Source organism: Telopea speciosissima, chromosome 7 (assembly GCF_018873765.1).
Source record: "Telopea speciosissima isolate NSW1024214 ecotype Mountain lineage chromosome 7, Tspe_v1, whole genome shotgun sequence".
Classification (NCBI taxonomy): domain Eukaryota; kingdom Viridiplantae; phylum Streptophyta; class Magnoliopsida; order Proteales; family Proteaceae; genus Telopea; species Telopea speciosissima.
This window is the reverse complement of record NC_057922.1, coordinates 51,926,499-52,214,856: the sequence shown is the minus strand read 5'-3', so window position 1 is coordinate 52,214,856 and position 288,358 is coordinate 51,926,499. Positions and strand designations below refer to the sequence as shown.

General features: G+C 40.7%; 5 protein-coding genes, 2 long non-coding RNA genes and 2 other non-coding genes across 15 annotated transcripts; 4 read left to right on the top strand and 5 right to left on the bottom strand.

Annotated features, from left to right (window-relative positions):
• Positions 1-42,620: 42,620 nt before the first annotated feature.
• On the top strand, positions 42,621-51,660 carry LOC122669789. 2 transcript variants are annotated; one of them, XM_043866640.1, is made up of 2 exons: positions 42,621-43,462; positions 51,605-51,660. In XM_043866640.1, exon 1 carries the CDS (start codon positions 42,649-42,651, stop codon positions 43,438-43,440), a length of 792 nt encoding a protein of 263 aa, XP_043722575.1. In that variant the 5' UTR covers positions 42,621-42,648; the 3' UTR covers positions 43,441-43,462; positions 51,605-51,660. The 2 variants fall into 2 exon arrangements, with proteins under 2 accessions (XP_043722575.1, XP_043722574.1); XM_043866639.1 differs by having other exon boundaries at positions 51,308-51,660.
• Positions 51,661-72,565: 20,905 nt separating this feature from the next.
• Positions 72,566-75,479, top strand: LOC122669654 (polygalacturonase-like). Its single transcript, XM_043866471.1, has 4 exons — positions 72,566-73,009; positions 73,924-74,213; positions 74,336-74,564; positions 75,251-75,479. Exons 1-4 carry the CDS (start codon positions 72,566-72,568, stop codon positions 75,467-75,469), a joined length of 1,182 nt encoding a protein of 393 aa, XP_043722406.1. The 3' UTR covers positions 75,470-75,479.
• A 5,303-nt stretch (positions 75,480-80,782) lies between these two features.
• LOC122669326 (probable sugar phosphate/phosphate translocator At3g17430) lies at positions 80,783-125,981 on the bottom strand. Of its 2 annotated transcripts, XM_043866075.1 has the most exons (9): positions 125,726-125,981; positions 118,531-118,638; positions 106,754-106,785; positions 106,622-106,672; positions 105,564-105,625; positions 105,208-105,469; positions 93,129-93,394; positions 92,892-92,986; positions 80,783-81,151 (listed from the first exon to the last, which is right to left on the bottom strand). In XM_043866075.1, the coding sequence occupies exons 1-9, from the start codon at positions 125,807-125,809 to the stop codon at positions 80,963-80,965; spliced, it is 1,149 nt and encodes a 382-aa protein (XP_043722010.1). In that variant the 5' UTR covers positions 125,810-125,981; the 3' UTR covers positions 80,783-80,962. The 2 variants fall into 2 exon arrangements, with proteins under 2 accessions (XP_043722010.1, XP_043722011.1); XM_043866076.1 differs by lacking the exon at positions 118,531-118,638.
• LOC122669328 lies at positions 101,096-107,993 on the top strand. Its single transcript, XR_006333993.1, has 3 exons — positions 101,096-101,222; positions 101,989-101,996; positions 107,981-107,993. It is a non-coding gene; the product is annotated as an uncharacterized LOC122669328 (long non-coding RNA).
• Positions 108,860-123,810, top strand: LOC122669327. Its single transcript, XR_006333992.1, has 3 exons — positions 108,860-108,970; positions 114,853-114,854; positions 123,794-123,810. It is a non-coding gene; the product is annotated as an uncharacterized LOC122669327 (long non-coding RNA).
• Positions 125,982-134,871: 8,890 nt separating the features above from the next.
• Positions 134,872-148,462, bottom strand: LOC122666830 (la-related protein 6B-like). Its single transcript, XM_043862910.1, has 10 exons — positions 148,015-148,462; positions 145,269-145,350; positions 139,411-139,505; positions 139,196-139,267; positions 136,798-136,877; positions 136,610-136,709; positions 135,760-135,807; positions 135,606-135,674; positions 135,258-135,407; positions 134,872-135,175 (listed from the first exon to the last, which is right to left on the bottom strand). The coding sequence occupies exons 1-10, from the start codon at positions 148,435-148,437 to the stop codon at positions 134,927-134,929; spliced, it is 1,368 nt and encodes a 455-aa protein (XP_043718845.1). The 5' UTR covers positions 148,438-148,462; the 3' UTR covers positions 134,872-134,926.
• Positions 148,463-161,173: 12,711 nt separating this feature from the next.
• TRNAN-GUU lies at positions 161,174-161,247 on the bottom strand. The gene has a single exon. It is a non-coding gene; the product is annotated as a tRNA-Asn (tRNA).
• An 8,039-nt stretch (positions 161,248-169,286) lies between these two features.
• TRNAN-GUU lies at positions 169,287-169,360 on the bottom strand. Its single transcript has one exon. It is a non-coding gene; the product is annotated as a tRNA-Asn (tRNA).
• A 3,831-nt stretch (positions 169,361-173,191) lies between these two features.
• LOC122669561 (mitochondrial proton/calcium exchanger protein-like) lies at positions 173,192-250,470 on the bottom strand. 5 transcript variants are annotated; one of them, XM_043866346.1, is made up of 16 exons: positions 250,400-250,469; positions 249,337-250,027; positions 248,931-249,243; positions 247,337-247,483; positions 247,140-247,228; positions 246,745-246,837; positions 207,811-207,937; positions 204,176-204,240; positions 203,917-204,088; positions 199,976-200,167; positions 199,818-199,865; positions 186,209-186,355; positions 186,002-186,084; positions 174,425-174,540; positions 173,725-173,810; positions 173,192-173,238 (listed from the first exon to the last, which is right to left on the bottom strand). In XM_043866346.1, exons 2-15 carry the CDS (start codon positions 249,942-249,944, stop codon positions 173,728-173,730), a joined length of 2,283 nt encoding a protein of 760 aa, XP_043722281.1. In that variant the 5' UTR covers positions 249,945-250,027; positions 250,400-250,469; the 3' UTR covers positions 173,192-173,238; positions 173,725-173,727. The 5 variants fall into 5 exon arrangements, with proteins under 5 accessions (XP_043722281.1, XP_043722285.1, XP_043722282.1 ...); XM_043866347.1 differs by lacking the exon at positions 173,192-173,238 and adding an exon at positions 173,248-173,292; XM_043866349.1 differs by lacking the exon at positions 173,192-173,238 and adding an exon at positions 173,269-173,287.
• Between the last annotated feature and the right edge of the window lie 37,888 nt (positions 250,471-288,358).

Here is a 288,358-nt window from a genome sequence, read left to right as displayed (position 1 = left end):
CTTAGGATTTAAAATAATACCTAAGGGTATATGTGCATAATTTTAATAAGAACGAATAATTTACAAATTCAAACAATTATATAATTACATAAGAAGGACTTTGGACCTATAGAACTTCATAGAAGGATCATGAAAAATTAAAAGATTTAAAAGCTGGAATGGAATCCCAAACTAACAGGATATGCCTATGTAGGTGATGTGATTGGAAATTCAAGGACACAAGCAGGAGGGAGTTCTTCCAGTTTCTTTCAAGCACAAATTGTATTGTGAGTATAAATATTATTTACTTTATGAAAAGCCTGCGTTGAATGTGTGTACTAGACATGAAGATGATTTTAAATTATGCTCATTATGGAATGTAAATGCATGTGTTGATGATGAGATTATATAATGATTTTGTTATTATGGATATTGTCATATTCATGGTTTTGAGATGAATGACATGATGGAAACAAAAAAACTATTATTGTGTTACTTATAGTAATGAGATGAATGGAATGATGGAAACAAAAGAAACGGTTATTGTGTTACGTACTCATGGTATAATGGAAATAAGCAAGGGAGATGTCTTTTTTATTTATTTCCTCGCTTGCCAGCGAGATGCCTAGTGGATGCTAGCTGGAGGGCACAGTGCTACTATAGGCCATGACGGATCGGGAGTGTGGCTTCAGTGGATTCCGCACTAGTCATGCGATGAGGCATGTGGTTGGCAGCATTTGATCAAGGTGTACCTCACTCACCTTATTTGCGCATTTGACGATCACTTAAAAATTTGACCATAAGAGTTAAACTTCTTTAAATTGGAATTTACATGTCATGTTATATTTGTATTGTCTATTTCATCATGTGGTATTTTAGTTGTGAATTTCATGAGGTAATTGTATTTACATCCATTGATCTAGTGAGCTCATCCCATTATTTACAATTTTATAACATTTTTCCAGAGCCAACACAGACATTGGATCGTAATATATCAGGAGCACCCCAATCTTTAGGAGTTGAAACACTTTACTTCTTTTGAGGACGTGCATGTATTTTATTTTGAAAATATTATGGGTTATGCTTTTGTGGAGGGATTGATGTGTTTGGAAACTCATGGACATTTGTTTTGTAATGTTGCAATCTCTCATAAACTTTAATCACTAATTTACCTAGATGCCACCATTGTACTTAGTTTTTTTTTTTTTATCTTGTATTTATTCCTTGGAGGGTGTCTCCATAGCATTGAGAATTTGTTGCCTTAATATGAGATAGCTATGCCACTATTTGTGGTAGATGGATGGCCGAGATCCTACTTTCAACACCTAGGTTTCCGTCGCATCTAAAAAAAATTCCGCTGCTATTTGTTAACTTTTCCTGATCTTTTGATCGTCACCCGCAAGGGTGAGACCTATTATCTTTACCCGGATTTGGATCATTACAAAGTGGCATCTCACAAGTCACAACAGGGCAATAGTGCCCTAAAATCTCATTAGGATCTGATGGTCAGATCCAAGTTAATTTCAAGTATCGATGTAAGAAATAAATACCAAAAAATATAGTACTATTGGCTTGGAGAGAAGTCTAAATTAGATGATTCTTGGATGAACTGATGAACCCCAAATAAAGATCGAGTGTAGTATCCATGAGGGTTAACAAAAACCCTAAAGATTATGTGGATCTAATGGATTTATGTATAATAAAATCAGGTCTTAACTTTGTCCATCATAAAAGGTAGAAGCAGGGTGTCGCCAACCCTTGTATTGTTGCCAATCAATTTATGTAGACGATCAACTCCTTGGAAATCCAAAGCAAGTATTGTTCTTCAGGTATGTTTAGTCTTTCATTATTGGCAAATCAGGGTTTTTATTTGTTAGGGTTTAGATTGGACATTGCAATCGCTGCTGAGGAGGCATATGGGGTGCTTGATTCCTCTTACCACAAGCTCAGCCTCATCTAAATGTCAGAGCTTCACCGTCTGAGCCCTGAACATCATCCCTTACCCCCAATTGTAGTTGGGTAGTGTTGCGTGTGGAAATCTCCGATGCTTGGTTCACCCACGGATGAGCCTGCAAAGACCAAGTGATGAGCACAAGAGAGCCGGTGTGGCTCCGGCCTAGGACTCTTCGATGCTCAAGTTAGATCACCAGTGCAACAACGTAACAGCTAGTAAAGAGCGAGGTGAGCAATAGAGCTCCATACCTTAGTATTTATAGAGGGAGGTGAGGCGGTTGGAGGAGTCCTAGTATGGTAAGAGTCCTTGTTTGGTAAGGCTCTTCCCCGTGAAGCGGAGTGGAGTGGAGAGTTTCCTTCGGGGTCGGACTATTGTTAAGGTAAGAGTCCTAATGGGAGTGTGACTCGGTATCGTGATGAGATCATGACTCGATTCTTATCCCGTGATTCTCGGGTGGTGCTTACGTGGCACCGTGATCTCCGATGGGGCGCTATGGTGCTCCAATCGAGGCCGACTGCAGGCCCTGACCATGGGGCTCAGGCGGGCGTGCAGGCAGCCACCGTGATGGGGATCTTTGGGTGAGTACTAATCTGCCGTGCTGTGCGGCCAGAGATCGGTAGAAGAGCTCGGCCTACTAGGTCGGCCTCGTCGGACCTGTACAAGTTCGGCTCAGCGTCTGGTTGACTTGGATGTGTCTGACGAGCTCGGCCAAGTAGTCGGGTTTACCCAGATCGGGTCAGCCTGGTCTTCCGCTTAGCTCGGTTCGGTTCTTGGTATGACCTCGGCTCAGCCATGTGGCCGCTTCTGATGGGTAGGGTGTTTTATGCCTCATCAGGTAGATCTTTAGGTTATAAGACACGGATTGGAGAGATTAGTGCATTTGCAGAGTCGTCGAAGTTGATCGTCGGTTTCGCAGCTTGAAGATCGCCGGATTGGAGAGATTAATCTTTGCAGATCGTCAGAGATGACAAGTTGATATATGCAAGCCGCCGAAGAAGAAAGATGTGAGATGGAAAATGAGTTTGGAACGATGGAAGGTTGAGGAGATAAGTTTGAGTTATGTAATGTAAGGTTAAAAGGGTAAAACTATACGAATGAAGGGTAATATAGCCATTTATAAATTTTTTGCTTCAACTAACTATTTCAACTTAATAGATTGGGTTTATTTGTAAGCCGCACCTAGTCCAGGGGAGATACATGTAATTGTTCAAACAATGGAAGGTTACTTGTAATTGGACCAAACTACAAGGATGATACATGTAATTTGCTCTTAGTAATCTTATAATAAGACATTAATTTTTTTATTTTTTTTTGGTATACATAAGACATTAATTTTAATCACATGAGATATGTTTCATTTTTTTGGGGTTTAGCCAAATGCCTCTCTCAAAATACCCATTTGTACAATTGCACCCTTACAACTTTATAATTTTCAAGTGCCCCTTACTTTTAAAACATTGTAACACTTTAATCTGAGTCGTTAGAGGTTAGTGTCTGAGATAATATTAAATCGGTTCTAATTTTTGTCTTGTATATCAAACTGAAATCATCGATACGTTACCGAGTGACACCCTTAAATGAGAGCGACAGAGGTCGTAGATACTCGTCATTTTCCATATTTTTAGTCAATTACGTAGGCAGACCGGTCAGCACTGGTTGAAACTTCGAAATAAATGGCCAGATGCCTAACTGGTGACCAGGGTGTATCAATAGACGTCACTCTCTCCTCCCTCTTGCCTTTTTTTCACGTAATGATTTGTCATGGAAAATATAAAATGTGAAAGTCGAGTTACAAACCACAAATCCTACTCGTTGAATCAATGGCCAAAACCCTTTGTGGACCCATTGACTCTCTAGAGCACGATGGGGTCAACTCTTGTACATCAACACACCTGCCACCAGGAAAGTCTTTAGCTTCTCCAAAGGATCTTCAAATTTCAAAGTGATTCATAGGTTGCAATACGGTCAGGTTGGGCCAGGCCTTTTAAAACTTCAATTCAATCTTTAAAATCCTTAGCTGGGCTCAGGCCCGGCCCGACTTTGACTTAGGGTCAAAAAAATCTAACCCTGACCCACCCTCAAGGTTGGGCTGGGCTGACCCTGATTGGCCCTGACCATGGGGTAAGGGAAGGAAAATGCATGGGCTGGCCAAGTTGGAAAGAAATAGAAAAGAAAAAGAAAGATGACTAAGAATAGAAAGAAATAACATGAAGAAAAAGACATGGTCGGGTTGGGTTGGATTGGGCTTAACTCAAAGAAGAAGAAGAAAGAAAGATGACTAAGAATAGGAAGAAGAAGAAGAAGAAGAAAAAAGAAAGATAACTAAGAATAGGAAGAAATAACATGAAGAAGAAGACAGGGTCGAGTTGGGCCAGGCTTACCTCGAGGCCTCAACCCTAACTCGGCCCGACCCTGACTCAAGGCTGGATATTCCCAACCCTAACCTGGCCTCAAGGCCAGAGTATCTCAACCCAGGCACAAGGCGGGCTCAGGCCATCAGGACCAAACTTGCACCCCTAGTAGTAAATGGTTTTAGATTTGGGTAAATGACATTTAGGGTACCTAACGTTTTGTGAAATTGCAGCTAAGTTATCCAATGTTCCATACATTGTGTTTAGGATACCTAAACCAAGATAACTTTAACCAGATTAATAATTTTTTTAATTTCCAATTTTACCCTTTTATACCAGTAACCTCGAATGCAAAAAACCCCCAATCCAAATAAAAAAACCCCATCTCCTAGCTCCCACTGCTCATCTTCCCCACTCCTGCAACTCCCTCATCCTTCACCCTTGTCCCGCCCCCACCACCACCACCACCATCTCCCACTTTTCCCCAATCATTTCTAAATCCCTGTTGTTGGGTGAAATTTACCCATCACAAAGAGATCCTTTCTTCTCTAGAAGAAAGAGACTTCACTGTTGCGTCAAGAAATCGTCGAGCGGTCTCGCGAGTGCCGTCACTGTAAGTGGACCAAAGGGTCAAAGAGAGAACCGGTGTGGTCCCGGCCTAGGGCTCCGATGCCAAAGTTAGATCTCCTGGCGCAAAAGATGAATAGTGATTATTCAAGATGAGTTTAGATGTCCCTTGATGGGGTTGTGTACCTTACCTTCTATAGTAATGTATGGCGGTGTGGAGAGTCCCGCTTGATGGTGATTGTGCCGTTAAGTGGATAGAGGCCCTCGTGAAGCGGGCTCTATCCTCGATTGACCATCTCCCGCGGGAGGGAGTGTCCTAGTGGTATCAAGATCCTTGGTGGATAGATACCCGCGTGTGGTGAGCCATAGGTGAGTAGCCTCACGTCTGTGCCCATGATGCTGTAGGGCGGCGCCTAGGTGAGGCGGCTCCTGCGGGTGTGGCCGCGCCTAGGTGAGGCTGTGCTTGGGTGCTGGCCGCGCCCGGGTGCTAGGACCCCGGTTCGTTCCCCTTGGTTCTGGAGCGGGTCACCCTGTGACACGTGGAGGCCGCTGATTGGCCTGGTGAATATTAGATGTATCACTGCCCAACTTTTGTATTTTCACCGCTCCATTTCGTTTCAAGAGACTTCCATCTAAAATTAAGTGGACGCTAAGTTCATGAACATTATTGGAAAACGAATTATAAAACATTGCATTAGAAAATGTTAGCCTCACATCACCTGCAAATTCTTGAGTCTTCAAGTACAACCTCATCGTTTGGATTTTATTGTATAAGATTTCCATAAGGTGAGTTAATATAATCTCAATTTTGTTTTAATAAAACCGACTTAGTAGTTTTGATGAGAGCTACCTTAATGGTATGAGTCCAGTATTTATGTGTGAACCTAAAGTATTGTTTTCTTAATGGGAAGGAAACCCTAATTCTTTGCAGAGTTGATCCCTACCCTCACCACTATAAATAGCTGTCACTGGCCCATTAAGTGAACAACCTGAGAAAATCCTAAAGTATTTGTGACAGAGGGTAGACCAGACCAACGCAGTTCGTGTGCAACGAAGATCGTCAAGAAAGGATTCGACTTCCACAACCATGGATCCAGGTACGCCGATCACACCTCTATAATTATGTTTGTACGCTCATTGATCTCCATGAATGTTTCCATATCAGTTATTTTATCAATGGTATCATAGCCTTTTCTTGGAGATTAATGAGCTGCAATTTTTTGATATTATTGTTGCTTCTACCACGGATTTAGCCATGGTTGCAGCCATGACTGCGGCTGTTGGTAAGCTCACTTGAATCGCAGACCTACCCTATGGTTGCGTTTGCACACGCAGGTGCGTGCAAGTTGAAACCCCAGCCCCTGTAAATGTAACCGTGAAGAATAATATACAATAAAAAAAAGGTTGCAGACCATGGTCGAAACCATGGCTGCAAAGGTCTTCGTAGAGATGATCCCTTGGCGTTTCAGGGATCTGAAACACTGTCGGATGGGATGGCAGTGGTCTGTGTTGGTAGTAGCCAATGGTTCTGTGACCCTTGACCATTCCTGTTTTGCATCTTTTGGGGATTTTAAACTTTTCCGACCGTTGTGATATCGGGATTGTCATAACTAGACCCAGTCGGATGTTCGTCGGTTATTACAAGACCTCTGGCCACAGGATTCAAGTAAACAGAAAAAAAGAGTTTTTGAAGGTGGGTCGCGGCCATGGTTAAAACCATTATTGCAATGCCCACCTAAAGCAAATCGATCGCCGCACGGAGGTTGGTCCACTGTTGGAGCTTCATCGGAGCTCCGTGACGGTTTGCCTTTTATTTCCCTAACCATCGACCCCTATTTCGGTCACCGCAATTAGCGGCGGTGGTATTTTGAAACCCTAAATGGGTTTTCAGTTGATTCTTGGTCGCTATCGAGTTTCACCAGCATCTGAGGCCGGAGTTGTGATAGTCGATGTCAGGTGGTCGTTCGCCCACATTTATAGATGTCATCGGTGAAGGCAGCAGTGAATTTTTAAGGGTTACCTGAATCTCCGTCGGTGTTGGGTTTTCTAGGCGGCCACTGAGGTTGGGGTTTTGGTCACTGGAAGGAGGCGATCCTTCGCCGAGTGTTTCAAGGGCCTCCGGTGGCCTGTTTTAGCCGAATTGATTGGCAGCAGTTTGGTAGTTGCAGCGGCTTTCCCTGGTTTCAGGGGCCTTTCTGGTCATATGGACCCCATGGTTGTGATCGCCGGATGATGGCGATAGTTCGCTGATATCTCTTGAGGCCGCTGGCACCCTCGTTTGGCCGCTGCCAGAGGCGGCAATGAACCTTGAAACCCCAAAATGAGGTCTTTTGTTTGCGCAATTTGAGGAAGAAGGAATCCTTATTTCGTTGCTAAATAAATAATAAAAGTCTTTGATATGATATGTGGTTTTGTTTTTGTTTTGTTACACTGATAATGGATGAGTTTATTTTTTTTATTTTATAATGATAATTGAGAGGTTTTGTCTCATAGTAATGATGATGGTTATGCTAACATGTATCAGTCCATGGTGCTAAAAGGCACCGTGGTTCGGCTCAACCCGCCAGCCCGATCCAAAGACCCAATCTAGCGACCCGTATTTTGACCCATGACTCGATCTGATTGGCCCGTTGACCAGTCAACCAGTGACTTTGACTGGTCTGGTTTTGTTATGGTTCTGGAGTGGTTCATCTCCTTTGTTCAAAATTGGTTTAGTTCAGATTTGGTTCAATCCTATTTTGGGTTCTTCTAGTGGGTGCAATTATGAACCAGTTTCATTAGGATTTAAAATTGTTACATCTAGTAGTGTCACGAGATATTTGTATTATTTTTTTTTTATTTATATTTATCTTGTGATGGTACACATTGTAGTACAGAACAGTTGTTTTCGAAGGAGAGTACAAAAAGCTAAATGCTGCATTATTAGGACCAATAGGTCATCCGGACAAGTCTTCATGTTTAACACAAAAAAAATTGGTAAGAAATTAAGCATTACAGGAATGAAATGTGATGGCCAGGATTCTGCAGAAGGAGTCAGCAACATTGTGGGAATCTCTTTGTAGTGGCACCATAGTTTAATTATCAAGTAGTGATCCTTTTGTGGTTGGCTGATTCTTGCTAGAATAGCAGCTATCTCTGCTTCTGCTTTGCTCTTCAAATTTTCAAAACCTGCAGCTATCAACACAATATGTCCTTGAAATAAAATGCAATAAGCCCAGACAGGTGATACTAATGTTGGTTTAGCAACTCCTGCGCAGATCAATATGTAGTAGTCATAACAGGGAATAAAGAGATTAGCTAGACAGTTATCAGTAGATAAACACAAACCAGTAAGAGTAAAATCCATAGAGTTTTGATGAGGGGGGGATGTTAAGATTACATAACCAACGATTCACCTGCATAAGAACTGACATAGGATCAGGTTTAATTGATCCTTGAATAACTTTGTTCCGGGTATCCCAAATAAAATAACCAGTTAAAACTAGCACCGAGAAGAACCAAATAGACATAAGTTTGTCAAAAGAGCAAGATAAGAAGAAAGAGACACATAAGTTGATTATAGAGGATTGAGAGATGCATGCCACTCGCAGCCTTAGAGGACCAATAGCCCAATTTCGTTTAGACCATTCATAGGAGAAGAAGATATGCCAAATCGACTCTGTATGAGTACCACAAAGAGTAAAGTGTGGCTCAACCGAAATCCACTTGGATAGGTTTGCTTTGACTTGGATTCCTGAATGTAAGACACACCAAACAAATAATTTAAATTTTGGATGTAAATTCAATTTCCAACAGAATCTCCACCATCTAGAGAGATTATAATCATTTGGAGAAGAAACATTCTAGCAAAGAAATTTAGCAGCTAATTTGGTGGAGAAATGACCATTATGTGACAGACCACAGGTCCTTATTGCCAGTTAATTGAATTGAAAAGATAACATCAACTAAATTATTAGGGAGGACAAAGTGCATCTCTCTAATCGGTTAACTCATGGGCTTTTTGCGTTTTTAGTTAGCCCACGACTATGTTTTCATCATATATATTTTTTAGTTAGCCCACCATTATATTTTTTTGGTAAAATGAAAATGAAAAGGGCAAAAAGAACAGAAAAGGAACTGAACCCCAAATTCCACTCTTCCCCCACTTTTCAGGTAGGGCCGTTCATATCCAAATTCCATAAAATAGATTTTGGAAAAGAACCTTAGCATCTTAATCTCTCTGATTACAATAACATTTTAAACACATTGAGCTTGACCAGTGAATCAATACGTATCGATATTAATATGCCAATCACTACAACCAATACGATACCGATACGTAGAATCCTGGTCCCACCTTAAGATATCATCAGACTCGGGCATCATCTCAACCTGATGATGGAGACTTAGTTGGTTTTACAAATGATAAAATAAAAGTAAAATGCTGCAACTTTTTTAGTTCCAATCCAGTTTCAAAAGGGTCCAAAAAATGCTTTTAGTAATCTCAGTTTTTTTTTAAATAAACAATACTCCTATAAACATTCAAAGTGTTAAAAAAACACTATACCTCTGATATGTCTCTTGATATCTTTTTATTTGATTGCATTCTCGAGCCAGTAGATCTATCTAGTATGTAAAAAACTCGGCCCTGTTAGTTGACAACCTCAAACGGTCGAACAGAGGGGTGTTCAGTTCTAGGCCCGCACAGGCAGGCTTGCCTGAACCTGACCAAACTTGAAACCAGCCTGGCCTGTTTGTTAAATGTGTCGGGCTTAAACCCGGATCAAATATTATTCAATCATTCATATTGCAAAGTCTAGACTGACGGTCGCTGACTGGGATTGACCGATTAAGAGCCCAACTTAGCCTAACATGTTTAAAGCCCCTTTACTCAGTTAGCTTGACACGTTTAAAGCCCATTTAGAGATAAATAACTCAATAGTCTAAATAAAAGATTTTTGGTAGCTTGATTAAAGATCGGTACTCCATTTATAAATAGGAGTTCCTGACTACCTATTCAGGCGATCACGAATTCATGATGTAAGGGGAAAAATTAGGGGTGATAATTACAGGCCCGACTGAACCTGCCCGGTTAATGCTCGAACCGGCCTAGAGCAATTATTAAGCCCAACATTTTTAATAATCCCGTAGTCCCGGTGTGGGGTCCTAGCCCATTGGGCGCCCGACTGGACTGACCAATTCCAGGCCTAACCTAGCCCGCCCAATTATAGCCTAACCCTTTAAACATCTGGTTCTAAATTTGCACTTTATAATCGATAATTATCATTTAATTTATGCCTTGACAGATTCAAATTGGAATCAAGGGAGATTAATTCTATACCGATTCCGAGTTAATTAATCCTTGCTTATGAGGTACACACATCACCAACAGTTGCTTAGTGCAGTTGGTGAGCCGTGGTGCGCTTCATGCCCATGCTCACTAGGAGGTCTCGAGTTTGAGTCTCCTAGCTAGTACCTCCCCCCCCCTCTAAAAAAAAGGGTACACACATCATTATATATTGAACCCATTTTGCAAATTGAGATGTGAAAACCGATCGAATATCAACAGTAATGCAATCTTCAAGTCAAAACAGAGAGGGTTGGGCCTTCAACTGCAATTGGATGCCATGAGATAATGAGATGCTTTGGGAGTACTTCTAAGCAGCTTTTTGTGGACTCATTTTGCCTGTATTTCTCCTGATGTGAAAGGCGGAAGAACACTCCCTAGAGATTAGATAGAAATAATGGCCTGAGGAAACCTAGTTGCTTACTTCATCAAGGGATGACAACATATTGTTTATACCCTATTTTCGGTCTATTTCTATCAATAGAGAAATAAACTGAAATCTATTTCAGCCAAGACTGACCTGTTAGTTGATGATCGGTAAACGATCAGTGACTGAAAACGATAAAAAAATGGTCATAACAAAAAATGGTCAAAAAACAGTAAGTGACCAACGAAAGGTCAATGATTGAAAACGGTCCACGACCGACAAATGGTCAAAGATTGACGGATTGGCAGTGACCGATTAACGATCAGTGACCAATAAACGATCACCAGAGTGGTTGTAGTCAATTTCAAATAAGTGGGAGTTGTGAAACTACTAGATAACTACAAAAACCACCAAAACTGCCAAGGATGCCTATAAATAGATAAATTCAAAACAAAGGAAGAGATCCACAAATCAATCAAACAAGTATTTATCTTTTATCTGTTATTTTCTATTTTTAGGAGTAGTGTAATGTAGATTTTTATCCTGCAACATATCGTTTCGCTTATTATAAAAGACATCCATTATCATCAAGTTGCAAGCTTCAACAGTTTGTAGCTGGGAGATTTGTGGAGACTTCAACAAATTCGTTTCTATTTTGTTAGCAATTTGGTCGTAGAATAGTGATAATGTAAATACCAAGTTGTAAGCCTCATCAATTTTGAATTTGACGAAGTTGTAATGACTTCAACAAATACGTTCTGTAAAGTAAATAATTTGATTTCTTTTTCTTCTTTTTGGCATTGCAATCTTTAATTTTTAAGAGTCATTGGATTACCAAGGCACTGGTAGAATCCATGCCACCTGGGACATGATCTTTATTAGTTTCCTCAGTTTGTAACGATCTCCAGATCGGAAGGAATTTGGAGGAAACACGTATGTGGTTTGCTTAACGATGAGTGTCTTAGTTAATTTTGGGATGAAAAGAATGAACTTTAGAAGAAAAGAAGAAAAAAAGAAAAGAAGGGTTAATTACATATGAGCTGCCCTATGTTTGAAGAAATGATGTTTTGGGCGCCTCCAGTTTAAAAAGGCACGTTCGGGGTTCCAAAACTAGTTTAAAACTAGCCTGATTAGGTAATTAATTGTAAATTTACAAAAATATCCTTCAATGTTCTTTCACTTTCTAATTTTTTTTCCTGACTCTAACCCATTGTCCAACCTCACAAATACTATTTTATGTGCATTCGCCGGAGTATAAGAAGGAAAGGCGCTGGAAGGTGGATTTCTCGGGCATTACCTTACATAAGTTCAACCAATCCAAGAACCTCAGAAGAAAATGAAGGATGTGCTTTACCTTGATCATGGAGGTCTTCTAACCACTTTTGTCTTGTCCCTTGATCTCTGAAAATGGTGGGACAGTAGAGAGATACCAGAAATTAGGGCATCGTGTGAATTGCTATCGCGAATGTACTCAACTTCATCTTGAAAGGAGCTTACCATATGGTCCCCAAAAATCTATAAGTTCTTACCTTTTAGGACGCCCTTGTTGCTCACTTTCTTCCTCTATGATTTCTTTCTCCCTATTTCCTTCTTTTTTTTCTCCTTCTTGTTTTTCCCATCAACGGATGAAATTTATAGAGTGGGTTGATCAACTCGTTTAGGGTTTGTTGAGTAGTCGCCTTGCTAATGGACATCAAAGCTTGAGTCTAGATCTCTTCTTCGTATCATCATGTGACAGTTGCAGCGGCGAGGGACTGATTCAACCCCTTTTTCATCTCTGTTCTACATTACCTTGGATCTTTGTGAGGTTGTATACTAAAATAGAAGCTCAAATTCAGATTTCTTCTTCGTATCATTTGGCAATAGTTGCAACGGCAAGGCTTGTTAAACCCCTTCTTTTTCTCTATCCGACAACACATTGGAGTCTTTGTTCTTTGTAAGCCTCTCTCTCTCCCTCTCCAACAGTACCTTGAAGTTTATCGTGCATATTTGATTATAAAAGTGAGGCTATATATATTGAAAGTAGTGTTTGTCAGGTTGTTGCTATATGAATTTTTCCTTTTGCTTTGTATTGGGAAGTTCTGTCTCTTAGTTCTTCTCTTATTAGGAAGTTTTGACTCTTAATTACCCTCTTACTCTCCCATAAAAAAAATTGGAGAAAGGGTCAAATTTCTTAAGCCGAGAAGGAACCAACCTTTATCTTTTAGTCTCTTAGTTTCTTTGTATCTGTTAGTTACTTTCTATTTCTCTAGAGTAGATTACTAATGGATGAATGAGATTTTGATGAAAAAATAAAGATTATTTAAATTCACGACTTAAATTCTAAATTCTAATGGCGCGCAAAAAAAGGGTTAATGTTGTTTACTCACATCATGCATTTGAGGGATTTTTTGGTGAGATGTATGAAATTGGTGGCATGCATCAGTGAGAATTAATTAAAATTCCTTCTAAATTTGTATGCTCTTATCCATTGGTACTTCACATCTAGATGCTCAATTATTTATTAGGTAGGTTGTAAAGTGAATTCTTATTCCATTAGAATGAGTTCTAAAAGTCTTTAAGGACAGACAAAAAAAAAATGAATATTTAACTTAAGGGAAAAAAAACTCTATCCAAGAGTGTGGCCTATGCCAGCACTCCCATGAGTCTATCTCTCTCCTCCATATGTAAAAAGACATCTCTGCCCCCTTGTTTTGAGGAGAGAGATAGACACATGGGAGTGCTGGTGGAGGCCACACTCCCGGACAGAAAACTACTTCCCTTAACTTAATATTTCTCAACAAAATGATTGGTTGGCCTTCTATGTGGTGGATGATGGAGAAAAACAAAGAAAAGGTTTTGTGTTTGTTTAGTCAGAATTTTGTGAGTTTTCTAATGGAGAAAAGTAAGTAGAAATTGGCCCACTTTATTTATATTTTGAAATCAATTTTCTTGTGCATCACTTTTTTACTTAAATCTTGTTACTTCTTTTTTGTGTATTCTACTTTACAATACACAGATTTTCGATTTCTTCACTAATTATTGTTGTTGATCGTAGACTTGCTTATGCTGTGGAAATGGGTGGTGAAGTCTTAGTGAAACTGGTACTACATTATGAGGGTTCATTGAAAATCATCTTTGATGTGGATCCTCATTTGTCAAATTTCATGGACATACTTGAAATCACCACAACACATTTCAAGGTCCCACCTCACAACAATGTTACATTTCAATACATGACACCGTTTAATAATTGAAAATTGTTGCAAATGCCAATGATCTAATGGATATGTTCAAGGACCATGTGCAAGTAGGTAGCAAAGTAATTCATATTTATTCACGTCAAATGCCCATTGATGTTGTAGAATCTTTGAATTGTCAGTTGGTATGGCCTAATATTCCTACACAACATGACATCCATGATGTGCTTTCAGATGAAGACGAAAGCGATAAAGATTATCATGAGGATAAAGAAGACCAAGATGATGACTTGATGGTTGATGAGGACATACATATTGTTAGTGAGGAAGAAGATATAGAGGATGATTATATCTACATGGCTAATGTTGACTCAATGTAGAGGATGATGGAGTAGAAGAGTCAACTGATGAAGACGGACATGAAGAAGCTTAATTCATTGTTAACAGAAAAACTTCTCAGAATTGAGCTAAAGCCTCTCGAATCCGAACTTCCGCTTTACTTTGTCCCCGGTTGACTGTCAATAATTACAAATAAACCCCTACAGACCATTTTCGCGCGTCATTACGGAAACGACCGTAACTTCTTCGTTTCAACTCGGAATCAAGTGCCGTTTGAACCGTTACGAAGCTGACTCGATGGGCTACGCATCCATACTATTAACATCACTAAAGAACTTAAAAACATTTCTTTAGCATCATCTCCTCCATTTTCACAAGAATTCACCTAAAACCTGAAAAGTACAAGAGAGCACCGAGTAACTCTGTCCAATGTGGTAAAATGTATGCTTTATGCCCTAAAATTTCACACATAAATGTGCTCATCATTGTGCCATAGCATGCATATCATACTTCATGTGCTTATACCGACCAATTGTGAGAGTGACTAAATGGATCCATGCTTTGTCACTGTGTGAGCCACGTGGATTATATTAATCCCACAGTACCTTTATTACCTAAGACAATGTCATGAAGAGGACATCCAATGACGCTACTTTGGCATTCTCCTTAGGATCATTGATGATGCGGTCTAGCGGGAAACGATTGGAAAAGCTGTTGGAAATAATCGGATTAACATGAGGGGCTCGGGGAAAACCATCTGACATTACACCTTTGTTTTGTGCGACTCATTGCTCGGGCGACTTCTCTTTCTTGTGATCAACGTAGTCATGGGTACATTGCATATAAAGGGTTAGCACTGCTCATCATGAGGGATCGAGAGTGCTAGATCTGGTGTAATTAGATCGTTTGGGGTATTTCGAGATTGTTTGTGAGTGATGTACTATGCTGGTTAGATGAAAGCTTGATATAGTACTCCTACCCTATATTATCTCGATAGGTCGCACGCCCCATTTCTTGTATGAAGAGTTACACAATTGAGAGAGACTTGGATGCATAGTTAAACTCATGCGCCCCATGTGGGAAAGTAGGAGATGTAAATCGAACACAGGCCAGGCTCGGTCCAAGCCGCCCACAAGGGGCAGGTCGGACCCAACCCGACCCGCTTCGCGTGGAGAGAACCAACCACTTAAGTGGTTGGGTCTCTTCCCCCCTCTTTGATCGATTTTCAGTGGGAGTCTAAATAGGGGCAGGGGTCTTAGGGTTTTGGCTTTAAATAGAAAGCCTGTAACCCTAAGACCATATCATCTGAGAAACCAAATTCTCCCTCTCTCCAGTGTTTTGCGTTCTCTTTGGGATTCCATCTCTTCCCAGGGATTTGTGGTGAGGAGTTCTCTGTGGAAAAGTCTATCGTGATTGTGAAGATTTGTTCGTGTGCCCATAACCATAAGCTTGGCTTTTGATCCTTCTTCCGCTGCGTTTCCGTACATATTCAGGTATGATCCAAACCCGAGCTTATTTGGATCTGGTTTATGTGATCTGACACAACCATTACTAAATCATCAGCACCACTTTCTATATTTTTGGATAGTTTATCCCTCTCCAATTTTCTCTTTTGTTTACTAGAAGCAATCTAATTGCTTTCACCCAGTAATGACAACTATTGGGCAGATTCAAGTAATCTTCTCCCATGATCTCCTTCAATTCTTTCCAGTTGTAAATCTAACATGGGCAAGTTCATTGTCAAGGTTGTCTCTCTGATGATGCTGGCGGGGGGGGGGGGGAGAAATGGCAAGGAAGATGAGAGGTGGGACTTGGGAGATGATGGTGGTGGGGGTGGGATAGGGTAAGTGATGAGGATGATGGAGTTGCGGGAATGGGGGCTTGGGACAGAGTTGTACCTAGGAGTGTGGGGAAGACGAGAGGTGGGAGTTGGGAGATGGTGGTGGGGTCGGGACAAGGTAACTGATGAGGGTGCGAAGTTACCGATATGAAAGGATAAAATTGGAAATAAAAAAAAATTTTAATCTGGTTAATGTTATCTTGGTTTAGGTATCCCAAATACAATAGGTAAAACATTGTATACCTTAATTGCAATTTCATAAAACATTAGGTACCCTGGGTGCCATTTACCCTTTTAGGTTTTAACACCTCTATTTGATATGGGTGGTGACTAACGTAAAAGAAGTTTTGGTTGATGCATATGGTTCATTTTGTCAAACTGGTCGGAAGCACGTATGAAGATGATAGGTGGTAGGGATAAGCCGCTCCGGGCAAGGTAGGTGTGTCAATGAGCTGGGCATGTTAAAAAATCAGCCCAACCCTAGAGGTCTTAATTAAAGTTTTCCAAGTCCAACTTGGGCCTTTCAGGGCCTAAGAAACACTCGACCAAAGCTTGGCAGGGTCAGGCCCCGGTTGATCCTGAATTGTAATTATAATATATTAACTGAGGAACCATTCTCTACATGGGAGTGCAGGGGCCACGCGCATGTGACAGCCAATGAGAGTGCATGTTGGCACATTGGGAGCAGAAATTCCACCATTCATGGGGGCGGGACGATCATTTTCCACCCCCAATGTGTCTGGGTGTGGCCCCTGCATCCCATGCAGGGAAGTTTTCTCCATATTAATATTTGAACATTATATTATTTTTTATAATATACTAAAGTTTGTCCAAGCCTAGTTGAGTTTGTTCTAGCCCCAATTAATATCTTATAATATATCAATATACTATAATTATATGCATAATGCATTGTAGGGCTGGGCTCAACTTGAGGCCTCAACCTAAGCCCGACCCAGCCCTACCAGGGCCAAGAAAGGATTAAACCCAAGCCCGCCCTATAGGCTGAAAACCGGGCTGAGGCCCTGTCTGGGCTCAGGGTGGGTTAGGGCAGGCTCAAGTTCGCCAGGCCAAATTGACACCCCCTAACTTTCAGGACCAGTTGTAAGGTACAACAATAACAATCATAAAACCTTATCCCAACTAAATGGGGTCGGCGACATGGATCCAAGGGGCTAATAAAGTAAGAGAAATGAGATAAGTAGAGAGAAGTAAAAAAGTAAAAGGGGTAGTAAAATAACAATGATAATAAAATAAAATTAATAGAGGAAAAAGTCTAAGCAGTAGTCAAAGCAGCATCTCAGGAACATCTCCCTACGAGGGGTCGGCTATACGGGTTCTTGTCCTCCAAACAACTCTATCCACGGTCATACTAGGATCAAGCCCTACCATATGCATATCCTTTCTTACCACTTCTCCAATAATCATTTTAGGCCTACCCCTACCTCTTTTAGCTCCTTCCAACTGAATCTGGTCACTCTTCCTTACTGGTGCATCCATGGGTCTTCGTTGAACATGACCAAACCACCTCAAGCAACTCCAGTTGTAAGGTAATGCTTAAAAAAAATTGTTGTTTTTATATTTTTTTAAATAGATTTGGAATAGAATTTGTATTTGTATTTTGATAGGTTTTTATGCTTTTTTAGTTTTTAAACAAACTGGGTGAAAAAAACATTTATTATGGTCATTTTTTAATGCATATTTATTATGGTTATTTGAAAAGCAATTTGAGAAGATATGAATCTATAATCTAGAATATAATATTCCTTTACAACGAAAAAGGTTAAGAAAAAGTTATCAATAATAGATTACCTAGAAGAGGTAAAAGAAATTTTCTTCAAAAAAAACAAAAGCAAAAACTTAAAACAAAAAGGTCAAATATTACAAAGTCTCGACTCTCAACCCTTCACCTCCACCTCCATTGTTGTCGCCACCACCACCACCGTTGCCATCGCCACCACCACACCGCAAGTGTCTTATTGATACATTTGACGATCTTGTTTATGTGGCTAAAACAATGTTTTCAAATATATGAGTAATGAAATATGTGTACGATGGCATTTTATGTAATTTAATATAAATTGAAGAAATTCTTCTATTAATATGCATTTCATACATGTTTCAATTCTTTTTCAATAGCATAATTTTTCCAGTTTTACTATACAACATTTTTTTGTGTAGAAGTATTCCAAATTAATGGAAACACAAAAAAAAAGTACTTTGGACTAAAAAATGCCAATTTGGAATAGAAACATTGCCCTCTATGATTTTAAGAAGGTTCCGAACAACCTCGACTACGTTTAGAATCATTTAATAAAATGACCAAAATACCCTTCATAGGTTATTTTGGTCATTATGTGTTGAAATTTTTATTTGTCTTTAAAATTAAAGATTCAAAATGTTAGAGGATTATGTCGTTTCCTAATAGGCACCATTAGACACCTAAATGACCAATAGGTGTGACTATTGGACGACTTATTTGAATGATCAACAAAGAAGTATTTCGGGAAAAAGCATGATGTTTGGGCATGTTTCTTGGAGATACCCCTTAGTGGTGTCTCTTCCTCTCCTATATATAGAGAGAGGGTGTTGCCTATTTCTTTAAAGTTTTGTGTGTGGAGACAATGGTTTTTTCGGTTGCATTAAAATCATTTTTCAAATCATCTATTGAGCCTAGTCTTGGTCTCCCTTATAACCGAAGTCTTTGTGCATAAGATCAAGGTTCGGTGGTTGATTTATCTTAGAGGTAAAATGCAAGGAACCCCGCTTGTACTAGTACAAGGGGCGTTTCAGACCTTAAGGAAAGTGTCTTCATTGATGCGACTCAACCACAATTACTAGTTCATGATTGGTTCGTGGCTATCAACAACAACGAGTTCGTGGCTGTCAACATCGTCTCAATCTTAATTTCTCGAACTGTGTACTTGTTTACTACATTATGTAATCAATTACTCTTTTATTTTTCTAAATAAGGTTAGTCTTATCATTTAAAGGCTATTGCCATAACATGCTTTAAAAATGGTTTAATTTTCCTTACCAAAAAAAAAAAGTTTAATTTTAATATTATTTTGGAAAAGAATTTGTTTTAGTTTAGTGGGAGTGTGTTGAAAAATGCATTTCTTTAACAAAAATAGGTTTTGAATTTTATTCCATGTCAAAAATTTTGGAAAATATTTTCAAATGACTATTGAATCGCTTGATTCCCAGTTATAATTGAAAAGTTACGATTTAAAAAAAATTAAAAATATTCCGAATAGTTAAATTTAAAAGGATAAATCCGCTCTTAGGAATCATTAAATCCCATAAATAATTGTTCTAATATATCATGGAAATTGTTTGGGCTACAAAAATAAAATAATTCTCAATAAGGGTTTAAACCAAGTAGGACCAAATTGTTTCAAGTTCGAACAGTATCAGACACAAGTGCGGCACATTGGCTTGCATCGCCGCCCAAAAGGGGTGCGTCGACATGCAAATGGCCTTCGTCAACTTGCCATTGAAGCAGCCATGACATTGACAAATCCATTTGCTTGTCGACAAACACCATTTCAGTGTTGATTTTTTGGGTTTCTTGCAACTATTAGGATTCTGTATTTTCTACCTCTACCATCTATGGAAGTCTTAGATTGCATCCAAATCTTTCATGGGTTATTAGAACAGCCTTATATGAGTCTTATTCATTATTTGAAAATTCCAATTTGTGGTTCAACACGAATTTAACTTACTTTTAAATGTTCAAATATTTTTACCCTAAATCTGACCATTGGTCACAATCTACCTAATTCTCACTCAAAGTCGAATGGTTTTGAGCTAGATAAGGTTTCTTTCATAGCCAAGGCGGCAAAGAAGCCTTCCTAAAGCTATAAAGACCTCAACCCACGCCCAAAGACAATCTTTTCAGTTCTTAGTGACCCTTGAGACAAAGACAGTTCTGCAACTTCAATTCGAGTTTTACAACAATATTTTGTGCTCCAGACCTTAGTTGTGTGTGCTCTCCATCCCCTATTCTTGTTTGATCTTCAACCTAGGTAAGTCTATTAGGTTTTTCCTTTGGTTTGGTTCAATTTTATCTAGTATATTTGCAGTTATACCTCCTCAATTGAAGGTATATATATCGTTGTTGCATCAAAACTGCGCAGCCATGTACCGTAAATTCAATCTCTCTAATCTTTTTTTTTTTTTTTTTTTTTTGAGAAAAACAAACTTAAATTAATTAGAAAAATATACATCAGGGTTCTTAGTACAAAACAGTTGTTTTCCAAGGAGAGTACAAAAAGCTAAATGTTGCATTAATAGGACCAACAGGTCATCCGGACGAGTCTTCATGTTTAACACAAAAAAATCTGGTAAGAAATTAAGCATTGCAGGAAGGAAATGTGATGGCCAAGATTCTGTAGAAGGAGTCAACAACATTGTGGGTATCTCTTTGTGGTGGCACCATAGTTCAATTATCAAGTAGTGATTCTTTTGTGCTTGACTGATTCTTGCTAGAATAGCAGTTATCTCTGCTTCTGCTTTGCTCTTCAAATTTTCAAAACTTGCAGCTATCAGCACAATATGTCCTTGAAATAAAATGCAATAAGCCCAGACAGGTGATACTAATGTTGGTTTAGCAACTCCTGCACAGATCAATATGTAGTAGTCATAACAGGGAATAAAGAGATTAGCTAGACAATTATCAGCAAATAAACACAAACCAATAGGAGTAAAATCCATAGAGTTTTGATGGGGGGGGGGGGAAGTTAAGATTACACAACCAATGATTCACCTGCGTAAGAACTGACATAGGATCAGGTTTAATTGATCCTTGAATAACTTTGTTCCGGGTATCCCAAATAAAATAACAAGTTAAAACTAGCACCAAGAAGAATCAAATAGACATAAGTTTGTCCAAAGACCAAGATAAGAAGAAAGAGACACATAAGTTGATTATACAGGATTGAGAGATGCATGCCACTCCCAGCCCTAGAGGACCAGTAGCCCAAATCCATTTAGACCATTCATAGGAGAAGAAGATATGCCAAATTGACTATGTATGAGTCCCGCAAAAAGAATAGTGTGGCTCAACCGAAAGCCACTTGGATAGGTTTGCTTTTGACTTGGATTCCTGCATGTAAGACACACCAAAAAAATAATTTAAATTTTGGATGTAAGTTCAATTTCCAAAAGAATCTCCACCACTAGAGAGATTAGAATCATTTGGAGAAGAAGCATTCTGGCAAAGAAATTTAGCAGCTAATTTGGTGGAGAAATGACCATTGTGTGACATAGTACATCTCCACGGGTCCTGATTCCCAGTTAATTGAATTGAAAAGATAACATCAACTAAATTATTAGGGAGGCCAAAGTGCATCTCTCTAATCGGTTAACTCATGGGCTTTTTGTGTTTTTAGTTAGCCCACGACTATGTTTTCATCATATATATTTTTAGATTGGTATAACCCTTCTACATATTTATTTCAGATTTATTTGGTTAGTAATCTCAGTTTTTTTTTCAAATAAACAATACTCCTATAAACAATGAAAGTGTTAAAAAAACTATACCTATAATATGTCTCTTGATGCCTTTTTATTTGATAGCATCTCGAGCCAGTAGATCTATCTAGTATGTAAAAACTCGGCCCCGTTCGTTGACAACCTCAAACTGTCGAACATAAGGGTGTTTAGTTCTAGGCCCGCACAGGCAGGCTTAACTGAGCCCGACCAAACTTGAAACCGGCCTGGCCTATTTGTTAAATATGTCGGGCTCAAGCCCAAATCAAATATTATTCAATCATTCATATTGCAAAGTCTAGCCCGACGGTCGCTGATTGGGATTGACCGATTAAGAGCCCAACTCAGCCTAACATGTTTAAAGCCCCTTTACTCAGTCAGCTTGACACGTTTGAAGCCCATTTAGAGATAAATGATTCAATAGCCTGTTTAAACGATTTTTGGCACCTTGATTAAAGATCGGTACTCCATTTATACATAGGAGTTCCTGACTACCTATTTGGGCAGTCACGAATTCACGATGTAAGGAGAAAAATTAGGGGTGTTAATTCCAGGCCCAACTGAACTTGCCCGGTTAATGCCCGAACCAGTCTAGACCAATTATTAAGCCCAACATGTTTAATAATCCTGCCGTCCCGGTGTGGGGTCCTAGCCCGTTGGGCGCCCGACTGGACTGACCAATTCCAGGCCTAACCTAGCCCGCCCGATTATAGCCCAACCCTTTAAACGTGTGGTTCTGAATTTGCACTCTATAATCGGTAATTGTCATTTAATTTATGCCCTGACAGATCCAAATTGGAATCAAGGGAGATTAATTCTATACCAATTCTGAGTTTAATAATCCTTGCTTGTGAGGTACACACATCACCAACAATTGCCTAGTGCAGTTGGTGAGCCATGGTGCGCTTCATGCCCATGCTCACCAAGAGACTCGAACTGAGGTACCTTCCCACCCCCCCCCCCCCCCAAAAAAAAAGGTACACACATCATTATATATTGAACCCATTTTGATTTTGCAAATTGAGATTTGAAAACCGAATATCAACAGTAATGCAATCTTCAAGTCAAAACAGGGAGGGTTGAGTGTTCAACTGCAATTGGATCCCATGAGATAATGAGATGCTTTGGGAGCACTTCTAAGCAGCTTTTTGTGGACTCATTTTGCCTGGATTTCTCTTGATATGAAAGGCAGAAGAACATTCCCTAGAGATCATATAAAAATAATGGCCTGAGGAAACCTAGTTGCTTACTTCATCAAGGGATGACAACATATTATTTATACCCTATTTTTGGTCTATTTCTATCAATAGAGAAATAAACCAAAATCTTTTTCAGTCAAGACTGACCTGTTAGTCAATGATCAGTAAAAGGTCACTGACTAAAAACGGTCAGAAAATGGTCATGACCGAAAAAAGTCAAAAAACAGTCATTGACCAACGAACGGTCAATGATCGATGAATGGTCAATGATAAAAAAAAATGGTTAGTGACTGACAAACGGTCAAAGATTGACGAATTGACAGTGACCGATTAACGGTCAGTGACAGATATACAGTCACCAGAGTGGTTATAGTCAATTTCAAATAAGTGGGAATTGTGAAACTACCTGATAACTATAAAAACCACCAAAACTGCCAAGGATGCCTATAAATAGAGAAATTCAAAACAAAGGAAAGGATCCACAAATCAATCAAACAAGTCTTTATCTTTTATCTATTGTTTTCTTTTTTTTAGGAGTAGTGTAATGTAGATTTTTATCCTGCAACATGTCTTTTCGCTTATTGCAAAAGACATCCATTATCATTAAGTTGCAAGCTTCAACAGTTCGTAGTTGGGAGATTTGTGAAGACTTCAACAAATTTGTTTCTATATTGTTAGCAATTTGGTAGTAGAATAGTGGTAATGTAAATACCAAGTTGTAAGCGTCATCACTTTCGGATTTGGCGAAGTTGTAATGACTTCAACAAATACGTTTTGTACAGTAAGTAATTTGGTTTCTTCTTCTTCTTCTTGGCATTGCAATCTTTGCATTTTTAAAAGTCCTTGGATTACTAAGGCACTGGTAGAATCCATGTCATCTGGGACATGATCTTTATTAGTTTCCTTAGTCTGTAACGGTCTCCAGACCGGAAGGAATTTGGAGGAAACACATATGTGGTTTGCTCAACGATGAGTGTCTTAGTTAATTTTGGGATGAAAAGAATGAACTTTAAAAGAAGAAAAAAAAGAAGGGTTAGTTACATATGAGGTGCCCTATGTTTGAAGAAAGGATGTTTTGGGTGCCACTAGTTTAAAAAGGGCCGTTCGGGGTTCCAAAACTAGTTTAAAACTAGTCTGATTAGGTAATTAATTGTAAATTTACAAAAATATCCTTCAATGCTCTTCTACTTTCTAATTTTTTTTTCTTGACTCTAACCCATTGTCCAACCTCACAAATACTATTTTATGTGCATTTGCTGGAGCGTAAGAAGGCAAGGCGGTGGAAGGTAAATTTCTAAGGCATTAACTTACATAAGTTCAACCAATCCAAGAACTTCAGAAGAAAATGAAGGATTCGCTTTACCTTGATCATGGAGGTCTTCTAACCACTTTTGGCTTGTCCCTTGATCTCTGAAAATGGTGGGACAGTAGAGAGACACCAGAAATCGGGGCATCGCATGAATTGCTATGGCGAATGTACTCAACTTCATCTTGAAAGGAGCTTACCATATGGTCCCCAAAAATCTATAGGTTCTTACCTTTTAGGACACCCTTGTTGCTCACTTTCTTCCTCATTTCTTTCTCCCTATTTCCTTCTTTTTTTTTCTCCTTCTTGTTTTTTCCATCAACAGATGAAATTTAAAGAGTGGGTTGATCAACCCATTTAGGGTTTGTTGAGTAGTCGCCTTGCTAATGGAGATCAAAGCTTGAATCTAGATTTCTTCTTCGTATCATCAGGCGACAGTTGTAGCGGTGAGGGACTGATTCAACCCCTTTTTCTTCTCTGTTCAACATTACCTTGGATCTTTGTGAGGTTGTATACTAAAAATAGAAGCTCAAATCCAGATTTCTTCTTCATATCATTTGGTAATAGTTGCAGCGGCAAGGCTTGTTAAACCCCTTCTTTTTCTCTATCTAACAACACATTGGAGTCTTCGATTCTCTGTAAGCCTCTCTCTCCCCCCTCAACTGTACCTTGAAGTTTATTGTGCATATTTGATTATAAAAGTGAGGCTATATTTACTGAAAGTAGTGTTTGTTAGGTTTGTTGCGTCAAGAAATCGCTCAGCGGTCCTTCGAGTGTCGTAACCTGCAAAAGACCCTGGGTGACAAGGAGAACCGATGTGGTTCCGGCCTAGGACTCTCTGATGCCTAAGTTAGATCTCTCTGAGCAAACAGATCAATAGTAGTATTCAAGATAAGTTAAGATGTCCTTTGATGGGGCTGTGTACCTTGCCTTTTATAGTAGAGCATGGCGGTGTGGAGAGTCCCAGTTGATGTAGAGTGTTTGCCATAGGTGATAGAGTCCCTGAGTAGCAGGGCTTATCTTTGATAGGTTGTCTTCCCGTGAGACGTAGTGTCATGATTGACTTAGCATCCTTGGTGGATAGACCTCATCTACGTGGTAGATGAGGTTCCTAGTATATGAGTCCGTTCATACTACGTGACTCAATAGGCGGTGGCCTAGAGTCCTTGGCGATGCGATCTGTGTCTTATTGATGGCGGTGGCGACTGCCGTGTTCGAGGGAGACTGTGCCCGAGGATGACGTGTTCGGGGAATCCATGTCCCGGGGTCTTCGCCCCAAGGAGGTTGGTTCCCCTAAAGGGGGTTAGCGCCCAAGGGTGGCCACGCCCGATGGGGTTCGCGCCCGTGGGTGTTGGTGGTCGATGCCTGCAGTTGGTCCTTTACGGGCCCTATTTTGGCTCCCTTCCTTGGACTGGGACATGTGGCAACCTCTGATTGGTTAGAGTGAATTTGGGTTCATCATTTGCCCCCCACTCTCTTGGAACGGAGTGCTCAAGAGAGTATCTTTTGCATACTTGTACCAATTAGGGGGGTTCCCTGTAAATAATCTCTTCTCTGAGGATGTGCCTATGAATTACTTGGTAAGGGAGAGGTTGTGGGTTCAAACCTCTCCTCTCCCATTTTATTTTTTTTTCTTTTTGTAGATATATGCTCTTGTCTCATTCTCCCTTTTCACTTCTTCCATTTCTCTTCCTCTCTCTCTTATTTTTGCTCTCTTTGCTTTTTACATCTTTCACTTTTGCTTGGGCTTTGAGTTTGGTTACTATTCATTGTGCCCCCCATGTGTTTGTTCTTGGGTCACAATGAGAAGTAGTGTTCTCCCTTTGCTTGCTTGATGCCTCTTGGATATTAGCTTTGACTTGGCTTCCTTCGATGTGCATGGCTTAGTACTTGGCCTTGGCTTTGTGCTTATACTCTCTTGCTTGTTGATCTGTGTTTAGCTTGCCTTGGTTGATGCTCGTCCATTGTTCGCCATCCACGATCTACGCCTGCTGGTCAACGCTCATTTCGATCTGCGCCGGGCTCTGATCAGCGCTCGTCACGGTTGGCGCCTAGCTTGGTCCATGCCTGACTCGATCGGTACCCTTCTGGTTCACGCAGTTTGGTCCGCGCCCTTCTTAATCCGCGCCCTTCTGATTCATGCCCAAGAATCCACTCCCGATGATATGCGCCCAAGCGATCTGTGCCGAGGGGGGATCTGCTCCCAGGTGTCCATGCCCGACGATCTACGCCTAAGTGATTTGCGCCTGAGCCTGTTCGACGTCCGTGCTTTGGTCGATGCCAACTCAATCGTGCCTGGTATGTTCTTTTCTTTCTCTTCTTCTCTTTTCTTCTCTATTTTTTTCTTCTTTTTTTTTTGATTGGCTCTGCATTGGTGGTTGCAGGTTGTCATCCCTCTCTTCTCCTCGGTTGCTTGGTCCTGGGAGGTCGTCGTTCTGAGTAAGTAGTTAGTCTGCTTCATTATTTTTCTATGTCATCATTGGACGACTATGATCCGACCACGGTCGTTGTTGGATCTGCTGAGGAGTCCTCTTTGGGGTCATCATCTCCCGCGGATACTTCTTCTTCTCTGCCTTCCCCTGCTGCCAGTGATGGGGAGGAGGAGGTTTCTAGAGGTTCCGCCCCTAGTAGGGGTCGTAAGGCTTCTAGAGCCTCTACTTCAGTCGGTGACCCTAGGAGCAAGTTGGCTCACATTCTGAGCATCTTGACTTCTTCAAACTTGGCATCACTTCGCCGAGAGTACCATATACCCTCCGAGGTCGTGCATCCCTGGTCCTGATGACCGCGCTTACTCCCATCAAGCGGATGAGGTTTGCCTTTACCGTATCTTCTTCGCCCATGGTCTTTGTTTCCCTGTCTCCCGTTTTGTGGAGTTGGTGTTGGAGCACTAGGGTCTTACTCCTGGGTAGGTGTTGCCCAACTCTTGGCGTGTCATTCTGGGTTTTTATGTGTTCTTCGCCCGGATGGGACGTGCCACCACCGTTCCCCTGTTCTCTTACTTCTATATGTTGAAGAAGGGGGAAGGGGGTGTTACCACGTCGCCCGTCGTCTCCCCAGGGGGTTGCTCGCCCCGCTTGATCCTCTGGTGGGGATCACCAGCTCAGTGAAGTATTGGAGAGACCGCTTCTTTTTTGTCGTGGTCCCCCAATGTGCCTTGCGATCTACCTGGGGGGTTATTGATGTCAAGGGAGAGAATCACCCTCTTGAGTTGAGCGACTTTGATCGCGACTCCCTCCAGCGATGTCAGGGATGCGACCCGTTCGACGTCCATCAGCTGGATTCTGAGGCCTTCTTATGCCTTTGGAAGTTGAGTCTTGGTAAGAGATTTGGCTTCTTTGGTATTTGCTTATGTACTTTTCTTCTGTGTACCTGTTGGCTGACTTGTTTTATGTTTCTTAATTTTAAGTTGGTGTGTAGTGGATATTCGACCTGATCTTAGTGTCTTCCGCTCGGATCTACAGAAGAGGAGTACTCATACTACTCCACCTAGGGTTGGTTCTTCTGCTGTTGATCCTCCAGGTCCTACTTCTTCTCCTTCTGGAGTCGCTGGGACCAAGTAGAAGGGAGGCCCTGACCCCCCTGATTCAGTGAGGACTGGACCGCGGGTTATCCTTTCGCGGTCTTCTCATACTGTCGCTGCTCTTGGATCCTCTATTCCACCCCCTTCTAGAGGCAAGCGGTCGTCTCATACTATCGCTGCTCTTGGATCCTCTGTTCCACCCCCTTCTAGAGGCAAAGGGGTGGTCTCCTCTTCTTCTGACACTATTGCTGATCCACCCACCTCCTCTTCTTTGGTGCTACCTTGGGATCTTCAAGAGGGAGCGACGTTGACCAGTCGCGGTGTATGCTAAGAGTGGCTGGATATGGGGAGGCTTCCCGGTGAGCGTTCGGTCCTACAGGGGTTTAGCGATGCCTTCCTGACATTGTCCCTCTACCAGGACATGGCTTCTGTGAGTTGTGCTTCTCACTCTTTTGCTTTTGGTGTTGTTATTATTCTTATGCTTGAGATGATTCTTTGTGGCTATGTTGCTTGCAGGTCCAACATCGTGTCATGGAGACGGTGCTTCGCCTGGAGAGTCATCCCTTCTGAGAGATCCAACTGAACCGCAAGTTCCAGGGCTTAGAGAAGGAGCTTCAGGGGCATAAGGTCACCCGGGAGGAGGCCGTGGCACGGGAGAGGAGTGTGGCCGAGGAGCTCAGGGTGGCGTCTGCTGCAGTGGCCGAGAGCTCCTCTAGAGCTCGTGCCTTAGAGGAGGAGCTTCGCGCCTTAAGGCGGAGTCATGAGGTTGAGGTGTCCGAGGCCGGGGAGCTAGCAGTGACAGCTTATCAGAAGTCTCCTGAGATCACTGCGTACTTTTATAAGTATAACCAGAAGATATATGACGCAGGCATCCGAGACTTGGCGATCCGCATTCTGGAGACAACCCCCGACTACGATTTCTCTGGGTTCCCGGAGGTCACCACGTTGTTGCCTGTGACTGTGGCTGTGGCTTGTGCTTCTCCGGAGGGTGACATTGTGGCGATGGAGGAGGGGGTGGTCTTGCCAGAGGAGAGTGTTGCTCGCCTTACTAAGGCTGATATGATGTCCCCCGTTGGGTCGGATGCCGCCCCTCCGTCTAATGCACCCTGAGTTGATAGGTATTTTTTTATTTTTGGATGTTGAACTTTGGATTGTGATCTCTTTTGGATTGTATGCACTTAAATTTTTATCTTCTTCGATGTGGATGTTACATGTACGTAATCCTTGTTGCTTTGATGGTTCTGTTACCTTTGTAACCCCCAGCGGTCTGTAGTTCTTAGTGATGTTTATGCCTTGGAGGTCTACGGACCTTAGTAGCCAACGGGCCTTAGCGGCGTAACGCCTTGGTGGTCATCGGACCTTGGTAGCCAACAGGCTTTGGTGGCATAACGCCTTAGTGGCATAACGCCTTGGTGGTCAACGGACCTTGGTGGCCAACGGGCCTTGGTGGCATAACGCCTTGGTGGTCAACAGACCTTAGTTGCCAACAAGCCTTGGTAGCATAACGTCTTGGTGGTCAACAGACCTTGGTGGCCAACGGTCCTTAGTGGCATAACGCCTTGGTGGTCAACGGACCTTGAAGCGATGGCAGTGATCCGGTTGAGTAGTAGAAGATGAGTATTTTTGAAACCAACTCTTTACTTCAATAAAAAATTTCAAATTATTCTTGAAACAGTGATGCCATCTACTACTACTGCTACTACTACTGTTAGCACTACCGCTACTATTTTACTGCTACTATTGGTGGTGGTGTTGCTCTGCTGCTATTACTTCTACGGATAGTACTTTTTCAGGTGTTCTGAGTTCTAGGTGCGGTCTACCTTCTTGCCCCCCGGAGTTTTCAAGTGGTATGTCCCTGGATGTATCTGTTTGGAAACTATGTATGGCCCTTCCCAGTTTGCTAATAGCTTCCCTTCTTTCCGCGGCTGCGATGCACTTGCCCTCCTTAGGACTAGGTCCCCCTGGTGAAATAACCTCTCTCGCACCCTGGCATTGTAGTATTTGACTGTGCGCTGCTGGTATGCCACGTTTCTCAATAGTGCCTTCTCTCGCATCTCATCCAAGAAGTCTAGATTTGCTTGCAGTCCATCTGTGTAGGTCCTTTCGTTGAAGTGCAGTACTCTGTGGGACATGGCAAGGACATATACCGGTGCTAGTGCCTCTGTGCCATATGCTAGGCGGAATGGGCTTTCCCCTGTGGGTGTTCTTACTGTGGTGCGGTATGCCCACAGGACACTCAGTAGTTCTTCAACCCATTTCCCTTTGGCTCCTTCCAGTCTTTTCTTTATGCCATCCTGTAGGGTTCGGTTTGTTACCTCCACCTGACCATTGGCCTGTGGTATGCAACCGAAACAAGCCGATAATCAATGGTGTAGCTTTACCAGAAGGCTTTGAACTTGGGGTTTTTGAATTGCTTCCCATTGTCGGAGACTATGATTTTTGGCACACCGAACCTATAGATGATGTCGTCACGAACGAACTTCTCCATTTCATTCTCTGTGATCTTGGCCAATGGTTTGGCCTCTACCCACTTGGTAAAGTAGTTGATGGCAACCACCAAGTACTTGCAGTTGCTTGATGCTGCTGTGAAGTCTCCCAAGATGTCTACCCCCCACATGGCAAAGGGAATAGGGTTGAGGATCGATGTCAATTTGGTGGCGGGTAGATGGGGTACTGGGGCACACAATTGACATTGCTCGTAAGCCTTGACGTATTGCACCGCTTCCTCTTGCATTCTCGGCCAGTAGAGTCCTTGTTGAAGGACTTTGTAGGCTAGATGTCGTCCTCCCATGTGGCTTCCACAAATCCCCTCATGTACTTCTGCCAGGGCATATTGGGCTCCCTTGGGTCCTAGGCACCGAAGCAGTGGTGTTGTGGCCCCGCTCTTATACAGTACTCCGTCCAGGACGATGTACTTTATAGCTCTCATCCTTATTTTCCTTGCTTCGACCTTATCTTCTGGCAAGACGTCGTTCTGTAGGTAGTTGAGTATAGGGTTCATCCAGCTAGGACCTTCCCAATTTTGTTGACTTGCTTCTCCTGGTATGTTGGTTCATGCAATATTTCCACGTACACTGCACTGGCCAGGTTTCGAAGTTCATCATTGGCTAGCTTGGACAGTGCATCAGCGGTGGCGTTTTCTATTCTTGGAACTCGAACCATCTCGAACTTCACGAACCCCTCGATCAATTCCTAAGCACGTGTTAGATATGACGCCATTCGCTCGACCTTCGCCTCATACTCTCCAATCACCTGATTTACCACTAGCTGGGAGTCACTTCGGATGGATAGGTGTGTGACTTGAATGGCTTTGGCCACCCGGAGTCCAGCTAAAAGTGTTTCGTACTTAGCTTCATTGTTGGATGCTGGGAAGGCGAACTGGAGAGCATACTGGATTCGAAATCCTTAGGGGCTGGTGAGTATGAAACCAGCTCTGCTTCTTGTGGCATTACTCGAACCATCCACGGACATCTCCCATGATCCTTGGTCTTGGTCCTCCAGTTCCTCTGCTTCTACCTCAGTCTCAGGTAGGGTGCATTCGGCGACGAAGTTTGCTAGAGCTTGGCCTTTAATGGCCGTCCTGGGTTGGTACCTGATGTCGTGTTCGCTCAGTTCAACAGCCCAGGCGATCATCCGTCCGGAGATGTCTAGCTTGTGCAGTATCTTCTTCAATGGTAAGTTGGTGAGGACTGTGATGGTATGGGCTTGGAAGTAAGGTCTGAGCTTCCTAGCCGCGATCACTAGTGCATATGCTACCTTCTCAATCCTTGTGTACCTGGTCTCTGCATCAATCAAGACACAACTAACATAATAGATGGGTCTCTGTATCTTACCCTCTTCTTTTAGCAGCACTGCGCTTACTGCGACGGGTGTCGCCGCCAAGTAGATCTGCAACTCTTCATTGGGTTCTGGGCACCTAAGCAATGGTGGATTCTCGAGGTACACCTTCAGCTCTTCAAATGCTTTTTTGCATTCCTCCGTCCATGTAAAGTCTTTAGGACTTTAGAGGTTCTTCAACGTCTTAAAGAATGGCAGGCACTTGTCTCTCGACTGTGACACAAACATTGAAAGGGCAGCGATCCTTCCATTCAATCTCTGTATTTCTCTGACTGTCTAGGGTGGTGGCATCTCTTGGATGGCCTTGATCTTAGATGGGTTGGCTTCTATTCCTCGTACTGAGACCATGAACCCCAAGAATTTTCCTGATGTCACCCTGAAGGCGCACTTCGCAAGGTTTAGCTTCATCTGGTTCCTTCTCAACACGGTGAACACTTCTTCCAAGTCGGTCAGGTGTTGGTGGGCTTGGACGCTTTTCACAAACATGTCATCTACGTACGCCTCCATATTATGCCCAATCTATTCTTCGAACATCTTGTTGACCATCCTCTGGTAAGTGGCCCCTGCACTCTTCAATCCGAACGGCATAACATGATAGCAACAGTTCTCCTTGTCCATTCGGAAGGCGATGTAAGACTCGTCATCCTCGTGCATGAGGATCTGATTGTAGCCAGAATAGGCATCCATGAAACTCAGCATCTCATGTCCGGCGGTGGCGTCGATTAACAGATCGATCTTGGGTAGTGCTCGTCTTTTGGGTATGCCTTGTTCAAGTCAGTGTAGTCGACACATATTCTCCACTTCCCATTAGGCTTGGGTACCATGACCACGTTCGCGAGCCAGGTAGGGAACTTTTCTTCCCTGATGAACCCTACTCGACTTAACTTCTCGACCTCTTCTTTGATGGTTGCCTATCTATCGAGGGTAAAATTTCTTCTCTTCTGCCGGACGGGCTTCCTGGTTGGATCTACATGCAATCTGTGCTCTGCTATGGATCTGGGTATGCCTGGCATGTCTGCAGTTGACCATGCGAAGACATCCATGTTAGACTGGAGGAGGTGCCCCAATTCTTCTTTCTGTTCATCGCTCAATAATGAGCCAACCTGTACGACCTTGGAAGGGTCGTCTTTACTGAGTGGCCAGGGGATGAGGTCCTCCACCGGTCTTCCTCTTTTTTCTGTCATATTATCTCTCTGGTCACTGACTAGGTTCTCTACGCATAGTTCCATCCCTCGTGTGTTGCCATTGTTTTTCTTCACGAAGGTGGCATAGCAGTCTCTGGCCTTCTTCTGATCACCTCGAACTTCCCCTACTCCATTGCCAGTGGGGAACTTCATCTTCAGGTGGAGTAGAGACACCATACCTCTAAGGGCTATCAGGGACGGTCGTTCTAGGAGGCCATTGAATGACACCACGGACCTGACGACCATGAAGTTTACCATGATGGTCACCTGTCGAGGGTGCTCTCCAAAGGTGACGGGCAGCTCTATGGTGCGTCTGATGGAGGCTGTGGCGCCCGAGAATCCATGGAGGTAGGTGGGCTCTGGCTTGAGTTAATCGTCTCCGAATCTGAACTTGCAGTAGGCTTCTAGTGAGAGTACATCCACGGACGCCCCTGTGTCTATCAGCACCCTGTGCACGGGTCGGTTGGCTATCTCCACCTGTACTACCAGGGCGTCCTCATGTGGAAAGCTCACACATTCCAAGTCATCATCCGAGAAGCAGATCATCGTCTCGGTCTTGGCCATCTTGCTTGGCTTCTCTGCTACTCCCACGAACCTGGCATGGGCTTTGGCCTTCCTGGTTGATTCTTGCCCTGGTCCTCCAAGTATGGTGAGGATGGGGGGGCTTCCTTGGTGCCGCTGGGCTCTACTACATCTCTTATTTCATCAGTGCGGTCTCTCTCCCTATCTTGGTCCGCTCTTCTTTCTTCCCTCCTTGGTTCTATTTGTTAGTCACGTCCTCGATCTCCTTGGCCCGAATGGCCATCACGTCTCCCCTTCACGTACTTGTTCAAGCTACCTGCTTTCACAAGGCCTTCTATCTCCCTCTTCAATTGGTAGCAGTCTTCCGTGTCATGCCCATAGTCCTTATAGAAGAGACAGTACTTGTTGGGATTGCGCTTCTTAGGTCCTGCTAGCATGGGTCGTGGCCATCGAATTAGGTCACGGTCCTGAATCTGCATAAGGATTTGGGACCTGGTGGTGTTTAGCGGTGTGAACTCTGGACTGCCTGCTCTCTCACTCCTCTCTGGGCGACGATCACTTCTTCCTGTTGGGCGATCGCCCTTCTCTTGTCAACATTCAGTCCTTGACCTCCTACTCTCTTTATGGTCATCTGGTGCTGACCTCTTGCTGTCCTGTGGCTTGGCTTCAATTGCCTTCTTCCAAGCTTGTACTATCTCAGCCATGTTGGCAAACTCGTTGCATCGCTCCAGGAGCTCCTTCACAGTCCTGGTCTCATGACGCGCCAGGTCCTTGATCAACTCCATATCTCGAATGCCCCTTGCTAAGGCGGCATGCTGGGTCTAATCGTCTAGGTCTCTGACTAAGGACTCCTTGGTGAACCTGCTGACATACTCCCTAAGGGACTCCCCAGGATTTTGTATCACGTTCAGTAGATTGATCGTGGTCTTCTTTTGCTTGACGTTGCTCTGGAAGCGGGTCACAAACTGTTCACATAGTTCTATAAATGATCCAATCGACTGTGGTCGCAATCTGGAGAACCATGAGGTCACCGCACCCTTGAGGGATGCAGGGAATGCTCGACAGGATACCACGTCTAATCCACCATATAGCATCATCATGCCATTGAAATAGTTGATGTGGTCATTAGGGTCAGTGGTATCACTGTAGAGTTCAAAGGTGGGTAGCCTAAACCTGGATGGGAGTGAGGCTAACATGATCTCTTCTGAGAAGGGGTGTTGTCCAGGGATTGAGTGTGTCTCACCCTTGGTCTGCTTCTTCAACCCTTCCAGCTTCTCGTCCAACTCTCGGAGTCTCTTATCTAGCTCTTTATCCCGCGTTTGTCCTTCACATCTGACTGGTAGTTTGCTGCGAGCTCGTTCGCGTCCTCTCCTGGAAGTCCCCTCCCATCTCGACTGTTGGCGAGATGGTGAAGGGTCACATCGTGATGAATCTTGTCTTGACCGTGAGGGGCTTGCTTCACGGTAAGTCAGGCTTTGCTCTGGTGCATAGCTTCCTCCTAGTCGACCATCAAAAACGCCGACTTCCGGATGGACCCTTCAGGATTAGATACCACAGATCAGTGCGATGGTGTTCTCCCCTGATTCGACTGTGTTTGAGGATCCGCCGATCTCCCCCTAGGTTGGGAAGGCTCTCCCCGCTGCCTGGTGTGCCTCTCTTATCTGTCACCCCTGGGAGGGGTCCTCCTGGGGCTTTGTTCACGTCGAGGGTCTGTCCTGCGACGGTGTGATGTCTCAAGCTACCTCAGGTAGTCACAGAAGAGTCATTGATCCTCGAGGATCTATCGCTGTAGGTCATTGATCTGACTCATAGTTATTGGGGCATTGGGGTCAGGTACCACCTCCACCACCACTTCGTTGTTGGGTTCGACCACCGCAACTTGATCATCGTCTGGGATCTCCCTCTCTAGAGAGACATGGTCCTGGTTATTGACTCTGCGATGTGAGCTCTCTGGAGGAGGTGATCCATTCCCCTCCCTCGGGGCATTATTGGTGGAGGGAGCGATCTTCTTGCCTCGTGGTGTCATGGTATGAACAGTTATGGAAATAAGCTAGTGAAGGTAATGGCTAGCGTCATTCCCACAAACAGCGCCAGTCTGTTGTGTCAAGAAATCGCTCAGCGGTCCTTCGAGTGTCGTAACCTGCAAAAGACCCTGGGTGACAAAGGAGAACTGGTGTGGTTCCAGCCTAAGACTCTCCGATGCCTAAGTTAGATCTCTCTGAGCAAACAGATGAATAGTAGTATTCAAGATGAGTTAAGATGTCCCTTGATGGGGGTGTGTACCTTGCCTTTTATAGTAGAGCATGGCGGTGTGGAGAGTCCCAGTTAATGTAGAGTATTTGCCGTAGGTGATAGAGTCCCTGAATAGCAGGGCTTATCCTTGATATGTTGTCTTCCCGTGAGACGTAGTGTCATGATTGACTTAGCATCCTTGGTGGATAGACCTCATCTACGTGGTAGATGAGGTTCCTAGTATATGGGTCCGTTCATACTACGTGACTTAATAGGCGGTGGCCAAGAGTCCTTGGCGATGCGATCTGTGTCTTGTTGATGGCGGTGGCGACTGCCGTGTTCGAGGGAGATTGTGCCCGGGGATGACGTGTTCGGGGAATCCATGTCCCGGGGTCTTCGCCCCAAGGGGTTTGGCACCCCCAAAGGGGGTTAGCGCCCAAGGGTGGCCGCGCCCTATGGGGTTCGCGCTCGTGGGTGTTGGTGGTCGATGCCTGCGGTTGGTCCTTTACAGGCCCTGTTTTGGCTCCCTTCCTTGGACCGGGACACTTGGCGACCTCTGATTGGTTAGAGTGAATTTGGGTTCATCAAGGTTATTGATATATGAATTTTTCCTTTCGCTTTGTATTGGGAAGTTTTGTCTCTTAGTTCCTCTCTTATTGGGAAATTTTGACTCTTAATTCCCCTTACTCTCCCATCAAAAATTTGGAGAAAGGGTCAAATTTCTTAAGCTGAGAAGGAACCAACCTTTATCTCTTAGTCTCTTAGTGTCTTTATATGTGTTAGTTACTTTCTGTTTCTCTAGAGTAGATTACTAATGGATGAATGGGATTTTGATGCAAAATAAAGATTATTTAGATTCATGACTTAAATTCTAAATCTAATGGCATGCAAAAAAAGGGTTAATGTTGTGCTAGTGGAGGCCACACTCCCGGACAGAAAACTACTTCCCTTAACTTAATATTTTTCAACAAAAATGATTGGTTGGCCTTCTATGTAGTGGATGATGGAGAAAAGCAAAGAGAAGGTTTTGTGTTTGTTTAGTCAAAATTTTGAGAGTTTTCTAATGGAGAAAAGCAAGGAGAAATTGACCCACTTTTTTTGCTTATGGTGTGGAAATGGGTGGTGAAGCCTTAGTGAAATTGGTACTACATTATGAGGGTTCATTGAAAATCATCTTTGATGTGGATCCTCATTTGTCAAATTTCATGGACATACTTGAAATCACCACAACACATTTCAAGGTCCCACCTCACAACAATGTTACATTACAGTATATGACACCGTTTAATAATATGAAAATTGTTACAAATGACAATGATCTAATGGATATGTTTAAGGACCATGTGCAAGTAGGTAACTGAGTGATTCATATTTATTCACGTCAAATGCCTATTGATGTTGTAGAATCTTCGAATTCTCAGTTGGTATGGCCTAATATTCCTACACAACATGACATCCATGATGTGCTTTCAGATGAAGATGAAAGCAATAAAGATTATCATGAAGATAAAAAGGACCAAGACGATGACTTGATGGTTGATGAGAACATACATGTTGTTAGTGAGGAAGAAGATATGGAGGATGATTATATCTACATGGCTAATGTTGACTTAATGTAGAGGATGGTGGAGTAGAAGAGTTAACTAATGAAGACGAACATGAAGACAATGATTAAGCACTTTGTGTAGGCAAAAAATTCGCATATAAGAAGGATTATGGTAGGGCTTTGCATGATTATTCCATCAAGAGGGGTGTAGCATTGAAGAAGCTTTGGAATGACAACAGGAGGATTGTACATAGGTGTGCATTTGATGATTTTAAGTAGAGGATAAATGCTATGGTCCAACGTGTAGATGATACAACAATTGAGATTCGAAAAATACAAGTAAGGCATAGTTGTCCTAGGACAAGCAATAACCCATTTGCTTCATCAGTTTGGTTAGCAGAGAAGCTAGGGGTCAAGCTGAGAGATGATAGGGAAAAAAGTGTCAAGGCAATTATGAGAGCAGTTCAGCGAGAATACAGTGTGACAATGTCTCATTCACAAGGAGAGCTAAGAAGAAAGCAATGGTTTTGATTGAAGGCAATCAAGATGATCAATACAAGTTGCTACCTAGGTATCTAGAGACCATTACGAAGTGGAATCCAGGTAGTGTATTGAGTTTAAAAACTCAATCGATCCAAATTATACCTCCTATTTTTGAAAGGTTATTTATAAGTTTTGATGCCATGAGGAAGGGATTCATGGAGGGATATCGACCTTTCATTGGCCATGATGGTACTCATCTTAAAACAATTCATGGTGGGGTTTTATTTAGTGTCATCTCTTTGGATGCAAATCAGAATATATTTCTTGTCGCTATGAAAATGTAGAAATTGAGGATCAACATTCACGGGGCTGATTTTACAGTATTTTGAAGATGGCAAAACCAAGCACTGAACTTCATTTCACATCGACAAAAAGGTATGTTTGCTGATTTTTTATCTAACTAACATATGAATATTATTTTATATTATGATTAAATTGTCTTCTAATGAATTTGAGTGTCAATAATAAGAGCTACTAAATGCATTTGATCGGGTGATGCTTGGAGCTAGGCACGGATTTTGTGTGCGACACCTATATATACAAAAGCTTCAAGGTGAAGTATCCTGGCCCTTTATTGAAGAATGCACTTTGGAGTGCATCAAATGCATTTAACGAAGTTGAGTTTAAGAAGCATATGGAGGAATTAAAGCAATTAAATATCGAAGCATTCAATTGGATTTCATCCTTTCTAGATTGGGCTTGGAGTTGATATGCCTTTGAGAGGCATACAAATTATGTGAATCATTCAACAATTGCATTAGAGTAGAAAGAGATACATTAATTATCACTTTGATGGAATCTATAAGGAGCAAATGGATGAAGAAAATAAATATTAGGTATGGTAGAATGAGTGCACATAATGGAAAGATTTGTCCCAAGATCCAAAAAAGCTAAAGAATACCAAGCTTGCTGCCAGACTTGGGGACTTGATAGTTGTAGGAAATGATGAGTTTGAGGTGACATATTATAGCCGCAAATATGTTGTAACCTCATACGAAGAACATGTACTTGTGGTAAATGAGATTTAACTAGTTTGCCGTGTAAGCATGCCATGAAAGCTATTATCCACCAGCAGGTCCATCCAGAAGATTATTGTGATGAATTTTATACCAAAGAAGCATTTTTGAGATCATATGGACACATGATTCATCCCATGCCTGATGAGCAATATTGGCCACCATCTAATAGGTAGGTTGAGCCCGCTCCAAAGTCCAAAAGATTGGTAGACCTAAAACGATATGTAAGAAGGACATGGATGAGCAAGCTACAAAGAAGAAGACACATGGAAAGAAATCAGTAATGAGGATTCAATTTTGCAAGATCTATCATCAATCTAATCACAATAGAAGGAGATGTCCATTGAGGTCACTAAATGAAGATGGTCAATCAAGTCAGCAACCTACTCAACCAAGGCAACAATCTACTTAGTTACGATCTCAACAAACTTGGACAATTTTTTGGAATGTTTTCTTTTTTGGTTGGACGTGATGTAAATGATGGTTATAGTAATAGTAATTGTAATGGTATTTTGTCTATGTAATGGATGATGTGATAGATGGACACATTATCAAGTTTGATAATTTTACGGTTTTGGATGTGAAATGTTATTATATTTCATACTATTTTATATAGAAGAAAACTAATATAATCATACATCTACTATTGTAGTTGTCAAAGTGAAAGTGACTGCATTTTTGTGATGACTAAGTATTTTAACAGGATGTCAAGTTGAACAAGAAAATTTTATATTAATGACTGGGTATATTTATATTTTCCTATCTAATTCAAAGCAACTCTTTGATCAACTATTCTTATAATCCAAACTGAGCATAAATTAATACAAGGGAGAGGGTTGGGCACGCCATTGGATTTTCTAAAGCTAGTAGATGTGCCCAATGGAGAGGGTGGATGGGGAGGACAGGGGTTCATTTTCATAGGGAGTGGGAAAGAGACAGACTTAGGCTGGGCACATCACTGGTGTGCCCAACCTTTACCCTAATACAATTGGATGGTGTCCAAAAGGTTTTGTCAGCTCCATTTTCAGCTGCTAAAAGCTGAATGAATTGAAGAAGTTTGATCTTCCATGCAATTCCAAAGTTTCAGGCAATGAATAACTATGAAAATCTGATTCATGAGCATTAGTGTGAGAAGAGTGATCAATAAAATTGAAACTATTTGTGTGCACCAGTGTGACTGCATTTAGTTGATATTCTCGTAGTTGATTCTCTAAGCTTAGGAGTGGTTGCACTAGCAAGATGGTCCACATGATGGTCATGGAAGTCATGCTTGTAAGCATGTCATGGCAATTATGTTGATGATTGTGGTGTTGTTAACCATGCATGGCCACCTTCCCTACACATATTATTGTCCCCACTTGATCTTTCAATATGGCAATGGCATTCGTGGAGGTTAGCCAATGCACATGATTTTTCATGCGACTCATGGGAGGCCGATATACAATTCTGATGCTCACGATGGAGTTTAAGATCATCCTCATAATGTGGTCATGTGAATGATGCCCCATCATCCAACATAGACTAGTGCACCATACTCATGAACTAGATGCACATGAGGCTGAGGTATTCGTCAAGCATCAAAGACAAATGTCACGGTGGGCACACCAGAATGTCATAGAGAGATGCACCAATTTTGTCTTTATCATTGAAAATAAGAGAAAGTATAGTATTCCATCGGGCTCCATTAAGTTCACTGGTTTCTAGTAGGTTTGATCAATCAGACATTTGCTCATGTCCAATGATCAGGCCAGGTGTTGGGGAGGGTGGGTGCTTGAGGATGGTAAAAGGACGAAAGATATTGTAATTCAAATGAGAGTTGATTTCTAACAATGGGCAAAATTGAAAATTACAAATATTTTAAACTCATTAGTTAAAAGTTAGAGTAGTTTTAAACTTGTTTTGGAACCCCAAACATTTCTTTTCAAACTTAGGACACCTCATATGTTCTTTCTTAAAAAATAGAGCACCTTAGATATAATTTACCCAAAAAAGAATATTTTCTAAAAGCCTTGTCAATAAGATCAGATCCTTGCTATTTTCAATTTAGATGAAAATTATTCATAATAGGAGGTAGAAAACCCAAGAAGCTTTCGAGGTTCCATTGTTGTCTTGAGGATTGTTGCATCAAGAAATCTCCACAAGCTATCTCCCTATTTAATCTTTTTTTTTGGTAAGACTATCTCCCTATTTAATCACCTGCACAAAGGAGTAGAGAGGACACTAGAGAGCCGGTTTGTACCAGCAGGGGATTCTCAAATGCCTAAGCCAGAGCTCTCTGAGCAACAATTGAGAATAATTCAGATGGTTTTTATACGGTCATACCTGAGTTTATATAGGGTTCACGACCCCAAGAGGCGGTGGGGAGTGAGTCCCAATGTCGTAAGTTTCATCTTTGGTAAGAGAATCGCTGTTAGAGACCTTTTAGGATTGTGATTCCTGATTTGTTGGGATCATAGGGCACTTTTTGATAGTTTCCTTAAAAGACTAGATTAGCATGTGATGCCGTTTTTAGTAGTTTCCATATGGGATTAAGTAACGGGAGTGATCCGATGTCCTCTATTTATTATAAAACGATGATCTCTTGATTACGTGGCATAACCTTATTGGGTGGCCCATATTTGGGTATAACAAGGATCAATTTGAAAGAACTGTGACAATAAACCTCAAGTGGATTGGTTACATACTGCTCTACGAGTTGGTGATCTCCTTACAGGACAAGCTGAGTTTTTCAATGTAGCACCAAAATCTGATGAAGGAATTGTGACTACGGATGGAGAATAAGGTTTCAATCGAGCCGGTTTCGATGTGGGAATGGTGAAACCGAAACCAAGCCAATAAGGAAAGTTTAGTTTTAGGTCCGTTTGGTTTTGGGTTTACATTGGTTTATTGTATCGGTTTGTTATTGGGTCGATTTTGACCCGATTTGGGTTTGATTTACCGTACGCATTTATATAAACTATAGAAAAAATATAATTTTTAATGGGTTCCAGGTTGTTATTGGTTTTTTTATCGGTTTGCTTTCGGTTTCGGTTTGGTTTTAGGTTCTTTCGGTTTTTGGTTTGGTTTGGTTTGGTTCGCTTTTGGTGTCATAATCCCCAAACCGAAACCAGCCCAATAAGACTTCGGCTCGGTTCAGGCTGGACTATTTCAGTTTACCCAGTTCGGTCCCAACTTTGACACCCCGTTGTTTAACTTGAAGAAACAAAATAACAAAGATCCAGTAAATCTAGAGTTTATGTATATGCCAAAATGGATTAGATAACCCTTAATTGTGAAGCATATAAAATTGTAAATCCTAGTTTCAAATACATGTAAATCTCCAAGTGCATTGAAGACATTGTTGTGGAATCCGACTGCCTTTCTATCGTTTCTTCTCTTAACGATAGGAAGTCCCTCCCCCTATTGAAGTTATCAGTTTAGCCCAAGACAGCCAGGCTCTTGTCGGCTTCTTCAACTCTTGCTCATTTCAGCATATCCCAAGAGAGATTAACAATGTGGCTGACTCTCCTGCTGGAAGGCCTTATCTTTAACATGTGAGACATGGTGGCCTGTTTCCACTCCTTGGATTTTGGATTTATGTAAATCGGATTTCTTGCGCTGGACACACATAAATAAATAAGTCCGTCTCTTACCAAAAAATAAAAAGTTTTAGGGTTGTACCATAGTTTTAGATACATGTAAATCTTAGTTTTAGGGTTGTACTGTTTAGAGGCCGGTTAAGGCTAGGTTAAAGGCCGATTAAAGTACTCGATTATAACCCAAGACCGATTGAGCCCGTTCAGGCCCGACACGATTAGTTAAACGTGTGGTCATAGTGAAGGGGCTTGAACTTGGTTAAGCCCGATTAGGCCCAACCAAGACCGAATGATCGAGCCAAATCGATTATGGGAACAATGGTGAGGCTTGACCGGTTGAAACCCTTTAGAGCCTGGTTAAGGCCAGGTTAAAGCTTGATTAAAGTACCCGATTATAACCCGAGACCGATTGAGCCTGTTCAGGCCCGGCCCCGATTAGTTAAGTGGGCGGTCACAGCCCAGGGCTTGAACTTGGTTAAGCCCGATTAGGCCTGACCGAGACCGGCTGAGCCAAACCGAGCCAAACCGGTTGACACCCTTAGGAAAAATGGTGAGGCCCGACCGGTTGAAACCCTTCCTCGACTCTGAAGTCCGAACTGTGAATTCTGAAACTGAGCCCCCCTACTCCGTCGACATTTCTACGGAACTCTTTCTCTTTCTTTCCCCCTAGTATCTCTTTTCCTCCTCTGCAACTCAATCATATAACCAACAACTTATCTTGGTGATCCACTCGGATTGTACGCCCGTCGAGTTGAAAGAAGAAGAAGAAAGCAGTGATGGAAGATGTGATAACAGAAATTCCCCCACCATCAAGGTTCTTCGAAGAAGACCTAAACAATTTCACTGCTCCATCACCCACTCTTCCAACTCCTTTCATCGTCTTCTCCAACCCAAAACCCAATCTTAACAGTCCCCTTCGTCCTTCCCTCCTTATCATCGCCATCTCGACTCCATCTATCAATCTCCTCCACCACTGTCTCTCTTCCAAACCCCCAATCGGGACTCTGATGCTTCCAGAAATCTCATTATCTGGCAACTCCATCGAACCCTCACTAAAGGATAAATCTTGCCACATTTATGCCCTCGATGATCAGAACTCAATTATTGTGGTCATCGTACAGTTCCGCGTTGTCGCAGAGAGGTCCCATGCGGTGGCGAAGTTGCTGATCGATGGAGAAGCGCAAATTTGTCCCGAGAGGGTTCTGATATTGGATTCCGTGCAGAGTCGGAACTTCCGCAGTAATCTCCCTCCGGATGAGGAACTTGCTTTTAAGCTCGAGACAACAGCGGCATTGATGGAAGAACAGGAAGGCCTGGGTGCGCAAATTAGAAGTTTAGGGTTTTTCCTGTCGGGGAGTGTGATGGATGGCTTGGGTGCAGCTCTTTTGGGTCGATGCCAGATGAGGAGGATCAAAGGGACCCTGTGTGTTACATGGCCGGAATCCGGTGCTCTGGCGTTGTCTCTGGTGAAGTCACTGCTCAAGGATGTACTGCCAAGCTTAGAACATCTTAGGGTCAGCGATGTTGATGATGATGGTAGTCGTCTTGATTCTGAGTTGTATACTTGATCCTGCTTAATTGCAGAACGAGGTACAAGCCAATGTTTTGCTTTTTATTCAAAACTAAGTATATTTAGTAGTGTATGTTTTATATCAGAATGTGGATGTGTAGGTTCAATTTCTTTATTTCCTTAACAATTTGATACCTAGAAATGATATCACGGGATGAGCAACTGTTGTTTGATGGTAACTTGTGCTAGCTTCGTTTGTTTTGTTTTGTTCAAGTGGTGGGGTTCACTCCACCGAACTCTTTCTTTGGTTTTTGATCACCTTCCCATCAGAATGTGATATAGTGGCAATTTCTATTATACAGGTCCTCCAATCCTAGTCCAGTTATGTGTACCATCTATCATTACATGTGCCATTTTTATGAGATTAATCATAAAACCTTGAGCTCGGTACCTCAATGTCCAGTTCAACCTGGATAAAGACTTTCCTCGTTCCCCCTAGATCTTCTTATTTTTTGTTTCTTATAAGTGTCAGTGAGTTTAATGATGATAGTAGTCGTCTTGATTCTGAGTTGTATATTTGAGCCTGATTATTGCTGAATGAGGTACATCCAGTGTTTTTCTTTTATTCAAAAGCAAGTTTTGGTAATTGTTCATGTTTTATGATAATGTGTAGTGTATGTGTAGATTCAGATTATTTCTTTTTTCAACAATTTAATACTTAAAATGATATCAAAGGATGAGCAACTATGCTTGATAGTGGTTTGTCTTAGTTTTGTTTTAGTTTGTTCAACTGGTAGTTCATCCATCATACTCTGTCTTATTTATGATCACAATCCATCGGAATATGATATGGAACACCGATGGCAATTTCTCTTATATGGGTTGCTGAATTCTAGTTCGGTAATGTATACCATCAGTCATTACATGTGCCATTTTCTGAACATGGTATCTCTGTTCCGATTCAACCTGGATTAAAAACTTTCCTCTTTCCCCCTTGATCTCCTCCCTAATTTGTCGTCGTCTTCTTTGATCTCCTTTAGTTTTCTTATTTTTTTTTGGGTGAATTGATAAATAGCTCAACATAAAGTCAAATTATTGTCACACGTCCATCAAAGCTGTTGTGGTGTCACTCTCCATACCCCGATGGATACTCATGCAGAACAGAAGGCAATTTGCTTTTGGGGAAGAGGACTTTTCAGACTATATGCTATTAGCAAATTAGAAGCTCCTTTTCTGATTTAGCAGATACCTCTGTGACTGCAAAACAGAGAACACAAGGGCATGGTCGAGGTCCAATTTCAAAAGGGGCATTAGTTATAAATGACAAATAGACCTGGCTTAATGGTTAGATGCCCTTCTATATTTTCTGGGTTCTGGTTAAGCTTCATATTTGATCTGATAAACATATTTTTGATTTGGATGTGGCTCTTGTTGTTCAAGGTCCTCTGCATTTGTAACTTGTATAACTATTATTGTGTTTTGTTATTTTTCTGCTTGAATTTCTCCTTGTTATGCCTAATCTATAGACAATCTTTTCTCGTTCTTTGTAAAATGTGTAAAGGAAGAAGGATTCTGGGGTATGGTCTGACATGAGCTTGTGCTTGGATTGCAAGGTTGTAAGCCAGTCATAAAGGTTTTCTGACATATTAAGAGTCTCGATTCAAGGGCTCTTTTCTCATCAGTTAATTTTGTTTTTCTTACCTGGTAGCAAAATGGAGCAATATTATGATGGAAGCATTGTCATAATGGAGTCACTGGATCTCTTAGTCTTCTTGAGTCTGCTGTATAAAGCATTATGGCAATAGAAACCATTGGATTGATAGCAGCTGGTACCAAGTGGAGTTCCTATATCACTTTGCAGCATAAGACTCACACTTTGGTTTGTATTTTACCAAACTGCAAACTGGTACATGATTATCCAATGAAGACACTGATAGCAATAAAGATGATGCACGGGCATCCTCCTTGTGTACCTCACATAAGCAGGACAGTGGCCAGCTTCTTGGAGAGATTTGTACTAGCTTTGTTCTGTTTGTTCGGTGGATCATCCATCAAACTCTTTGTTTCCTTTATGGTCACCTTCCATCGGATTATGTTATGGAACCCTGATGGAAATTTCTATCATATGGATTGCTGAATCCTAGTCCAGTAATCGTGGCTTGCTAATCACCCAAAGGCTGGGGTTTGGCAACCAATACATTATCTGGAACCTCAGTTCAAATATAATTCTAAGTGAAGTTTCTGCAACCTGGTCAAGGAGGTCCCAATGGGGTCCAAGATCTAGTTGAATGACCTAGATGATGAGATGAATAGTCCAGCAAAGTTGGATGTTAATCCAATGGTCAGATTTGGATATATCAAGTTGTTACCAAATCAGTAAGTTACTGAAACAAGATTTCAGAATTAGTAACCATAGGAAAACATCAACTAAATCATAGAGAGCAAGTGAAATCAGAAGTTCAGAACAGAAACTTAGGAAAGTTTTAGTAGCTAACCAGGTCATGAAATAGCAAGTGAACAGAATTTGTAACTTGCATCAAAATAGAAAGTAGAGAAAAGAACGAGTCTGCAACAACAGTCAAACTAGGCAGTTAACTGCCTACAACACAAGGAATCAATGGTTGGATTGAAGGTAGTGGGGCTTCTGGCGGTGTCAGACTGCATTATTCAATGGGTTGCCTTTGTTGGCAACCTCATAGCCGAGCTGAGGATTATATTCTGGCAATCTCTAGCTCTAGCTTGAAGTGGCTGAGCTCTGTTAGCACACATCTTGGCAATGTAAGTTGAAGTGACCGAGGTGAGCAAGCTCTAGCATATGATGAAGTGGGCGATCTAGGCAGCTGAGCTCCAAAGTGAAAGCAAGCTCCAGAGCGACATATGTCTGAGGTCGTGTAGTAGTGTCTCATAGTGACTCGTCAACATGAAGGTTTCTTGTTACTAAAGGTGCTCAAAGCCGAGCTGAGTTGACGAGACATTTGAATTGACAAGCGAGCTGACAAGGTAGCTGAGGTGGCAAGTGGTGATAGTGATAGCCGAGCTGAGCATAAGAGGCCGAGCTGACGAGGCATCCAAAGTGATGGCCGAAATGCCGAAGTGAAAAAGCACCTGAGGTGACAGGGCATCCGAGGTGGTGGCCGAGGTGACCAAGCAACCGAGCCAGCTGAAAGGCCGAAGTCAAAAAGCAACCGAGGTGTATGGTCATCCGAGGTCTGATTAGGCCATAATTTAGCTCGGACAGATGAGCTGATATATATGCTTGATCAATCGATATTTGTGCTCGGCCAGACAAGTCAATGATTGTGTTCAATCAAATTCGATCTGCGAGCTGACGATTGAGCTCAGCCAGATGAGACTCAAAGGTTAATCTGGGTCGGTAACCCTGCTCGACTAGAAGATATTCTGATCCGAAGGTCAAATCTCTTTCCCGCTCAAATCTGTCACGTTCAATGGGTCAACTCAAAAGGCGTCAGACAAGCCAATAGAAGTTGAAACGTCACCTGACATTTTGGCACATGACAAGGTGCAACTCACGTGAAACCAATCTTGTGCTGCAAGTCATCTGAACTTGGAGAGAGACTATAAAAGCTGCAATCTCTCACTTTTGAAGTGTGTTCAGCAAAACTTCATCAAGTGTTAAGCAAAAAGAGTTAGAGCTGACCCAATAGTGCTCTCTGTTTGAGTGTGAAGAAAATCTACTGCGGCTGCACGTTTGAAGAGTGATCAATGGCATTCAAGTTCTGTAACCTTTTCTAAAGTGCTCATTGAAGACTTCAAAGAGTTGGTATTGGCCGTTAATGGTGGTGAAAAAGCTTGTGGGGCCCAAGTGAAGAAGTAGAAGATTCAAGTCTCCACTTTGAGGAGTCCGTTGAAGATTCCAGTGTACGATTGGGGACCACAATCAAGCCATTTGTGGGTGTGATTACTTTGGAGAGGTCACATCTTTGCAAGTCCTTTGTATTGGTGACCAAGGTTGTTTATTGTTAAAATACCTAAGGCTGTATAGGGGAGTTGTATTTATTCTGATTATATTCATTGTAACCTATCAAGTGGGGTGCTTGATAGGAACTCAGGGAAGTTTGCCCTTGCCTGTATGGATATTACAGGTTGAAATAGGTGTGGGTGCACCTGAACTGTAACAAGTAGTTAAAGTTGAGTCGTGTATCAGGAAATATATGAAACCCTGGTTAGGGATTGCTCAGTAGACGTAGGCACTCGCTGAACCACGTATATCTGGTGTTGTGTGATTGTTCAGGTGGATATAGAAGTGTGTGAAATGTGTATGTGTTCTGAGTGGGTGTGCTTTGTCTGGTAGTCATGGAACTAAATCTCGGTCGAAGCTTGCAGTTTGACTGAGCTATCTCGATTTCGCAAGAAACTGAGACGAGATGTCATGTGACTTTAAAAATCCCATGTTTCGACCCAACTCGACTAGTTTCGACCAAATTTCGCAAGTTTCGACCTGAACACCTATATAAGTGTCACTTATCCCCATCAAAACTTGAGGAAACCTGGTTGGAAACCAGGACATACACTTATTTATGCCAAATATCATTTAAGTAAGTTTTTATATTACTTAAGATATTCTTCATAAATAAGCAATAAAAACAAAAAATGCGGTAAAATATTCATTTGTTTTGATGTCTAAATATATATATATATATTTCATTCAGAATGATTTTAAACAGCATTCGTGCACACCAAATTAAGTTTGACAGGAACATTACTCCTTCAATATAAATCAGATTAAAAAAAATAAAATAAAATTTACCGCACTTTTGGTTTTTAGCAATGTTTTACCATATTAAGATTTATGAACTTTTAGATTTTAGAAAAACCCAAGCATTTTTTTTTTTGGTTGAAAAAACCCAAGCATTAGAAAGTTGAAAATTGCACCTACTGCTGAAAATCCAATTTTTGTTCTTAAAATGGGGGTTGACTTTTTATCCTTTTAGAATTTGATTTTTTAACTATTTTTATTGGATTCAAATAGGGGGTATTTGCTTATCTATGAATAATATCTTAAGTAAATGAAATAACAAATATAAAACATTTACTTAAATGATATTTTTTGCACAAAAAAAAAAAGAGATATTTGGCATAAATAAGTGCTTGTCCTGGTTTCCAGCCATTGTCCAAGAACAATATACGCTATCAAACTTGAGTCAAAACCAGAAGTACCATTTTTGAGTGTTTTTTTTTTTTGGTGGAAGTAGTTCATGCACTGTGTTTAAAATGTAAAAAATAGGCTGTATAGCAAAAATCAGATAAAAAAAACCATTTCTGGATCTCGAAACCACTTCATCTAGTTGGCTGGGAAAAAATCCCTAGTTTCGACCAGTTTCGACCATTTCTCGGTTTCTGGCTGATTGAAACCAGGGTCGAAACCAAGTTCTTGAACCTTGGTCCTGACCACTAATTGGTTAAAGGTAGACAAGCACACGGCTGTGTGATGGTTTCACCGTAATAGTGAAACAGCCTCAGCTCATCAAATTGATTGGCAAGTAGCTTGATATCCGAGGTGCAGATTAAGGTCGCCTTTTTGGGGAGAAAAATTTGGTGGCTACTGATTCACCCCCCCCCTCTTAGTGTTTGCCTGGGAACTTCAAAGGTTGTTTTGACTATAAAAACCAAGTCTGAAACTAAGAAAAGCAATGTCAATGGTTAGAAATTAGAATGATAGTTCAGTAGATAACCATAAAAGTAAGTTGAATGCGCAAGAGTGAAATAGAATCTCACCTTAGGAGGAATTAGAAGAAGACAATTTAGAAAGGAAGATTGATATGGACAAGGCCTCCCATGTAGAGCTTGATCAGCATTTCACTAGTCCTCTTGGCCATAGTTGTCAAGGTGTCGCCTAGGCGTCCAGGCACCTTGGTCGACTTGGGCTCCTTGTTGGTGTCGCCTTGATTTGGACTCTCTAACGCCTTGGGTCGCCTAGACGCTGTGACAACTATGCTCTTGGAATCCCACCAAGGTTGCTAATGCTTCTTGCAAGAGCATTCTGCATCACACAGAGAAATGACAAGTATAGAAGTATAGTTTTTCAAAATCGTGGGGGTAGTATGATCTCCTACTCCTTTATTTATAACCTTGCAACAAAACAAGAAAATAGTAGCTCTTCATGCACAAACAAGAGAGTTTTAGAGAAACCAATATAGAAGGCTTCTAGACTTCTACAAAATAGAAACTAACTACCTATTTCTGTATAGGCCTTGGCTACTACAAAATAGAAATTAACTACTTGATCCTGTGTGATGTAGATCCAAGCCTCCTCGAATTGAGGAAGCCACCCTAAACCTAGGGTTTTAGTAGGAGCCTTAGGATAGTTTATTTCAGTTCTATACTTAGTTTTTTTAGCAGCCTTAAGGACTTAATCCTATTGGCTGAGATTGTTTTATTCTTATTGGTTCCTAGGGTATCTTTTATTTAAGTTGTTTTAAGTTGTCTTAAGTTATTAGGGGTAGATGAGTCTTTTCCTTTTAAGTTATTTTAATCTAGCTACTCCCATCCACGATTGATGAAGGAGAGTTTGAATTGTAATCTGTTTTAGCCCGTAGGCCCTCATTAATAAGAGAATCGTGGGAGAGGCTCCCCCACAGTTTATTTTGAAAAAAATATTTCGTTGCTTTGCTGCCTTTGCTGCTGCTGCCATTGCTCCCTTTGTGTGAGTGTTGCCTTGTGGATCTCAAGGTGCTAGGGTGAGTGGACTCTCACGACTCCTTGCGTCTGTCCAGTACCGGGAGGTTCTTCTTCTTCTTCATTCAAGCTTCTTCAAGCTATTGTTGCTGCAGATCTACAAAACCCAGTGAGTATTTTATAGTTCTGCTATTTAACAATCTTCTTCTTCTTCCTCCAGCTTACCCTAATTGACCCCCATAACCCTAACTCCATGTAGAGTCTGTCAAGCCCTTTAAAACTTTAAACACAACCCCCGCACAGCAGACCCTCCACTCGACTGCCATCTCAGCCCCAACTTACAACTCTAAACCCTAATCCCCTCATCCCTCTAAAACCCCAAAACCCTAGGATTCCCAGATCAGTCACTTCTTCCCATCAATTCCCCTCCATATTCTGATTGAGTGTTCTTTCCCCTCATTGGAAAACTCGACCAGAAACCTGAGTCCAAACTCCCATCTTAAAACCCTAGTTTCAGCCTAGAATCTAAAACCTAAAACCCGAAACCCTAACCCTAACCCTAATTTTGCAGATTTTTCAAACTTAACCAAATCCTATTATTTATATCCCATAATAACCCCCTAGACCTGCATATTAAAACTATATAAGACCCATTCCCAAATTCCCCTCCTAAACCCTAGAATTAATCTAAATCCTAGTGCTGTCCATTCGAACCAGTCCTAGTAGGCCTCCTACCTACATAGGACTACATTACTGTGTAGGCCACAAATCCCTCATACTTGGGCTTATAGAATTTGCCCATTACAATAGAAAGCCCAAAAATACTAAGCTCGTGACCCATATAACCCATAGGAGCCTTATAATTAAGTTTGATTTGAACCAATATCGGACCTAAGGTTCAGATTGACCCAGAAAACTAAACCAAACCCAACCCAAAATAATAGGTTTTTCGTCTTCTCTTCTTGTTGAAAGTCAGCATCAAGTTATATATATATATATATATCTATACAACAACAACAACAGCAACAACAACAACAACAACAACAACATCATAACCTTATCCCAGCGTAATGGGGTTGGCTACATGGATCCTAGAAGGGTCAGCAAAAAAAAACATCATCCATTTTATTGAGATTGATCATAAACCCTGGACAAGGTACCTCAATGAGTAGATCAACCTGGATTGAAACCTCTCCTCTGTTCCCTCTTGCTATCCTCAATTTTCTTCTCCACCCCCCCTTTGGGTAATTTGGTAAATAGCTTAACATGATGCCAAATTATTGTCTCAGGTCCATAAAAACTGTTGTGGTCTCGCTCCCTAGTCCCTACACCCTGATAGTTTTCCACAAGGAACGAAAGGAAAATTGCTTTTGAGGAAGAGGACTTTTCGAACCATATACTATTGGAAAACTAAAAGACCTATGGGGCTACCAAAGAGAGGATGCAAGGGCAAGGTCAATGTCTTGTGTCAGAGACCATTAGACGAAGACAAATAGACCCAGTATATGGGTAGTTACACTATATATTTTGGGTTTTGGTTGAGCTTCAAATTTCATTTTTAAACCTATTTTTGAGTTTTGACATGGCTCATGTTATTACAGAAACATCACTTTAATCAAGGTCTTTTGTAATTGTTAAAGCTACCAATTTATGGTTGTAAGGTGTAAGGGGTACATGACCCATATGTGCCATGGGGGTACATATGTGTCATGTATAGGCAGTAGCTTGTTGATCTCTTCTAGTTATTAGTTATTAGTTAGATTGTGTTTCTTCTTTTATGTCTAAGTTAGTTTCCTATTGTATCTAGAATAGGAAGTTTATAGCATTGTAATCTTCTATTATATATTGACAAGAAGTGGGATCTATAGACCACCTATTCTGCTCCTTCTTAGCAGCAGAATTCCTCGTCTTCCTCTATCGTCGTCTTCTTCTCTTCTTCTTCTTGTTTTGTAGTTCTGCTGGTTTATTATATTTGATGTTTTTACAGTATTTTTAGTTTATATTTCTATTCTTCTGTTTCATCATTTATCTGATTAAAGTTCTCCATGTTATCTCTAATCTATAACCAACCTATTCTCACTCTTTGTAAAATCTATAAAGAATGGATTTTGGGGTCCAGTGAGATGATGTGCTTAGAGTGCTGGGTGCATAGTTGTATGCAGTCAGTGGTGTTCCGATATATTATGATCTCAATTCAACGGTATTTTTCTCAATAGCTAATTAATGGGGGACCGGAAAGGAGAAGAGAGAAGCTTGGAAGAAATCAGAGTTGCGGGGGGGTGGGGAGAAGAAACCGTAGAGAAGAAGAAGCAGTAGAAGAAAAGAAGGGGTGGGGGAAAGAGTGCATACACACACAGCCTTAGGCTTCAATTCATTCTTCATTATCTAATGGTGGGGAATTACATCATATATAAAGAGAAATAAAGACTCCTAAAAAATAAGACTCTCTCTAACTAGGAAACTTATTCAAATAAGGAAGCTAAAACAATTGGAAATTAAATATCCTAGTAGCTAACTTCTAAAATAAAGAGAATAAAATAAACTAAACATTATTTCCCCAAATAACATAAATTCCTAAAATCCTACTAGATCCAAACACTCAAACTGGACCCGGTTTATCTCCGTCTGGATACGGGGTTTGGGTCGGTCCAGTCCAAGATTCTCCTGCATCACTAATTGTCTTTCTTTTAGGTAGTAATAAGATAGAGTTACATTATGATAAAAGTAATGTTGTTATGGGACCTACCGGTTTTCTTAGCTGTGCGTAGACCCATCTATTAAGCGTTAGGACTCACCATTGGATTGGTACAGCTTTAGTTTCCTCTACTACCTTGCAACACTAAAGCCTCACATTGGTTTGATTTATGCCAAATGGCACAAGAAAGGACAGATAGCAATAAAAATAATGCAGAAATACGTCTATGGAGCTGCGCTTGTTCTCTTCTTCCTTCTTTGCAAATCTGAGTGTCTTTCTCAGGTATTCCTCTATTTCTCCCTTTTTTTTTATTCTTTTCCCTATTCCTTGTTGCTATTCTGGATTGTATTCTCCCTTGTTCTGCCTTTGGCTGTAGTTGCAGTCCTACTGTATTGAAAAGCCTGCTCTGAAGAATTCATGGGCCAGCAGGCCAGGCGGACTGAGAGCGTTGAAGAAGTGCCTCGGCCTGCTGCAGCCATTACTTTGACTCCTTTTCTTGAGTTGATCTCTCTTGTCCCTAGTCCTTTCTCTTTGAGATTTTGATTGAAGGTAGGGCTTCCATATGCAAACTAAATCCTAGAATTTCAGTCCTGAAGGCTCACTTTGCCTTGAGTTGCAAACCAGTAACTTTTTCTGTTTGCGACTTAACCGCGAGGTTTTCAAGAGGGTAATGAATTGCTATTCTCCACCTGAATTTTAAGTTGATTAGTGGTCAATCGAAGGATTTTTTCTGGTATGCGTGTTCTGTTCTTCCACTGGTTTCAGTTCCATTGAGAAGAAGAAAGAACTTCTTATTTGCAAGTAAAACCAGGTTTGTGTTCCCAAAAGGCCCTAAATTCTTAAAGCATTGTTTTGGTCTTTCCCCCTTTTATCTTACATTCCAGTAAATTCTTTCAAACTTTATTTTCAAAATTGTCCTTGATTCTATTACCTTGTACAAAATGGGTCCTGAACCTCCTTTTATTTACAAAACTGTCGCTAAACCTTTAAATTGAATTATTTACTGCTCTTGTGGGCCTATAGCGACCCCAAATTAAGGTTTTCGAACCCCGAGTTGCATCAATTAGTATCAGAGCTGAAATTCTTGTAGTTTCTAACCATGATTGGACCCTCTCACATTACAAACCTTGAGATGCACAAATTATATAAATAGCTCGTTGAGAGTCAATAGCAGACTGAAGCAAAGTTGAGTCCAGATTCCATGAGCATTCAACAACTATAACAACTCTTGCAAGAGACACCAATCAAGACCATCCATAGTTCAAGATTTTGGTCGAGCCTGCAAGTTTTAGTGGAGGGTCTCAAGGCCCAAGTGGCCAAATTAGGTCCCGAAACTTCTAGGAAACCCTATTTTAGGTCCTGTAAACATAGTGGTCCATTTGATTTAAAAAAAAAAACACACCCAAATTGTTAAGTTGACTTTGGACCCTAGTTTGGTAGTATACATTGTATGTTGTATACATTATCTAATATGGCCTATTCCACGCAAAGTTTAGTACTGGAACACATGTTATTCAATTAAAGCAACTTAAATATGCATTAGGAATGAATAGACATAATAAACCATTCCACGCATAGTTGTCACGGCGACTAGGCGATCCAAGGCGTTGGAGAGGAGCCTGGCAACAAGGTGCCCTAAGCGTGCAATATATGACTGTATGTAAAATAACAATGATAATTTTATATAATTATGCTTATATGCAACATAGAAGCCATATCAATGCAATATGGTATAATTAATTATACTAGTAATGACTAATACGAGAAAACCAACATGTAATAAACAAAACATGGGATATAAATTATAATATAAGAATATTCATAAAAAAAAAAAACATTAAACATATATCAACGTAAATTCGTGAAGTGTCAACAAGGCGTGCTATCGCCTTGGACCCAAAAAGAGCTTGGACGCGCCTAGGCAACACCTTGACTACTATGGTTCCATGCTTTTAGCAAAAAATTATAAAAGCATGAGTTTTTCTAGGGTTTATTGGCAAAAACCTCTGAAACTTGTGAAATGGACCCATTTCGTTCGAAATAGATGTTTTAAAACATAAGGATAGTAGCACTTTGGTTGAAAAAATGTCTTCGAAATTTCGCTAAAACACCAAAAGTTCGATTGAAATCTGGTATTACTTATGTCGATACCAAAATATTTCGCAAAAATTTCACGAAATCTTGAACCATGAGACCGTCTACACTAGTTCCTCATTGGTACTTTACGGATTACAGATGCATCTCTGAGACAACAATTTGTACCATTTATTCCCCCACACGATAGTTATTAGACAAGGATTGTGGCATCAAGGTCGAGGTCTCAGAGTTCGACAGCGGAAGGGACTTGAGGATTTTCGGGATTGGTTAACTAAAGTCAGGAGGATTTTCTCTTACAAGCAAGATTTTAAGTATCTTAATGTATTCGCCGATACTAACTGATACATATCTTATTTTTAGGGTACCGATATAATACCTATACGATACTTAAAAGTATCAATCGTATAGGGTCGATACGTGACCCGATATGGTTAATACTCTACGATACGATACAATACTTCTCTTAAAATCACCTTTTCGATACGATACCCGATACCGATACTTTAAACCTTGCTTACAAGACCTTTCCGAATGACAAGAACTGTAAGCTTAACCTCGCCAAATTCATGGGGTATGCATGTCCGTGGTTGGATGGCGTGCTACAGTCAAGGCTTACAAGTGACTTGGGCCCATTACAAACTACGTGGCTATTAAGCACTAGTGAACGAAAACTTTATTCTTCCTAATTTTGAGAAGATGCTCTGATGTAGGACAAAATATGAAGAAAAAGAGGCCAAAACACTGTTCACGTGAACAGTGTCACAACCCCTTATTTTGCCTTGTGAGAATATTATTAAGAGATTCTGTGGGGCCCAAGATCATATTGCATGGTGCTTTATGGGTGGGGATTTATGAGTAGTTTAGTTTCTATTTTAGCATAGATCTGGTTTCTATTTTGTTAGTTATTTGTTTCTAAATTAAAGTTTCTATTTTAGTTGCTTAGCTGAGTTAGAGTTTCTATTCTAGTTACTTTCTATTACTTATAAAGCAAGTCTCAGTCATATAAGAGACTGCTATTTTATTTCTTTCTATTTTTGACTCATCCCCTTGAGTCTATTTGTATATTGAACCTGCCCATAGAGGCTCCCCACGATTTAATGAAGTTGATTATTATTGTTTGAGCAAAGTTTTCTCTTGTCCATGTGTATGATATGAAGGCCTGGGAGGCCTCGTTGAGAGTGCCAAAACCCTAGGGCTGAGAGAGCCGAATCTCCTTATCCCCCAACACCTTCTATTTTCTTACTTTCTATCTTCTTCTCCTATCTCCAATCGATCCCCTGCTACTGTTATTGTTGTGAGATTGCAAACTATTGCTGCAGCTATTTCTGTGAGACTCAGAAATCATCCTGAACATCTACGAGTTCTACTGTTGCTGCTCGAAGACAAGGAAGATCACTTTCCACACCTGCTGGCTGCAACTTTTTAAGTTCTCTGCTGCTGCAATCGAAGGACCTGAACCCAGCAGCTTTTACTCCATCAAGGGTGATCCTTGGAGGACTATTTCAGACCTACAGGAGGCCCACTCGGTCCCTGGTTTGGAGTCTAACAAGCAAAGGTCCAATAGGGGTGATGAAGCCCTAGAAATCTCAGCTTCGATTGATGGCTGAAGAGGGAGATACCAGCAGGTCACTAAAATAGAAGGTAAACTCAGATTTAGTAACTTAGTGAGTAGAGACCAAACTAGCCGGCAGAATATAATCAAACTTGGATCAGTTGGTGCTTGTATGGAGGAGAAGCACTGCTGAAAGTTTCACTCAATTCTGATGGGGGAGTTGGGAGATATGGGGTAGCATCAACATAGAAGGTTAGGCTCTGCAGGCCAAACCAGCGAGCAGACTGGGCTGGAATTGGGATCGAGTGGAGGCCCTGTTGCATGTGCTTTGTGCTCCAAAAATCAGCCTATTCTGATGGCTGAGTGCTGAGATATGAAGCGGACCAGAAAATAGAAACTAGCCTTCATAATAGAAGGTTAATGTAGAGATCAATCTGGGCAGCAGTTGGGGAAGCCAAGCACAATCGAGTGGAGGGCAGGAGTTGTCCCTGATATGCTTTGAATATGATCTCAGAAGGGTCACAGGTTGCTGAGTTCTGGAACTTTGAGATTGCAGCAGGTTCTAATGGAGAAAACAGAGCCGCAGGAGTGCTTCAGCTTTCTGTTGGTTGTGTGCAGCAGCAACAGTACTTGAAGGGATTGAGGATTGGATCTGGTCTTCAAAGAATTCTCCAGCAGCTAATTATTAGTCACAAGGCAGCAGATCGAGTAGGATGGGAGAAGAAAGGTAGAAGAAATAGAAAAGGGGGATAAGGAGATTCGGTTCTTACCAGCCAGGCTCTCTAAGCCAGGCCTCCCAGCCCTTCATGTCACATTCATGGACAAGAGAAAACTTTGCTCAAGCAATAATAATCAACTTTATTACAATATATAAATAGACTCAAGGGGATGAGTAAAAAATAGAAAGAAATAAAATAGCAGTCTCTTATATGGCTGAGACTTACTTTACAAGTAATAGAAAGTAACTAGAATAGAAACTCTAACTCAGCTAAGCAACTAAAATAGAAACTCTAATTTAGAAGCAAAGAATCTTCTAATAATATTATCACCAAGGCAAATATGGGGCTATGACACTGTTCACGTGAACAGTGTTGTGGCTTTTTTTTCTTCATATTTTGTCCTACATCAGAGCATCCACAAGATGGTCAATTTCCACCTAGGCAGTAAAAGTGTGGATACATACAACATGGAGTTCCGCAAATTCTCTTTCAGGTGTAAACTCCTCGAGATGGATCAACTAGTATTGAGGTATATCAGTGGGCTGAACAAAGAGGTTTGGTTAGAGCTTGCCAATAGAGACTTCAGATCAGTCGATGTGGTAGCTGCATATGCCAAGACCGCTGAAGAGAAGTACAGTCATTTGAAGGAAATGGTCGAGACTTCTACAACCTATAGGTCTACACCCAGGACTGAAGAAAGGAATATTGAGGCTCACAAGGTTGAGTCCAAGACACTAGAGGTCTCCAAAGGTAACAAGTGGCTGAAAATATTGTATGTCACAATTGTGGTGAGAAAGGTCACTTCGGTAGCAGGTGTCCCCACACGACTCACCCTGTAAACGTAGTTGAGACACAATCCGACAGAGAAGGGTAGTAATAATGACTTGTGTGATGAATATCGTTATCCTCCTGATATGCATGATGGCCCCAATTATGTCTTGATGACGAGGTTGAAGCTAATTTTAGCTAGTTTTACTCCAATTTCCAAAGGGATAGTAGAGAAAGCTCCCCTCTTTTGATAGAAGGGTACTCTACTCTATGATGAGGATTCAATGACACTATGACAGTACATACAGTTGTCGATATTGGAGTGGAAGCCAATCTCATCTCCACAGACTTAATTTGAGCACTTAACCTTTCGTAAAAGCATCTTTTCTAGAAAATCTATATGTGAGGTTTTGAGCCTAATGTTGGAGAAGAGGCTATTGCAGTTGTGCTTGTTACTCTACAGTTTGGCCACTTCACTTCTGGGTGTCTTGCCTAGTTAGCCCCCTAGCACATTCTGACGTTCTTTTAGGGCGACCATGGCAACATAAGGTTGGTTTGCTACCAAATGGTGCACAGAACATCATCAAAGTGAAACAAAGAGGGCGAACATTTCTGATGTTGTTACATGCGAACGGATATGCCTCGACGCCGATAGTTCTCCCCTTCTCTAGTTATGGATCAGTGTCTCCTCCCACTCATGGAGTTGCGGTCCGACCTTGGTCCCCGAGATATGTGCCACCTCATCGTCGAGTTCATTATAGGGGCATCTTGTGTTCATGACCTAACTTGACGTAGTTGAGTTCTTTTAAGAGTGGGAGAGCTGATGCAATTGCACGAAGGATAATTAGGATATTTTTGTAAATTTTCTTTTATTAAGCTGATAGAGTTGTAGGAGATGGGGTTGTGGAGTTTGATTCAAACTCCAGTCATTGAGTTTGAATAGGTTAGTTGTTACAAGTCTATTTATATTTGATATAATCAATCAATGGAATTGGATTGGAATATTGGAAAAAATTAGAGCTTGGTTTTACCTTTCACGGCTGTGGAGCTACACTTGTTCTCTTTTTCCTCCTTGTGTATCTGAGTTTCTATTTCAGGTATTCCTCTATTTCTCCCTTCTCTTATTATTTTCTCTGTTCCTTGTTGCTATTCTGGATCGTATTCTCCCTTGTTATGTCTTTGACAATAGCTGCTAGGGGTGTCAAAACCTAGCCCCGGCCGAACCGAACCAAACTGATCCTTATGGACTAGTTTTGTGCTGGAGTATGATGGAACTGGCTGAAAACCGGACCGCACCGAACCGACCGATATCCAGATCAAAACCAAACCGAATGAAACTGATAAAAAAAATATTGAGTATGAGGTTATGACTAGGTGAATTTATTATCCATTAATTTCAATGTGAGTGAGAAGATTTCTGGTTGTAAGGGGAATTGTTACAAATCAATAAGTATGAGGTTTTGAATAGGGAAATTTATTTGTAGCAATGCTTCCATTGATCTCCTTGTTCAGTATACAAAATTAGTTTGGGTCATTTTGTGATTTCAACTCTAGTTATCTTTTCATTGAGTAGTCATCGAGTGATTTCAATATTAGTCATCTTCCCTTTACAATGATTTGATTTGTAACAATGATTTCACTACAAACTCTATTTTTTTCATTGATTTTAATACTAGTCATCTTCCCATTACAATTTATTCCTCTTTGTTCCGATTACAACATGAACACATTTAAATCAAGTTGTTTACTTGTTTGACTTGCGGAGGATGATTTAAAGTGTTTTTACCACATCTTTCCTCACTTATAAGTTATGAATGTAAGTTCGCATTGCTGTTCAAGCTCGAAAACAAACCGATCTAAACAGGTGTAAACCCGGTATTGAAAAAACTGAAACCTTACTAGACCGAAACCTCGACCGAAAACCGAAGATTCTTAATGATTTGGTTTTGGTTTCACTCATTCCCTAACCGAAACCAATTCAGCCCGACTGAAACTGGACCAAACCGACCGCTTGACACCCCTAGTAGATGCAGTCCTACTATATTGAGTTGATCTCTCTCATCCCAAGTCTGAATCTTTGCAGGAGATAATTTTCCTCCCTAGCCCTTTCACCTTGAGAGTTTGATAGAAGGTCATGGAACTAAAACTTGTGAGATCTCGACCCGATCCAGATTTCAACCCTTTTTTCCTTTAAAGACTTCCGGAACTCTACAAATCTCGTGAGTTATCTGTTGGGTTCTACTGTCATTTTGGTATACAGACACCTATCTATGCAAACCTTGGTATATAGACACAGGACAAACACTTGTATATAGGACAGACACTTATTTATGCCTAATATCATTTAAGTAAATGTTTTGTATTTCATTTACTTAAGTTATTATTCATAATCAAGCAAATACCCCCTAGTTGAATCCAATAAAAATAGTTAAAAAATCAAACTCCAAAAGGAAAAAAAGTCAACCCCCCAGTTCAAGAACAAAAATTGGATTTTTGGTGGTAGGTGCAATCGGCGGTGGGTGCAATTTTCAACTTTCTAATGTTGGGGTTTTTCTCAAATCTAAAAATTTCATAAATCTTAATATGGTAAAACATTGCTAAAAACCAAAAATGCGGTAAAATATTCATTTATTTTGATGTCCAAAAAAATATTTTCATTTAGAGCGATGTTGACAGCATTCGCGCACACCAAATTAAGTTTGACCGGTACATAACTCCTGCAATATAAATCAGAGTTAAACAATCTGTCTTGGTTTCCCACTAAGTGAAACTCCTATTTGGACTTTGTTTTTGCAAAATCTGATACTGCCATTGTGTTTAAATGGCCTAAAATAGGCTAAATACCAAGTTTCAGTCCCAAAATAGGTTTAAAACCCATTGAAACCAGCCTTCGAGTTAAAAAAAAAAAATTACACCAACTCGACCGAGATCTCGAGCCAACTCGAAAATTTGGTTGGTCAAAACCTGGTCGAAACCTGAGTTCCTTTTAGAAGGTAGAGCTTCTGTATGTGAACTAAACCGTAGAATTTCAGACCTGAAAACTCACTTTACCCCGAGTTGCAAACCAACAACTATCACTGGTTGTGACTGTTTTGCTAGATTCGAGTTCAGAGCTTCCCTACTAGGTATTTAGTAGTTCTCTTGGATTGTCTTCTGTTGTTTTCAAGAGGGTAGTGGATTGCGATTCTCCTCCTGAATTTTTAGGTCGATTGGTGGTAAATCGAAGGAGCTTTTTCGGTATACGGGCATGTTCTGTTCTTCCGCTGGTTTTAGTTCCATCGAGAAAAAGTGAAGAAATAATGATAATAATGGCTTGTGTAGAGCAATGAGCCCTCCACGATTTATTTATAATAGTAAATCCATAAGAAACCAATTACAATTAGAACTCTAACTCTAACTAGCTATCTAGGCAACATAGTATAGCTAGGAATAGGAATAAACAACTAAATAGAAAAACAACCTCATGGGTCGACCCATGTCTCACGGAAAGCCCATATTCTAACACTCCCCCTCAAGTTGGTGCATAAATATCTGTCATGCCCAACTTGCACACTAGAGGTTGAAAAACTTTTCCACTTAATCCTTTTGTGAACACATCAGCCAACTGGTCTCCAAATTGCACATAAGGAACGCAAATAGTCCCATTATCCAGATTCTCCTTGATAAAATGACGGTCAATTTCAATATGTTTCGTCCTATCATGCTGCACTGGATTATGGGCAATACTTATTGCTGATTTGTTGTCACAGTAGAGTCGCAGAGGTAGAGTAATAGGAATGCTCAAATCTTGTAGCAAGGTTTTGAGCCACAATAGTTCACAAATACCGAGAGCCATAGCTCTAAATTCAGCCTCTGCACTTGAACGGGCCACTCTTTGCTTGCTTCTTGCGCCATGTAACACAATTTCCACCCACAAATGTACAAGAACTTGTGGTGGATTTTTGATCGAGAACCAGCCCGTCATCAATCGTGTAAGCCTCAATCAGATGATCATGACGGGATAATAACACACCTTTACCAGTGCGACTTCAAGTATCGTAAAATCCTGAGTACTGCTTCCATATGATTAGACCGAGGATCATGCATAAATTGACTGATAAGACTCACAACATAGGCAATGTCAGGCTGAGTGTGAGATAAATAAATGAGTCGCCCGACTAACCTCTGATATCTCCCTTTGTCTACTAGTTCACCATCAGTGTCTCGGAAACGAGCATTTGCCTCAATAGGCGTATCAACAGGAGAACAGCCTAACATGCCAGTTTCAGACAGAAGATCTAGAGTATACTTGCGTTGAGATAAGAATAGCCCTTGAGAAGAATGAGCCACTTCAATCCCTAGAAAGTAGCGAAGTATGCCTAGATCCGTGATCTCAAATTCCTTGGCCAAATATGTCTTCAACTTGGAAATTTCAGCGGGGTTATTTCCAATTACGACTATATCATCAACATATATTATGAGGAGAGTTATAATGCTGTCTGATTTCTTGATGAATAAGGTGTGGTATGCGTTGCTTTGTTTATAACCAAATGTCAACATTGCTGTCTGAAAGCGACCAAACCATGCACATGGTGATTGTTTCAGGCCATACAAAGCACGCTTAAGTTTACAAACCTTGCCGTGAGTTGCAGCAGATGAGAACCCAGGAGGAACATCCATATATACTTCTTCCTCTAATTCACCATGGAGGAAGGCATTTTTAACATCAAGTTGCTGTAGACTCCATCCTAAGTTCACAGCACAAGAGAGAATTACCCTGATAGTATTCATTTTGGCAACCGGTGCAAAAGTTTCCAAATAATCTATCCCATATGTCTGAGTAAATCCGCGAGTAACCAGCCTTGCTTTAAAACGGTCAACAGTTCCATCAGCTTTCTGTTTAATTACAAATACCCACTTGCAGCCAACAGTCTTCTTCTGTGGTGGAAGTGTGACAAGATCCCATGTACCATTCTTCTTAAGAGCTTGCATTTCTTCGACCATGGCCTCTTTCCACCTAGTATCTGCAAATGCCTCCTGCCAAGTCTGTGGTATAGAAACAGAGGAAAAAGAGGAAACAAAAGCATGAAATGAGGGGGATAAAGACTCATACGAAACAACCTGTGAAATTGGATGTTGCGTACAAGACCTTTTTCCCTTCCTAAGAGCAATGGGTAGGTCAAGTGATGGATCAGAGAGAAGGATCTAAAGGATCAGAGATATTACCAGAGGAAGTGGCATTCGGTCTTGGTTCAGAGGAGAACTGTTGGTGTGGTAATACTGCAGTGGTGGGCTGTCTTTGTCCTTTTTTCTTTCTATAATACTGCTGATTAAAGTCTTTCTCTGGCTGTACCTGCTGCTCCCCCTGGACATCATCATCTAAAGGTGCATGGTAACCATCAATGGGTTCATCTAGAGGAGGTGGAATAGTAACCGGCACATCTTCTAGAGTAGGTGTAGACTCCCCCTGAAGAGGTGCCGAGGAGGGAAAGAAAGCCACCGCCTCATGAAAAACGACATCCATGGAAACAAAAACACGACGAGAGGTAGGGTGATAACACTTATACCCTTTTTGAGTAGGAGAATAACCAATGAAAATGCAGCCGAGACCACGAGGATCAAGCTTACCATGGGCATAGTGATTCCTAACAAAACAAACACACCCGAAAATCTTGGGCAGAATAATATATGAAGAAGACCCCTTTAAAAGATCAAGAGGGGACCTGTAGTCAAGGACCCGAGAGGGCATTCTGTTGATAAGGTAAGCAGCCGTTAAAACAGCCTCACCCCAAAAATGAGAAGGGACATGCATCTCAAACATAATAGAGCGAGCCACATCAAGGAGATGTCTATTTTTGCGTTCAGCCACTCCATTTTGGGGTGGAGTGTCAACGCAACTGGTTTGATGAATAATACCTTGAGTAGCAAGGAATAACTCGAAATGCTCCATCGAAATATTCACGACCATTGTCACTCCGGAGAGTTTGAATGGTGGCCTGGAACCGAGTTTGAACCAAGCTATAAAAAACTTTAAAACAAGAAAACACTTCACTTTTGTGTCGCATTAAATAAACCCAGGTGGTGCGTGTGTGACAATCAATAAAGGTGACAAATCACTTAAAACCAGAAATAGAAGATGTACGTGAGGGACCCCAGACATCAGAATGAATCATAGAAAATGGTTTAGAACATCTTTTATTGGAACTAGAATAAACAGAACGAGTTTGTTTTGCAAAAACACAAGCCTCACATAATAAAGAGTGAGGATTACAATGCTGAAATAAAATAGGAAAAATCTAAGCTAATGTTCCTAAAGGTGGATGGCCCAATCGACGATGCCAACGATGCAGTTCAGATAAATGATGGTCGGCGGAAGTAGCAGTAAGAGCCTGTCCAGACTTAGCAGTAGCAGTACCAGAGATAAGATCATCGTAAAGCAAATAAAGGCCACCACGCATTTTACTAGTTCCAATCGTTTTCCCTGTCCCCAAGTCCTGAAAGACACAATGTGAAGGATAAAAAATAGCTTTACAATTTAGATCAGAGGTCAAACTTCGGATAGAAAGCAAATTAGAAGTTAGCTTAGGGACATGCAAAACAGAGGACAAAGATAAAGAAGGAGAGCAATGGATGGCCCCCTTCCCAGATACAGAGGAAAGAGAACCATCAGCTATTTTAATTTTATCTTTGCCTGAACAAGGAGAGTAACGAAAAAACAAATTAGATGTACCAGTCATGTGGTCAGTAGCTCCTGAATCAATTATCCAAGGATGAGATAATGCCGAAGCACACTGACCAGCAAAAGAAATACCTGGTTTGGAGAAAACAAGGTTGGATTCAGAAGAGGGAACCACAGTCGAGGTAGAGGCAGATGCAGATGAAGATGCAAGAGATCCAAAGTTTGTCATCATGCGACGAAAAATAGCAAGTTCCTCTGCAGAAAGGGTAGTAGTAGGGGCTGTTTCAGTAGCTTCAGAAAGGTGAGCCTGTGTGCCACCACGACCACGACCACCACTACGACCATCAGATGAATCAGATGGCCGACCATGCAACTTCCAGCAATAATCCACAGTATGTCATTCTTTTCCACAATGGGTACACTTAAGAGGTTCCTTCTCAGATGAGGAACGGGTACCAGTATTAGAAGAGCCACCCCCAGAGTAAATTAAAGCAGATCTCTCTGGCTGTGTAGTTGGTAACATGGTGGAACGACGAGTATCTTCCAATTGTATCAAAGAGTAGGCTTGCTCCAAAGTGGGAAAAGGTGAACGACTCAGAACTTGAGACCGAAGCTGATCATATTCCACATTAAGGCCAGTCAAAAAAGTGTATACTCTGAATTTGTCCTCCCTAAGCTGAAATTTGGTAATATTAGAAGGGCAATCAAGCTGAAAGTTATCATAATAGTCAAGCTCCTGCCACAGACTACGGAGTTCACAGTAATATTCGGATAAGGTCAGTTTACCCTGTTTGGTTGCATGAATTTTCTGTTGAATATCATAAACTTGTGCATCATTCCCTACCTGGGAATAGGTACCCTTAGCAGCTTTCCAAATTTTTGCGGCTGAATCAAGTAGTGTATAGCCACGGGCAATGGAAGGAGTCATTGCACTGAGAAGAAAAGACATAACAAGAGAGTTACTTGAACTCCACTTGTCTTGTAATGAACCAGCCTCACTTGGCTTGATAGTGGTACCATAGATATATCCCTTATAACCCCTTGCATCAATGGAGAGAAAAACTAATGTGGACCAGAGTAAATAATTGGTGCCATCGAGCTTCACTGGGCTGACTGGAAAAGAGGGATAATCATGATGATTCCCTTGTGCAGTAATTTGACCAGTGGCCACTGTAGAGACTTCTGAATCAGGCATATTGATCACAAAAAAATTCAAAAACAGCCAAGAAAATTGCAGATATCGATTCCAAAAAAGTGCAGAAATCGATTTCTGCAAAAAAAATCTCGGCTTGTGATGGAATACTGGTTCTGCTTATGTATAGTGCAGAAAAACTGAGAAGAACAAAAAATCTGCAGGAATGCTGGAAACCGAGAACTGCAGAAACAAAAAAATCTGTTGTGGCCGCAGGTCTGCAACAAGAAAAAATACCTGCAGGTTTTTGAATAATCTGTAGGTCTTCGAAAAAATAGCAGGGCTTCAAAAATCTGCTGGTCTTCGAATAAAAAATTGCAGGTCTTCAAATAATGCTGCAGGTCTCCATAAAAAAAAATCTGTAGGTCTTCAAATATAAATAATCTGCAGAGCTTCAAAAAATTTGCAGGTCTTCAAATAAACTGCAGAGCTTCAATCTTCAGACATGGATCTCACGATTGTTGGAGATCATAAAAAAAGAATACACAAAAGGAGGTAAGATTATGGGCAGGTACTAGATCATTATGAGATCACCTCAAAGTACCGCCTCCATAAAAGAAGAAGAAGAGAAGAGAGAAGGCTTTAGGGTTTCGGTGGGTTTAGGGTTTTAGGAAGGGGAAGATGAGTGGGAGCAGAATTCGATCTCAAGTAGAGAGATCGATATTGGGATGTGAGAATTATCTCTCAGGTATCGTTTTCAGCTCTGATACCATGAAGAAATAATGATAATAATGGCTTGTGTAGAGCAATGAGCCCTCCACGATTTATTTATAATAGTAAATCCATAAGAAACCAATTACAATTAGAACTCTAACTCTAACTAGCTGACTAGGCAACATAGTATAGCTAGGAATAGGAATAAACAACTAAATAGAAAAACAACCTCATGGGTTGACCATATATCATGGGTTGACCCATGTCTCACGGAAAGCCCATATTCCAACAAAAAGAAAGAACTTATTTCTAGTAAAACCAGGTTTGTGTTGATTTCCCAAAAGGCCCTTCTTAAAGTTTTGTTTTGGTCTTCCCCATTCTATCTTACATGTCAGTAAAATCCTTTCTTTCAAACTTCATTTACCAAATGATCCCTGATTCTACTACCTTGTCCAAAAGGGGTCCTGAACCTCTGTTTATTCACAGAACTTTCATTAGATCTTTAAATTGATTTATTTACTACTCTTGTGGGCCCATAGTAACCCCGAATTAGGGTTTTCGAACCCTGGGTTGCATCAACGGTGGCTCCTTATGTGCCTCCACACAGGTAGGGCAGTAGCCAGCCACCAAAGGAGGTCCCGTGTGGTTCTGTTCAGTAAAGAAGAAAGAAGTTATATGTAATTATCTGAGTTTACCTCAATTATCTTTATTAATATTGCATTTTTATGAAATGAGATTTAGGTATGGGTTTTACTTTGTAAGTGGCTTGTCACATGGGTCCATCGTTCATTGTCTTATAGAATTCATAGGGTCTCTTGGTGAAGTTGGTTTTCTATTTTTATTAGGATTCTTTTATTCTCTTCTCTAAATATATAGTAGCTGTAGGCCGTGGACTGTTGTTGGGTAGAGTTTGATTGTGAGTCGGAGAATTTTTTTTCATGGAATTTGAGTTGGAGATTTGGTTCTCCCCACTGAGGCTTTGGTCATCGGCTGTTGCTGCAATCTTGCTTTCATAACCTGCTGGATTATTACTTTTTGTGTTATCATTATATTATTCTATTGCTCTAATTTCCTCCTTTGGTCTGTATTATCTCTCTGGTTAGGGTTCTATGCACTTGAGTTAATCTGAAACTATGGACTTCTAACTCAAACACATTCAGTATACCATCTGTTTCTTCTGAGAATTTTATTGTTTAACTGGAACGACTTTGTGGAGTGAGTTTGGTTTCAAATCTTCCACCTTTGCATGAGTGGAAACTGAAATTTGTTAGTGAAGTTCTCCAGTTCTGCCAAAAGTAACTTTGTGAAAATTTGATTATTTTTTCTGAACATCTCTTCAATCTTCTATTTTCTGTTTTTAAGAGGGCTTTGGGTTTGGAACAATTTCCTAAAGCTTGGTTTGAGTTGCAGCCCTACAGAACTTATACAAGTTTTGATTGATTATTGGTGAGTGTTGAGTTATTGTTATCATTGGCATATTTTGAAATTATTGCTGTTTTCTTATTGGATTACTAGGTTGGGTCCATCTGCTAGCTAATTTGGCTTTCTTATATCTGTGAACAGAGATGGCTACTAAGATAATTCTGAAGAAGACAAAAAAAAATCAAATGCCAAATGGATAAAATTACCTATTTCTTGAACATAATGTTTAACAACAATTCAAAATACACGGCTGGGTTATTTGATTTTCTCACTGATTTGGTGATGCATGCAGTTGTTTTTTTCTGAAGTCAGATACTCAAATCTTAACATGATACACCACCACTCAACTAGATCCCCGGTTCAATTATCGTATGTCGGTGCAACAATCTTAGGCAATGCTTATTCTTGTATTGATATGTTGTATTGTGTGAAAGTGCATATAAACATGTAATGCAGCCTGACAAACGAGGTAAGTGAACTGCCGTTGTTGCCTCAACGTTGGTCATGACGACGAACCAGACTATATTGCGGTTACACGCTAACGTGAGTTCACCGACTTCACTTCCAAGTTTTGGCCCTAGATTTGCCTTGAGTGGCTACCTCGACTCTGTGAATCTCTGAACAATTTGTCTTCAATGCGCCTCTCTATGACCATGAGCGCTTCGAAGGTCTTGAGGTGTTGGTAGTAGAGATCATATATTCTCGGTATAGGTTTTTCAAGATTATCTCCACTTGTTCAGCTTCTGATGGACGGTTCCACATCTTTGTGACCTTCTCCTTGGATCTCAGAATGAATTCCAAGAATCCTTCATTCTGACATTGTCTCATCGTCTCCAACTCTCGATGTGCAATGTCAACTTCAGTGTTGTATAAATATTGCTTGGTAAAAGCCTTCATGATGGACAACTAGGTTTGAGTGTGAGTATGGTATGGACCAACTATGTCGACCAATGCAAGGCTGATCCTACGAGTGAGTAAAGAAATGCTTGCCCCATCTACTCTTCTGGTATAAGTTTATCTAGGTTTGAGTCTGAGTATGGTAAAAGCCTTCATGATGGATAACTAGGTTCGAGTCCGAGTATGGTATCTACTCTTCTGGTATAAGTTTATCTGTCTCTGGGCATCGCTACACTAGGAAAGATCTTGAAGTGGGATTTGGGATCTCTAGTTCCATCAAATTTGTTTAGCTTCCACTTGAAGCCTTCGAACATCTTCCATTCAGGGAAGAGAGCCATCTCACCTTCTTCGGATTTATCGTGACCTTTGGCCTTGATGGAGGCCTCAAGTTTCTCTATTTTCTCTCAGTCTTCGTTCCTCTTCAGTCTCGGGAGGGGCATCAGCCATAACATTTCCTTCTTCTAACACTATCCGGGTGGGTGTTCTAGATATTGTTGGACACGCTTTCGTTCCTCAAAAGTTGGTGTTGATTGTGTTTGCATTGTCTGCAATATATAGCCCATAAGTTGCTTCATTTCAGCCATTTCTACTTGAAGCTGGTTCACTTGCTAACCTAATTGCACTTCTTGTAAATCACTACGTGATGGATCCATGGTGATTTTGCTCGAAAATGGCCTAATCGGACTGTCTCACAAGGCTAGATGGAGAGAGGGAAATTCTGAGGTCTTGGGTACATGGAGGAAGTGGGGATCAGATCAGGTTGATTTGGGTTAGCTTGTTGCCGTGATGGGCCCATGTGGATAATGAGAAGCTTTTACGTGGAATTGTGTCTTACATAAGCAAGGGAAAACTTCAGGACATAGAAAGATTGATATGTACACTTTTTTACACGAATATGTACAGACAAAGTCTGTTCACGCAGTAACACGGTTGTTTGCCTTTTATTTCACCTTTACTTAGGTAATTGATGGTATAACTACATCATCTTGTACTAAGGGGATATCGGAAGCCATGCCAAACACGGAGGGGTTCCTCCAGAAACGGAGGTTGATACCCCGTATGATCGAAATGTAATTGTTGTAGTCATGCCATGAATTTTTCGTTGTTTAGTGATTCCTAGGTTGAACATATGTAACAATGTGAGAAACAAACAAGGTGTCTTAGATAAGAATAACCCGGTGGTTAGCCCTATGTCAATACATAATGCCTTTTATCATGGGGCAATCCGAGCTTCTCTTCTTGTAAACACTCTATACTAGGTAGACAGTACCAACAAGGATTCTAATCCTAGCGTCAAACAATCTACAAAGTTTGTGGCGTATTTTAGTCATATATGGTATAATTTCTTATATGATGCATGCAATAGGTAGGCTATAGGACATAAAAGATCACCCTTGATAGAATCGATACACCTATCGCTCATATATACGAAGTGAGTCGGGGGTACGTGGTTCCTTTGATATACAAAATCGTACAATATTAGGGTTGTGACTTTGTTATGAATAACCAATGGCTACATATGGGGTCTAACAACTAACCATGAGGTTGAGAGATTCTGTGTTGTGTGGTGCAATGAGTACAATGCCGGTAGCGACCATCATTTGATCTCAAGATGTCCATTAGGGAGCATCATCGTCGGTTGATTTCACTTCGAACAATCTTATGTAGGAAGCGGTTATCATTCGATCTCATGTACGAATTGAATGAAATTGAATATAAAAACCAAATAAAAACTGAATAAACCGAACCAAGTTGATTCGGTTTCGATTTGTACATATTATATCTTGCAGTAAACGAAAAAAAATCAAAATCGAAACCGAACCAATTGACGCCCTTATCAATCAAATTAGATTTCAATTTGGATGACTCACAAATTGATCCATTGGACTATTTGATCAGATCGGATTAGGCGATTTTTTACAATTAGATTCGGATCAGATCAGAGGTGATCCTGCTTGAATCAAATCCATTGGCAGCCTTCCATGTTAAGACTGATAGGTTATGGGATCTATTGGTGTTAGATCTAGATCCATTGAATATTAGTAATTTTATGAACAAATAAAAAAAAACCCTCCAACATGATCACCATCATTTTTATTTTTCAGTTCTTGTCTGAGCCAATAATCTAAAATATTAATGCTTAATTATAATGGATAAAAATCCCTCAGTAGCATGTGTCATTAAATGCCTGCATTCTCTCATCCACATGATTACATCAGTAGTTAATTAATTAATTCATTAGATCTTAGAATCATTAGAGTGGATTAGATCTCACTGTAAAAGTACCAAGAACAAATACGGAACTGTCTGTCCGGCTATAGAGTAAAAGGTGGCTTACCCATGCATTTAGGAGTGTCAAAAGTGAGATCGAACCGAACCAAAATGACTTGGATCGAACCATACTAATGTCTTATTGGATAAGTATCGGATTGGGGTATTACAACCCGAAACCGAACTGAACCACACTGGAAACTGAAAGAACCTGATACCAGCTCAAAAATTTGGATTGAAATCAAAACTAAACCGAAAACAACCCGAAAGCCATAAAAAACAAATCAGATTTTCCATAGTTTTTGTATACATATGTATGTTAAACCGAGCCACACCGGGATGAAATTGAAGCCGACCTCGATAACAAACTGAAACAACCTAAAACTGAACTTTCTTTATTGATTTGGTTTCGGATTCGCCTTCTCACACTAAAATCGACTCAACCCAAACCGAAACTGACCCAAACCAACGGATTCACACCCTACATGTAATGTACCTGTTCATTAATGCTTATCATCCGGTCCATTTATTCGGGGCCCACTCTATTCATTAGCGGTGATTTATTATCTGCCAGGTAGAGATCCTAAGAAAGTTCCAAAATGCAGAGGGAGAGAAAAAAAAAAACAGGACAAACATAAGCCCACAGTTTCACATTGTCGGTGCCATTGTTTTTCTGCCGTAAGGACCGGTACGGTGCCATTGTTTTTTTCTTCCGTAATGATCGGTACGGTGCCATTGTTTCGTGCTGGAATGCCGCCTGTATCTTCTCCTCTTTTCCACCACGTATCACATGGTTGTCATTAAATCTCTGATTCTACTGCACAAGCACGCAAGAAATATCTATTGCGCCAGCCAAAAGCATCAAAGGTGCTGAACCGGCCCTGATCTCATAGACCGGATATTCATTGGTCAATGATCAGCCCTTGACTCTGACCCACTGTTGGTCTTTGGTACTGCAGTTGCTATCAACTAATCTGGCCTGTTGAGAGGGGGCGCTTTGATGCAACGATAAAGTTGTTTCATTGTAACCAAATGATCACGGGTTCAAGTCTAAAAAGGAAGTCTCTCCTTAAAAGCAAAGGTAAGAATGTAAGACTTTATATCTTATGATTCTCCCAAGACTTCGACACTTTGGAATGGTGGAGCCTCATGGATTGGATAGTCCTTTTTTATCTGGGTTATCTAATCATCCACCCATAACATGAGGTGCTAGAAAGTGTTGACTTTTTACTATACCAATAAACCAACCGGACTTAAATTTATTAGATTTGAACCGGACTGGCCTGACTCTGATTGGGTTATCGCTTGATATACCTAAATTTATATTTGAACAGATAAAGAAAGCATAACGTATAAGGGAGCTTTTAGGATCCTATTATCCATTATCAAAGTTCTGCCGCAAGAACGTGATGAAGTGTGACATTTAAAAATTATCATAAAAAAATACATTATTTCCCACCAAAGAATGAGAAAACAGAAACAGTTATGATAGCTTGAGATCTTCATGGCCTGAACTTACGTTACACTATATAATTGGCACAGTGCCCGGAACGAATTCCAAACTCAATCTCTCTCTATTTCTTTCTTTCTTTCTTTCTTGGGGTGTGTGTGCGCGCATTTGAATGGCTAAGCAAGTTGCTGGTCTTCGATCCCTTCTTCTTCTTCTTCTCATCATATGCTTTCCATCATCACAAGCAGCTTACAACGTGGTTAGCTTCGGCGCCAAACCGGACGGGCAAACCGATGCGACGCAGGCATTCCTAAACGCATGGGCTTCGGCATGCAACTCGGCCAAGCCCGTCACCATATACGTTCCTAATGGGAGGTATTTGCTGAAACCTGCAGTCTTTGGAGGCCCATGCAAGAGCAGAATCACCATATTGATGATGTCTGGAACTACTCTTGTTGCTCCTTCCGATTATCGTGTTATCGGCAATTCCGGCAACTGGCTTTTGTTCAATAAGGTTGTTGATTTAATTATCTATGGTGGCACCATCGATGCTCAAGGGCATAGCTACTGGGCTTGCAAGAGGACTGCCGGAAATAGTTGTCCTGGCGGAGCACGGGTACGTCACTAGGTTAACCTACCTGGGCTTGTGATTGTGTGTGTGTGTATGATTCGCTAGGTGTTATAAATCAAATCTTTTAACCTATCCCATACTAGACTAGCCCAATTTAACGTCCACTCTGACAGTAGGTAGCACTTTCCAAGTGTTGGCTTCAGTTTACTCCAGGTAGCTGTCACCTAGGCATAGTAAGAAAACTTGGTTTAGACTACGGTGAGTCGAATAAAAAATTTAGAAAACTTGGTTGAGAGTCATGTAGACTAGGCTAGAGTAAAAAATGATGAGACTCAGTCATAAATAGTTTGAGTCAAGTAAGAATTAGTATTTTTACCCGAGTCATGACAAACTTGGCAAGTTTAATCCTCTTTTTAAAAAAAACCATAAAATTGATTCACTTAAAAACTGAGTTGAGTAAAATAGTAAATCCGTATTTTAAAACAATAAGAAACCCTCAACTCCTTGACTCCCTTCTCTTATATTCATATTTTTTCTATTTTTTAATAATTTATACATACTTATTGCATTAAAAAAAAAAGTGACTCGTTTTGATAGGATTTAACAAAGCTGAGGCTAAGTCATCAAGTCTTTTTGAAAGACGAGTCAAGTTAGAAAACCTGATTTTCCAACTATGCTCTTAGGTAGTCCTTTCCGTGACTCAAACTCTTGACGTGATGCCTGAATCTGATAATAAATGTTAGGCACAATACACCATAAGATCCAGAGCTAATGGAACACATTAGAAATTTTTTTTTTTTTTTTGATAACTGAAATACGTTAGATCAAACCCTTTAACCTGTTCCATACTAGGCTAGCTTAATCTAACACTCATTCACTAGATCAAACCACATTAGACACACAACTAACTGGCTTTAACTCTTAACAAATTTAATTGTGTGTTTATTATTGTTATGCAGTCTATGACATTCAATTATGGAAGAAACATAGTGATCAAAGGGTTAACATCAATCAATAGCCAGGTGTCACACATAGTATTTGATGGATGCACCAATGCGCTGGTGCAGGGAGTTAAGATCATTGCTCCAGCAAAGAGTCCCAACACTGACGGCATACATGTGCAGTACTCAACGGGTATAACCATTGTGGGGTCCACCATAAGGACCGGTGATGATTGTATCTCCATCGGTCCTGGCTCCACAAACCTATGGATCGATCGCCTAAAATGTGGACCCGGCCATGGAGTCAGGTAAGCAAAACAAAACTATATATATGAATTTTCTGATTTTGGAAGCTTAAAATAGCTTATTGATCTGGTACTTTGCGGGACTGCATATTAATGTGAATGGAATTGGTGATTGGTGGATGCAGCATTGGGAGTCTGGGTAAGGATATGTATGAACAAGGAGTACAGAACGTAACGGTAATGAATTCCGTTTTTAGAAACACGGAGAACGGAGTACGGATAAAATCATGGGCTAAAGCGAGCTACGGGTTCGTGAGAGGTGTGATGTACAGTAACATTATCATGAGGAACGTTCAAAATCCAATCATAATTGATCAGAAGTATTGCCCGGACTATTATGGTTGCCCTAACCAGGTAAATATGTATCTGATACCATCGTCAATCAAGAGAATTCTCTTATTAAGGAAAGAGAACGCCATCCGGTTGAGCACGCTGTTCTTGCGTCCAAACACAGAGGTCCGCGAAATGATCACCCCACCTCTGGTCATTTCTAGAGGGTGTGGCAGTCATTATGCGCCCCCTTATGTCTGGGCACATGGGCGGCACTAGGCTGTGTTTGGTATGCATTTTTGGAATGTATTCTAGGTCGATTTTGTATTCTCGGGCGAAAAAACAACTATTTTTATCATCCGAGAATGTGACATTGACTTAGAATGCATTTCAAGAATACATACCAAACGTTGCCCTTGAAATTACAGTTGAGGTGCCAAATATTTAAGAAAATTACGTCTAGAACCTTAGGTTTGAAATGTTGTGTTTGAGGTGTCTCGTGTCGTATAATTATAGAAAATCCCATATCGTCTGAAAATGTGTTATGAAATACGTATATATATTATTACTCCCCTTATGGAACCAAATTTATAAACGTTGGTATATTTGAGATAAGAGAAATATACTCAAATCGTTTCTGCTCAATTATTCCAAAGCCCATTTGATACCCTTTCTTTTATTTCTTATTTGAAGAGTATTTGAGATGATGACCATGCATATATATATATATATGATTCATTAATAATAGATATTCCCTTTTGTGTGTACAGAATTCAGGGGTGAAGGTGAGTCAAGTGATATATAAAGATATTAGGGGATCATCAGCAACACAAGTGGCTATCAAATTTGAGTGTAGCTCTACAAACCCATGTAGTGGGATCAAATTGCAAGGAGTTAGGCTTACATATCTGAATAGACCAGCACAGACATCTTGTAACAATGCTGGTGGAACTGCTACCGGATCTACTATGTCAGGAAGGTGTTTGTAAAACCATATTCTAACATTCATAAAGGATTTTTAATTATCTTCATGTCACCGCCCTGGTTTATGAATGTAAAGAAACACCCAAAAAAATTATATATATCTCTTTCTTTCAAGCCTCCCATTAGATTGTGCTTCACCCTCTTATATATATAATACTACATTTATTGGATTTCATCGCAATCTCGGCTTGCTCACATATGTAACTTAGCTTCGGCTGTAATCTAGGCATGCCCGAGTATAGTAACTAGATGAATATTTAAGATCTTTATCCTCTCAATTTGCCTGCCTCTCAATTTCCTTAATTCCATCTAATAGGGGGTGAAAATGATCATCCTACCCCTTGCCTGAACACACTGCTCGGATGGGATCTACCCTCCTCTATTAGAAGGAATTGAAGAAATTGACGAACAGACAAATTGAGATGATAACTTTTCCAAATATTTAGTACATGACTCAAATATGTTACTTCGATCTTTATCGATGAATATTTTGGCATTCGCCAGAATTGTAGGTTGATGATTACTTTCTGCACAGTGTAGTTTATGTTGCGTGTTTTTCCTTCTTTTTTTTTTTACATCACATATTCTGACATCCATTAGAGTTGTAGGTCGATGACTACTTTTTGTACAATAACGTAGTATGTATTGCGTATTTTTCCTTTCTTTTCATCATGTATTTTGATATTTGTCAGAATTGTAGGATTATGACTACAATCTGATTTAACTCACTAAGGCACTGGCTTATGCTATCCAATGATGTTGCCGATCATCATTAATTTATTTTTCCATTCTTGCCACTTCCAGAATTTTAGTCATTTTTTTTTTTTGTTTCTTTTATTTAGTTTGGTCATTCCAGACAAAGTAGTGTATATCATACTAGCTACATATACACATTTTGTTCCTTTTCCAGAAGACTCCTTTTTGCTACAACATAAAGTTATGCTATCAGATTCCTTCCACCGTTTTTTTGCTCTGACATATTGTTATGCTATCGGATTTTCTCTAGAATCCTACAAGCTAATCATAATATGAAAAATAGAATCTTTTGATCATCTGACAAGTAATTGCACATACTCTTCATCTTTGTAAATACGTTAATATTTGTTAGAGCATATGATCTAGGAAGATTGTGAAGGCGATCAACATAGATTCACGGAAGCATGATAGGATCGATTCTATCAATGGAGAATTTTATTAAATTATCTAGAACAACAGGGGAACCGATCGTTACCTAGAGTTTCACAGTTGCAAAACCTCCAACTGATGATAGCCCTTTCTTAGTTGTTCCACACATTACGCAAAGCTTTGCGTTCCCACACGATCAAGCCAACTCCTCCACACACAAGGGTTCTCAAAACCCAAGCTTTCTCCACGATCAAACACCAAGAGAAGGAGAGGAAGAGAGAACGGTTCTAGGGAGGGGAGTGCTTTACCGATTTTCCAAGGATGAGAGAGTGCTTCTTGAATTTTGGTAATCTCATGAATATATGTGATTTGCCCTCTCATTCCTAAATTGACAGCACACATGGGAAATGAATATTAAGTTTTCTATTGAGACTCAATCATCAACCCATTCAATCTTTCCCACCAAGAAAAGATCCGTATTGCTATAAGAATCCAATATTAGGTCCAATATCCAATATTGACCTAACATCTTTCCTTTTCTAACAGATTAGACTTAGCTGAGCAAACTGGGTGTCTAAACCCTTCCTATGTTCGTACCCTGAAACTTACGCAACCTCTAGTTTTACCTTTATGAGTTTGTAAACCCTTATCTACAGTAGCGACTCCCAAGAAATCATTCACCCCTCTTCTTAGACCAGTCGGCACGAGAAAGGTGGTCTCCATGGGTACATTTTTCACATTTGTATCTACACTACCACACCCTTTTGACTGCCAAGATGAAAGCAAAAATCTTGTACAGTCATCATATAACATAACTATAAAGTTCGGCAGTAGAAGAGGTGAGAACACCCTCCACTGGAAACACAAAAGTTGAAGCCACTTGAGATGCAAAGGGTTGAGAAGCTCTAATGGCCAATCATGCTAATCACCATGAACTGTGTTAGAATCATCATTTGCTAGGGACAAGCTGCGTAGAATCTTGACAGGCATTGTGATGGCTCCCTTGAGAGATAGACTTAATTAACAAGCTAGATGGTCAAGATGGACAAAACCGGCACTATTAGACCCATTTTGAATAGAAATGCACTTAAAGCAGGGAACGAGAAGCTTCACCAAGAGCAGCAGAAATGAAAGGTGAGAGGAGTTGAGCACCACAAACTCCGTAACTGAGGAAAGAGCCACTCTCAACTGAGGATTTGACCTTCTTTAATTAGTTTCCTTTTTAAAGCTTCAATCGGTGAACAAGACCAAAGAAATTAACCATCTAGTGGGCTTAGCCATTGGAGTAAGAGATTGAGAGAAGTTAGAGGAGACTCCAATTAAAACTAGAGGAGCAAGGGAATCAGTGTTGTGAGCACTAGAAAGGTCAAGATAGAACGAACTAGGATGACAATCCAATGTTTAATGTGTGAGAGAACATGATAGGGATTGGGTATCTCTTAGCTATGTAAAATGTGGTTCCTTTCATTCCAAACAAAATACAAAAGTATAGATCCAATTGATAAAAAAAATATATTTATATTTGAAAATCGAAAAAATGAATCCAACATTTTATGTATTAAAGTGGGGATCTAAGTAGCCAGTAAAAACGCCGTGCGACAAGTAAGAGGACTAGCAAACCAGATTAGCTTGGAAAAAGAAGACTACAAAAATAAATGCCACAAAGATTCCTCAACAGCTTCACAAAACACATACAAGGTACTTGTATAGAACTACAAAGAGGACTAGGAAACCAGAGGCAGCAATCTTTGTAGATAAAATCCCAATTTTAAAGTATATGGACAAAATAATTCATCAATATATATAGTAACAGGAGAACACATACAATTTTACATTAAACAATATTAGTAGATCTATATGTACGTGGAGGGAAAAGAGAAGAAATTAGAGGCAAATTAATTCCAATTACCTATGGAATCCGCCATCAACTTAGAAACCCAAATATGGGGATGGAATAGATGTGATATTATCCGGGATCCGACCAAATTTTGATTATTGTCAAGAACCAATCCTTCCAACAACAAAAAAAATTGTTGAAAAAGAAGACGAATGCGAGAGATAACCCCTAGAATCTTGAACAAACTCTAGGTGAGGGTGCATAAAGAAAAGTGGACTTTTTGAAAATATCTACTTTCGATATTTGAACCTAATAAGAAGAAGGGTTACACAAAGAGAAAGAGACGTCAACACTAGTTGAGGAGTAATGCAAAATTATTAACATCACTACTTGGGAAACCTAAACCCCCCTTGTTGGAATTGGGTTGACACAAAACATCCCATGAAATAGTACGAATGTTATGCTGATCCGAGGAATGACCCCACTAAAAATCCCTTTGTAAGGAGTCTAACTCTTTGACAAATAGGTTTTGGAAACTTGAAGAGGGTCATTTGATAAGTGGGAATGGAGGAAAGAATAAATTTGACAAGAGTTGTTCTCCCTGCTTGAGAGAGCAAATGCATTTTCTAATTAACCAATTTACTTTAAACTCTCTAGCTACAACATCTTTGAATGAGGAAGAAAGCAGGTCTAGGCCAAAAAAAGTTTAGTACCTAAAGTATACTTGGCTCCAATAGGAACTTGTTTAAACCCTAAAAGGCTAGAAATAAAATGTTGAACAACATCAGACTTGGACTAGTTAGTCCCACAGACTGAACTTGCTATGACAACACAATCCCCTTATGGTCTTAATTATCACATAATCCTTTTGCACATCGAGGAGAACCCCCAAAAAAAAAAAAAAAAAAAAAAAAAAAAAAAATGTAACAAGAAAACAATAAGAGAAAAAGAGAGATTCATTAATGAAAATATCTGCTGCGTACGCATGTTTACTAAGAGATCATTTGAACTGTTTCATCTCAATAGGGACCTATTTCTTCAGATTTGGCTTGGCTATTGAAGTCAAGGCCAGAAGGACGTGCAAAAAGGAGGTTGAGATTCTCCAATAAGAGATAGTGATTGGTCATGGAGCATCTTTTCCAACCATGTGTTTCTCTCTTCCCATCCCCTGGAAAACATCCCCTCCCCCCATCCAGCTCGCCAATGAGCCTGTCCAAAGTGCACATACCGGCAGTGGGGCTGGCGGGCAGCGTGCCCAACCTCCGCCCTCTATTATATGATATCATATCACATGATAATAGACAATAGCTACCAAAGAAATGATATTTGTAAGAAAGCCAAAAAGGATAGAAGGGTAAAACCGTAATAGGCAGCACATGGGGGTGACCCATCCTCAGATACAACTACAAGATGATCAAAGTTCGCATAGAAATGCAGATAAAAATGGTGTCTCCATGTACCTCGGCATATCAGAATTCTCTCCACACTTCTTATTTCCTTCATCTGCTTCATGGCATGTCTGATTTCTAGTCACAAAAATGCTTGTTAGTCTGTCTGTCTTGAGCCCCTACCCTAACATTGCCATGCACTTTCGCTACACAAAGGGGAGGGAGGTGCTGGGTCATTGCCAAGTTCCAATGTTCCTCGGTCAGCTACGTACACAGTTCATAATCTGGGAGGAGGTTCTCCATGTTTCACAAGTTTCACAGCACTGGAAGTGCATGCCAATGGTGGGTTGACGCCCTGAACCTCCTCCGAGATATGCACGAAGACTGTCCTTATCCGTAGGCTAAGATGAACCTATACAAATCTTTAAGCAAAACAGTGGTGATACCATGTTTGAGGACGAAGGTAACTGGTGACATGCTCTGCATTCCTCATGGCTAGATCATTAGCAAGTGCCTTGACAGTTGCTCTGTCAACCCTTGGCCTAAATAAACTCTTTGATGTGCTATCCTTTCACATTGTATTTCAATAGATGTAGATTCCCTTCTTTGGACTCTTTTCAAGGATGGAAAAGCTTCTAGGCACAAAGATCAAACAGATGGAAAATAACCATAGTTGTCAAAGCGTCGCCTAAGTTTTTGATCCCCCTGCAACACCTTGGGGTCACCTAGCACTTGGACAACTAAGGTAGTATATCAGATGGATAGTAATCATAGTTGTTAAAGCGCAGCAAAAGTTTTTGAACCCCCCCTCCGCCTTAGGTCGCCTAGCGCATTGACAACTATGATAGTATCACTCTCTCTTATGTTACAGTCGGGGTATCAATTGATTACCCTCAACTGTGATATATCCATTAGTAAGCGAAGACATGAAGGCCAACTGAAAATCACTAATCCGTTGATCCCAGACAAAATATGAAGCTTCTACAATGAATTTATCTTCTAATTTTGAGTAGCAAAGAATGTTTCTTCACAGAATAAATAAATTTCCACAAAAACTACATTTCCTCTATCTCTGTCATCCTTCTTGAATAGAAGGCTCTCTGAGTGGTGCTTACAAGAAAATTGACCTATATTTAAGCTGCACGTCTTTATTCAGGCAGTGTAGCTCTAAGCTGAGTTCGTCCAATATGAGACAGCCTAGAAGACGGAATTAAAGGTGCTTCTTCATCCACAGGGAAATCAGAGGTAGTGATATTCCCTCCATTGCTTCCTACATTGTTGTTGTTACTATTGTTAGGAACATACACATCAGATGACTTCTTCTCCAGTCTCCAATCCTGCATTAAACGAGTACCACATTCAGAACCTAATGACCTGCATTATGCAAACATAATCCCTTCACAATCATTACTGCTAGACACAAACTGGCATCCTGCCACAATGTGGATTACAAATCTCCATGCAACCTTCACTAGAATATAGCAAAGGGTGAAAGATCATATTGTGACTGCACCATTCAGCACATATTTAGGCTTCCTAAGCATGGATTCACATAGAATGGGAAATCCAGATAAGCCAATCCAGTTGAGCACGTGTGACCAAATAATTGTTGGAACATCTTCAGCTCTGACATGAGTTGAGCAATAAAAAATTTCCTGAGGTTGCAGTTGTGTGTCATAATTATTAAGTGTGAGCTATCATAGGCGATAAAAAAATTTCCCAGTTTGTACGATGGGCACAATATTTTTAGAAGTTTGAAAGTTCTCTGTGAATGTTAATTCTACTTCAAACTGAAATCATTGGCATTGATATAATGTCCATAATTGTTTCAAAATTTGACCCCCCCCCCCTTTTTGTTACATTGATTTTTTTTAGTCGTAATTCTGTTCATTGGTTTTTTTTCAAACGACATTCTGTCGCTTAAACATTTCAAAAGAAAGTAACCAAATTAGAAATTATCATACAATTGGAGATTGTTGAATTTTTTAGTGGATCTTGTATTATCTCAATACAGCATATCCTTGTGCTATAAATAAAATCATCTTTTCCTTCTTATATGGAATAATGAAAATCATATTTTCCTTCCCTATGGTGTTGAAACTCTTGATCTAAAATAATGAAAAACCAAAAGGTCCATTTAAAGGAACATCAAAAATTTAATCTACAGAACCACAGAGAATGAAAAGTTAAATGGCTTTCTCTACTCACTTGACAACTAAAGTCCACGAAACTGTCACATTTTAGTCAACTACCCCACAAAGATAACAAAACAAACAGTTCACATGTTCTTCTGAATGTGACAATCAAATTTCGATATGGAACACCTGTGCTACAGAATTGGTAGCCATATGACTTGTTATCTAGGTAAAGTTTAGTGGAAGACTAAACTACTTATTTTCCTTTTAACTATCTCATGTAAATAACAAGTTACAATCCCCTGTAATGAAATGCATACATGTGACAAACAGGTTTCCTGTTAAGTATCATACATTCATATTATGGACACAGACAGTTCAATATAGGCTTTTTAGCTTCGTTACCTAACCTAAAGACAATGAAAATATCCAGAAAAATGCATTCAATCATCCCCAAACAAGCAGATCTCTAAACTCTTCAAACAGATCTCAAAACAGAAAGACATTAAATCATCACCAACCAAATCATAACAGATCTACAAAATCTCATAAAGGTTTCCTGTTCAATATGGTTGCGATCAGTTTGACTGAATGGGAAATACATGTAATCAGTTCCATGTCTTGGAGAGTCATCTCCAAACAAATCACAGAGCATATCTCTAAGGTATTCACTAACTTTGAGCAAATTTATCATTTATGGAACGGTTGCACCCAACATTATCTCATGACCTGTCTACTTTTGTCATCAATCTAGTTTCATTCTTGAAGATGGATCTTCTACTCAAGTTTCTAGTCATAGTGCAATTTCCCTTATTTATTTATGTCTTTTGTTCTTCACATACCATAGTAACCATTGAATCTTCTTTTAGTAAGCCAACTAACCAAGCCACTAAATTATTTTTAGTTACTTTTTATCCCTTTCATTGTGTCTTTCAAGATCTCTAGACAAGGAAGACGATTGGTGGAGGGCATGGGAAGGATGGCTTATACTACTTTGATGGTGCTTCTTTTTCTACAGACGCTTCTGTTGCTGTTAGTGGTTCTCCAATGGCATTTTCATTTACGTCATTTGCCTCTCTCCAAACTTCAGCAGATGGTTCCCAGTTGCAAGTATGTTTCTTGTATTGAATGTGAAGCTTGTAGATTGGCAAGCATCACCATCTTTCTTTTCCTTGTGATGTTTCTAGAAGTCCATCCTTTTCTTTAGCTTATTCTGATATTCGGGGTCCATGTCATGTTAAAAGTCGGTTTGGTTTTCATTATTTTGTTATTTTTGTGGATGAGCACTCTCAGTTTATTAATGATTTGGTTGGATTTATTAAAGGATTGTATTGAGTTTTTGTCAGCCTTTAAACAATTTCATAATGAAATAAACTCAATTTGACATCTGTTAAAAAGTCTTTCGTTCTGACAATGCTCTTGAGTATACACAGGATGATTTCTTTATTTTGTTCTGAGCATGACCTTCTTCACCAAATTAGTTGTTCATATTCCCATTAACAGAATGGTGTTGCAGGAAGGAATAATCAACATTTATTAGAGATTGCTAGATCATTACTGTAGTGAAACCAGGACCTGAAACCAGCACCTGCGAAGTAGAAGAGAGAGGAGAGAAAGAAAGAGTACGATAGAACAGAAGAGAACCCAATATGCCATGATAGGATTCTGTAATTCCTATAGTGGTCTATCTCCTTCATTTATAAACCAGTGGAAGTCTAATTACAAGGACATAAAGTAACTTAAACATATAAAGCAACTCTATGACTTAACTCACAGCATGATAGGGACACTCCCTCTATCGTACTAAACAGTACATATCTTAACAATTATTATTTCAAGTGGGTGTTTCTGAGATTTTTTTTTTTTTTTTGGGCGTGGGGTGGGGGGCTGTTATGTTACTACATGTTCTCTCATTAATCGTATGCCTTCTTTTGTTCTTAAAACCAATCACCTGAATCTATTTTTCTCCTACTCCATTGTTTTCCTTACCACCTACAGTTTTGGTTGATGTAGATGATCCCAGCAGCAACAGCTCCATCGAACCAGATTTTAATGGGCCAGAATTGGGCCCAGATCAAGCCAGCCTAAGCAACCATCGGGCCAGTTTATCAGAGCTTTTAGAAGCCCCAAAATCTGCAGTACAAATTTTGGTACAGCTGGTCTTTGACCAGTTAAACTCTTGAGCAATAAGACACTGTAGTTGTTGTTAGTTAGTTTCGAATTTTGTTTCTTTCCTTTTTAGTATATATGATTGTTTACAACTCTGGGTTCTATAAAGCCTTAGTTTCTAATTTCAGTGAGTTTCTATTTTCCTACTTTCTATTTTGTAAGCCTGCCTAAGCTACAAAATTGGCACCCATCGTAAGTGTTAACAGGAAAGAATAGAGCTCACTACATGGATGTGTTAATGAACATCCAAGCCCCTTTATTTATAATAGAAGAGGGGAGAGGAAAATTACAGAATTGACCCAACACTGGTCACGTGAACAGTGTCACAGCCCTAATTACAATTCTGCCCTTGCTCTAACACTCCCCCTCAAGTTGGAGCATAAATATCAAACGTGGCCAACTTGACTAAAATAGGATGGAAGACTTTCCCACTCAACCATTTAGTGAACGCATCAGCCAGTTGATCAGCAGACTTCACAAACGGAACACAGATCAGTCCTCCTTCTAGCTTCTCTTTGATGAAATGCCTATCAACCTCCACATGCTTGGTACGATCATGCTGAACTGGATTGTGAGCGATGCTAATGGCAGCCTTGTTGTCACAATACAACATCATAGGGAGACGGACAGGAACACCAAGATCAGCACTGGACCTTGCCACCATGATCTATTTCTTGCTACGCCAAGTGACAAGATTTCCACTTACAAATGAGCAATAACCAGATATGGACTTTCTATTAGAAGATCTAGCCCAATCAGCATCAGTATACGCTTCAACTCGTAGATGGTCATGAGATAAGAGAATTCCTTTTCTCGAAGCTGACTTCAAATAATGAAGAATACGAAGAACAACAACCATATGAGAGGAATAAGAATCATGCATGAACTGACTTACCAAACTCATGACAATGACTATGTCTGGCCGTGTGTGAGAGAGGTAAATAAGTTTCCCTACCAGCCGCTGGTAACGACCTTTGTCAACCGATTCACCCTCTTTTTCCTTGAGTTTTGTCGTAGCCTCCATAGGTGTATCAGCAGGGTGACACCCTAACATCTCGGTCTCAGATAATAGGTCTAGGATATACTTCCTTTGAGAAAGAAAGATGCCCTTTGAAGATCGTGCAGCCTCTATCCCTAGATAGTACTTCAGCTTTCCCAAATCCTTTATTTCAAATTCACGGCCAAGGAAAGTCTTCAACTTGTTGATGTCATTACCATCATTCCCTGTCACCAGAATATCATCCACATAGACTATGAGAATGGTTACTTTATCACCATTCCTTTTGATAAACGGAGAATGGTCAGCATTACTCTACTTATATCCCACAGAAACCTTAGCCTAATGAAATCTTCCAAACCAGGCACGAGGAAATTGCTTTAGCCCATATAAAGCACGCTTCAAGTTACATACCTTGCCGCTGGTTTTGTCACATGACAACCCAGGTGGAATGTCCATATATACCTCCTCTTCAAGCTCTCCATGGAGGAAGGCATTCGTCACATCCAACTGTTGTAAATCCCATCCCAGATCTCCTGGTAGTCATATCCCAAATGTCTGAGTGAACCCCTTTGCCACCAACCGTGCCTTGTATTGATCCATAGTGCCATCAACCTTCTATTTCGCCACAAATACTCTTTTACATTTAACTGGTCTTTTCCCTAGAGGAAGAACAACAAGATCCCATGCATCATTTTTTTGCAAGGCTCTCATTTCTTCCATCATTGTTGCCTTCCACTTTCCATCTGCAAGAGCTTCCTGCCAATTTTGGGGAATACAAACAGAAGAAAGGGAAGAAACAAAAGCACGAAAGGATGGAGCAAGGGAATTATAAGAGACAACCTGAGATATAGGATGTTGAGTACAAGTCTTAGTACCTTTGTGACGAGCAATAGGTAACTCAGGAGAAGGGGTTTTACCTGGAGTGGGAAGATGATCTGGATCCTGAGTCAGCAACTGAATGGGTATTGGTGCTGCAGCCTGCAGTGAATGGAAGTTGCTTGTATTTGGAACATCCTCTTTGATATGTTTTGAGATTTGAGTCATTAATTCTCTTATGAAATTCTCCAATGGTTTTCTGGACTAGAGTGTCATTACCAGTATGTGGAATCCTCTTCATTAGAAGAGTGGGTTCAGGAAATGTGTCATTACCAGTATCCAAGGTCTCCCCCTATGTGAAATCCTCTTCATTAGATGGTATGCGAGGGACAAGAGTGGGTTCAGGCTGGTTATACACTGGAGCCTAAAGAGGGAGAGGGGCCTCAAGAGTCAACACCTTTTCACTGGAATTCTCCCCCTGAAGAGGTGTAGTGGGATAATAGGCAAGGGTTTCATGGAAAATGACATCCAAAATCATCATGGTACAACGGGTAGATGGATGGTAACATTTATAACCCTACTGGGAGGGAGAATAGCCCAAGAAAATGCACCAAAGGCCACGGGGTTCAAGCTCACTAGGGGACCGAGTGTCCCTAGCATAACAAACACAACAAAAAACTTTAGGTGGAACTATAAAGGTTGAGGAGCCATTTAAAAGGGAAGTAGGGGTACAGGAGTCGAGGACTTGGGTAGGCAACCAGTTAATAAGGTATGTTGCAGTAAGAAGAACATCCCCCCAATATTGGGGAGGAACATTACGGGCAAACATAAGTGCTCGAGCCACCTCTCATTTTTTCTTTCAGCCACTCCATTTTGGGCAGGAATATCCACACAACTGGTTTGGTGGAGGATCCCATAGGCAGCAAGGTAGTTTTGGAACTGACCTTCCATATACTCTTTGCCATTGTTACTCCTCAAAATTTTGAGTCGCATTGTATTGAGTCTGAATCAATTTATGAAAATACTGAAAACATGAGAAAACATCACTTTTATTATGCATCAAATACACTCAGGTACTCCTAGAGTGGGAATCAATAAAGGAAACAAACCAACGATGGCCAGAAATAGAAGGTTTCCAACTAGGGCCCCACACATCAGTATGAACCAGGTTAAAAAGGGAAAGACTTCTTTTATTAGAATAGAATAAGTTGAACAAGTCTATTTGGCCAGAACACAAGCCTCACAAAAAGAGTCATCCTTATTACATTGTTTAACTAATGCTAAAAATAAATGAGATAAAATTCCTAAAGGGGGGTGACCTAATTGATTATGCCATTGTTGAAGTTCAGAAGAGCCCAATGAAGTTTGATGAAGGGGAGATGGTGGTGGTGGTGAAGGAGGACGACCATCATCGAGCAGATACAATCCACCATACACTTTACCCCCATCCAATCATCGCCCCAGTTGTCAGATCCTAAAAAACACAGTGGGAAAGCAAAAAAGTCACTTTGCAGTTCAAGTCACGAGTAAGACTACTAATGGACAGAAGGTTAGTAGTAAAATTAGGTATATGTAAAACAAAGGATAAAGAGATAGACGGAGAGCAACTGATAGAGCCTTTCCTACAGATAGAGGAGAGAGAACTATCAACCACCCGAACTTTGTCTTTCCCAGATGTGGGTGAATAGGGATAAAAGAGGCTAGATGATCCGGTCATGTGATTAATGGCACCAGAGTCTATGATCCAAGGGGTGGAGACTACTGATGCACAATGACCAGCAAACGGACTACCTAGGTGGACAAAATGGGAACTTGAAGTGGCGGATTGATTGGCAGGAGTCGATGTAGTGCAACAGAGGCCTGTCATATGACGGAATGCCTGAAGTTCATCCTAGAAGAGACCAGTGTCAGTAGAAGGAGCCGTGGGAACAGTCTCGGTCCGATTGGCTTTGTTTTTTGATTTCTCTCGAGCAGCACGCTTGGCCTCAAAATCAGCTGGTTTACCATGAAGCTTCCAGCAAGTGACTTTGGTATGATAAGGTTTATTGTAGTGTTCACATCTCACAATCCCTTTGGAAGAATCACTAGGAGCAATAGGAGCAGTAGGAGCAGTAGCAGCGGCAGCAGTCTGTAGAGCAAATCGGTCAGTGATTGGAGTATGTAGCATGGCTGCCCTATGATTTTCTTCAGAAAGAACTAAAACATAGGACTGCTCCAAGGTAGGGAATGGAACCCTGCCCAAAACCTGAACTCAAATATGGTCATATTCAACATTTAAACCAGCCAAGAAATCATAAACCCGAATCTTGTCAACATGCTTGCTATATGCAGCAATATCGGTTGCATTAGTGGGCTGATAATCTGAGTAGTGGTCCAGATGTTGCCATAGACTACAAAGGACAGCATAATACTTAGAGATGGAAAGGTCTTTCTGAGTGGTGTCATGAATCTTCTTACGGAGTTCATAAACCTGGGCATCGTTTCCAACCTGTCCATAAGTTTCCTTCGCAGCCAGCCAAATCTGAACAGCAGTTTCGAGTAGCAAATAACTATTTGCCAGATTTGGTTACATGGAGTTAAGTAAAAAAGACATGACTTGAGAGTCATTGGAGATCCATCGATCCTGACGAGGACCAGCAGTAGATGGTTTCTTGGCAGTGCCAGTGATATGTCCAGTGAGACCACGGCCAACAATAGTGAGATATGTAGACCTGGACCATATCAGGTAATTAATTCCATCAGGTTTGATGGAGGAAGCAAAGGGAAGATACTCTTGTCATGGCTGTCCATCAAGGTCATAACTAACAGTTGAAGTGTCGTCAGACATTAGGGCACAATAGAAGAGAACCAAAAAAACAAAGCTAATGTGGCCAAGAAACAAATCGAGTGCTCCTTAATTGATGGTGAAACACTCCTCTAAAAATAGCAGCAACAGAAGCCCAGAAACCCTAGATCGATCTTGTCAAGGTTTTGAAAAAAAAACCCAAAAAATTGGCTGATATCAATGAAGGGAGGCTGAAAAATAGTAGCTTGTCCAAGAAATCCTTGTTATTCTTGATCTTCTAAGAAAAAAGAGAATTGATCCTCACTGATAGAGAAGGAAGCGATCCCCAAGGTGAAGCTTCAAAAATCGCTCAGTGAGACCACGGCCAGCAATCGTAGGAGAGAATCTTGCCTTTGCAGACGATCTAATGATCTTCTCCAAAACTTCCTCCTTTTCTATCTTTGCAATCATGTCTTCCCTTCACCTCTTCGAGAGTCTCTCTGGCCTCCGTATCAACCTTCTCAAGTTCAAGCTCTGTCTCTCTGGAATCTCAGATTTCGACAGAGACACCCTCCCGTGCCTTACGGGTTTTTCCATGGGCTCCCTCCCAGTGAAATACCTGGGCCTCCCCCTCATCCCTGCTAGGCTCTCTAGCCATCACTGCACCCATCATGCTTGACAATATCTGCAGGCGTCTCCAACTCTGGAAAGGCAAGCTTCTCTCCTACACTAGTAGGCTTGAGTGCAGTAGATCGGTTCTCCAATCTTCCTACATTTATTGGTGTGGCATCTTTGGCCTTCCTAAAGCTACCAGGAAAGCCATGAAATCCCTCTTCTGTGCGTTCCTTTGGAAAGGGAAGGAAACCTCCAAATTCCTCCATCCAGTCAGCTGGAAATCTATCTGCCTTCCCAAATCGAAAGGAGGCCTTGGCATTCGCCGTATCCGCGACTCCAATACTGCAGGTATTCTGAAGCTTATTTGGAAAATCTCCTCCAAACACGACTCCATCTGGGTTCACCCATCTCCTCAAAATGACTCCATCTGGATTGTCCCCATCCCTTTGGATTCCTCCTGGGCTTGGCGCAAAATAATCCTCCTCCACCCCTTAGCACTCAGAGCTACTTCCTCTACTATTGTTGATGGTTCTTCCATCTCCCTTTGGCTTGACCCTTAGCACCCTAATGGGGTCCTCTATAATTTCTTTGGGGCTCGATCAATTTACTCCTCCGGCATTTCCAAGTCTGCCCCCCTCTCTCCCATTATCTCCCTTGGATGCTGGTCCCCCCCCCCCTCCTCCTCCTTATCCTCTCCCAGATCTGGCTCCCTCCCTCAAATGGCCTTTTTAGCTTTAGATCTGCTTGGAACTTTGTTAGGACCCATGCCACTACTGTCCTCTGGCACAAGCTAGTCTGGTTTAAAGGTCACATTCCTCGCCATAGCTTCTTAGCCTGGAGAGCCCTTAACCTTTGCCTCCCGACCCAAGCCTTCTTCCTTCACCGAAGAATCCCTGTCCCCCCTTCTTGTATCTTTTGTTGGAGTGGTTCCAAAGACATCAACCACCTATTCTTTGATTGCCCCTTTACCTCTACCATCTGGAAAAAAGCCATGTCGCTTATTTGGCCTCGTAGCAGGAGACCCCTCCCCTTCGCTAGGGAGTGGCTCTGGCTGGTCATGGCTTTTTCTGGTTGCTCTATCTGTGACACCATTAGCAAGCTTGTGTTTGGCGCCGCCCTTTATCATATATGGATGGAGAGGAACATTAGGAGATGGACCTCCAATTCTAGGTCTTTCGACTTGATTTGGAAGCCATCTCTTCGGATGTCTCCTCTAAGCTAAGTTTCCTGCCTCAAAAGAACCTTTTGGACTCCCCAAGGAACAGGCATATTGTTGATTCTTGGGGTTTAGATAGTGCTCTTTTACAGCCCCATTCCTCCTCTTAGTTGGGTTCGGGGCTTGTTTCTTCCCCCCCCCCTCTCTTCCTCTCGCCCCCCTTGGGCTTTGGTAATAGATTTTTTATTCAACAAAAAAAAAAAAACCTTCAAAACTCGCAGGTAGGAAGTGGCACAACTGCTATCGATCTTGAATTAGGTCATCAATGAATGAGGTATTGAGGGGTAGCAACAAGATCCATGGATCACCTCATCAGTGCTGCCCTGTAACAATGGAAGAAACCAGAGAAAAAAGGAGAAGGAGAAGAGAAAGATGGGAGAAAAAATTAGGGAAAAAATGGGAGAAAGAGGAGGGATTTGAACCCACACTCAAACCTGCTCTGATGCCATGTTAACAGGAAAGAATAGAGCTCTGCTTGGATGTGCTAATGAACATCCAAGCCCCTTTATTTATAATAGAAGAGGGGAGAGAAAAATTACAGAATTAACCCAACACTGTTCACCGAATTTACAAGCAATGCTTGCCCCCAATTCGGAGAAAGAATTCCCCTTTCAACAGCTGAAATAGCTGTGGGTGAGACAGCCCAACCCTCACCCACCTCTATCTCGAATTCTCTTTCCTCTTTGTGTTGTGATCTCTGTTGCTGCCAATTGAAGACTGTTTCTCCATCAATTTAACAACTGCTGAACCCCTGTTACTGTGCCAGAAGAACCCCATCAGTTTTGCTGAAGATCAAGCACCAATACCCAGCTTTTAGTCTAATCGAGCTCTGCTGCAACCCAGGCATTTCCTGCAGAAATCAATCTACTGTTGGTGTCTCTTCTAAATTCTGTTTTCTACAGGATTTTAGAATTTTTTTCAAACCCTCAAGGAGGCTGCTCGATCACAGTTTGGGCTCCTTTTGCCTGCTGCTGCTGCTACTTCAGTAAGTCCCTTGTGAGTATCAAAAGCTTTCTCTAGTCAGCCTAATTCTCTGGTTTTGGTTGATTACCTTTTCTGTTAAGATCGGAATTTATTTCCTGAGTTCTTTTGGAGATTGAGAACTATTTGGGACTGTTTGCCTTCGGTAGATAGTCTGACATTATTTGGTATCAGAGCTATGGGTGAACCAAGCTCCAATCAGTTGACCGAGAGTGCTAGCCAGGCACAACTTCTCTTAGTAGATAGTCCGACATTATTGGCTGTACTTGTATTCACCATTTGTGACCTAGACTTGATAAGTTGTCCCCTCGTGCAATTAAGTATGTTTTTCTTGGGTATTTCCATACTCAAAAAATGTATCGGTGCTATGATCCTATTTCTCGATAACAGTGTGTTAGTGTTGATATTACTTTCTTTGAGAATACTCCATATTTTTTTGATGAGGGTCATGGTTTAGATAACGAGTTTTTTTAATTCTTCTTCTACAGTTTTCTCCTCCTATTCCTGTGTTAATACCACCTACAGATGCTGTCTCCATCCAGCTCCAAACCTCTTTAACTGTACAAGCATCGTCCTCAAGCACATTGTGAAGCTTCATCTTTATTGCCCTCTCCACTAACAGAATTTTCTTTAGAAATCTGTCATCTTTTCCGTCTAACATTGACTTACCGGTTGCTCTCCGGAACGGTACCTGCTCGTGTACTAAAAAAAAATCCCTTTTTACCCATCCCATTACTCAGTTTGTCTCTGTTTCTCATCTTCCTCCTTTACTTTGTATTTTTGTTTTGTCTTTATTTGACCATTATGTTCCCAAGATATATCACAAGGATCTTTCTCCGACATGGGTGGAAAAAGGCTATGGATGTGGAGATGGATGCTCTGCTTAGTTGTCAGACATGGGAACTGGTTGATTTTCGTACAGGTAAGGAGCTTGTGAAGTGATGTTGTGTATTCCTTTATTGTTGTTCGTCACAGTACCACCACTTGACCTCTTGATCTTGGAGGTTTCATTTTCAGAAACTTCATTAGTTAAGGCTACTAGAAGAAGAAAAAAGATTAGTTAAAGATCACATAGTAAGAAAACCCATTTATAATGCCATTCTTGGCATAATATCCCATTCATTATCAGGTGGGACTAAGTTAGTAATGGGTCATGATCTTCACTGCATGAGAAATATTTCAAAGTTTTACAAGTGCAGTTGAAACCTCTAAGTATCCTAAGTTGATGCTAGCAAACCCCATTCAAAAGAAATGGATAAAAGCAATATATTAAGGAAAAAAAAGGTGAAATCATTGAATAACGTACTCATCTTCTAATAAAAGTGAAAAACTTAATCAGAAAAATGAGAAAATAAATATCACGATTTATCTCCCAACTAACCTTAGATGGTCTTTCAGGAATACTTTCAGCATTAGGTTGAGATGCACGGACATCCTTAACCTTCAGGTAATTGTACATGACAACGCCACATAGAGCTGCAGCAGAATACATGATATCTAAGTATATACAGTTTGTTACTTTTTCTTGATCAGTTAAAATAAATTAATCACGTTATTATTGATAAAAGTAGAATGAAGGTCACTCAATGAATCCCTATGGTTGCTATCGTAGAAGTACCAATTGCATAACCAATGATATTGAGCCCAGTAATTGTTGACTCGGGAAATATAACTGTTGATAGGGCAATCAGAATCCAATCTTTCAAAACACCAGCAACTCGAATAGTGACGGCTCCAGTTCTACCAATTACTAAGAATATCGAGAAGTTCAATGCTAAAGCACATATAGCGTTGGAAAAGAATATCCAGAAATTGAACTGAATCTGTGAAACTTCCATCGTTGGCTGCTCCAGTAAATACCAAGGAACAAACAAAAACACAAAACTGCAAATAGAAAAATAGGAGGAAATAAGATCTCCAATGAATAGCATACGATATTATTTTATCCACTACCAAGCAAGTAGCACTACATCAATCAAACCATCAAACAAAAAGGATAGACTAAAAGAGAAAGCAAATTCTCATGGTACGGAAGGTATTCAAGGATTAAAAGTAATGAATAACATGATTAAGCAAATGCAAGAGCTGGGCTCAGCATGTAGAATATAAGATCCGAGCTATTCATGTGTATGGATTCAAAACTCTATGTTCTTTGTCCAAAATAATTTAAAAAAAATATATATCTTGGATGATGGAACCCCTCCATCTTGACTGGCCTTGGATACATGTCAGCCAAAGGGACTCCATTAGCAACAAATTATCAGATCAAAACACATAAGAATAAGACTTGTCAAATATTCAAACAAATTGATGCTGTCACCGCTCATCCTTATGTTTCATTATTCACATTATTCATCACTATATGTTTCCATATCCATATTTCATCTGTTACTGTTACTTGGTCTCTCTTACTAGTGATGGGACTTTCTTGGTGAAGTCCCTATTCTAAGTCTCTCCCTTTTCAATGCAAACTGATATGGAACGTTCATGCTCCCCACAAGTACAAGCCTTAGCCTCTGAAAAAGTGAATACATCTAAGGAATCTAGTGTGCGTATCAAGTTGGGAGTTCGTTAGACATCTTTTGATCCACTTTACCTTCTCTAGGGCTATTTGGGACCATTTATTACTCTCTTTGGTCTGAACTGGAACCTTCTTCAAGGGGTCCACAAACTCATGGATAAATAACAGTCAAGTCGACATTGGCAAGTGGGGCAAGCATATGTCATAGTTTTGTCCTTGTTAAGATATGTAACGCAGGGGTATTATTGTCAGACCCTGCGGTATTCTGTTTAGTTGTCTTTGATCACAATAGGGGAGAGTCCCTATTGTGGTGAGTGTTAAATTGTAGTGTTTGTTTTTATGTTTAAGTTGCTTCAGTTATTTTATTTCCTTGTAATTTGACTTATACTCTTAACAGGTTTCCAATTAAAAGTCCATCATCTAATATTTTAAGTATTGCGCACTGACCCGATAGGTGATTCTGAATCCCATCGTGGCCTGTTGTACTCTCTCTCTCTCCTTCTCTTCTTCAAGCTTTGTGAGGACTGGTTATTGATTTCTCTGTTGTTACATGGTATCACAGTGATTACAATCAGTTCTTCACCTTCAATTCTGCTTTGATAGTCTCCTAAAGGACTGTCTTTGTGGTTGCGGCAACCTATGCTGCCATACATACTATCTAAGCACTAGCTAATGATGATATGAAGATAAATTAGGGTCTCTCTGCAGTACATACCATCATCTTGTTGTCCATGGAATCATTCACCCACAGGAATCAGCTTTTATACATACCAAGGATGATGGCATCCTGGTTCTGGATATTTTTCTTGGCAGCATAGAGATCTGCTCCTATCTTTGCATCACACCAGCAGATGTACCTCATAATTTAAGTCTAAGGTCCTTCGACCCTAATCTAGGGTTGATCATAGCCTCTGACACTGTTTAATTTGATTTCTCCATGGGGCTGACGGTACCCTTTTTTTTGAGTTTTTTGGACAATTTTGCATCTGAAATTACTTTAAATCAGACCATTAGTTCTGACTGAAATTTTTGGACATTATTAGTCCACCTCAAGGGCTCCATCGACCTAATTTTGGTGTCAATCTGACACCTTTGTTTTCTGAATTCTGAAATCATCCAAATTCTGAGTTGACGATTTCAGAATATACATATATTACTGCTGCATTTTGTTACTCTATCAGATCAGGTTAATATTGTGGGGTTTTCCTTCCTCATTCTCCTATTATCTCTGTCCAGATTTGGGGATCTATCAGAAGAAGGCATCCTCGGTTTCGGTTACCTACTTGCTTTGCTCAGAATCTACTTGTTCCTTGGCTGCCGCTGGATATTTCAGTACCTCGTGACTTATAATCGACCTGCTGGTTATTTTATTTCCAAAACGATGGCTGATCCGAAATCTACTTCGAACAATGTTTATTTGCATATTACTACTATTAAACTCAATGGAGTTTTTAATTTTCTGTTATGGGCTCAAGCAGTTAAGGTTTACATTTATGCTAAAGGAAAAATGAAGTATCTAAGATTTGCACCACCTTCGTCTGATTCCAAAGACTATAAGGAGTGGATGCATGAGAATGACACTCTTCTCATACGGTTGTGGAATAGTATGTACGCTGCTCTTGCAGAAAACGTCATGTTCCACACCACTGCCAAGGGGGTTTGGATGACTTGAAGAAAAGCTTCTCCCAAGAGAAGAACATGTCCCATATTTATGATCTATATGAGAAAATATTTAACTTCAAATAGGGGGACAAATCATTGAATGAGTACTTCAATGCTTTTAAGGGTATGAATGAGGAGTTCAATATTCCTCAATCGTTTACTACTGACCTCGAACGGTTGAAGATTCAGCGGGCTGAATTTCAAGTTGCAAGGTTTATGGTCGGATTATATTCTGATTATCAGTTTGTTAAGAGCCAGTTGTTTGCTGGGGAGAAGATGTCTTCCCTAAATGAGACCTTTCCCCGTCTTCAGCGTATTGTTACTCTTTTGGTCTTTCCAGAGTTGACATCTCATCCTCTCCTAAGAAAGGTTCTGTGTTTGTAGTTGGCCGTGGTCGAGGTTTTACCTTTTCTAGGAGAGGTCACGATTCATGGGGAGGTTGTGTCCGTGGTACAGGTGGTCGCAGTATAAATGAACAACAGACAGATTGACCCTCCAAACAGTCCTCCTTTTAGGCTTTAGCCAATATTGACTTATTTAGAAAGAAAAAAATAATAGGAAGGTAAGAGGATTGCAGAGACTCGTTCCTGAAGTGATTGTATGTTGTGGACAGCTAGGTGGGTCTCTACACCAGACATCTTTTAGGAAATTTCTATTGGTCAATTTATGAGACAATGGGACTTGGTGGCATCTCCTAATGTGCTTCTAACACAGATTCAGCTTCGATAATTTTTCTATTGTTTTCTGCAAAAATGCTTTTGAAAAATCCGTCATTTATCATCATAGGCCAACATATTAGATGAGTAAATAAATGAATATTTATATATAACCTGAAACTAATTCTTTCTCAGGGTGAAAATAGCCCCAGTATGAGGGATTCTCTCTGATGCAGTTAAGGTTGCACAATTGGGCCTAGGGAGACTTTATTTTGGCCCATGGATGGGTTTTATGGATCTTGGACTTCTTATTTTTGGATTTAGTGATGTAATGGGCCTCTTTTATACACCCATAATCCATATTTGGGGTCTTAATTCTGAACAAGGGATTAAATATATACATAAGAATGTGTGGGTCCCATGTGCTATTAAGTTTAGTCTAAAAAGAGTACTTTTTAGTTAAATATGTTATATCTTATTGTTAGTAGTTTATGTTGTTTGGAGTTTTTTATAGCAAGTATTTGGTCAATTTAAGTTAGTTTTGTTTAGTAACTTGGCGGGATAGTTGTTATTTGGTTTAGGAGTCCTAAAGTCAGTTTGTTTGGTCTTCATAATAGGGTTGTAATCCTACATGAATATATGGAGTTTCAGAATAGGAAGTTACTTTGATTTAATTACTATTAAGGTTGTTACCTCTCTCTATCCCTTCTCCCTCATCCCTCTCTTCCCAAGACTTCTCCCTTCCCTTCATCCTTGCGATTCCTTTTCAATTTCTCCCCTATCCTTGCAGCTCCATTGCTAGCTGTCTATTTCCTTCTATCTTAAAGAAAACCCACCATTTCGCAATCCACAGTAGAGATATTGTCTAAAACAAATGAGATCATCAATGAATCTAAAGGTGATTTTTTATCGAATTTTCAATTTCTTCCTACTTTGATGGTGTTAGATGTCATGTATTTCCTTCTTCTAAACATGTCGTCATAGTTGGGGTCAATCATGGATGGAAGAATGGAAGGTTGTCCTTAATCTTGAAGATAACTCATGTATGTTAAAGCCCTCCCATCTACTACACCTGATTGTCTTGAAAGAGTTGCAGCACGAAAGCTTTTTAAAGCCGGTTAAAGCGACACCAACAGTGTACCCACAAAAGAAATTGATTAACGGTCCAATTGAAGATTAGGAGCCCAAGAACAGATTCCAATTGGAGAGACACAACTTGGTCTTGCCCATAAGGAGATGAAGACGAATGATTTTCATCTTCCTCCTCAAATCCAAAAATGTTCGAAGCGGACTGTTGCTATTTTTATGAGAAGAAATGGATCGTCATCAAATCAAAGCAAGTATTCAACACCAATCGAGTGGTTATGATCCTCTCATTCTACAAAACTCGAGGATTTCAAACAAGGGGTAATTGATGCAGTTAAGGTTGCACAATTAGGCCTAAAACGACTTCATTTTGGCCCATGGATGGGTTTTATGGGCCTTGGGTTTCTTATTTTCGGGTTTATTGATGTAATCGGCTTCTTTTATAAGCCCATATTTGGGGTCTTAATTCTGTAAACGGCATTAAGTATATAGATAAGATTGCATGGGTCCCATGTGCTATTAAGTAAGTTAGTTTAGTCCAAAAAGAGTACATTTAGTTAAGTAGTCTATATCTTATTGCTAGTCAGTAGTTTATGTTGTTTGTAGTTTTCTATATCAAGTATTTGGCCAATTTAAGTTAGTTTTGGTTTAGGTAACTTAAAGGGATAGTTGTTTATTTGGTTTAGGATAAAGTCAGATTATTTGGTCTCATAAATAGGGTTGTAATCCTACACGAACATTTTTATGGAATTTTAGAATGGAAAATTAATTTGATTTAGTTTTCTGAAGATTCCTTTTCTTCCTTATCCTTGCAGCTCCATTGCTAGCAGTCTCCTTCCTTCGATCTCAAAGAAAACCTACCGCCCCAATAGATACTCTTTTGATCTGATTACCCTCTCCTCCTAATATCGTTAAACTTAAAGAATATGGAAGTCCTCTGGGCAAACCTGGCCCAGCTGGGACTAGGGGTGTTTTTAAGAACCATGACAGCTTTGTTTTGTTTTTGTTGGCGTCTTCAATTTTCATTGGTAAACTTAAAGAATATGGCAGTCCTCTGGGAAAACCTGGCCCAACTGGGACTAGGGGTGTTTTTAAGAACCATGACAGCTTTGTTTTGTTGGCGTCTTCCATTTCCATTGGTAGAACTGATTCCATTACCATCGAGATCAAAGCAATTGTCAAAGGTTGGAAGTTTCGTAAGCTAGTTAATGGTTGGCAGGACACAGCCATAGAAGGTGATTCAATGCTTGTGATACAAAAAAGGCTTCAAGGGCACTCAGTTGGCCGTGAGGATATTCACATCTTAAAAGGAGAGCCAGGTCTACGTGTTCTCAATGAAATCTCTTTCTATTGCAGATGAGATTCGCCAACAGCATAACTGAAAGAGTTGGCCATCCCCTGTGCATGTCCTGGATTAGGATCATAGTTGTCATGGCGGCGCCATGGTGTCCTGACGGTGGGAATAGGTACATATCGACCAACGATATGGTAGATGTACATATATCGACCGATATGGAGTCCATGGCGTCGCCATGGACGCCATACCACGATATATATCCGTATCGCCCGATATTCCTGTTTCAGTGCATAAAACTTAAGGTTTTGAAAAAAAAATTTAAACCATGTAAGAGCTTAAATGCCTTTTCCTTAATGTATATTGGAGGTGTAACTTTTCAAGTTACACCTACAATACACATTAACATAAAAAATATAAAAAACATTAGTAAATGACTTTTGACTATTTGACTTACCCTAACTCCTACCTTGGGAGAAATAGAAATCAACAGAGGAGAGACCGAGAGAGTCGTGAGATTTCTTCGAACCCCTCCAGCGACCTGTGACTCTAGAGCTCTCGGCCTCCTTCTACAGCTCTGGCGACACTCCCAGGCCTCCTTCTCCGGCTCCGACGACATTCCTAGTCCCACTTCGGCAGGCAGAAACTTCTTCAAGCAGGTTACACCTTACAGGTAAGTATTTTTTTTATTTATTTTTTATTTGGTTCATCACTTCATCTTCTTCTTCTCCTCCCAGTCCTCCGGCAACTCTCGTCTTCAGTTCTTCTTCTTCTTCTCACTCACTCACGCACAGACACACGCAGTGAGCCAGTGACTCCAGCGAGAAACACAAAGAAAAAAATTCAGTTCAGTTCTTCTCACTTGTTCGTCTTCTTCACTTCCAGCGACTCCTCTTCTCCTTGTTTTTTATAAGTAACTTAGTGTAACATTCAGGTATTCACTTTTAATCTTCAGTTTTTTTCTTTCTTTCTTCTTCCCTTGCACACAGCCACACACACAGTCACACACAGCGACAGAGAGAGGGGAGGGATTTATTACTTATTAGTTATTTAGTTATTACAGCCAGTGTCACACAGTCACAGAGTTTTTTCTTTCTTTCTTTTTTGTTCTTCTTGACTTGCGGGCTTGTAGCCTTGCACACAGTCACAGAGAAGGGGATTTTTTTTTCTTTCTTTCTTCTTCCCTTGCACATAGCCACACACACACAGAACCACAGAGACAGAGGGAGAGAGTAGAGAGACAGAGATGGGGGGAGGGATTTATTAAAGTCAGTGACTCAGTAGTTCACGCCTCACGGTGTTCACCAGTCACCACTCACACACACACACACACAGAAAGTACCTGCTCTGTTTTCTGGTTTCCTTGCAAGTACTTGCTCTGTTTTCTGGTTTCCTTGCAACCAGAATACAGTACCTGTTTTGCTGTCTCATCTTTCCCCTTCTAAGTTCTAATTTCTGAAATCAGTGAACTATTTACTTAGAAATACAATCTTTAGACGGGCTGTTTATTACTAGTATTCACTGATTTCACTCAATAAGTCAATATAAATTATGTTCTTTTACATTGTTTTTTTGTTTTCAACTTTATGATCAGCAAGACTATTGCTATTAATTATTTGATAGGCTAATCCATGGTTTCATAATTCATATACACTAATGGATATTACACTTTCACGAATTAAACCATAGAAGATTAGTAGTACACTTTCATGTTTGTTTTTTATGTTATAGGGTATATATTATAGCATACTAAATGACATTAAAAATAGAGAAAATAAAAAATGAAACATGGTCAACATGATCGCCATGGCAGGCGACATGTCGATATATCAATTAGACACCCCTCCACCAACTTGGATCGCCGTGACGACTATGATTAGAGTCCATGTCCCAATAATTGGTTTCATGTGAGGGTCTTGGTCTTAGGCCTCTTGTGATTGTTGTATTATTTTGTTGTGGTTCTACGGTTCTACCATGTGAGGGTCTTGGTCTTCAACTGTTTTCCAGTATAATGTCGCTGTTATATTCCCCCCTCACCCCACACACAAAAAAAAAATCTCTGATTTTGTTTCTTCCGAAGACAACATAACTTTTTTTTTTTCCATTCCAGCTCTTCCAAAAAACTGTTGCAATGGCATACTGTATAACAAGAATGGTTCAAAAACTCGCCGAAATATTGGCAAAATTTTGGTGATTTCGAAAGTGGCGAACAAAGTGACGGGTGAATTACTGGTTCGGCACAACTTCAGTGTCTCGCTGAAATTACACCTTCATGTTGTATCGATTCAGTGATACGACTATTTGATGTTATTTAAAACCATGTTTTGCACAGTTCCATCACCTACAGTAAGGAGAAAACACATTTTTTTGCTTGGATTTTTGTCACCTTACCTTATCAAACTGCTGGAATACGCTGTTGGGGGTTGCCACATCACTCCACAAATATTGTTTGCTGTATACTGGTGAACATTTGGCCACATTCAACAGTTCCAGGTAATGAACTTCTTTCCAAAAAATGATTTTTTTGCAAAATATATATATATATAATTTGTATGGTTTCAAAAATGAATTTTTCTACAACAAAATGCGAAAAAATTAGGGTTACTATCAACTGGATGGGGCTCAATTTTATACATGCTAGACATCGTTGGCCAATCTACGGCCTCACGGGGTCGCTTTTTTTCTACTGTTAAATATATATATTTTTTTAAACTAAGAAAATATTTTAAAAATTCAAAAAATAGGGAATAAGGAAGAATATTCTATTTTGGTTTGAAAAGAAGGAAAAATTATATAGTAATTTCAGTGTGTTTTGAAGTGCATATAAGACTTATTATGTTGTACCAGATTTGCATTTGTTGTATGAGGCCAATATTTTTTTCATAACAATGATGAAATTTTATTTTTAATTAAGAGAAGAAAAAATTTAAGGGTTAGGGAAACACTAATAAGTAGCTACACAGTTGTTTTCATGATCTCAGTTGATGTGCCTCTGTAAATAATGGCTCGTTTTCTTCATGCAATAGTACAGTGTGATGAGTATAGGGGAGACATAACATGGAGTCACAGAGTGCCAATTGAAGGTAACAGGAGAAAAACATAGTGTAATTACTGTGGTAAGAAGATCATTGAAGGTGGGGCCACAAGACTCAAACAACATTTGGCTGGAAAATCTAAAGATGTGGCCACATGTCCTATGGTTCCTGTGGAAAATTCTAGGCCCATAGATGCACACATGAGGGGAGGGCATCAAAGGAAGGCAGAAAAGTAAAAGGTGAGGGTAGAATTTGAAGAGGCAGTTCTAACGACTGAATCGGAATAGGGGGATGATGATGATGATGATCTGCAAACAGAGGCAATAAGCTAGAGATTTTCAGCGGCATAGGCGAGGAACAGAACCACTTTTAACAAGGAGCAGGATAGACACACAGCCTCAGGGGAGGAGGCAGCTGGCCCGTCTAGAGCAAGTAGTAGTGGTAGTGAATCTACATAGCCACAACCATAGGAGAGGAGGCAGGCTGAGTTGCCCTTCAGGAGATCATAAAGTACGAGGGCAGCTCCACCTCTAGTACCACCACGAGAGGACCCTGTACTACAGCAAGATCCTAGCATTTACAGGAAAAAAGGCCACAAGCAGCGTAAATTGAAGCATGTGGAGTGATGTGAAAGGGAGAGTTGAGGAGGCTGTGTCTAAGTGTTTGTTATTCCACAGCATATCCCAGCAATTGCCACTATGGGGCCTTTTATTAGACGATGCTAGCCATGGTGGCTTAGGCTACTCCAGGGGTCAAGCATACGACGTGATGAATGCGTATTTGCCCAGCAAAAACATGAGCTTCAGAAGTATACAGATGGCCTAAAGGGGATGAGGGAGAGCTACGGAGTGCTGATCATGTGTGATAGTTGGACTGGCCGTTCACTGTGACACGAGGACGGTGTTCCTCAAATTTGTGGCTGCATCCAAGGAAAAAAATGGATCAAAAATACATTTATAGGTTGCTGAAGGATGTGGACCAGGAGGTGGGAATGGAGAACGTTGTCCAGGTTGTGACGGACAACGAAAGAAACTTCAAGAAGGCCGGTTAGAAGTTTATTCATAACAGTAGGTACAGTTTCTTCTGGACCACTTGTGCAGTCCATTGCATTGACCTTATGCTGAAGGACATAGGGAGGATAAAATTGGTGCAGAGTATGGTTGAGAGAACGAGACAAGTGAGCACATTTATCTACAATCAAGGGTTTGCACTGAACCTTATGAGGGAGAAGTATGGCGGGAACTTGGTCAAGTGCAGCGTCACTAGATTCACCACAAACTACATTGTACTGAGAGCTTTGAGGGGAAGAAGGTCAGTCTCAGATCTATGTTTGCATCTGAGCAGTGGTTTGGTAGGGCACCACAGTTTACCATTTCATTTGAGGAGTTTTGGCACAACCTGAATGAGGTGGTGACAGTTTTGGATCCAGTGGACAAGGTCCTGACTCCTGAGGTTGGTGGACTCTGCTTTCAAGCCCACAATGCCACACTTGTATGCTGTTGTGGACATAATAAAGGATCACGTGCAGAATGCGATGCCATGTGGCAGAACGGCCTTCCTCAAGATTATCAAAGAACGTTGGGAGCCTTAATTTATGCATCCACTGCATAAGGCTAGTGAGAATTTTTTTAATGTACCTAATTTCACATTGCATTTTATGATTTATAGAATATATTACTATACATTAATAATATTTATGTCAATTTGCAGCATACTATCTAAACCCAAAGTATCAATATAGACATAGACTTGGGATGAATCCGGATCTTATAGAGGTAGTGAAGCAAGTGCTTGCCAAGTTGGAGCCAAGTGATGTCATACAATTTCTTCGCAACTTAGAGGTGAACTCTGCAGTTCATTAGGAATATAATAAGTAATTACTCCAACTGGTATTGGTTGCTAACATTGACAATTTAATAAATGGGTATAGATTAAAACTTTCAAGGATGCCTTGGGGAGTTCTGGAGCCCCCGCCGCATAGGCTAGGTGGGAAAATAACATGTCTTATTGTTGTAATGCAGCTGAATGGTGGGTGTTGTATGGGGGTGACACACAAGAATTGAGGAAGATAGCAATCAAGGTGCTCTCCTAGACATGTTCCGCGCTTGATTGTGAGCAAAACTAGAGTACGTTTTCACTCATCCACTCCAAGAAGCGGAACCAATTGAGTTCCCAACGTCTAGCTGGGTTGATGTATGTGCACTACAATATGAGGCTGAAGATGCAACTTATATGCAAGGGTATGGAGAACTACAGGGATTCGATCGATCTCGCCGATATTTTCGAGGTGGAGTCAGAAGAGGAGGATCCCTTGGTGTAGTGGGTGACGGATTGAGGTGAGCCGGAGATGGATTGGGTTGGGACTAGGCATAACCCATTCTTTCTTGGGAATGAGGCAAAGAAAGGTTTGGTTGATCCCTTTAACCTGACTGGGGTTGAAGAAGAAACTCTGAAGAGCTATGACGAGGTCCAATTTGATGACATCCCAACAGGAGGAGAAGAAGCCCATGCGAAAACCATCTAGGTCAAGGGCTCTGTTAGCTTTATGAGAGAGGACAGCAGAAAGAAATTCCTCCTCCAAGGGAATAGCTTGGAGGGACTCAAGAAGAGGGAGGAGATAGTTTTGTTGAGGAAGACCATCAGGGATGGATGACAAGGGGGAAGGGGCAAGCGAAGGAAGGCCTGAAAATGTTCGAGAAGAAGTTGACTGACTCTAACTTGATCTCCTAAACAGAGGAGAGAGTGGAGCCATCACTGGCCAAAAGCTTAGTAATGGAATTGCAGTTGGTTCTAGCCATCAAGGACATGTGGAAGCAAGCAGTATTGGAGTCACCAAGCTCTATCCACTTCACTCTAGATTTCTGATGAAAGAAACTCCTCCTGGGCAACCAAGGAAAGAAGCTCTAGGAAACAGATTCTTCATCAGCAGCCAGGTTCGCATTATGCACTATATAGTAACTTTACTCTGTAGTTCCGTGAAATTTGATGTTTCTAATATATTATCTATAATAAAGTACCTGTCCTGAGAGGCTGAAACCAAGTAAGGGAAATTAATGAAGTATTTCAAAAAAATATCACTGGTTTTGACTGCCCAAAAGAAATGTTTATCAGGACTCCATAATATATATTGTGAGTCTGCCTATAACAAGGTTATCAAGCAAACGATTTGATCTTGTAACTTCCTCAAATTCTTGTTGGAGTGTTAATCAGTGTTAACCTACAAATATCCCCCCCCCTGGTTCTATATTTTAAACCAGAAATAAGCAACAAACCAACAGAGAGCATAACTTTCTCCCACTGTTCTATTCAGGTATAATTTTTTTTACTGAATTAATGAGTACATACTTAGGTATGCATATTAAAATTGCACATATAAAACATCAAAAAACAGATGTCATAACTTCATATCAGTAATTATAAAATAAATTATCACAATTTGATACCTGCATGGGGCTATGTAATATAAGCTGGTGATTGGATTCAAAGTCAATCCCTTCTTTTGGAGGAGGACTTGAGTTAAGACCAGCCTAAGGGCTTCAGCAAATATGCCTGTAACCTGGTAAGCTGTACCAACCACATTAAAATGTATTTCCCCATATGAGGAAATTACAACTCCAACACTGACCAGCACCATGTTCAAGAACACGTCACACCTTAATTTGTCAGTGCCACATACAACAGCCATGAGAAAAGTTGCCACTGGCACTGTAACAGCCAACATTTTAAGAATAAGGTTTCTTCTGAGTTCTCCAGTAAAAGAGTCATGAATCAAGGAAACATGCAGATGATATTAACTTACTAAGGGCTTTCAGCATCTGGATAAAGGCCACAGAAATGTGCAAATAAGCAGTGTTGCCAAACCTGTGATGACAAAAATTTGTGCTTTTCAGTACCTAACCAAATAATGAAGGCAATGATTGACAAGACAAGGAGAGGACGGAGAAAAACAAAAGCTGTTATTCCCCCAAAAACATAAACAGGTCGAAGCTTAGCCAAAAGTACATTATGAAATAATACATATATCAAAGAGGAAAAGATACAATAGGATAAATGAGACTTAATGTTGCATGCCTGTCATTAATAGAAATGCTCTACAAATGTAAAAACTGGTTTCTGGTAAATCCTAGAAATGTATTTACATACCAGTATGAGAAGAGAATATGTCACCAACCATAAAGAATTCAATGTATGTAAATTATAATATCTATCCAGAGAAAAAAAAATCAAATATCTGTCATTCTGCTTTTTCATCAAAAGGGTAGAGAGCCCAGGGGGAAGAAAGGAAAAACTTAAGAGGCAGAGAGAATTGAAATCATCAGCTTCTATGAAAGTCCAAAATGCAAAGGGAAGATCTATAATAGTTATTACTTCAAAGTTTGTCTGCAAATTCATATATATGAACCAAACCCATTGACTATTGTATCAATCAATCAAAGGAAAGAAAAGTGCAAAACATCTTGAGAATTTAACTGGCTCAATCAACTTTGATCAAGAGAAATGAAATTAGATACCCAAGACTGTCTATTAGAAACTCTAAGGAAAAGCATTAAATCTGGGTAAGAAAGGAACAGGCATATTTTGTCCTACTGGGGCCTTGATGTAGGCCTTTTGTGGCCTCCCTCCTCTGCGTAGGGCCGTAGGCTGGGTGGTCATTCTTTCCCCTTCCCCCCTTCTTTCCCCGCTTTCCTTTCTTGTATTTGGTTCTCTTTCCCTGCCCCCCCTTGGGGTTCGGTAATATATTCATTTACCAAAAAAAAAAGTTTTAAGGACTCTTATCTGGAGTAATATCAGCAATTCATGCAATATTAAGAAAAAAGGCCAAAGCATTAGTCCAATCCTGCCAAATTAAGGGCTTACCAAAGGCTTGACGCAAAGAACGCACTTATGGGAATCACACACGTAGCATATCTGTAATACCAAGCAAAATATTCAAGGGAAAAACAAAGGAAAAAATGAAAAAGGAAGAAACAAACAATCCTGTAGTCTTACATCTCAAATGTCATTTTCACTGGTGACACAACCTGCATGATTGAACCATTACACAATGTCAGCCAATATGGGAGCAGGAAAACAATAGTTTATAGGGAAACACTTGCTAAGACAGGACCACCTCTAAAAAAACACAACCAATAGAAACATTTCACCATGTGAAAAGCCATATTTATGCAAGAAGCAACCATTATTTACTGCACATAAGTGGTAAAGCAGCAAAATTTAGGCATATATGTTGTCCATGTTGCTAGTATTCTTAAATACCCGAAACGACATAGGAAGGCAACATACAACACATAAAACGATTGGGAGGTAATCAGTAAACGACAATAAACAACACCACAGATATGAGATTAACAAAAAAAGTTTTATTAATGTGAATGAAGCAAAAAGATTATAACTGCAAGTGAAAGACTAGCAACAAAAAAAGGGAAAGAATATATAGGTACAGAAGTAATACATCACACCACCACCGCTTTGAAAGGTGGGTGAGGCTTACAACTCCAGACTCACTTGCAAGGCCTGATTTTAGGAAGATGACTCAAGTATTAACGTGAAAATCCCACACCTCAGATGTATAAGTTACACCATGAAAAGTTGGTACAGATCAGGAAAAATTATGCATTTGCTACAACATTGGAATTTGCATCTTTTTACAGATATGGTCAAACTTGTATTTCAGTCACCTTATATTTCAACCTAAATAACTTTTAGCCGTGTTTGACATCAAATCATTTGCGAAATTTTGTCCTCATCACATCCCTCTTTTACCCTAATTTTATGTACGAGGTTGTTTCAAGTTAGGCAAATCTTGTAAAATGGATACTATCACGGATTCCAACCAATTACAGGGTTTGAGGGGTAATAGAAAAAATTCCTTGTGAATACTCACTGCTGAAAGAAATGAAATCATCTCTTTAAGCTTAGCAATGGATGTTGCCAGGTGCCAACCAGAAAACTGCTGACTGCTTGAGCAAGGGCTAGGCTAGCTTTAGTCCACAGTTACCAAGGCGTCTAGGCAACCCAAGGCATTGGAGGGGGCCTGGATGCAAAGCGATACCACAAGGCGTCCAAGGTGCCTAGATGTCTATGCGATGCCTAGGCAACACCTTGATGACTAAGCTTTGGTCACTAGTATGCCAGAGAGAAGAGTCCCCCAAACCCATCCCAGTTAGTTTGTACCAAGATCAAGCCCTCCCTACATTTAATAATACAGCAGCTAAGGGGAAGAAGTGGGGTCAAAACCCTAGCCATGGGGTTCAATTTCCACTTTTAGCTTTAGCCATGTGCTACTCATAGAAGCTTCTTCTTTTCCTCCTAATTAATTTCTATTCCATTCCTACTCTTATTAGGAATTCAGTTAGTTTCTATTTTGGTGTTAGAAGTTTCTATTTATTAAATTTAAAGAGTTTTATTTTGAGCAGTAATAGATTAGGAAACTTGAGAGGCCGTTTAGCCCTAAAATAACAGTATTGTCTCTGACACAGTGAAGAATGTCCAGAACATATGCAGAACACAAATCAAATAACCAGAAGTTCATAACAGGTGATAAAATAGCATTTACTAAAGCCATAAGTTCAATCTACAACTACAATTCATTATTGGAAGAAGCAATTGGAGAGAAGTGGTTCAGAACTGTTCAGAACATTGGCTAGGGTTTTGGAACTTCCTAAATTCAAGTAAATGTCAATAGAAAATTAGAATAACAAAGTCTGTCCATTCATACAGCCCTACTGGCTATTTATGAGAACTCCTTGACAGAAACACCCCTGGCTGGACCAGCATACAAGTCACTGTTTGAAGGCCTGTAACCGAAACTAATAACTGATAAAGCCAACATGAATTATAAGGTTTTCCAAGTTCTAACATAAACATGAAAGGCTCTAATAAGCAATTACTAATGAAGACTAGAAGACAAGAGGGGGGGAAAACTCTACCAGGCAGACATTGCTCCTTGTAGGCTTGTAAAAGTTGCTGGGGACCAGCAAAGCTCCTGCATCAGCTTCCCAGATTGAGATATTGATGCAGATCGGAGACGTGGTGGATTTCAGATTGATGGAAGAGAAGAAGAACTCGATCTGCTAGGGAAGGAGAGATAAGTTAATGCAGGAGCATGATCATCACCATTGGCTGTGGCTTGATCCTCAATTTTGGACCTTGATTTGTACTTTTATACCTTGGTTGTATTGTAATAATATAAGCTAGATATATAGGGTAGTCTTTTAAAGTTGTAATGTAGGATGTATTATCTTTACACAACTTGTGGGGCTCGAGAGAGTTTATAGCTTGTGGTTATAAAGTTGCACTCTACCCACAAGTTGTGGCTAGATTTTAGGAGCTTATCACTATTTAAATCGTGCAAGTTACTTAGTCTTTATTTCTTCAGTTTCCTTATTTATTTGAATTACTGGTTAGGTAGTTAAGTTAATCCAGGTCACTCTAATTACTGTCTACACATGGGAGAAGTTTATTTTATCTTTTCCTGGTTATTTTAATCACTTAATGATACTGCCACATCAGCCCATCAATATCTTGTTTTAGTTTCGGTTTTATTGAAAGCAATATGGACCTACATTATTGGAATGGACTAGAGTTAATTTGTTTTTGAAAAGTGAGTTGTGTGCCCCCTCTCCTCTCTCTCCCTCACAACCTATTCTCTCTTTTCTCTCTCTTCTCCCTCTTCTCCTTTTCTCTCCTATGATCTCTCTTACACTTCTTCTCTTCTTCTTTCTCTCTATTATCCTCCCTTTCTCCTCCAACTGATAGCCCATTTTTACCCTCTCATTGCGGCTGCCGCAGACTCTGAAATAGGGCTATTTTGTTGTTGGTTTTTTCTTTAACAGTAGATCCACCATATCTGATACACCACAGCAGGTCTATCGACTTGATCTGCATCATAAGAGGCTGTTTGAGGACTGCGAACAATTCTGACTCAAAAAACTAAACCTTTTCTAAACCTTATCTCCTTATCTAAACCTCACCTAAGATAATGTTGTAATATGGGTATAAGAGTATAATTGTCCTTAGGGTTTCTTTAGTGTTTGCCCTAGGGGCACTATTGTACTTGTACCTCATCTTTCTCTATTATACATAAAGCCTGACTGGTGTCTCATTGACATAAGTCATAATTCTCCAAACAACAACATATAATTGTAAAACAAGATAACTTCCTAATTAATAGCTAATGGGTCCCACTACTAATACTAACTAACTAGTAATTCAAATCAATTTCTTATTCAGAATTAAAATCCCAAATATGGACTTATAAAAGAGACTTGTTACATCTGTAAAACCAAAAATTAAGACCCAACCCATACTTATATTAAATTCTGGCCCAAATTTAAACTGGGTCTGATGCAGGTCCAAGCATCCGCAAGAAGAAGAAACAGCCCAAGAAATAGGGCTGATTGTTGGAGCCTTAGTTTTATTTTACAGTTTTCTATACTTAGTTTTTTTTTCATACTTAGTCTAATTCTCTAAACTTAAATTGAACTGGTTCAGCCATGGTTCAATTTAAGTGAACTATTCCTATTGGTTGTCAGTTGTTTTATTTGTATTGGTTCTTAGAGAATCTTTTAAGTAATTAGTATTTAAGTCAAGTTATCCCCCACCACGATTTCTATTGAGGGCTGGATTTGTTTTTGTAATAGGATTCAGCCTTGGGACTTATATTCCTAAGCTGAATAGGTGTAAGGCATTGGCCATATTAGTATAAATAAAGCTCAACCTGGGAGGCTCCCCCACAGTTCAAATTTTCAAAATAATCTTAGCTTCTGCTTTGCTGCTGCCTTGCTCCATTGTGAGTGTGCCTTGTGGATCTCAAGGTGAAGGGATTGGTGGACCTACAATCGACTCCTTGCATCTGTTAAAATCGGGAGGCTCTCTTATCCATCTTCAAAGCTGTTGTCATTGAAGATCTGCAAATCCAGTAAGTATTTTACAGTAAATCTGCAAACAACCTTCTTATTCTAGTCCTCCAACCTAAGCCCTACCAATCCCCATCGATCCCCATTAAACCCTAGCTCCATTAAACCCTAAAATTCCTGTCCAGCCCTATTCCACCAACAGAATCCAACCAAAATGGATCACAGCTCCCTCTCATGACACCCCACACTCGATCCAGCATACAGACCCATTCCACCACTTAAACCCTAATCCCCCTCAACGCTAGTAAAACCCTAAAACCCTAAAACCTATCTAGAACAAACCAACCATCAAAACCCACCCAAATTACACTCGAATCACACCCCTCACTGCCTATAACACTCGATCTAAAGCCCTCTCCAGAAATCCAATCCTAAACCCTAATTTCACCTATTTTACTATTTCCCAAAATCCGAAACCCTAACCCTAACTTTCTGATTTTTAAATTTTCACTCAAACCTTACCAAACCAACATCATTAGACTCCTAAAAACCTGCATAGTTTTATCAAATAAGAGCCAACCCTTTTACCCTCAACCTAACCCTAATTCTGACCTAAATCCTCCATTCTGCCCAATCGACCACCAGATTCCATGGTTCGAGAACTCGCAGGCGAGATCTCGCCGAGTTTCTCGATATTTCGCAAAGCCGAGACGAGATGGGTATCGAATTAAAAAAGTACAATATCTCGGCGAGGTCTCGGCGAGATCTCGGATTGTGGTTCATGGTTTCGGGTCTTGGTTCATTTTTTACCCATTTCACTTAAGATTTAGGAGGCAATCTCAACAGAACTCGCATATCTCGGCGAGTTCTGTCAAGAAAGCCTCAAAACCTCTCTTCTACTCTTCATTTTTTTCATGAATTGAAAGCTTTGGAGAGTGATTTAGTTGCCAAACTGAAGATTGAACTCCACTTTTGCAAGATTCATCAAGTTTTTGAAGGATTTTTGAAAGGTAAGCCATTTTCCCTAAATCTATTTTTTTCAAAAAAAATTGATGAAACCTTGGTAGATTCATGTGATTTTAAGTTATGTTACACAACTTTGGCTGATCTATCACTTGATGGAGTCCGAATTTTTTTTCGGTTATTAACTTTTTTATTATATTTTTTGGATGAAAAAAAATAGGATGAATACTTATTGTTTGGATGTGATTTTCATATATGTTGGACAACTTTGGATGCTCTACAACCTGATGGAGACATTTTTTTTTCACCCATTAAAAAAAAATATTTTATTTTTCAGATTTAATAAAAATATTATTAAAATGTTTAAAAAGAATATAAAATTAAGGAAAAATACCTGTTTTGTTGGAAAATTATGCACAACATATGTACATACTATCCAACTTCAAATGGTGTCAAATACATCATTATGTTATAATATTTAATACTTTACGGTATAATTATTTTTAATTAAGAAATAAATACTAGGGTTAGGGAATAAATAAGAGATAGATATTTGATTGTTCTAGTAGCTTCACATTATGTTTAATAGTTATGAATACAATACTTTAAGTCTTTAATACTTTACTTTAAGTCTGTAATAGTTACTAATACATGTTTTTTATGTAACAGTGTAAAAAATAAGATATTTCTTACACAATGGGGGATATAACATGGTTACACGGAGTCCCGATGTCCGAGGACAAAAAGAAGTCGAAGTGTAACTATTGTGAAAAGATTCTAAATTTTGGAGGAGCAACTAGGTTAAAACAACATTTGTCTAATACAGGTAAGGATGTTGCCTCGTGCCGAAATGTTCCTAGCCAAGTGAAACTGGCTATGGCACAAAACTTGGGAGGAGTACGAACAAAGAAAGCTGAGAGGGAAAGACAACAAATAGCTTTTGATGAGGCAGTTCTAGAGAGGCCTGGTGTAGAGATCCGTGGAGGAGATGATACTGAATATAGGCCTACAGCTGGTGAGTTAGAATCAGAGGCTGAATGGAGAATTTACCAGCAGACTTTGGCAGAGAGTAGACAAAGTTTGCATTATGAGAATGTGAGAAGATATAAGCAAGCAAGAGGAGCTGGTGGATCTGGCTCAGCTGCACCAGTGCAAAAAGCTGAGAGGAGGAGAAGCACTGACACAAGAGAAATCCCACGGCCCCCAGCCCGACCACAAGCACATTCCCCAGATCCCATTTTTAAGCAGGATCCATCTACCTTTAGGCAACAAGATGCCTACCAGCCAACCATCCCGCAAGTGTTTGGTGGTAAACAAGACGAAGCACGGAAAGCCTTAAGCAAGTTCATGTTATACAATGGCATTCCAGCTAATGCAGCACAAGGAACATACTATAATGCATTCTTTGACGCTGCAGGGAGGGCTGGCCCAGGATGGAAGGGGCCTTCACCATATGAGTTATATAATGTATATTTGCCTCAAGAGGTAGAGGAGCTGAAATGGTACATTGAGGGTCTGAAACCAAGGTAGGACACATATGGGGATACCCTTATGGCTGATGGTTGGACTGGACCTATTAGACAATCCATTATCAATTTCATGGTAAGTTGCAATGGGAAGACAATATTTTTGAAGTCTGTCAATGCATCGAAGCATGTAAAGGATGCATCAAACTTGTATAAGCTACTGAACCAAGTGGTGGAGGAAGATATAGGAGCAAAGAACGTTATCCAAATTGTGACGGATAACGGTTCTAATTTTAAAAAGGCTGGAGAGAAGTTGATGAACAAGAAGAGTAAGAAGATCCGCCTCTTTTGGACTCCATGTGCAGCACATTCCATTGATTTAATGCTGAAAGGCATAGGGAAAAAAGCTTTGGTGGCTGGTGTGGTCAATAGGGCGAGGCAAGTGACCAACTTTGTATATAACCATAGTTATGCTTTAGCCATGATGAGGGAAAAATGCAAGGGGGATTTAGTGAGGCTTGGTGTCACTCGATTTGCCACCAATTACATTGCATTGAAGAGCTTTCAGACGAAGGTGATAGGTCAGAGGTCAATGTTTGCAAGTGAACAGTGGTTTGGTTGGCATGGTTCTAGGTCAGAAGAAGGGAAGGCAGCACAACAGATCATGACAAGTAATCAATTCTGGAAGGACTTGCATAAAGTTGTTGCCATATTAGAGTCAGTGGTGGCAATACTAAGGATGGTCGACACGGAAAGAAGCCTACCTTGCCCCACATATATGCTGCCCTGGAGAAGATGAAGGAAATGGTCAGAGCTGCAATACCCCGAAGTGCTAGGTCATATATTAACATCATTGATGAGCGGTGGCAGAAGCACTTAAGTCATCCATTGCATAAAGCTGGTGAGTTCAACACTTTAACATACTTTACACTTTATATGATTTTTACATTTACATATTCAAAACTCAAAAGTATTAAGTCACTAACAAGTTATACTTGTGGTTTCCCCTTTACTAGCATATTATTTGAATTCAAAGTACCAGTACTCGCATGATCTTGGGCTAGACACAGATTTGTTAGTGGCAGTTCAAACTGTTATTGAGAAGTTGGAGCCCAATGCCAAGACACAAGCTGACTGCAATGACAAGGTGAGAGAATGGGACTTTGGTACTTTGGTAGTAAGTAAGGGAATGCAATTACTAAATAGCAAATACTAATGCCTCTAACAATGTTTGAAATTTAAAATGAAAATAGATCAAATTCTTCAGAGAGGCCTCAGCAAGTTTCAGTCGAAAGCTGCAGTGGAGGGTAGACAAAAGTCAGACCCTGGTAGGTGGCATGACATTGCATTTATGAATTATTATTTTCTCCCTTTAAAATGCACATATTCTTAATATTCTATGTTTATAATGCAGCCGACTGGTGGGTGTTTTATGGTACAAGTTCACCCAACCTGAGGAAGATAGCAGTGAAAGTGCTCTCACAAACTTGTTCATCCTCCGGGTGCGAGCGCAACTGGAGTACATTCACATTGATACACTCAAACAGGCGGAACAGATTGGGTAGTCAACGACTGGAGCAGCTGGTGTATGTGCATTACAATATGAGACTAAGGATGAGGCACATACGTGAAGAATTTGATACCAATGACAAAGATCCCATTGAGCTAGCCAACATATTCCAGGAGGACTCTGATGATGATGAGGATCCCCTATTCCAGTGGGTGAGGGATCGTGGTGCACCAGATATGGATGAGCCTGAAGGTAGGTCCGACTCCACCATTGCGTCCATAACCGGTACAGATGTTGAGGACTATATGTCGCAAGAGGGGCGTGCACATTCAGAGTCACCGAGACCTTTTGAGGCTACAACAGGAACTGCTCCTGATGATGATGATGATGATGATGATGATGGTGATGGTGGTGGTGGCATGCAAAGTGATGGTTATTATGATGATCATCATGAGGGGATGTGCAAGCAATACCAGTATGAAGTGGAAACGCAAGAAGACCCTGTGCGTTACACAGGTGAGTCTCAGTTTACACATGCCACACAAGATCAAGACCATGGTGGCCACAGTAAAATGTACAAGAGAAGGACGGGTCGCAAACATAACCAACCTCAGCATGATGACACGAGTATGAACGCCATGCTAGCAAGTTTCGAAAGCATGAGTATGGATACTGGTAGTGAGCATCAGTCGTGGCATTCATCTCAGCCTCATCATCACTATGATTATGGCCAGGAGAGCACCAGTTCTGAATATAGTGCCTATGGTCAGTTTGGCCAGTCAACACATGAGTTTGAAAATCAAAGCACTGGGTCTGGTATTAGGCCCATATTCCCAATCCCATACATGCCTCAATATGACAGTAGCAGAAGCAGTGGATCTCACACTTCATGGCAACCGTCTCACGCCACATGGCAACAGCTATACCCTAGGATAGGGGCCTTGCTATATGTGGATGACAACTCTTATATAAATGCTGTGGAGAACTATATGCAACAGTGCAGCAACAATATGTCATGGGAAAACTATGTGGAACAAGTGGGGAATGAATACGTGATTCAATCTCATTTTATGTAATGATAGTTGTAAGTTGTAACATTGTTAAACTTAAACAATTTGATGTATCACTTTAACATTTGTAATGCTTATTAAGTTGTTTTACTATTAATTGAATGTTTTGCTAGCTTTCTATTACTAAATTATGTCATTAATGTGTAGAATATGGTATTTTAGTACGTCGTCGCCTACCAACTTAGGGTCCAATGTAGACTTTGTTTTTACAAAATCTGATAATGCCATTGTGTTTAAATGGCCTAAAATAGGCTGAATACCAACTTTCAGACCTAAAATAGGTCTAAAACCCACCGAGATGGGGTTTCGAGTCGGAAAAAAAAAATGCAAAAACTCGCCGAGATCTCGACTGGTCTCGGTTTTTGGTTGGGCCAAGATGCCTCCGAGACCCGAGTTTTCGAACCTTGCCAGATTGTGAGATCCTGATTTACCTGGCTCCTAGTAGATCCTTGTCTATCTAGGACTACATTAGGGTCTGCATTAGATAGAGTTCTGATTTTCTTCTTTGATGTGTGAACTCAGCGTAAGTTTGCTCCATTGTGACCAAGCAGTCATGGGTTCGAGTTTGGAAACAGCCTCTGCGAAAGTAGGGGTAAGGCTGTGTACATTATGACCCTCCCCTGATCCTGCAGTGGTGAGAGCCTCGTGCACTGGGTACGCCTTTTTTTATGTGTGAACTCACAGTGGTGCGGCTAGGGATGGATTCAGTTAACTTGGGTTCCAAAGGTAAACCATGGGGTGGAATCCTGCACTTTTCACTCTTCTTCTATTTTCTTCTTCCAATTCAATTCAGTTCTGCAATTCAGAAGCTAGACAGGTCTGAGAACTAATACTTATATCTCCTACATTGAACTGTCAAATATTATTTGCTTTCTGCGTAAGCTGTTTCCAATTTAGTTTTGCAACTGTTGTTTGTGATCAAAAGTAGCTTATTCTGTTAGGGTCCATTTTCTTGCAAGGGAGTATGGGGTGAGATAGTTAGGGAAATAGGCCCCACTTGTAGTGGGGTTGAATAACCATGAAAGGGGAGGAAGGAAAATGATGGAATAACTACTGTAGCATCCCAACCCATATTGTTTGGTGGGGTGAGACGTGAGAAAGAGAGAGATGATGAGCCTTCTAGAAAGCGAAGACATCAGAGAACCACAATGACTGCCGATTGATGACAATCAAGCAAGGATCAGAACCAAGAAAGCAGAGGATAAGAAAGCGAAGGAAACATCAAGAAGACGAAGGACATGAATGCCGCCGATTTATCCACCGCCACTGCTGCTTCTGATTGTTGTTTGGAGAAGGGAGAGAATAAGTTGTGGGTGCTTGATCTGATTTATTGCAGGTTTTGGTTTTCCTACGAGTTTGTGTGATTCTGATTTATGGAGTTGTAGGAAGTGGTTAGCGCCATAGTTGTCAAGGCGCCTAGGCGAACCAAGGCGATCAAGGGGTAAAAAAAGGGCAAGGCGTTGCCTAGGCGACCAAGGGGACAAGGAGAGAGAAAGGCACCTGGACGCCTAGGCAACACCTTGACAACTATGGTTAGTGCTTCTGATCTTCCGATCATATTGACCAGAATAGGAAGTTTAGAGGATCTGGTTATGTGGATTAGTTCCTATAGGCTTTATACAGAGTTTTGTGTTGTTTTTGGGCTTCTAAAATCTGATTTGGATGTCTAAGAGGTAGGGTTTTCTCTGCGGAGATGGTGGGGAGGGGATGGAAGTTTGGGTGTCCCCATGGAGAAGATAGATTTTACAATCCAGAGGAAGCAAAGAGTCATCATCCTCATCATCAACCACAACAACAGATTCAAAGAACTTGGAGTAATGGACCTGTGAACAGAAAAAATAATTAGGGGTATTTATTTATTCCAACGCATATGCATTGGATCAATAAAGAGTATGACAGAAATGGATTAGATACCCTTCTTACTCATTGGGGTTATCAAGTGAGTAACCTGCAGGGACGCGATCATTTTTTCATTGTCTTATTTAGAATTTAGGAATATTTGTCTTTATGTCATAAGAAACCCTAGTGGTCAAGCCGTGAAAGAGGTGTTCCTACGAGAGAGAGAGAGAGAGAGAGAGAGAGAGAGAGATCCTGTGAAGAGTTGTGTCTGGTCAAGTCAGTCTCTCTCCCTCTCTGAACTAGGACAAATATTTGCAAATGGTTCAGCGTAATGTATTCAGTTTCACCCTCTTAACTACAACCATTCAGAAAATTTGAAACCATCTTCTTCCACGAAGTCCAATCTTCAGACTCAAGAGATTCAACAATTTTACACTCTCTAGAGCACCGGCCCCCATCTCCTAGCATATGATTGCAGCATCCCTTCCCCTGTGTCCAAGCACCACCCCCTCCCCTGTCCCACAACATCCCTGATGGGCGGTAGGTAGGATGAACCCTAGGTTCATGTTACTCCTAACATCCTACTGAACAACAAATAAACTTGGACCCAGTTCTTGGTTGGGGCTTTCAACAGGTTCAGCCCGGTCCAAGGAAGTGCTCTTACATCAGGATGCCCAATGCCTAAAGAATCTAATAATCCGTTTAGCGTTAGGGAGACGAAAAAACATGAACAAAGGGGTGAATCAAATTTTCAGTTGCAGCCCCAGAGAGAAAAATGAATGCAGATTAAATTGTTAAGACACTGAAACAGGAGGTCCAGAACCATGTCAACATAATATCATGTACCTGAATGTTTTCAACTTTGGGTATCAACAAAATGTAAAATATATGTGGTACAAAAAAGATAATTAACAATAGAGTGAGAGGGGACCAGAAACAAGTGTGAACAGATCAGATACATATAATCAACAGTCTTATTGTTAGCAACATCAGTCTCACGAAGAGAACAGAAGAATGCAAATCTCCAATATAGCTAACATAAGTAGAAGGGACAGCATACCTTAAAAACACGAACAAGAGAAAATGCTACTACACCAGAAAACCCCATATGAATCATAGTGAGTGTTATTGGAAAAGGAAAATTGAAGTACTTCGGAGAGAGAACCCACTGCATATGAATAAATAAACAGATATATTTCAGAATTACTCAGATAAAAAATTGTTCAAAGACCCTCTTCAATAATGACTATTGTGATAAGAAAAGCATGAATGCACTTAGACTAGCATCCATATTCATATTGGAATTATTTAGAGTGTAAATAGTCATACTTATTCTACAAAGTCTTAACAACTCCGTGTAATGGCTTATAGACACGCATACCTAATACAAATATAAATAATTACCTGATGTTGAAACCCAGCAAAAATAAATTAGCTTTCACAATAATAAGACACTCTCTAAGTTAGGAACAATTCAGAAACTAAACAACCATTTCAATTTTAGAAGATAGAAATAGAACAGAGAACTCAGTAGCCAGACAAAATGATGGATTCAATCTAACATCATCATAGATTTCAGAATCCTACCCCCAATAGGATCTTAGAGGTACACAACAACCAGGCCAAGATCTGCGATACTCCCCAAAACAGTGCTCATATCAGTCCCAAATTACAAGAAAATAACTAGGTCTCCTCACGTTCTTTAACTCCTCAAAGTATGACTCCAATCCAATGGTTGGATTTAGAGTTACAATAAAATCACTGAAATAGCACCTATAGTTTCAGAAATAGAAACAATGGCATATCTTCTCATCCACACAACAGATCAGTATAAGAATATTGCCACATGCTCCATTCAATTGGTAGAACACAATGCATAAAAATCAAACTAACCCAGCGGCCAGAATCTTCAGATCAGCAACCACTAAAATAGTAACTCAAAGTGAAACGGTAACAAGGGTGGGGTGGGGTGGGTTTATTTATAGGAAATAAGAAAGGGAAAATTTGTCATTTCCTTCCAAAACTAACAGAGTAAGTACTCAGGGGTACGTACATAATTTTTGAAACCCCAGGGGTGGTAGACGTAATTTTCCCTTCTTGAAATGATCGTACAAATCTGACACCCTGAAAATCTTTTCCTACAATGTCATTTCCTATATTGTTCTTAAACCAGCTAGGGTTCAGTTCGGGGTTCTTTTTGTTTTGAAGTGAAATTTTATGGCTATGTTTGGTTGCAAGTAAAATTAAAGGGAAGGGAAGTGAAAATTTTCAAACCTAAAGAAGAAATTTTTGCAATCATTACCTCATGTTATTGTATAAACTACTTAAATTTTTTATCATATTTGATAATGATACATTTTACATGTAATTTTTATTTTACTTTTTAAACCAAAAGGGAATTGGATGTAAAGTAAACTCGTAAAGTGAAATTTAATAACCCAATAGGAATGATTTGGAGTTAGTGATATAGTCACATGGGGTAATGATTACAAAAGTTTCTTCTTTAGGTTTGAAAATTTTCACTTTCCTTCCCATTAAATCCTCTTGCAACCAAACAAAGCCTATATGAAAAATTTTACTTGTGAAAATTATACGTAGAAAAATTCAATGTTTGTTTTTAAGAGGTAAATCCTAAATGGGAAAATGTTCTCTATGGGGGTGGAGGTCGTAGGCCACTCTCAGACATAGTGGGGGACAAAATGACCGCATTACCCCCATGAAAGGAGGAAATTCAACTGTCGAGATGCCAGCACATGCTCTCATTGGTTGTCGCATGTGTGGCCCCTGTGCTCCCCACAGAGAACGCTCTCCCATCTTAAATATCTTGTACTTTTTGTTGTATTTGAAAGAGTGACCCCAATCACTCGGAAAGTGAAAACTAAGGCTTTCCCATTGAAAAGTCCGAATCCTTTGGATATACATCCAAAGTACCTATCCCGAAAGTGAATCCAGAGTCTGCCACATAGAAACCTAATTATCGGTAACTTGAACCCCCATTTCTCTCTCCAAGCCCACCACCTTTCTTCTCTCTTTCCCATTTTATAATCCCCCCCCAATTCCCCAATCGATATTTTATCCCCCCAAAAAAACCCCAATCGACATACTGTCTTCCTTTCTTATTTTGTTCAGTCTCCTCTCAGTCTCTCTCTTTTGGATGAACCAATACCGACTTGATACCGCTATTGATTTAAATGATCCGTATCGATATCGGCCTTTTTGGCGATCCCGCATTGTTTAATGATATTGATAAAGGGTAACAAAGGAAACAAAATCAGCCTTTATCGATACTGGCTAATCCATATCGTTGTGGCCTGATCTACCTTTATGACGATCTGTCGTTATGATGATCTATCTCTATGGTGGTATGGCACTCTCACACCATGACACGATCTACCACTAAGGCGCTTTGGACCGTTATGGCACGATCTACCGCTATGCCAATATGTCACTATGGCGCGATCTACAACTATGCATAGTTGTTAAGGCGCCACTTAGGCGTCTAGGCGTATTTTGTGGATTTGTTATTTCATTTACTTAAGATATTGTTCATAAATGAGCAAATACCCACTATTTGAATCCAATAAAAACAGTTAAGAATCAAATTTCAAAAGGATAAAAGTCAACGCCTCAATTCAAGAACAATAACTGGATTTTTGGCAATGTGTGAAATTCTCAATTTTCTAATGTTGGGGTTTTTCTTAAATCTAAAAATTCCATAAATCTTAATATGGTAAATCATTATTAAAAACTAAAAGAGCGGTAAACTATTCATTTGTTTTTTACCAAAAAAAAAAATCTATTCATTTGTTTTGATATCTAAAAAAATATTTTCATTAAGAGCGATTTTGGCAACATTCGCGCACACCAAATAAGGTTTGATCAGAACATAACTCCTTCAGTATAAATCATATTTAAGAAATCTTGGTTTTGTGGAAAGCTGGTTTTGTGCTCTACCTAATACAAAAAGTCTCATGGAAAATAAAATCATTTAACATAGGTCTCAGCTTGCTTTCTCCTTTGGGCTGTAGAATGGTATTCTCTCAAGTCTCTCTCGTCTTTTTTGAATCTACGATGAATTTTTGAACTCAGCTCTAGCTCCCTTCTGCATTTCTTTGTCACAAACCCAGCCTTTTCCTACTCATTTCGATACTTTTCTGGTGTTCCTTTAACATTGAAGTCTTGCGATGGGTTTTTTGATGATACATGAACATAGGAGTCCTCTTCCTTACTTCTCCCACCACATTCTTCCTTATCCATAACCTCTCCTCTGATTTCTACCCCCACCCCCACATGGTACACGAACTCCAATATCTCGCTATCTCAAAAGCTCGAGACGAGATGATGGTCGAAATCCCATTTTACCCCAACTCAGTCGAAATCTCGGTCAAGTCGAGATCTCCGGTTCCATTATATGAGTGCCAAATCTCGACCGAGAGGTGAGATCTCAGTGGTTTTGGTATCTCGGTGGGAAATCTTGGTATACATACACTTATTATGCCAGAAACCAGGACAAACACTTATTTATGTCTAATATCGATTAAGTAAATGTTTTTGTATTTCATTTACTTAAATTATTCATAAATAAGCAAGACCCCCTATGCGAATCCAATAAAAATTGTAAAAACATAAATTCCAAAAGGATAAAAAGTCAACCCCCCAGTTCAAGAACAAAACTAGATTTTCGGTGGTAGGTGCAATTTTCAACTTTCTAATGTCGGGGTTTTTCTCAAATCTAAAAATTCCATAAATCTTAATATGGTAAAAAATTGTAAAAAATCAAATGTACGGTAAAATATTCATTTGTTTTGATGTCCAAAAAAGTATTTTCATTCAGAGTGATTTTGACAGCATTCGCGCACACCAAATTAAGTTTGACCGGTACAGATTTCCTTTAATATAAATCAACTTTAAGCAATCTTGGACTTGTTGGAAAGCTTTCAAAAAGAATTTGCATACTACAGATCATACTCCATTTTCTACAGCCTTTAATCCACAGTCAAGTTGCCGAAGTCGATTGTATATGACAGTCAGGTTTATGAGTTTTCTTTGGTAGATTCTATGGATGAAGACCAATACAATACTTCGATTTTCTACAGCCTTTCATCCACAGACAGACGGTCAAACGGAGGTTGTTAACCGAAGCTTGGGTAACTTGCTGTGTTGCCTCGTTTGTAACTATGAAACTCGGCTGCCCATTCTTGAAATCATTGAATTTGCATACTACAGGTCATACCCCATTTGAGACTATTCTCGGAGTTCAACCAAAGCACCTTAACAATCTTGTTCCCCATCAGCGGTTCAGCCTTAAGTACGCGTTAGTATTGAAGCAAATGAGTTTATACACCATATTACTGAGGTCCATGATGATGTTTGTCGTTGTATCGCTCTAAGAAATGAATCTCATAAGCCAAGGCTGATCGTCATCGACATTTGGTGAAATTTTATCATGGAGACATGGTGATGACTCTTTTGTTTCTGAGAGGTTTTCTCCTTGCACTAACATGAAGCTTCAACCACTGAAAATGTGACCTTACAAGGTCCTTGAAAAGGTTGGACCAAATGCTTATGTGCTTTACTTGCCAGCTAACATGGCCTTAAGCAATATCTTCAATGTGGCCGTTCTTATGATCTATTTGGGTCACCACTTGGACAAGGGAGATACAGAGCATACTTTACCGTTGCCCCAGTTTACTCCACCCGTTGAGGATGAGATTGAGGATATTGTGGACGACAGGTACACTGTAACTCGGAAGGGAGGTGGTTATCATTCCTTTTTTATCAAGTGGAAAGGCCATCCAAGAACTGATTTGCCCTAGATACATGCCGACGACCTCAAGCATCTCAACCCGATACTGAATGAGTGCTACATGACTTTTCTCCATTTGTCGGGGACGAATGCTTTCAAGCCGGGGAAGTTAATGCAAATCAGTCTGATGTAGATCACAAGTCCATATGTACCCGCAAGAACAAGCCCCAAAACCAGCCCAGCAAGGTTGTGGGATTCGACTGCTGTGAGAGAGGCAGCCTGGTCTGATGATGTGGCAAGTTTTGTTGGTTCGATGGAGCATCACCTAAGGCAACCCCAGCCCAGAGAGAAGCATGAAGAAGATAAGCAACCAAGACAGAATCTTTAAAATAAAAAAATTTACTGTTCACATGAACAGTACCTGAGTTACTGTTACTGTTCACGTGAACAGTGATTTGGGGTCAGATGTGGACAGCTTTGTTCCTATCTATTTTAGTTATGTTAGTTTACCTTGTTTCTATTTTCCACTTTGGTTGTAATAGGAGATTAATTAGTTTCTAAATTCAGTTTTAGCAAGTTAGTACTAGTTTCGAATTTCAGATTTAGAAAGTAGGCTTATTTTTTATTTTAAAGTCTCTATTTCTTAAGTTTCTATTCAGTCCTTTGTTTCCTTTTAGTTAGATTTAGTTTCTATTTTCATTTGGTTTCTATTTTTGAGACTTTTTATTTTGTGAAGCTTAGGCCAAGCTATTAATAGGCCCCATCAGTTGTACTTGAATTCAGACTTGATTAATGGAATTTCTATGTTGCAAGTGTTTGGTCTGAGAAGACTTGTGTTCAACAGCTGAGATAGTTGTGGGTGAGAGACCCAAGGCTGAGATAGCCCACCCCCTCCTATCTTTATTCCCCCTTCATCTATCTATATCCCTTTCTTCTTCTTCTGATCATTTTTTTATGTTCTTCTTTCATATGTAAACAGAAGAAGAAAAAAAAAATTAAAGTTTCAGTTATTCAATTTGATAATCCTTATTGTGTAGATCCTGGCTGCAATCAATCTCCCGTTGGTTTCCCTGGTTCGAGGTCGACTTTTGCATTACAGTCTCAAGAGCATCCAGTTAGCTACTCTAAAAAGTACCGAAGGAGGAAGAAGTTAAAGCACTCTTGAAAATACTTGATTCAAGTGTTTAACTCAGTCTTGACCCAGCCAGCAGAAACCGTGGGCTACATAGAGTTTCAAATTTGTTTCTTATCTTTGTTAAATTAGTTTTTTATCTTTATTAACTAGTTAGTTGTATAGGGGTAAGAGTTTAATTTGATAGAGTTCTATTATATCTTCTTTCCCTGTAATAGTTTGCATAGGATAGAGTTCTATTTTATATTCTTTCCTTGTATTAGTTTAGATAGGATAGTGCTTTATGTAGCTAAAACTGCTCAATACCTCTCCCACAGTTTGGAGAGTTTTATTTTTCTCTCTTACTACTAGTGTCCTACTTGGGACATGTTTTCTAGATAGAGTGACCTTCTAAAACTCATCTCTATACATTTGGATGTAAGGGTAATGCTACCCAATGATTTTATTTTGAATAAAAGATGGCTTTTGCTGTTGGTTTATGAAATTCAAACATACTACTGTGAGATTCAGCAGTCATTAGTGGGATTCTAAGGTCCAGTTGGTGCAACTCCAACAAGTTCTCAGGGAGGTTGGGTTCATATACTCCATACAATCATCTCCATTGACATTCAATTAAGTTCTGAATCTGTTCTCAGTTTTTCAGTAGCCTTATTATCAGAAACTTTTTAATTCTAGCCTATCACAGCTGAGATTACAACTATAGTCTCAGATTTAGTAACCACGGGCTATTCTAAGCAGCCCTACAGTTTCAGATCTTGAATCTGTTCATCTTAACAGAGTCCCATCAAACAGAAACTCCTATTACTTATCCTTTAACCTATTGATTTTCTGCTGTGATTAAATATTAATTTTCAGTGGTATAAATCAGATCTATTCACTAATCTATTGTTGTTATCATACCTAGTTTCTGATCTGTTGTTTAAGCCTACTGTTACTGCCCATAAGAAGTTTCCATCAATCTACAGGGTTTTGGTGTCCTATTCTATAGTAGGATACTTCATAACTCCTAATCTGTCTGTTGGCTTCCAACCAAATTTTAAGGGATTATAATTGGTTATATTAGTGACATTCTACAGTTTCTACCATACTTTCAAAGCCATCTAATCTACCGATTTCCTGTTATCAAGTTTTCTTCAATTCTGGTCACTTTTATATCACTGCAATTCTGAAATTTATTGAGTTTTTGAAACCTAAATCTTTAGGTCTCTAGGAACCCATCACATCCCTTTGCCCGAAGGATCTTATAACCAATACAAGTTCAAATTTGTTGCTGATAAACTCAGTAAGACAAGTACCACAAGAAGAAAATATAAGCAGACCTGAAGGAACTGCCATGGACAAGATACAGAACTACAAAGAAATATTAAAGAACAGTACCTTGTTGTACAAAATAACTCCCGACGAGAGTAATATGTATATCAGTAGGTATAGATAGGTTAATAAAAGTGGCTTCCCAATCATTTTGTCTGGTTTTTATTTCATGTGACTTGCCAATCATCTGAAAAACTGAGACGTCCACTTGAGACAAAACATACTGGGATTCTGGACATGCTCCATCAGCACTGAGGTGCAACTATGTAAATCCCGAATTATATCCATCTCAACCACTAGCCATCACCGTATGGATTAGTTCCTGCAAATGGATCTGTTATAGATTTGTAGTACGGAGAGCCTACTAAGTCAAAAATCAGTTAGGTAAAATAAAATGTAGCAATAGCAACACATTTATCAGAACTAACTTATTATTAATAGTATTTACATGAGAGAAAAAATCAACTCCTATAGAGAGTCGCAAGTACGGGGTACAGCCCGCGATTTGACAATTCAATTAAGCTTTTCTTGTATGAGTTCTGTGGTGATGCAGTTCTGCTACTACCGTTGTGATTCAACAGCCTTGTTGTGGTGATTCAACGCCGGTTGGTAGTGATTCCAACCCAGGATGATGCAGTTAAGATTGTTTAACTGGGCCTAGGAAGACTTTATTTTGGCCCATGGTTGGATCTATAGGCCTTGGGCCTTTTATTTTTTAGTTTTTTTTTTATGTAATGGGCCTTTTTTATAAACCCCATATTTGGAGTCATCATGTACATGGGTTTAAGTATATGGATAAGGTTTATCCAATATGTGGGAACAGTTTGGCATTGTCTACACTACATGTGTCTCTAGAATCTTATCTCCAACAATCGTGGGCTACATTTTAGGAGTTTAATTACTCTATTTTGATTCTGTTCAGTAACTTCAGTTGTTTAGACATATCCTAATTTATTTCAGTTGCCTAGTTAGTGAGATGACTCCATCTTAGCCCACACAAGAGGTTCTTTTATTATGTAAATGTTTGGTATGTCAAGGACTCTTTCAAAAGCAACCAACAACTAGAAGAAGTATCCTTGTCTATGTGAGTTAGTTTTTTTACTGATTGAGTCAATTTAGAAATGTCACATCATCCCAATTGATGGAGAGGATCAGGAGTCTTTTTTTATTCCTTTTTTATTTCTGTTTTCAGCATTATAAAGTGTTGATGTATACATTAATGCTCCCTAAAAGTTCGAGCTTTTAGGTGAAACAGTAGCAAACATGGTATCAGAGCATGAGGTCAAGTGTTCAACTCCTGGAAAGTTCATCAGAAGAATTTTCCCGACATTTGCGTTAGCTCCACATGCAAAGACAATAGGATTTTGACCTGCATGTGCGGGGGAGTGTTGATGTATATGAACGCTGCCCTTCTTTAAAAGTTCGAGCTTTTAGGTGAAACGGTAGCGAGCATAAAGCAATGTAAAGGCCTAGTAGGTTCCCTCACAAATTGATGACAGAATAAAAAAAATTAAGTGAAAGTGATCTCTCTCTCACCTGCGATATAAAACCCACCACCAGAAAATCCATCTCTCCAATCTGCATTACAGGCCACGGCCACTGTCACTGGTGGTGATTCGTTTGGTCATATCCCCTTCTTCTCCTATCTCTTTCTTTGATTTATTGTTGCTGAAACTCAGGTCATACTGTGCTTTAGTTCTTGCATATTGATTCTAATCTCTATTGTTGTTATAACTCTATTCTATGGATCTAATGTCCTGTTATTCATAGTTTTCGTGCTGTCAATACGAACCATAATGAGTGCTTGTCTGAGTTACTGTTTCTGCAACTCGATGGTTGGTTATGTCTTGTCCTATACCCACTAGCATTCTTCAGTAACTAATGATATAACATCAGATTAATGTCATATTCGGATTATTTTTTTCTTAAGCATCCTATGCCTTCGACCAGCCCGAGACCTATTTCTGATCTTGGGTTATTAAGTTATTTAATTTCTGTTTTTCTAATTCTTCTATTCTGCTGAGAAGTTCCTAGTTCAACTGTAACTCTTTGAGATTTTAAAATTTGACAATCTGATCTAGTTAAATTTTTTATATGGTATCCTCCTATTTCTGCTTAATATCTGTTCAAAATTAAAAACACATCTGAGTGGTTGATTACTGAGAGTTTATGAAACCTAATCTTTATGTGGATTTAGCCTCATTAACTAGGAATTGTCTGCGCAGGCCATACTACTTCTCTGTTTTCAGACATATTATGAAAATATATTCTATTGATAGAGAAGACCACACCAAAAAAAAAAAATAAGACCATTCTGATTTCTCTGCTTTGAGTCATCAACTCCTCCATAAACTGCACTATTTCTCTGTTTTGGTGATCCCGGTTCAGCGAGTCAGTTCTGGTTCTGTTATTTCAGAACTGCTTTTGCCTTACGTTATCCAAGGAGAAAAAGTTCAGGAGACCCACCATGCTTCCCAAAACTCAAGTGACCATTCTTTATTCTTTTAATTTATTTCCATGGATAAAAGAACTCAAGGTTCTATGTTCTTTACCAAAACTAGGAAGAAAGACATCTATAGAGTCTACTTGAGGCCACTTTTACTATGGAATAATTTCTTAGCTTCATTCCGCCATATAAGGGCCTGAAAAGTAACATCTGAAAACCATTACGCCCTTGGAGAAATACTTTAGTCCCAACTATCACAATCCAAGTAACAACTGTACCCATATACTCATAAACACCCTTAGAGACTCATCTGAGGACCCCCACCAATGTCAGCCTGCTCCCTTGATCCATCAGAACCACCATGTGTGAGAACAACTCATCCACTACCAAGAAAACCCACAAATTGGGTCAGTAACCTTCTCCATGCTGCTTTTTAGCATGATGCATTCCAATTGATGAGTGGATCCTTCAGTTACAAGAAAGAACTCTTCATTGGAATAGCTTAGTTAAATACAAACAAAATCATGTCACAATCTTCCTATTTGTTTTCTCCTCGTGTGTATGGTAAATAACATTACCAATTTCCAGTGCAGGTTTCTTGTCTTGAGAAATTCTTCTGTTACATCTTGCCCTCTGAAAGATGCAAAAGCAAGGCCTTCCAGATATTTTTCCATTTAGTCCATAATTTTTATATTATCAAACTGCAAACAAATCATGTCTCTAGGAAAGACCCATTAGATGTAGATTGGAAGATGAAAGACATACCCTAATTAAGGTAAATTGTTACTGTACGCTGACCCTATTTAAGGCATGTCCGTACATCTTGATTCTGGGGATATCATATACACAACCTAAAGATAGAAGCCACCAACTTTCTCCTTGGTTAAATAGAAATGTAGAAGGGCGTACCCAATGCACAAGGCTCTTGCCACTGCGGGGTCTGGGGAGGGTCATAATGTACGCAGCCTTACCTCTGCTTTCGCAAAGAGGCTGTTTCCAGACTTGAACCGTGACCACTTGGTCACAATGGAGCAACCTATACCATTGCACCAAGGCCCACCCTCCAAAGACGTACCCAGTGCACGAGGCTCCCGCCACTGCGGGGTCAGGGGTAGGCCATAATATATGCAGCCTTACCCCTATTTTCACAAAGAGGCTGTTTCCAGACTCAAACCCTGGAGCAACCTCACCGTTAAATAGAAATGTAGGACGACACAAAATGCTCAGGTCTATAACCAATAACATCAAAATACTCCTGCCCCTACACAAAAACCTGTAAGCGACAAATGTAGAGTAGCTTTATTGTATAACACCGATGTATCTTAGGACAATGGACCCACATCTCCAGCGGATTTACAACAAAGACTTATAAGGACTGATACTAAAAGGTCCGGACTGAATATACTGCATAGTTTGTTAACAATGTCTTCAAGCAAAAAATGCAAATACAAGAATATTGAAAGCATCCCACAAATCTATTAGAGAATCCGCCAAATACAGAACGAAAAAAAAAAAACTTACGGATCCTGGCCATTCACTGGAACGACTCCGATCCAACAACCTAGATCAGACCTAAGAACGAAACCCAAGATTTTGAAAGCTAAAATGTTCACCGAAAATTGGGCAAACGAGTGACTAAACAAAACAAAGTTTCAATTTTCTTGTAAACAAACAGAGAAAGAACCAAAGGAATTCAAGAAATAAAGAAAATTAGAATTAAACTCATGCAAGAAAAATATAAATGAAACAGAGAGTTTACATTCAATGATTAAATCTCCGACAGATACGAATTTCCTGAGCAACAGCAAGAATAGATCGGGAGATTTCGAAGTAAGACCTCAACACAACAATGATTTACGCGGTAGTGTGGAAGAACAAGTGACGCTTCCTCTCCGATGTGATATACTCCTCGTATTTCTTAGCTAGTCTCTGCTACATCGAGCAGTGATATTTATCCTCCTCAACGCTCCCGCAGCTTGGCATCAAACTCTATGCAAATTGGTTATAAATATTTAAGGAATACGTGTTCTCTGTGAGCGAGCCCCCCCCCCCCCGTTCTGCCAAACACGTTCGAAATGACCGTTGTGCCCCTACTGGTCGATGCCCATATGCATGCTTTCATTGGAAGAGACACTAGCGTTAGGCCATGCTTTCAGACAGAATTCATTTACCTGTATTAAAGATGGGCCGTTTCTACCAAAAATATAAAAAAATATAAAAAAAAAGATGGGCCGTGCCCAGAATCACTTTGTGCCTGATGAGTTCACAGGTACCCCTTTAGGTTTTAAAATTTTTCAAAATATCTCTTTTAATTGGAGTAGGAATGTAAGATTCCATTTTGGCGCTTGTGATTGGACAGCAAGAAAATTCATGCTACTCAGAAGAAAATTTTGTTCCATTTAATAAGGGGACAAAGAAGATGAACTTCGAGAGTTAAGTATATATTGAAAGTGTGTATTTCTTTTTTCTATATTAAAAATTAAAAAAAAAAATATCCTGCACCGCTAGAGTGGGGATTCTTTCTCTTGCTCTCTCACTTTTAACTAGTGGATCCCACACTGACACTCTTTTCTCACATTAATTAGGTTATACAAAGTCATGTCCCGCACACCTATGGGAACCTCTGTCATTAAAAATATACAATTAAATATTAAAGGGAGAAGGTTCCCCATGCTGCCAGTTTGGAGAGCCTTTTTCATGCTGCACCAATGGGGTGCAGCAAACGGTTTCGTGGATAGGGGACCCTCATGGTCAGGAAGGATAGCTAGTGTGAGAGCATGGGAAATTGACAATAGGGGTCTTTATCCCAATTGCAACGTAGAATATGCCAATACACTCTAACTCTCTCTCTTATCCTCACCCCTATTGACAAACTATGTCGTATGCTCCCATTGACTGGTTTCTCCACCCTAGTGGTTTAGAGAACCATATCCCTTCAAATTTTTAAATGTCCAAACTATCCCTCCAATTTTACCTATGAAAGTTTAAAAATGTGAAATGCAAGCGAATGTCAATTTCAAAAGTTTTCTAATGGATTTGACATATGAGACTCATCGATTATCTAATGAAGAAAAGGGAAGAATTATGATTTTTATGAGTAGTCAAAATAAAAATTAAAAATTTCATTTTTCCTATCCCATGGTTTTCTATTTTTGAGCCACGTGGATAGTTGGCTTTGGCCGATTGGTTGTCAAAATAGTTGTATATCTTATATCTTATGAACTAGTCGTCTATTTATGTCTATTATGCATCTTTCCATATTATGTAGATTTTCAAAGTTATATTTATCCACTTGGCAAAGTCTATTTGGGCGGAATCTAGATTTTTTATTTGATATGCCACGTGGCAAATATTTAGACTTATCAAAACAGCTCATTCTAGAATCATCTGCCCAAACAAAATATATACTTCAGCAATAGTCTTTAGTTATCAAACTGTTGGCGGCCATGGCTCCATATTTGAAATTTTCAATTTAAAGTAATGGATCGAACCTCATGCAGTATGGTGTATTCAAATCAAACATCAGAGCAGGGTTTAGACTTACCTCTTAGCATCGCAAGCGAAACACCTCCAACAGTTCACAACACTTGAACATCAAACCAATAGAAATAGGAATCATACTCCACTCAACGCTTGATGGAGCAAAAACGTAGCGGAATCCCTCGACAATGGTGGCACCTAACACTTTTTGTGAGAACTTTTTTTTTCCCCTTATATATATATATAATCTTTTGTTTTGGGTATCACTTTTGATAATTTTGAAATAACTTTTTTTTGTTGTTAAAGAACCAATTTATTTTGAATAGCAAGATACACTCCTGAGATCTAGCTGAAAATGCTCAGATAAACAGGGATTGAAAATAGGCCATGATGTCCTTCTCGCAACGGACAAAGCCCTCCTTGCAAGGGCATCTGCTACAACATTAGCTCTTGGAATAAACTGAAAAATACATGACTCAAAGTAACTAGCCAGGTATCTAATGTCAGATACAATAGAACAAAGAATGAATCTAGAATTGATGGATTCGGACCGGAGACATGATACCAACTCTTGATTATCACTCTCCACAATCAAGTTGTTGACGCCTTCCAAAATAGCCTCCAAAAGACCTTGCCGAATTGTTATGGCCTCTCCCACCAGAACATTATCAAAAGAACAGAGTTAAGAAACTATAGAGATATCTTTTCCTAAATAATCTCTAATTCAAAAACCTAGCCTCCCTCGGTTCTCCTTTACAAGAACAGAAGCATCACAGTTCAACTTTACAAAAGATTGAGAAGGAGGTTCTCATGTCAATATTGGTCGAGCATTCATGAATTCCAACCAAGCCGACCAGGCCGAATCTATAACCTCATTAGGCATCCACTTCCGACGAGCAAAGAGTAACTCGTTACGAGAAATCCACAAGAACCAGCAAATAAAAACACAGAGAGATGTCGTTTCCTTGAAAAAATTCTTTCCATGAATGGAGAGAGAACTCATTGTTGTGCCGACGACCACCTGCTGCTCTGGTGGACGTTGCAGCTTGAAGCCATCTCCCGCGACCATTGCAACTCTGATGACCTCCTTCTAGCAGACAAGTTAGCATACCTTCTTCTTCTTCGGTGATCTCCTTCTAGCAGAAGGTATGCATTTCAATGTTAATGATGGGAACGATGATGCGATGCTTTACTGAAGCATAGAAAGAAATACAAGTTGCAGTTAAGTATGATGGTGCATTGTTTAAAAACAGAGTTTTTTGGTCTACGATGTTTAAAACAGAGCATCATTCTACCAATGCTTAGAATCACCTAAATTTCATAGCAGACCCATGCATTCGCATAACCAAGAATGCATTCGCATAAACCTGCCATCATCAAGGGATGGAGTTGTTCTCCAAGAATCCAAGAGATGGAGATGTGCTACCATTGGGTAGTCAGATGAAGGGCAGAACAAGGTTCTGTACCATCTCAAATTGCTGCTTTAACCAACTTGTAAAATTAATGGACATACATTGATTTATTTTCCCTAAAGCTTCATTTATCTAATTTATGTAACTGAAGCTACTGCGACATATTGACCTTGAATGATCCATTGGCCATTGTTACCAAAAAAAAAAAAAAAAACCATTGGCCATTTCATGAAGAGTGTTCAAAATTATGTTATCAATCAAATGGTATTACATGGAATGAGTTGAATTATCTCCTTGGTATATCTCATCATAGATATAACTCTTGATCCTTTTACATATCTAATGTGCCTCACTAGATGGAGAAAAAAAATTCACTATTTTAAGGACAGATACACTTCCCTAACCCACAAACACACTACTCTGTAATGTAGGGAACATGGTTTACTCAAAGAGGTCAAGGGATATTAAGGTTGGGCAAGTTACAGTAGAACCCACACATGCTAGGGAGGGGATTGGAACTCGAATATTCTTGCCCTTGATTAGAAATCAAGTAAATCAAGTAGGGATAATTAAGCAATCATGCTCTTTTTTGAGAAATCAGCCTTGGGATTTCTTTGTAATATGCTTTTAGACAACCCTAGAACTCAAATTGATGACAAATAGCAAATGGAATCAAGGGAAAAAACTTACCTTCAGTCCCAGTTGGTAGCCATGTAGCTTCACAGTGGACAAAGGCAACGTGTTTGTCCAAGTGTGAGCAATTCACACTGGCAACATGCTTGCAGAGACCATCGAATTGGCAACGTGCTTGCAGAGACCATCGGAGAAGCGCTCTAAATTCTACAATGGTGATGGCAATGGCAAGCTCTGTGTTTGGTGATACGTATGGTGAGCTTTGTGTTCGGCTTTCCCTTTTGAGACGAAGGTCTTTCAAACAAATATGTAAAAACACCTTCATTAAAGGTATTATGGGTATTTAATTAATATTTAGGGGATGACATCATCACTTAAGTGTTCTCAACTACCGGTAGGTAGGAGTACGTTTGTACGAATCTTTCATAATATAGGGGAAGTTTATGAAATAGATGGAATCCCAAGGATGGCTGACATAATTATTTGAAAATACAACGGTTGTAGACATAATTTTCCCTTTCAAAAATTAAAAAAGAAAAAGGGAAAAAGCTTGATATGCTAACTATATACAGTATGCTAGCACCTTACGTGTTTATCTCTCTCTTCCTCCATTTGAGGAGTAAGGGAGTCATTTCAAAGGATGGAAAAGAGAGAGATAGGAATGTATCAAGTGCACAAAGCTCCTGCAAGGTTTGAGAAGGGTCATAATGTAGGAAGCTTACCCCTTCCCAGAGAAACTTTCCCGCCTTTAAAGAACTATACCGAAAGAAAAATAGGAGAGGTGCAAAGTTTTGTCTAATGAGAGAATCTCCTTCCTTCTATTCCCCCTTATTTTTTTGCATTAATACATCTATGAAAAAGAAGAGAAAAGCACTGGAAATTATCACTTGCTTCTGCGTACCCTTACCTGAAACATCAAAAAGAAAAACTCAAAAATCCCCAACCCAACCCAACCATACTAAGCTATGTTTGGTATGCATTCTATGTTGATTTCAAATTATCAGATCATAAATCAATTGCTTTTATTTTCCGAGAATGCGAAATCGACCTAGAATGCATTCCAAGAATGCATACCAAATGGTGCCTAAAATGAGCTTTACCCCACAACAATGTACTGACATCCTCTTCTAAAACCCTGCCATCACACTACGACAATGCATAAATATTCCCCCAACTACCCCCCTCTCCCCCCCTCCCTCCCAAACAAAAAATGGACGTCGATCCATAATAATCCGCAGTACATACATTGCGCACAGGAATTAGAAATGTGAGTTCATGTGTGAAAATAACTAAATCTTAACCACTCCAGGCAGCGATTGGCTTCCCCCGACCCATAGAGAACCCTCTTGTACCATCTGGCATACGAGGCCCTGGAGGTGGCTTGGTTACAATCTGGTGCTCATTCTGTACCAGATTATTTGATGAAGAAATGCCCACATGACTTCCACGGTTATTTTGTAGTTGACCCCAGCCAAGGCCCTTTCCCCGGCCACGTCCCTGCATTCTTCTTGGCCCATTCTCCTTGTCATTGACTACCTCCTCACCCTGACCAACCATATCAGTAGTTCATGTCTCTGAAAGATAATGGCTAATTACAGAATCAACAAGATGTAAAAAGAAACCTTACTGTGTGCTCACGTGATACTGCATCAGATGGCTGAGAAGAATCTTCAGATTGCTTGTCATTTGGCTGCTCAGATGTACACTCTTCATCTTCCTCATCATTCCCACCAGCTTCATGCCCAGCCTTTCTCCCTCTTGCTTGAGAAGATTTCAACTGTATCAACAGAACACAAATCCTGAGGACTTAGAATCGGCCAAAACCCAATCTGTTTGAAACAATTTGTTCGAACTGAGAAAGGTTTGGTAAATAAAACAAACCATCCAGCAAACTTGAGTTGAAACATGTTAGATTCCTATTAGCGTTGATGTTAGAAGAGTCAAAATAATTTTTTTTGGTTGACATAAATAATACCTTCCGTCTAAGCAATAGTCGGACTCTCAGACCACTTCTCCACTTCCTCTCATCGTTTAGCTCAGCGATCTACCATCCAAAAAGCAACTAGGGTTTTGTTAAAAGAGAAAGCAGAAACTAATCATCTTCAAAGTCCAGAACGGAAGATACTTACAGCCTTTTCTGCTAGCTCCACAGTCTTATATTCCACAAATGCATGCACCTACAGGTGAAACAAAGAGTTGTCCAGTCCATGGTCTATCTAAAAAAAAAATATTATAAGAAATGACACATACATACACATATACAACCATGTGCAACTACATTATTTCTAAATCTCAAATTCCAAGGTTGAGCTTGCTAACAAACATTTAATTGGACAGTATCTTAACCAGTCCTGTATACACTAAAGAATATCTTAATTTTGAAGATACACCACCTGTGGACCGATTACCTAGTCGCAACTCAGGATGCCTGCTCCATTTACTACAAAATCCAGGATAGTGAATGAATCCCAAAACTAAGTGGTCTTTTAGGCTAGAATGTGACAATCATCAGACAATTAATGATTCGTACTCAACTGGTTTATACAGCTCATATGAGGGCTTCAACAAATATGTTCTTCTTTTCTAATCACTCAAACAAAAAAGACCAGATCAACGGACACAATAAGTAAGAAACTTGGGTACAGCTCTTATTTTGAACCATCCAGGTAATGTAAACATAGGATCAACTGATCTGGCTATTTTCATCCCAGGAAGAATCTCAGGTGGACTCATTCAGTTGAGGGACTTATCCCTCTTTACATGACAATTCTCAAAAAGTTGGTGTCTAAGATCGGGATGAACCTAAGGAGCTTCTCTATGCCACAAATATAAATGTTAGCCTGAAAATTTGATCTTAATCAAACTTTGCAACTCAGACTTGTAAAGTGTAACCAATAACTGAAGTTAGACGTCAGCAAGAATAAACTAATAAATGAAAAATAAGACGTCCAACAAGTGCCTATCCAATGAAATGCATACCTTATTACTGAAAAACATGTTATCCATTTTTGCTACTCTTGATGCAGCAGCAGAACCACCATTAGCAGTCTGAGGTTGACAGGTGCGGATAGTCTTCACACTATAAGGAAAAACCATTTCACATAATTACTTTCCCAACAATGTCAAGCAACAGGTCAGGAATTTTCTATCAGGAACAAGTTGAGTACCTCCCAACAGCAGAGAAAATCTTCATCAGATTTTGGTACGAATGATCCTCTGGTAAATTTTCAGCAATAACAATGCGTGACTGCACACAAAGAAAAAAAGCATATAATCCAAAAAAATAAGTAAAGTCCGTGCTTTATTCATACATTAAAGAACAATCATCATCAACAGCCAGAATAGTTGTCAAGGAGTCGCCTAGGCGACGCCCAGGCGTCCAGGCGCCTTGGTCGCTTACTTGGTGTCGCTGATTTTGGTCCCTCTCCAACGCCTAGGGTCGCCTAGACACCGTGACAACTATGCCAGATATCAAACTAAAGAAATCTGAAATCCAGATAATGGTTCTCAGATGCAAGCAAGCCTAATGATCAAATCTGTGATCATATCTAAGATAAGGTACCAATTGCATTGTTAAGGAGATGGGGGCTGTATTACATATATAAAGACCTTCTAAATTCCTAAATTGACTCATAAAAGCAATCCTAATCACACTCACACTCAATAAAGTAAATAAACTCAAAAGAGAACTCTATCTAGCTATTAAATGCTCTAATCTAACTTGAACACTTGACTACTAATCCCGTGTACTAACTTTACCTCCACCTATGGGTTTATAAATTAGGTCCATTACAATGAAACCCAGGAAAATAAAAAGCCTAACCTATAATATAACTACCCAAAGGTCAATTTCAGCCCATTGGACTGCCACAAGCACCTTATGGGCCTCCCAACTTGTGCATTAGCCTCTATAGAGGATTAATGTGTAATGCAACTGCAAAAATTCCCCTGGTGTTGAGAAAAACTGACCCTTGAGTTTTGTAGAAGGGAAAAAATAGAAGAGCCTGGGAGAATGTCTCATGCCCCGCACCAGTATCACGAATCAACCACAAGCACCTTATGGACCTCCCAACTTGTGCATAAGCCTCTATAGAGGATTAATGGGTAATGCAACTGCCAAAATTCCCCTGGTGTTGAGAAAAACTGACCCTTGAGTTTTGTAGAAGGGAAACAATAGAAGAGCTTGGGAGAATGTCTCATGCTCTGCATTTGTATCACGAATCAAGTATTGAAGATGAAACATTGATAGTTTATCCTTGTCTTGAAATATAAGGGGAATAACAAACTCAATATGTAGAACATCCTTCATTGCATTAGAGTCTATTGTTGCTTCACCCATATTAATCATTTCGTCCCCCTTTACAATTACTTCTTGTCCCACATCAGAGCAGTCTTCTTCTTGCATTGACCCTTTTGGCTCTTCCTATGTTTGCACGGTTGGTGCCACCTTCTTTGGCTCTGACACAAGTGAGAAAGTCATAAGGTGCACAAATTTCTGTCACGATCAATGACGCTCCTTTGTGCTGCCAACCACTCTTGACCCACTCTTTAATGGTGCATTTGGAAGAGTCAATACCTCACAATAAGAGCCATCACAATATTGGGAATTTGAGAATTCGACAAAGACATCATCCTCAGCCTCAATGATGATTCCGTTGGTCTTTGATAACATCTCCACCATAGACCGCAAGATGAAATTATCATTTTTGTTCTTGAAAACATAGGTATCTATGACCAGGTTCAGCTCTAGTACAAAATAATGCAATCTGAAAACCCAAATTATGGATCTCATATGCAAGCAGGCCTAATGATCAAATATATGATCAGATCTGAGAAGGAAGCAACTGCATTGTTAATGGAAGACATCAGATTGATGGAAAGAGAAGGAAAAGAGATAAGATCGATCTTTCAGGGGGAAGAAGAAAGGAGAAGAGAACACAAGAGAAGAAAAGAAATCAGGTATGGGATATGCACTTCTCAATAGAACTAAAGCTCTTAAAAAAAAAACTAATTTTCTTTACTCAAATAACCTTATTTGATGGGGGGTGTATTACATATATAAAGACCTTCTACAATTCATAAATTCTCATAAAAGGACTCCTAATCACAGTCACACAATCAATAAACTAAATAAACTCGAAATAAAATTCTATCTAGCTATTGAGTATTTTAATCTAACTCAAACACTTAACTACTAATCCAGTGTACTAACTTTATCCCCCATTTTATGGGCTTATAAATTAGGCCCATTACAATGAGACCCCCCCCCCCCCAAAAAAAAGCCCAACATATAATATAACTACCCAAAGGTCAGTTTCAGCCCATTGAACTGCCACAAACACCTTATGGGCCTCCCAAGCTTGCACATAGGCCTTCATACAGGATTAATGTCTAATGCAATTACATCACAAACGTTTATCAAAATATAAATAAATAAACAAATAAGCTGACATTAATTTTAATGTAGACAAGCATATCAACGTAAATGATAAAAATTTAACACAAGAGGTAGCTCAAAATCTCATGCAAAAGAGCATGGAGGATAGAAGAAGAAATGAATGAGACCTGCAACTCTTCCATGTCTGACTCAGTCAATGGATGCAGGCGCCTGACTTTCTTTCCATCTTCACTGACAACCTACAATGAGTAGACATGTAATATGTGAGGTCTAAGGCTGATCGCACACAGAGCCAAAATGGGAAATCTATCTTACAAGAGGAAGTGCTAATAGAAACCACAACTACAGATAAATCATAAAATATGTAACTGGATGAACTTACAAGCTTTGATGAGGTCTGGAGAACATGAACAAGATCGTGATTGCTACTGATAAGGGCTTTGATCTTCTTAAAAGACGCAACAACTGATATAGGCACTGTTCAAGACAAGTAGTTATCATCTAAGTGAGACTGACTATTCAAACAAATAAAGAGACAAATAAGAAAAAGAACTAACCATGTGGTGAGGTTAACCAATCACTAATAGGGCATACCCAGTGCACGAGGTTCCCACCACTGCAGGGTCTGGGAGGGTCATAATGTACGCAGCCTTATGGCCTTACCCCTGCTTTCACAGAGAGGTTATTTCCAGACTCGAACCCATGACCACTTGGTCCAAGGTACTAAAACTCGGAAATCGGTACCAACTCGACCCTTGGAAAAACCAAGTCGAGTCGAGATCTTGCCGAGTTGGTTCATTTTTTTTTCCGACTCGAAGCCTCAACTCGGTGGGTTTTAGACCTAGTTTGGGTCTAAAACTTGGTATTCAGCCTATTTTAGGCCATTTAAACACAATGATACTATCAGAATTCGCAAAAACAAAGTCCAAATAGGAGTTTCACTTAGTAGGAAAGTAGGACAGACACAGGACAAACACACTTATTTATGTTTAATATCATTTACTTAAGATATTATTCATAAATAAGCAAATACCCCCCTATTTGAATCCAATAAAAATAGTTAAAAAATCAAATTCCAAAAGGAAAAAATAGTTAAAAGCTTTGTTTTGAAAGCTTCCAACAAGTCCAAGAGTGCTTAAATCTGATTTATATTAAAGGAGTTATGTACCGGTCAAACTTAATTTGGTGTGCGCGAATGCTGTCAAAATCGCTCTGTATATTTTTTTAGACATCAAAACAAATGAATATTTTACCGCACTTTTGGTTTTTAGCAATGTTTTATTATGTTAAGATTTATGGAATTTTTAGATTTGAGAAAAACCCCAGCATTAGAAAATTGAAAATTGCACCTACCGACGAAAATCCAATTTTTGTTCTTGAACTGGGGGTTGATTTTTTTTTTCCTTTTGGAATTTTATTTTTTAACTATTTTTATTGGATTCAAGTAGGGGGGGAATTTGCTTATTTATGAATAATATCTTAAGTAAATGAAATACAAATACAAAAACATTTACTTAAATGATATTAGGCATAAATAAGTGTCTGTCCTGATTGCTGGCATAAATAAGTGTCTGTATATCAAGATTTCCAAGTATACCAAATTTCCCACCGAGATCTCACCCAGAACTCGAGATCTGGCACTCATATAAAGGAGAATGGGTCGAGATGCCGAGATCTCGACCGAGAAATTGCACTTTGAGAAATCGTATAACTCGTCTCGACTTCTTGAAAAACTGAGATCTCGCGAGTTCTCGAACTATGACTTTGTCACAATGGAGCAACCTTACCGTTGCACCAAGGCCTGCCTGCCTTAACCAATCATTAACAGAATAATAGCAAATCATGGTCTATTATATGAAAGCAAAAAAGCTAGGTGGGAGTTTGGAACCCAATCAACCCATGTCAAATTTCTTGTAAGCTGATTTCAAGAGGACAGCCAGATTTTCTCCATGCAGAATAGTGTACCTTGCATTTTCAACACCTTAAGAGTGAATAGTATGAATAATGTTCTGTTTTCTGGGTGGGATTTATAGCATGGGGGTGGGGGTTTATAATGCAATCACGAGTCAAGAACAAGCCTATTTTGATAATATGTGGGTTGGGCTAATTAATATTGCTGTTTCTTTGTGAGAGAATGACCCAGTGCACGAGGCTCCTGCTACTGCAGGGTTTGGGAGGAGCAAATGTACGCAGCCTTACCCCCTGCTTTGCAGGAGAGGCTGTTTCCAAGTTTTGAACCCACAACCAATAGGTTGCAATATCACAACTTAACCATTGTGGCAAGGCTCACCCATATTGCCAGTTTCTTTGTAATTGGTCTAAATAGGAGGACCAAATATGAGTAGTTAAGGAAGCATACAAATTTTTTTAATTTTTATTTAAAGGGTCTTAGCCTTGTGGGCCCCAGTAGCCTAATTAAGTGAGTCAATAATAAGGGAGAGTTGTTTTAGCTTGAGTAGGTTTCTTGTCTAGTAGTATGGAAGGTATAAGAGTTCTATTCCTTTTTACCTTCTGTTTTCGTTCATCAGCATCCATCCCAACAACCAGTTCAGTGGGGGCTGAATTCTTTTCCCCATTCGGATCTCTCTTGTCTCTATTATTTCTCTCCATCTTTCTCCTGCCATAGCACTTCCTCTTCCCCTGTTTTACCAATTAGTCTTCCATTGACTCCCTCTCATTTTCCCTACTGTCTCTCTCTGTTTTGTTCCTTTACTTTTATTACAGGTTGTTACAGTTAGTTCCAGCCACAAACACTGTTAAGAGGGTCAGGTTTCTTAGTTTCTGTCAATTCCAACTTCAATTCAGTTCCCTGAGTTTGCTTTATTCATCATCCTAAATTGTGGTTATAGATGAGCTTGCTTTATCCATCATCCTAAATTGAGTTATAGATGAGTTTACTTTATTCATCATCCTAAATTATGGTTATAGATCTATTATAGAGTCCTTTCTATTAATTCCTATCCAATCCTTGCTCTGTGACATGAAGACAGGGAATAAAGACCAGAATTAAATCTAGCCCAAACGGATTACATAAGAAGCCCAAGTTTTCCAATAATTGGGCCCATTATCCGCAAGCTTGATTTGGGCTTTGGAACGTTACATGCAACAGTTTAAGCTTTATAGAACATATTATAATAGTAAGGGAAAATGTGCTCAGTGGAGGTGGGGGGGGGCACAGGCCACACCAGACACAGTGGGGGGCGAAATGACCGCCCCGCCCCCCATGAAAGGCGGAAATCCCGCACTCCCGAGATGCCAGCACGTGCTCTCATTGGCTGCCGCATGCGCGTGCCCCTGCGCTTCCCCACAGAGAACACTCCCCCTAATAATAATAATTAGTTTTCGAGGCACATGTCCTTCAAGGCCAGATGGTTTTGCACACAGAATAGTTCACCTTCAGCTTCTTCAATCGAACACTTAATATGACATGGAATCTTCCATTTTACATAAATGATAGATGATACTGAATGGGAAACTAAATCTTGCTTAGCACAAATTCAAACATAGCTTTTCGGACTCCCTCTGCAAATCAATTGTAATGTGAACATGAGTATCTAGAAGGTTTCCATAAAATAAAGCTTGAGCTTGCTAAGGTGCTATGCAAATTTCTGGGAAGCCATCTATGTTGTTTATTTCTCAGAAAGATTATCATACACCTGTATTTATGGCTGTATTTTCAATTATATTGGTGGAATACCCATATTTTTTTATGACCCCCACTCAATTAACACATACAGGTAAATTTCAATGATATGGATGTTGCTTTTCATTTGGCCTTTTTTTTCAAGCCAGTCATCAGGAATCATTATCTCAACTCAAGAATCAAGGTAACATGAGTTCCAGTATCAAGAAAAGTCCAATAATCCAACAAAAATATCATCTATAGAAATGTCTTACAAATGATAGTGTGGCTTATCAAGTACAAAAGATTCAAACAACCAATATCACAAAAAAGCATGGTATGCCTGATGGGGCAATCATGCCGCACCATTACCAAAGGCCCTTTGTGCACCACTACCAGAGGCGCAGGAGACTACTTCCACGGAACCAGTTACTATGGTTTGATGATGATTTCAGAGGCTACAGGTTAGCACGAGGCTGTTTAGACATCTAGGGTTATTTTTGTCATTTTCTTTTTAGTATTTAGGTTGAATAAGTGAAGGGCATTTTAGTATTTTTATTTGTTTAATTCTGCATTTTAGTTCCAGCCTTTATAACTTATGTGAGGGTACTTTGGTTGATTCTTTTGTTTAATTAGGTTAAGGGTATTTTAGGGATTTGCATTTATTGTCTTTATTTAAGCTGTATTCAGCCATTTGATCGAATTAATGAATGAATGAAGATTGAAGACAAAAGTGCTATGTGAAGCTCTCTCCCTCCCCCTTTTTTCACGATTTTCCTCTCCTTCTCAATGCACGATCCTCTCTCCCTCATCTCTCTCTCTTTCTTTCTTCCCCTCCCCCACGGCTCTCCTTTCTCTACTTCCTTCCCCCCTGCTGTTGTCGTGAGTCCCTTTCACCCCCGCTGCTGCGTGAATCCCTTTCCTCCCCCCTGCTGCTGTCATGAACCCCTTTTTCCCCCCTGCTGCTGTTGTGAATCCCCTTTTCCCCCTCTGTCCCTTGCGGCTGAAGCACTCCAGCCCCATTATTGCCATTCCCCTCCATCTCCCTCTCAACCGAAAAACCCTTGTTCCCCATCTTAACCCTATCTCTAGCCATCCTAGCCCCATTCCCACATTTTATCTTGAAAGCCTTAATCCTAAACCAACCTCTACAACCCATCCCTTCTTTAACCTTACTAAACAGAATGTTATAATTTTGTTTGCATGATTTTCCCACCCTTTTAGCCCCAAAACAGTACCTGTTTTTGAATTAATTGCATTGTGTTGATATTGGTTTATATTCCTAATGTTCTAATTAGTGGTTGATTAATTTATGTGGACTGTTATGCATGCTTAAAGATTAGTTGAACACAATGGCTTGAATCTTCTTATCTAGCTTTGTGGATCTAATCATATTAGGTGCTAGACTTGATTCCTAAAGCTTGTGGTGATTATTCATTTGATTTATGGTGATACATTGCTGGTGGTTAATTCTATTATTTATTTCTCATGCTGAATGTAAAGTTGTGCAAATTCCAGCCCTTGTCCTAGGTCCATATTAGGGTGTTACAACCTGTGGTCCCGTCCTATTGTGGGATACCTTAGCTCCTAGGGTTTGTCCTGCATCAATGCCACAAAGGAATACCTCCCTTAAAGACAAAATACATTGATAACATTTGCATATTTAGAGGAAATCTTTAAATTCTGAATGGGGCATCAGATCCTTCTCTTTTCATTTATATATTCCTTCTTCTTTTGGCCGATCTGCTAACTTCTAATACTATTTCCCACTTCTTTTGGGAAAGGATACACTATAAAGGTTAGTGGTTAGTGGGTGCAGAAAGTTTTCAAACATCAAGAGTCAACCAAACAAAAAGATTGGCATGTTCTGAAATCTGCCTTCTCTAGCTCTTTTTATAATAAAGGGTGGACATAATGTATGATTAATATGAACTATATAGCAACTGACTCTTTATTGATGGTGCAGATATATCACATTAGAGGATGAGAAATTGCACAAATCAGAAAAAATATAAGTTATAAAAGCAGTAACTCATTTAACATAGCCAATAGTCAAACAAATTCTTTTTTTCCATTCCACTCTTGGGTTTCTGCCCTTAAAAAAGGGTGTGTACCCAGTGCAAGAGGCTCCCGCCGCTGCGGGGTCTGAGGAGGGTCATAATGTACACAGCCTTACCCCTGCTTTCGCAGAGAGGCTGTTTCTAGACTTGAACACGTGACCACTTGGTCACAATGGAGCAACCTTTACCGTTGCACCAAGGCCCACCCTCTTCTTGGGTTTCTGCCCTTAACTCAGAAAAAAAAATTCATGTCTATCCTCATAACTTCCCATAAAATCACCTATAGCTTCCGTTTGTTCATTTAATATCCACAATTTTTTTTGATAATTTAACAACTTTAATTTTCATCATATCACTCCTCATTACAGGAGCACTTGTTGGTTCAAGAAACCAGAATATCCCAAGATGCAGGTGTGGAAGCATTAACGAGAATGGTGCACAAAAAAGAGTGAAACCGAATGCTGCACAAAAAAGAGTGAAACCGAATGCCACACAAAAAAGAGTGACACCAAGAAACAGGTCTGAAAGATATGAAACATAAAATAGAAACCATCTTACCAAACCCCTCAGGATCTTTGTTGATGAACTTCATCAGATGGTCAGTTGTAGCCAGATTTGCGTCACTGAAATAATACTCCACCTGCAATGTTTCCAAGGATAGGATAGGAAAAGATGATTTCCAGATATCAGAAAATCATATTGAAAGATATGCAGTAACCAAATAAATTGAATATACAGCAAAAGTATGGTTATAAACAGAAGAGAAAGATCATTTGAAATTGACACATGTTTATGCTTTGCTTCATGAATTTTCTGTGAAGTATAACCACAATTCCAATATTTATTTGTTGACAACCAACAAGATTTTATTCACAAAAACACATATCATAGAAGACATAGTGATACACAAACTTAGAAAAAACAACACCACAATCACTCCTCCACAAGAGGACCAACCCAATACACATGACAACAACCCTGATCAAAGGATCAGCCAAAGAACTCACAATCAATACAAAGGAAAACTCTCAATCGCAACGAATAGAATTGCCAAAAAAGATCAGACGTCTAACAACCCCTTGCTTTGCTAACTCATCCACAACCACATTAGCACTTCTAGGCTGTGAAGAGAATTGTACACTGATTTGAGTACCTAGCTGATGAATAAGCCTTATTAAGTGAGAATAATGCCAAGGTTAACCCCTCTAATCTGCCATCCATTTCATAACATTAAAAGAATCTATTTCCACTGTAGCTTGGGACCATCCTTAATGAAAAATTCATACCAGTCGTAAGGGCCATCAACTCGGCTTGAGTCAGGTCTCCTTCCCCTATGAGAACAGAGAAAACATCGACCACACCTCCATCCAATAGTTTAACTACTCCCTTATACCTGAAGGTCCAGGGTTCCCTAGACATAACCATCTATATTTAGCTTGGGCACTCCATTCAGAGGGAACTTCCAATGAATTATACTCTTTGATCTTCTTTCCTTCATGACGAGCAAAGAAGACGAGTCTCTAAAGAGCTTTTCGGTAGGTATCTTTGAACAATTCATCAGCTATGCTGATCACCCAGTGCACAATTCTGATTTTAGTTTTTCAATTGCTTCCCCAACATCTAATTGCAGGACATCACAGTATGGAGTGAAAAGTAACATACAGATGAGCCTCCAACAAATGTGTTTCAGGACAGCCATTCCATGGCTTCCAAAAAAGAAACTTCTATCACTGACTATGCTCATTCACATGAAACAAATAAAATACTGATTCCCTCCTTTCATAGAAATGTAAATGACTGGAAACGGCAATGGTTATAGCAGCTCTTCCATAGTTCCATCTGCTCACAAACTCTAACACCAAAAATATTGAGGACAGAAGAACCTGCATCAGAGATAATTCTGGCACCTTCACCATCAAATCGCACTCTAAAATTCTTACTCCAATTGGGGAACCTTCCTTTTCCATTGACATCACCTGGGCTGAAATTTCCCTCCCTGATAAAGTCCAGTTTTTCTCATGAACAGCAGCTAGAGATGGTATTTATGAGTTAAGTATTGTACTTGACATACAAATAAGAGTTTTAACAGAATCCTAGTTTTACTAAAACAAACAAGGCAATTAAAACTTGCTTGTTTTTTGCCACACAGATAGAGCAATATAAAGGGTTGAAAGGCTCCCCATGGGAACAAGATACTCAAGAAACATGTAGACACATTTTGTGGTGCCAAATAATAGAATAATTTTAACAAAGCAACCTTTTCTGTTTTGTCACAATAGCAAACTTGACCTCAAAGGATCAAACTTGACTGGATTACTTTAGATATTATTCACCAGAACAACCTGTATTCTTTCTTGATAAATCAGAGAAATGAATGAATGAGATATTTCACCAGAATCCTTTCCCTTTATCATTTTTCTTCTTCTATCCCCCACTTTTGTCGTAATTCTCAGCAAAATTTGCTTTTCCTCCAAATTCAAACAATGCCCCCTTTCTTCTAGATGATACTAGAAGCACAAGGCTCTCTTTTCAATACACTTGACCCTGTCTAGGTATCCGAACTCCATCCTTTGCCCCTTTATTATTGAATATCAATTGCCACTGATACTCTCTTAGTCTTGTATAGATAATAAAAACCTTTTGCAAAATAATTAATCACAGAGATGCTTCTTCTATACCAACAAATGAGGCTAATTTTCACTGGTATCATCTTCTAGTTATTTCGTATGCTACTTCTACCATTTTGAAGTTTAGTTACTTCCTGAGTTCTATAATTCTAATCTTCAGAACCTCTCGCCATTAATTCTTCACTTAATCACCACAGACTCTCAGTCACGATACCCAAATTTAAGGTGAACCCCAAAAGAATTGCAGTGACATGTATGAAATTACATCGACAACTTCTTACCATAACAAATGTAACTTTCTGCTGAGCATGCTTCAAATCCAAATCAGTAACAGCGTCCTCAACAGTTATGTTTTTAATCGCACTTAAAGATCGTTTCAACTTCCTAACAAACCCCAGGAAAGAGCGTGTGTGGTCAGTCAATTGTTCCAATTTACACAGATTAATTTAAAAAAAAAAAGAAAGAATCCTGGAATCCTAAACTAGCGGCCTTCAAAGAAAGAGAAAAAGGAAGAGAAAGAACATTGAGTTCACTGGTCTATCCACTCCACCGAACACACAATTAAAAATAATATCTCCATAAAGTCAATTACTAAAGAAACAAAATAAATAAGACTGTGATCAGAATTTTGAACAAAAAGATGATGAAGAAGAACAAGTTGAAGTAAAATCACTGACCTGGTTCAAAATCTTATGACTAACTTCCTCTGACAGCCCATTTCTCGTAACAGGGAGATGATCAGGATCCGGTGGAGCATGAGATTGAAGACTCTCCTGTTCTCCAGACCCAGAGTAGTACTGATATTGGACATGATTGTGCAGGGCAACGTGCTTGTGCATCTGAACATGAAATGGAGAATTCTCTGAAGGAAAGACGTTCATCGCAACAGGTCCATGCGGAATCACCATCAGCGGCTGTTGCTGCTGCAGATCAACCCGATTTGTCGTCCGAGGAACGAATTCAGGAGCCTCGGCATTAAGCCGACCGAGAGAAACTTTATGGGAGAGAGAAGGATCAGAAGAGACGGCATTAGATGAAGAAGATCGACCACCGATTCCATCATCCTGAATTGCCGAAGATCGTAAGGTCTCGCCTGCCATTGTTAACAGAATTATTACGGCTTCCAGAGGATCTAGGATTTTGAAAGAGGAAGAGTGAGTGAAGTGACGAGGAATTTGGATTTAATTTTACTGAGTGCTTGTTAGTTGTTACTGAGAGTGAGAGAGCCCAATAGGGCGGAGAAAAAGTAGAAAATTTCGGAGGGGGCGGTTTTCCAACGACCCAGCGCCCAGGGAGTGCCAAGTGACGCATCCAACGGCTGGGCTGTTGGGTGCGCATGGGGATGTGTGCTACGTGGGATCCGGCGTGCGAACAGCAGCCCAGCCGTTGGATGCCTCAATGGGCACTCCCTATGCCTTGGGCTCCCAGAAGAGGAGCTGGTTCGGGGATTTGGATCGTCTGTGGCTTGGGGTTGAGCAATCATCGTGTTGTGCTCAACTCACAAACCGCCACGTGGATATTATACCAATCCAATGGTTGGTAGATGACCTCAATACAAAATTCAAAATTACTGTTCAAAATTAAAAAATGCCAGGCCGTCATCTACCAACCATTAGATTGACATACAATCCATGAGGCGGCCTGTGAGTTGAGCGTAACACGATGGCCGCTCAACCCCAGGCCGCAAAGGATCCAAATCCCTGGTTCTCCAAGGGTGTCAATCGGTTCGATTTTGATTCGGTTCTAGAGCGTGTTGTTGTGATTCGAAACCGGATCAATTTTGAAATTTGATACTCAAACCAAACCTGTTTTGTTTCGAAATTCGGTTCTATTAGGTTCTTACACAGTTCGGTTCCGATTCCTCTACTCAGTCCGTATACTATAATACATACATAGTATAATATTGCAATATAGTATAATGAATTTTTATCACCTGTGGTTCCCCTGCCCGGTACAGTTCCCTAGTGCCTCTAATAAAAGGGGGGTGGACCCCACCCGGGCAGTGTGTTTGGTCAGGGGGTGGAATGATCATTTCAGCCCCCCTATGAGAGAAATCGCACAACCGTACCGGTCAATATTATAAAATCTAATACTAACATTAGTAATATATTTATAATATATTAGTATTATAATGTATTACTATAATATATTAGTATTATAATAAAAAAACATACTTTAATATATTAATATCTAAATTCGGTTTGGTTTTGGTTCTGAAATTCGGTTCCTATGTTTAATCCAGAACCGAATCGATTCTACTCAAATCTAATCGAATTTTATTCAAGTCAGTTCGGTTTGGCTTATTCAGTCTAGTTTTGGTTTCGATTTTCGATTCTAATGGACCATTTATAGGTCAGAGACGGGAAAGGATGCAACTCTCAGATGATGGGGTGTTAAAAGAGTAAATACACGAGCTTGGGAACGTTGCTCTGTTTTTTGCTTTCACCAATGCTAATGTTAAAGCCTCGCCTCAATTCACAGTAGAGCCTTACTAATGAAACTTGGGTTGAGGCTAGAAAAATGCTTTGTGGAGCCAGGTTTTAAAGGCAAAATATTTCCATAATAAACCTATCTTTGATCCCAAAGTTCTGGCAAAATGGGGACCTGGACATGCAACAGTATTGCCTCTATCCTACCTATACTTAAAAATCTGATTATACTTAAGATTGGATATGGTAGAAGCTCCTTCTTTTGGAAGGACCCCTGGATCCCCTATATCCTTGGTCACAACTGCGGCAAAATTTTAATGACTTTTTAACTGTTGCTGCTTTGATAAATAATCAATGGAATAGATCTTTTCTTCATTCTATCCTCCCACCTGCCTTTGTAGATGAAATTATAAATATTTTCATTTCAGGTACTGAGGACTGTTGGTGGTTTTCTTTATCACAGGATGGCCACTTCTCAACTCATTTGGCCACTAAATGTCTTATGCCATCAGTTGGCCCCTCTCGAGATTCTACATTCTCGAAGTGGTGGTGTTTTTTTTTGGAAACTTAATTTACATCCTAAGTTTAAACTCTTCTTTTGGTGTGTTTTACATATAAGAATTTCAATCATAATAATTCTCTCAAAACAGAAATCAATCGAGTCTTAATGTGTTTTTTGTGGCTCTTGTGCTGAATCCATTTGGCACCTTTTCCTCTCATGTGAATGGACTGAGCATGTTTGGGCTGCAGGCCCCTTGGGATTGAGAACCGAATTTCTCTCTAGTTCTTCGATGGTTCATCTATGTGTTTCATATCTCTCTAATGGTTTTCTTGATAAGCAATCTCTTAATTGTTTTTTTTTTTTTGTTTTTTCAGTTTTTATAATTACTTGTTACTTTATCTGGCATGTTAGGAACAAAGTACGTTCTCAAAGGGTTAGTTAAGTCTAACCCTAGTTTGGTTCTTAATTCACACCTTGTGGGGGCATCTAACCAGGTGTGATTTTTCATTTCATAGGGAGTGAAATGGTCATTTTGCCCTTCCAATGTCTGGGTACAAGCACTATGCAGCCTCACAGCCTTCTTTTTACTTTTTTTGTTAATTGTTTTTTCTTGTATGTGGGCATAGGAAACACCTCATATAATTCTGAATTTCTTATCTATAAAAAAAAATCAATTTTATTTCAGAAAATTTTTGGGACCAATCTTAAATTGTGTTGCCGAATGTTTTCAGTTTCGGATTTTTTTTCTTGATAGGATATAGATTGAGAGTTCTCACTTATTCTAGTCCTGCAAAGTAGCGGATGAGTCTCTCTCCATAAAAAATAGGGGATGATTCTCTCTCTCTCTCTCTCTCTCTCCCCCCCCCCCCCTCGTGCATTCTTCCAACTTGCTTATATTGGAAGTATGTTCATCAATTCCAATTATTTAAATTAAATAATTTAATGTATTTAATAATAGAGACGGGGACTAGACACTTTGTTCATATGGTCGTTGCACTGTGTACTTAGGAATGGAGATCTGAGGGTACGAGTATAAACCTTTATCTTCCTTTTGTGTGTTTGTTTTAAGTTTACAAATTCCCTCTACATCCTTGGGTGAGTTATAAAATTAGAAAAATAACTCAACACCCAATTTACTCCCTCTTGAGTTGCCTTGTACAGTTCAACAAGTGGTACCAGAGTTAGTTCTTTATACAAGGACCTCCCCATTTGAAGAGAAATGGCAGCCTCAACAAGAATGTCTCTTGGTCATCTGTCCATCATTCTTCAATGGAACCAACTATGATTATTGGCAAACACAGATAAGAATCTTCGACCAATCACTTGACTGTGAGTTGTGGGATTGTGTCATGAAGGGCTACACCACCCTGACTACAATACTTGAAGGAGTGACCAGTCCAATGGAAGAGTCAACTTGGATGATTAAAAGGAAACACTTATAAAATTCCAGTTGCACTGTATAAGGATGATTAATAGATGACAAGACTATGCTAAAAATACTAAGAAGCTTTACAAAAAAAGAAAGAAACCCTAGGCAATGTTTGGTATGCATTCTAGGTCGATTTCATATTCTTGAATTAAAAAAATAATTATTTTTATCATTCAAAAATGCGAAATCAACCTAGATTGCATTCCAAGAATGCATACCAAACACATCACTAATGAGGTTAAATATGGAATGCAATATATTCCAAGTATGGAAAAAGAGAAACTAGGATGCATGGAATGGCTGACAATGCATGAATATTCCTATTTAAGATGCAACTACTGTAATATGAAAGAAAATGCATTTTTGAAAATTGGGAGCCATATGAGGCAAAAGTGATTAAATGGCAGCAATGCCTTTTTATGTGATGTGATGTAAAACTACAAGATAGAATATAAAATGATTGCTAAAAATGAGAGAAAATTTATTGAACCCTATACAATTAAAAAAAAATTAGAAAGTTTGTTTTTAAGTTTTAAAAATTAATATTATGGGTAGGGTGGCCTAATGACCAAAATACCCTTATATACATATGCATGAAAAATAAGGAGAAAATATAAAACATTAGATAAAAAATATGAAATTCGGTGGGATGATGCATGAAACCATAATATAATGACTGAAAAATAGAAAACACGGAAACTACATGGTTTTCTATTTAAGAATGCAAAACCCGAATTCTGAAAAACAGAAAACTATGTATTTGTGATACATCAATCCGTGAGCACATGGGGGATAAAATTATGAAAAATATACAGAAAAACAAGAAACAGACATACAGAAATCAAAACTTAAATATTTAGGCAAACAAAACTAAAAATCAAAGCGGCATGGTTCTGGTAATACCCTGTCCCCAAAAAAGTATTTAATATTGAATTTTGAAGACTAACAGGCGCTTGATGGGATCGTTTTGACGGTAAGCTCAACAGATATTATTAACAGTATAAGTGATATGAATTTTCATTATTTACAAGCATTGAGTGGGTTAGAATGACCCTAAGTAATAAGTATAGTGTGAACCTTACTGGTGTTCTCCAGTTGTAGACACTAGAAATTGCCACTCTTCCCGGTGATGACGACAACAGGATATGGACGATCACCAACACCTCACTTGAAGTTGGAGCGACCTTGAAGAAAGCCAGAACCTTCACAAAACCAAAGAAATGTCCCCTTAAGATCTCGAAAGTGTATCCAACCCCTCTTTTGAGGAGGAGCACCCCAACCTCAGGAAGTGTATCCAACCCCTCTTCCCCCCCCCCCTTTTCATGCCTATTAGCCCTCTTTTGAGCTCCTTTTGAAACCTTATCCACTCCCATTTGAAACTTATACTCCTGTTACCCTGTCCGCAACCCGAGTCACCCAAAATCCATTTTTTACCATTCTTGACCATATTTGGTACTATTTTCTAGCCGTTACTCTACCCAAAGGCCGAGTAGCAAAAGTCCCATTTCTAGCTGTTATTCTGCACGAAGTCCGAGTAACAAAAGTCTTATTTTCAACCGTTACTTTGCTCGCAATTCGAGTAGCAAAATTCCTATTACAATAGTTACTTTGCCTGAATTCTGAGTAGCGAAATCCATTTTATATAACCCTCATTTTGATCGAGAATAGGAAGGTGAGCCGATCATCTGTCTCCATCTAAGTCGGGAGACAACCTATATCTTGTGTTTTCCATATTTTTGTGTACATGTATATTTTATTACTTTTTTCCATTTTTGAAAAAATGTAGATCATTAAAGTAATTTTCTTTTTCGTGTAAATACTAACATTTTTTTTTAGAAATAGCATGCTTAATTTCCTTTTACATATTTGATGCATCATCGGATAGCCTTACATGTGTTTATAGAATACATCATTATGAGAGTATGTTCAAAACCAAGCATCTAATAGAAAGATCGGTTTAACCGGGCGAGATGGGATGTTAATACCTTCCCATCCTCGTAACCTAACCTCTTACCTAGACTCTTTGAGCAGACCATATAGAATCATGTAGCCCTTTCCATTGAGCCCGGATGGGACTACACCATTGGGTCCTAGGCCTGAATCCTAGGTAGCGACTCCATTTATTTTGATAGCATGATCCCAAACCCCCATCACCAAGGGACCTCGATAAGCAACTACTGTAGGGATCCCGCCTGCAAGGCGGAGAAACCCCTGCATCCTAGAGATCGCGGTACCCACAATGGCAACTCTACTGGGGACTTCAATGGTCAAGCTTTCAACACCAGATGCTACCGTTGAACGCATGAATGTTCTTCATTCTGCATTGATTGTATGATAACATGTTTGGCTAACCCAATTGTTTCTATCTTGATTATATTTACTGCATCATGCATAATGTTCGAAGTGAAATCAAACGACGAGGGTACTCCCTATTATGCCTCTACCCCCGGGGAGGTGGGGCACATCATACTAAGTACTCTGAGATCGGATGATATTCGCTTCCTGCACTACTTTCATGCACACACACACGAAATGGAAGCACTCAGTCCCGTGGTTAGTTGTTGGACCTCATGTGTAGTTAATTATGGGTAATTTGAGGCGAAGCCACAGACTTTGACATCATACCAATTGCTATATTAAAGGAACCATGTACCCACGACTTGCTTCATATATACAAGCGATAGGTATGTCGGTTCTGTTAAGAGTGATCTTTTTATCTCCTACAAGCCTATCCATTGCATGCATCATGTAGAGAATTAGACCATATATGATTAGAATACGCCACAAGCTAACTTGGTAGTTTGTTTAGGGCTCAAATCGAGATTCTCCGTGGTATACCCTTCCTAATATGATGTACCTATCAAAAGAGAGCTCTATTTGTCCCTCAATAGTCCCTCGATAAAATGATACATCTATTTAAAATAGTGTACCGACAAAAGTGAAGCTCAGTTTGTCACTCAAAAAGGATACACTATCTATAGAATGAGAGAGCTCTAATTGTCCCATAATGAAATGACACTCTATATTAGCGTAGAGTAGACCGTAAGGATATTTTCAATTTAGCCATTTTGCTTGTTCTCATGTTATGATTCAAGTTTGACCCAAGAACCATCGAACAATGAAGGATTCATGGTATGATTGCACCAATCACTTTGGGAGTATCGGTCTTCGTGACTATAGGAATCTTTTCTAACTTCTCATGAATCACGATGTTTCTATAGAATGAGACGACGAAACCATAGCATCAATTACCTGAGTAAAGTGGAATAAAAAAGTCAACGATGTATTATCACATGAATTGACTTTGTTTGTTTGTATATATATATATATATATATATATATATAGTCTTGTATACAATAGGTGAGTCCTTTTGTCCTAAAATAAGTTTTCTTGCTTATGTAAGACACGATTCCGCACCAGAAAGTTTCCCATTACCTGTGTGGGTCCGCCAAGGTGATAGATTGGTCCGGATCAGTCCAATCCAATCACCACTCCATCCATACACCCAAGATTTCAGAATTTCGCTCTCTGCTTAACCTCTCAAGGCAGAGTCCAATCAGGCTATTATCCAGAATAGACACCATGGATCCGTCCAGTAGCAACCCACCTGAGACGTAGTTGGAACAACAAGTAGGTTAGTTACAGGCCGATATGGTTGAAATGAGGCAGCTCATGACACAGATGTTACAAGCAATGCAAGGGCAGTCATGGGTAGAAACAACAACTATTTTTGCAGACCTAAAATGTAGGGCTGCCCCAACAGTATCCAAGGCAGAGACTAGGTTGGTGATTAAGGAAGAAGGGGATGCCGCGATTAATGCACCACAAGAACCCCCTGAGTCCGAAAGGGAAAAGAAAATGAGAGAAAAAGTTGAGAAACTCGAAGTCGCAGTCAGGGGTAAGAGTAGTGATAAACCCGAAGATGACTTGGTTTTCTTTCCTGAGGGGAAGATACTTGAAGAGTTCAAGTGGAAGCTAACTAAATTTGATGGGACAGAGGATCCCAAATCTCATCTCAAAATCTTCACTACTACGGTGGCTAAGACCTGGAATCTAGTAGAAAATCATATGGGACAAGCGTTTCTGTATTCATTTGCAGGATCAGCTTTACGATGACTAACACAACTAAATCAGACACAAACTCAAACATGGTAAAAAATTGTGAAGGCTTTCATGAAGCAATACTCCTACAACTATTGAGGTAGACATCACCAGAAGAGAGTTGGAAACCTTAAGGTAGGGGCCAAATGAAGGGTTCTCTAACTTTATCATGAGATTCCGGGAGAAGGTAGCCAAGATATAGAACTAACCAACAGAAGCAGAGCAAGTTGAGATGATTCTTGAGAATTTGTATGGGGAATATCATGACATTTTGACTATCAACATTTCAAACCTTTCGAAGCGCTCATGGCCACAAGGAATTGTATTGAAGACAAGTTGTTCAAAGGGAGCAAGCCCAAGGTACCTCAAGAGAAACTACTGGAACCCAATCAGGAAAGACCTCAAGAGGGTATAAAGGGAGGGAGGTGAATGCAGTTGAATCATCAGCATTACAATTGGTTGCAACAACGCAGTTTCTTGTGGTGATAAAAATCGATCCTCCGGTGCAACAGGCGTCCAATAAGCGTGTTTTCAACTTTAAAGGCATGACACCCACTTTCCTCTTCGCCAATTTGAAAAAAGAAGGAATGATGAACATAGTGCCACCTCGTTCAGTTGACATGGCAAACCTACCAACGTGGTACATGCTTGATTTATATTGCCATTACCACAATCAGAAGAGTCATTAGAATGAGGCGTCCAACAAGCGTGTTTTCAACTTTAAAGGCATGACACCAACTCTCCTCTTCACCAATTTGAAAAAAGATGATGAACATAGTGCCACCTCGTCCAGTTGACATGGCAATCCTACCAACATGGTACATGCTTGATTTATATTGCCATTACCACAATCAGAAGAGTCATTAGAGTGATAAGTGCATACATCTCAAACATGCCATCCAAGATCTGATAGATGCAGGTAAGATTGAGCTTAGAACCAAGCAGCAACGAAATGTCAATACCAATCCATTGCCAACACATTGGGTGAACATGTTGCAAGATGATTCTCAGAAAGGATACCTCACCTCCTTAATCAAGACAGTATCTCAGAAGAGGAAATTGATGAACACTTAAGTCTATAGGGAAACTCTCATCGCCCGAATAGAGGAAAGCAAAAGAGTAGTAGAAAGAAAAAGAGCTCGACCACTGATGATAAGGTCTTCACCAGATACGGTCTCTCAGGAGGTGGATAGACCAAATTCCCCGTTTTATCACCCCAGGTCACTTGGTGCTTGTATATAGGGGTACATAGTTTATTTAACTCAATTTACGTGCTTGTAGGTACAGCATGCGCCGATTGGTTTTGTCGCTCTTGCAGGGTGTGGACGTAGGACTTACCAGAGGCTGACCCCTATCTTAGTGACTCAAATTGATGTGTGTGGAGTTGACAGCGACATGATGTCACATCTGTCAAGGGTGCAGGGAATACACAATTTAAAATAAAAAGGAAGAGAATCACCACCTAGGTTGTGAAGGGCCTAGAACCCTGACGAGGTAGCCCAAATCCTGGTTAAAGGATAGGGCTACGATTGATTCCATATGATCTGGCCAGAGGAATGGGTAAGACATCAGGTTACAGAGGTGGGAAGGTTTTATGCACTCTACTCCGCACGGACGAACCGGTCCTTCGTATTAGATGCTAGGGCTTCAAAGATTCTCTCAAAATAAAGTCTCATATAACAACATGCAGGGTTAATCTATGATTGAAATATCATGCATCATAAGAAATTAAATACGCAAGTCAAGATAAAGTGATGCAAATGACCAAAATACCCCTAGAGGGCATAAATGCAAATAAAGTCATGTTTGAACATCACCATTGATTAAAACATAACCAAATACATTAATGACATGTATGTGAGACATTTCAAATATAAAAAAGGCAAACAAACTTTAAATGATAATAATTACCAAAATACCCCTAAAAGGCATAAAGGCATAAAAGAGCTAAGAAATCATATTTGAACATCACCAATGATTTAAATATGGCTAAATACATTAATAACATATATATGAGGTATTCCAAATACCAAAAGTGCAATCCGGCATAAGATGACAATAATTAAACAAACAACCCCTGGAGGCAGAATTGATATTTTATGTGAATAAAACCATATTCAAACATCATCATTGATCTTAAACATAGATAAATCCATTAACAACATAAATGTGAGGCATTCCAAACACCTGAAGTGTAATCCCGCATAAAATAACTATATTTACCAAATGCCCCTAAAGGGCAGAATTGATATTTTATGTGCATAAAATCATACTAGATGAACATATCTATACATAGAAACCTTATAAAGCACTTTTACTAACATTAATATGTACCACAAAGAGGCTACTTTAATGGCCTACATTATGTCAAATTAACATAAAGTAGGTAAGTGAAAGTACTTGGATACGACCTTCCATAAGGGTTGGAAAGGGAAGAACTTCCATGTAGAAATTTCTGCGATGCTTCTGCTCTATCAAACGAGATTCATTGATAAAATTTGGGTGGAAGAATCCCGACTTATCAAATGAACTTTTGTTGACGAAATTCGGGTAGAATCTCAGTGTATTGAAAGAACTTTGTTGCAATTCCGGCAGAACCTCAGCGTATCAGAAGAACTTCGTCGGAAATCGAACAGAACTTCGGCTCAGGTGGAGGGAAAAAGACATCTTATCTCTCACTTGAAGGGCTATACCTCCCACAGGGTAGGGTTTAGAAAAATTCCCGTTATTTGCTGATTCGGGACTTCGAGGGACTATCGAGAGACTTTTCACCGAAAAACGGGACATTAGTGTGACAAAGTCATGTTAAAAGAGTAACAAAAATTTGAAAATAAGAACCAGAGGAGAGAAAACCTCACGACCTCAAAGCATTCAAATGGTTTTTCCAAGTTAGGAAGTTATCTCAAGTGATGAATGTTGCAATTCCGGCAGAATCTTGGTGTATTAGAAGAATTTCATCAGACATCGGACAGAACCTCAACTCAAGTGGAGGGGAAAAGACTTTTTCTCTTTCACTTGAAGGGCTATACCTCCCACAGGGTAGTGTTTGGAAAAATTCCCGTTATCTACGGATTTGGGACTTCGAGGGACTATCGAGAGACTTTTCGTAGAATAACGGGACATCGGGGTGACAAAGCCATGTCAAAAGAGTAACAAAAATTTAAAAATAAGAACCAGAGGAGAGAAAACCTCACAACCTCAAACCATTCACATGGTTTTTTTCAAGTTAGGAAGTTATCTCAAGTGATGATTGTTGCAATTTCGGCAGAACCCCGGTGTATTAGAAGAAGTTCGTCGAAAATCGGACATAACCTCGACTCAAGTGGAGCAGAAAAGACTTCTTCTCTTTTCACTTGAAGGGCTAAACCTCCCACAGGGTCGAGTTTGGAAAATTCTCGTTTATCTGCGGATTCAGGACTTTATCGAGGGACTTTTCACAGAATAACGAGACATCGGGGTGACAAAGCTATGTCAAAAGAGTAGCAAAAATTTGAAAATTAGAACCAGAGGAGAGAAAACCTCATGACCTCAAAGCATTTAGACGATTTTTCCAAGTTAGGAAGATATCTCAAGTGATAATTTACCAAGGGGGGGTCCAATTTATACTGGTAGATCTTTTAGGATTTTTATAGATATTTTAGGACAAAGGAGGGATTAAAAGAATCTCATAGATTCAAGAGGCTTCCAAGGATCCATGGAAACACTTGGTGGTCCATGGCCAACTAGGGTGTTTCATGGATCACCATGCGGTTCCATGGATCCTTAGGTGGATCCATGAATCCTCAAGTGGATCCATATTAATCCAATTGACATCTTTGACTGATCTGGGCACTATTTCATGCCCGAGTATTGGATTTTGATGTATAATATACCATTGGATTCGCCTTTCCAAGCACCATCCAATGGTACAAGAGTTGATCTAAGTTTGGATAAAAAATATTTTAATTTTGATTAAACTGATTAGCCCTAAGAGAATGTTCATTAATCCATGTCTGGTTATCATCATGCCGATGGGTGATGTGAGGATTCGTTTGCCGCAGCGCCCTGGGCGATGAGTGCGGAGGGGGGTTTGTTGTTCCTCAGTTGGAGAGGGAGAAGGAATGCGTCTTCTCAGGATTATGATTATCAAGGGATGAGGGTAATATAATAATTATAAAATGGAGTCACCACCTAGGATTAGGGCCTAGGACCCATAGGTGTAGCCTTGTGAAGGGCTACATGACTTCATTTGGTCTGGTTAGAGATTCGGGCTAAGTGGTCAGGTTACGAGAGTGGGAAGGTGTTAGGTACCCATCTCGCCTGGGTAAACCGATCTTTCTACTAGATGCTTATTTTCGAATATTCTTCCTATATAAATGTCCTATACCACCATGCAAGGCTAAAATGATGCACAAACTACTTAAATAAAATTAAACTAATTTACACTAACTACTATACACTACACGGGAAAGCTTAAAGGATTACAATGTTCTAAAATAAAAGATTAACAATAGAAATATATACCTATATGCTTTAAACCAATGCAATCATGAAAAATATAATGCGAAAGACGTCCCCCGGCTCAGGTGGAGACAAACAACTGACTTTGTCCTCTGTTGGATAGAGTAATGACTTGCGATGATTGAATTGGACTCTGTCGGATAGAGTAACGGTCTACAACTACTGGATCTTGGAATCTTGGGCAGAGTAACGACGTCATGAGGTTTTGGGAGCACAACCCTCGACTCTCGGACAAAGTGGCTAGGCCATAACTACCTTTCAAGGAATGGATGTAAAGTGGGTCAAAAAATCGGGCTTGGGTTGTCGGACTTCGGATAGAGGGACTAGGCTCGAAAGCTGGGAACTAAGGTTGGGGAGGACCTCAGGACTAGAGAAACAAGGCTTAGCTCGAAAGCTAGCAGTTGGGGGCGAACCCCGGGACAAGGGAAGCAAGGCTTCAAGAAGGGAAACAGGCAGAGGTTTGGAGCCTAGGAGCTCCCCCTCTCTGGGAAACTTGGAATGTGCAAATAAGGGGGTGAGGGGCTATTTATAGGCAAAAATTAGGTTCGCGGCACCGCCTAAAAGGTGAGGGGTCGTAGAAAGTGGTAAAAAGGAATTTTACGTCGGCGGGCTGCATAGCGTGCGTGGCGCCGCATGGCAGGGCTGCCTGGTGTGCCCAACGCTGCACAGTGTGTGGTGCCAGGGCGGGGCTACATGGCGCAGGGCCTTGCAGGGCTGTGCCTGCTGCGGTGGGGCTATGCCAACTTGTAATGTTGTCATGCATATGGTGTATGCCTTTCAGGGTGAACAGAGGTGTTTTCATGGTCTACAGGTGACAATTTAGGGTCTACACCATTCTCTTCTCAAAAATAAAAAAATAAAAAAAATAATAATACGCTAGAGGAAGGGCTTGAACCTTCGACCTTGTGGTTAACAGCCACACGCTCTAACCAACTGAGCTACTCCAGCTGGTATGGGCTCCTTTTTTATTTAAACTATATAAATCTTTACTTTCATACCATTTTATATCTTCTGGAAAAAAAAAACTATTATATTGGCAATAGCTGCCATAATTTTCTATTTTATTTGGGGGTAAGAAATCGTTGTCTGGTTGGGTAGCATTTGCACCAACGCAAGGGCCAATGGGAGCACACGTAGGGGCATCAACATAGATGCAAATTTTTATTTCATGGGGGGTAGGGCAGTACTTTTGTGCGTTCTTGTGTCTGGGCGCAAGAATGCATAACCAAGTAGTGTTCTTTTTCCATTTATTTGGTTATTTCACAATCAATGTGCTTCTATCGCCTTCATCCCAACCCTTCTTCATTCAACTGAAGAAGCATCTTAGGAGTGTGAGGAAGAGATGCGCTCGAAGTATCCTCAGGTGTTCGGCTTACCAGGTACGCTGAATTTTTAGGATGAAATTTTTATAAGGTGGGGGGGATGTTATGCCTATGCCCAAACCATATCTAAATTGATCTTGATGTGTAGGAACTACACTGGCATTTGTTTGAACTGGCAACTAGAGGTGTCAATTTAGGACCAGAACCAAAAACCGAAATCGATCTGGATCGACAGGAATCAAAACTAGACCATCCAATATGTTATTGGGACGAATTTGGTCCTGGTGATATAATATTGGTTCGGGTCAGTTCTGGTCCAGGTTTCCCAATGGTTCCAGAATCGATAGCCCATTAAGGACCCGGTAGCACCGAAACTGTTGGAACTGGATGATATGTAAACAAATCGAGTGGTAAATTAAAAATCTGAAACCCTAAAAGTCTTTAGACCCTAAGCTATTAATAGTGTTATATTGCTTGAAACTTTTGAGTGGCGCTCTTTTGTTGCTCTTTAAGTCATCAGTATATGAGTTGAGTTTGAAATGGAATCATGAACTCTTAAAGCTGTCTCCTTATTTATATATGCATCAATGTCTTTATTTTGGGCTCTACAAGATTATATCTATATATGATGAGCTCCCGTTTTCCTAGAGAAACTTTCATTGTCCTTGTTTTGGACTCAATAATGTTTGGAACCAATTAGAAACCAGAACCGGACCACCCATTAGTTAATAGTCCTGGGTCTCCAATTTGGATCCGGTAAGCTTATTGGTCCAGTTACGGTCTTGATACCTTAGAGTTGGAACCGCTAAGGACCCTGACCGATAGCCCAGAACCAGACCAAATGATACCCCTACTGGCAACATGTGAGCCATATCTATCAAACAACCACATAAGATCCTGGATGATAAGACAGGGATATATGTGGAAGACATGTTTATTGACACGAATAGCAGGTATTATGTAGACCGGGGTGGTTTTTTAGATCGTCCTCCTCTTTTTTAGATGCGAAGAGTGAGTGGTTTAGGAAGAGGTGGCCACATCCATTTTCGAACTACTTGAATTTGTAAGTAACCATCCACATCATTCTAAACCTCTCCGGCTTGATAGTTCGCAACCACATTACTGTACAAACACCCTTTGACATGCCCTGGCGAGCGGGCAAGAGCCTTGACCAAACCCCAGTTCAAATACAGCTGGAATTGACCCATCGGTCAATCACTTGGGCAAGACCTAGATTAGCTGGCCACATCAGTCAGTGGGCCTTACTGTTTTGTTTCGGATTGTCTTGTGTGGGACCCCCCGAATCCCGCATTGTATCTACCCTCGTGTGCTTGGACTTATGTTAAGACCTATCCTTAACTCCAGGACCAGTATGGAGTCAAGGTGGGCGTCCGTGGGGCCCAATCGGAGAATTAGTGCATTTTGACTCAAATAGGCGCACAAACAAACATGCCTTAATGGCTCTAACCTATATATAGAAACTGAGCTTTTAAAGCTCAGCTCTTACTTCATTTAAATCGGAAGAATGAGAGGAGAGAAAGGAAAGAGAATAAGATAAGGAGAAGAAGGAGCTGACCTTGGACTGCTACCGGCTGCCGATTGCATCCCTAACCAAGTAGGCCTTGGTTCCCTACCTCTTTTCTCTCATATGGCACCATTCTATACCTAGAATTCAGGATTTTTGGTTGAGTTTCGATTGAAACCTAGTGCTTGGCACACAGGCCAATTGGAGTGTTGTTGTGAGAGGATTCTACACCATCTTGCACACTCCCATTTCTGTTCCTGACCAATTCTGGAGTGATTTGGGTGAAAACTACCCAAACCCTACCCTTTAGGTTTTGATTGAAAATTCGACCGTATCTCCGATTTCACTCGATGAAATGGAGTGCAAATAGACTCTATACGTAGGCGGGGTGATCCTCTACAATCTCTATGGAATATAAACAACTTCAGCAAAGTATCAGATTTCATCTAAGCTAAAGAATAGCTCTAGGGGCATTGATTGATCAATGACTGGGAATCCACCGATCGATGGCTCCATTTACTGGCCACATCAACTGGTGGGTATAATATGATAACCCAAGCTTTTGCCAAGGTCACCAGTCAATCATTGGCCTTACCATGGGTCGATGGCCTCATCAACCGCTGGTACCCATACTGGAATTTTATTTTGATCTTTTGGGAAACCATCGAGCATTCGTTCGACATTGAGTCTAATATATTGTAAACATGAATAGGTCAACCTTAGCATGACAGTGAATCGTATTTGGGAATCTAACGACTTTGATTTTGGGATTAAATCACCTCATCGTTGATAAGGTGAGTGGGTGTGGTTGACTTCTTTTACAAAGTGTTTCTTTATTTTATTTATGTGTGACCATTTCATTCATTTCAATTATGAATTGATGTCTGTATAACTATGCTTGATTATGTGCTATGAATGAGATGTATGTTGAGAATTGAAAATGGGATCCAGTGTGGCCAAAGTGGATTTCGGTATCGGGATTGTCATACTATATTGCATTCATGCTGCATTTAACTTATTCATGTAAGCAGGTTGTGGTGTGGTCGAAGTGGATTCCGGTGCCGTGTTCCCATGATTATAGTATGTGTATGCGTATGTTAGTGGAAACAAGGGGTGTAGTGTGGCCGATGGGAGTTTCGGTACTAACATTTTGTTCTCTAACATACATGTATATATGCGATACCTATCATACTAGATGCATGCTGGCTAGGATAACTATCCATGTGTTACAACCCCTAGCCAATAGGGGGTAACATGTTGGTTAGGCCTTCGTGGTAGGTCAGATGTTGATTTTTTTGAATGCCACATCAGCAATACAATGTGATTTTTATAGGAGGCGGTTTCGAGCCGGGTGACAGAGGATGTTTCAGGACCGATGGGGTCTATCGGGGTTTGCTGGGTGACCCAGGGTGCATTCGGGGACCAGCAAGCTTCCATTCGCAACTACGGGTGTATTGCTGGGGGACCCAGGTCGCATTCGGGGACCAATAATACATCTTAATGTGTTGCAGTAGCACATTACCACTTAACTTAGTTTTGTTGATTAGCTTTTGTTAAAAAATTGGAAATCATGCACCGCATCATATTTACTGTGTATGTTTGCATGCCCCCATCCCTCATTGAGCTTAGTGAAGCTCGCACCACATGCGTGCCTCTTTCTAGATGCCTATGTAGGTGATGCAGACTTAGATTGTGATGATGCTCCCTCTTCCTTGGCGGGTGAGTGGTGGGCCCCTGAGTACGAGGATCACGATTCCGGTTGTGCTTGTGACGAATGTACCTCGAACAATGTTGCTTGACAAATATCTGTAATAACTTATACATGCTATTTTTTGTTAGATTGTGGGTATCATTTTGGATACTTACTGGATAATTTGGATTAATGTAATTTGATCACTAAGATGCTCCTAATTACAATGATCTAATTATAATATCAAATTAAGTCTTCCGCTGGCTTTTATGGATTTTCATTGGGGACTGTGCTAATAAGATATTGTATCTGTGATCCTGGCAGGCGGTGTAAGATGATGGTAAGCATCTCCGTCACACTTCCATTGACTTTAGAAGTGGGGTGTGACAGTAACAAACACCACTGGATTCAGAATTGATATTTTATATGTGAATAAAACAATATTCAAACGTCACCATTGATCTTAAACATGAGTAAATTCATTAGCAACATGCATGTGAGGCATTCCTAACACCTGAAGTGCAATCTAACATAAAATATCAATATTTACCAAATGCCCCTGGAGGGCAGAATTGATATTTTATGTGCATAAAACCATATTAGATGGACATATCTATATGCATGGAAACCTTATAAAACACTTTTACTAACATTAATATGTACAATAAGGAGGCTACTTTAATGGCTTACATTATGCCAAATTAACATAAAGTAGGTAAGTGAAAGAACCTGGATACGATCTTTGACAAGGGTTGGAAAGGGAAGAACTTCCGTGTAGAAATTTTAGCTACGCTTCCACTTTATCAGACGATATTCATTAATTAAATTCGGGTAGAATCTTGACTTATCAAAAGAAATTTTTTTTGACGAAATTCGGGTAGAACCTCAACGTACTGAAAGAACTTTGTTACAATTCCGGCAGAACCTCGGGGTATCAGAAGAATTTTGTCAAAAATCGGACAAAACCTCGGCTCAGGTGGAGGAAAAAAGACTTCTCTCTCACTTGAAGGGCTATACCTCTCATAGGGTAGGGTTTGGAAAAATTCCTGTTATCGAGGGACTTTTCCAGAATAACGGGACATCAGGGTGACAAAAACCATGTCAAAAGAGTAACAAAAAATTTTAAAATAAGAACTAGAGGAGAGAAAACCTCACGACCTCAAAGCATTCAGATGGTTTTTCCAAGTTAGGAAGTTATCTCAAGTGATGATTGTTGCAATTCCGGTAGAATCTCGGTGTGTCAGAAGAACTTCATTGGAAATCGGATAGAACCTCGGCTCAGGTGGAGGGGAAAAGAATTTTTCTCTTTCACTTGAAGGGCTATACCTCCCACAGGGTAGGGTTTGGTAAAATTCCCGTTATCTGCGGATTCGGGACTTCGAGGGACTTTCTGCAGAATAATGGGACAATGGGATGACAAAGCCATGTCAAAAGAGTAACAAAAGTTTGAAAATACGAACCAGAGGAGAGAAAACCTCATGACCTCAAAGCATTCGGATGGTTTTTCCAAGTTAGGAAGTTATCTCAAGTGATGATTTACCAAGGGGTGGGTCCTATTTATAATGGTAGATCTTTTAGGATTTTTATAGATATTTTAGGACAAAGGAGGGATTAAGAAAATCTCACGGATTCAAGAGGCTTCCATGGAGCCATGGAAAGGCTTGGTGGTCCGTTGCTAACCACGGTGTTCCACGGATCACGATATGGTTCCATGGATCCTTAGGTGGATCCATGAATCCCCAAGTGGATCCATATTACTCTGATTGGCATCTTTGACTGTTCGGGGCACTGTTTCACGCCCGGGTATTGGATTTTGATGTATAATATACTGTTGGTTGTCTTTCCATGCACTATCCCATAGTGCAAGAGTTATTCAAGTTTGGGTAAAAAATATTTTAATTTAGATTAAAGTGTTTAGCCCTAATTTGATGCTAGAGAAATTCCCGACAGTGTTTCCAATCCCTGCTTATGCACCCTTGGCTAGCATTGAGTATTTTGCACTTAAAAACACTTGTCCGAACCTTATCGAGGTCTAGGGGGTCGAGTCTTTCTTGAGAGAGAAACTTCATCAATCCACGTCCGGTTGTCATCACTGCCGATGGGTGACAAAATTCAGGGTCTACACCATTCTCTTCTAAAAAAAAATAATACGCACTGTGGTTTACAACCACACGCTCTAACCAATTGAGCTACTCCAGCTGGTAGTCTCCTATTCTATTTAATCTATGTAAATCTTTACTTTCATACCATTTTATATCTTCTAGCGAAAAAAAACCATTATATTGGCAATAGCTACCATAATTTTCTATTTTATTTGGGGGCAAGAGATTGTTGTCTGGTTGTATAGTATCTGCACCAAAGCAAGGGCCAATGGGAGCACACGCAGGGGCATCAACATAGACACAATTTTTTATTTCATGGGGGGTAGGGTAGTACTTTCACGCGTTCTTGTCTCTGGGTGCAAGAACGTGCAACCAAGTAGCGTTCTTTTTCCCTTTATATGGTTATTTCATAATCAATGTGCTTTCTATCACTTTCAACCAAACCCTTCTACTATAATTCAAAATATCACTAGCCTGAGGGATCTACTTATTCTAATTTGTGATGGCAACTTTGATCCTACTATACAAGAGGTGGGATGAGCCTCAGTGCTATTTTTTTTAAATATCATTATGTTGTGGCATACATGGATTTTTGTTTTACAAGATGTGCTCAGGAGGCAAAACTCAGGTGATGGCAAAAAGAATTGATAGGTGCATTGAACTGGGATGGAAAGAATTATAAGTTTGGATAGACTATTAAGATATTTTTGATTGGTTGAATAAAGCCACACAGTCATGTTGGCCTTGAAAGTTATTCCTTTACTTCATAATGTTTCTATTTCTACTAGCACTATTGGGTCTATATTATTAGGGAAAAAGAACGTTACTTGATCTCGTGGCCCGTGTGCTCTTGTCCCTAGAGGATATATTAAGCACCAAATGCATGAAAAGTCATATTTAAACATCACCATTGATCTCAAAAATGGCTAAATACATTAATAATATATATGTGAGGTATTCCAAATACCAAAAGTGCAATCCGGTATAAGATGACAATAATTAGACAAACACCCCCTGGAGGCAGAATTGATATTTTATGCGAACAAAACCATATTCAAACATCATCACTGATCTTAAACATAGCTAAATCTATTAACAACATATATGTGAGGCATTCCAAACACCTGAAGTGCAATCTAGTATAAAATATCAATATTTATCAAAATGCCCCTAGAGGGCAGAATTGATATTTTATGTGCATAAAACCATATTAGACGGACATATCTACGCATGGACACCTTATATAACACTTTTACTAACATTAATATGTATAATAAAGAGGTTACTTTAATAGCCTACATTATGCCAAATTAACATAAAGTAGGTAAGTGAAAGTACTTGGATACGACCTTCCACAAGGGTTGGAAAGGGAAGAACTTCCGTGCATAAATTTTGGCTATACTTCCGCTCTATCAGACGAGATTCGTTGATAAAATTCGGGCAGAACCCTGACTTATCAAACAAACTTTTATTGACGAAATTCGGGCAGAACCTCGGTGCATTGAAAGAACTTTGTTGGAATTCTGACATAACCTTGGCGTATCAGAAGAACTTCATCGAAAATCGGACAGAATGTCGGCTCCGGTGGAGGGGAAAAGACTTCTCTCTTACTTGAAGGTCTACACCTCCCATTGGGTAGGGTTTGGAAAATTTCTCGTTAAGTGCGGATTCGGGACTTCGAGGGACTTTATCGAGGGACTTTTTGAAGAATAATGGCACATCGATGTGACAAAGCCATGTCAAAAGAGTAACAAAAATTTGAAAATAAGAACCAAAGAAGAGAAATCCTCACGGCCTCAAAGCATTCAGATGGTTTTTCCAAGTTTGGAAGTTATCTCAAGTGATGATTTACCAAGGGGGGGGGGGTCGTCCTATTTATAGGGTAGATCTTTTAGGTTTTTTTTAGATATTTTAGGACAAAGGAGGGATTAAAAGAATCTCACGGATTCAGGAGGCTTCCATAGATCCATGGAGCCGCCTGGTGGTCAGTGGCCAACCAGGCTGTTCCACGGATCACCATGCGGTTCCACGGATCCATGGATCCTTAGCTGGGTCCATGAATCCCCAAGTGGATCCATATTACTCCGATTGACATCTTTGACTATTCAGGGTATTGTATTGCGCCCGGGTAATGGATTTTGATGCATAATAAATCGTTGGATTCATCTTTCCGAGAACTATCCAATGGTGTAATAGTTTGTCCAAGTTTGGGTAAAAAATATTGTAATTTTGATTAAAGTGATTAGCCCTAATTTGGTGCTGGGGAAATTCCCGGTAGTGTTTCAGGGGTGATAAAATTCAGTGTCTACACCATTCTCTTCTCAAAAATAAAATGAAAAATAAAAACACGCTAGAGGAAGGGCTTGAACCTTCGACCTTGTGGTTAACAGCCACACGCTCTAACCAACTGAGCTACTCCAGCTGGCAACCTACTTTTCTATTTAATGTATTTAAATCCTTACTTTCACACCACTCTATATCTTCTACCAAAAAAAAAAAACCTATTATATTGGCAATAGCCGCCATAATTTTCTATTTTATTTGGGGGCAAGAAATCGTTGTTTAGTTGTGTAGCATATGCACAACTAGGTAGATGCAATGGGAGCGCACACATGGGCATCAACATAGATGCAATTTTTTATTTCATGGGGGGGGGGGGTAAGGTGGTACTTTCATGCGCTCTTGTGTCTGGGGGCAAGAGCGTGCAACTAGGTAGCTTTTTCCCCCCCTTTATTTAGTTATTTTCACAATCAATGTGCTTTCTATCACCTTCAACCAAACCCTTCTACTATAATTCAAAATATTACTAGTCTGAGGATCTACTTAATATTTATTTTAATTTGTGATGGCAACTTTGATCCTACTAGACAATAGAGGTGGGATGGTCCACAGTGCTATTTTTTAAATATCATTTTGTTGTCGCATACATGGACTTCGGTATCACAAGATGTGCTCAGGGGGCGAAACTCATGTGATTGCAGAAAGAGTTGAAAGATTCATTGGAATGGGATGGAAAGAATTATAAGTCTGGATAGATTATTAGGATATTGTTGATTGGTTGAATAAAGCCACACAGTCATGTTGGGCTTGAAAGTTATTTCCTTAATTTACTTCATGATGTTTCTATTTCTATTAGCACTATTGGGTTTGTATTATTAGGGGAAAAGAATGTTACCTAATCGTGTGGCCCACGTGGCTCCTATGCCTAGACACAGGTGCGCGTGAAATCTATCTAAGCCTTTCAAAAAATCTTCATTTTTCTCACTCCAAGGTCCTATCACTGCAAAAAGAACCATTTTAAGACAACGGTATTCTTTTTCAGCATGTTTCCCTTTCTTTGGAGTCTCCATTGATGATATTCTAACATGTATTTTATTAATGGGAAAAGAACATGAATCCATCACGTGGTTCCTGTGCTTATACACGGGACCGTGTAAAATTACCGCTCAACCACTAGTGAACTAAAAAATCTCATTCAGTTAAATGCTCGTGCATACGCTCTTAGTGGTCTCCACGTTGGTGGGGCACTATATAATCGGTTAGCATTGTCTTGACTTTTATTTCTTAGGGTAAATTACACCTGGGATGCCTAACATTTAGAGAAACACATTTTGGGTACCTTGAGTTATCTCACATTTCTAAAATGTTTTGTTTGGGCACCTCTCTTTCATATTTTCAAATACATAAAATCGCAACACCCACCCCTTCAACAGGAAAGAGAGAGAGAGGAACAAAAGGCGGCATGAGAGAGATGCAAGGAGTGTGAGGAGAGATAAAGGAGAATTAGAGAGGGAGGGGGGAGGGGGGGGGGGGAATGGAGAGAGAGAGAGAGAGAGAGAGAGAGAGAGAGAGAGAGAAACAAAGCAGTTCTTTGGAAGCCCAGAGAGGATTTGTGAGGTGAAACCATTTTCGCAAAAATAAGAGTTCCAATGACAAAAACCAAGTTTCAAATCTCCGCTGCCATCCACTTTAACAGAAAAAACTTGATCTTCGTTCCGTTCATTACACTTGTTCCTGTCTACAGTCATTCGATTCTCCAGTGGTCTGCGTCATCAGGAACTGAAAGGTTTGCTCGGCCAGTCTCGACTCTCGTCTTGCATTGAGAACAACAGAACAGAGTGGGAATTTCAAGGTTTAAAGTATTTGTATCGGTATCGGAAAACAGATGTATCGTATTGGAGAGATACAAGATACGCTAAAGATGCACATGAAAATGGTAATAAGTGAAACATATCATGTATAAAGAGGAGAACAAAGTAAGATGAGATAAGTGCATTCAATTGATTATGTATAATAGATCAAGTTGTTCTTACATAAATCCTGTTTCGATCCTTAATTGCGGGTTGTATAAGTACCAAATGATGATGAAATCAACACCACTAGAGTTGTTATTACTAGTAGAGAAGGAATCAAAGTTGATTTTACCAAAACAAAATTGATTACAATGCCTTACAAGAGCTCTGGGTAAGTGTCACTCTTGAGTCATGGATCGAGTTATATAGTACAAGTATCAACCATATTAGGTCACTTATCAACCCTATATAGTTAATACTTTTTTAAGGTATTGTATCAGTATCAATACCCTAAAAATAAGATACATATCGACAAATACGTTAAGATACTTAAAACCTTGGGTATTTGAAAGTTTTTCAAGAACTGACTTTTCCACTGTCCCCCCACCAACACAATTTGAGATGTTCCATTGTCGGAGATGCTGGTTGGGTAGGTTCTTGAGGTGGCATGGGGGAAAGTTAGAAATATGGAAAAAAAAAGGTATTCCCAGCATAATATTTCAAGGGAAAGAGAACGCTATCTGAGTGCATGTGATACGTTGCCCCTATGCCCAGACAAGTGCCCCTAGGAAATTCAGTCTTTCCATGGGACACGATGATTATTTCATCCGGCCCTGTGTCTAAACGCAAAGGTAGCACACCGCACACACCCATATAGCGTTCTTTCTCCCATATTTCAAACCTGTATAAAAAAAACGTAACATTTCAAACGTAAGGTATCTCGACAGTAGTGCAATTTACCATTTATTTTATTTGCTATCCCCTTCAGCCCTTTTGTCCCACAATGTTCCAAGAAACAATTAGCTTGATTGCAAAGGCTACCATCCTCAATTGCTATCATTTGGAATACATGGAATCGTTCCATTTTGCTATTGAAGAAACACCATTCATTTCTTTAAATCTTTTCAATAAGACAAAGGGATATATTTTTCGTCCCAATAAGGAGTGATACAATTTCGATTGAAAAAACTACAGAAGTGAGGGACAGATCTAAAATGACCATAGAAGTTGTGAGAAAAGACGTGCATGGTCTAGGTCTCGTGCCATGTATGACCTCGGATAGAACCTATTGGAGGATAAGGATTCACGTAGCAAAACCTATTTAGCTAAGATCCTCCTGACTTGCTAGGCTATGCCTCGTTCCTCTTTCACTTTTATTTTCCATTGTTCATTTGTTATTTTTCATCTTTCACTTGCCATCTCATTTTCCTTTCTTTCACTTTCACTTTTTACTTTTTACCTACTTTGTTTGATTGGTTGGATCCATGTAGCTGACCCCATTAAGTTGGGATAAGGCTGAGTTTTTTGTTGTTGAAGGGATTTATTTTCCGACTGGACACAGAAATGAAATTTTTACAGGTGGTATACCTGATGTTAATAGATCAGGAGACAGCTTGAAGCAGCAGACGAACTACAAACTTCAGATGACAAAAGGCAGTTGGAGATACAAGTGAGAACTCCCACCCCTCATTTATATATAGGCTAAATTACAGCACCATTACAATCTCCAACAAGGGATGCCCTGAGAATACAATTTACTCCCACTCTTTTATGATGATTTAATCTGATTCATAAATATTTATGTCAGCTTCCAGAAAGTTATACAGCAGAAATTCTCAAATATTGCGGTGTATATATATTTGATTTTATTTTTTTTTTCACATTAATTTTTTACAGCAGTAACAAATAAATCTTCTAATCTATACAAGAATTAGAAGATCTTCCACCCTAGGATCCGAAGACAATCTCACTAGGGTGCAAGAAGCAAACCCAACTTTGACAATTGGATACAGAAGTTTCATACATTGATACCATGGTATGCAGAAGTGTCCAGGCAACATCTAGATAACCTAAACCTCCATGGAATCATGCTTCACTCTTATACAAATATAACCAAAAATATTTAGTTGACAAAGAATAAGGTTCAAATATTTCACCCTTCATATTCATTCTTCATCTGTATTCCAACTGCTCAATTAGACAATGTCCTCGACAAGAATCTTTCCTTCTGTTACAAGGACAAGTAGCAGTTTATGTCTCAAACTAAAAGATGAAGTCTGAACTGCTCAAAATCAAGGAAAAGGACAAAGTGTTAAATAAAAACCAAAGAACTAAATTACTGAAAATACATGCATTGGTATATTAATGTCCTACCAGTTGTTTTACGCCCAAAAAAGAAAAGAGGGGGAGGGGGGGGGGGGGGGAAACAACTTTCTATCATGTTAACTTTTACAGCAGTAACAAATAAATCTTTTTGTCCATGTTAAAAATCAGAAGATCTTCCATCATGGGACCAGAAGACAGATCACTCAGGTGCAAGAAGCCCACCCAACTTTAAAACTTGTATACAAAAGTTTCATACATTGATCCCAACACATTGAGAAATGTCCACGTAAATCTAGAGAATCTAAACTTTCATGCAATCCTACTTCTTACTAGTATAAATATTACCAAAAATATTAAATAAAAAACAAATAGGAGCAAAATATTTTACCCTCTATATTTGTCTTTCTTCATCTACTCTGGCATCTTTCATTCGACTGCCCAATTTGACAATGTCCTCAACAAGGATCTTTCCTTCTGTAACAAGAAAAGCAGTTTATATTTCAGACTAAGATGAAATCTGAATTGCTCAACCAAGGAAAAAGAACAAAGAATTAATTACTAAAAAAACTTGCATCAGTATAGGAAGCATCCATCAGTAATAACTGCTATCATGTCATTGGCATAGAAATACATGACAATATGGTGAAAGTTGAACTCTCCCAATACACATTTCACCAAAAATAATCCTCTTGAGGATATGAAAATAAGGACAGTTCTCCAATTTTTAATGCAATCTCTATGTCCATTTTGTGTCATCTTCTGCCTTCACAACACACACAACCTCAACATCTTCTTTGAACAGTCCTCTCCATTTTCAATCATTCTCACAGTTCCCGACAAGGACAATCCCATTGTCATGCCAGCTCTAAATTAATGTCCAAGAAAAACTGAGTAGAGTTTTAAACTGCTACTATCACCAAACCGAAAAACACGACAACAAAATCATCTAATCTGGTTCAATTTAAAACATCTCTTTGGTTAGTTGCACCTAAAGGCTGATAGGCTAACAGAAGTTTGACTCAACCAAGTGAAGATAATGAGACTGAGGAAGCAAGGATAACATAGAAAACAAAATTCAGGTCACTTGCCTCTATCTTTGGAGAGGCTGCTTATTAGTTCTTGTATGCCCTCCTTGCCTATGGTGTCCTTCAGGTACATAGCTGCACCAGCCACTTCCTCAGGAGTCACCTTCCCATCATAATCCCTGCATCACAAAAATAGCATTAATAAGCTACTCCATCAAATGACATCATGAATAGCCAGAACATTGTTGTTCTCATTGACGCCTACCAATTGAGAACATTACTATAATCAACAATACACAGAAACTACTATTTATTACAACATATGGCGCATGTGATGGAAGAGGTTCAAGATCATCAAGGTCAAAAGAAATATCCATTGGGTGAACAATTTAATAGTCATATGGCACATGTGATGGAAGGTCGTGCTTGGCGCGTTGGTCAAGTGCTCACTTGCTGAACGCTTGGTCATGGGTTCAAGTCCTGGAAAAAGCCTCTCTGGAAACAAGGGTAAGGCTGCGTACATCTGACCTTCCCCAGACCCTGCTAAATGCGGGAGCCTTGTGCACTGGGTATGGCCTATATCACAAGGATTTTAGTATTGTACCACATCTGCCCATATCGGCAGATACATATTGTCTCTTTAAAATACCAATATCTGTACATTTGATACTTATTCAATAATTACCTTAACCTGTAGAAAAAGAGAGCCACATCAGAGAAGAAAACCATGACTTTCTGAAACCTTGAAAACCCATTTTTTTTGCTTCGATTTGAATTGGGGAAAATATTCCTCCATAAAAACAATTCTAACCTTGGCATTTGCAGCTTGATTCAATTATTAACCCTCCAAAAAACTCAGATTGAAGTGTTCACAATAAAACTTAAGGCAAATTTGAAAATGTAATTTTTGGCTCAAATCTTGTATTTTAACTCTGTTTTTTTGCTATGAATCAAGAGATAGGAGAAAACAACATGATTCATTGGCATCAAACTTGTTTATTTGCGTAAATCTGAGAATCGATTTGTGATTTTACCCCAAAACCTTAAATAATATCTTAATGAGATTTTTTTTTTAATTTTCTTGTAAAAATTGAGTGATATGAGTTGAGTGGTATGAGTTGGAAAATTATATGAGTATCACCACGTAACATTGCTGCATTTTTCCGATTTTTCTGTATTCTTATATTTTCTATTTTGTGAAAAATAAAAAAATTATGGATAATTTGAACCAAATGGGTCTTTCGTTCGAAAATTACATGTGAACTATGAAATACCTTATGGATACATTGCTTCATTTTTCTGGGCTTTTTTTTCTTTTCACTTTTTGGGAAAATTTAAAATGTGAACAAATGAAAAAAAAAGGGAAAAATGATGCTAGTATTAAAATGCTTCACATCTATAGAGGATGAATACATAATCCTCTTTGATTGCTGGAAATTTTCTAACCGATATCAGTTGGAACTATTATCAGAAAATAGGGGCAACAGGTTGCATACAATATTCAACTTCTATGATACCACATTATGTAGGGGGGTAACGAAGTAGAAGCAAAACATGGCGGGAGGGTGCAAATGTGTCCAAGTGTACAAAGTACCCCGTAGAATTGAGCAGGGCAACTCAAAAACATTTAAGGGCAGCTAAAGAGAAAAGCAAGAAAGCAAAGGAAGATGATGAAAGGTTCACAAAAAATTTGATGGAGGATTTTGACGACCATGAAGGATCAAAAATGGAAGGGGAAGATGAGGATGTGAACTTGGCCCATGCGATTCATTTGTCACAGCCTGAAGCGAGGCAGCAAGACTGGAATCAGGAGCAGTTAAGAAGAACTCAATCTTCTCGACCACCATTTCTAGTGGCTCATCATCCCACTCATGGGTTTGCTGATTGAATGGTTCCATGCAAGAAGGCTCTATAGACCATTATGTTTAGAGGAAACATTTATTCTGGACACCCTGTGCTGCACATGGCATCAATTTGATATTTAAGGATATTAGAGATATGCCCAAGGTCTAAAAGTTTATTGAAGATGCAAAGAAAATCACAAACTTCATCTACAACCATAGTTGGGTCTGGGCATTGATGAGGAGATACACATGAGGGGATTTGGTGAGGCACACAACCATAATTCACAAGATTTGCAACAAATTATATTGCACTCAATAGCCTCAAAGCCAATAAGGATTGCCTGCAACAGATGTTTATCTCTGGAGAATGGTTGTCCAGTTCTTATACGAGGTTGATGATTGGAAAGTGTGTTCAAGACCTCATCACGTCCTCGAAATTATGGGAAACGGTGGATAGACTTTATCACATAATGAGCCACTCTTTGTCCTCTTAGACAGACTGATGGTGATAAGGAGCAGAGCATGGAACGATGGTGGCTGCAATGGACTTAGTGAAGAGGAAGATATAAATGACTCCAACCCAACGAGAAATAAGATTTTGAAGCTTATAGAAGACCAATGGGAAAGAATGTTGGTTCAAGACATTCATTTGGTAGGTAATCTTACATGTAAGCTAAATTTATTAGGTATTTAGGTTTTCATTTAAATACTTACTAATAAGGACTAATATCAATTACCAGTCTTATGCAATAATTTATTTGAATCCAGATTTCCAATATAACAGCCATGTAGGGGATGACTTGAATTTGATGGAAGCCCTACGCAGAGCTATCAATATTGTGGAATTCCGTGAATACTGGCTTGATCGATGTGATCATAGCCCAGCCTTTATTTATAATATTGAAATCATATGACAAGAATACAACTAAGCAATATGGGACTAAAACCCATATTAAAACACTCCCCCTCAAGTTGGTGCATACATATCAAACATGCCCAACTTGCTAATTATAGGAAAAAATAACTTAGGACTGATTCCTTTGGTGAGGATATCAGCCAGCTGATCACTAGACTAAATAAATGGAATACAGATTAGCCCTTGTTCCAACTTTTTTTTGATAAAATGCCGGTCAATCTCAACATGTTTGGTATGATCATGTTGAACCGGATTGTGTGCAATGCTGATTGCGGACTTGCTATCATAGTAGAGTCGCATAGGAAGATCAATAACCATCCCCAAATCTTGAAGAAGCCCCTTGAGCCAAAGAAGTTCACAAATACCCTGGGCCATAGCTCGGAACTCAGCTTCAACACTAGATCGAGCTACAACAACTTGCTTTTTGCTTCTCCAAGTAGTTAGGTTTCCTCCAACAAATGTGCAATACCCAGATGTGGATTTCCTATCATCAGGACTGCCAGCCCAATCTGCATTAGTGTATGCTTCTATCCGGAGGTGGCTATGAGGAGAGAACAAGATTCCTTTTCCAGGAGATGACTTAAGGAAACGGAGAATTCTATACGCTGCTTCCAAGTGAGAAGAGTGAGGATCATGCATGTATTGACTGACAAGGCTTACAGCAAATGTGATATCCGGCTGAGTATGTGAGAGGTAGATCAATCGGCCAACTAACCTCTGATAACTGCCCTTGTCCACCGGGTCGCCGTCCTTACTCTTCAAATGTGTGTTGGGCTCAAGGAGGGTATCTGCTGGTTTACACCCAAGCATCCCTGTCTCTTGTAACAAATCTAAGGTATATTTCCTTTGAGAGAGAGATATGCCCTTAGCTGAATAGGCAACCTCAATCCCTAAGAAATACCTTAATCTACCCAATTCCTTGACTTCAAACTCGGTGCCCAAATAAGCCTTCAACTTTTGTATTTCCTGTGCATCACTGCCTGTGATCACTATATCATCAACATAGACAATCAGCATTGTCACTTATTGTCCTACCTTCTTCACAAACAACGTATGATCAACATTGCTCTGCTTGTACCCATAAGCAATCATAGCTTTAAGGAACCGGCCAAACTAAGCCCTAGGTGACTGTTTCAGACCATACAAGGCCTTCTTCAGTTTACATACCTTTCCCTGAGTTTTTGAAGAAGTAAAACCAGGAGGTATCTCCATGTAGACATCTTCTTCCAGATCTCCATGCAAGAAGGCATTCTTCACATCAAGTTGTTGGAGTTCCCATCCTCGATTCAAAGCACAAGAGATAGTAACCCGTACAGTATTCATCTTTGCTACAGGAGCAAGGTCTCTTGGTAGTCAATACCTTGGGTTTGAGTAAACCCTTTGGCAACAAGCCTCGCCTTGTATCTCTCCACTGAGCCATCAACCTTGTGCTTCACTACAAAGACCTATTTGCAACCAACAGGTCTTTTTCCAGGTGGAGGACTCACCAAATCCCAGGTCTGATTTTTTTCAAGGGCATGCATCTCTTCATTCATCGCATCCTTCCATTTCTGTTTGGCTATAGCCTCCTGCCAGTTGTTAGGGACGAAAACAGAGGATAAAGAAGCTATAGAGGCATGGAAAGCAGGAGTTAGTGAATTATATGACACAAAGTTGAAAATAGGGTGCAATGTACAACTTCTCTTTGATTTTCGAATGGCAATGGGTAAATCAAGACTGGGATCAATAGGGGGCTTACCAGAAATCTGACTAAGAGCAAGGCTTGGAGCAGATGCAGATTGAGTAGGATCAGTGGTGGTGGTCTCTTTGTATAGAGGGCCATCCAGAGGAAAATCAGTTCCCCGAGTGTACATAATTTTTTCTTGTTGTAGCTGTCCCACATCTTGTTCTTGACTAGTAACCCCTTCTTCAAATTCAACAGAGGTGTCCTCTATAGTAGGTATTTCAATGTCTAGAGGAGCAATCAGCGGGATCTCTTCACCACTTATAATCTCCTCCTGCAGAGGTTCTGGCTGTTTAAAGTAAGCTTCAGACTCCCGGAACACTACATCCATAGTGACAAACACTTTCCGAGTAGGAGGATGATAACATTTATATCCTTTCTGGGTAGCAGAATAACTAAGAAATATGCATCGCAGTCCCTTGGGATCAAATTTTCTGTATACATGATGATTCCTGGCAAACACGACACAGCCAAAGGCTTTGGGAGACACAACAAAGGTTGATTTCTCACAGAGCACATCCAAGGGGCAGCGACCATCCAAAACACGGGAGGGAAGCCGATTGATAAGATATGTAGCTGTAAGAACAGCATCATCCCAAAAGCGAGGAGGAACAACGATAGTGAACATAAGAGAACGAGTAACCTCCAGAAGATGACGGTTCTTGCGTTCAGCCACCCCATTTTGAGCGGGAATGTCAACGCAAGAGGTTTGGTGAATGATCCCATGGCTGTCCAAATAAGACCGAAAGGCACCGTCCATATACTCCTTTCCATTATCGGACCTGAGAATCTTGACCTTGGCATCGAACTGTGTCTCGACCATCTTATGAAATAAAGTGAAACAGGTAAAGACGTTACACTTACTATGCATCAAATATACCCAAGTCGTCCGACTGAAACAATCAATGAAAGTGACAAACCATCAAAATCCAGAGCTAGACACACAACGGGCAGGGCCCCATACATCAGAATGTATCAAACCAAAAGGATGCAAGCTTCTATTGTCAGAAATTGGAAAAATGCTTCGAGTTTGCTTTGCCAAAGTGCAAGCATCACAAAAAAAATTATGTTTATTACATCTCTTCACCAAACTAGGAAATAAAGCGGACAAAACACTAAATGGTGGATGGCCCAAACAACGATGCCAATTATTTAATTCAAAGAGTGCAGAATCAAAATCAGAAGATGCAGGCTGAGATGTCAAAGCTGCCCGGGAACCGTTAAGCACGTACAGACCACCAACCACCTTACCACATGCACTCGTACTGTCCGTTTCCAAGTCCTGAAATAAACAATGGGTTGGAAAAAATGTTACGTTGCAGTTTAAATCCTTAGTTATGCTACTAATGCAAAGCAAATTAGTAGTAAACTTCGGAACATATAACACAGATGAAAGGGTAAGAAATGAAGAACATTGCACGGATCCCTTTCCCAAGATAGGAGAAACAGACCCATCAGCATCTCGAACCTTACTATGACCAGATAAAGGAAAATAAGTGGAATAAAAAGGGAAAGAACCGGTCATATGGTCGATTGCCCCTGAGTCAATTACCCAAGAATCGGGCATGACCGAGGTGCAATTCCCACCAAATGAAACACCTGTGGAAGAAGGTGTATTGGGATTAGTAGGCAGAGAGAGAGCCGAGGCAGCCATGGAAGGAGATACAGATGTCGAAGAAGACAAGTCCAAACGAGTCACCATATCCCGCAAATTTTGCAAATCCTCCATAACCTTTGACAGAGAATGATCAGGCTGATCCTCAGTAGTTGCCTGATGAGCACGGGTATTATGGGGCCGATTGGAACCACCCCTACCACGGCCACGAGTGTCTGCAGACTGCAGGGCGACCATGAAGTTTCCAACAACGGTCCTTCGTATGCCATTCCTTGCCACAGTAATGTGATTTAATGGGAGGGCGATCACCAGATGACTAATCAGTGCTAGCAGAACGGGAAGAGGCCCCACGGGCAGACTGTGACCTAGAAATAAGAGCCGATCTCTCCTGAGTAACTGGGTGAACCATGGCTGTTCGTCGACTGTCCTCAGCAGAAAGGATCGCATAGGCTTGTTCAAGAGTGGGGAGAGGTTCCCGATTCAAAATATTTGACCGGATATGATCAAACTCAATATTCAGCCCTGCCAAGAAATCAAAGACGCGTAAACCATCTTCCCACTTGCGGTAGGCCGTGGCATCAACATCAGTGGTGGCAGTGAAGGTGCCCAAAAAATCCAACTATTGCCACATCGTACACATGGTATTGTAATACTGAGAAAGTGTTAACTCCATTTGTTTGGTAGAATGCATTTTTTGACAGTATTTTTATTCACCCAAAAAAAAAAAAATTTTTGACGGAGTTCATAGCATTGGGCAGCATTCCCAACTTAAGAATAAGTATCTTTGGCTGTCTTCCATATTTTTGCAGCCGAGTCAAGAAGAAGGTACCGCCCAGCAGTGTCTTGGTCCATGGAATTAACCAGATATGACATGACCAAGAAATTAAAATTCATCCAACGATCCTGTGCAAAACCAATCTCTGTAGGCCTAATCGTGGTGCCCGTGATGTAGCCAGACAAGCAACGGGAAACTATCGTAAATAAATAGGAACGAAACCACATAAGATAATTGCTTCCATTCAACTTAATGGTGTTCACAAGAAACGGAATAAAATCACGTTGCGATGAACCATCAGATCCAGAAGAAGTAGAGGTGATCTCCGAAGTGTCAGGCATGGTGGCTGGATAAAAAATCGTAGAACTCAAAAAACAAGGCCTCCAAAAATAATTAAATCATACGGAGGGAAAAAAAGGACCCTTAGCGGGAGTCAACTCACCACCAAGGGTGGGAAAAAAAATAACGGCAAGGTGAGGGAGACCCTCTCGGGAGAAAGAAAGGAAGTCGAGAGGTGGGGGGGCTGGCGGTAGAGGCGGAAGAAGGGGGTGGCCCTGGGAGGGCTGGCGGTAGGGGTGGGAGGTCCTGGCGGGAGAAAAAGAAGGGCCGGTGGAGGTGGCGTAGGGTGGCTGGTGGTGGCGGAGGGCTGGCAGAGGTGGAGGAGGCTGGCGGTGGTGGCTGGCCTTAGGGCAGAAACACGAAGGAGAAGAGAGAGAAAAAAGAAAAAAAGGAAAAAAAAATTAATTCCCATATCCCCGGAATATTTTTGGCTCTGATACCATGTGAAATTCCGTGAATACTGGCTTGATCGATGTGATCATAGCCCAGCCTTTATTTATAATATTGAAATCATATGACAAGAATACAACTACGCAATGTGCGACTAAAACCCATATTACAACAAATATAATGGAGCCAGATGTCGCAAGGGCCACAACTATCATAGATGAGGTAACACATTACATAATGTTTAATAAATGGCAAAAAGATTGTGTCAAAAACTTATTAAGTGATGAATGAATGTATTAAAATCTCGAGGTGAAGTACTTTCAAGAGGGTACTCATGGGTTTCCTGATTGAATGGTTCCATGCAAGAACATGCCACCTTGATAAGTTAGGTTTAATAATATATTCTTTTATTTAAATATGAATTGATACATTATCATATAAGTTTGAAACTTTCAATATTGGAATTATTAAACTTGTACAACTGATTGGTGGCTCAACTATGGAAGTAGTGCTCCAAACTTGAGAGGATTATAATTCGGTTTGATATACACCAAACGCCTTGTTAGCAGCCTTTAGGAATGAATGCTTAAGTGATCAATAGGATCACCAAGCCTCTTTATTTATAATAAAAGAGGAGATCAAAATATTACAGCAATACCCCCTCATAACCGACTGTAACTGATGAGTCGGCTATGGGGGGAAAACCCCATAATGCCCCTGTGGGCTAAATAACTCAACACTCCCCCCTCAAATTGGTGCATAGATATCACACATGCCCAACTTGGACAAAATAGGATGAAATAATTTCCCACTCATGCTCTCAGTGAAGACATCAGCCAATTGATCATCGGTTTTCACAAAAGGCATACAAATCTGTCCACTTTCCAGCTTCTCTTTGATGAAGTGTCTGTCGATCTCCACATGCTTCGTATGGTCATGTTGCACCAGATTATGGGCAGTACTAATTGCGGCTTTGTTATCACAGTACAACATCATGGGGAGACGAACAGCAACACCAATGTCTTGAAGTAATCCTTGAATCCACAACAATTCACAGATTCCTTGTGCCATAGCACGGAACTCTGCTTCAGTACTGGACCTTGCCACAACATATTGTTTCTTGCTGCGCCACGTGACAAGATTCCCTCCCACAAACGAACAATAACTTGAAGTAGACTTCCGGTTAGGAGAACCACCCCAATCAGCATCGGTATATGCCTCAATACGGAGGTGATCATGCGGAGACAGCAGAAACCCTTTTCCTGGAGCTGATTTCAAGTAATGAAGAATGCGAAGAGCAGCAACCATATGTCTAGAATAGGGATCATGCATGAACTGACTAACCAAACTCACCGCAAACGCGATGTTTGGTCTAGTATGTGAGAGATAAATTAATTTCCCCACTAAACTTTGATAACGGCCTTTGTCAACAGGTTCACCATCTTTATCTTTTAATCTAGTACCAACTTCCATAGAAGTATCACAGGGATGGCAACCCAATAAACCGTTTCAGATAAAAGATCCAGGACATACTTCCTTTGAGAAAGAAAAATGCCTTTTGAGAAACGAGCAACTTCAATCCCAAGAAAGTACCTTAATTTCCCTAAATCTTTTATTTCAAACTCACGTCCTAGGAAGCTCTTCAGACCAAGGTTCGAGAACTCGGAACTCGGTACCAACTCGACCCTTGGAAAAACCGAGTCGAATCGAGATCTCAGCAAGATCTCGCCGAGTTGGTGCATTTTTTTTTTTCTGACTCGAAGCCTCAACTCGGTGGGTTTTAGACCTAGTTTGGGTCTGAAACTTGGTATTCAGCCTATTTTAGGCCATTTAAACACAATGGCACTGTCAGAGTTTGCAAAAACAAAGTCCAAATATGAGTTTCACTTTGGTCCATAGGTTGGTAGGCAACGACGTACTAAAATACCCTAGTAGAGGCTGAAACTGAGGTCGAGTGAAGGCCCAGACAGCAGTAGAAAACCCTCCAAATCTCAGTCAATTCTGACCAAGGGTTGCTGAGATATAGGACAGATTCAAAATTAGAAGGTTGATGGAGATGTTGCAAACCAGAGGGAGTTTTAGACTCCAAGTCAGGATTGAGTGTAGATCCTTGTGCAGGTACTTTGTGCTCCAAAACCCAGCAGGTTCTGATGGTTGGTTGACAAGTTATGAAGGCCTGAAGATGCTGGGGAATCCAAGCAGGACAGCAGGCCGCAAGGTACTTTTAAGGCTTCTCTAGGTGTGTTACAGCAGCAACTGATAAGGACTTGACAGAAGCTTGATTCTGGTCTTCAAAGTGTACCTTCACAGTGGTTAATTGCAGTCACAGAAACAGCACAGCAGTGTAGATTGAATAGGGAAGGGAGGAGAAGAGAAGATAGAAGAAGGGGGTAGGGGGATGGGCTTTCTCAGCCCTGGGTCTCTCATCCACAGCAATCCCAGCTATTGAAACAAGGATTTACTCCCATAACTGAGTGCAAGGATGCCTCAAAACTTCATTCAATAATTCATTTAAATCGTGGGGAGCCTCTATGGGTTGTTACATATAAATAGACTCAAGGGGATGAGTCAAAAAATAGAAGGAAATAAAATAGCAGTCTCTTATATAGCTGAGACTTGCTTTACAAGTATTAAACTGAATTAGAAACTAACTGAAATAGAAAGCCTACTTGATTAAGTAACTAAAACAGAAAATAGAAACAAAATAACTATTAAAATAGAAACTAAACTAACTCCTAAATCCCCACGCATAGACAAAATTGAACCTTCTAAAAAAAGTCTTCACACGATCTGGTCTTGGGCCACAGAGGATCTTCTAGTAGTATTCACACCAAGGTAATATGCCGATATAGGGGCTGTGACACAGTTCATGTGAACAGTGTTTTGGCCTTTTTTCTTCATGTTTTGTCCTACATCATGAACTGTACATTTTCAAGGACTTGCACAACCATTACTGAAACTGACTAGTTGACTGAAATAATATTTTCTAAGTTTCTACAACTTCAGATAATATCTGTAACTGCCTAATTAATGCTTCTCATGTACCACACACATGTATTGATTACTTTTTGACCCTTCTTTGACTAGACTTGGACTGGATTTGACTTTGACTTGGACTGAATTAATTAGGACTTATTTTGACTTATCCAGACTAACTCCTAAACAGGAACAAGCTGATCCCAGCTTTCAAACAACTAGGAATTCTGGCCGCCTTCTAATTCTGGTTTTTTTCCTTTTGTAAGTTTTCAACTGGGCCTGATTCTCATCAAGTTATGTTCATATTTTCAGAAATGAAAAAATATAATACTATAACAGAAGTTTCAACTACTTCAGTAAATAGTTCACACTGCAATCAAGTTGATTTTTACCAAGGAGCTTCCTGGTAGCTGCTACATAATGGTGAGTAACAGACTAACAGCCCTTGCACATGGGCATATATTTGGACATCATAATTGCATATTAACAAATCACAGGCCGTTCCAATATATAGTTAGATACCACATACAAACTTTGGTCCTTTCCAGTATGGTTATAAGGTTCACATCTGATGACATACAAAATAGAGTTAAGCCTGATACAAGGAAATACGACTATACTCTCTTCCCCACCCACCCCCCACACTTCTCTATATAATAATTAGACATTTTTTCATATAATTGGAAAAAAGAAATAATTCATTTGTTTACAGGAGAGATTTAAAAAATAATTTACTTTGATCGCTCATGGTTTCGGTCATCAGTAAGGAAGGGTCAATTCCAATCTTCATAAATAGCATTAGGAAAATTACTGACCGGCACAATAGGCACAAACCATGGCCCATCTGGTGACCGTACATACACATGATTACCCAAAAAAAAAGTCACCCAGATTGCCGGCTGGGAACCTATTTAGCACCTAATGGTTGACTATATGGTCATCACATATAATTAGAGACGACTCATTTGATCCATCCTTAGAATGAAAAACCATCTCCCATTAATGTCAACAAACTTATTTTCTGAATATGGTATTGATAATTAAATAGAAAATAGAATCTACCTGTCCAGTAGTCGCCAGCGGTCACCAATCTTAGCATCTACATCATCAATTTCCTTTTCAAGCTTTTGGAGCATAGCATCAACCTGGAAATGTAACAAAGGACGTATCACAAGCCTCAGGCATTTAAGTGATTGCATGCAGGAAGGGGATGTAAGAAATCCTCCCCCCCCCCCCCCCACCCAAAAAAAATAAATCTATGTCTCTTACCTTATCTATCAGTGCTGAAGAAACTTTGTTATCCACGGCTGTTTCAGCAGCTTGGTCACTATCCTCCCTGGCAGCTCTGTATGCCTTCTTGGCCTCTTCTTCACCTTCCATGCCCTCTTTCTCTACCAATCTATTATACAACCCAATCTATAAAGAAAGTTGTCAGAGCATTCAGACATAAAACCCAGAACCCAATATCAATGAGTAAGGTACATACGGGACAAAATAGGTGCGAGATAAAAGAGGGGGAGAGGGAACTAGAAACAAGTGGAGATAATAGTATACAAAATTTACTGAATAGCTATTGATGATTCGATGAACGGAATGACCAGCCAAAAGAGTCCTAGACTCCTAGCAGCTTACAGTCTTACAACATAAAACACATCATTTAAAAATAGAAATGAAACTAAAGCATACAGAAATGCCAGCTAGCAACTTAAGGTGCAACGCATAAAGAGCACAGGAGGCATGAATCCATCAGGTGCATTCCACCTAGAACAGAACACTAAGCCAAACATTTGTTTACAACATTTATGGTCGGCAATGTCACAGCTGAATATCTAGAGAGAACTACAATAGATTTGGGGACATGTGTGGCCATAGTTATTATGGTACCAAGGCGAGTCACAGCAGTGGCCAGCTGCCTTAATGCATAAGGGTGTAAAAGCGAGATAATAGAAACATATATGGTTAGAAAAGACATGATTGAAATATATTACATTTTTATGGAAAGTTAATCTGGTTTTGGGTCTGGGCGCCTTGGAACATAAGGTGACTGATTGCCTTGGACCTCAAAGGGCACCTTGTTGCCTAGGCATTGTGTCTCCTAGACAGCACCTTGGCAACTATGTGTATGGCTATGCTCCTGATACTCAGATTCTCGGATTGTATCATACTGAAGTTCGAATTTCAGCATCGAGTCCTGCTTGGTTGCAGATTAGGGGGTGCAAGAAGCATGTCTTCATATTCTTGGATTTGTTATTGATGGGCATTGGAAGCCCAAGGACCAATCCTACCCCAGAAAACGTGCATCCTTTGATTTTGACTTCTTGGCTTCCCAGCTCCTTGATGCAGGTGCACTACCTTGGATCGACCCAAACCAGTTTCGGAACCCAGATAGAGATGAACTGGGTCCAGTTTGAGTTTTGGTTCAGTAGGATATTTAAATTATGGTCTATCTTGTAATTTAATCCATTAGGAGTTTGATTTATTTTATAATTTATTTTTATTTCTGTTGATGGATTTGTGGTAGAGTTAGAGTTAGGATTTAATTTCTTAAGTCCAAGATAGAGTGAAGTTCTAATTCAATTTTAGAGTTTCGATAGGAGTTTTTAGAGTCTTTTACTTTTGTCTTTAAAATACTAGCTTGTAACCAACGAAAAATCAGGTTGAATAGAATGGAATAGTTGAGTTGTGGTTTGAGTAGCCTGTGTGGCTGTGTGTGTGCAGTCTCTCACCTCATTCTTCTTATTTCCCGTTACTATTCTGCCATACGACCAGCAACAGTGAAAAAAAACAGAGATATAAGAAGAGAAGCAAGAGCAAGAGGCAGAGAACCAGAAGGGGAAAAAAAACTGATTCAAAGCCCTCACCGCACGCCGACTCCAGCAGTGACGGCCTCCTTCGACGCTGCTAGTCTCCTGGATTCTCTCCGGCAGTGACAATATCACTGCTATCTTCGAAGTAGAAGTCCTACCTGGACCCTTCAAAGTCGCAACCTAATTAAAGTCGAACTCCACTGCAAGGTTCAAAAACTCAGTGCCAACACTGGTTTCAACCAGCCAGAAACCGAGATTTCCTAGGTTTCAACCATATCTCGGTCGAAACCTGGTACTTTCTCCAAACTAACTCAAAACCTTGGTTTTGAGGCCAAGAAGTTTTTTTTTCCCTGATTCTTGTTTTGCTGCCTATTTTTTACATTTTATTTCTGAAGTCCAGGATAGAGTGAAGTTCTATTTCAATTTTAGAGTTACGATAGGAGTCTTTAGAGTCTTTTTATTTTCGTCTTTAAAATACTAGCTTGTAACCAACGCAAAAATCAGATTGAATAGAATGGAATATTTGAGTTGTGGTTTGAGTAGCCTGTGTGGCTGTGTGTGTGCACTCTTCTCCCCCATGGTACAAGATCTCGGCAAGATCTCGAAAAAAATTCGGTTTCGCGAAGTCTCAAGACGAGATGGTAGGCGATACAAGATTTGTGCAATATCTCGGTCGAGATCCCAGTATCTTGCCGAGATCTCATGGTATATCTCGATTCGACTCGGTCGAAAACCATGCCATAAAAGGCACCCTCTCGGTGAGATTTCGACCTCAACTTGAAATCTCGCCTCTCTCGCTCAGCTATGAAGAAAAAACACTTGGAGGTGAGGGTTTTGGTGCTTATTTTTGGTAATCTCACCTCAAATGAAGATTAAAGCTTAGAGATTCATTTTGAGGGTTGCTTCTCTTTAGTAATGAAATTTTTATTCACCCAAAAAAAAAAGCTTGGAGATTCAAGATTGAAGCTTCAACATCAAGAGAGGGTTTTGGTGCTTTTTTTCATAAATCCGTGATCAATACTTGTTTGTTGACTATGTAGTTTTGATATGTGATACAATGTCCACCGATACTCATTTCAGTACTAACTACTCTCAAATGGTAGGACTTGTTACATACTTACACTTGTATTTGTTTAATTTATGTCTCTTTCCAAGTTTCTCACAATTATTAACAAACCGTCAAACCATTACCATATATGATATGAATATGATGCCTAATGCTTAAATGGTTTATGGTTTGATGTTTTTAATTCCTAATGCTTAATTAAGTTGTTTGACACCTCTACTTTAATTATATGTGTTCTAAATATTGTATGGAATAGCCTAGGGTAGAGCTCACCTACGTCGTAGACTACCAACCTAGGGTCCGAAATCAAAATACCATTTGGGTTTGAATTTGTAAAAACTAATGGTTCCATTGTGTTTAGGAGGCCAAATAGGGTGGGTGTCAAGTTTCAGGACCTATCTTGGCCATATAGCCACCAAAACCCACCACCGAGTCAAGACGGGAAAAAATACACCAACTCGCTGAGATCTCACCAGAACTCGGTTTCGTGGCCTGGCAAAACCAGGGGCGAAACCGAGACCTAAAACCTTGTTCTCCCCCCGCCCCCCTCTTCTTCCTATGTGATCCCTTTTCTCCCATGAAACTCTGAGAACCTATTCTCAGATCTTCTCTTCTCCTATCCGGCCCCCCACCACTACTAGCTTCTGAATGGGAGAATCTACCCAAATATTCCTCATGTTGCCCAGCGGCTGCTGCTTTTAGCAAAATATGCAGAAGCAGGATGATGTGATCCAAGTTGAAGAAACTGTTTCAGAGAAAAGAGCATGTAAGCTCTAGAAAGAAGAAGGAACAACAGAAGCCTTCATCGCCCAATTCAATGGCTGTAACCATAACAATTGGTGTCACTTTTGTCATTAGAGAATATTACAAGCAGTTTTGATGAGAGAGAGACAGAGTTTACGAGGAGTAGCAGTCACATTTGTAGACTATTGACATTTGACAGTTCCACCAGTTTTAGATTTCAGTCTTATTGTTTTTGGATGAATGAAAATTTATTAACAAAGCACAGAGAATCTTCCCCCCCCCCCCCCAAAAAAAAAAAAAGGGGGGGGGGGAAAGAACATGGAAGAATACAAGGAGAAAGCTCCACAAAAAAACAACGGACTAACTTACAGCCTAATCAAGCTGAAAGGAGACCACCCAAATAGGAACAAAGGACATACTCAAACCCAAACTACCAATCACCTGTATATAAAGTTGACCTTCTTCTCATTAGGAAGATAGGGAAGAATGGGTGGAATCCCCCAACTCCCGCTTTGATTCTTAGAAGCTAAGGAAAGACTCCCAATCCAAAAAAGCACCATTAGATCAAAATACTCCCCTACCATTGACGTCAAAAGCACTATCATCCGCATTAGGAGTGGTCACCACGTCCCCATTTAGATTATCAATTGGAATATCCTGCGCCAACTCAGATTGAGAAGCCAGATGAGTCAGCAAAGCTTGCAACAGACCTCTCAACATGGCTATCTCAGCATTCATCGATTCGACTTCATCCAACACAACTTGTTGGCCATTAAGATCAATATAGATGGTGCCTCCCTCTTCAATGAACCCATCTTTAACCACCAATTCATTCCCAAAGAACACGTATTAGAGATACCTCCATCCGTGGGGACCACAAGGGATGAAGAGGTAGTGTTGCCTACTACCACTACCACGCCTCCTCTAGAAGCCATTGCATTGCCACCTGGTCCCTCCTCAACGGTTACTTGATATTTTTTCCCTTTTACCTTTTCTTTTCTTTCCTTTAGTAGAGGTCTGACCATTGACAGCCACAGTGCCACCTGTATCCTTTGACGTCTGCTTACCAAGAACAGAAATAGAATTGACAAGGCCTTGGTCTTCCTGCTGTAGGCCAAGAGTATCTCTGGACACATGTGCAGTGGTAGGGGCAGCCTGGTCCTCGGCTAACTGATTACCTCCCTTTTCATAGGCTTCAAGGATAGCTAGGGAGGAGAACTGATTTGAAACTTTTCCCCTAGCTTCTGAGGAAAAACCAGATTTGCGTGTTCTGTACTCCTTCCTGTAGTGGTAATCTGAGTTGTCACCTCAGCCCTGACACTCTGGGACTCTTCCACCACAGCACTTATCACCAAACCAGAATGAGCTTCACCCAACAGGTTGGTTGGAATCGCTGCAACACCACCGCCGGAAGATGGAGGCAGAGGAGGGTTATGAGAGTCACTAAGTTGATTGGTCGGATCAGCCAACGGGAGATAAGGGCCTGCAACGTTAACCGCCCTCTTCTCAGAGAAAGAAGAGCCATTGACATTGTGCTTCCTCCTGGTTCTGGCCTGTAGGAACCCATCGTTTGAGACATTGGACTGAATCCCAAACTCACCATTACTTGCCACCATATCAATAGCATCTTTCTTAGACTAAGGGCTAAGAGCACATTGAGACACCATATGACCAAAGTCACCAAACACAAAACAATGTTCACATCTCGGTGGTCTCATTCATAGAGAACACGTTGAGTAAAGGATTCATCACCCTCCACTATAACCTCTATAGAATCAGCCATTGTCGCAGCAGCAGACATCTCAATACACAGACGAGCACATGACAATCGTTCTTTTGATCGAGTCCATTTGTAAGAAGAGGGGGGCGTCCAAGCAAGCTACCAATGATGCTCAAGGCTACTTCACTCCAGAGATGGAATGGAAGATTAGGTCAGGTCACCCACATAGGCATGTAATATAAATCAGCCCAAGACAGACTGGCCTGAGGAGACCATGGCCTCAGCACCATTGGCCGTCTCAGAACATACCATAAACCTCTTTCCAAGGCCTTGAGTTTATCCTCTTCTAACACAAAGGTAAAGACAAACACTCCAGAATCAGACATGGAAATCATCACTTCTCCAGTCCCCCTTCCATTGTCTCAGAAGATATTCTTTCACAAGAGAGAAAGGCGACCTTCTCCCCACGAAGTATCGTAACAAGGTATTACTCCAGTGTACCTTCTCCTCCTCCACAACAGCCGCTGGACAGAGGGCAACCATTTTTCCACCAATGCTGCAAGTATGAACAAAATGCAGTTGGAACCCCTCCACTCGACTTGGGGAGTCTTGGAATAGGGAGCTCCAACTTCCTTTGGACCTATCATGAGGACCTCCAGCACCAACCTGCATGCTCCCATGCAGACTAGGGGCAGTCTGGGTGCTCTCCAAGTCTCCAACTCAATAACATTGCTATTCATATCTTCCTCTACCCACGCTCCTTCAGGGTTAACTATTGCGGTGGCAACCTCACCATCGACTCAAGAAGATTCACAGGCCCTGTTCTGAACAGTTGTTGCAACATTAACAGAAACCGCTTTCCCTCCGCCCGGTGGCTGATGTCTGGCCATCGGAAATTGGGGAAGAATAAGCTCTGTATGGCAACATGTTGAAGTGTTGAAGATTGGTTTGGTTCAATTCTCTTCTGGTTTGGTTCTCTTGGTAAAGTGTGTAATGTAACTAAGTACATTGGAGTGTCTAGATTCATTATGCACATGTTTAATGTGTTAATTGTGTGATTGTGCAATCATACCATATTTGTAATATTCTCAAGATTATAAATAAAGTGGTGGCCTCTGTCTCATTGACTAGCCAAATCATTCTCTCTTTCCTCTCTTTCTCTCAACTTGGTATCAGAGCGCAATCCCTTTAGGGATTTTTTAGAGTCCACCGCCACCACCGTCGAGGCTTCGGCCTCTTGGTTCAGCATGGTTGACTTTACATGTGTTAATGCATGTCGCACCATGCTAACCATCGCTGACAACTAACCAACACCATGCTTCCTCCCGTTGCTGCCCTGCTGTGTACCCCTCACCGCCACCACTGTGGCCCTTTTTGCCCCCCTTTAGGGCATCCTTTTTTGCGCCAATCACGTCGGTCTCCCACTGCCACTGCCTGCTGGCCCTCCTCAGGCCACAAACTGCCACCGCCGGCCCCTCTGGCCACCTGCGAGCCCTCGTCTGGCCACCGCCTGCCACCACCGATGGTTTCTATGGCTTTTTAAGGCCCTGCCTGCTTGCTGCCACGTCTTCTTGGGCCTCTCCAGCCCCTACTGGTACATCTCCAGCACCTGTCGGTGCTCTCCAGCCCCTGTCGGTGCTCTCCAGCCCCTGTCGGTGCATCTCCAGCCCCTGCCGGTGCCTTTTCCTGCCCCTGCCGGTGCCTTTTCCTGCCCTATATTTGGCTCTACAACTGTTGTGACTTCTCTTTGATGCATCTTTGAGGTGTTTCTGCCCTCTTTATGGTTCTCTACCTCTCCCAATATTGTGAGTAGCACCTTCTTTCCAACCTCTAGTGCATTTGTTGGGTTTTTCATGGAAGGATCTAATACATCTGAAGCTACTGGGAGCGGTGAATCGAACAAATTACTTAGCTTGGTCTCGTGCATGCCTACCTACCATTCGTGGTAATCATTTTTGGGGGTATATTAATGGTGACACCCCTATGCTCATCGAAACTCCGGCCAAGGATATTTGGTTAGCAAACGATGCCCTGGTCATGTCGTTCCTTGAACTTCATGGAGTAATGCATTAGTTCCAGTTTTGTCCTCCTTAATTCAGCCAAGGAGTTATGGGATGTTGCGAAGCTCACTTATGGTCAAGCCAGCAACTATGCCCAAATTTATGAAATTCGCCATCAAGCATAGGAAACTCAACAGAAGGAACTTTTAGTATTTGCCTATTATTCTGCCCTAACGACATCATGGCAGCAATTGGACTTCTACCATCCTGTCACTATGACTAGCCCAGTTGATGCAGCTACATTTGCAAAGGAACGTGATATGGAACGAGTTTATGCTTTCCTCACTGGCCTTAACCCAGATATGATCAGATACGGATTCAAGTTCTCAACAGGAGTACCTTTCCTACTTTACTTGAAGCAGCATGAGGATCACCGCCTTTCGGTCATGATGCCTCCTACTGCACCTCCTTGGTTTGCTCTTGTTACTACACCACAGACTTCTTTACCTACGGACAGTGCTGGTTCAGTCAGTAAGGCTAGTTCTACTCGTCCTACAATACAATGTGACTATTGTGGCCGCCCTCATCATACAAGGGAGACTTGCTGGAAATTACATGGCCATCCAAGGGGGTGGAAAGGGAGGGAAAGCTGCGTCTACCCGTCCTCAGGTCCAATGAATGATGTCTCAAATGTGTGCTGCATCTTCTACCATGCCACCTTCCACTTCACCTACCTCTCATCTTGCCCAGTCAAGTATATTTTTGGCCTCCTCCCAATATAGCTCTTCATGGCTTCTTGATTATGGAGCCTCTGACCATATGACCGGCTCCTTGGACTTGTTTTCTTCTTATCTCCCTTGTTCATGTAAGGACAAGGTTCGAGTGGTTGATGGTTCTCTCTCAACTATTTCTGGTAAAGCCTCTATTTCTTGCACCCCAACCATTTCCCTATCCTCTATTTTGCATGTCCCCAATCTCTATGCCAACATACTTTCTATACATTGTCTTACAATTGAGGTTAATTGTTCTGTTCACTTTTTTTCTAACCATTGTGTTTTTCAGGACCTAGCGACGAGGGCAACGATTGGATATGATAGAATGCGAGATGGTCTTTACTATTTGGATCCTGTTCTCACTACAACTCCCTCACCAGCTTCAGCTCATATTACTCGAAAAGCCAGTGCTCTCCGATAGTTGCATCATGAACACTGCCGTCTTAGTCATCCCTCCTTTTATATTTTATGTGGTTGGTTTCCTTCTTTGGCTAAACAATGTAACTTGGATTATTTTACTTGTGATGTTTGTGAACTTGCCAAGCACATACGCTCTTCCTATTTTCCAAGTGATAACAAAAGTTTGATTCCATTTTCTGTGATTCACTCTGACCTATGGGGTCCTTCTCAGACAATTGCTCGGGGTTGGTATAAATGGTTTATTACTTTTATTGATAATTGTACTAGACTAACCTAGGTCTACCTTCTTCGCACCAAGTCTGAGGTTTTTTCTGCTTCCAGTCCTTCCACAAAAAGATCAAGACACAGTTCAACGCACAGATTGAGGTTATCCGAAACGACAATGGGATGGAGTACCTCGATGGCCCTTTCCTCCAGTACCTTGATACCCATGGTATCCTCTCTCAGACCTCCTATGTCCGCACACCGAAACAGAATGGTATTCCAAATGCCAGAACCGCCATCTCTTGGAGGTCACATGCTCTTTAATGTTTAACATACATGTCCCAAAGTATTAATGGGTTGACGCTGTTCTCACTACTGCCTTTTTTATAAATCGGGTTCCTACCAGTATTCTCGACTTTAACACTCCCGTGAGTCAGCTTCCTGATCCCATTATTGCCTCTCACCTTCCTCCTCGTGTGTTTGGATGCGTTTGCTTTGCTCATAACTTAACTCCCACCCGGTCAAAGCTTGACTGCCGGGCCTTCAAAAGCATCTTCCTTGGGTATTCTACTTCTCAAAAGTGTTATAAGTGTTATCATCCTCCCTCTCGCAAGCTTTTTATTACCATGGATGTCACTTTCCAAAAGGATGAACCTTATTACCAATCTTATCTTCAGGGGCAGACTCTAGAAGAAGAGAATCATTCATCTCTGTTCATCATAAACAGTGTTCGACTTCAGGGGGGATCAAAAAGATACTGTTCAAGGGGAGCAAACTAATGAGATTGATGCTGCAACTAAACACAAGGATCTTATCACCGATCACAGAAAGGAAAAGACTATCCTTAACATACCATCTCCACCTACACTCCCTGAGCCGGTCCCACCAACTCAAGCACTAGGTAATATAACTTTTTCCTCTGATGATCGTCATATTGCCCTAAGGAAAGGAGTCAGAACTTGTACCAAACACCCTATTTCTAACATTGTCTCCTATGAATCTTTAACTCCCTCCTACCGTTCCTTTGTTTCTTCGTTGTCTTTTGTGTCTATTCCACAGGGTTGGAAGGAGGCTATTGCTGAACCAAAATGGAAGAATGCTATGGTAAATGAAATGCAGGCCTTAAAGAAAAATGATACTTGGGAGCTTATACCTTCTCCTGATGGAAAGAAACTAGTTAGATGCAAATGGATGTTCTCAGTAAAACAAAATGCAGATGGGACCATTGCTCGTTATAAGGCCAGATTAGTTGCCAAAGGATTCAAGTTCACACTAACCTATGGCATTGATTACCTGGAGACCTCTGTTCCAGATGCAAAAACTGAATTGTATTTGAGCTTTGTTATCCTACGCTGCAAATCTTGGATGGAATCTCCAACAGCTGGATGTAAAGAATGCCTTCTTGAATGGCAATCTTGAGGAGGAGGTCTACATGGATATCCCTCCAAGTTTTGACTCACCTACTACAACTGCCAAAGTCTGTAGACCCAAAAAGTCACTCTATGGACGGAAGCAATCTCCTCGTGCATGGTTTGGTAGATTTCAAAAAGCAATGATCAAGTTTGGCTACAAGCAGAGTAATGTTGATCATACCTTATTTGTCAAACACAAGGATGGGAAAGTCACTGCGCTGATTGTATATGTGGATGACATAGTAATTACCGGAGATGACGTAGTAGAAACTTCATCCCTGAAAACTCAGTTGGCAGCTGAATTTGAAACTAAGGATCTAGGACATCTAAAGTACTTCTTAGGGATTGAAGTATCCGTGACAATGGCACAGGGGGTTTGTGAACTCATATGGTCAAAGAAACTCCTCCAAGATCTAAAAATAGCTCTTGAAGGGCCTATGAGACTCTACTATGACAACAAGGTTGCAATCAGTATAGCTCATAACCCGGATCAGCATGATAAAACAAAACATGTTGAAATTGACCATCACTTCATCAAGGAGAAGATTGAAGATGGTCAGATTTGCACTCCATTTGTTACTACTGAGAACCAACTGGCCGATGTGTTCACTAAAGGCTTAATAGTTAAAACCTTCCATCCTACTATTTCCAAGTTGGGCATCTGTGATATCTATGAACCAACTTGAGGGGGGAGCGACGAAGTGTTAAAGATTGGTTCGGTTCGATTCTCTTCTGGTTTGATTCTCTTGGTAAAGTGTATAATGTATCTAGGTACACTAGAGTGTCTAGATTCATTATGCACATGTTTAATGTGTTAATTGTGTGATTGTACAATCATACCGTATTTGTAATATTCCCAAGATTACAAACAAAGTAGCGGCCTCTGTCTCATTGACAAGATAAATCATTATCTCTTTCCACTCTTTCTCTCAACTCAACAATCTAAAAAATCAAATCGGGTGTTCTTGTGTTCTTCTGTTTTTTTTAACAAAAATTGTCAACATCTCCGGTCTTTTTTTTTTTTTTTTGTTTTTTGAAATGAATCGGACTCTGGACACACTTTTGAGCCTCATTTGAGAAAACACCAAATTGATGTTTCTCACCCTTGAGAATCGATTATATGAAAAGCGGAGAAACAATCACGCTACTTAAGTCAAACATTTAAAAAAAAAACACTAATATTTTATTTAAAACATTATTATTTTATTTAAAGTGCTATTATTTTCTTAAAAATGATACTATTTAATGAAAAAATACTATTATTTTATTTAAAAAATAAAATTTAATTAAATAAATTCTAATATTTTATTAAAAACTAATATTTTAATAAAAACGCTTACTTTTTATTAAAAACACAATTAGTTTATTAAAAAAACACTAATATTTAATTAAACTGCTAATAATTTATTAATAAATATTGATATTTTATTTTAATATTTTAATATTTTATCAAATAAAATGCAAATATTTTATTTAAAATGCACTATTATTTATTAAAAAATCACTATTATTTTACTAAAAAATACTACTGTTTTATTTAAAAATGCTATTATTTTATTAAAAACCAGCAGTATTTAATTAAATAAAATTATAATATTTATTTTTTTTAAAAAATAATATTTAATTACATAAAATGATTATATTAACATTAATGTTTTATTATAAAAACACTATTTTTTTTAAATACTAATATTTCATTAAAAATGCTGACCATTTATTAAAAAACATTATTACTTTATTATTTTTATTTTATTAAAAAAATAATATTGAATTAAATAAAATGTTAATATTTTATTAAAATAAACTAATATTTTATTACAAAAGCACTATTATTTTATTTAAAAAACATTAATTTTTATTTAGTATATCAATTGTTCTTGTAAATGTTTTATTTCAACTATATATACTTGTGTAATAACTGGTGCCATAACTTTTGGACAAATTCAAACTCATGGATGTACTATCTAAACAATTTAAATAGTTTTTAATGGTGATATTTTGCATTTTCTTTTTGCTTCAAAAAGCATAAGTATAAAAATTATGGTGTTGGTGGCATTTTACGTAATTTTTGGTAAACAATATCAAAGATTCTGTTACGTGCGACCCATACAGGTGTCTATTTATTCCTAGTTACAAAAACGTTTTTTTTTTTCCAGTGTTACCATACAGCATTTCAGGACCCATAAACACAAAAAACTGTGTCAGACACAATCAGTTTTTTAAAACAGAAATGTTGCCATACAGAGCCGTAATCGCCGGAATCCGTAGAAAAAACCCACTCAAGAAGTAACCTGGTGAAGAACTGAAGTTTGATAAACCAGTCTTATTTTTATTATATTTTATCAGTCTTTTAGGGTATGTATGGTAACCTTTCAAAAAATGGATTCTGGCATTTTTTCTGATTCTGGGGGCAAAATTGAATCAGATTATGTATGGTTTGTCCGGTCCATTTCTGTGATTCTTTGAAACGAACTGGGTGATATAATGAATTCTGGCAAGCTTTTGAGAAACACCAAAATGATGTTTCTCAATTCTACGAATTGGTTCTATGAAAAATCGGGTAGAATTTGGATGATTTAAGTTAGAGGGGCATTTTTTGGAATTTCCCTCAAAACATAACAAAACCTAAAACATTGGCTTTACCCTCTCCATCGCTCAAACGAAGAATACCGACAGCCCTCCTCTCTCCATCTTTTCTGCCTCTGTTGCTACTATTTGCTACCTTTGTTCGAACGAAGGGAAAAGCTCTGATTTATCAAAGCTTGGATCATCGGCATCTCCTTCAACTCATCTTCTACATCACAGATCTACATTTCCTTCAACTCAGGTAATTTTTCCTTTCTTCTTCTTCTTCTTCTTCATCTGTACTTCTACTACTATTTCTCTTCTCCTTCTTCTTCTTGTGATCTAGGGTTTAAAACCTTAAAGAGAATATTATGGTTCTGCTCTCCTTAATAGATAAATAAAATTTCCAAGCAAAATTTTTCATAGATGAAGTGTGGGTAATGGGACGATGATAAGGTCTTTGGGTTTAGGGTTTTTTTTTTCTCTCTAAAATTCTTTCCTTTTACGTCTTTCTCTATTGAATCACAGATTAGTATACATGGGACCATACATGTTTTTGTTTCTCTGTATAGCAGAATCAATTTTTTACCATACAACATTTGTTGGTACAGAATTACTCCAAAAATTCAGAAACAGAAAAAATCGATTCTGATCCAGAATCAATTTTTTGAATCAAAATGGTTACCATACATACCCTTAGATTCCTTTGTCAGTTACATATTTCCCACTGTTAAGTAGCTATTAAATGGGGGTATTTTGTCCTTGTTTGAATTTAGTAGGGTTATTAGTCAAAACGGTAGCTTATAAAAGCTTGTAAAAAACTGAGCATCACTACCACTCCATCGTTTTATGAAATTCAGCAGCTTTTAGCTCTTTCTTTCTTCCCCTCTGCTCTAGGACTGAGATTTTGGGTTTTCTGCATTGCTTGATTCGATTTGCAACTAAAGTTGTTTCAACTGGTTTTCCCTGCTTACTTTCTTCTTTCGTTTCCAGGACTGCATCGCAGGAGGTTAGCCAAACATGCACTAGATGTTGCAGCCATCTTATCCTCTCCCTCCCTCCCACGAGTATATAAAGATTTCATTTCTTTTCTTTTTGGTCTACGGAAATTTAGAGTAACATTACACAGGGCAGGTGTGATTATATTCTATACAAAATTCTGCATACCTCTTTATTGACAAGTCTCAGAAACTCTTCACGTTCCATACTTACTGACTACAAAATTTGGCACAAAAAACAATATCAGGTTAAATATCAAAAAGAAAAAAAAATTACAGAAACTTCATTGAGGCTTCAAAATAATTTTTTTCAGAACTGGTCCTTACAGATGCAGATGCTAGGACAGACAATGCACGGCTGAGCTCACAGAGATGCTCTTGCACCTCCGAAGCCCTTGCTTTGGCTAGTTCTTGTGCTTCTCTTGCTGTTGGACCAGTCATCTCTTTCAAAGCTACGTCCTCTCGACTAGTCCCAGATTCCTTCTTAGTTTTCTCTTCTTCCTCTTTCTCTTCTTCCTCCTATAATTGATTACGTTAGGAGCATAGTTTGAAATATGAAGCCAATAATGATTAAAAAACTAGTATAATTTTTTTTTTTTAAAATCCAGTTATATTGCATGTCTGTAAAAGCATAATGACTGAATGCTTACACACTTTAAATGCCCAAACAATTAAAGAACTACACAAGGTGTCTTAAGGTGGAATATGAGCAAGTGATTGGATTTCTAACAAAATATTAAAAGAAAAAAAAATGTTACTTAAATCTTTCCAGAAATGAATAGGAGCTTTAGTTTTTTGTGGACTTAGAATTCTACTTCTACGTAATTTTCATTATTAGCAGTACACAAAAGGTAAAAAAGAGCATCCCAGTGCATGAGGCTCCCGCTACTGCAAATCTGGGAGGGGCAAATGTATGCAACCTTACCCCCTGCTTCACAGAAGAGGCTGTTTCCAAGTTTAGAACCGGCAACCAACAGGTTGCAATGGCACAACTTCACTGTTGAGCAAAGGCTCGCCCACTATTAGCACTACACAGAAGGTCCGCATTTTAATTTTAAAGGAATATAAATTTTTTAATCATAGATTCAACATACATAACATCAAAACATTTTTGTTCAAACACTCAAAAAGAACCCCAAACAATCCACAAATAACACAAATATGAAAAGAAAAAGGTACAGTTAAAAGACAAATAGAAAAATCCAAGAAATCACTAGCATTGCAAACTCCAAAAGAAAGATGTTTGAATAAATATTTTAATAGAACATTATTTGCCAATGAAATTCACTCAGAACCCAAAACTGTCGATTTTCATTATCAGCAGTTCAGCACAACCCAAAAGCACAAAATGTCTGCATTTTAATATTAAAGGAATATAAATATTTGTATCATAGATTCAGCATACATAACATCATAACATTTTTGTTCAAACACTACAGATGTTCAAATTTCTGAGTGCAAATCAGACATGTTAAAGACCTCCCAATTATCAAACTAAATTATCATTGTAGAAATTATTAGGAAGAAACCTTGAAGATAAATCGGACAACTAGAACACATTGCTAAATTGATAAAGTTCAACTATCTAATCGTCATGCTTCTGTTTTGTCCTTCTTTATATTATACATATGCAAGTTTACTTAACCACACCAAAAAGTAAAAATCCATCTTGTACCAAATTATCAAAGAGTGTCAAAAGACAACATTCAGTAGTAACAGCATAAAAGAGAACGAGTAATGGAGGTATGCGATGACACATTTAAAGACAGTTAACTATGAAGAAGTATGATTTCTTCTAGGTACGGGGTTGTGATCCCAAGATGATCTGTCCAACTGTGCATACTAGCAATTGTCAGGATATTCACAAAAGTATCATGTTATCCGTTGCATTTGAATAGTGTTCACCATGAGTTTGGCAACAAGGGGACGGGTTTATTTTGCAAGGATAAATTGTGTGTTCAAAAAGTCCCTCAAGGATGACCATGGGTTATCCTGGGTGTTTGGTTAAGTTGCAGTTGCCTCTTTCTTTTCCCTTGGGGGGGGGGGACTGGGGAGGTTAGTTGAATATCCATGTTGTCTTCCAGTCTTGTGCTTTGCTCAGGGTCTGCTTCTGTAGTTTCTTTTTTGGCTTCTTTGCTGTTGGGTTCCTTGTGCATTGCGCTTCTATCATATTTTCCTTCTTTCTCTCCAATGAATTTCTTTTTCATTGGTGCCTAGAACCAGGCCCCAAATCCACCCCCCCCCCCCCCCCCCCAAAAAAAAAAAAACAAAAAACAAAACAGATACAGAAATACAAAGGACAAGCAAGCAAACAGAGCATCGGCCAATGAAAGCTCTCAGATCATCATTCTCCAACATAATGCCCCTAGGCTAGATTAGTTGCCAAAAGGATTCACTCAGACCTATGGCATCGATTACCAGGAGACCTTTACCTCAGTTGCAAAAATGAATTCCGTTCGAGCCATGTTGTCTTGTGCCGCAAACCAGGGAGGAATCTTCAACAACTAGATGTGAAGAATGCCTTTTTCAATGGCGATATTGAAGAGGAAGTTTACATGGACATCCCTCCTGGCTTTGACTCGTCTACTACAGCTGGCAAAGTCCGTCGACTTATACAGTCTCTCTATGGCCTAAAACAGTCTCCTCGTGCATGGTTTGGTAGGTTTCAGAAAGCAATGGTGAAGTTTGGTTACAAGCAGAGTAATGTTGATCACACCTTGTTTATCAAACACAAGGATGGAAAAGTTACAGCACTTATTGCGTACATGGATGACATAGTGATCACCGAAGTTGACGAGGGAGAAATTTCATCCCTAAAGACCCAGTTGGCTGCTGAATTTGAGACTATCTGGGACATCTCAAATACTTCTTGGGGATTGAAGTAGCCCGATCCAGCAAAGGGATCTTCATCTCTCAAAGAAAGTATGTCCTAGACCTTCTTGAAGAAATAGGGATGCTTGGGTGTAAACCTGTTGAATCTCCCATTGAAGTCAACCACCAACTGAGCAGTCTAGGTGGTGACTTTGTAGACAAAGAGAGATACCAGCGTCGTAGGAAGACTCGTTTATCTCTCCCACACTAGACCAGATATTGCCTATGCTGTGGGAATTGTTAGCCAGTTTCTTCATGATCCGAAGACTGCTCACCTTGAAGCAGTATACAAAATTCGTCGGTATTTAAAGTCAACTCCAGGGAAAGGTATCATGTTCTCAAACAATGGAAGTCTAAAGTTGGAGTCCTTTACTGAGGCTGACTGAGCTGGCTCTATTGATGACCGAAGATCCACTTCATGCTACTGTACATTCCTTGGAGGGAATTTGGTAACTTGGAGGAGTATGAAACAATCTGTGGTTTCCAGATTCAGTGCTGAGGCAGAATACAGGGCAATGGCACAAGGGGTTTGTTAACTCATTTGGTTAAAGAAACTCTTCCATGATCTGAGAATAGCACCAGAAGGACCTATGAGACTCTACAGTGATAATAAAGTTGCAATCAGCATAGCTCATAACCCTGTTCAGCATGATAGGACAAAACATGTTCAGATTGGCAGACACTTTATCAAGGAGAAGATTGAAGGTGGTCTGATATGCATTCCGTTTGTTACTACTGAGAACCAATTGGCCGATGTTTTCACTAAAGGCTTATCGGTTAAATCCTTCCAACCTATTGTTTCCAAGTTGGGCATGTGAGATATCTATGCACCAACTTGAGGGGGAGTGTTGAAGTGTACCTCGGTTCTCTTACCGGTTCGGTTCTCTTTTATGTCTTCGCATGTATTGTCCAGATTCATTGTATCTGTATACTAAATAGGGCCTATGAGTCAGCCCTAGCTAGGATACCATTTATGTAATCATCTCTTTGATTATAAATAAACAATTGCCTCTATCCATCTGAAAAGCCAATCTATTCTCTATAATACTCTCTCAACTATTAATAAGAACTGAACACAGTAAAATTACAATTAAGGATACTGACTAATGTAAACAAGACACAAACACCCACAGGTAATAACAGAATACCAAGACTGCCCCTAAGTAGCGATAAACACTTAACAGAAACCATGTCATATGTCATAGGCCCATGTTCCACCAAAATTAGGTTGCATTGAAGGTTTATCTGTCCAATCCAACCATTGGATAATGGGAAGCCAATTAGTAGAACAAGGCAAAGGAATAAAGTACCGTAGTTCAATTCATGAAACAATTATAACTTTTTAACAAAAGCTCAAAATTTTGGAAAAAGGAATTAGGGGCTCAAATGTTCTCCACCTTACAAAGTTCTTCTTGCATTTCTAGGAACTCCAGTTTTCTCCTCCTCTCTGAAACGGAATCTTCAGATGGTAAAGATATAACCTGAACAGTATCCACAACCTCTTCCGGCAAAGAGGACAATGTAGCTTGAACAACCTCTGGCTTCAGCTTTCCAGAGATGGAGAAGGCTCTACAGGTCAAAGAACCACCAAAAGCAAGGAAGGATTAAATGTGAACTAGAAGCATAAAGAGATATAACTAATGGAGCTTGAATTACCTGGAAAGAATCAGAAGAGAAGAGGGCAGAGAATGATTGAGGGACAAGTCCAACCAATCACGAAGCTGCAAAAGATAAAAACAATTTGAATGATTGATGTGAAAATATCAAGCTTTATTGAAACATAAACCAATGAAAGGTTTCCTTTTCTTTCATCCCCAACCCCCCCCCCCTAATGGTTAGCAATTTATTGATGGATATCTCATCACAAACCACAGGCGATAGAGTTCCAAACATGTACAGCAGGTCTATATACACTAACTTTTAGCGAGACACCAAATTACCAATTAGTAGCATCACTAAGCAAGAAAGAAAATGGAATCAAGCTCCCACAGAAAAACATAAAACAATGAGAACAGTAAATGCACAGAACTGAATGAAAACACAGTCAATAAGACCCCCAAAGTGAAGAAAACACAGTCATTAGCAGTTTAGGAATCAACTTCAACTGCAAAACGACCCAAAGAGAAAATCTTTCAACATTTAGGGAGCAAATGGTCCTCTCCCCAAGAGTTCATTGAACTGACAGTGAAGAATTTTGAAAACAGTCATCCATAATTTTAAGCTCAATCTTCTCTACTTAAATTCTTATGAAGATAGTCCGCCGTGTTATACATATTGTTTCCTCCCTTTCCTACAAGGTCGGCCTTTTAAAGGAAGCAGTTCCAACATGGTATTAGAGCAAGCAGGGGTCACGGTATCGAGTCCCCCTGGGAGCGGGTAGGTGTTAAATTATTTATCCACCCGTGTCCCCCTTTGGATAGTCCGCCGTGTTAGAGCTCCTGTTTGATATACATATTGTTTCCTCCCTTTCCTACAAGGTCAGCCTTTAGAGGAAGCGGTTCCAACATATATAATGCACAAGCACGGGAAGAAAGACAATATGTAGACTTCAATATGCAAGAATAACATTACATGACACTACAGGGTTCCGAATTCTGCCATCTTCACCAATTTATCCATTTCAGCAATCAAACTCCATCAACTGCACTACCCAACTCTGGTACCTTCACTACTCATCATCCCAAACCTACGCGGAGTACCTTGTTGGCCCTTTCCTCCAGTATCTTGCATAGTTCAAAATCTCGTTTTGTTTCGGACAAAATTTTGAATATTTTGAGTATTTCGGTCGAGTTGAAACGAAATGCAACAATGCAATATTTCGAAAATCTCGGAAATTTCGGTCATCTCGTTTCGGAAATTTCGGAAATCTCGGTCATTTTGGCATTTTACACCCACAAATGGCCAAGCAAAACTCATAGAAAAAATACCATATTTCGACGCAATTTCGGTATCTCGAAAATTTTGATTAGACCGAAACACCGAAACGAAACAAGATTTGAAACCTTGGTATCTCTATACCCATGGCATCCTCTCTCAGACCTTCTGTGTTCGCACACCAAAACAGAATGGTATTCCAGAGATACTGTTCAGGGGGAGCAAACTAATGAGATCAATGCTGTCACTAAACACAAGGATCTTATCACCAATCATAGAAAGGAAAAGACTACCCCTAATATACCATGTCCACCTACGCTCGCTGAGTCGGTCCCACCAACTCAAGCACCAGGTAATACATCTTCTACCTCTGATGATCGTCCTATTGCCCTAAAGAAAGAAGTCCGAACTTGTACCAAACACCCTATTTCTAACTTTGTCTCCTATGAATCTTTATCTCCCTCCTACCGTTCCTTTGTTTCTTCGTTGTCTTCTATGTCTATTCCATAGGGTTGGAAGGAGGCTATTGCTGACCCAAAAATGGAAGAATGCTATGGTAGAAGAAATGTAGGCCTTGAAGAAGAATGATACTTGGGAGCTTGTACCTTCTCCTAATGGGAAGAAACCAGTTGGATGCAAATGGGACCATTGCTCGCTATAAGGCCAGATTAGTTGCCAAAGGATTCAAGTTCACATTGACCTATGGCATCGATTACCAGGAGACCTTCGCTCCAGTTGCAAAAATGAACTCCATTCGAGTCTTGTTATCCTGCGCCACAAATCTTGGATGGAATCTCCAACAGCTGGATGTAAAGAATGCCTTCTTGAATGGTGATCTTGAGGAGGAGGTCTACATGGATATCCCTCCAAGTTTTGACTCACCTACTACAACTGCCAAAGTCTGTAGACTCAAAAAGTCACTCTATGGACGGAAGCAATCTCCTCGTGCATGGTTTGGTAGATTTCAAAAAGCAATGATCAAGTTTGGCTACAAGCAGAGTAATGTTGATCATACCTTATTTGTCAAACACAAGGATGGGAAAGTCATTGCTCTGATTGTATATGTGGATGACATAGTAATTACCGGAGATGACGAAGTAGAAATTTCATCCCTGACAACTCAGTTGGCAGCTGAATTTGAAACTAAGGATCTAAGACATCTAAAGTACTTTTTAGGGATTTAAGTAGCCGAGACAACTATGTGGAGGAGCAAGAAACAATCTGTAGTTTCCAGATCCAATGTTGAGGCAAAATACAGGACAATGGCACAAGGGTTTGTGAACTCATGTGGTTAAAGAAACTCCTCCAAGATCTAAAATTAGCTCCTGAAGGGCCTATGAGACTCTACTGTGACAACAAGGCTGCAATCAGTATAGGTCATAACCCTATTCAGCATGATAGAACAAAACATGTTGAAATTGACCATCACTTCATCAAGGAGAAGATTGAAGATGGTCTGATTTGCACTCCATTTGTTACTACTGAGAACCAACTGGCCGATGTGTTCACTAAAGGCTAAACAGTTAAAACCTTCCATCCTATTGTTTCCAAGTTGGGCATCCATGATACCTATGCACCAACTTGAGACGGAGCGTCAAAGTGTTGAAGATTGGTTCGGTTTGATTCTCTTTTGGTTTGGTAATCTTGGTAAAGTGTGTAATGTAACTAGGTACATTAGAGTGTCTAGATTCATTATTATGCACATGTTTAATGTGTTAATTGTGTGATTGTGCAATCATACCATATTTGCAATATTCTCAAGATTATAAATAAAGTAGTCGCCTCTGTCTCATTGACAAGATAAATCATTCTCTCTTTCCTCTCTTTCTCTCAACTAAAATCTTTGCATTTTGGTTGTGGACTATTTTGGGATCCAAGTCAAGATTGGTAAAATCTAGCCAGATTTTTGTTGAGGTGCAAGTGCTTGGTTTTTGTGAAGTATATAACATCAGGGTTGCCAGGATAAAAGATAAAGTATTTTCTTGGTTGCTGTGTTGTTGATGGGTTGTGGTGTTCAGCAATCAGTGTGTGGCATTTTCTCAAGGTGCTGAGCAAGTCACATCATCAATTTTTGCTTTAGTTTGCATTGTAAATTCAGCACACGTGCTGACATTACCTCATAATTGTTCCTTACTTTTCTCTTCATTTTAGCAGGAGTTTAGATATGTAAATAGAATCTGAGTTCATTCTACCAGAACAGAACATAAGACCAGTACAAGACCAAGATATCACATATTAAACAACAACGTCAAGTGAAATGGCTTAAACAATCATGAAAACAGACTTCATTGCACCTGTGGCTAAACTGAGAGAGACATGGAAAGCAGCCTCTCCCGTGTGGATTTTATAAAAAGATTAATATTTAAAACAAAAAAGAAAGAGGTATACACAAGATAAAGTTCAAGTTGAGCTAAAACCTGTTGCCGCATTTCTTCAACTGAAAGTAATCCAAGTAAGCCACGCTCTCTACATGCTTGACGAAGTTCAACTTCTGAGAGTGACTCCACGCCCTCAGCTTGAATCATCTTATCATCATTCTTGATCCTAAGAAAACAAGAAACTTATTCCCTTTCTTTCTCTTTTGTTTTTTTTTAAATAGATAACCAAGAAACTTATTCTTTATGTACAGCAAGTAACAATTAACATATAAAATGTTGTCACTCTTGTCACAATTGTTTTCACACATCTTCCATTAACTGGAGTTTCAACAGATTTTAACTATTACAGGTCCAGTTCAAAATTTGGTCCCATTTTAAAATCTATGATATATGGACTTCTAATAATGTGGGCTGTATTTTTAATTGGCTAATTATAAGGAAAGCAGGAGGTCTAAAGGGGTGTAAGAAATTGATATTTAACTGTAGTGGAGTCCGTTAGATATTGTAGTTGGCTTTAGTTTAGTCATTAAAGAGACATATTTTGGTTATTTGTGTGGGGCAAAAGTTATCTAGAAGTCTTAGGCTTCAACAATTTTAAATAGTTAAGTAATTTAGAGTCCTTATTAGTTACATCAGTCTAGCTACCTAAGAGGCTAAGAGTTTTGGATTTAGAAAACCCTTTTTTTTTGGTTTTCTTATCAATATGTCCCCAACCCCCACCCATAATAATAGTTAATGGAATAGAATGCAGAATTTGGATTTGCTTGTGTAGCCAAGAAGGCTTCCTCTTTTCTCTCTCTTCTCCCCTATCCCTCGCTTTTCTCTATTCTTTTTCTTCAGTTACTATTCATGGATACTATTCATAAGTACTCTTCACAGTCCTATAACGGCACCTATCTCTTCTTTCTTCTCCCTTTCTTTTCCCAATGCAGGCTACTGAAACCAGCAAATCACCAAGCCTTTTTCAACCGTATTTTGTCAAGAAAATAGTTCAGATCTGGGCCTGTGGAGCAGCCGATCTGATATTTGATTCCTATCCAGAATCTAGGTTGGCTCGCTTCATCAACTTGCTATATAATGTAGGTCAAGTCCAAAAATTAGTCTTATTTTTAAAGTTATCTATAAAAGTTATCTAAAGTTTTGGGCTTCAAGAATTCTAATTAGTTAAGTATTTTTGAGTTCTTGTTAGTCAAGTCCAGCAGACTAAGAGTTTTAAATTTAAGAAACTTTCTTTTGTTTTCTTATAAATATGTAACCCCCCCCCCCCCTCCTCTTTCCATAATAATGGTTAATAGAAAACAAAAAAAAAAAAAATTTTGAATGTGAATTGTGTAGCCAAGAAGCCTTCCTCTTCTCTCCTCTCCCTTATCCCTCTCTTCTCTTCATTCGTATTCAGTTACCATCCAAGGCTACTGTTCACATTCCCATAACAGCCCCTATCTCTTCTCTTTTTTCTCTTCTTTCTTCTCCCTTTCTTTTCCCAATGCAGGCTACTGAAACCAGCTTATCAACAAGACTCTTTCAATCCTATTTCATCAGAAAAAAATAGTTAAGACCTGAGCCTACGGAGCAACTGATCTGATCTTTAATTCCTAATCTGGAATCTAGATTGGCCGGCTGCATTAACTTGGTATCAGAGGCTCAGAGCCTAACCCGGCCGTGAATACCTTTATTATCAAGACTCGAGTTTGTAAAGAGAAGAATGAGAATCCCATCTTGCAATCTGTGGTAGAGATGTTGTCTAAGAAAATGAAATCATCATTGAGTTTGAATTCTGAAAATGATGTTTTCATCAAATTTACAGTTTCTTCCTACTTGAATGTTATTTCCTTCTTCAAAATCTTGCAATCTGTGGTAGATATGTTGTCTAAGAAAATGAAAATCATCGTTGAATTTGAAAATGATGACGTCACCAAATTTACAGTTTCTTCCTACTTGAATGTCATGTATTTCCTTCTTCAAAACATGTCATTATAGATGGCCAATCATGGATGGAAGAACAGAGCATTGTCCTTGATCATGAAGGGAACTTGTATACGTTGCCCTCTCATCTACAACAAATTATTGTCTTAAAAGGGTTGCAGCATGATAGCTCTTTAAAGCCGGTTGACGCAACACCAACAGTGCAGCCACAAAAGGAGTTGAGAGAGGCTAAACATGATGAAAAACAAGGAGTTTGTAACCTACTCTGGTTAAAGATCCTTCTCAAAGATTTGGGTGTTACTTCTGAAGACCCCATGAGACTCTACTGTGACAACAAGGCTGCAATCAGCATTACCCATAATCCAGTTCAAGATGATCAAACTAAGCATATTGAGCTGGATTGCCATTCATCAAGGAAAAGTTTGAAGAAGGCCCGATATGCATACCTTTTTTCACTACTGAAAATCAATTGGCTGATGTTTTCACCAAGGGTTTAACTTCTAAGTCATTTCATCCTGTTGTACTCAAGTTGGGCATGCGAGATATCCAAGCAACAACTTGAGGGGGTGTGTTAACGGATCACCCAGTGACCCATGACCAGACCCATAAACATTAGAGTGTCTAGGTTCATTATGCACATGTTGATTATGTTAAGATTTATTTCTAGATTTGTAATGATCTATGATTATAAATAAAGTGGTGGCCTCTGTCTATTCGATAAGCCAAAATCATTCTTTTCTCTCGTCTTTCTAAACTGAGCCCCATCAGATTTAAACACTCAAGGTTTCAACAGAATCTGATATTTCAGATTCCAGCAGATCAGTAAAGCTGACCAAGATTATATTCAGGTCAAAAGGTAAATCCAATAAAGGAGAACAAAATACTCAATTCTCAGAGTAATCCATCGATTGGATTCTGAGATTAAGAAGCTCCCTGAAGCTGGTAGGATTCTTAAACCAGAACAGTATAACACAATTCAATCTCCGATATAAATGATTAAGAAAGACAGGGAATAACAAATATAATCAATGATGATAGCGCAGTAACTGATAATGAAATAATATTAACAGAACAAGACTGAGATCACGATGCTTGCTTGAATCAAAGAACCTGAAACTAGAGAAATAATGATCACAGAATACTTATTTGGAAACTGATTGCAGAAAAGAAAGAGGACGAGAGGAGAGAGATATAACCAATGGAGTCACCACCATTGGTTTCGGTTGGAATCACCACAGTAGAGCTGCTGAATCACCACAGAAAATAAAGGGAACAGCCATAATTTATTTACTAAATCGTGTTGCTCTTTGAGCCTTACAATCATAGTTGTCAAGGCGGTGGAGGGGTGTCTAAGTGTTGGAGTTATTAGAATAGTTGTATGCGGGAAGTTCTGTCATTATCTTATTATTTTTTTTGGGTGAATAAATATGTATTACCAAACCCCAGGAGGGGGCAGGAAAGAGGAAAGAATATTCAAGGGAGAGTGAGGGGGGGGGAGAAACAACAAACCAACCTACGCAGAGGTGGAAGAAAAAAGAGAGGACAGGTCAAGGCCCCAGTAGACGGCAATGTGCCTATTCCTATGGGTGTCCCTGACAGCACGAAGATGGGCACGGCTGAGCTTGGAAGAGACTTCAAAGGAGATGACTTTCCAAATCAGACCGAAGGATCGAGAGTTCGAAGTCCATCTCCTAAGGTTTCGCTCCATCCAAATGTGATGAATAGCAGCTCCAAAAACCAGCTTTCCAATGATGTCACAAATCGAGGACCCAGAGAAGGAATTAGCCACCCAAAGCCATTCTCTGTCGAAGTGAAGAGGTCTCCTGTTGTGGTACCAGATGGAGGAAAGGGCTTTTTTCCAAATGGTAGAGGTAAAGGGGCAGTCAAAGAAGAGGTGGGGGATGTCCTCAAGACCATTCCAGCAAAGGGAGCAGGCAGGGGAAACAGGGATGTGACGGTGAATGAGGAAGGCTTGGGTGGGAAGGCAAAGGCGAAGGGATCTCCAGGTAGTGATACTGTGGCGGGGTATGTGGCCTTTGAACCAGACTAGGTTATGCCAGGGTACAATGAGGGCGGTCGTTCGGACAAAGTTCCAGGCTGATCTGGTGCTGAAGAGGCCATTGGGGGAGGGCAACCAAAGGATTCTGTCCTCATGGGGGGGGTGGAAGGGGGGAGGGGGGAGGGGGGAGAGCAAGCCAAATCCGGGAGACAATGGAGGGATTGAGATAAGGGGGGGGGGGGACCAGGATCCAGAGGAAATGAGACAGGAGAGGGGGGCATTTTTTGGAAGACCAGAAGAGTAGATCGACCTGGGGCCAAGGACACAAAAAAGGATTCCAAAGGGGTGCCAAGGGTCGAGCCAGAGGGAGTTGGAGGAGCCACGAGCAATGGAGGAAGAGATTCCACGAAGGGCAAGGGGGCGGAGGGCAAGGATCATAGTTGTCACGGCGTCAAGGCAATCCAAGCCGGTGGAGGGGTGTCAAATCGATATATCGACATGTCGCCCGCCATGGCATTGCCATGGCGATCATGTCGACCATGTTTTATTTTTTATTTTCTCTATTTATAATGTCATTTAGTATGCTATAATATATACCCTATAACATCAAAAATCAACATGAAAGTGTACTACTATTCTACTATTCTCTGTTTTTAATGTCATTTTATCTATTTTTATTTTTTATTTTCTCTCGACTCTCTCCCTGTCTCTGTGTGTGTAATTGTGCATGTGTGGCTGTGTGCAAGGCAAGAAGAAGAAAAAATAAAACCAAGGGGACTATTGCTGTAACTGGAATAAATCCCTCCCCCCCTCTGTCTCTCGACTATCTCCCTGTCTCTGTGACTGTCCAAGCAGTTGCGAAAAAATTAAAAAAAAAACCGAGGACTATGGATGTAACTAGAATAAAAACCTCCCCCCCCTCTATCTCTCGACTATCTCCCTGTCTCTGTGACTGTACAAGTAGTTGCAAAGAAGAAAAAAGAAAAAAAAAAAAAAAACGATACTACTAGTACTGGCTGTAATCATTACCGGAGGCTGGGAGAAGAAGAACTGAAGAAGAAGAGGACTGTCTGGGAGGAGAAGAATTGAAGAACTGAACTGAAAGATCAAGTTGCCGGAGGACTGGGAGGAGGAAGAAGAATCAAATTTTTAAAAAAATTAAAAAATTACTTGCCTGGAGTCTTGGAGGTTGCCGGAGGGGTTCGAACTTCGAAGGAGTGAAGAACTCTCTCTGCCAAGAGTTGCAGGAAGCCAGGAACTAAAGCCAAAGTTGCCACTTGCCGAAGTCACGATCCTCTGTCTCACGAACTCTCTCCTCTGTCTCGACTCTCGAACTTTCTTTTGGCTTTTGCGATTTCTATTTCCCCCAAATTAGGGAATATGTTTAATGTTTTTAATTTTTATGTTAATGTGTATTGCAGGTGTAACTTTTCAAGTTACACCTCCAATACACATTAACGAAAAAGCATCTAAGCTATTAAATGGTTTTAAAAAAAAAAAATTAAGGCTAACTTTTATACATTCAAATGTACAAATATCGACCTATATGCCCATATATTGTGGTATGGCGTCCATGGCGACGCCATGGAGGCCATATCGGTTGATATTTATACATTAACCATGTCGGAGCTCGATATGTAGTTTTCTCCAGCGCCAGGATGCCATCGCCATGGCGACGCCATGACAACTATGGCAAGGATCTTTCTCCAGATCCAGGAGGCGTTAGAGGGGGTGGAGACAGTCCAGATGGAGTCGGACTTGAGAAGGTGAGAGTAGACCCAGTTAACCCAGATGGAATCATGACGGGAGGAGATTTTCCAGATCACCTTAAGAATACCAGCAGTATTGGAGTCCTTAATACGCCGGATCCCAAGGCCACCCTTAGATTTTGGAAGGCAGATTGACTTCCAGCTAACAGGATGGAGGAATCTAGAAGCGCCAGTCCCTTTCCAGAGGAAAGCACAAAAGAGGCGCTCCATCGCCTGGATGGTGGCTTTGGGTAATCCGAAGATCCCACTCCAGTAGATGTAAGAAGCTTGGAGGACAGAGCGGATGCAAACAAGGCGGCCAGCATAGGAAAGGAGTTTGCTTTTCCAGAGCTGGAGGAGCTTGCGGATGTTATCCAACATAGGAGCGCAATGGTGATTGGAGAGTCTGGCTGGAATGAGAGGAAGGCCAAGGTATTTAACTGGGAGGGAGCCAATGGAGAAACCAGTCAGGTGCAGAAGGGAGTCTCTATCCAGATCGGAAATACCAGAGAGGAAGATTTTGGATTTGAGGAGATTAATGCGAATGCCCGAGAGGGTCTCAAACAGGTGGAGGGAATCCATAATAGCAGAGATGGAGGAGTGAGAGGCCTTGGAGAAGATCATCAGATCGTCTGCAAAAGCGAGATGGGTAAGGTTGATATGATTACATTTAGGAATGGGAGAGATGAGATAGAGATCAGTCTTGGATTGGAGGCTACGGGAGAGGACTTCCAGAGCAATGGAGAAAAGGAAGGGGGAGAGGGGGCAGCCTTGGCGGATGCCCACTTTAGAATGGAAGAATCCTGCCGGAGAACCATTGACAAGAACGAAGGAGGGGGAGGAAATGCAGGCATGAATCCAGCGAACAAAGGCAGGGGGGAAGCCCATTTGAGAGAGCACTCCGCAGATGAAGTCCCAACGAAGGGAGTCAAAAGCTTTGTAAAGGTCAATTTTCATAAGGGCAGCCGGAGAGTGGGATTTGCGGTCAAAACCCCGCACAATTTCAGAACAAAGGATAATGTTATCCGCAATGTTTCGCCCTGAAATGAAGGCGGATTGGTTGGGACTGACCAGAGAGGGGATCACAACCTTGATTCTGTTGGCTAGGATTTTGGCAATGAATTTGTAGATGAGGTTGCAGAGGGAGATAGGCCTAAAGTCCGAGAGAGAAGTGGCTCCCTCTTTTTTGAGGATGAGGCAAATGAAGGTCTGATTGACCTAAGCCAGCTAACTAGGCTTGTAAAAGAAGCTGTGAATGGCTTTGAAGAGGTCTCCTTTGATGGAATCCCAGCAGCTCAGGAAGAATCCCATACTGAACCCATCTGGACCGGGAGCTTTGTTGGATTTATGGGAGTGAATTGCCTTGGAGATCTCATCATCAGAGGGAATACTAATGAGGGATTCTGCAACAAGGGGAGGGAGGAACTTGTTGATGAGATCAAGGGGGATAGGGGGGCGGAGAGGGGGGGATTTAACAAGTCAAAGAAGAAAGAGATGGAAGCAGATTTGATGTCATGGATCGAGGTAAGGGGGGAGCCATCAAAGGAGTGCAAGAGGGTGATGGAATTAGAGTTGAGTCTAGCTTTCAGAGACCTGTGAAAGTAAGCTGAATTTGAGTCTCCCAGCTCTAACCACTTGATGCGGGATTTTTGGCGCAAGAAGCTTTCCTCCAGGGAGGAGAGAGAATACAATTCCTCATAGAGGAGTTTTTCCTCAGAAGCAAGAACAGAATTGAGAGGGTCAGATTGAAGTCTGGACTGAACGGAGGAGAGGTTGGATTTGCAAGAGGAGAGCCTGGAATTGATGTTACCAAAGGTGGAGAGATTCCAGCTCTTTAGGGCAGCTTTGGTATTGCAGAGCTTCCTGGTTAGGGCAATGAGGGGGAGAGAGGGGGAGGAGACTGGGGTGCGCCAGGCCTTAAGGACGGTGGGGAGGAATAGATGGTGGGAGGTCCACATGTCGAAGAATTTGAAAGGCTTGGGGCCAAAGGAGGAATAGGGTTGGATAAGGATGTAACAGGGGCAATGATCAGAGAGACCCTGAAGGAGGAAGTTGGCAAGAGAGTGGGGGAAGGGGGAGAGCCAAGCCTCGTTAGAGAGGAAACGATCAACCTTGCAGGCGATGCGATCAGAGCCAACGCAACGGTTGTTCCAATTAAGGGGGGAACCAATCCAGCGAAGGTCTTCAATGCCTAGATCTTCTAAGCACTCGTTAAAAGCAAGGACGGATGATGAGTTAATAGGTCTGCCACCCAATTTCTCATCTTGGGATCGCACCACATTGAAGTCACCGCCCAAACCCCAAGGAATGGAGTCCATGGAGGTTTTGAGGAGGGTGAGACGCCAAAGAGAAGTACGGTCAGCAGCATGGTTGCAAGCATAGACAACCGACAAAAAAAAAGTTGAATAGGAGTTGGGAATGGAAAGGCTGAGATGGAGGAACTGGGAAGAGGAATGGGAAAGAGAGATGTTGATTTTGGACAGGTCCCAGAGGAACCAAATCCGACAGAGAGGGGAGTGATTGTAATTAAAGAGAAGGGACCAGGAGGGGGCAATAGAGGCAGCAATGCGGGAGGCATTATCTTGCAGAACTTGGGTTTCAAGAAGGGCACAAAAAGATGAATGGGTGGATTTGATGAGGGATCTAATGTCCAGATGTTTGGCCAGGGAGTTGAGACCCCTGACATTCCAAATGAAGCCTACAGACATGACCACTAGAAAGGGAATAGCAGTGTGAGCACCTGAGGGGTGGTAGCGACGACGAAAGAAGACAATAGCCGGGTTGCGGACTAGAGGCCTGCGGGGGGAGGGAAGTGCAGTGAAACCGGGGGGCGATTCAGAAAGAGGGGGGTCAAGGGGGAAAGTCCGAGAGGGAAGGGGAGGAGATGGATCTGGTGAGGGATTGGGAAGGGGGGTTGGAGAATAGTTTGTGGTAGAGATGGGCTGGGGGTTGAATGATGGGCAGGTTATAGGTGAAGTAGGACTGGGCTTAGGCTGGGGGGGAGAGGGTTAAGAGGGGCTGGGTAGAGGTGGGCTGGGTTGAGAGGGGGGCAGTGGTTAAGAGGGGCTGGGAAGAGGTGGGTTGGGTTAAGAGGGGGGTAGTAGGTTGGGCCAGGCTGCTGGGCCTGAGATGGAGAGAGGAATGGGCTGGGACCTGGGCTAGGACGGGGGAAAGGAATGGACCACAAGGTTAGGCCTGGGGATAAAAGCGGGGTCATGGGCTTGGGGGGAGGGCCCATTAGGTCTAGGATTGGGTTTGAGAAAAAGCCGTTGTCATTAGGAGAGGGTGACGTTAAAGGCCAGGGAGAGGTAGGGAGCAGGGGGGATAAAACAGGAAATGAAGTGGGTAAAAGGGGAAAATCAGGTTATTTAGTACACAAAGAAGGGGGCAAAAGGGGGGGGGGGAGGTCCAAAAAGGAGATGGTTGCAGACGTTGTGGTCGAAGAAGAAAAGGGGGAAGCGAGAGAATGGAAAGTGCAGGCCTTCGTCAGGGTCTCGACAAGAACACCTGCAGAAGGATCAAGCTCGTCAGGGGAACTGCTAGGCGACCCAGAGGGGGTAGGTGAGAAACCAGTTTCTCTTCCAAGCTCAGGGGTATCAGTGGACAGTTGCAGGGATGTCAACGGAGCCATGTCAGGAGATGCTCCAATAACGAAGTTCTCTTCCGCCAGTTCTTCGGTTAAGGCGACCTGCTCAGGTATCGAGGAGACTGACGTCTGCAAAGGATTCGTAGCTAGGGCCTGAGAGGCCTCGGTAACAGGGACAAGCACCGTTGTAGAGCAAGCAGTAGAACCGTCAACAATGACTGCGGTGGTGTCTTGGTGTCGATGGCTGAGGCGGCGACGTCGGCGATGAAGTCTCTTGAGTTTTCGACCACGGTTCTCAGATCTTGCAAGACCAGCAGTAGTCGAGGCAGAGATGACGGGATCTTCAGAGGGAAGATTAGAAGTAGGCATCTCTGATGAAGTCGAAGCAAGGAGTTGAACTGCAAGGGAAGACGACTGCGTTGCTGCTATACCGAGTGTTGTCGTGGCAAGGGACAACGAGGCTGGGCATGCAATGGTGGAGTAACCAAAAATTTTGCATTGCTGGCAGTAGGGGGGATCCATTCGTATCTCACAGGCTGCTCGAACCAGAATCCGCCCTCTTCCTTGATGGAGATGGACGATGGAGGAGGAGAATCGGCAGAAATGTCCACGCAGAGCCTGGCGAAAGAAAGACGGTTCAGCTTGAGGGTGCGTAGGTCTATCCGAAGCGGAATACCTATAACAGAGGCTATACGGCTAAGGCTCTCTTGGGTCCAGTATTGCAGAGGAAGACCTAGACGATTAATCCACAAGGGAATGGTGTTGAGGTCGATCTTGTGGAGAAGGATATGGGGCTGCCATTGATGAAGGAAGATAAGTTTGGCGCCTACCATCCAAGGGGCTCCATCCAGAGCTCGAGACTTAGCTTCATCGGAGAAGAACTTGAAGAAGAACACACCTGAGTCAAGGAGGTGGACTTCAAGCAATCCGGCTACTTTCCATTGCTTAGTAAGAGAGGCTTTGACGATGTTGAAGGAGCGACGGGCACCCAAGAAGTGTCCAACCAGACAGGGCTAAGTTGTATTTTTGTTATTTCTTCTTTATTTCTATTTACCTCCCTAGGGAGGTCTATGTAATTCTTAGAAGTGATTAATGAAGTGAATATGTGTGTTGAGAATCACTCAACACACATAATCGGTTATTCTTTCAATCTCTCTTCTTCTTCTTCTTCCTCTCTTCTCTTCTCCTCTTCTTCTCCTTCTTTGTTGCTGTAAATTACTTCTCCCTTACTAGAATCGGTCCTCTTTTAAGTTCAAACTTGGTATCAGAGCCAGCTTCTCTGCTTTGAGAGTCCGCTACTCAGTTTTAACTTTCACCTCTCTTTGGAACCCTAAAAGGAGAGGCTGTACAATGTGAAGTAATACATCTCTTAGAGTTCCATTCTTGAACCAACATATGAAGTTTAAAGCTGCAGATGCTGCTGCAGAAGTTTAAAGCCCTAAACTTTGCTCCTCAAGTTACCGCCAGCACCTCCACATTTCTCTTGGTTTCTTTCTCCTCCCTCAACCATTTGGGATGAGCTTTGCGGCATTTGGATCGCCTAGGGGTATCATTTCATACCCCCTAGCACTCAGTTGAAGCAGGTTGCAGTTTTGAGGAACATAGCTCGATTTTCTGCTGCTCCAACAGTACCGTCTGCTCTGTTTCTGCTGCTTGTTTGCTCTCTTCGTTGCTGGCAGCCAACACACTGGATGGTTATGAGCATGGTACAAGATTTCGCGAAATATCGCCGATATATCGGTATATTTCGGAAATCTCGAGCCATCCGAGACAAAATGCCCAGGCGAAATGGAAAAAGTACATATTTCGGCAAGATTTCGAGATATTTCGGGATATTTCGGTCATGTACCGAAATATCGCCGAAATTTGCTACAATCACTTAAACCCTCACGTGACTTAGCTTTTAAATACAAAATCTCGTAAGTCTCGGTCGAAATTTCGACCTAGACCTGTAGAGAGCTCTCCTTGCTTCAGTTTTTGGGTTTGTTCCACTCTTCCAAGCCTTATTCAAGCATTGTGTGGCATCATTCTCGACGGATTGTCGCCAGAAACACGTCGGAGCCTCATCCAAGCACATCCTCCAAGGATTTTTCACTATTTAAGGTAATTCTTTTTTCTCTAAAACTAATTTTTTTGAAAATAGTATGTTGAATACATGTTGGATGGTGATGATATTAATATATGTTAGACACCGGAGGCCGATCTATAACCTCACGGTGTCAAAAAAAATTTTCCATATGTATTTTATTTTTTTAATTTTCTGACTTAAAAAAATTGATTTTCCTACAACAAAAATAGTAATAAATTAGGGGAAATATAAATTGGATGGGGATCAATTAAATATATGTTAGACACCAATGGCCAATCTACGGCTTCACGGTGTTGAAAATATTTTTCTGCCCATAAATAATTATTTTTATTTTTGGAAATTAAGAAAAAAATTTAAAAAAAAAAAAAAAAAAGAAACAAATAAGGAAAAATATTAGGTTTTGGTTTGAAAAATCATGAAAAAATATGAAAGTAATTTCTACATGATTTTTAAGTGCATTAGATATATATTATGTTTAATCATTTCGGTTTTATTGTGTTAGGTCAATTTTTATATGAAAATTATTTTTAATTATGAGAAAAATATAAGGGTTAGGGGAAAATATTAAATAGCTATACAAATGTTTTAGTACTCTCAAAGTCTCAATTGAAGTACTTCTACATTAAGTTTTTAATCATTTGTTTTACTTACATTGCAGTAAACAAGTATTATTATGGCTGATCCCCCGTAGGAATGCCCCTCGAGGTGGTCGTATGGGTGGCCGTATGGCAACTCCAGTTATTGGTAGAACTCATCGTCAAAAGAAGGCAAAGCCTGGTGTTAAAGCGGTGGACACGGCAGTAGAACAACCCCTGGTTGAAAAGGAGACTTCATTACCCTTTTCACCAGAGGAGGAGACTCTTTTGGCCCGTGTGGCTTTTGATCGGCCTGGTGTATATGTTGAGATCCCCCGTCGATCAAATAGGACAAGGACCCCCTCGATGCGCCTCGCAGATCCCTCGTAGGCGTGTTTAATTATTTTTCTCGGGTAAGTGAGTGGCTTGAAGCCCTCACCAATATGGTTTAGGACTAAGTTCCCCATTTTTAAGCTTTAGCTTTCTTTGCCAGTATTCTGTCATAGGCTTGTTTGCCTCATTTTATTTATTCAATAAAATTTCTCTTTTCAAAAAAAAAGTATTATTATGGCAGATCGTGAAAGACAACGTGGGAAAGAAAAGTAGAAGGTAGGGGAAAGTAGTCAACAGAGGGAGCAGAGAGAGCAGAGGCCAGCCAGGCAGCCTAGGAGTGACATTGCATGGTTACATGGCACTTTAATTGATGGGGATAAGAGAAAATCACAATGTAACTATTGTCACATGCAGTTTTTGGGAGGTGGGTCTAGTAGACTTAAACAACATCTGACTGGAGGATCTAAAGATGTTGTAAGTTGCCATATGGTCCCTCCTCAAGTAGCTAGGGAAGTTGGTGACAGTTTGAGGGGAAAGAATAGGAGGAAGGCTGAAAAGCAGAGGGTAAGGGAACAACTTGAGGAGGTAGTGAGGAGTTCAATGGGAGGAGGAGAAGGAGAATACCATGATGATGATGGTGATGACTCTGATGATGATGATAGTGATGAACCCATCTATGTGCCTGATGATATACAAACACCACAGGAGGCTAGGGACTTTCAACGGTCTGTTTCGAGGAGTAAAGTTAGTTTTCGAGAAGATCAGCAGAGACAGAGAGTAGGGGGTAGTGGAGGAGCAGGCATATCTGGAGGTTCTAGAGTTGATGGGTTGTTGAATCCTTTTAAAAGATCATAAAGTATGAAGGCAACTCCAACACCTCTATCGGTACCAATACCACCATCAGCATCAGATCCTAAACTACATAGGAAGGAAGCAGTCAACCAAAAATCAAAGGAGCATAAAAGAATATGAAGGGGTTAATGAAAGAATCAATAGCTAAGTGGATGTTATACCATACCATCAGAGGCTGGCCCAGGGTTCAAGGGGCCCACCCCATACGAGGTAATGAATGTTTATTTACCTCAACAGAAGTCTGGGATTGATAACTACATTGGGGAGATGAGGAGTATGTGGGAGACATATGGGGACTATAATGGCAGATGGTTGGACTGGGCCTACAAGAAAGTCCATCATCAATTTTATGGTATATTGTGATGGGAGGACAATTTTCCTCAAATCTGTGGATGCATCCAAAGAGATAAAGGATGCAAAATATATTTATAGATTGTTGAAGGAAGTGGTTGAAAAAGATGTAGGAATAGATAACGTTGTCCAGATTGTAACGTATAACAGAAGCAACTTCAAGAAGGCTGGTGAGAAGACGATGAATAACAGTAAGTACCGGCTCTTCTAGACTCCTTGTGTGGCCCATTGCATTGATCTAATGCTGAAGGATATGGGGAAGTTAAAGTTGGTGAAGACTATAGTGGAAAGTGTAAGACAAGTCACCAACTTTATATTCAACCACTCCTTCGCACTAAATCTATTGAGGAAAAAATGTGGGGGTGACTTGGTGAGGCCAGGCATCACTAGATTCACCACAAACTACATTGCCCTAAAAAGCTTTGAGACAAAGAAGGTCAGGCTGAGATCTATGTTTGCTTCTCAGGAGTGGTTTGGATGGAAGGGTTCCAATATCGCAGGTGGGAGGGAAGCACAGGCAACCATGTCCTTTGAGGAATTCTGGACAAAGCTAGGCAAAGTGGTGAAAGTTTTGAAACCAGTAGTTAAAGTTCTACATATAGCGGACTCCACTCTCAAGGGCCCCACCATGCCAATCCTATATGCTGCCATTGACTTGATGAAGGTTAGTGTCTACAATGTGGCTCCTCGTAGTAGCATGCACTTCTTGGATATTATCAATGCTCGCTGGGAGAATCAACTTATGCATCCACTGCATAAGGCTAGTGAGAAATTTTGTTTATGTAACTAATTCATATCTTAGTTTCTTAGCAATATTACTAATTACAATATCTCATTTCTATATGTCAATTTTCAGCATACTACTTGAACCCCAAGTATCAATATAATAATAGGCTTGGGTTGGATACTCAACTTATTAATGCTGTGAAACAAGTAGTAAAAAAGTTGGAGCCAGATGGAAGACTACAATCTATATGCAACAATGAGGTGAGTCTTATAATTCATTTGGAATATAATTAGTAAGTAGTAATTAGTTAATGAGTCATTACTAATTTTCCACATGGGTATAGATAAACATTTTTAGGGATGCATTAGGGAGTTTTGGAACCAATGCTGCAGTACAAGGCAGACCACATGGTGATGCTGGTACTCAATTCAATATCTTATTCTTTTAAATTACATATGTATTAAAAGTTGAAAGTAGTGAAAATTTTGACACGTCTTTTTTTGTTGTAAACTTGTAATGCAGCCGAATGGTGGGTGTTGTATGGGGAATTGGCTGAGAATTTAAGGAGAATAGCAATCAAGGTCCCTGCCCAAACATGTTCCACATCTGGCTGTGAGAGGAACTGGAGTACGTTTTCGCTCATCCACTCCAAGAGGCGCAACAGATTGGGTTCCAAACGTCTACCTGACATGGTGTATATGCACTACAACTTGAGGCTAAAACTACAACACATACGCATAAGACATGAGGGACAAAGGGGTACTATTGACCTCGCCGACATCTTTCAGGTTGACTCAGATGATGAGGACCCTATTGTGGATTAGGTAAGGGATAGAGGTGACCCGGTGTTGGATCAAGAGGGAGGTAGGCCAGACCCCGTGATAGCTTCTGAGATGAGTATTGATGTGGATGACTATATGGCTAACGAGGGTCAGATACACGCACGGGAAGCATCACCTATACCATTCCAGCCCATAGGTGGCAATGCTGATGAGGATGATGACTGGTCCAGGTCCTCAGGTGGTATTGGTAGGAATCAGACTCAAACTCAGACTGGAACTGATGGAAGTGATGGTGATGGTAATGATGATGGCAGTAATGATGATGGTGGTGGTGGTGGTGGTGAAGCATTTGATGGAACGCGAGAGCATTATGTGGTAGACTAGCAGACGACGCCTGTAGAGCCAGTCCGATTCACCGGAGAAACACAATTTGATCATGGCACTCAAGATATGGACCACGGTGCACCCGCACCCGCACCCTCACATACCCCCTTATCATACACCAGGAAGCGTAGGGGTCGACAGACACAGGCTGTTGATTATATGGATATTGATGAGTTATCTAGCTCTGTTGGCGGATTAAGTATGGGTGATAGGGAGGGAGGATCGAGTGGCATTGGCGTGCCCCATCTTTTGACGCACATACCACTCCATCGTCGGATTATAGTGCATCACAACCTCAAGGTGGATATGGATATGGATATGGGTAGTTCGTTGGGGACTATGACTCCCAGTCCCAGTACCAGCCCCAGGGACGTACTGGATCATCTTTTGTGGACAACATCTTTTCATACCCTAGCTACCCAACTCACTAGCCATACATGCTGCCAACGCCGACATCACATCATACTGGATCAACGGGTAGTCATGGTTCTTCTTCACAGTCACAAACTGGTCACCAATATCCTAGGATAGGTTACCTTCAATATGTTGAAGACTTCATTTAGATGGCAATTGTGGATAACTACACTCGTTTCTTCTCCGAAACCATACCGTGGTCCACGTATGTCCTTCAGACAAAGGACAATGGACGTCGACTCCATCGGAGCATGAGTGGGGTCGATCCAGGAAGGCATAGCAATTATTATTAGGATTTGTTTCATGACAATTGTCAATCTTGTGAGTTGTGACTTGTGAGTCTTGTGACTTGTGAGTTATGAACTTGTGACTTTGTGTATTGACTATTGAGTATTGAACTAATGACTTTATGCACTTATGAATTTTTGAGTTTAAAGTTTAAACTAAAGGCCACATTTGACTTTATTTTTTATTCATTACTTTGTTTCAATTTGTTATTATATCTTTGAGTACTTATACAATGTGTATTTAATTATTTATACATCAGGGTCCGACCGTCTACTGTCAATCAAGGGTGCAAACCCAAAACACCACTTTGAGTTCACTTCTTTGCAATATGAAGGTTTAAATGTGTTTATTTAACTTAAATAAGGGTGTACATGAAGTATCAGACCTTAATATGGCCAAAAACCCACCGAGATGGACTGCTGAAATATGGCAGAAAAAAAAGCATATTTCGGCTTTCGGAAATTTCGGATATCAACCAATTTCGGAAATCAACCAGCCCGAAATACCGATATATCGCGAGATCTTGAACTATGGTTATGAGGTGCTATAATGGAAGGTTTGCATTGTTTACATTTTGTTGCATTTGAAGGTTATCAGTTGAAGCTTTTTTTGGAAGTTCTTTTTATGATTATGTGATGGATGACTGCTGAAATGATGTTGAGATGCACCCAAGGTGTTTCATTTAAGTTCTCCTTAAGGATTTACCTCCTATTTGCTGCTGGAACTGCTTGGGCAGTGTATTGTTCTCTTTGTTTGCTGGATTTCTTGCTTGTGTGTGGGTAGAGGTTACTCCCCAGTTGTGCAAGACACCAATCTGTTTTGTTGAGTATTTTGGTACCATGTCTACTATGTCTGGGGCTGATTCTGAGGTCAGTTGACCGATTTCGACTAATGGTCTCCCCACTATGGCTTCCTGTGACAATCCCAACACCCAAATATCTGTTGTGAAATTGGACAATACCAACTACTTGGATTGGTCCCGTTCTGTGAAGATGTCCCTACCATAGTTGTCATGGCGTCACCATGGCAACGCCATGGCGTCCTGGCGCTGGAGAGGGTTGCATGGCGACCTACGCCATGGCGTCCCTCTTTGATTTCTTCTTCCTGTCTCTCTTTCCCTCTTCGATTTCTTCTTCCTGTCTTCGATTTCTTCTTCCCTCTTCGATTTCTTCTTTCCCTCTTCAATTTCTTTCGATTTCTTCTTTCCCTATTTGATTTCTTCTTCCTGTCTTCTTTCCCTCTTCGATTTCTGAATTTTCTTCTTAAAACTTGAGAAACAATAGAGAAAAAATAAAACATGGCTTGAGTATACATCTATTAACACATTAAAAATAGAGAAAATAAAAAATAAAACATAGTCGACATGCTCGCCATGGCAACGCCATGGCGGGCGACATGTCGATATATCGACGTGACACCCCTCCACCGACTTGGATCGCAATGACGCCATGACAACTATGGTCCCTACGCAATAGGGGAAAGTTAGGGTATATTATTGGCTCTATTAAGGAGCCTACTACTACTGATCCAAGATACCTGAAGTGGGAGACTGAGAACTCCACAGTTATGACTTGGTTGGTTTTCTCCATGAAACCTGAGATCAATAGGAGATTTATGGACAAGGAGACTGCCAAGGATATGTGGGACAGTGTTGCCCGGACCTTTGATCGAGTTGGTGACTATACAAAGATGTACCAAATCCACCAAAAGGTCACCAATATGAAGCAAGGTGATAGAAGCATCTCTGAATACTACAATATTGTTATCAGCCTGTGGCAAGAATATGATCACTATAAGTATCTTCGATTGTCCAACTCTGAGGATGAAGCCAAGGTTTACAAGAATCAAGAAGTTGAAAGGATCTTTTCTGTACTTGGTGGGCTCAATCCAGAGTATGAGTCCATTTGTCTGCAGATCCTAAGGAGGTCTCTCTTTCCATCCTTGGATGAAGTATGCAGTTACTTGCAAAGTGAGGAAACTAGGAGAACAACTATGGGTATTGCACCATCAACAGAGAGACCTGCTCTTGTTTCTAGTTCCCACAGAGACTGGAAAACTGGGGGGAAAGGCCAAGGGCCAACTCATGGAGATCACCGTGAGAGATTTAAATGTGCTCACTGTGGAAAGCTGGGACACACCAAGGGCAGGTGTTCGGATCTTCATGGGCAGCCCCCTGGTATGCGTGGTGGTTCATCCAGTGCCCGCGGAGGCAAGTAAAGGGGAGCTAGGGCTCACTCTGTGACATCTGAGTCTGAGACATCTGGACCCTAGCCTGCTCATGATTCCCTTTCACAGGATGATATTGCAGCCCTCCGCTGGCTGATGTCTTACCTTGGAAGGTTAGCTACTGGTTCTACCTCTGGAGGGTCAGCTACATCTGCCTCAGCTCTGTAGGTCTCGTCTGCTCCTACTACACCCACTTGGATTATTGACTTTGGAGCCTCTGATCGCATGATTGGTATGTCACAGTATTATGATTCCTACTCCATTTGCTTTGGCCGGGACAAGTTAAGGGTTGTTGATGGTTCCCTTTCGTCTGTCTCTGGTAAGGGTAATGTGAGAGTTACTCCTTTTATTTCCCTTGAGTATGTCCTTCATGTTCCTGATTTTACTACTAACCTATTATCAATGAGTCACCTATCCAAACCCTTAAATTGTTGTGTCACTTTCTTTCCTTCCTATTGTCTTTTTTAGGATTTGGAGACAAAGAGGGTTATTGGCAGTGGGACTGAAAAAGGACTCTACCTTTTTGAACTACGGTTACCTAATCAATCTACTGCTGCAGCTTATGTTTGTGGTCAGAGTGACCATAGTACTTTGGAATCTGTAATGCTTTGGCATCAACGTTTAGGTCATCCCTCTTTTGTTGTTATGAAGAGACAGTTACCCCACTTGTTTACTTCATTTCCTTCTTCTTATGTTTTTCAGTGTGAATCCTATATTTTTGCTAAGCATTGTCGCACATCTTATCCTTATTGTGGTAATAGATCTACTGCACATTTTTCTCTTGTTCATACTGATGTTTGGAGGCCTTCTCCTACTACTTATTTGTCTGGATTTCGTTACTTTCTTTCATTTGTGGATAACTATTCTAGGTGTACTTGGACTGTTTTGTTGAAACAAAAGAGTGATGTTTTTTATGCTTTCAAGAATTTTTATCAGCTTATCAGTACTCAGTTTGGTACTCGAATCCAAATTGTTAGGTCTGATAAGGGGGTGAGTACATGTATGGGGGCTTCCAACAGTTCTTTACTGATAATGGCATCATCCATCAACTGGCATGTGTTGACACCCCTCAACAAAATGGGGTGGCTAAGAGAAAAAACCGCCACTTGTTGAAAATCACCAGGGGTCTTCTCTTTGGTATGCATGTACCTAAGACTTCCGGGTCTGATGCACTTCTTACTGCTACCTTTCTAATTAACCGGATGCCAATTCCACTCCTTAGCTCCAAATCTCCCTTAGCTCTTCTTTCTCCTCAATCCTCAATCTTCTCCTTGCCTCCAAAAGTCTTTGGTTGTGTTTGTTATGTTCATATCAACAAATCAGCCCGCACCAAGCTTGATCCCAAAGCTCTCAAGTGCATCTTCTTGGGCTACTCTGATTCAACAAAAGGGTATAAGTGCTACCATCCTCCTTCCCGAAGGCGACTTCTCTCCAAAGATGTCACCTTCTTTGAGTCTATTCCTTACTTTTCTTCTCCTCAGCATCCTCTTCAGGGGGAGAGTACTAGAAGTGAATAGGATGCTGATGTCATTCCTTTTCTATGTCCCTTGGCTACCTCCACTTCCCTATTCTTATTTGATATTGGAAAATACAAAGAAGTGGATGTTGTTGATGCTGATGGTGTTGTTGATATTAATGATAGTAGTGGTGGTGATGCTAGCAAAAAAAAAAGAGCACAAGGGAAGATTCAAAGATGTTATATTCAAAAGAGGTGAATGCCCGAAGGGAAAAGGACAGCAGCCTTGCCAAAACCCCTCTATGGATCCACATCCTCAGCCTCATCCTCCCCAGTCAGGTAACACTTCTCCTCCTGAATTAGATCTTCCCATTGCTGTGAGAAAGGGGAAAAGAGCCTGTACTAATCTCATAGCCCAGTTTGTCTCCTATGATTCTATATCTCCAACAGGTATTGCCTTCTCCACTACCTTTGAGTTTTCTTCCATTCCCAAAAATGTCACAGAGACCTTATCCGATCCAAAATGGATGCAAGCAATGTCTGAGGAAATGGTGGCTCTCGAAAAGAACAATACTTGAACACTAGTTGATCTTCCCAGGAAGAGAACTCCAGTTGGATGCAGATGGGTTTATACCATCAAGTATAGATCCGATGGTACAGTAGAAAGATATAAAGCTAGGCTGGTTGCAAAAGGGTATAGTCAAGTGTATGGCATTGACTACAAGGAGACTTTGCCCCTGTAGCCAAGCATAACTCAATCAGGGTTCGTCTTTCAGTGGTAGCCAATAAAGATTGGCCAATGTACCAATTAGATGTGAAGAATGCATTTCTTCATGGAGATTTAGCAGAAGAAGTGTACATGCAGCCGCCACCTGGTTTTAAGTGTCCCTCAGCTGAAGGGAAAGTGAATCTCTTGAAGAAAGCTCTCTATGGCCTCAAGCAGTCTCCTAAAGCTTGATTTGAGAGATTTAGACAAGCCATCCTAAAGAATGGGTATTATCAGAGTCAAGCTGACCACACCTTGTTTATCAGGAGAGGTAATGGTACAGTTACAGCTCTCATTGTCTATGTTGATGACACTGTGGTAACTGGAAATGATGTTGCTGAGATAAATAGATTGAAGTCTTATCTGGCTAAACAGTTTGAGATCAAAGACCTTGGACTCTTGAAATACTTCTTGGGTATTGAAGTATCTAGATCAATGAAAGGAATCAATATCTGCCAAAGGAAATTTGTCTTGGATCTTCTAAAAGAGACAGGCATGATGGGGTGCAAAACAGCAACTCCCCCATTGATTTGAATTATCAGCTTGGTGATGAATGTGGTTCTTCTCTTATAGATGCAAGCAAGTACCAAAGATTAGTTGGGAAACTAATCTATCTCTCCTTGACTCGACCAGACATCTCTTATGCAGTTGGAGTGATGAGTCAGTTCAAAGATGCTCCCAGGAGTGGACATCTGGATGCGGTGTGTCGCATCATTAGATACTTGAAATCCTGTCCAGGAAAAGGTCTTCTATTTGCCAGGCATGACCATTTGCAGATTGAAGGCTACACAGATGCTAATTGGGTTGGTTCAGTCTCTGACAAGAGATCTACTTCTGGGTACTGTGCCTTTGTGGGTGGTATCTAGTTACCTGGAGGAGCAAGAAACAACAAGTTGTAGCTACATCCAGTGCAAAGGTTGAGTTTACGGGCAAGCCTCATGGAGTGTGTGAGCTTACATGGCTAAAGAGACTACTTCAAGACTTGAGTTTTGAAACTGAAGGGCCAATGAGACTTTATTGTGACAACAAAGCTGCTATAAGCATTGCCCATAATCCGGTTCAGCATGATCGAACCAAACATATTGAGGTTGATCGACACTTCATCAAAGAGAAGCTGGATTCTGGGTGCATTTGTACTCCCTTTGTGAAGACAGGTGATCAAGTAGCAGATATCTTCACCAAGGGTCTCATTCCTAGTCTATTTAGTGCCTTATTGTGCAAGCAGGGACTGTATGACATTTATTCTCCAGCTTAAGGGGGAGTGTTAGAGTCATTAGAATAGTTGTATGAGAGTAGATTTGTCATTGTCTTATTATTAGACATGGCTAAGTTGTATTTTTGTTATTTTTTCTTTATTTCTATTTACCTACCTAGGGAGGTCTATGTAATTCTTAGAAGTGATTAAGGCTCTCATTAGTATAGTTTAAATTTATGTTTATATGACACATAAACATAAATAGATCGGTTTGGTATAATTTATAACCCCTATTTCTCATTAAAATAAATCGATATAAGCATAAATTCATAAACAGCTAGAGAGTTATTTATGACTTATCACCATAAACTGTTAATGTTTATTTATGCGGGTACCATTAAAGAACATGTGCAGAATTACTACTTAAGTGGGGGGGTAAAATGGTAAAATTAACGAATATTAGAATTGTTAAAACCGTAGGGGTACTTTGGACCCTTTTCTTGTGTTTTTTATGTTTCTATTATGTGGGCTTTAGTCTCACATTGCTTATTTGTACTTCTGTCCTCTATTCTCATTGATATAAATAAAGAGCTTGGGATGATCATTAATCATACAAGCCTTACTCAAATTCTAAATCTGTTAACATGGTATCAGAGCAGGTTTTGAATTAGGGTCCTCTACCTTCTATTTTCAGCTCCTTCTTTCTCTTCTCTCTCTCTCTCTCTCTCTCTCTCTCTCTCTCTCTCTCTCTCCCCTCTTCTCTTCTCTCTTTTCTTCTTTTGTTTTCTATTCTTCAATAGGGCAGCACTGATGAGGTGATCCATAGATCCAGCTACTGCCCTTTCTCACCTCATTCCATGGTTAAATAAGTTTTTCGATATCAACAACACCTTGGCTGCGATAGTTGAAGCTCCCCATATTTGAATGATTCCACCTCAACTGTAAGGAATCAATCTCCCTTATTGAAGATCAAGAACTGCAGCAGGTTCCTTTGTTGAAGTTTTTTTTTTATCTCAGATCTGCCTTAAAGACCCCCAGATCGATTTCTCCAAAAACAGGGTTTTTTTCTAAACCCTGACAAATATCGATCTAGGGGCTGCTGTCCTCTATTGGGGCTGATATTTGGAGGGGCGCTTAGTCTCTTCTAGACCCACACTCGAGCCAAGTTTCAACTCAATCCAGTTATTTTTTTGCAGGTTTCTCTCCCTACATCGATCTCAACAAAATCAGGGTTTTGAAAAAAATCGATCTCAGGGTTTTGAGCCTCTGTTGGTGCTGGTTTTTTCAAGGCTGGTTCTCCACTTATAAAGACATATCTGCCCCAAATTTGAGCCTCAACAATTCAGTTTTTGGGCCTATTCTTACCTATATCGATTTCAACCTAGCAGGGTTTTTTTCAAAACCCTGAAAAATCGGTCTAGGGGCAACACTTGTCTGCTGCTACTGATTTTTGGAGACACATCTTGTGAAATTGAAAGGGGATTCTCCTCCAATTTTCAGCTTTTAATTTGGAGGATTTTTTGTGTTTCTTGTTACCACAGCCCTTCTCTGCAATTTGGTTTTTTCTGCTGCACTTATGGCTGAATCTGAAGTTTCTACTGGAACTTCTACTGATAATGGGTACAGTAGGAATGATACCCATGATCTTCTCCCTAATCCTATCAACCTGGATGGGAGTAATTACCTGATATGGTCTCGCTCTGCCTACTTTGCCATTGCTGGCCATGGGCTTATTGGCCATATTGATGGCACTACTGTCATGCTAGCTGAAGCTGGCCCTTCTCTGATCAGGTGGATCTCCAACAATGGTGTACTTATGCCCTATTTGATTGGCTCAATGCACTCAGATCTTGCCGATGGTTTTCTTCTCCTTGATACAGCCCATCATTTGGTCTACTTGCAAGGAGACATATGGATAGCTTGGTAATGATGCATAGGTATATGAGCTCCGGAAGAAGGCCAATAATACTTCTCAGGGGGAGTTATCTGTATCCAAATACTATGCTACTTTGCGTAGTCTCTGGCAGCAACTGGACCATTTTTCTGATTACCATCCCACTACAGCTGCTGATATCACTGCATATAAGAAACATCTGGACAAAACCAGGGTCTATGATTTTTTGGCTGGTTTGAACATGGAGTATGACCAGATTCGTGTTCAGGTATTGGGTCATTCCCCTTTTCCCACACTTGAACAATCCTATGCTTTAGCCTCCTCTGAAGAGAACCAACGGGCTGCTATGCTCCACCCTCCTGTTACTGACAGATCAGCCCTCCAGTCTGCTGCCCAGGCTACCCCTACCCTTGTCGGACATGTTTCTCTTGGTAATTCGACTACAGGGACTGTTACTTGTGAGCATTGTCACAAGCCTTACCACACCAAAGAGAAGTGCTGGAAACTTCACGGGAAGCCAGCTGACTTTGAGACTAAACGGGCTGCCAAGAAAAAGTCAAAAATAAGGCAAACCACTCTGAATCTGTTCCTACAGCCCCGGCTACTGACACTGGCCTATCCTAGGATGATCTACAGGCTTTCCTATGACTGCTAAGGTCTTCGCTACTGCTGCCTCTACTACATCAGCTCCTGCCACATCATCTACTCCTTTAGGTTCACACTTTGCCCAGTCAGGTTTTCCATTTAGTGGTCATTGTGCTTCTGTAGCTTATCCTTGGATCATAGATTCTGGGGCTACACATTACATGACCGGTTCCTCTAGCCTGTTCCATCGGTATTCTCCCACTTCTGGGAAAGACAAGGTCAAAGTAGCTGATGGTTCCCTTTCCTCCATATCTGGAAAAGGAATCATCAACTGCACTTCCTCCCTTACTTTGTCTTCAGTTTTGCATATTCCTAATTTTACTACTAACTTTCTTTCTATTAGTAGTCTTACTCATGATCTTAACTGTAAAGTTACCTTTTTTTCCTTCTCATTGTGTGTTTCAGGATCTGGCCTTTGGGAAGACGATTGGATTAGGTAAAGTGCATGGTGGCTTGTACCTGGTTGATGATGGTCGTCTCACTCCACCCCCCATTACCATCTCCACATCAGAACTCCTTAGTCTCTTCTGAAATTTACCAGTGGCACTCTAGATTAGGTCACCCTCCATTAGGAATATTAGCATTTTTATTTCCTACATTTGTTAAATCATGTGATAAGACCAATTTTTTTTGTGAGGCTTGTGTTCTGGCCAAATGGACACGTTCTACTTATTCGGTTTCAAATAAGAGGAATTCTTCACTTTTTCAATTGGTGCATTTTGATGTTTGGGGCCCTAGTCGTAAAACTTCCCTTTCTGTTCATCGTTGGTTTGTTTCTTTTATTGATTGTCATTCTAGGCATACATAGGTTTATCTTATGCACACTAAGAGTCAAGTTTTTTCCTGTTTTCAGCATTTCCATAGAATGGTCCAAACTCAGTTCCAAGCTAATCTCAAGGTTTTGAGAAGTGATAATGGCACCAAGTATGAGGAACACCACTTTCAGAAGTATTTGGCTGATAATGGGATTATTCACCAGACTAGTTGTGTCGATACTATGAAACCCGTAATAAATTTGAACTTTTGGAACCTGTGTGATTTCAGGTTCTGGTTCTGTGCCTATGCTAGCCTCAATGCTACGGGCAACAACACGTCAGCTTCCTGTGTCTGGCATGCTTTATTGATAGCCTGCGAAACCTTACTTTATCCTAGACCGGCTTGTAGGTGAGAAACCCTTCTTGTATGTTTATATATAGTAATTTTTTATTTAAATAGTATATAGGGGCAGAATGGTAATTTTCTCTTGTGAGACCCACATCCCTAGTATGGAATCCAACTTCCCGTAGTTTACCCTGACTGGATTCCCACTTGTGTCACATGACATCACTTCCCATGACTTAAACATAAGTTTTAGGTAGTTATTTCTAATATAATTAGTTTATAGAATTAGATTTTCAAAAATAATTTTTATTAAGACCCAACCAAACAGCCCTCAGTAAGACTAAGTATATAAACAAGCTTAGCCAAACCAGAATTCGGTTTCAGCTCTAGAGAGAAAGAAGAAGGGAAATTGAAGAAGGAAGGGAAAAGAAGGCTTGATCTTCTTGGATTTTGGTAGGAGAAGCCTTGGGAAGGACCATACGGTTGTGTACTACCACTTTCTTCATCACACATCTTGGTAGGTCACTCAACTCATTTCTGATTTCCCCAATTCCTCCCCTCTTCTTGAAATTTTGCTGAGTTCTTAACTCAATTCAGCTCAACCTTGATAAATTGGGGGTTTTGTTGTTAAATCTCTAAACCCATCATGTTTTTGAGTTGTTTTGACTCAATTGTCATGTTCTGCTTCCCCCCCTATCCCAATTTTTGGTTTTCTAGCCGTGCATGTCAAGATCCATGGCTGTGCAGCTCAAAACCCAATTCTGTTTTGGGCAGCTGGATGGAGTTGCAGGCACCAGGCAGACGTCCGGCCCCTGTGGCAGCCTGAATCTGGCTGCCCCTCTGCTGTGTTTTGTTGGTCCATTTCTTAGGGGTATTGACCTAGACTTCTACTATAATTAATACATACTGTTTAATGGTTATATAGGACTATACAGCTAGTTTATTAAGTTATTATTGTGGGACTGGAAGCCAATTTAGTTTGGATACACATCTAACTTTAGGTAAGGGAATTTGAGTTTAATTTGGAGTGTTTATGTTATTAATTTCTGTTTTATTGTGGCTGCCATACCATGCATCAATCTTATAAGTCAAATCATATAGTTTTATTAGCTTTATTTCTTTGCATTAGATGTGCATAATTCAGGATGCATTCTCATATTGCATTGCACATATTACTTATTCTTGGAACTACTATGGTTTATGAGGATGTTGTTGGACAGCTTTAATGTACTACTCTTATTGAAACATATGCCATCATATTAGAATGCATATGGTTAGGACTGGCATGAACCCAGTGCTACGGCCCTTACCAACAGGGGAGAGGTGTTGGATAACCCGTGGTAGGTCCGAAGGGATGATTCCGGAATGCCATTCACTGTCCCATATCCGAAGCATATTACAGGAATAGGAACAAACAGTAGGGTTAGCATTTGGGGGTTCATTAGCGTCAGATGTGTAATGCCTGAGCTGCCAGGTCCCCACCGTAGTAGATTGATATTGCTCGAGTGACCGATGTCTGGTTATGTGTTTCCGGGACCGAGGATATCATATTTACTACAGTAGCACTTATACCCCATGAGACCTAGTACCAATGTTAGGAGCATGCTTAACTTAAGTCATTCATCATGGACTATCTGCATATGCATGTGTGTTTCCCTTGCTAGGCTCAGTGGAGCTCACCCCTGTGGTTAATCTTATTTTTCAGATGATATTACTTCTGTTACTACTGGCGTTTCTCTGGGAGCTTCATCCGTTCAGGACCCTCCTACTGCTCATGGAGTTGAGACTCCGCTGTATGTGGAGCACGATGTCTCGTACTCGTGTGACGACTGTGTCTTCTCTTGCGTATGCCAGGCAGTCCAGGCTATCTCCCCCCACTCTTTTGTTTTATACATCACTTTTGTATACTCTAGTATTATATAGATCTTGTACATTTTGTTTTGGATTACTGGTGTGAATTGTTCAATGTAACTCAAACTTCAATCATTATATATAAATGCATTATCACTTAGCCTTCTCTATTATTGCCATTATCTCTATTATTTAAATTGCTTCTGCTGTGTTTAAATTACTGTATTGTGATAATTTTTGTAAATAGGATACTGCACTTGCAATCCTAGGGGATTGGTTGGATGTCAGAGACATCTAGTCACACTTGGCCCTTATTAACCGGGCTGGGCTGTGACAGATACTCCAGCCCAAAATGGTGTGGCTGAAAGGAAGAACCGACATTTGTTGACTTCCAGGGCGTTGATGTTTTCGCGCCATGTCCCCTCCCAATATTGGGGGGATGCTATCCTCACTGCAACCTATCTCATTAATCGGTTGCCTTCTCGTGTTCTTGACTCTCGCAGTCTGGCTGAAATTTTACATGGGAATTCCACCTTTGTGGTTCCTCCCAAGGTGTTTGGTTGTGTGTGCTATGCCAGAGACACGAAATCTCATGGTAAACTTGACCCTCATGGGTTGCGGCGTGTTTTCTTAGGTTACTCTCCAACCCAGAAAGGTTATAAATGTTACCATCCCCCTTCCCTTCGTACTCAGATCAGTATGGATGTTGTTTTTCACGAACGTCTTTCCTATTATCCATCTCCACATCTTCAAGGGGAGAATTCTGGTTCTAGTGAAGATGTGTTTGTGCTTCCTCCCCTTGAGGCTCCTCCTACTTTGGAGCCTATGGCTGCTATCCAGCCTACTTTGGAGCCTACTTTGTGCCCCTTCTCCTATGGCTGTTGTCCAGCCTACTTTGGAGTCTACTTTGGCTGCTGCCCCTTCTTCCACAGGAATTCCTTTACAAGGGGAGCTTGTAGAAAATAATGATGGTCATGTTCCTAGTAAGGGGAGTTGACTCCAATCTAGAAGACCATCAGTGAATTTCTAAAGAGAATTGACAACTCGAATGTTGTCACCTACCAAAAAGGATGCTCCAAAAGAGGGCAGCATCAATCCACTATGGCACCCATACCTATCCAATTGCCGGCTCAGGATCCAGATCCTCGTCCTCCTCCTCCTGGTGAGACTTCTCCTTCCGAACTACCTATTGCTCTTCGCAAAGGTACTAGGACTTGCACCTTGCATCCCATTTCTCGCTTTGTTTCTTATAGTTCTTTTTCTCTGTCTTTCCGTGCATTTGTGTCTTCTCTTTCTTCTGTTTCTGTTCCTAAAAATTGGCAAGAAGCTTATGCAGATGGAAAGTGGACGGCAACAATGTTGGAAGAAATCAAAGCCTTGAAAAAAAATAATACTTGGGATCTTGTAGATCTTCCTCCAGGGAAAAAACCTGTGGAATGTAAATGGGTGTTTGTGGTCAAACAAAAGGTTAATGGCACTGTGGATCGGTATAAGGCAAGTATGGATGCAAGAGGCTTCACTCAGACATATAGGATTGACTACCAAGAGACCTTTGCTCCTGTTGCAAAGTTGAAAATAGTTCGGGTTTTGCTATCTTGTGCAGTCAATCTTGGATGGGATCTGCAACAGTTGGATGTGAAGAATGCCTTCCTAAATGGAGAACTGGGTGAGGAGGTGTACATGGATATTCCACCCGGGTTTTCTTGTGATAATAATCAAGGTAAACTGTGCAAGTTTAAGCGAGCACTTTACGGGCTAAAGCAGTCACCTAGAGCTTGGTTTGGTCGGTTTCAGAAGGCCATCATTTCTGTGGGCTATAAACAGAGTAATGCTGATCACACTCTCTTTATAAAAAGGGCTGGAAAAACCATCACTGTTCTTATCGTCTATGTGGATGACATTGTGGTTATTGGCAACGATGGTGATGAGATCAACCGGTTGAAGAAGTTTCTTAGGCAGGAGTTTGAGATTAAAGATCTAGGGAAGCTACGGTACTTTCTCTCCCAAAGGAAGTATGTCCTAGACTTGTTGTCTGAAACTGGTTTGTTAGGATGTCACGCTTCAGATACTCCTATGGAGGCTACTGTTTGTCTCAAAGAAAAGGAGGGCGAACCTGTCAATAAAGGCCGGTACCAAAGACTAGTGGAGAAGCTGATTTGTCTCTCACACACACGTCTAGACATTGCTGTTGCTGTGAGTACTATGAGTCAGTTTATGCATGACCCCTATTCTTCTCATATGGAGGTTGTCCTTCGGATTCTTCACTACTTGAAGTCAGCTCCTGGAAAAGGCATTCTTCTGTCTCCTCATGGTCACCTATGGATAGAGGCATATACCAGTGCTGACTGGGCTGGTTCTGCTGATCGAAAATCTATCTCTAGGTATTGTTCTTTCGTAGGGGGCAATCTTATCACTTGGCGTAGCAAGAAGCAAAATGTGGTGGCTCGTTCTAGTACTAAAGCAGAGTTTCATGCTATGGCACAGGGGATTTGTGAGTTCCTTTGGCTGAAAGGCTTGCTACAAAACCTTGTCGTTCCTGCTCATCTTCCTATGATGTTGTACTGTGACAACAAAGCTGCAATCAGCATTACTTACAATCCAATACAGCATGATCGCACCAAGCATGTTGAAGTGGACAGACATTTTATCTAGGAAAAGTTGGAAGACGGATTAATTTGTGTACCCGTTGTACAGTCTACTGATCAGGTTGCTGATATTTTCACCAAGGGATTGTCTGGAAAATTGTTCCATCCTAATCTAGTCAAGTTGGGCATGATTGACATATTTGCTCCAACTTAAGAGGGAGTGTTAGAACCGTAGGGGTATTTTGGACCCTTTTTCTTGTGTTTTTTATGTTTCTATTATGTGGGCTTTAGTCCCACATTGCTTATTTGTACTTCTGTCCTCTATTCTCATTGATATAAATAAAGAGCTTGGGATGATCATTAATCATCCAAGCCTTACTCTAATTCTAAATCTATTAACAAGAATAAACCTTTCTTTTGCCTCTCTCCAACCCCCACCCCGTCCCCACCCTCTCTCTTAACATATATTATATTATATAATGGAGAAAAGTTCTTTATGAGGAGTGTACCGTCTACGCCCAAACATAAAAAGGGAGGTGAAATGACCGCCCTACCCTCATGAAAAGTGGAAATGTCACCCCCATGATGCCAATGCGCATGCAATCATTGGCGCCCACGTGCACGCAAGGGCCACGCTCTCCACAGTGAACATCAACACTTATATTATATAATATAGTATCTTAATATAAAATATAATATATATACTACTATATATATTATAATATTATATTATATAATATAAATGGAAGGCTCTTGTCATATATATATGAATAATATAAGGGTAAAGTACACGTACCCCCCTAGAATGCACCCAATATTTCTCGTACCACCCTAAGCGGCTCAATATTCCACGTACCACCCCTCAATATTCCACGTACTACCCCTGCTTTACCCCCCTAATGCCATTTAAGTCCACACCAGGTATTAAATGCTATAAAATGACCAAACTACCCTTTCTTCTATCTTTTCTAAAATTTGAAAAGACCTAATTGCCCTGACCTATTTGCTAAAATTTGAAAAGCCTAAAATGCCCTCATCTTCCCCAAATCATCATCTTCTTTTACATACCCACCACCACCACCCACCATTAACACCACCATCCCACCGTGAAGCCCCACCTTACTGTCTCTCCTCCCCTCCTCTACTTCCTCCACCTCTCGCAGCCGCTCATCACTCCAAGTTGCAGCATCTCTGTCCTCTCCTCGCCTCTAGAGTCTCGGCCTCGAGCCCCACTTCGCAGACTCGGATTCTCTGGTGCCGCTGTGGAGCCTCTACTTGCCCTCCACATTGCAGCCAAAATTCGAGCTGTGGGAACCAATGGGAAGGGCGTTAGAGGCGTTTTTCGATGGCAAAGAAGAGCGTTGGAGATCTCTCGGCTGCCGATTTGAAGGGGAAGAAGGTTTCGTGATGGCAAAAATTAAAAAAAAACGTATCCATTTGAATCATTCCGAACCAGAATTTCAGATAATCGAAACAGGAAACAATTTGATACCGTTAATTCTCGAATTCCGACACACAGATTAACTGAAATTAAATTAAAGCTGTTCCTCATTAATACATCTTCAATCAAACTACAAATTGAAACGACTAGTGCGATTTGGGAATCCAGTACTTCTAACTATGATCCTTCCTAAGAACAGCAGAACTGAAAATCTAGACAAAAAAGAAGCTAGCTGAACAAAATTGGACTTAAAACAAAAAGAACGAAGAGTGGAAAAAAATATATAATATATACGGAATCCCTGTCCACGAACTTCCCTCCTATCTCCCCCTGTTTGATCTGTTCTTCATCGCTCCTCCGTCTCCGGCAATAATCTGGGGTGTACAGGGTCCAATTCCAATCAATTCAAATGGTAAGAACTGGGAACTTCAGAAAAAAAGGTGATTGAGGGAAATCACCAGTTGGGTATTTGAATTTGGTGAGGGTTTTTCGTAATTCAATCAGATGGAGAAACAAAGGAAGAGCGACCGTGGCTTCTCCGGTTACCAAAACAAGGGAAGGTGCGCTTTAAAATGCCGATGAGAACTTGACCTCTCTTAGGAATCAAGCGAGGAGCTGTTCTTCCGCGTCCGACGGCGACGGTGGGCTGCCGGCAGCGGCGCTTCCTTGATCTGCTCTGCAGCTGTGTTGGTTCTAGTTGGTACTTCCATGGTTATGACACTTGACAGGGCAGGGGAGAATCCGAGTCTGCGAAGTAGAGCTCGGAGGCCGAGACTCTGGAGGTGAGGAGAGGACAGAGATGCTGCAACTTGGAGTGATGAGCGGCTGCGAGAGGTGGAGGAAGTAGAGGAGGGGAGGAGAGACAGTGAGGTAGGGCTTCACGATGGGATGGTGATGGTGTTAATGGTGGGTGGTGGTGGTGGCGGTGGTGGTGGTGGTGGTGGTGGTGGTGGATATGTAAAAGAAGATGATGATTTGGGGAAGATGAGGGCATTTTAGTCTTTTCAAATTTTAGCAAATAGGTCAGGGCAATTAGGTCTTTTCAAATTTTAGAAAAGATAGAAGAAAGGGTAGTTTGGTCATCTTCAAGCATTTAATATCTGGTGTGGACTTAAATGGCATTAGGGGGGTAAAGCAGGGGTGGTACGTGGAATATTGAGCCGCTTAGGGGGGTACGAGGAATATTGGGTGCATTCTAGGGGTGTACGTGTACTTTACCCATAATATAATAATAATATAAAGAAAAGAACGCTACCTGGTCGTGTGGCCCATGTGGCTCCTACGCCTAGACACAGAAGCGTGCGAAAGTACCACGCTACCCCATGGAAAGGAAGAGATCCAACCCAAGGTGATGCTTGCGCGTGCGTGCCCATTGGCTAGAGTGCGTGTGCAAGTTCTAGAGGCCCAGATAGCGATCTCTTACGTTAATAATATATTCTACACTTAAGCATACCAAACATATTTTCATTATATAATCTATTAAGTCTAGTGGTAACCAAACGATTATTGTTTATAGCCCATAACCCATTATTATAATTGATTATTCATAAATAGGTCATAAATATAAATATAAACTATGCCAAAGAGAGCCTAAAGAAGTGAAATGTGTGTTGAGAATTACCCAACACACATAATCGATTATTCTCCCAATCTCTCTTCTTCTTCTTCCGCTCTTCTCTTCTCCTCTTCTTCTCCTTCTTTGTTCCTGTAAATTACTTCTCCCTTACTAGAATCGATCCTGTTTGAAGTTCAAACTCTAAGTGCTTAGGCGACAAGGCACCCGCCTAGGCGACCAAGGTGCCCAAGTGTTATTTTTTATTTCTCCTCTTTTCTAACATTATTTAGTATGCTACAATATGTACCTTATATCATAAAAAATCAACATTAAGCCACATCAAGTCATCAAAAATCAACATAGAAATAGAAGACAGCAGAACTGAAGAAGCAGCTATTGGCAGATTGAAACAATCAAAACATACATTTGGTTTATATGTTCTTGGAATTGGTCATTTTCAGGTATACCTAGTCTAACATTTGGTTTATACTGTTCTTAGAAAATATGATCTTATAAATAAGTTGTAAATAAAATCAGGTTTAATGGAGAAAATGGAAAAGAAGAGAGGAGGCTGTAATCCATTGGGGAGAACAACCAATTAGATTGAACTCCCTCCTTTCATTAATCTATATAGGAATAGGGTACACAAGAGACAAGATGGGATAAAATCCCTAAAATAACCCCACTAAACCCATCCCAGTATTAGCGCCAGGCGCTAATACCGAGATGCCAAATCTCGACATCTAACACTCCCCCTCAAGCTAGAGCATAGATGTTAACCATGCCCAACTTGTTACAAATATAATCAATTCTCACACTTCCCAAAGACTTAGTAAAAATATCAGCAAGTTGCTCTCCTGTACGAACATGTTGTGGGGCAATAAAATCTTCTTGTAGTTTCTCTCGAACAAAATGACAGTCAACCTTTATATGCTTCGTCCTCTCATGAAACACAGGAGTGGAAGCTATATGGATAGCAGCTTGATTATCACACCACAGCTGTATAGGTAACTCCTTCGTAAATTTCAACTCAGTCAACAACTGCTTCATCCATACCAGCTCGCAAGTAACCTATGCCATAGCCCAATACTCTGCCTCTGCACTAGATCTTGCTACTACCTGCTGCTTCTTGCTCTTTTAGGACACCAAATTTCTCCCCACAAAGACACAATACCCAGTCGTAGACCTTCTATCCACAGGGGAACCAGCCCAATCAGCATCACAAAACCCCTCAACATGCCCATGACCATGATCAGTGTAAAGTAGACCACGACCCGAAGCTTTCTTGAGGTATCTCAGAATCCAAATCACAGCATCCCAATGCGACATCCTAGGAGAGGACAGAAACTGACTTACTACACTAACCGGAAAGACAATATCCGATCGGGTCACAGTGAGATAATTTAATTTTCCAACTAGTCTTCTATATTTTTCCGGATCATCAAGAGCATCACCACTATCAGCTGTCAACTTCAAATTTAGGTCCATTGGAGTATCCAAAGGTTTAGACCCAAGCATATCTGTTTCAGAAAGCAGGTCAAGAACATATTTCCTCTGGGAGAGAGAAATATTTTGCTAGACTGAGCTACCTCAACTCCAAAAAAGTACTTCAACTTACCAAGATCCTTGGTCTGAAACTTACACTGTAAATGTATCTTCAGTTGCTTAATGCCTTCAACATCATCACCAGTAATGACTATATCATCTACATATACCACCAAAAATATCTTCTAGTCTTGCTATGCCAGTAGAATACCGAATGATTACTGCCACACCGAGTCATCCCAAATTCTAGAACAACATCCGAAAATCTTCCAAACCAGGCCCTGGGAGATTTTTTCAAACCATACAACGACTTCTTAAGCTTGCACACTAAACCAGACTCCCCCTGAGCAACAAACCCAGGAGGTTGCTCCACATAAACTTCCTCATGGGCACCACCATGAAGAAAAGCATTCTTCATGTCCAATTGAAAAAGAGGCCAATGATGGGATGTGGCAAGAGAGATCAAAAGACGGACAAATGCAAGCTTTGGAACAGGTGAAAATGTATTAAGACAATCAACCCCATAAACCTGTGTATAACCCTTGGCAACCAAGCGAGCCTTCAAACGAGCCAAAGAGCCATCAGGGTTCACCTTAACCACAAAGACCCACCAACAACCAATAGCCTTCTTGCCAGTAGGTAACGGTACCAAGTCCCAAGTGTGATTGTTAGCCAATGCAACCAATTCCTCCTCCATAGCTGTCCTCTAGCCAGAGTGGGATAATGCCTTTGAAACAGACTTAAGGGTAGGATAAGACTAAACAGTAGAGAGACAAACAGGAAAGTTAGCAGATAAGCCTGTATAAGAAACAAAATGAGACAAAGGATGTTGTGTACAACTACGAACACCCTTACGAAGAGCAATGGGAACATCAAGATCAGAAGAATGAATACTTAACTAAGGAGGAGGATCCGTAGGCAAAGTTGAGGTTGGAGGATCAGTAGAGACCGGGGTTGCTAGATCATCACGAGGACGTCGAACAAAGGTGAACCGAAAAGGAGGACAGGCTGGCCGAACAAGAGGCGGCGGAGGTGGCGGAGACGAAGCAACAGCCGATTGAACCTAGGAAACAATACGTTACATCATATATAAAGGAAGATCCTCATCCAACTCCGAGGAAACAAAAGAGGTATCATCATAAGCAGTGGACTCAAAAAAGCTAACATTAGCAGAGACAAAGTACTTTCGAAGAACTGGTGAATAACAGCGATAACCTTTTCGAGTGCGTGAATAACCTAAGAAAATACATTTAATCGCCCAGGGATCTAACTTGGACAGACCTGGACGATGATCACGAATAAAGCAAACACACCCAAAAATCTTGGGTGGTAGAACAAAGAGAGGTTCAGTAGGAAATAAAAGAGAATGAGGAATTCCACCCTGTAACACAGAAGATGGCATACGATTTATAAGAAAACAAGCAGTCAAAATAGCATCAGCCCAAAAGATTTTTAGTACTTTCATCTCAAAAAGAATTGAACGGGTTACTTCAATTAAATGTCTATTCTTCTGTTCAACCACACCATTTTGTTGGGATGTGTCTGAACAAGAAGACTAGTGCAACATACCACGGTCAGCCATGAAAAAATTAAAGGGAGTAGAAAAATATTCAAGGGCATTATCACTGCGTAAAACACGAATATTCTTATTAAACTGAGTCTAAATTTCAGTAACAAAGGCATGAAAAATGGTAAACTCAGAACGACTTTTCATTAAATAAATCCAGGTGATCCTAGAATAATCATCGACAAAAGTAACAAAATATTTAAATCTCATCTTAGAAGTAACAGGGCAAGGCCCTCATACATCAAAATGCACTAAGGAAAAAGGGTACGCAGACTGTTTATTGACTCTAGGGGAATAGCTCACACGGTGGAGCTTTCCAAACTGACATGACTCACACTCTAAACTAGAAAGGGAACTAAAACGATGATCCAACTTTTGTAGACTCTGCAAAGACGGATGGCCCAACCGACAATGAACCTGGTGTGGAGACAAAACACTAGAATAAGTAGCTGAAGGAGAGTCTTCAAGATGATACAACCCCCCTTGCTCACATCCCCTACCAAGCATCTTCTTCGTCATAAGATCCTGAAAAACACAGGAATCAAGATAAAAGGTCACTGAACAATTGTAAGCTATAATAATTTTACTAATAGAAAGCAGATTAAAAGGGAAATCCGATAAATGGAGAACAGAAGACAAGGATAAGGACTTAGTTGAGTTGACAGTGCCCGTGCCAGTGACTTTGGCAAGGGAACCATCAGCCAATGTAACACTAGACTCTGAAGACCGAAAGGAAGAAAAATTACCTGGCACATCAGACATATGATCAGAGGCACCTGAATCAATGATCCAGGGACGAGAAGTGGAGAAACACGCAGTGGCATTACCTGTCTGGGTAAAAGTAGCTGTGGAGGAAGATGTAAAGGGTTGACAAATCCGAAACTGTGTGAACCTAGCATAATCCTCATCAGACAATCTCACCACCTTACCCTCAGAAGGTGTTGCAGGAGACTCGGTACTAGCTGCTGAATTAGTATACTGCTGGTGCGGTGCGGTGGCTTCCCATGAAGTTTCCAATAAAAGCGTTGGATGTGTCCTGGTCGACCACGGTGATTACAAGTCTTCACAGAACCAGAATTTTCACTACCACTGCCTCTTCGACCTCCACGGCCAGCTGTACCACCACCACGGCCCCCATTACATTTACCATTACCTCTCCCTTAACTAGAAGCAACAAGGGCAGACCTCTCACCATGAGCAACTGCTGGTTCATGGGAACTATCACGAGAAACACGAAGAACGCGAGAGAAAGTCTCTGCAAGTGAGGCAACTTTATCACCTCCAAGAATAGTAGAGCGTTCTGAGTCATATTCCTGGCCCAGTCCTCCCAAAAATCCCATGACCGCAAGTTGTTCACGTCGATCTTGCATCTGTTTCACATCCGAACTAATGGGCAGCAACGCATTTAACTCTTCAAATATGCGTTTATAATCAGCAAAATATTGGGTCAATGGACTCCCCTTCCTATTAGCACGATAAAACTCTTCTGACAGCTCATATATACAGGATAAATTGTTCTGTCCAGAATACAAAACATGTAAGTAATCCCATAACTCCTTTACAGTATCTATGTGAGTCACTAAGTCAACAATCACTTCTCTATAATAGATTTGGAAGAGCCTGAAACAGCCTCAGAGATAACACCTTTGGAATCTTCAGTTTGGTCACCCATCTCGACCAAGCAAACCAATGCAGAAATTCACAAATAACTGATAAACAAGAGCAAAAGTGATAAACCAGCAAGCAAACACTATCTCCAACAGCCTCCAAAAATCAAAGGTCGATTTTTGTGATACAAACTCAATGTACAGTAAAAATCAATTCAGGGAGAACCTTACAAATAACCTTCAAACCACCAAAAAAGAGGACAGAAATTGAAGAATAATCTCTTCCCAAAACCCTGAATCGATATCAAGCAACCACCATAAAATCGAGACTAGGTTCTTTTATATAAGCATGAACCAGTCTCAGTAAACTCCACCAAAACGCAGCATAGGGTGCTGCAACTCCTTCAAACTCTGAAGCCTTCAAAACCGCAACACTGTCTTGATCAATCTGAGAGTAATCGAGTAGGTCCTAGGATGTAGAATCGACAACTAAGATCCTAGCTATGTTACCATGTAAATAAAATCAGATTTAATGGAAAAGATGGAGAGGAAGAAGATGGAGAAGAAGAGAGGAGGCTGTAATCCTTCGGGGAGAACAACTGATTAGATTGAACTCCCCCCTTTCATTAATCTATATAGGAATAGGGTACACAAGAGACAAGATGGGATAAAATCCCCAAAATAACCCCACTAAACCCATCTCGGTATTAGCGCCTACCAAATCTCGAAATCTAACATAAGCAATTAACCTGCTCTCGATCAAATGATTTTATTTTTACATGAGACTTTTTGTATTAAGTAGAGCACAAAACCAGCATTCACACAAATCCAAGATTGCTTAAATCTGATTTATATTGAAGGAATTACATTCCAGTCAAACCTTATTTGGTGTGTGTGAATGTTGTCAAGATCGCTTTGAATGAAAATAATTTTTTAGATGTCAAAACAAATGAATATTTTACTGCACTTTAGGTTTTTAGCAATGTTTTAACCTATTAAGATTATGGAATTTTTAGATTTGAGAAAAACCCCAGCATTAGAAAGTTGAAAATTTCTCATACCGCCAAAAATCCAGTTTTTGTGCTTGAACTGAGGGGTTGACTTTTTATCCTTTTGGAATTTGATCTTTTAACTATTTTAATTGGATTCAAATAGGGATTATTTGCTTATTTATGAATAATATCTTGAGTAAATGAAATAATCATTTACTTAAATGATATTTGGCATAAATAAGTGCCAAAACTTGGTTCGATACCAATTAAACCAGTGCAAGGCGGCCTACAATAAGGCGGTAGCCACCTAGGCGACGCCTTGACAACTATGCTTTCAATGGCTTAGATAAACTTCAGATTCACATTTGACTATGGTTCTTCCTTCTTTCTTGAGCAGAGATCTGCATCAAACCAAAGCAGCTTTCCACCCCCCCCCCCCCGCCCCCAAAAAAAAATTTGCACTTTTATCACAAATAAGGCACAATTTTTATCTTACCATTGGAGTTTTTGCCGAAGCATGTAACGCAGATACGAATCTGTTCCATACGGGCCAATTCCCATGTATTTGCACATATTTACTAATCGAGGCCTGAAAGCAACAGAAAGCAATTGCAACAAAAAAAAATTCAATAAGGAAAGATGCTTCAAAGATATTAAATCATAAGGACGCATTCGAATAGTGAAACCAATGCTTTCAAAAAATTGATTGGGCCTTGAATTGCTCAGATACAGCAGTCCACAGTCTAAAAAATCAGACAGTCAGACCTGGAATACCCAGAAACCATTGATCATTGGATTTCATTCAACAGCCTGAATGATTTAACCACAGTCTGACCGTCTACTCTGGAGGTTCTCTAAAACACCGAATGAAATGATAATAGAAATACCAACCGGCTGATATTGTCAAGAGTAAGCTCATCATTGAACAACTTTGCAAAACCCAAAATTTCCTCATTAGAAACACGGCCACCAGTCCTAACCTATATCAACATTCCAATGTACATTTAATTGCAAGAGTCAACAACGAACATAACAGAGGAAAATCAAGAATCACTGATGCCAGTGAAACAATAAGCAACATTACGTACCTTGTTCAAAAATTCATCAAGATCTTCGGCCGTTTTCTTGATTTCTCCACTTCGGGAATTTTGGACTTCCTTTGCCATTTCCTTAACTGTGTCTTGAAGAAACTTTGCATACTCTATCCTTGCATTAAGCCTCCTTTTCAATGCTTCCTAAAGGTAAAAGTTGCCACTAAGAAAGGACTATATAATAACTAGAAGAGACAGATACAGACTATATAGATAGATAGATTTGCATGCTAATAACTGAGGAATATTCATTTCATGAAAGGAAGTTGGTTAAGTTATCATCCCTTTCCAGCAATAGTATGTTTCAAGGAGCTTTTGGATCCAGCATTGGATGGGTTCCCTCCAGAATGTTCATATTTCATATAGGAATTTACTGGATGACCCCAACCATCCAGTAGACAGCAGAAATACAAGGTGAATTATACAGAAAAAGTTGATAGCTGAGCTTTTATGTGGATTTGAATAGGTGAAACATTAAAAGAGAAAATTTGACTGGTGTGAACCATAGAATGGTTGATTTAGGAAACACTCCCAAGTGCATGGGGTTGCACATATACAACCAAATATAATGATAGAGCAAAGAAATGGTTCTAGAGTGTAGGAGGTTGCATGGGGGTTGGATCATTGATGGGTATATTCTGACAGGGATGGAGGATAGGTGTGCTTTCCCTGGTGCCACGATGGGGGTGAAGAATTATGAACTTCTTGTTTCTGTGGCTTGCTAAATGTGGCTCTTAGGAGTGGGTTGGTGCTGGAGCCCCTGCATTGTTTACCCTTGTTCAATATACATCTTTTCTTCCTTGTCTAAAAATCTTCATTGTTTCCAATTAAAAAGGTCATAAAAAGAAGATGAAGAAAGCAAAGGCCAACAACAAAATACCAGATACAAGAATGGTTAGTCATAGAACAGCATTCTAATTTGGTAAAGATAAGGGTTTTTATATGGGGGGAAATTCCACTAGACGGTAAGCGCCTCCCTTCACCATACATGATCCACCTAGTTCTGCCACATGGTAGGATGATGTGGCAATTTCTACTATGAGATAGACAGGTCAAAGTCTTGATTGGCCACGTGTCAAGTTTCAGATCCAAATCCAATCAAATACCCTCCCATGTATGTCCATGCACCCACAAATTTCTAAGCTATCCATGTATTGCATGAACCTCCTACGGTGGTTAGATTCTCAGATTTTTAAATTGCCACTTGGACTTTTTTTTAATTTTGGGGGGAGGGGGATGGGAAGGGGGCTGAAACTCGACATGTGGGTAGTGGACCTTGAGGTCTGCCTGTCCATGAAATTTGGGACCCAGCATACATGCCACATGGGAGATATTTAGGGGATGTCGAGGGAGGCACTCCTTGGTGGTGCGATTAGTAAACATTTTCCCTCTTATATGTGCCTATCAATATATGTGGATTCCAAATTGAACTAATTTCAGCAGTCCAAATAACTGTGTACAACATGCTGAAGAGTAAATTACCTTGGTGAAACAAATATAAAGGTTAGAGATCGAATATATTTTCAACAGATACAGTTCATTTGCAATGAATCTGCGGCAGGTCTCGACAAACAACCATTACAAGCATTACCTGTTCTTTCATCTTGTCCTGGAAAGTAGATGGTAACATGTTGGGGAATAATTTCAGGAATACTGGCAGCAAGAACTCCATAAATGGAACTATGAGAAAAACCGCAACAGGAACTAGCCTAAAAATATCAGCTGTGGTGCGTGTTAGTTGTTGCCTCTCTCTCCTAGAGAGACTCTTCCCAGCGGCAAGTTTTAGAAGTAATCTTGAGCTAATCCTAGCATCAGCCCACAGTAATTTGGTGCCCAACCAATAGTGTTGCATAGTTGCTTTAAATTCTTCTTTCCAATGAACTAGTTTCTTGGCCCAGTCCTCTCTGAAAGAAAGCAGGGAAGCAAAATATATAAGGGCATAAATTGAGCTACTCTAATCCAATTAAATAAGCAACAAAAAGCTCTATGTATCTAACCTGCTCATAGAAGCAACAGCTCTCAAAGCCGGACCAATCCCCAACAACATGGCCCATGCTCTTTGTAAAATAGACTTGGCATTCTTCGGAGATTCTTGCAACTTTTTAGCTTTTTCTTTTGCTTTAGCTTTTGCCTCACTCAAACCTTCGACTGCTTGATCACATTCCTCAGGGGATGCCTCTTTCTTCTGTTTAGCCACCTGTTCTTTTTCAGTTCCCTCATCTGCACCAGCCAACTCTGGTTGACCGGCCGTAGCAGTGGATTTGTTACGCATAGATTGTGACATCCACCCAATTCCCAATGAAGAAATAAACTCCTGTCTTCTATTTCCATAACCCAAAATAGAAATACCAAATGAATTATGCTTAAGCAACCCTACCGCTGAAAACTTCGGTAGTTCCTGTTTATCTACTGAAACTGCATCCCCCTCCCTACGACGGTCAACATCAGTATAATGATTATCTGTGACCCCATTCAAAAGCTGTGAATCTGGCAAAGGAGCAAGTTGCCCATGCCCAAAATTTGAAAAAGCTTGAATGGAGCGAGTCGGCACGTTCAGGTAATCCAAGAGAAACTTCCTCCTTCTGAGAATTGCTCTTGAAGCCATTATTGAAATTTTCTTACTCCCCAAAGAGAACTATGGTCATATCTCTTCACACCCCACACTCAGTTGAGTTGCTAAGTACAACGCTGATATCACCAACCAAAACACATCATACCAAAAATAATAAATAACTACCCAAATTTCTCCAATAACATATAAATTAAATCTTACTATCAATTCATTAGTGCATTTCCAGCCCCAATACAAATTTTCTATATGAAAGACAACAAGAGAACTGGAAATGGATAAGTAAAGGAAAAAAGAACGAGACAAATATTAAACAGAAGGTATCAGTTGTGAAACTGAACTGTAGAATACGAAACACACCAAATGGCAAAATAATACGAATTGAACATAGCTCATTTAAATAGCTTATCAGCACAGACCTAAGCAAATTCAAAAGGCAGTGACGAAAATATTAAAAAGAACAACAGAGGTGGGCATGAAGAGACACCAACCCATCGATGATGATGGAGCTCGCCTTAGATTATTTCCCCTGCAAGTTCAAATAAACTCAGTGCTTTTAACTGCCTAGTTAAGCAGATATTGGATTAAAGAAGACGAAATGAATGATCCGAATGAGTAGAGACCAAGAAATTGGCCAAAGATTAAGCCCTTTTTTTAGTCTATAGAACAGAAATGGACAACTGAAGGAAAAAGTCTACGCTTCTGACAGTCGATCGCCAGAGAACAGATGATAGTTTATTAGGGTCTTAGCCCGCGAAATAGTGAATTATCCACGTTTTTGCGGTATCGTACACGACACAAATTGGGTACCCATCACTTGGGTACCCAGATGCCACTCAATGGAAAAAAACTGTTGAGAATCAGAGAGAGAGAGAGCACCAACACCAAGGAAATATCTTCTTCTTCCATGGCAATCTTGCTCTAGCTTTCACTCTGTACAATCATTAGGGGCATTTGCCCTCTTTTTCTTACCCTTAAAACTATTATCATTTAGAAAAGAATGTGAACAGTCGAACTACGAATCACTCTAAAGAGAGAAAGAGTACCAACATTATGAATGTTTCAACTAGCTCGACTTGAAGAACCAGTTGCGTTCATCTCCCGAAATGAGAATCGCAGGTGGAAATTGGTAAGGAACCAATTCAAAAAATGTTGCAACTTAGGGATTAGAGGAACAGAAATGTGAAGGTGTTGGGGCTTATCAGTGATGGCGTCTGATGACTAATGGCACTCATGCGATGACGTTCGAATCAAGCTTTTTGTTTCAAACCTGCAACTTCTCACTCTAACTGAACTGTGAACGAGAAAATCTGCTGGAAGGTAAATCCTTGTTTAAGTCAGAACGAAGTTTAAGCATTTGGCAGTGAAAGTTGAGACGAGGAGAGCTGAAGAGAAGAGAATTGCAGGAATGAGGAAGAAAGTGATTTTTGAGGTGAAATTTTTTTTTTTTCGAAGGGTGGGGTCCATATTGCGCAGTAATACCAATCCAACGGTTGGAAAGTTTTCCCCACCTGAGGACCCGGTCTGAAATCAGAACCTGCTTTCGTCGTGAGCATATATACTTGGTGGACCAGTCTCTAATGTCATCGATGGAATATCCCTTCAACGCTCAATCACGGGTTCCTGGATCCCATGGATCCTATCTCGTGCTAATTTGATTTGATTGGATTGGCCGGATCGTCTTCCTTTGTAAGTAGTCTATACCGCATTACCGCTACGGTTTTAGATCAATATTGATGATAGAAAATAGATACCAAAATCGTACTGCACTAAATATAAATTGCATTTTCAATACAAAGAAAGTACCAAATTAGTATGGTTCGGTTCATTTATTTTTTCCTATCAAAAAAAAAAGCTCAGTTTTTTTTCGTTATCAAATATGGTTTCTTATATGGTATATGTAACAAATTAAAAGATGGGATATGGATCGTTACATTCGTAGCGTGATATCCACAACGCAGCAGAAGTGGATCGAGGCGCTCTTGATTGACGGTCAAACGAACAACAAAGCGACTTCCTCGCGACGATGCACTCAATAGATGATCGATAAAACTCGATCATCCACACTCCAAATCCAGAGGCAACGATGGAAGCCTCTTGGGAACACAACCAAACTCAATGTGAGAAAGAGAGTGAGAGCCGAGAGAGACATGGGGATTATAGAGGGAGAGGAGCTGCGACAAAACTTGATCTCATGCAGCCCCCTCTCACTCATATATATAAAATAATATGGGGGACCACCATGTGGCTCCCTTCCTCTAACCCTAACCCTAGTGGGCCTTAATGACACACAGTTGCCCCAAATGGGCACGGGTAGGGGCCTCGGTTCCAAACCCGATTTGCTTACATCTCTCACTCGTCCACATAGGGCAGATCTACTCAATCGCTCATCTAAGTCTCTCTCCTATGTGTATCCCCTCATGCAAGAAATGGAGTGTGCGACCTAATGAGATAGAAGAAAGGTAGGAGTGCTATATCAAGCTTCCATCTAACCAACATGGCACATCACTCACAAACTATCTGGGGTACCCTAAACAATCCAATCACACCAGATCCAGAACTCTCGATCCTTCATGTTGAGTAGTGCTAATCCCAAAACATGTAATATGCTCATGACTAAGTCGAAACACAAACACGACAAGTCGCCCAGACAATGAGTCACATAACAGGGTGTAATTCGGAATAGTTTTCCCTAAGTCCCACATGTCAATCTGACTATTCCCAACAGCTTTCCCAATCGTGTCTCGCTGGACCGCATCATTCATGGTCCTAAGGAGCACGTCAAAGTAGCGTCATTGGTTGTCCTCTTCATGACATGGTGTCAGGTAGAGGGTATTCGTAAGATCAACTCAATTTGATCCATATGGCTCACACAGTGATGAAGCAGGGATCCATTCAGTCACTCTCACAAATGGTCGTAATAAAGCACATATAGTATGAAATGTATGTTATGGTATTTCTCTCACTAAGATGAGCATGTCACTCGTAAAATATAAAAGAACACCATACGAGTCTGGGTCCAGTCGCACTGCCAAGCGTCAGATGTGAGTCCTTCAGTCCAGTCGCCTCCACGGCGCCTCCCAAAAAAACCTCACACTCGGCTATAAGTAGGATACACTGAGATGTGGAAACTCTGTGTTTGACCATATAAGGGTCTCATCTTAGCTCTAACTAAGGCGCCACTTAGCTTAAAAGCTATATGTTCATCTTGCTCGCTATCTCTAAGAGCCAAGGTGAATTTGGCTCATCTTGCTCGCTATCTCAAAGCGCCAAGGTGAATCACCAGTGTGATTGGATCGATTCAAACCTGGTGACATATTTACAAAAGAATGTGTACACACGCATATCACTCAAAAGAAATATGTCTCATATATATAAATCAAGGGACGAGACAAATAATGTCTAAAAGAAGCATCTAAGCTCAAAAATAAATACAAATCATCCACGTTGAAGGCCCATATTCCTAACATGAGTAAGGAAAATGCCTCGAGCAATAGGCTTTGTCAAAGGATCAGCCACCATGCTACTTGTGGAGATATGCTTTAGGACAACCTCCCCTTGCGCAGCCATGTCTCGTATATAGTGATATTTGATGTCTATGTGTTTGGCTTTCCCATGGAACTTGGGGTCCTTAGCGAATGCCAAGGCTGTTGTACTAACACAATGTATTAGCATCGCATCTCCTGAATGAGCGGTAATGCCAAGGCGCTGTAGGAACCTCCTCAGCCAAACGGCCTCCTGAATGGCCACCGAGCATGTGACATACTTAGACTCCGTCGTGGATAGGGCGATGTGGGTCTGTTTCTTGCTGCTCCAAGATACAACCCCGCCTCCTAGGACAAATGCATATCCCGAAGTAGATTTACGCTCGTCTTTGTCACTAGCCCAATCAACATCACTGTAGCCTCTTAGTCTCAAATCTGGGCCACTGTAGGTGAGGATGAGATCAATAGCCCCATGAAGGTATCGAAAGATCCTCTTCACTGCTTGCCAGTAGCATGGTTCTAGGTTACTCTGGTAATGACTAACCATGCCAACTTCGAAACATATGTCTAGACGCGTGCACATCATCGCGTACATCAGACTGCCAATCGCTATGGCATAGGGTACGCTGGACATTTGATTCTTCTCTTCATCGATCTTAGGGCATTGGTCAAGGCTGATAGTACATGCTTTGTCCATGGGAGTATCAATGGGTTTTGAGTTGTTCATATGGAATCGTTCCAGGATCTTCTTTATGTAAGTCTCTTGAGACAAACCAAGAAACCCCCTAGAGCGATCCCTCACAATCTTGACGCCTAACACAAAGTCGGCTTCACCCATGACCTTCATCTCAACAGCAGAGGATAGCCACTCTTTAGTGGCGACAACCATTTCTATGTCATTCCCAGCTAACAAAATGCCATCACATACAAAGATAGAATAAGGAAACCTCCCTTGGATCGTTTCACATACCCACAATGGTCCTCTTCAATCATTTTAAAACCCACAGTGGTAATGGCATGATGAAATCTAAAATATCACTACCTAGATGATTGTTTGAGGCCATATATAGAACGTTTGAGACGACAAACTTTGCACTCTTGTCCTTTGACTTCAAAATCCACTGGTTGATCCATGAAGATCTCTTCGTCTAGTTCTTTATTGAGAAATGCAGTTTTAACATTCATTTGGAAGAGTTCCAAATTCATTTTGGCGGCAATTGCTAGGATGAGGCGAATGGAACCAAATCTCACCACAGGGGAGAATGTCTCATCATAGTCTACACCCTCTCTTTGGGTATAGCCTTTCGCCATAAGGCGTGCCTTGTACTTGTCAATTGACCTGTCCACCTTGCGTTTAACCTTTAGAAACCATTTGTTCCCAATAGCCTTATATCTAGGAGGTAGGTCAACTAACTCCCATACCTGGTTCTTACTTATAGAACTTAGTTCATCCTCCATAGCAGCTTGCCACATTTTCTTAGCAGGTGAAGAGAGTGCCTCCTGCACAGAAGCATGCTCATCCTCATCCTTTGGAACACAAATGAGAGCTTCCCCTTCAATCTCAAAGCGACGATGAGGAATGTATCCATGAGTGCTCCGACGCATAAGGGATTCCTAATCATCTAGTGGTACACTCCCACTGGTTAGTACACTCTCATTAGGTTGATGATCAGTCTCACTATCTCTGGAAATTACAGGATGAGTTAATTCCCCACCCTCGTCGAGAGTAGGTGAGATGCTAACGTCGTCCTCCAACTTAAAGAGGTTGAGATCCCAACTCGCATCACTAATGCTAGGAAAATCTGTCTCAATGAAGTCAACATCGCGAGACTCTATCTCGATCATTCCTTCGTCAGGGTGTTCACCGTACATTACGTAGCCCTTCAAGCTGTTGGAATATCTTATAAAGATGTGTTTCCTAGCTCTGGGGCCTAGCTTCCCAAACTTATAGGAGGCATTGTGAACATAACCAACACTTCCCCATGGTCGTATATGTCCCAGAGTGGGCTTTGCGTCTTTCCACAATTTATAGGGAGTGGAAGGAACTGACTGTGAAGACACCTGATTAAGGATGTAGGTTGCAATCAAGAGAGCATCCCCCCAAAGGTTATTGGGAGGTTGGTCTACGCCATCATCGACCTAACCATATCTAAAAGTGTCCTATTTCTCCTCTTCGCTACGCCATTTTACTGCGGAGTGTTATACGCAAACTCAATAATATAATTAATTATTATTTCTTTCTCGTGACGTGTAGATACCGCTGCCATGTATGCTGGTGATCTATTCTCAATAATGGTCAAACCCAGCTACAAAATCATTGACCATAGTACTGGTTTGCTTGTGGAGGAAAGATTCATCAACTGGCAGTGGGGGAAATTCGTTGATGGCAACTTTGTCGACTATCCTCCTAATACCAGCCTGGGAAGCGAAGAGTTTCGGAGAGAGCACCTTAGACCGTCGCCTCAGTTGAACACCTCGTTCAGTGAAGAACTTGGTCAAGGTTGAGAAGTAAGTTCATATCCCCTTGTATTGCTTGTTTACCCTTCTCTTTGATGTCCTCGAAGTACGGGTCAAGGTTGGGACCACCTAGGCTATTTCAGCCATTTGTGGAATATTTTATTGTGGATCCCACTTACCTCGGGAAATGTATGAGGGACTTGTGCTCCATTATTTTGTGGACCTCACCCTTTAATAGACTCCTTTTCCTATTAGGACCAATGGGTTGACCCATTTAACTTAAGTGACCCTATGGGTTGACCCATTTAACTTAAGTGACCCATTTAATTTAAGTAACCCATTTAAATCTATTTAACCCAAAACGGGTTTTAATCTATTGTTGCCCAACCAAATGGACCCTAAATCCCACTTACCATAAATAGAACCCACGGGCATTCATTGACCATAACTTCTCCCATCTACCCTAAACGTGGAAGAGAGCAAGAAAGAAGGAGAGTGGAGAAGCTTGGCTGGAAGCTTGAGACCCCATCTCTTGGAGCCCTCAACGTGGAGCTCCTCTGTCTTGGGTTAGGTAAGCCATTAAAGACTCTTCCCTTCTTCTATTTTGGGTTTTGGGAGTTTGGGAAATGGAAAAAGCCTTGACCTAGGGTTCCACTTGAAACCCAAGGATCGATTGGAACCTTTAGCCTATGATATTGTGGAGTTGTTACACTCCATTGCTAGCCCTAAGACTCACAATCTCATTCTATTTGAAAGACCTAGGGTTTCTACCCTATTATGCCTTAGAATAGGTTCTTCTTGGACTCCCCTCTTAAATCCTTTGGGTTGTATGGACCTAATGAGGTATTAGAACCCTAATGGACCAAGGGGAAAGCTCGCTTGGTGTTCCTTTGTCTTCACACTTTTTGGAAATGGAACCCTTAGTGAAGAACCCCTTGAATCTCGGACCTGGAGGTATGAGGACTTACATGTAGTATATCTGCGGCTAGGACTTTTGTACCCTTATGCTACGACCCTTACCAACAGGGGTTTAGGTGTTGGATAATCAGAGTCCAAATTCTGTGGTGTGAGAGAGAGCCAGTCATTGTAGTGATGGTTATCGGGGTCTGCCACTGGATAGTTTTGGTGGCTTCGACTGGTGTAGGCCCCCGGGTGACAATTGAGGTTTCATTGTGGCGATAATCGAAGTGACCCACAGTGTCTCCCGAGTTGTCACAGTAGCATATACCTCTGACTTAGATTGTGTGCTAGGTGGAAAAATGAATTAACATGTGCATGCATCATTGGACTATATGTGAATTATGTGTTTGTGCATCCCCATCCCCTCACTGGCTCAGTGGAGCTAACCCCCTCGTGCGCACACTTTTTACATTATGATGCAGACTTGAAGTCCAGCCCTTGGGATACGATGATATTGGTACGGAGGAACCGGAAGCTATGTTAGAGGAACATGACGACGGGTGTCCTTGTGACGATTGCTCCTACGGGCCGTGAGGATATTTGGGACTTGGTCCCTTTTGTTTATTTTGGGGCTTAAGCCCTTATATAAATATTTACTATTATACCCTTTTGATAGTTATTAGATGGTCATGGGAAATGTATTTAACTACAGTACTTTATCATTTAGCCTTTGAAAATCTTGTAATTATTTGACTTTATACGCTTCCGTAACTACTGATCTTTGGAATGTAATATTCATTTTCTGTATTCTGATATTATATTGCTTTAATATTGGCTATGACTGTGCGTTGGGATACTGTGTCAGTGATCCGGGTAGCTTAGTGGGATGACACGCGTTGTCCTAGTCACCCTTTATATTGTATTATATTCCTTGTCTGGAATAGGGGCGTGACACGGAGTGTGAGGAATAGTTAATGTCTGCGTATCCCCTTTTTCTTCACATAGTTCTTTAAACTGGTCAGAGAGATACTTGCGTCCCCGATCAGTGTGCAGAGTCTTTAAACTCTTGCTTAACTGATTTTCAACCTCTGCCACGAAGCGTTTAAAGTAATCTAATGCCTCGTAGCGGTGAGTGATCAGATACACATAACCATATCATGAATAATCATCAATGAATGTGATAAAATATGAGGGGCCATGGCGTGCCTTTACATTCATGTAGGTCCGCATATGTCCAAGTGGACAAGCTCAAGATGTTGGGTGGATCAGATTGCCTTTCCAAAAGGTTTCCAATGGGCTTTACCTGCTAGATAGGGCTCGCACGTAGGGAGGTTGACTTTAGCGAGTAGGCCTTGAAAGCCCTCTCTAGCTAGCCTAGTCATCCTATCTCGGCCTATGTGTCTCAGTTTAGCATGCCAAGTAATGGATTCGGAATCATCACATGCATTAACCACATAAGAAGAAGATGAAGTAGAATCAATTATATCTAATTTATAGAATCCATCAAAAAGAATCCTATGTCCAATCACACTACCAACCAAACAAAACTCAAGTGTATCACCATTGATATGAAAAGAATATCCTAAAGGTATCAATGTTGTAACTGTAAACAGATTATATATGCTAAATGTCCGGTGCATAGAGCACATCGTGAAAAAATATGGTGCGCCCAGTACGCATCTTGAGTTGACAGGTACCAACTCCTCGAACCTTCTCATTAGTACCATTCCCCATGAACACATTCTAGGACCCAGCTAGAACCTTCCGATAATCTACGAATCCTGCTCGATCTCTCGCTATATTTTTTGTTGCACCTGTATCCACAATCCAGTCAGGATTGTGTGGGAAACCAAAACATGAGTACCCATAAAGGCACAACGAGATCGGGTTAAAAATGGTACCTGCTTCGGCTCAGTGCAATCATGAGCGAAGTGCCCCATCTTCTGGCAATTGTAGCAGTTGACCTTGGATATGTCTTTATTTCCACCACGCTTGCCCCTCTGGCGCTTGGCGGACTTGCCTTCCTTGGGTGCTTGGTTCTTAGCCCCACCTTGCCTTCTTGGATTGCCCTATCTTTTGCGCTTAGACCCAGAAGTCTTGTGCTTGTCTCCCTGGGCGACAAGGGCAGTTATGTGGTTCATCTTTTGGCGCTCCGCCTCAAGCTCGATATGCTGAGCAATATCAGCAAAGGTTTTCATATTCTCACTATGGGTAAGAATAAGCTTCATGAGAGCCCAGGAATTAGGGAGTATCCTTCTGACAACTTGAACCTGCTGCTCATCAGTTAGGTTGGTCCCATCATCTTTCAACTTTCGAATCATGTCTTTGACCACCCTAAGGAGTTTAGACATAGTGTGTTTGGGATCCATCCTATATATCTCAAACTTTAAGGTCATGCTCCTTAACCTTGTGGTGGATGTACCTCTAAAGGCAAATTTCAGCTGGTCTCACATGGACGTAGCTGTGGTGTATTGTTCAAAATCACCAATAAGGTCATCATGCATTGCGCTTAACATAATAAAGCATGTACTTCGATCCTGTTTCACCCTCTCATTGTAGGCTTCCATATCACGATGATGTGCAGTGGTAGTACCCTCTACAGGCTTGGTCATTTAAGAGGTCGAGTATTCTAAGTACTCTTACTCATTGAGCAGATAAGTGATCCTTCGTTGCCACATATCAAAGTTGGGTCCAATAAGTTTTTCACTTTTGTTGAGGTCCGCAACAACATGTTTAGTGGTCATATCTATCACTACACAACGATGCACAAGGTAAACATTAGGTACACATTAAAAATTTGCTCTAAAAACCTTAATTAAAATTAATGGCTCCTTACTCCACATGGTGAGACCAAAAATTTTGCTAGGCTCATAATCAAATATAGCATATGTGTGGCTCAGGGGCATATAATTTAACTGGTTTTGAACAAATATAAGGAGGAATGGGCATCTCCTATCCACATATTGCACCATACATACATGTACGCATGGGTCCCATAAAGAAATCCGACTGGTACTTAAAGTAGCATGTCGAGTTAGTGTAAGCGTATGATATGCAGTGCGGGGCGCTAACCCTTTACAAAGCTTCTCAAAAAATATAATTATATTTGCTCAATAATTACATCTCTTTCAAAAATCCTACTACATCAATCTACTTAGTAGGGAGCACCACACTTTACATCATACATGAAGACTAACTCTAACGCACATACTTAGTAACATGCATACTTATATAAAATACCAATCATGATTTCCAACCCAAATCATGCATGAACATCTCTAGGCTGGTCGGTGGAGATCGATCACGCATCCCAACAAGTGGAGCGAGTCATAAGTCAATAACCGCCATGGGAGGGTATGATGAAATTGGCCATATGCATACTAACATGCTAAACTTATTAAAACAATAATATCATATGCAAAATAAACTCACCAAGCATCATAAAAAAAATGAAAGCAATGCATAATCCAAAAAAAATTGCAGTCATAGGCCGCAGGCTGCACACAGTTGATGTCACATAAATAAAAAATGCGGGCTAACGATTAATACAGAATTAATTTAAGCCCACAAGGCTTAAGCCCAATTGAGGTTCTATTTTAGAAACCAAATGAGCATAGAGTACAATTCTTTATCAAAAATGATTACCCAACCCATTAACAATTATAAAGCCCACTACATGCCATAATTTCTAAAATAAATACCCAGCCCATTAACAATGATAAAGCCCATTACATGCTATAATAGAATATGGGTGAAGGGATGATCACTTCACCCATCTTCTACCTTCAAACAGAATGCAACTTTTGTTCTTTGTTTTTTAATTTATGAGCATGTTGCCCACACCCAGGAGAGCTGCAACGACAAATAAAGAGTGACAAAAGGAGGAAGCAAGGTCACAAGAAGAGGCAGCATGCGCCCTCATAGGCTATGCGGATCAGAGGCAGGAAGGGCCATATGGCTGTGTGCGCCATAAACAGCAGCAGCCACAAGGCCATGCATAGACCCGCAACCATCAGGCCACGCAGGCCAGTGGTCATACAAGCCACCTAACGTTTCACCTTTTTTAAAAAAAAAAAAAACATTTAGTTGTACAAAAAAGACAAGCATGAATCAGATTTAAAAAAATAAAAAAAAGTCTTCAATATGTAATGAAAGACAAACACTCATTCCTAAATAAAGGCTTTGTCTTCAACCTCCAGACAAACTAGAGAAAGAAACATAAAAAACAAAAAACCACAATTAGAATTCAATGCAGGCCATAATCTTCACAAGAGAAGATAGAATAAAAAAAAATTACAGCGGCATGCCTTGTGCGTGTGAGTCACACAGACCCACAGAAGGAGAAGTAAGTCACGCAGGTCTGCAAGGGTAGCGGCCATTGGTGGCGCAAGCCACAGAGGCCCACGTTTCCTGCGGCAAGAAGGCCTCACAGCCAGAAAAAAAAAAAAAATCACGATGCAGCATAGTCACGGCCAAACATGGTGAGGCGCGCTTCGCGACAGTTCGCGACGTAACCAAGAATAGTAATGTCTTTGATACCAATGTAACAAATTAAGAGATGGGATATCGATTGTTACCTTCATAGCGTGATATCCACAACGCATCGGAAGAGGATCGGGGCGCTCTTGATTGACAGTCGAACGAACAACGAAGCGACTTCCTCACAGCGGTGCACTCGATAGGTGATCGACAGAACTCGATTGTCCACACTCCAAATCCAGAGACAATGATGGGAGCCTTTTGGGAACACAATCACACTCAATGTGAGAAAGTGAGTGAGAGACGAGAGAGACGTGGGAATTATAGAGGGAGAGGAGCTACGACAGAACTTGATCTCACGCAACCCCCTCTTACTCATATATATAAAATATCATGGGGGACCACCATGTGGCTACCTTCCTCTAACCCTAACCCTTGTGGGCCTTCATGATCCATAGTTGCCCAAAGTGGTTGCGGGCATGGGCCTCGGGTGCAAACCCGATAAAGTTAAGAATAGTGGCATAGAAAATACTTCAGAAAATTTTGATTAATCACCCATTAACAATATATAATATGTACAAACTGAAACCAATCCAATATGCAGAAAAAACGCAATAAAAGAAAGAGCTTTCAAATAACTAAAATGTAAGGATATATGTGGCTCCTACATCCACAGTGAGATGAGAGAGGCTTCACTAACAATGGAGAATATGGTTACAAACTCTATACTCTCTTACTCTAGCTTAGCTGTTTCCAAAGAATTCCCTCCTAACCTTAATAATTAAACTCTTATAGACATTAAAATGGCAAGTGATGATTTTTTATATGTAAGAATTATTTATTGCATAATCTTGATGCAAGAGCAGTTTTTTGGATTGGCCGAACTTGTTTGAGAGTTTCGACTGAGAATTGGGCCTGAATTAGGATTTAGGTCTAGTAGGATACTAGTAGTTTATTTATTTACTTATTTGGATTTATCTTATAATCTTTTTCTTAGGCTAGAATTCCATTCCAATTTTTGTTTTAGAGTTTGATTTCATTATAGATGATTGGGCTAGATTATTAGGAGATAGAGTTAGATTTTACTTCTATTTAAATTTTAAACTACAATTAGGAAACTTTCAATTTCATTTTTATAAATGTGCTTGCAGCCCAATTCATTGGACAAATTTGATGGAATGAAAGTTTGAGTGGTTACCTCCCAGTTATGGAGTTTTGCGACCAGGTTGCTCAATGTAATTCTTCCCCCCTTTCCTGTGTGTTCCTCTTCCTCTCTCTCATCTCTTCTTCTCCCCTTTCCCAACAAGACCTAGTCTCCTTAATGTAATAATGAATTTGAAGACTCAAAATAGTACTAATAAACAAAGATCTTTAGTCAAAGAAATAGTTCAAATTAGGGAGAATTCAGATAGCACAAAATCAGATCGATGAAAGGAGTTGAACCTCAATTCGAGTTTAGTATTCTGGGGTTGGAATAATTTCTGAAATTTAGAGATTAATTTACTGGTTGGATCAGCAAATAGAGGGTAATCCTAGTTGATATAGATGGAGGCAAATCAATAATTTTACAGGCCAAAACAGAAATCAGAACGTAAGCTATGATCAGTAATCGATTATGTAAAGATGCTAAAATTTCAGTAGCAATAGATTAACAGTTTGATAAATTGATTAAACAACTGTAATACTGATTTAAGAATAAAATGGGAAGTTTTGAATAATTCAAGATCAGTAGGTCAGAATTGCACCAAACTAGAATCGAGTTTCTAATTAGGATTGATGAACAATTAAGTTATTAATTCAAGTGAGCCCATAGCAACCTACATTTAGGGTTTGAAACCTAGGATTGCATTAATCTAGTTGGCCATAGGAGGACCAATGTTTTCTTTGTGAAATGACATTTGATTCATATGGCTAGAGAAAATATGATTAGACCCAAACTATCTGCCAAATAGATCTGGATTTCCCAATTAACAAACCATCAATGTTAAGCTTGATAAAAAATACACAACAACAACAACAACAAACTCAACCTCATCCCAACTGAATGGGGTCGGCTACATGGAATTTTGTAAAACAAAGTAGGAAAAACTGATTGAAAGTAAGAGGAACGAAAAATGAGACCGAAGAGAATACACCACACCACAGGTCATTGTCTTGAATGCTTTTGGTTAATTCATCCATGATGAGCGCAAACAGATAAGAGCTTAGTGTTGATCCTTGATGTAATCCAATCGTAATTGGGAATTCCTTGCTCTGGCTTCCCACAGATCTCACACTAGTCACCACACCCTCATACATATCTTTAATAAAAATAAATATATTTACTTGAAATTCCTCTCTTCACAAGAACTTGCCGGATTAAGTCTCTAAGGTCCTACGGACTCTGTCATAGGCTTTTTTTAGGTCAATAAATACCAAATGGAGATCCTTCTTGCTAGCTCTACATAGACTCAGTAGGTAAATAGCTTCTGTCATGGATCTACCTGGCATAAAACCAAATTGATTCTTCGATATATGATTCTCTTCTCAGACGGGCTTCAATAACCTTCTCCCATAGTTTTATAGTATTACTCATCAATTTTATGCTTCTATAGTTATTGCAGCTCTGAATATTACCTTTATTTTTGTAGATTGGAACTACAATGCTTCTCCTCCATTCATCTGGCATTTTCCTTGTGTTTATAATCTTGTTAAACAACTTGGTTAATCAATAAACCCCACATACTCCTAGGGCCTTCCACACTATTTAAATGATTGAAAGAAAATTTGGAGGGCCAATTTCATTTTTGCTCCAAAAGTTTTCCTTTACAAGGTCTATCGCTGAGTAAAGATATACATGGGTCGTTTCAACCCTAAAATGTTTTGTTTTGCTTATTGTTGTTTCTTCTGCGTGGTAATCATCACATGCCATGTTTGCCTTTCTTAAAAGGCGAAGTACTTAGTTAACCTAGTACTAATTCATTATTATTTTGTACTCTCTATGCTTTGTTTGTCAACATTAATCAGTTTTAACCTTTGGCTAGTACTAATCATCTAATCACTGCCTTGAATTAACATGGAATCATGGATTAGTACCTTTCACTCACAAACTAAAGTAGAATATTTAATGTGCATTGACACTTACAAACTTATTTGAATACAATGCTGCTTCTGTGTCTAGTTTTTTGCCATTATGATTGAAGATTACTTATGGGTGTGTTTGGAATGCAAAAAATAGATAGAAAATAAAAGTAAAATATGAAATGATGAGTTTGTGTCTCTTTCTCCTCTTTTTCAACTTTTTTCATATTGTTTTCTTCTCTTTTCTTGCATTCCTAACATAGCCTAAATTCATGTTTTGGTAGGTACAGAGTTGCATTGCAGTAATACTGTATATGGGTGACTCATGTATAGTTCAAATAAGCTCCAACCTAATCAATTAGCTTGTTGCTTATGGAGAGAATCTAAGCAACCTAAACAAAAAGTACCTAATGGCCCTGACCAGTCACAGAGCAAAGCATATTAGAAACGGACTCCAGGTGTTTCTGAGACATGAAATGGTAAAGTAGGTGCTGCTGGATGGCCACTCCAGCTGCCGCCTATTTTCTTACTTGTAGGTGCTCCACCCAAAGTTACCAATGCAGAGTTGGATGCAATTCAATCAATCCTTCAAGTGATAGAATTGTGGAGAGGTTGTTATATCTGTGCCCAAAAATTTGGGCTAATTTGAAATTTTAATAATAAGTGTTGCGGTACCTGAAACTATCAACACCGGTGACCTTGGACTGTAGAAGTCAAGGATAGAATTATTGACGGAAAACACATTTACCATAATAGAACTGCCGGCTACCCTCTATGCACATATCGTGGTGTGGAGTCAGTTGGGAGGGATACCTAAATCCCCACCCAGATAATTAGCGATGAGTGACTAACCATGAATAACCTAATTTAATCATGTGTGGTAGCGAATTTGATAAGTGTGATTCGTTTCATTTATGCCTGGGATGTTTACGAGTGCATTGGAGGAGATCCTGGCTTGATCCGAGACAAAATAGGCCATTTAAGCTTTAAAACTAAATTAAATGGATGTGGACCCCACTTGACCCTAAATGGGACCTACCCCTACTTGATGCTAACCTAGTATAAGGGTATTAAGATCAAGTCACCCCAAGTGGTGCTTGTAATAAAGGTTTATAAGGGTTATTGATAAGAGCATATGCATGTACGCTATCTAGATCGAGTGGGACCTACCTACCCTTATTTGACACTAACAGGATTTAGGGACACTAGAGTCATTCCACTCTAGATGGTGTTTAGGTTGTGGGCCTAAATGTATTAATGGCCTAATAAACCATTTCAGACCTTAGGACTTGTGTCTACCAAACATGCCCTAACCAATTGAACCTTATGGTTTAGGACCCAACCAAACAGGCCCTAGTGGGTCTTAGCATTATAAAGACAATCACTAGTTCACCATTGGGGGAAATCCCCATTTGCAAGCAAACCTAAATCGTGGAAGGAAGAAGGGAAGGAGAAAAAGAGAAGGAGAAGAAGAAGGAAGAAAGAGAAGAAGAAGAGAAAGGAAAGGAGAGAAAAGAAGGGGAAAGGAAGGAGAAGAAGGTAGATTGAACTTACCCTTGCTACCCTCACTCAAGGTGAGCTTCCCTCTTTCCCTCTCCTCTCATTTATGTAGCTTAAGGTATGAGGGTTTTGGATTTTACTTAGGGCTTTGAGTTTTGCTAATGGGTTTGGGATTTAAGGTCTAGGGGTGCATATGAAGCTAGGATTGAGACCTCTATTGGAGGCTTTGCACTCCATTGAGTACCCTCTTTTCATCTCTGTTCTTTCCTTTATGTAACCTAGCATGGGAATTTATGACCATTTGGGTTTCACTAGCCCAAATAGAAGACCATCAATGGAAGGCATTGATGCCATTATGTTGAAGTTAAAATAGATCATGATGACCTCCATTATCTTTCATAATCAAAACCAAACCATTCAAGTGAACCCTAGGTTAGGAGATATCAATTTTGAGTGGTTTCTATGCTTTGAGAATAATGTCCATGAGGCCATGTAGTAAGCTATACTTAGGAACTTTAAATGAGTCTTCCTACTCCTAATTGCATCCCTCTAACACTCCACTCTTCATAGCTTGAAGAGAAACCCATTTAAACCATAAGGTTTAGGAACCCAAAGGATTGGAGTGCATTAAACCCAAGTTGGAGGTGAGCCTTAGGATTAAAAATGCTTGGAAGACCCTTGAGTATGCCCACTTTGAGCTAAAAGCTCAAGCTCACAAAACCAATTAAAGGAATGTACAAATTATGAAAAATGGTAGATACAGTCGGGAAAAAATGGTAGATGTGTCCAGGAGCCTATCTACCTTTTTAGAAGGACACATCTACCTTTTTATTCTGCCAAGAAACGATAGATGTGTCCAGGAGCCTATCTACCTTTTTAGAAGGACAAATCTACCTTTTTATTCTGCCAAGAAATGGTAGATATAATGCCCAAATGCATCTATTGTTTTTGGTAGAATGTACCTACCGTTTTTCTGACCATTGCCCACTATTTTGACCATAACTTGGTCGATACATACTCAATTGACGCGATTCAAATTGAGTTGTAAACTAGACTTAAAGGGACATTTCATATGAAGAGACCTTTGGCCAAAGCTGAGGGGAAAGGCCTAGAAATTGGGTTCAAATATGACTAATGTGCATTGACAGCTTTACCAGAATCGAATTTGCTCCAGTGACCTCACCTACTTCGACAATGTTTAAGTAGGGGTTTTGAGGGATTTTATTAAGGGTTGTCTAAAACTATTAATACCTTCTAAAACATATTAAATTAAGTAACTACAACCGTCTGGAGGAGCCATACGGGTACACGCGAGAATCAGAATTTTGGTTAGAATCATCGATTCGAAGAACAAGGTAAGGAAATCAGATACCCGACCCTATTTGAAATGCTTTATACTTCATCGTGTGATTGCCATACATGTACTATTTGTTTAATGGCCGAGATTGTATAATTAATAACGCCTATTCGTTAGAGATAAATTGGTAGAGATTCTTCCATGTTGAATGTAGATGTTAGGATGTATTTTACTTCGAATTACTGTTGTGATGAGATTTTGAATGAGAACCTAGTTGTGTGATGAGAATGAGAATGCGTATGTGATTGAATGATGAGATAGACATGTGCGATGAGAATGGTTATGGTTATATGTGTTGAGATTAAAAATGGCTACGTGTGTTGAGAACGGATATGGTTATGTGTTGGAATACGAAAATGGTTGATGGTTGTGTGATGTGCGAGAATGATGGGATCCAAGTACCATAAGTGTGCGTCAGACTTGGGATTGGTAATTTAACTAACTGTATGTGCATGTGTAAGCTAGAGGGGGCGAGAGGATAGCGAGCCCGACGTGGAGGGACTATGGACTCGACCTTTGGCCTACGCGTGTATGTACCCTAATATACATATAGATGCATGTGGTTAGAATCATACTTCCCCAGTGCCACACCCCTTACCAACAGGGGGTAAGGTGTTGGGTAGCTGGTGGTGACTTTCGGCGGACTAGGGTGCCATTCTCAACAGATCAGTTCTGTAAGTGAGCGCCGGAATCGGGTGAGAGTTAAGGTTATATCAGGGGTTTTGCCGTACAGGACGTACATGTGTATGATAGGCTCCCAATCGTAACTCGGGTTTAACATCGCCGGATAGGCCATCCGTGTGTGAGAGGTGGAGGGCCGGGGATGCTACCTAGGGTGTTGCAGTAGCACTATACCTGACTTGTACGTACCCTAATATGCATTTAGATGTATGCTGGTTAAGATGACATTGTACCCAGTGCTACAACCCTTGCCAACAAGGGTTTATGTGTTGGATAATTCCCCATGGGGAAACCAGTGAGACCGACGTGAGGTACTGGGAGTAGCGATTCCGATGTGAGGACCAGAACCATGGCAGTGGGATTAACTTCGGGGGTTTACCGTATAGGATATACACATGTATGGCAGGTTCCCAATTGCAACTCGAGTTTAACATCGCCGGATAGGCCATCCGTGTGTGAGAGGTGGAGGGTCGGGGATGCTACCTAGGGTGTTGTAGTAGCACTAGACTAGACTTAGGCATTTGTTTGTTAGGTGGATAATAATAAAATTGAACTCATGTGGTATGACTGTAAATCAGACCTGATGTATGAATTGTCCTGGTGGTATGGGACGCTGTGGGATTCGTTTATCATGTTTGATTTGCATCCTTATGATTGCATTTATAAATATTGTTGCCATTTGCATGATTTGATTTGCTCATTGGGCTTGGTGGAGCTCATTCCTCGTGGAAACCTCTTTTAGATGATGGTGCAAGTGTGGTGGAGCTGGGTGGCTCGGAGTACGTGGCCCCTGAGGGCGGCATTGCTGATGACTGGTGGACTCCTGAGGTAAAGGAGCATGGACCAGATTGTTATTATGAGGCTTACTACCAGGGAGGGTAGCAATGTTGGGCCGGCGGCCAAATTTTTATACTGTAACATTTTGATATTTTGATTATTTTGATTCCCGTCTGTAGACACTGATTTTTGTCACCCCCTAATTGGCGATGATGACAACGGGACATGGACGATGGACGACGCACCCCCCCCTCTTTTCAGACCCAAAGATACCTGGCCCATAGGACCAAGAATCATGCTGAGCACAAAATGACCCATTTTAGGCCCAAAAAAAAAGGAAAAATGGCACTGCACGCCCACGGCACCGTGGGTACCCTCCCACGGCACTGTGGGGAGGTGTACCGGATTTCCATGGCCCCATGAGGGGGTGTGACATCAGCCTGCTGACATCACCCACGGCGCCGTGGAAAAGCCCCCCACGGCGCCGTGGAGGACTTTTCGGCCAAGAGAGAGAAAAGGTCCCTCCCTATAAATAGGAGGGTCCCCTCCCACATTTCCCAAGGAATTTTGGGTAGAGAGACCCTCCCCAAGTGATTCCTTGCATCTTTTCCCCCTTTTCACCCTCATTTCTCCTCCTTCTCTCATGAGTGTGTGAGTATGTGAGGTTTCCCTGGAGTGGACAGATCCTTCGATTGTCCCTCTGAGTATAGAGCGCTTTGGCTCCTTAGCTTTTGTATCCCGTCTGTGCACGGATAACCATCAAAACTCCCTTGTTACAGACGTTATTCTGTCTGTTTACTCTTTTCCAAATCACTCGAAAGAGCCGTTACTCCGCCGAGAAAGAAGCAGCGTCAGTCCATTCGTCCATCTCCCCTGAGCCAGGGGCATACAACCATACAGGTATAATTATTGCATTTTGTCGATCCAATGTAGTCCTTTCATGTTTTACCGCTTTAATCTGCACCTTTTATGTAGTTTATTGTACTTTAGTTTAATTCATAGCACCTGAATGTAGTTCATAATATCCCCCATCCCCGTAATAAGAGAGAAACAACATTCGTCCTTACGTAGCATCTAACACAGAGAGACCGGCTGCCGGGCGAGGTGGGTGCCTAACACCTTCCCACACTCGTAACCTGACCTCTTACCCGAACCTTTGGTTGGACCATATGGAGTCACGTAGCCCGATTCCGCTCACCATGGGTAGGGCTACACTTAATGGGTCCTAGGCCCTAACCCTAGGTGGCGACTTCTCATTAGGTTAACATATTTTAATGCATGATCCCAATCCCCTATTTATCATATATTGACAATGTTATCCACATCCACACACACACACATGTATCTCCCAAAATCCTATGTCACCAAGACACCAGAAAGAAAGGGCTGAAGAAACCTTCGTCCCGAAGGACCGCGGTACTTACAGTGGCGACTTCACTGGGGAATGGTGGGCAAATGTCCACCCGAGGTCAAACTCTCTAAATAGGTGCTATCAATAAATGACAGAATGTTCTTTCTAAACTTTTATAAAAAGAAAAAAAAATATGATAAAAAAAAAAATAAAAAAAAAATAAAAAAAAAATAAAAAAAAAATATGCAAAACAAAATACAAAAAATAAATAAATGAATAAATAAATACCATAATATATTTGTCTGTCTAACCTTTGTGTGTACTAACCGCATCATGCATAGTGCTCAAAGTGAAATCAAACGGCGAGGGTACTCCCTGTCGTGCCTTTACCCCCGGGGAGGTGAGGCACGTCATACTAAGTACTCTGAGATCGGATGATAGCCGCTTCCTGTACCACTCTCTTGCACACATACACTGCATGGGAACTCCTCTTACCCTCGTAGTTAGTCGTTGGACCCCATGAGTAGTCATGGGTAATTCGCGCGGCTCTGACCCTTGATATTTATGTACGAGTTTAGAATCGCCACGAGGGTATTCACTAGTGTGCTTGTGGAGTGCTCGCCACTCAAAAAAGGCACTAGCTCGATTACTCTGAGTTTGTGTGACATATTCTCCAGGTATATCAAAAGAACCACGTGCCTACAATTCGCGACCACGAGCGATAGGTATATCGGTTTTGTCAAGGGTGGCCTTGTTCTGTCCTATGAAAGCCTACCCATTACATGCATCATGTAGGAAAATAGACCACATATGATTAGGGTATGACACAAACTAACCTTTGTTAGCTGTAAGAAAGACCGAGTTTAGGGTCATTTGACGATTAACCTGGTTTTGAGATGAGATACCGCCAAAGATAAGGAATTCCATAGCCCCACGATGGTCCCTCAAAGAAAAATGGAAATCCACTTCCATATAATGGAACCTTACATGTCCCTCGAGAAAGAAAAAAAAAAGGCATCTCATCTTGACTCCAGACATAATCATCAATGACCCGGTAACTAGAATCTTTCTTTTGTTTGTTTTTTGTTGTGTTTGAAAATGCTTGGGCAATGACGGCATTCGAAGTCTGGTCTCAGAAGGAGTCTACTGAAACTCTGATGACCACTCCGATTACTTGAGTCGAATAAAATAATAAAATGAAACAAATGTTATAAAATACGAAAAAAATCACAAACAAAAAAAAAAGATAAATAAAATAAAATTCTTCTTTAACCTTCTTAGGGTCTAAACTAGGTATTCTTCTCTCTTTCGTAGAAGCACGATTCCGTCCTTATCCATCTGGGTTCCACGCGACGGAAGGTTGACTCGAGCCAACCCACCATTCTCCTCAAGATCCCTGATTCCTTCTCATTCTTCTAGTTCATCTTCTGAGATATCACTTGTGAGTAACATGAATCCTCCGGAGGATCATTTGTCTGAAAGTCACGTCGAAGATCGAGTGGATAGGCTGCAAGTAGACATGGCCGAAATGCGGCAACTCATGGCACGACTAGTTCAGTCGGTCAATGAACTATCTAGGGGCGGATCCATAGCTGGACCTGCAGAGCAAGAAGTTCGGAAAACTAACCCCGTAACCCTCAAGACTCCAATCATCATACCAGTGGAAGAAGGGGAAGATAGCCACCCTATGGACCCTCCTAAGACTGAAAGGGAGAAGAAAATGAGAGAAAAAGTAGCTGAGTTGGAAGTGGTTGTCAAGGGCAAAGTCAAAGAAAAAGATGAAGAAGACCTGGTGTTCTTTCCCGAAGGGAAAATCCCCAAAGATTTCAAATGGAAATTGGATAAGTTCGACGGATCGGGAGATCCTAGGGCTCATCTCAAGATTTTTGCCACCATTGCCAGATCATGGGGACTTTCTGAAAACCAAATGGGACAGGCGTTCTTATATTCTTTGGCCGGATCTGCTTTGAGATGGTTAACCCAGCTTGATCACACCCAAACCCAGTCATGGGCCTCTGTGGTTAAAGCCTTCACTAAACAATATTCATACAACACTGAGATGGACATTACTCGAAGAGAATTGGAAACCTTGAGGCAAGAACCAAGTGAAGAGTTCTCAAACTACATCATGCGGTTCAGGGAGAAGGTCGCGAAAATGTGGAACCGCCCTACTGAGGAGGAGCAGGTCGAGATATTGTTAGAAAATCTGTATGGGGAGTACCGTGAGAAGATATACTACCAGCACATCAAAACATTTGATGCTCTTATGACAATCGGGAAGAAGATTGAAGATAAGATCTTTAAAGAAAGACAGAATCAGGGTATGACCCGTGAAGCATCAGGAAGCTATTCGGCAAGGAAAAGCCCAAGAGCCAAAGGAGGAAATGCTGTAGGGACAAGCAGCCAGGCGGCAGAAGTCTAGGTGGTAGCCACAGGATCCACCCCTCTCGTGATCCAAACTGAATATGAAGCACCCAGGAGGAATTTCAACTTTGAAGGAATGATGCCCTTGTTGTTATTCACCAAGCTCAAGAAACAGGGAATGATCAATTCCGTCCCTCCTAAGCCTGTGGATTTGAACAATCCACCTACCTGGTATAAGCCCAATCTGTACTGTCATTACCACGACCAACAAGGCCATCATACGGATAGATGCCTAGCTCTTAAGCATGCGATCCAGGACTTGATTGACGAGGGTAAAATTGAACTTCAGAAGAAGCAGCCGCCAAATGTCACCACAAATCCTCTACCTAACCATGGAGTAAATATGCTTCAAGAGGGTGCCGAGCAAGCAGATCCTACTACCTTGATTCATCCAGTCGGGAAGAGGAAGCTAATGAAAGCACACGTCTATATAGCAATGTAGACCAAGAAACTCAAGGAGGAAAAAGAACCACAGATTCGACAAGAGGTGTCTCAGGAAGTGGATCGGCCCGATTCCCCTTTCTATCATCCAAAGTCAGAAGGTGCCACATGGGTAGAATACCAGATACCTGCATGGAAAATCTCACAACCATTGGTGAAAGGGACCTATTCCCCAGAGTTGTCTACGGGATCAGTGAACATGCTGCAGGAAGAGACACCATTCCAAGATCCTACCACATCGATCCAGCCCATCCCGTGGCATTCAGGAAGAGACAAGCGGTCACGGCAAGCACGACCAAGATATCCATGAGGGATGGATAGAGTATGCCGAGCAAAGTCCGACGATGGAGGACAAAGGAGTAGAAGAGATGGATTGGGTAAATAACATCGAAAACGATGATAATAATGACCCTACCGCCTTATTCAACCTGTATCATCGATGAGTATGAAAGCAGAGATGATGAGGAGATATCATCTCCGAGGTTCCCAGAGGCGATTGGACGGTGTCCAGAGAAGATTTCGAGCGTTGGAACATGAGCGCCTTCTATCAGTCGCAGATATACTGACGTTTCCACCCATACTCAAGAGATCCTGTATAAGGCTACTTCTCTATTTCCAGATCTGGTGTGTAGTAACTTCGCAGCACGTTGTGAGAGCTTAGTGATGCCAAATGAGAGCGATGAACTCGCTCGCACCCTCCATGAGCTAAAAAATATGACTTGGTTAGTCAATGCTTTAGCCTGTGATCTGTTCGGAACTCCTCCAGAAGACTTGGTCTTGTATTCAGATTCATTTTCCTATCCCGATCCACCCCGAAGAAGTGAAACCTGGGACGCATGGATCAATGATATTAGCCTCGGGGAATTTCAGATTGACCCCACCAGAGGTATCTTTCCTATGGACATCGATGATGAAGGGGAAGAACCGTTGGAAGAAGAACAATCATCTGAAGAAGATGAAAGTGAGCAAGAATCCGCATCAGAGGAATCCAATGATGAAGTGTCCGAAGGGGAAAAAGAAACGGAAGATGAGGAACCTTGGCAACCAAGGACACGTCTGGAGAAGTATGAGAACACTTGTGGATCCGCACCATGGGAATTATCATTCCGGGTGAACAAGATCCACCGGGATGTAGATAAAATCCAGGAAACACTCATGAGGACGGTGGTCTTGGATGATAAGTACTAGGAGGAGCTTCAACAGCTGGAATTTGTTAGAGAACAGTGGGCGCTCCCTCAAGCAATTCGCCATTTGGAAAACTCTGTAAAGTTAACTTTGGCCTTGACACAAGACCTGTGTGGGACTCCTCCCTCGTCTCCGTATCAGGGTAACAGAGAATACCGCGCATGGGCAAGAGCACATGATGATTTCTATATGTGTCATGTCAATGAGGGAGAAGCGGTAAATGACCCAACAGGGAATATCCACCCAGTTATTTCAACAAAGAGGTCCGAAATTTTAGTTTCTCAAGGAGAAAAGAAGGATCACAGCTTCTATAAGTCATTGGCGGAAGCAAGGAAGATGTACCAAGCGGCTTCGGAAGCCTTTCATGCCATTGGCCAATTGATACCAGAAGAACCCCATACAATCCAGCAGGTTGCTGAAAAGCGAGAAACCCTGTCAGGAATCCTAAATCAAGCCCGGAAGTCTATCGTGGCCTTGTCTGACGAAGGAGGTAAAACCCGAATTTGTCCCAAGGGTCCTCTTATCATCACTGATAGTGACGAAGAAGATGGGGACTTTTGCCCAGTCCGGTTGGTCACTAAAGAAAGAGAGTCAGAGGTGGCGGAAACCAGGAGTGGCCGAAACTTCAAGAATAAAGAGTTGACAGTGGAAAAATATCGGTCTAGCCAGTCCACGGCAGTTGTTGAGCCAGAAAATTGAGTACTAGACCAATTGAAGAAAGCCCAAGCCAACATCTCAATCTGGGGTTTATTAATGGCGTCACCAACCCACTGAGAAGCTGTTCTGAAAGCTCTTACCAAGGTTCAAGTGCCCATAGAAATGGGGCCTGAAGAGTTATCTCACATAGTGGGAGCCACTTATGCCATTCAACTCTTTTTCTCGAAGAAGATTTACCCCCAGGAGGAAAGAATCACAACTGGGCACTTTACATTACGGTGGAATGTAACAAGAATCAGGTCCCCCAGGTTTTGATAGACAATGGGTCCACCGTCAATGTGATGCCCCTCAAAGCAGCCAGATGCATGGGTTTATCTCTAGACAAAATGAAGTCGTCCAGTCAAACCATCAGGGCGTACAACAATTCCAGAAGGGAGGTGATTGGGATTCTTACCACCAGTGTCAAGATTGGACCAGCCTGCTTTACCATAGACTTCCAAGTCATCGACATTCAAGCATCCTTCAATATGTTGCTTGGAAGACCATGGTTACATTCAACTGGAGCCCTAGCATCAAGTCTTCATCAAAAGTCAAGTTCATATATGATCGAAAGTGATTACCATTTTTGGAGACCAGAAATGGTACACACTTTGGCCAACATTGAAGTAGGTGGTTCATCCTCGCAAGAAGTGCGTTGGGTGGGTTTGAAATCGGCCACATTTGTACTACCTCGCAAGAGAAGAAGACCGAGTCTAGGGAAAATCCCGACAATGTGGAGCGAGGCCTCTGTAAAGATTATGAGAAAGATGAAATATTTCCCTGGATTGGGATTGGGTAAAAACCAACAAGGGGTACCGGCATTCTCGGAGATACCAGCCAATGCCAACCGTTGTGGATTAGGGTTTAACCCGAAGAACCCAAGGAAGAAAACCACAGGACAGAAGAATAGTACGGCAAATGGTGAGCCATATTTCACGACTCTGAACGGGTACTTCGTGAAAGAGGGAGAAAACTTCCCTTACTGTGGACATCCAGAACCATGGTTCAATCAAGAACAGGGCGAACGTCTACCAGGACTTGAAATATTCTTTAAGAACGAAGTAGACTGGATAGCCATGGAATTGGATCAAGCCAGCAAGAAGGAAGTCACAGGGGATCAAGGGATCGGCAAACTGTTCGAAGTAGCAGTGATCATTGAAGAAGAAGAAGAAGGACCGGCACCGCATCTTCTCATACAACCTCTCCAAGGATCCATAGCGAATTGGGCCAGAATGATGGAAGATTTCCATATTAATGAATCTGAAGTTGTAACCAGCTCTAGTATAGTCCTGTCTAAGTCTGTATCTGAGTCCGGTGGAAATGTCCAGTCCATTGGGCCTGTCTGTACTCTTCCCTTTATCATGAATGAAATTACTGATTCTGAGTATGTTTCTTCTTCTTCTTCCTATTCTTCTGATGATGATAATGTCTTAGAACATCGTAATCTGTTAGAACAATTGGAGCAAAGAAGAGCTCAACCCGTCCGAGAGGATACCCACCCCGTAAATATAGGGACCGATCAATGCCCTCGAATAATCAAAATTGGTGCTTCTCTCAACAATAACGAAACATCCCAAATGATCTCTCTCCTCAAGGAATTTGAGAAAGTCTTCGCCTGGTCCTACAAGGATATGCCTGGCATCGATCCAAAGATTGTGCAACACGAATTACCAACATATTCGGAGGCTCGCCCAGTCAAGCAGAAGTTAAGAAGGATGCGGCTGGAATAGAGTGAGAAGATCAGGGAAGAAGTAATCAAACAATGGAATGCAGGATTTCTTCAAGTAACTCAGTACCCTCAATGGTTGTCCAATATTGTCCCAGTCCCTAAGAAAGATGGGAAGGTCAGAATGTGTGTGGATTTTCGTGACCTAAACAGGGTCAGCCCGAAGGATGATTTTCCGTTACCCCACATTGACATTTTGGTAGACAACACTGCAGGCCATGCTCTACTGTCCTTCATGGATGGTTTCTCAGGATATAACCAAATTAGTATGTGCCCAGAGGACAGGGAGAAAACTGCCTTCACCACACCCTGGGGCACGTTTTGTTACAAAGTAATGCCTTTTGGGTTGAAAAATGTTGGGGCAACATATCAAAGAGCGGCCACGGCTATCCTACACGACATGATACACAAAGAAGTAGAGGTATATGTCGATGATATGATAGTCAAATCTATTGACCGACAAGGCCATGTTGCAGCTCTTAGAAAGTTCTTTGAAAGAATCAAAGAATACAAGCTGAGGCTGAACCCTCAGAAGTGTGTGTTTGGGGCCAAAGCAGGAAAATTACTGGGATTTCTTGTCAGCGAAAGAGGGATAGAAGTGGAACCTGACAAGATAAAAGCCATCACGGAAATGCCACCACCTCGGACAGAAAAAGAGGTACAAGGGTTTTTGGGCCGCATCCAGTACATCAGCAGATTCATATCTCGGTTGACATCCACTTGTGAACCTATCTTCAAACTCCTAAGGAAGAAAGAGCCGAAAGAATGGAACGAGAATTGTCAAGATGCCTTTATGAAAATCAAAGAGTATCTACTTTCTCCTCCTATACTTGTCCCTCCAGTGTTCGGTGAACCTTTGCTCCTATATTTGTCGAGAGGAGAAACAATGTTGGATCAATGATGGCCCAAGTTGGCAAGGCGGATGGAGAAGAGCATGCAATCTACTATGTGAGCAGGAAATTCATCGAGTATGAAACTCGATATGCCCCAGTAGAAAAGACATGTACATCTCTGGTTTGGGTAACTAAGCGCCTGAGGCACTATATGGTGTCACATCCCGTCAGGTTGATCTCTCGTATGAATCCCATTAAGTACCTCTTCGAGAAACCAGCATTGACAAGAAGGATGGCTAGGTGGTTGTTGCTATTATCAGAATTCGACATAACCTATGTCAGTCAAAAGTCTGTGAAAGGGCGAGCAATCTCTGACCATCTAGCAGCATTTCCCTCAGAGCATGATTCCCGAGCAACAGAGGACCTCTTCCCATATGAAGATTTGCACTCCGTGGAAGCCGGACCAACTAAGGGGTGGCAACTGTACTTTGATGGAGCCGCCAATCAAAAAGGATTTGGCGCAGGGGTGTTATTGATAACCCCAGAAGACTTTTACTTGCCGATGGCCTTTAGATTGGAATTTAGTTGTACCAATAACATAGCAGAGTATGAAGCTTGTGCTATTGGGTTAGAAATGACTCTGTCTGTAGGAGTTGACAAAATTAAAGTTTACGGGGATTCCTCTGTAGTGATCTGTCAAACACAAGGAAAGTGGAAGACTAAGGATGAGAAGTTGAAGCCCTACCAAGTCTATCTGGAACAACTGACGCAATGCTTCAAGGAAGTTTCTTTTGAGTATCTGCCCAGGGATAGCAATCGGTTCGCCGATGCTCTAGCCACTTTAGCGTCTATGGTAGAATGTGATACTCAAGACAAGGTCCAGCCCTTCCTAATAGAAAGAAGGACTTGCCCAGATATGGAGAACCAGTCAACACGCTCACCGAGGATGGAAGACCTTGGTATGCTCCAGTGGTCGACTACATCAAGGAAAGGAGATATCCTGAAGAGTTTTCGAAAAGAGAGAAGAGGCATTTACGAAAATATGCCACTCGGTTCATCCTCCAAGGAAACTTGTTGTATAAAAGGTCTTATGATGGTATCCAACTATTATGTGTGGATGAGGATCAGGCTCAAATCATCATGGAAGAAATCCATCAAGGAATATGTGGACCACACAAGAATGCAAGGATGCTGGCCAAGAAAATTCTCAGGATGGGATACTATTGGGCCACTATGGAAGCTGAAGGTGCTACCTTCGTAAGGCAATGTCATAAATGCCAGATATTTGCCAACATCATTCATATTCCTCCGACAGAGTTGCACTCATTAAATGCCCCTTGGCCATTTTCTACTTGGGGAATTGATGTGGTTGGAAAAATAACTCCAAAGGCTTCAAATGGACATCAATTCGTGTTAGTCGCCATCGACTATTTCACAAAATGGGTAGAGGCTCAATCTTATGCAGTCCTAACTTTTGCCAAGGTGGCAAAGTTCATAAAAGAGAATCTCATCTGTAGATACGGGGTGCCGCAACAGTTGATTTCAGATCAAGGCCTGCATTTCAGGGGAAAAGTGGAAGAACTCTGCAACCAATTTGGCATTAAGAGGCATAAGTCTACTACTTACCGACCACAGACTAATGGAGCAGTAGAAGCAGCCAACAAGAATATGAAGGTCATATTACAAAAGATGGCAGATACACACAATGACTGGGCAGAGAAACTTCCACTAGCTTTATGGGCATATCGGACATCTATCCGAACCTCTACCGGAGCTACCCCGTATTCTCTGGTATATGGGATGGAAGCCGTATTACCGGTGGAAATTCAGGTCCCTTCTCTTCGAGTCTTACTCGATAGTCAATTGCCAGAAGGAGAATGGGTAAGGGCCAGGTACGAAGAGCTCAATCTCCTGGATGAGAAAAGGATGAAGGCCATGGATAATCTCAAGAAATATCAGCAAAGAATGGCTAGGGCATTCAATAAAGGTGTCCACACTCGGAGCATTGAGGGAGGAGATTTGGTCCTTAGAAAGCAGCGAGCTCCGATCCACGACCCAAGAGGAAAATTCTGACCCAATTGGAGTAGACCCTACAAAGTCAAGACCATATTGCAGGACAGGCGGTCCAACTCTCTGATCTTGACGGAGAAGATCTTCGGGGTCTGGTCAATATGGACCAACTAAAGAAGTATTTTGTCTGAGATATGTGAAGCAATTTGAACTACGTTAGACCTGATTCCTCCGAAGGGATACGTAGGCAACTCGATGTATTCGGGTACGGTCTCAAAAAAAAGAAAAAAAAGAAAAAAAAGAAGGCATTGTATCGGTTTCCTCCCATAAATTCCGCCAGTCGGCGTCCCTTGCACATATGGGTAAATCTTGCCATTTGGCCTTCCATTCCTTGACCTAGCTTAGAAGTAAAAGTCATCTAGAGCTGGTTATTAACAAAGAATTTATTCATTCTGTGTCACAAAATGCTAACCCCATCCTTGATACAGGTAGCATGAGAGGATCAAAGAAAGAAGGACTCGACGAACGGTTGCGTCAGTGGACTCTCCGGATGAATGTGGACGAGCCTACACTCCTAGAGGATCACCATCTGATAGTATTGGGAAGGATCGGTTGTTTCAAGCTCCATCATGATTTACTAAGGGAAGTGTCGAAGTGCTGGAACCCCCAATTGCACGCGTTTCACTTCGGAAAAGTCTGGCTGGCTCCGACCATTGAAGAATTTCGGGCTTGCATGATGTCACCCCCTCGAGAAAAGTCGTTCCTCCCAACTATGAAGAAAGAGCAGCTCTTCAAAAATTTGGGAGATTTCTTTGCCATGAATAAGAAGGAGTCAAAGCAAGTTCTCAATTATGACAAGGTGGATGCGTTGAAAGTTGTGAAGATCTTCAACAACAATGGGTTTGAAGAAGAAAGACAGATCCGACGCAGAAAGTGGGCATACTTATTCTGTATGATTGGGAGGTACTTGTTAGCATCTTCAGAAAAAGGCATGCCATCAATAATTGCAGAAGTGGTGAGGCAAATTGAAGAAGGATGCGACATCGCTCCTACCGTTTTAGCAGAAACATTCAAAGGGTTTGATACCATGAGTCAGTCTCAGAAATATGGTACAGATTTCCTTCATGGATCTCCGGCGGTATTCCAAATGTGGTTGATGGAAAAACTAAAATTGGTCGCACCAATTCCGTGTCCTCATCTCCGGCCTATGCATTATCAAATACAAAGGGAAAAGTCAGAATTCCACAAGGTCCAAGACTAGAAGAAATATCTGGAGGAGAGAGATGTCCAAGAAATCCAGTGGAACTGCCCTTGGATGAAGGCCGGGAGAGAAAAATCAGAAACATCAGGGAACAATTATGTGAGATTCATGGGTTTAACTCACATCAGTTTTTATATCACTTCCTTAGTATCTCCAAGGCAGGAACAACCTAAGATGGAAAATTTCAGAACCTCAGAGATGTGACACAAGAAGTGGTGATGCTATTATCCGAAAAATGTTACAAATAAGTGATATCAATTGGATGTTCCTATCTTTACTTATCTGTCTTTCTTTTCTCAATTTCTCTGTCCTTGCTCATGTAATGGAACCATTTACCAATGGAATTTGTGCTTCTAAGGAAAGGGATGGAGTCTCATGTGCATTTCAAAGAAAGAAATATCCAATGAATTCATAGACAATTCGTTTGTGTACAAAAAAAAAAAGAGAAGAAAAGTATACATAAAAATTACACCAGTATCCATACCAAAGTGTATAAACAAAAAAGAGAAGGGAAGGAAAATAAATGTACATAAGTGTAACAAAATCTCCAAATAAAAAAAAAAAGAAAAGAGAAGAGCAGTCATGACTCAGGGGAATAATCGTCAACGTCCAAGCCTCCCCCCTCTCCGCTTTGGGACGCTATCAAGGCATCCCTCTCGACCTCAGCCCGCGTAAGATTGAACTACAGCTGATTATTTGCAAGCCTGAGTCTCTCAATCTCTCTCCGACAATGGTCGAGCTCAACCCTCTAAAAAAGGAGAGAGAAAGAGAGAGAGAGGAAAATCAAAAGATAAGCAGGAAATAACAATAATAAAAATTGAAATCAAAAAAGAAAGAAAAAAAAAAGAAAAGAAGAAAGGGGGGGGGGGAGAGACAAAGTATTACCATACTATGGCCTGCGTCCACACGCGAGATGATCATCTCATCCATGCTCGCCATCATGCGCCTCATATCGACGTATCGGCTCGCATCCACCTAAACATGATAACCACCCAAGATGTCAAGAGTTTGAAAAATAATGGATGAAGTTAGGAAAGTCAGATGTGCTTACCTCGTCATCAGGAAGAGGGAGGCCTAGGTCCGTATCCGCAGCCCGAGGGGGTGGTAAGATGACCTCAATCATCCCAGGCTCGTGGTGGCGAATGAACCATGAACGATACCCTGGAATGTGGTCGTCTGGACTAGCAATCCGCAGGGCTGGAACCTCTCCAGAAGGCCCAACACCTGACTCCACCTCCCCTACTCGGGAGGCGCGAGAAGAACTCCCACCACCATAGACCCCTGGAATCATGGGGCGACCTGGAAACTGTCAAGAGGAGAAAACACATCAGAATAAAAGATAGATTAACAATCTGAGAAGAAGAGGGGAAAATGGAGAAGATCTTACCTGAGGACCCTCGCGGGTGAGGGGGACGCAGACTGTCTCTCGAAGAAGGAAGTCGGTGTAGTCAGTCTCGGCTAGCACCAACCCAATCGCGGGCTCACCAACCCTCCAGTGCCTGATCTCATCTCGATCCATCAAGGCTGGCTGATGGACCCGAGCAGGAGGAGGGCACGGCACCAAGCGAGCCTCAGACCACTGCAGGGACACTCGCTCTCCCAAGTAAAAAGCAAACCCCCATGGGCCCTCAAAAAGGACCCTGCGAGTGGAGAGAGCTGAGGCCCTATCAAACATGTCCGGCTCTAAAATCACCTCCCCTAAATAAGGGCGGAGAGAAGCCTGTCAAGAGAGACATCAGATCAATGCAAAAATAAAAAGGAAGAGGAGAAAAGAGAAAATAAGATAAACAATCACTTTAAATTTACTTGTCGTGCAGCTCGCTCAGGAGGCCGCGAATGGACCCAAGGTCCTTATGGCGACCGCTCCTGAGCAAGTGGGACTTACGCCATCGCGTAGTCTGAGGAAAGGTGGTTCCGGGGTCATCCCCAGGTCTGAAAGTAGGGACCCGAAATCGAAGGATCTCATAGCTCCACGTCTGCAATAGGCAATCATAAATGAGCTCAAAAAAGTAAGAATAAAATGAAAACAAAAAAGGAGAAGAAAAGGCAAAGTGGAGAGAACTCACCCATAAGACATAGCAGCATCCGATCAGGTTCGGTGACCCCACAACCAGATAATCTAACATGTCCAGGAAGTAGGCGTACGCCGAGCCCCCCCAATCGTAGCCCGCGGCCACGTCAAAATGCTCAAAGAAGCGAACATATGTGGCGTCGGCTGTCACCGTACCCGTCATATCGCTGAAGATCACCTCCGCCAGCAAGAATAGGAGGAAGCATCGAGCCTGCTGATCCTGAAGGACGATGACGACGGTCAGTAACAACCCTCTCATCCCAGCTACCCCTCGGGACCGACGCGGGGATCTCTCTCCCTGTAACGGCAATCCCCAACTGCTGCCTGTAGTACTCCAGGCGCTCTGATGGCTCTACCGAGGCTATAATCCTCGCCTCCGGAGTCAGTGTCACGGGTAATCCACCAAAGGGGAGTCCCGTGATCATGTAGAAATCTAAGGGGGTGACCGTCGCCTCACCAAAGGGAAGGTGAAATGTATGGGTGCTCGGCCACCACCTCTCTATCAGAGCTCTCACAGTCGGACTATCCAACTCGCGAGCCAGGGATGAGGCGATGTGCCCCAGCCCGGTCCGAACAACCCGCGACTGTACCGCTGGGCAAAGTGTGCCGTACCACTCTGAAACAGCCTCCAGCCCGCAATATTTCTTGGGCGAAGGAAGGGAAAATAAGGCAAATGGTTAGCCGAGATAGTGAGGACAACAATTAAACAATTAAATAAAAAAAAATAAAAAGAAAAAAGAAAAAAGAGAGAAAGAGGGAGAGGCTGTAAAAGGGGGCGTCACCCAGATTTGCGTACCAAAGGACACTTAGGGTAGTGTCTGATGGCCTCGCTTTGATTTGTGTGCCACTAGGTGCCTAGGAGGGTATCTAGAGGCGTTATCTTGATTTGCATGCCAAAGGACACTTAAGGTGGTACCTGATGGCCTTGCTTTGATTTGCGTGCCACTAGGTGCCTAGGAGGGTATCTAGAGGCATTACCTTGATTTGCGTGCCAAAGGACACTTAAGGTGGTACTTGATGGCCTCGCTTTGATTTGCGTGCCACTAGGTGCCTAGGAGGGTATCTAGAGGCGTTACCTTGATTTACGTGCCAAAGGACACTTAAGGTAGTGTCTGATGACCTCGCTTTGATTTGCATGCCACTAGGTGCCTAGGAGGATATCTAGAGGCGTTACCTAGATTTGCGTGCCAAAAGACACTTAGAATATTTGTCTGATGGCCTCGCTTAAGTTTGTGTGCTGCTAGGTCCCTAAGATGATATCTGGGGGCATTACCTACATTCGCGTGCCATTAGGAGCATTGGGGCAGAATCTAGGGGCATTACCTCTAATCTATGCGATGAAGTATGAAGCTAATATAAATAAATGCATAAATTGAAAGGGAAAGAGTAAGAATACTGACCTGGCCCCATATGGAGCGACAACCATGGCGGGCCGTGTCGGCCAGGGTGACCCCTGAAAGATACCATGCAGCCCGTGCATCGCGATCAGTGGTACCAGGTAGTGGCTCCCGGTGAGACTGGCGTCCTCGTCGGCGGAAAGACATGGTGTGAGCAAATAAACAGGGTTTGAAGTCGAAAATAAAAAACAGCAGAACTTCGCAGCAGAAATGGGAGTGAAGGAATGAGGGAGGGAACCCTCTATTTATAAATTCTCTATCGCGCCCACGGCGCCGTGGAGGATTGCCCACGGAGCCGTGAAGTCTGGCACGGTGCCGTTCAAGCACGGTGCCGCCCATACACGGGGCCGTGCAGACCCCCACACGGCGCAGTGGACCCAAAAAAAAAAAATAAAATAAAATAAAAAATATATATATATATATATATAAAATAAAATAATAAAATAAAATAATGAAAAAGAAAGAAAATAATATATATATATATATATATATATATATATCCCAGAAATCCCTCAATACTAACTTTCATGAGTGGTGCCTTATCACCCTCCGGACTTGATGGTTTCGCGAGTGGAACCTTATAACCATCCAAGTTTGACTTTTGGTCGAGTGGTGCCTTATCACTCTCAAATTGGATCTTCGGGCCGAGTGGTGCCTTATCTAGATTTTCGATCGAGTAGTGCCTTATCACCCTCCAGACTTGATGGTTTCGGTCGAGTGGAACCTTATAACCATCCAAGTTTGACTTTTGATCGAGTAGTGCCTTATCACCCTCAAATTGGATCTTCGGGCCGAGTGGTGCCTTATCTAGATTTTCGGTCGAGTAGTGCCTTATCACCCTCCAGACTTGATGGTTTCGGTCGAGTGGAACCTTATAACCATCCAAGTTTGACTTTTGGTCGAGTGGTGCCTTATCACCCTCAAATTGGATCTTCGGGCCGAGTGGTGCCTTATCTAGATCTTCGGTCGAGTGGTGCCTTATCACCCTCAAATTGGATCTTCGGGCCGAGTGGTGCCTTATCTAGATTTTCGGTCGAGTGGTGCCTTATCACCCTCCGGACTTGATGGTTTCTACGAGTGGAACCTTATAACCATCCAAGTTTGACTTTTGGTCGAGTGGTGCCTTATCACCCTCAAATTGGATCTTCGGGCGCAGTGGTGCCTTATCTAGATTTTCGGTCGAGTGGTGCCTTATCACCCTCCAGACTTGATGGTTTCGTTCGAGTGGAACCTTATAACCATCCAAGTTTGACTTTTGGTCAAGTGGTGCCTTATCACCCTCAAATTGGATCTTCGGGCCGAGTAGTGCCTTATCTAGATCTTCGGTCGAGTGGTGCCTAATCACCCTCAAATTGGATCTTCGGGTCGAGTGGTGCCTTATTTAGATCGTCGGTTGAGTGGTGCCTTATCACCCTCAAAATTCTATCCCAGTGGAGTCCCTCATATTCGATCCGGTAGGCCGAGTGGTGCCTTACCTAGGTCTTTGGTCGAGCGGTGCCTTATCACCCTCAAAAATTGTTTGAGCAATAAAGATTTGGTTCTTCCAAGTTTTTCTTTTGAGGATTATCGAAAGATTTCATCGCGATTAACTGCCTATTTTTAGCAACTCTGCCGCCTTTGAGCAAAGCGTCAGCAGTACATGCTCTTGGTGACAAAATTAGTTGGTCTTTTGTCTTTACCCTTCTGTTTGGCACAGGCCTCGCCAAAGAGGGGCAAACGTAGACACCGATTTTTGTCACCCCTAATTGGCAATGATGACAACGGGACATGGACGATGGACGACGCACCCCCTCTTTTCGACTAAAGATACCTGGCCCATAGGACCAAGAATCATGCTGAGCACAAAATGACCCATTTTAGGCCCAAAAAAAAAGGAAAAATGGCACTGCGCGCCCACGGCACCGTGGGTACCCTCCCACGGCACTGTGGGGAGGTGTACCTGATTTCCACGGCACCATGAGGGGGTGTGACATCAGCCTGCTGACGTCACCCACGGCGCCGTGGAAAAGCCCCCCACGGCACCGTGGAGATCTCCACGACGCCGTGGAGGACTTTTCGGCCAGGAGAGAGAAAAGGTCCCTCCCTATAAATAGGAGGGTCCCCTCCCACATTTCCCAAGGAATTTTGGGTAGAGAGACCCTCCCCAAGTGATTCCTTGCATCTTTTCCCCCTTTTCACCCTCATTTCTCCTCCTTCTCTCATGAGTGTGTGAGTATGTGAGGTTTCCCTGGGGTGGACAGATCCTTCGATTGTCCCTCTGAGTATAGAGCGCTTTGGCTCCTTAGCTTTGGTATCCCGTCTGTGCACGGATAACCATCAAAACTCCCTTGTTACAGACGTTATTCTGTCTGTTTACTCTTTTCCAAATCACTCGAAAGATCCGTTACTCCGCCGAGAAAGAAGCAGCGTCAGTCCATTCGTCCATCTCCCCTGAGCCAGGGGCATACAACCATACAGGTATAATTATTGCATTTTGTCGATCCAATGTAGTCCTTTCATGTTTTACCACTTTAATCTGCACCTTTTACATATATAATGTAGTTTATTGTACTTTAGTTTAATTCATAGCACCTGAATGTAGTTCATAATATCCCCCATCCCCGTAATAAGAGAGAAACAACATTCGTCCTTACGTAGCATCTAACATAGAGAGACCGGCTTCGGCCGGGCGAGGTGGGTGCCTAACACCTTCCCACACTCGTAACCTGACCCCTTACCCGAACCTTTGGTTGGACCATATGGAGTCACGTAGCCCGATTCCGCTCACCACGGGTAGGGCTACACTTAATGGGTCCTAGGCCCTAACCCTAGGTGGCAACTTCTCATTAGGTTAACATATTTTAATGCATGATCCCAATCCCCTATTTATCATATATTGACAATGTTATCCACATCCATACACACACACATGTATCTCCCAAAATCCTATGTCACCAAGACACCAGAAAGAAAGGGCTGAGGAAACCTTCGTCCCGGAGGACCGCGGTACTTACACCGTCATTTGAGATGTATTATTTAGATATTATATAATACATAAGCCCTGATGGGAATGATCGATAACTGTTGACATCTTGCTGTGATGAAATGATAACTTTGGATAAATTGTCACAGTTAATGTATTTATGTTATCACGTAGTTTTCGCTACTCTGATTATGATTATTTATATTTCATCTGGTCCTTTGGATTATCACATGTGGTTTTGATGAGTTAGCTTAAATACTGCATCAATGATCATGGTGGGATTGTGGAGCATGTATATATGCTACAGTCACATAATTCGGTGGTACAGGGATCCGGGTGTGACAGAGGTTGCAGAACCAGGAAGAAAACATGGAAGAAGAAGTAACACAAAGAGCCAAAGAACTTCATGATAAAGAGTTCAAGCTTCCATACCAGAAGCCTGTGCCATGTTTAGCTGAGAAAGATGCTTGCTGGGTGTGTTACAAGGAAAATCATGCAAAGGATCCTCTTAAATGTGCTCACATTGTGAATACATTTGCAGACTGTGCTTGCAGAGAGAGGCAACAGATGAGCTCATGCACTTGATTTATTAGTAGGCCTTCAGAATCTTTAACTTTATTGGGAGCTATATGCATTTGCTTCCCTGGGCAAGATGCAATACCACAGCTTCAGAAAGACTAGTGGGTTTTGCGTCATGCTAATAATTCTAATACTAAATTCTCCCCCCCCCCAATTTTTGGGCTTAGTGATGTATTTTTATGATGTTAAATTTGAAAAGGATGTGAGGACTTTGGTTTATGCTACGGGCATTATAACACTTGTGTGTATTGGACATGATTATCGTGATACTCTTGTATGGATCAAAGTTAGATGTTTTTGCAACAAGGCTCTCTGATAGTTATATTTTGTGCGTTTTGATGTACCAATGATTGATTCCTACATTGGCTATATATTTGTAGGTTAGATTCACAATGCGTATTTTATGAATAGAGGAGATGTGCAACATGGAATCCTGGAAGAATTTACAGACAATGATTAAACAAAATTTCGAGTTCGGTGATAGTTTTGTAAACTATTTGTATATATATTTAGGGAAAAGAACTTTGTCCGGGAGTGTGGCCTATGCCAACACTCCCAAGTGTCTATCTCTCTCCTCCTTAAAACAATGGGGCAGAGCTGTCTTTTCATATGGGGAGGAGAGAGATAGACTCATGGGAGTGCTGGTGTAGGCCACACTCTTGGACAGAAAATTGCTTCCCATATATTTATTTAAATATTGATGCTCTATTGCTCGACATGGAATCCTGAGAGAATTTACAAACAATGATTAGACAAAATTTCGAGCTCGATGATAGTTTTGTAAATTGTTTATATATATATATATATATTTATATAAA

What these genes read in the sequence shown, in the direction of transcription:
- LOC122669789 (XM_043866640.1), top strand. Translation starts at nt 42,649, where the DNA reads ATGGAAGATGTGATAACAGAAATTCCCCCACCATCAAGGTTCTTCGAA.
- LOC122669654 (XM_043866471.1), top strand. Translation starts at nt 72,566, where the DNA reads ATGGCTAAGCAAGTTGCTGGTCTTCGATCCCTTCTTCTTCTTCTTCTC. An exon ending in GTTGTCCTGGCGGAGCACGG is followed by an intron (nt 73,010 to 73,923) that starts GTACGTCACTAG and finishes ATTGTTATGCAG; the next exon opens with TCTATGACATTCAATTATGG. An exon ending in GGACCCGGCCATGGAGTCAG is followed by an intron (nt 74,214 to 74,335) that starts GTAAGCAAAACA and finishes TGGTGGATGCAG; the next exon opens with CATTGGGAGTCTGGGTAAGG.
- LOC122669326 (XM_043866075.1), bottom strand. Translation starts at nt 125,809, where the DNA reads ATGATTGGGAAGCCACTTTTATTAACCTATCTATACCTACTGATATAC. An exon ending in GAGTTATTTTGTACAACAAG is followed by an intron (nt 118,639 to 125,725) that starts GTACTGTTCTTT and finishes ATTCATATGCAG; the next exon opens with TGGGTTCTCTCTCCGAAGTA. An exon ending in GTGAAAATGACATTTGAGAT is followed by an intron (nt 106,673 to 106,753) that starts GTAAGACTACAG and finishes TTGGTATTACAG; the next exon opens with ATATGCTACGTGTGTGATTC.
- LOC122666830 (XM_043862910.1), bottom strand. Translation starts at nt 148,437, where the DNA reads ATGGCAGGCGAGACCTTACGATCTTCGGCAATTCAGGATGATGGAATC. An exon ending in GTCATAAGATTTTGAACCAG is followed by an intron (nt 145,351 to 148,014) that starts GTCAGTGATTTT and finishes GAAACATTGCAG; the next exon opens with GTGGAGTATTATTTCAGTGA. An exon ending in TCCAGACCTCATCAAAGCTT is followed by an intron (nt 139,268 to 139,410) that starts GTAAGTTCATCC and finishes TACTCATTGTAG; the next exon opens with GTTGTCAGTGAAGATGGAAA.
- LOC122669561 (XM_043866346.1), bottom strand. Translation starts at nt 249,944, where the DNA reads ATGGCTTCAAGAGCAATTCTCAGAAGGAGGAAGTTTCTCTTGGATTAC. An exon ending in CTTCAGCACTGATAGATAAG is followed by an intron (nt 186,085 to 186,208) that starts GTAAGAGACATA and finishes TTACATTTCCAG; the next exon opens with GTTGATGCTATGCTCCAAAA. An exon ending in CGCTGGCGACTACTGGACAG is followed by an intron (nt 174,541 to 186,001) that starts GTAGATTCTATT and finishes TTTGTGATGCAG; the next exon opens with GGATTATGATGGGAAGGTGA.